This window comes from Anas platyrhynchos, chromosome 8 (assembly GCF_047663525.1).
Source record: "Anas platyrhynchos isolate ZD024472 breed Pekin duck chromosome 8, IASCAAS_PekinDuck_T2T, whole genome shotgun sequence".
NCBI classification, from domain to species: domain Eukaryota; kingdom Metazoa; phylum Chordata; class Aves; order Anseriformes; family Anatidae; genus Anas; species Anas platyrhynchos.
Window position 1 is genome coordinate 35,606,466 of NC_092594.1, and position 221,400 is coordinate 35,827,865.

The window sequence follows — 221,400 nt, forward strand, 5'->3', positions numbered from 1 at the left end:
GCTAATGAAATTGTCTCAATATCAAATTTATTTGTTGCACCTTTTGTCATACTTTTTCACTGGGTTAGTCTGATGGACTGGAGAAGGCCCAAGAAAACATCATCTCATTGAGCCCAACTGAAATACTATCAGCATACAAATGTGAAAATGTTCTATTTTGATATTCTATTCTATTTTAAAAGATGTAGGATTTTATGTTAGCATTTTAAACCGACAAAGATGCAGAGTAGCTGTGTCTGAAAATATGGAAGTGCTCCAATCCGCCTCCAAGACAGGTTTCAAAATTCAGATTTTTACCCACCAACCTGCCCATCAGTCCCCATGACCTGGCAAAGGTCATTCTCTTACTGGATGAGTTTCCTGACCTTCTAAAAGGCAGGTGAATCAAGTTCACTAAGCAGCTTCAACGGGAGCCCTTTCATCTCTGACCTCCAGGCTGGATTACTGCAACTCATTAGCCTGTTCCCGTGGAACATGCTAATAGATCGCGCATTAAGAGCCACTGATGTATCAGCACCTGGGGTGAAAGTTTCTATGGGAAGAGTTCAAGGTGCCACGCATTACTTGCAGCCACAGCTGTACTCCATGGGTTAAGCCACTTCATCTCACCGAGGCTCGAAGCTGTCAAAGCTTTTCTTATTATTTTAAGGGAGACAGAAAGGAGTAGTAGCTAGAGAGGCCAGCTAGATTTATCCCTACACTTTCACAAGCAACCAAGTTTAAAGGACAAAAGCAAGTAAGAGGCAAAGAGGTCAGAAGGAAGAAGCTTTTGCAAAGCCTTAGAGGCAGACAGATCACAGAGCAGCTCTGTCAGGTGTCACAGGGGAGGAACTCTATGACTGCTACAGGAGAGGCTTGCATGCATGCGTTTCCCTCCTGTTGTTCCAGGCAGCAGACCCAAGCAGCCTATAAAAATGACATCAAGCCCACATGCTGTAAGGAGCACTTCACTGATATAGGGGAATTTGTAAATCATTCTCATAAAGTGCTTCTCAAGCATCTAAGGATGCCTTTAGTTGGTGCAAAGCAAAACTGGTGCAAATTATTGTTTCTTTTCCCCTCTAAAATAGTTCTGCTTTTATTAAAGGATCTTGATGTGACCACTCAGACCATCAGCACCATACCCCTCACACCCACACCCAACAGCTGTGCTGGCAAAAGCTGTTAGTGAGCTACAGCCTGATGCCAAAGCAGGGGCAATAAAAGGCAAATTTGCTTAAAGACCCCCCTGAATCTGCTGCACCCCTAGAAACCAATCACAGCATCAGTGCATTTTACTTTCCGAGCACTTCGTTTTGCTAACATTGTGCTCATTTTATTAGCTGACTTTAGTATTCTCATCAAATTTAAGGTTCTCTTTCTTGAAGTCATAGATGGCTTATCATAACCATCAAGATGGCTGTGTCCTGTGATGCCTCTTGACATACATGTCCCACAGGAACTAGGGAGCATTAAACAACGAAACAAAGTTCAACATGAATAGATAGAGATCTCTTCAGGGCCAACCTGATAGACTGGGACCGGCTGACAGAGAAGAATCGAGACATCCACAGGTCTTGATGGCTTCTACAGAAATGCCCTCTTGCAACACTGACCACAAAGATTAGGAGAGATCTGCATATCAAAGGCGAGCTGGCATCAAAAATAGAGTTGTTTGCTGCAATGAGAACAGACCAAACAACCACAGGGAAATGAAGATGGGGCACATTTAAATACCATACCCTGAGAAAGCCATGAGAAGTTCTCCAGTAGCACACAGGGACACGTGAAACACAGATGTGACAACAGCTATGGCCCCAAATTCCTCCGGTCATTAAAACTGTAGCCAAGGCAGGATGGAGCTCAATCAGAGGTGTGGGTGTAGCAGATGCAGGATCAGCAGCATCCACAACCACAGTGCTGCTAAAGATACGCTGGTACTCCTGGCACAGCCTCTGGATATACTCACCTGAGCTCCAGCTGAAATGTAAGTTTGCCTTTTTAATGCCCCAGGGTCACAACGCCCCGTGCTGTCCAGGACCGCATCTGTCGGAGCTATTCACAGCGATGAAGACAGAGAAAGCACCAAAGCCTTCTGCAGACTTACCTGAACCCCGGCCTAAGGATCAGCACGTGATCAAATTGTGCCACCATGCACCAAACCCTGAATGGAAGTGCAGTTTACGAGTCCTGAGGAATACCTGGGATCTCTTATTCTGACACAGCAGCAGCAATGTGTGAGCTTCTTCATATTGCTTAAAAAATAAGACATGGCATTTGGGGACAAACTAGCTTCCTTGTCACCAAATGATCATCATTAATTTAACCACCATCATTACGGCTGAACTTTCCAGCCCAGCCAACTGAAGTCAGTCAATTCCTTCTGCGTACTTTTTTTTTTTTTTTTGGTTGTTTTCCTTCCTCTGTGGCTAATTATTGAGCATTTTTTCTAAGCCCTAATTCATGCCTCCTTCCTGCTTACTGAAGCTAAAATGTCATCTGTGCAGCTCATAATCAGCTGATTCTGACAAGCAGAGGACGAAGTACAAAAGGAAGAATATTGTTTTAAGGAGGGAGAAATCCAAATCTAACTTGCTGGGACTTTTGCCAGGGATTTCAGCACAAACAGAATAGAGGCCTCACTGCTGACAGTGAAAATTGGACCTCGTTGCTTTTCAAGGGTTTTGCTTCCTTCTAGCTTATAGACTGAAAAAATGATGAAATACAAGCCAGGTACCCTCCTCTGTATTAGCAAAGTAATGGAGGGTGGTATAGCAAAGCAGAAAAAAAAATGCCAAATACGGTGTCAGCAAATTATTCCTAAAGCAGTCAGAACCTCAGCTGTTTTGTTAAGTGCTGGAAGAATCCACAGAAACCTCCAACAGGCTCAGAAAATGAAGACAATCTTCTACCTGCCAGTCTCCAAAACCCAGCTGACACACATTCAGCTCCTCCGACTGCAAACATTTCTGCTATCCAGGTAAAAAGGGCTGAAAGCCTTCGACAGAACAACGTAAGATTCACTAGCGAACAAGGACAATGTTTCAAGTTTACTCCAGAGAACAGTCATTGCTGTTAACACTGAAAGGGAAAATCACCTCAGTAATTTACCAAAGCCAGACTAAAAATGAAGGCATTGCAACACAGCGGTTTCGAGATTCACTCAGGCAGCCCAGCTGCCACCTCGTGGCTAACAAATCCTCCTGCTGCAACTTTGCTGCATTATTCCTTCATCATTTACTCCTCCATTATTTATTCCATACACATATAGAATAAATCTCAAGACAACATACCCTAGGCACAATAAATACCTCTGATTCTCTGGAGTCCAAGTATACAATATAGATCAATGTTGTTAGAAGGGAAAAGGAGATAAATTCAATTACCTCAAGCCTTAGATTGCAGAGACCTGTATGTGGGGAAGCATCTGGGTTTGGGTAGAGTCATCTAAATTCTGGTACTATTCAGCATGGGCTGATCTGACAAAGGAAACCAACTTCAACAACTTATTTCATTTGACGATTGAGTCAAATACACAATTCTCTTTGCAATTCTAGAGAATTAAAAAGAAAAAACCACCAGTTTTCGAGGAGATTCTTTCATCTGTTGTGGCCTTTTCAATTAACCTAAACAGCTGTTTGAAAAGATCTAATAGTCTTTGAGGCTATGAAGAATCTGCAAGGAATCTGCAAGGAGATGTGCACAAGAATTTTGGAGCTTCCTATAAATTCAGTATCTTCTCTTACTGATGCACATGTCCCTTTGTACCTTTTTTTCACACTGACTTGATGCTGAAATTTTGGTTTTGCCATCAAATGAATTTTCTGCATTGCAGAGAAGTTCAGCGTGGTAGGAGTCTAAGAGAAACAGGAGGGCCCCAACCATGGTGTCACTCATGAAGAAGAAAACCCCCACCTTTTACCACTTTTATGGAACTTACCTTGAAGAACGGTCCTTGTACCTTCCATTAGAAACAAAAGACAGAACGACCCAAAGGCTGCAGCATGTTCCACTTACCACACACACATACTTACATGAACATCTACAAACCACTAAAAGCTGAAGGAAAAAGTATGCAAGTCTCATCATAAAGCACATGTCATGAGCCAATTTTTTTTTTTTTTACTTCCATTAGTTATATCAGAGGTTCGTAGTATCTGTGCCTCCTCTAACTTTCCACAGGAAAGCAGCAACAAAATGCTGCAGATTCCAAATCATTATTACCTCTTTATCTGTTCCCTACAGTTCCAACTGGAATTGCTATTCCAAACTGTGTGAGTTGTGTGCTCTGGAATAGGTGTCTTCAGCTGAAGATCTGTGAGATGAATTCCACAACATAAACATGTTTAGTGTGGGTTTGGGGTGCTGTCAGCCAGTAGTGTTTTTAGCAAATGAAAATACAGAAGACAACCATAAAAAACAACTTTTTTTTTTTTTTTTCCAAATGTGTATTTTCACATATATTTTGCTGGTCTCCAATGCAAAGAAAGACTGCACTAAGGACATTATAGAGGTGACGAGGTATATTTAAGGTTTCTATCAACTGTTTCACCAAACGTTGATTTGCTAATTAACCCAGTACTTTCAGAATCACATTTTAAATTGAAATATATTAGTAAGCTGTAACAAAACATTTAGAAACATCATTTTCAGAAGGTGATAGGTATCAACAAATAATAGAAGAGTGCTTGAAAAATGTTTATGCTTAAAATATAATGAATATTGCACATATCCTGTTCAACAGTTACGCTCTACTCAATGTATTATAATTGAGCTCTACTGAATTACTTTTCTAGTGAATAAATACTGTACACGCTGTACTGTGAAGAGACATCATGTAATGTATACTAATTAAGCCATTATATCTGTAGAGAAGATCATATCTGAAATATCAAATTAGCAGGAATTAAACATCTCAAAGGATTAATGAAATGTTATGGAGCCATTCACTTCCAGGTCAACAGGTTCAATTTCAGCCTAGTTTAATAGTTATAATGAATTTATGTGCTGGAGATAACAATTCTCTGCATCCATTCATAAATCAGGGTAAGAACCTGCACCAAGAAGAGCAGCCTCTACTCGCACAGCCAGGATGAGGTAGCCAGAACCATTATGCTTGGCCTGCATGTGGCATGGGGCCTTGGGCTCCATGAGATCAAGTAACATAGTTGGTGGGTGCAAAACAAGGAGGCAGCAATGAGGGACACCACACACACTCCATCAGTTCTCTTTTCTTGGCCAAGAATTGCCACCCCCAGCAATAAAGGTGGGGCAGTTTGCGGGCAGAGCATTCAGCTCCTTCTCTTTTATTTGTCCTAAGAGTCCCCTCTGCTTATCCTGGTTCTGATCGCAGCAGCCCATGCTGCTTCTAGCAGAGGCACAGGCAGCACAAGAAAAAGATGGCGGGAAGAAGAATTATAGCCCACTTTCATAGTAGCTAATAATAGACTATTACACTGGAAATACTTCCTCAATCAGAAGTACTGATACCACCACCACGCTGAAAATAAACTGTAGCAGCCTGCATGATATATGATAAAGTGTAAAACTTGCAAGGTTGTTGTCTTTCAACGACTACAAACAGAATTCAAGAACAAAGAGCATCTAACAGATGTTTACTTTTCTTTCCTGGCACTTGTGTATTTCAAATAATTTTATTTTTTCTTAAAAAGGCAAATATGACAACCCAAAAGTTGTAAGGAGCCATTCCAGGACTGCCTTGTCTGCACATTCCCTTGCTTGTCATCTCTCTCAATGCTCCTACAACAGTAAATGCATTAAGATCTTTAGCACAATTTGTACTATATACTTAAACTTTGTAGGGCAAGCTAGTGAAGTACAGCTTGCAGTACTGGCAGTAGAAATGCAAACGCACTTTTACTGATCCATCTTACCTTTTGTCACTTTAGTCACTAATCTCCCTCTTGTATGGTAGGTGTCTTTCAAGTACTCAATTCCTTCCAACACACTTCTAGACCTATTTTTCCTGTAGCACACTAAGTCACCCAACTGCGATGCAAAGCTTCTACAGATCATCCAGTGCTTGCAATCACTGTTATTTTATTAAGGTATATATTTTTAAATTACTTTCATTACAATTTAAAATCATTATATGCTCTCCAATTTTAAAAGTGCGATTTTCACCATGGCTTCTCAAACCAGTGGAAAGCACCATCTGTACTTGTTAATTTTTATCTGTTCAAGCAAGAAAAAAGAAAATACTTAAACAATATATGCAGATGCAATGTATAGTTAAGCAAGAGTTTAAGAAAAATGTACCTACTGAGATGCAGATGAGCACAAGGCATTCTTGTACTGGGCAATCAAGAGAAGAAGAAAGAAACCCCTCCTAAAGCACTTGAGAAAAAAGTTAGGAATAATTCAATATGTAAAGTAAAAAATGAAATTTTCAGCATCCCACTTTGAACAGTAAAAACTCTAGTGCTTTAATGTAGAGGGCTAATTCTGTGCTGTGAGTGTACGTGTGTGTGTTTGCATGTGCACCTGTGTATGTACAGCTAGACAGAAGATACCTTTCATTACATCAGTATTGTTGGAAAAAGCACAACAGCCCTTTGTCGGTATAACATAAGCCAATACTTCTCCCTCAAAACCTTGCCTTTCTCATCACCATCATCATGGCTACAGACTATTTACATACAAATTAAAGAAAAAAAATCTCCCTTGGTAAGCTTTACAATTGCAGCTCCGACATTCCAGTGCAATACTTAATCCACTTAAAACAGGCAGTAGAATTAAGAAACTTGTGTATTGTCACACTTCATCCTGAATGCTATAAAAACTCTTCTCTGTTCTCCTTAGTCCTAACAGACACAAACATCAAGTCGCATGTCATGCAGGAGCCCTGGGTAACGAAACAAGCTTTGACACTGGAGCGAGAAAGAGGCAGCAGCACTGGGGTCGTGGTGTTGCTGGATAAACTATAAGGTCCACAGGGAAATCTAAGTGGTGTATTTTGCTGTTTACCTTCAGGTGACAATGTCCAAGTGCTTTAACACATCACTGAATGTCTGGTACAAAAACTCCTGTCACTAAGAATAAAAATGGATGGATGAATAATGGCCAGGCTGGACCTTCTGCCTCTTGCTAGTAGGACTGGGCAAAGATTTAAAAACAGCTTGTAAGCAATATGCTGCCAATCTAGACCTATATAATCAGGCCTAGAATCATCAGTGTTCAACGTTACAGACACATCGACTTACCTCTGAACAGAAGTAAGTTAGGTAGTTGCTGGCATTTCTCTAAGGACCCCCAATTCATTGGCTGAAGTCAGTAAAGAAATTACTTGTTTCACAACCTTTTTATCCAACTATGTTCACAGACAGCGATGAATAGGTTGTTTTTTCTTTCTTGAAAAACTTGCATTCTGATTAAATTGAATAAATATGATAATCTGTCCTCCACCACGAATAAAAAAGAATGTTTCAAAATACAATACACTGTAAAATGTTTTGAATGTCCCCTCCACGTAAAACCCCACCATATGTGAAACAAAATTTTGTTTCAATACAAAAGGAGAAACAACAGCAGAACAGTAGATACATCTGAACAGAGAAAAGAAAGGGATTTCCCTTTTTTGTTTTCAATCTTTCTGCCTCTTTCTATGTCTTTCTGTAAGATAACATTCAGTAGTTTCATCAGGTGCAAAGCAACGATAACTCAGACAGTTACAAATAAAAATTAACATGCTGGCTATACGAGGTACTCCATCACAGAAGGCAGAGCTTTACCTATCTTGTGCGTATTGGTCTCCACAGTAAGAAAGGTGTGGCTTCGGGAAAGGCTGCAGGGTTTTCTTCTTCTTGTGTAGTTGTTTTTTGGTTGTGAGTTTTGTTTTGTGCTTTTTTTTTTTTTTCTTACACACACAGCATTAGATGGTGGTTTCCTGCAGAGTAGTCGCCCTCTTGGATAAGGTACAACTGTTAAAGCTGTGCAGTCAAGAAATTGTATTTGTCTACTACCTAATATACTTCCACATCAGCAATCACTTCTATCCAGACTGATCTATCCAGATCAAGTATCTTTAAAGTAATACTGGCCTCTGATAAGGCACCCTCATAATTTAAAACACACTTATCCTTGCAAAGCATTCTAGGGCTAAAAATTGTGGTTCTTATAAAATGTTTTTTAGAAGAAAGCCTTCCTTGAAAATAATTTAACTTATTTTTTTTTTAATTGAACTTTGTGCAACCCTTTCAGGTTGCTTTGAAGAAAAATGTTGAATTAATCCATACCCTCAAATGCCTTAGAAAGGAGAAAAATCCCAGCAGTAAATCCACCTAATTAAGTGGGGGTGTATCTAGCCCATGGGCTATTACTGCATCTCAGCTTAATATTTTTAAACATTCTATATGTGGAACAGGCGGTAAGCTCTCATCATTATTTCTCAAATGAAGCTGAACAGATCTAACCCAAATTACAGCAAGATAAACCAGACAAGTTAAGTGATGAAAATTGTACTTTTTCCTCTGCTTTAGGGACGCTCCTGGCTCATCTGTCCTCTGATCAAGGTGAGCCTGATAAAGCTGAAAATTACACTGTGTGACTGGATTGTACGAGATTATCTTTCCCCTGAGAAGTCATTTATTTTAGTAACCCTTGATGAATAAGAAACTTTCTGCTCCAACATGATGATCTTCTTGTGTGGGCACAACTCCTTATTGCTTTGAGTGAGAGATCACATAAAAGAAACACAGAATATAGGTGGCTAGATCTTCTTTATGGTTCAAAGACAAATGTGCCCTAAAAGACAGACCCTCAGAGACCACGAGTTTCATAAAATGGAATAATTATCGTCATTGGTTTGTAGGTTTGACTGCAAAAGTTACTGGCATGTCTTCCACTTTTTGAGTGTGAGGAAAATCCAGTTTTGGTTTTGAGAGGGGTTGCTCTGTAGAATTTTGAGTTTCTTGAACTTTAGACGATTCCAGGAGATGTTGCATGTTAAGTTTGAAAATAAGGCGAGGATCAGGTCCAGAAAGAGATGGACAATTGCAGCGCTCTCTTATTTTAAGAGCCTGTGAATACATAGGAAAACAAATCAAGCTCATTTAAACAAGATAAAAAAAGGTTTCAGACAGTGATTTGGCTTTCCAGTAAGGTCTGCATTTGCATATAAAGCTTAATGAGTATAAAATTGAGTCAGGATTGTTACTGAAAAACTTTTCAACAGAAACCAAGATTTCCTGAGAAGAAACACATCTTTTAATATGGTAAAACAATGGAAAGAAAATGAAGAATGAAAAATGTTATCTTGTAGGCAGTCTCCCAAAGAATGGATAATCTAAAAGGTACCTCTTAAATAAGTATGAAGTTCTCAAACTATTTCATGTGCTATTTGTGCACATCAGTAACTTTTACCTTCTAATTTACATTCATATGTAAATTAAAATGACTGCATACTTCATCAGCTATGTTTCATTATTGAAGTAATTATATATACAGGCATCTGGCTGGGGAAAAAAAGGAGGGAAAAATCTTCAGTAATGTAACAGACATTTAACTGTTTGGCAGAGAAATCCAGATGGTTTATCGGTATAGTTAAGGTCCAGTTACACAAGTGATCTCATCTTCAAGAAACATTTGAATACACAGCTTCCAAGTGTTCTCAGAAAACAGATGTCTTTAGAATGTAAGAATCTATCTGGATTAATAGATTGGCACTAGGAGACAAACTTTAATTAATCCTGCTTACAAAATAACAGAAGTGTCAGAGCTTCCATTTTACATATTAGAAAGCAGAGGCACAAAGGAGTCAAAGGATTTCATAGAGAAGCAAAATCCATTAGTACAGACACATTTCCTCCAGCTTTGTGTTCTGGCCAATGGATCATTCTGCCTTGGAGGTAGTGACACTGGATGAATCTTCTCAAAGGCATTGTGGAGCATTGGTATAAAACAGGATAAAGTCAGCTGTTCTAAAGGATGCTTAACTTGTGTTCATTTTAATGAGGCCAAACGTACTTTTAACTAGTCCATTCAAACAGGCAGTTTATGTTAAAGATGGCAATGGGTAGCACACAAACCAGTTTGACGCAGTACTTTCCAACTGGTTTTACACAGGCCTACCAGTATCCGTGGATTTTCCTAGAACACTCATACAGCCTTACCAAGTAAAGCAAGCTTCTATCTATTACACAGAAAATTTGATGTATAATTTTAGAGGGTTCTACATTCCCGATGAGAGCTATTTTTTCAAGATTTTCAAATAAAATAACAAGTCAAAAATTAGCTTGATATTTAGCACTCATCAATGGCCACAGTGATAGTCACTTTTATGCAAGGTTCACTGTATCTTAGCCTCAATCTAGTGACAGAGTAACATCCAGCTTTATTTTTAATATTTTCATGGGAAAATAAGTTCACGTGTAGAGTTCATTCCATTTTCTTTATAACGATATATTCTAGAAAAGTGATGACCACATCTGTCCTGAGTTGTGGCCAGGTGCCTCCTGCCAGTTCTAGGGACAGCTATGAGAAAGTGTGTCTGTTCATTCATTCTGCATGGATTACAGAGGAGAAAGAAAGTAAGAGGTTTTTATAGCAGTTCCACAGATGCACTGTAAAACAGAGTGGGAAATTTTAGTCTGCTTTATATGCACTTGATTTGGTTGAAATACCAAATCAAATATTCCAGTACACCTGCGTATAAGTATTTACCCATCATTCTGAAACAATTTGGTACTCTTTCATAGGAGACACTGGGAAAAGCTTACTACAGCAGATTGTAAAATAGAAAAGCTGAGCTTCTTAAATAATTTCTTTGTATGAGGAGGTACCAAAATATTTCTCCCGAACTTTAGTAGAGTGAACTAATAAGAGTTTCATGTACATGGCTATAAACAAAGAGAATTTAAAGGCAACAACTGGTTTTGGAAAAAGAAAAAATGCATTCTAGGAATGTAGGAAGAGTTTCCCCAGCTGTTTCTTGTTTAAGTGCAACATTTAAGTTACTGCATATGCAAGTCTGGATTAGGCATGCAAATATTCCTCTTGTCAAACTTTTAAAGAACATGAATAAAGCTCTCAGTATTTGTTTTTCTACAAGGTGATAGTCCATGTAGTCATCAAGTATAACCATACCACTGAACACTCTTCTGCCTCAGTGACCAATTAAATTCCAAAGTGATGTTTTTGACAAACCAAGAGTTTTCTCTTGTTCTCTTACAGAACATAAACTGCTGCAAGACTACATTAGCGTCAGGCAGCATTATTCAAGGCAAACGGAAATATAAAGATTTAGGCTGTATCCTGGAAAGGGCAACATAATCCTCTTTTAAACTAATTTAGCGATTTTAAATCTCACGGGGAGGCTTCCTATATGGCGCCTGGCTTATTTCCATGGTTTCACTTATCTCAAATACTGAAGTCACAACAGCAAAGGTCCAAAACAATACTTCAGAGTTAACACTTTCACCCTGTGGGTGTTTTTGTGTTCTTGCTACACGTAAAGCTGTCAAAGAGAGAAGGAGGCATCTATTCAACACCATCAACCCACATGCCATTAAAGAGACTGCAGTTACGAGAATGCAAAACTGTGTTGACGTATGGTCTCACTGTTAAATACATCTAAGACTAAACATTCTTAATAGAGGTAGGCTTTGCATGCATGTATACATGTATGTTTGTGCCTGCTGTGAAATATTCAACCTTATTCAGGTGTTCTTTCCCTGGCTCTGTTGACTACTGCACTTCTCTTTTGTGCTACCAATGCTGTAGCATCATTAATGTGTCAATAACTGGCTGAAGAGCTTACAGTATATTTTCCCGAGAGATAAAACAGCCAACCATGATCAGCCACACTGTACTTTCAAAATCACCAGCAATTTCAAATCTGATAATTTAATATTGCTCAAGTAAATTGATTTCTGTCAGTTTGGGTAAAAGGACAAGTAAAAGCATTCTTAATGAAGCAAATGCATATCAATTTCAATAAGAAAACGTTTCATCATCTGTATACTGAAGAATGTTCTAAATAAAGACAATGGACAGAACCGAGACAAGGTTAACTAGCTGGAGTGAGTACACAGAGGCACCTGGAAATTAAGAGCACCGTAATGCTATTCTTTTCAGATTAACTTTAAGAAAGAAATATTGCTGTTCAGAATACAGATCACCTCAATGCTTACTGGCTCAGAAGACATCAAATAAAATATCAAAATTACTGCTTGTAAGTAGCAAAGGTGAAGCTGTTTTTCTTATCAATATAATTGCAGTCATCTCCTGCAACTTACTGAGAGGGAAGAAGGCGTAAGAACTAGGGAGGCCTGCCTCACCCTGATGCTTTCAAATAAAACCTAACAGCAAGACAAATGAAGGAGAAAAAAAAAAAAGTATTTTTTCTCTCTCAGTGCTCATCTTTCACCACTGTCACAGGTAAGCAGGCTAACTGCATCTCAACCCCTTATAATCTTTTGGAGCGAATTCTACCTCTCAGGATAAAAGTCACCCTCTTAAGTCCACAAACAAGGCCAAGGGTTAAAATTCTCTTTGTATAAACTGTAATTACCTCGGCAGAGCTGAATTCTGGTCTGGCCTTGCAACTCTGACAAAAACTACGGAATAGCACAAGCATGCAGCAAAATAAATAAATAAATCAGGAAAGCTGAGTTGCAAACTGAATTACAATTAGCAGGCATAGAAGGCAACAACAGGTTCTGCAAATGAAGTAGCAGTACAAAGATGATTAGGAGTGGATGGATTTGTTACTTGATAGAGAAAAAAAAGCAACTGATATATAATGCTAACACTTCACATCTTCCAGTGATTCTGCGGGCACAGAAAAGGAAAATTGTGACAAAATATTTAAATTTATAGAGAAGATAGAAACATAGGTCAGTATTTTTTTGTTATTTTCCTACAAATACTTGCACTGATAGGACTTATACTAATATGCTCTAGTACTAGAACTATCTCAGGTAATCTTCACATCATTAGCAAAGGGCAAATATACCATCCCCTTTTTGAAAAGCAGGAGAAAAAAAAAAGAAAGCAAAATAAATGTATCTTCAATACCCCAATAGACACCTGAGAGAGGAATAAAGTAAATAACTACCCAAGCAATACAAAAAACGATGAACAGCCAACATGTACAAATCTTGCCAAAATACATTGATTTACTTTTTTTAATTTTTTTTTTTTTGACAGTTAATTAGCCTAGCAGGCAAAAGAGATGCAATAGAAATGACATGTCCCAACTTAGTAAGTGACTCTGGAAATGATTTCAGTATGGTATTTCCACAAGGAAGTGTTGGAAACAGGTGTTAGAGTAAATCAAAAATGGGATCTGAGCGAACAACATGATGCCAAAAAAGCAAATGTCATGTCAAGATGAATTTTTGTGTCACAGGCAAAGGCTGAGTAGATAACCTTCTGCTTTATTCAGTCTTGCTGAGGCTTCAGCTGATGTACAGTGTTCAGTTTGGACAACTTACAAGGAAAAAGGTAGACAAGCTGTAGTGAGTCAGAGAACATTAAAAGAAGAGGTTCAGAGATGAACCAGCAGATCCTTCAGCTGCTCTCTGGCTGTATAATTCCATGATTTTCCTCTCCACAACAACAATAAGCTACTGTACTACAAAATCATTTTAAGATTTCTTTTTCTGAAAAAAACAAAATGTGTAGGGCCTTTGAGTATTTCAGCACCTTCCATGTAGGAATTCTAGGAGATTACAGTCTCCCATTTAACAGGGTTATCATTTGGCTGGCATATTCTGTTCTCTTCGTGTACAATCCAAATTGTTCCAGGCAGAGGGGGAAATCCTTTAAAAACATGACAAATCTTTTTCATTTTCTCTATTTCCTTTCCAGGAGAGTGCTACTTTGCAACTGTTTATAGTTCTCTGTTTATTAATTCCTCAGTTTAGCCGTAGCTTGCAACTTGTTCAGAAATGCAGATGCAAGATCTTTAAAACTCATTTGATTGCTCCCTGTCTTTTAATTATGTGAAAAGAGAATCCTTGTGATATTGCTGCTTTAATTTAAATTTCCTGAGACTGTTAAGTTGTCTCAATGAGACAAGCTATTTCATTACCTGAACAAAAATTTTTCATTTTGTATCATCAGAGTTTATTGTGAGCTTGATCAGAAGTCTGTAGAGAAACATCTTCACATCCTGAGAAGACCAAAAACTTCTCACATATTTTTCCTAGCTATGCTAGCTGGACTAATAATAGGTATTATCTTGTCCTAAAAAACATCACAGCTTCAAAAACACCAGTATATGAAACACAACATTTATATCTGTATCTTTACTACAAACTGGTCTATTTAGAGAAAGGGCAATTTCAAAACCAAGTACAAATGCAAAAGCCAGCAGATTTTTTTTCTTTAGGATTCCAGCCTTTGTTCCTTGCTTATGATGGATCTGATGCTGAATCTAAGTAGTAGTTTCTTCATAGAGAGATAAAAAGGCTCTTTTAGCTATCTAGCTTCTCTTGGGCTCTGAACATCTAATGGCCATTAATATATGGTAAACGTACAGTTCTAAAATGCTTTAAGTATGTGAGTGATGACATAAAAAGTTGCTGACATTGAACAGCAAAGCCCTGGGATTCCCTTCAAACGCCTGAAATTCAGTTTCAAGGAGGCAACTCTCAGTCAAAGGAGAGTAAACACTTCAGACAAGAAGCCTCCAACAACACATCTACATAACTTCTTTAATTTTTTTCCATTTTTTCCAGTATCAGCCTCACTTATCTGTCAACCTTTGTTAAAAAGAAGCCTTCAGCCCCTGCTTTCTAAACCTACTCCAAAAAATTTGCAAGGTAGAAGGCAAATGAAAACATCTCAGTCCCTATCATACTTTGGAAGAAAGTTTCCTAGCCTCCACAGCTCTTGTAAGTGAGAGCAGTGATAAAAAGATGAAAGGTTACTCCACCTGCTACACTGCAAGAGATAAGACAAAAATAATACTATGTCTGCTACGACTACACAGTTACTAATTTATTTAACTTATTTGCTCAGTCCTGGAGTAAAAAACAAGAAGGTATTTATTTCTATGTTATAAGCCAGTCAATAATTGTATCAAAAATAAAGCATTCTGAACACTTTGTTCAATCTAACTAAAACAAAGGCTCCAGAAATGTGTATCATTTTCTATTCAGCTGCTCTGAAAATATTACTCATCAGAATATTCTCACAGCTTGTTTTTGCGAAGTACAGAATTTGTGTGTATTAATTTAAAATATTCAGTCTAGCCATTCTCCAACCTCCTACCTCTTATCTCTGTTTTGATTTATGCTCTCACTTAGAATATTTACTGCATTCATTCTAAAAGGATTCGTGAAAATCCTCCTCTTTTCCTCCTTTAAAATCAGTAAACACCTCAACATTTTAGCACTCTCTCTGCCAATAAATCTTCAACTGTCTTTGCAGCTTAGAACTGAGAAAGATGGTAAGTGACTGGGAATGTAAAAGGGAAAAAAAAAAAAAACAGGAAGAAGAAATTGCCAATTTGTTATAAGAAAGGAAATTTGCTTTACCTTGCTTGCAAAACTATGCTGTTGTGAAGTGCTCTAATAAACAGCAACTTAAAAAGAAATCTAATAAACAAGTAGGCAAAAAAATCATGTTATTTTAATGTAGTAAAGAAAAAAATCTGCTTAAAGAAACAGTAAACTAAGACTACTAAACTTGGAACAGTTCTCAAATAAGGGAACTAGCACTTGGCTAACAACAGAAATTTTTGCTTAATCCACCAGTAAATAATACACCCAATTAAGAGAATCCCCAGGTAGCTATCTATAAGGCATTCTTCTGAGGGGCAATCCAAAAGAAATAACAGAACAGACTGCAGATAGATGGGCAATCACATGAATTATCTCAATTTCCTTAGTGGGGTAAAACGTTCTCCCTAATGTGATGGAACAAATAGAGAGATTTGAAGAAAAAAAGCAGGCTGCAAAATCTACAGAGAGCTATCATAACTAGGGCTATTCAGAAATCTACTGGGGATCTGACATTATTCTGAGGCATCGTTATACAAGGTGTGTTCAATTCCACAGCAGTGGGAGAGACGGGATAGTAGGGAGCATTCTCTAGTTGACAGTCTTGGGCTAGTTACTAAAGCAATGAAAGAGAAGACAGTTCAGAGACAGTTTAAGGATGCAACTTAAAATCTGGCTTCCAGAACAGCATAAAAGGGAAAAGAGAGTGATACGGGTCTCATTCATTCACATTTATACTTTAAATGCCTTTAAAAAGCAGAAGTATTACAATCTGATTGGAAAACAGGAAACAAGCCACTGGAATTAACTGCATTTTAGCTGTGCTAGCCTAATGTTTCCTTTTTAATAGAATTATCAGGAAAGTTGAGAGTCTTATGACAGAAAATTTCTGTATAGGTAAAAGGAAAGGTAAGCATGATGCAACAACAGCTGCTCATGGATTAACGCCAAACTAATTCAGGCAACCTTCCCCAGAGAAAAAGCTCTAATTCCTTCAACTGCTCACCTCTGGAATAAGGCGGTCCAAGTGCTCAGCTCTGTTCTCATGTGAAGGGTGCGTGGAGAGCCACTCTGGTAACTTGGGCTGCCCTTGAATGGCTTCTGCTAATTCCATTTGCTGCCAAAATACACTGCTTGCTCTTACATCCACACAAGCCTGAAAGCAGAAAATAGATGTATTCACCACTGCTTTTAAGGTAATATGATACACATTCTAATTCCACTGATCTTTACTAAAAACTGCACCTGAATTAGGTAATTCTGGAGAAGGAATAATAGGATTCACAATTGCTGCCATGTGCTTGTTCTTTTAAAAAAAACACTCAGCTGCTTGTTCCATGTTGTATTTGCTAGACACAATATAGCATAAAGACAAGTTAATCATCTCCACAGATTTAAGTAAATTTAAAGGTAAGAGTCAAAAGTAAGCAGTGATAATAATTCACACTTAAACATATCTGAAAACAAGCTGCAAAGGCTTCTCTGCATGTGATTACACTGCCTTTTAAAAGGGTGATTTTTTTTTTTTGTAATCCACAACAGGTAAAAGTAATTATTGCAGAGAACTATGACTCTCCTATATCTCTCTGTAGAAGTACCAATTTAAGTATAGAAAGTTGTGGAACATTAAGAATGGTACTTGTGTATCACCCACAATCTTCTTTATACTTTAAGTAGAAGGAAAAAAGAACAAGATTTCTTATATTGGTTTTAATTTCTTTAAGAGAAAAAGATGAGTGCTCATATGGGAAGACTCCCCTCCCCAGAACTGTATTAGTGGTACTTTGTCCTTCGAATTTTATTTCTTGAAGGTATTATTACAAAATTATATCTGCACAAGCAGAGAAATGCTGAGAAGGCACTTTGCTTGTTTCTCTCTGATATGCCCCTACAACTTCATTGCTATTACAAAGCAGTGAGTTACCCACACAGCAATTATGTTTTTCCATGGATTGCATTAGTCCTCTAGATGACTTTAAACTATAAATGCAGTTTCAGTCCCAGAACTGAAGTTCATTTTAAAAAGTCTGCATTGAAGAAATATTAATAGGTAATAAGAAAACGGAAATTCTCCTTATGAAATATTAACGCTAGATGGTGCTGCTCTCATACATATCTAACACTTAAGAATTATTTATTTCTATTGTACCTAGCTAGAACTGATTGCTATTTAATTTTGATGAATTTAGAATGAAAACTCACAGGAACAAAAAAAAAGGTGACTCTAAAATGAATTATGGAAAAAGCTTTGAGTAGTTTCTTACCAAATTTTTGTCTTATTTTAGCAAAGATAGCTTACTTTCACAACTATACTTAAAATAAATTTTAAATACCAGAAGTGCTGATATACTTCATGATTACGAGAAATCACATAATACACAATCATAAAATCAGAGTTCTTAATTTTTACTGTATTGTTATGAAAATGAACGCTATATATAAAATTATTTCAAATGCATGAAAACATAGTAAAACATTCCTCAAAAATTCTTGCAATAGTGGAAGCTAAGTGAAAGATAGAAATTCAAAGTACAATTTATATCTCGAGATACAATTTAACACATTGTATATATGAGAGATCACTATTTGGCTTCCTTCTCTTTGTAAAGACATAGCTTTTTATTCTAGTAATAATAAATTATATAGAAAGTATACTGTGTCATTGATAGCACACAATTTTACAAATTCCAATTTGTTACATAGAATTTACCTAGAAGGACTTTGGTTTTCCTCATAAACAGTTTTTTGTTGTTTTTTTTTTTTCCCCACTACTTCATTAATCTGCAGTTCTTAAAAAAGGAAAAAAGCAACCACAATTTACTTCTGCATGAAGCATGAAACTCCCTCTGGTTACAATGGAAAGTGAAAAGTGTCTGTCTGGTTGCTAATAAAACAAACCAGCTGTAGTTACCTTTGCTGCAAACTGAAGTCCCACTTTGTCAGCTTCAGCCTCCAACGTTCTGCTGTACGGTCTATCAAACATAAACTGCAAAAAAAGCACAGAGCTCTACTCCATGCTTTAAATAAAGCATTTTTCTAGCCTCCTCAGAACAAATGGTGTTTATATATCATGTTTACATTGCATGCAATCAGTATTAATTTGTCTTAATATAATCTTTAATTACATTATATATAATTCATGGATCCCGTATTCAGTTGAAATTCATTCAAATTATACATATTTTCATGGCCCCTCTAATCAGCCAGCATCATCACGTTTTGCAGTGGCCAAAGGGTCGACATTAACTTTAAATTAATTGATTTAAAACATTATAAGCAGAAATATATTACTGGTCAGGGTTGTACAGAAGATTCAGAGTCAGAAGAAACAAGCTGGTTATGAACAAAATGGAATTTTCTCACTTTGCTTCTATTAGCATTAAGATTTTAGCTGTAGCAACAGCATGTAAAAAAAAAAAAAAAAAAAAAAAAAAAAGTCCAGTGGCTTATATGATTACCTTCTTTAAACCCAGCACAATCTACTTTGTATGGTAAGTAGCCCACAGTATGGAATGCCACCATAAACATTTTAATGGAAAAAAAATCCCTTATTTGCCATGATTATTATCCCTCACCACAAGGTGCAGATTGCCCTTGAGAAATCAGACTGGAAGACATAAATATGACCAAATACTCTCCCTTTTGTCTATGTTCTGACAATTTATTAACAGGCACTAAGAGGCAGTGGTAGCTTTGTCAAACTGTTATTTATTCGTACAACCCAGGATGTTCTGGCACATATAATTCACATACATTTGGGCAGCCTTGCCCTACTATATCAGGTTAGAGTAAAGGCAAATCAGGACTTGTTAAAACAGCCTGCTCCTGCCGAGATAAGCAACGTGTCAAAGCATCCTGATCTCAGCATAGATTAGGAAATACAAACAGAAGAATGGGAACGTGCAAGGTTAGTGAAGAAGAAAAAGGTTTCATCAGCTCTTTATTTGGTCAAAGAAGCAGATCTTCCTTACATGTTCCAGAAAAAAAGAAGTAAAAAACAGAAATGAAGAGCACCAAAGAAACAGCCCAATACTTTGAGTACATAAAGGTATCGGTAACTTTTTGTTTCTTTCTAAAGTAGTGAATGTGCTTTTTTATTTATTTATTTATTTATTTACTAGGTCAAAAATAAACTTAGAACCAATCAGAGTTTGTCCTCTGCAGTTTTATCCAAGCCAAATACATGGATATAAAATATCAAAAAAGTAAGCACTGAAGACAGTAAGCATTGAAAGAACAACAATTGAAAAGTAAGCAGTGAAGCTCTTCACTTCTGTACAGATCTTGCACATTGCAATTACAAAAGTGTTTTTAAAATCCTCTGAAGATTAAGTCATTGTTTGAAGCGCAATATAACCCTGAAAAGTGCTCCAAATCTACTGGAGGCAAAGACACCCCCAGCTCGTCTGTCACATATTCCTGAGGCACCATTTCTCAGTTAGCTGGATCTAGTTTTTGTTGTTGCTGTTTCAATTATTAAGCACTTCCCAATGAGGAATAGAAACTGGTAATGGGTGAGAGGACAACATAAAGCATTAACTGAAATAGATGTTTACACAAGCAGGTTGTTTTATACTTACTCAATTACAACCACTTTCTGGAAGCTTTACAGCACTTTTAAGTAAGAAGGTAAATTCAAGAGCTAGGAAACTGGTGGTGTGAATGCATGTGTGATTTTAATAGATTTGGGACAGCAAGAAGATGGCCACAAGATAGCTTTGAAACTCCTACCTCTTCCATAGCTTTGTGCTTACAGTTAAGCAGCAGGGTAATACTACCTCTATCCCAATCTATTATTACCTCTATCCCAAAACTGTACCCAAAATGTGGTTGTATTCTGAAAAATAAATACAAGTATTTGTATTGCTAATGCAATCCCTGATTCAGGACCAGCCTATGCTACAGAAGCAAGGATGCATCCAAGGAAAACATCACCCTCTATCTGCTGCTGTTTGATTTACTTTTCCTCTGTGCATCAGCTACTAGCAAGTCAGAGACAAGCAGTAGCCTAAACAGACTCTGATGCGATACCACACAACAATTCTCATTGAATGTGTAGCATTCCCAGGCTTATGTTCCCATATAAAATAATTTCTGCTCTAACAGCAAAGGAAACATGTTTCAGTTCAGAAACACGTCTAAAGAACAACAACGAATGAATCCTATGAGAAAACTCAAGGCAAGTAAGATCACTAGCACTGGAGAAAAAGGCAGGGCTGAAGCTAACACGTGAAAAAGCCTACAAAGAGTCACTAGAAATTACTTACAGTCAACAACAGAAAGCAACCCATGGTCAGTAAAGGAAAAAGTAAAGCACCTGAGGTCATAAAAGAAGAGCAAACACTGAAATAGAAGTGAGTACTGCAATGTGGCCTAAGCAACCACTTCATAGAGTAGAGCCAGACATTGCCATGATAATAATGGCAAACTGGGATTTTAAAAAATTTAAGAGTAAAACATGGCTATGGAAAAAGAAAATGAAGCATCCTGACAAAATGAGTAGAAAGATTTTTTTCCATGTAAGCGCAATAGAAAAATGTGGAATGGAGGAAGCAAACAGACGTTGCACTCACAGGTGAGTGGCAAACAAAAATTCCTATTCAGCATCTTTTGTATATGGAATACATTTTTGATGATATTAATTACTTATTTGTTCAGCATTATATATGGATACATTTAGTTTTATTTAAGGTAAGTCTAACCACTGTTTTAAACCAAGACATTACATACAGCATCTCAGAAACGATAGATCTTCCCTGTAGACCAAGTAGTAGGACCTTAAAGCCAAGGGCTTAAAGCCAAATTCCATTTGGAATCCAAAGCCCAACTCCAGCCTACAATGCCAGAACATCAGCTGCAGTAGCCCAGGAGAAAATATGCTGACAGGGAACTAAATCTTGCTGTCTAAATTATGAGCAGTGTCAGGATTGATTCACACTTTGCTTTTTCCGAATTCAGCTCTTCAAAATGCTGACTAGCATTCAGCAACGTATTGGTTTCTTAGCTGCTGGTAGAAATATCCAAGCTCATTAGAGGTAATTTATGCTCACAATCCATGCATCTACCCATTAGCATAACTACCAAAACAGATTGGTTATATTTAAATTTCTGAAGAACCAGGTGAAATATCAGATAAATCATCAAGGGAAGTCAAAGAAACCAGAGCTATTTCACTGCATTCCAGATTCAAGTTTTATGAATTAAAGAATATTTTATATAAAAAAAAAAAAAGAGAAAAAATGGATAAGTGTCCAGAAGCAGGCAGTAAACTAGACAGCAGGGAAAAAACAGCACCACAATAACTACTGAATTTTACTTTATGGGAAGTACGCTGTGTGTAAAGATTATTTCAGTAAGTTTTATTATAGCAGAGTTTCTACTTTAAAAGAACATTTAGACTCACAACTTCCTTATCTTGAAATCCACAAAAATGTATTTAAAGATACTCTTTCCATATATTTTAGTTTGTTTAGAAACATTTTAGCAACTACTCAAGATAAAAACATGGCATTTTAAAACTTTAAAACGTGAGATACATTTCAAACAGGCAATCATTTAACTTAATTGGCAAGCAAGTACTAAGGGCCCATCCAACTAAATCCAATCATTATTTAAGATCTAAAGTTTTTCAAGATGACAAATGAGAATATATATCAACTAAAGCAGATGTATATTTATAAAAACATATTTCCTTCAAAAACATACTGATATATTTATTTTTGCTTATAATCTCTCCTCTGCTTTTTTCCCCAAACATACTGTTTAGTGGTACTATCTCCCCAAGCCTATAAATGTTTTTCCATGAACTCTAGAAGGAGTATAAGAAATATTTCAACACGTTTGCAATGAATGTCAGAAACAGATGTATTCAAATAAGTTGTGTGAAGTATTCCATAGTCAGCCTTACCTCCTGCAACTTACTCTGAATCCACTGGCCAACAACCGCCAAACTATCACGAGGACAGATGGCCCAAATCATAGTGAGAAAGATGAGTGATAGGAAATCCAAGAAGTGAACCAGACTGGCTTTCTCTGCCTGGTAACAAAAATGGTTCAGTTTTCATTCATTACCGCCTGGTTTTTGCTTTTGAAGAACACAATATACTTTCAAAACACTATAAAATCACTAATTTTTATTCTGTGCAGCCACAGGAACAAGCTTCTTTGCTTGAACCAAAACAAAACAGGAAAAAACAACACAAAAACCCCAAACCAGCTGGATACAAGGTTCTTTCAATATAGAATCCACACCAACTACCTAAATACAGCTGGAACAAACATATTTTGCCTGTCTCCCAATTGGAAAGATTCAAAGCTGATGGCAGTATGCAGATAGAGTTCTTTAGTAAGAAGGCCATGAAACAGTTGGAAGGAAAAACCCATAAAGACCTAGAAGACTGTTGTTTACATTAACTTGAGAGAAGACAGACGTCAGTTAGACAGAAACACTAATGGAACAAGGGGAAAGTAAGCAGCTCTACTTTTTTTTTTTTTTTTTTGTCTATTGTGTTCTTTTAATTTCAGAAACTAAAAAATCCTGAAGAATGAAATTGAAATAATTCTGTTTTTCAGACTTCTCTCTGACGCAGAACAAATTGATCTGAGCACTGAGAAGTCAGATCATGCCACACTTCTCCATGCCAGGTGGGTGACAGGTTCCATACAAACAAGGTAAGCTGTTTTTATTCTGAAAAACATTTCTAATAAATTCAGCAAGTCTAATTTGGCTTAGCTGAACTGCAAGTAACTACAATGTGAACATTGTTGCTCATCCAAAATCCTACAAATTGCAGTAAAACTGTTCTGGATTTTCACTGCCTTCAAAACATATTTACCTGTTTCCAGATTATTTTGTAATTTCATCAGGATGTTTATGCTTAAAAGGTCCTTGTTATGTCTTCTCAGCTGGTGGATAGGTAATGGATGCATTTTATTTTTAAACTACATGTACAGAGAGAAGACATTTTGTATGCAAAGCAGCACTTTCAAGCAAATCACCTCAATCCAGAACAGTATGAACCCTATTTCTATACCATACTCTTTTTCATAGTTGTACCTTCAAAGCACAACAGAATAATTACATCCATTCTTCAGTGCTTAAATGGCAAAGAACTACCAATTTCAACACATGAAGTACATAAAAAAAAAATAAGTTTGTGAAGGCAATCATCTCTAAATGCAGAATCAAGCTCCAGGCATTCTGGAGTTGTGCATTCCAAAACCGTGCCACTAAAATAAAACACCATGCATTTCAGAATAAGGTATTGAAGTATATCTACTTACGTAGATATAACAAATCTAGAAGTAACAAACTGAGTTGCTGAGTGCCTCCAGTTCTTTAAGTCTACACTATAGGAGGAGAGACATCTACAGACCAAGTTCTAAATGACTGTTAATAATGAGCCATAATCCATCCGTGCACTTATAAAAAAATAAAAAAACCACTGGCAGACACTGTGCTAACACTGACTACTAAAGGAGACTGCTGGCAGTTCTTATATGGAGTTCTATTATTCATGTAGTAATAACTTATTTCTTATAATTTAACTTATAACTTAGAAGTTAAGTTGTAAGAATATAAGAATGAACTGTATCAGAATACTCTCATTTCAAAGTCAAATTTTTGTTAATTAGAAAGAGTCACAGTGAAATTTTGGTGGGCAGTGACTGAAAAGATCTTGATTATAATTAATTATAATTATTTAAAGAAAGCTGTCTAAAATTCTTAAATACTTACTGCGTGTTGCAGCACAGCATGAGCTATTTCATGTCCCAGAATGAAAGACAGCTGATGGATATCAGAAACTGCGTTTAGCAACCCAGTGAAAACAAATACTTGACCGTTCTGTGAACAAGATGGGGTGAAAATTAAGTAGAAGGTAAATAAATGAAACACTCTATCAATATTACTAATAATTTTTCTATTTGGGTTCAACTTACCGGAAGCACAAAAGCATTTACTCCTGGTTCATCTACCACGTGGATAATCCAGTCAAGCGCTGAGACCTGTGGGACATCCTTGTTGCTCTCAGATAAATGTCCAACAACGCTCTTCACTACCTGATAGCGCGCATCTGTCTCAGGCAGCATTTTATTTTTGAATTCCTCCATCCACTGAAAAAAGAATTAATTGATTGCCACGCAGAACAAACACACAGTAAATGATTACTTGGTAAACTAATTTAGAGGCTATGAACTACTTCTTTAAAGCTCTTTTTTTTTTTTATACATTTTTTCTTTCATATAGCCCAACCCAATATAGCAGAGTTTGTTCTTTCAGACTCACTATGTAAGGATTTGTCAACTTAAAAGGAAGTAAACTAACCACAGATCAAAAATAAGATAGTATAAACTTGCCTCCTACAGCCTCATATAGCTGGTATTTTCCTGATATACACAGTTAAGCTTGGCATCACAATTTCGCACAGCTTTCTATATCTTTCTGAATTCCCATTTGAATTTATAATTTCTTTATATCTCTGTATTTCTTTTGTACCTTCTAAGTTGGACAAACTTATACCAAAAGTGTAACAGAATATGTCCTTGTACTACTTCTGCTACGTTCTTTCACATTCTCTATAATTCAGGAATACAGTGACATTTGTATATGGCTGAATGTCTCGAGTTCATTTCGAGACATGAGAATAGCAAGTCATAGAACTCAAAGCCACAGAAATCAGAACAATGGGCAAACTAAAAGAAAGCAATTAAAGGAGAAGGAACTGATCAAATGGAAGGAAAAAAAAAAAAAAAAAAAAAAAAAGGAGAATTGAGTGTATTCTCAATGGTGGGGAGGAATACCTTACAACTTGACAGATTACAAAAAAGGACCTTAAACAAGTGCCATGGAATGCTCAAACCAGCAAAGAAAGCGGGACAGATCTAGGTATGTACCTATTATACTTTTATTGCCTCTGTCAGACTTTTATATTTACTGTATTACAATAACATTTTCAGAAATGTTTGCCACGTACATGTGATGTGTTCTTCAACCATCACACATCCCTGAATGATTTGCTGATAGGAAGGTAACTCTTAAAAAGGATAGGGATAAGACGAGGGGGAAACTTAGGGGGATGCTCTGAAGGGTTCTGAGCACGAAGTACAACAAAGTACTGCATAATTTTCATTCCTGTTAAGAGGTAAAAGGGAATCTGCTTGTCAAGAAGTGTGTGAGAGAACAGAGCTGTAGCCTTTACTTAAGCTATACTTTAAGCTATAGCCTTAAGTACTTTTCTTTAAAATCTTACCATATCATACTCCATCTGTGACAGCTGCCTAAAATGCTCTTTTCCAAACACCAACAGTCGGGCACGCCCGGTGATGGGTGTCTCCTCCAAGTGAGTAAAATAAAACATGACAAACAAAACTCCTAAGCTACTGATACCCAGGAGTATCTTCCATTTATTTCTCCTTGCACTTTCCTTAAAAAGTTCCCGTTTATTAGGAGGAAGTGCCTTCCACCAATTTCTTATGCTCCTGTAAAACACAAACAACTGTCAGCTTAGGACACAGTTAAAAAGGGGGTTGTTAGCATCTGCCATTGCTCTACTATTACATTCTCACCTTGTGAGAGTTTAAGAAAAGTTATAATCTACTTGACTACTACTCACCCTCTCCCATTCCCTTTCTTTCCTCCCACAGGAAGAGAAGGGGGAACACCCTTAGTGTCTTGGGGCATTCTACCCTCTCTCTACCTGTATAGGTGAGGCTTTGAAGGTCAAAAGACACATCTAACACCTCTGATAATGGAAAACAATTTCTTATTGAGCAAACTGTCAGCCTAGGACCCAGTTCTGCAAAACTTTCAAAAATATTAAAATGAAGAGACTACAAATACACCTATCATTCTCTACAAAGAGTGATGAACATATGCATGTCTTTGCACAACAGAGTCTTACTCTGAGAGTAAGCAAAATAGAATTTTACCTGCCAAGAATGATAGCAAATAGTTTCTGAGCTGGCTTAACAATAATCCAGAAAAGAGGTACAGGTGCAGCTTGAAGTGATGATGATGTGTGAAAAAAACTGGCGATCTGGATGTTCTGAGCAGAGAAATGACTTGGGCGTAGCCCTGCAGAACTGATTTGGAAGGACGTAACCTTCTCCCCCTGCAACAGAGAAGACTGAAAGCAAAACCTTCCTGAACCATGAGGTGCATTCTTCCATACTTCTGTTTTTGGGACGTTCAAAAGACACCTTTGTCCTTTACCAAGAAAGTTTCTACAATAGTCAGTCAAGCTTCCAGTCAAAAAAGAGTTTCTATTATTTCCACTCGAATCCAGCCTTCGGCATCTATCTCGTATAGAACTGACTTGAATTTGGCAACGTTCTGTGTAAGGCCCGTAGAGCTTATTGTACTTCCCCTGCTTGGTCAAGGAAGCCAAACGAAAGAAAATACAGCTCCTGCCCGGCAACTTCAGACCACAGATGATATTCATAACCTCTTTGGTTGGTTAATCTGAAACAAAGAAAAAAGGTATTAAGGAAGTCACCCCAACAGGAAACCTTGAAATGTTGCTTCATTTCTTCTGAGCAGGTATCTCTTGTTTCTTTGCCCAGGCAGAGTCACAGTTACAATGCACCCTGTTGCAGATCTAACATATGACCCTGCCTTCAACTGTAACAAGCCCAGCACCTTGTATTTTATTACTGAGAGCAAAAAAGTATCCTTGCGTATTCTTGCTATTTAATTACAAGGAGACCAGAACGACTGCAGGTGCTCCTCATGGAAAAAAAAATCCCCTTTCCACCCTGGGCTCCTTGCCACAGGTGCTGTTCGCACACCTTGAGGAAAACCGGGATTTATTGAGCTTATTGAGCATTTCGTTAACATTTTTCTCCTCAGCACAGGGCTCACCCGGCCTACAACCGCAGCGGCCCCTCAGCGGCTCCCGGCCGGGCAGGCCCCAGCTCCCGGCCCCAGCCCCGCTCCCCTCAGTGAGCGGCTCCCCCCCTCCTATCGCGACTATCGCGACATGTGCAGACGTGAGGAGGCGCGGGGGGAAGAGGGAACGTGGCACTCTGAGGCGGTCGGGGAGGAGGGGGAAACGTGCTGAGGATCCGCTGCAGGAAACACCTCCTCAGCCGGGCTCCCTACTCACCACCCCAGCAGGCGGAGGAGGAGAAGGAGGAGACGCCGCCGATGCCGGACCGGGGCGGGAGGAAGACGGGAGGAGAGGAGACGGGACAGGACATGACAGAACGGGACAGGCTCTGCCCACCACCGCCCCGCGCCCGTTTCCGTCCCCGTCCCGTTCCCGTTCCCTCAGGCGGCGGCGCCCCTCGCTCCTCCCCCCACCCCTCAAGATCCCGCGGCCGCCATTTTGTGGCGGTGCCGCCGCGCGGCCGGGGCTCTGTGGGGAGGCGGCCATGGCCCGGGGAGCTCCTCAGGGGCTCCTCAGCCCTTCATCAGCCCTTCTTCCCCTGGTTTTGTCCTCCCCATACTGTTTTGAGGCCTGTGTGTGTGGCCCTGCCTGCACCCACTCTCAGCTGCGTCCCTGGGTCTGAAAGTGTGGCGGTCCCAAGCCTGTCCTTCAGCTTTCTGAGCTCGTGAGGCATGCCTTGGGCTCATCTCCTGCAGTTTTTGGCAATCTGAAGTGTCAAAGTACTTACTGCTACAGGAGGGCTGCTGACAGGCCTGTGGAAGGGAGCAGTGAGCTCTACAACAGTGGGAAGTGGGGTCTGGCTATGACCCACCACAAGGAAATGTCCAGTTGCGAACACTTTGTAACTTCTGGCCTAAGGAGCACATCTTAAATGATGCATCTGGCAAATTATGTGAAAAACAGGTTCTTTGACAAATGAAGGGGTGAAGCTGGAATGTGGTTGCTAAGGATTGGCCACCTAGGCTTTCTACATGTCCTGAGGCTTTGCTGAAGGTCCTCTTACAGGGAAGGAAGGAAGCACAGATCTTTATGTTCAGCAGTCACGTATAGTCACTGAACAAAGCCAGGTATCGTTCAATTTTTGCTGAGATCCCCAGTTTTCCATCCCTTTGTACTACTGAAGCCCTCTAGTGTGACAGTTCTTAACCATTTATTTCAGCTGCCTGAGAAAATATATAGCAGATTTTGGAGTCCAGGCCGAGAAGGAACCTCCTGTGGTGACAGGTAGAAAGTCTGTTTTCAGTAGACACAATGCCCTTAAGAACTGCCCAGCCTCCACTATAGTAAGGTGCATTATAAATAAAATCCATCAGTCAATTAGCACAGCAATAATTTTTGTGATTGTCAGCTCCCGTCACGAAAGCAGATGAGCTGTAGCAGGAGAAGAGCCCTTAGTCTAACCTAAGGCCTGTGTGTGTCCCAGCTGTCAAGAAATAAAGAACTAAGATGGAAGTTTTTATGGATGTCTCTTGATGTTTAATGTCTTTATTTCTTAGACACTGTATTTGCCTGCTTTTCTTATTTTCTTCATCTAGAATTCTCCACTCCTAAGCCAAAAATGAATACTTTTCTACCAATTGCTCTGTGGAGCAAATTTCATTCTTCCACCCCACTGAGTCTCCACTTTATTTCAAATCAGCTGAAAATTGAGTGTGTTTTGTTGTTGTTGTTTTCTTTGAATATTTCTTTTTGGCATTATTTTTTTCTCCAATCACATTATTTAAGTGTGCATAGAGGGTATTGGAGCTATTTCTGCATTCCTGACTTACCTAAATTCCTGTTAAACTCAATGGATGTTTTGAGTGTGTAAGGATGGGGCTAAAAATTGTATTCTGCACTTCTCCACAAGCGGTATCACTTATAATTAAGATTTCAAAGCACTCAAGCAACAAATACAGCACAGGCAATTATAGTATCTTTTTATCAGATACCAACACAAAATGTCTCTCTATATGAAAATCTGGTGAACAGTTGAGCAATTGGATAATGTGGTGTTTTCCCCTAAATAGAGAGCTAGTTTAAAAAATAAAAATAAAAATCCCACTAGTCATTTATACATGGTTGCTCTTGAATTTTAATGAGTACATATGCATATAATTTTTTAAAGGAAATGAGAGAAACTTCTGTGATTTAAAGAGATGGTTAATGCTGATTTTGCAGCTGAGATTTTGGTTACTAGCCCCATCTCTTCATGAAAAGACTGCAGTTTGCATTTCTGATGAAGACCAGAAGGCCTGTGTGGATGTGTCCTTTCATATTAGTGTATCACTACATGTGAGTGGTCATATTGAACTGAATGAAATTTTGTATGTTTATGAAATTATTCACACAAGCAGTTGCAATACCAGTGTCTTTTTTGATGCTTTGAGTCTTTGTCTCATAGAGTTGAAGCTTTTGTTCAACTTTTAGTGAGAGGGTGTGTGTTGCAAAGAACATTGAAACGTTAAAACTTACAAATCACTTCAGACTATGTGTTATTCTATGTAGTTTATTCTATCCTGAGTTCCAGAATCATAGAGTTATTCAGGTTGGAAGGGATGTCTTGGAGATAATTTGGTCCAATCCTCTCTTCAAAACAGGGCTAACCTCAAAGATAGATCCAATAGCCAAATATGAAATCCAATACAAATAATTAAAAGCAGATTACCTGTAAACATAAAAGATTTTTTTTTGCATATTCTGGTGGAAACCTTTTTCTGCTAAAGTCTCCCTAGTATCATTTTTAATCATCACGTTTGAATAGTTGACAGATAAAATGTATAGCATTCCTTTTAAGTGAAAAAAAAAAATCAAATATTTAGCTTTTACATCTAAGCAAAATAAATAAATATTAGCTGAAGTGACAGTTTTGTCATTTAAGTTTCAATGTAGCTCACATCTGCTTATTAAGTGTCAGGCTAAAATCTTGGCAGAAACAATACACTCCATCAGCCTTCTGCAAGTCATAAATTGGATTTAATGCCACTTATGCTTGTTTGACCAGCGGGAATCCCAGGAGTTCACATGAACTTAAAAGACCAGTTAACACCTCATTAGCATCAAGGGTCTTCCAAATGGTGTTCGCTAGTAACTTGTCTAGATCCACTGAGTGTACTAACTCATAGTAACTAACCCTCCCTTGTCCCGCTGACTTACCAGTTTGTGGATGCTATTAGGTATTTAATCATTGTTAATAAATAATAACTACTTCTGCTTATTATCTAAATCGTTGGAAAAAATAAAAAATAAAATAGAATCACAATCCAGAGGAAGTTACTCAACTAAACAGAAAACTACCAGACAACTCTTACCTATAAGTTGTTTTTAAATTGAGTATAGTCCTTTTTTTTCCAAAACTTGTGTTAAAAGGCTGTGTTAAAAAAAAAAAAAAAATCCAGTTAAAATAGTAAACGCTACGTAATTTATCTCCTAGATCTCTAAAATGCAAAAATTATTTAGAGACTTAAGAGAGGGAACAGTAACTTTCTGTACTCGAGATTTCACTGAAGTCCTTCAGCAGAATTGAGACAAAGCTAGCAGATTTCCAACAACTGAAAAGAGCACAAGACAGGAAGAAAAAAGGAGAACTCCACAGACCCATGCTAAGACTGGGGAAACAGTGCTAGACATTTCTGCAATGGCTACAGCAGAGCCACACACGCTGTATGGTTCCTCCACTTAGCTCTTCTGAGTGAAACAACACAAGCAAAAATGCTGAGATTCCTCATTGCAGGCCTTATGAGGACATTTATTTCAAACACAACTAATACTGTTGAGCCATATGTAAAAGCCTCTCCAGAAAATTACAAATACATTCCCATCCAGCCTTTCATTTAGATAATATGAAGTATCACTAATTGTTTCTGTGGCACTTGATTTGTGCTGGAGGAGGACTGTAAGAGTGTTACCCCTTGGGGAACAGGGATCGGCATGAAAATGAGATGTGAGTCCTGTCGGGCTGCCTGGCGTGTATAAAATTTTAACCAGATAAATCCCGGTACAAGGAATTTTGTTGGGAGCTGCTGAACATTTGTGCAACTTCTGAAAGTTGATTTTTCCTGCTCTGATAGTAATTGCAATGACTCAGGATTCATTTTAGCATAAAAAGAAAGGTAATGTCAGTGCTTACAGCCCTGAGGCCAATCAATTGAAATGGTTTGGAAAGGATAATTGTACCTGCACGAGGACTAGCTGTGTAATAGCACTTACCAGCCCAATTAAGGCCAAATGAAGGAAGGGCCAATTTGTTACTTCCTTAACTACTCTGTGAAAAAGCGGTTTCAATACCCTAGCAATAAAAGCTGGTTTATTATTTTTTTTCCTAGGTGATTCCCTGATACTTTTTAGGGACATTTTAGGGACGGTTGGGGGCGATCTTGTATGTAGTCATGAAGTGAAGCATCACAGACATGCTGGCATTTTAGTATCCAGAAGAGAGGGAGTGGGGTGCTTTTACACAGTGCGGCATTTTGTTTCACGTAGTTAAACTAACCTGGCCAGAATCCCAGCCTAAGCAACCATACAGGGATTTTTCTTAATCAGGGAAAGATGAGACAGGAGAGGATTCTCTTTGCCATCCAGAAGACCAGCAGGTTTGGGCCATTTTACCACTGATAAGAGCTAGATCCGGCTTCAGGCTGCCTGGATGAGGTGTAGGACCCGCTGCCACACAGCTTTCCCTAGGGTTTGCCTGCTCCAATGTAAAAAAAATTGCAACGTGCATCTTTAAGTGTACGTGTGGGAACATGCATGGGTGTGTAAACACACCAACCCTTTGCAAACTAATGCAGGGATTGTGTGCCAACGAGTACATACTCGCATAAATAAGCGGGCATGATTTTCACCAGGGGGATGGAAGTAACACAGTGTAAGAGGCTTTTAATCCTTCCATGAATCCTTATCTTTCATTTCCCTGCTCTCATGCTGGCAGTGCAGCTGGCACTGGCCTCAGCTCCCCCATGGTAAAAGAAAGTTGGTTCTTTTGTTTTGTTGTTTTTTAATCAAAAGTTAAAAGTGAAGGCCCAAAACTCATTTTGTGCAGTTAGACCAAGATAGCAGCACTGTACAGAAAGGGCAGCACTAGTCTCTTCAGGGTTGTATCACAGTACCATGTTTTTTTTTTTTCTCTGCCTGTCATTCTTTTGAGCTTTCTAATTAAGGCAGCCCTTCCCTGGTTGGAAATTCAGGTGTAATTTAGGCAACAGATAGCTCTACCTTTAATAAAGTGATGAGACCCTTGGTTTCTTAGTGCTGGTAGCACACAGCCCCTCCTTCAGAATGGTTATGGGTTTATTTCCATCTCAGCTTCTAAGATGAAAAGCAGGAGCCAAAGCAAGATGCTGAGACAGGGACCTGGCAAGAACTTTCTCTAACCATTCAGTCACTTCTGCCTCTCCTAGTCAAAATGAAAAATGATGCCCACGTTTATATTGTTTTTTGCTTAATGTGTGGATTGCTTTGGTACTTTTTTTTTTTCTTATGACAGAAATGAGAAAAATGATGTGACGTTAAAAGACCATTGAAGCCAGAGTAGATCCCCAGAAAAGACTGCACAGCTCATGATCTCTGAGGAAAGGACAGCACCAGCCTCCCAAAGACATTGCTCTTACTGGTTTGGAAGTGGCTAAGCAACATACTTGGGATCATTGTTGTGGGGGTGACAGTCTCCAGCACTGAGAGATGCCCAGTTCCAGATTTCTGGTTTCATCATTTCTATAAGAGAAGGGTTTTTCCTATGACCTGGGAGAATTCAGCCTCACTTCACCTGTTTGATCAGTACTCATGTATATTCCCAACTGAAAGCCAGATTAGCTTTGTTGGCATAAGGTACGCAATAAATAATAAACCAAGAATTTATGAAGGCATTAATATTGCTAATACAACTGCATTAAAACTTCCTTTGGGGGAAACACGATGCATCCGCCCATCCTATGGATCCAAAGCCCAGGTTTTTCCAGTAAGCAAATAACAATGAGATTAAATAGCGATGCATTTACCTGAGATGGGAATTTAGTAGTTTGCCCCAGAAGTGGCGCAGTAGTGACTGTTGCCAAGATGACCAACTAGTGATGCCGAGACTAATTAATAGAACAACGAGCTGACCCTGCTGGGATGCCTGCGTGTAGCAGTCTCAGTTTAACTGTAACCAAATGATGCTGATCGGGACATCAGACATCCAGACACAGCATGGGCAACACAACTGCCAATATTTCTACATCTAACTAGCGTTATTTTCTTTAAAATAGCCTTTGTGGTGAATATGCCCTCCCAAACAAGGACGGCAGTAGATGAATAGGTAGCAAAGAAGTCCACTTCCAGTGTCTTGGCCGAATTCCAACTTCAGTAATTACACTGCTTAAATTCTCCCTACAGCTCTACTAAAATAAAGCCTTTTTCAGCTTCTCCTGCAGCATTGTGCAGTATTTCTGTGTAGCTGTTAAACACTAAAAAACATCTCCTCTGATTAAAATTGCAACGGGAATTTAGGCAGACAGAATGCTATTACCGTAGTCTGAATTTGGGCAGAACACCAAGATTAACTTACACTTGCAATGGGATCAAGAGATCTCTGCTGACCCTTTTAAGTGTCAGAGCCTTTTAAAAAGGCAGAACGGGCAATAGCTCACTGTGCTGCCTGAATGCAAACTCAGGCTTGGGACCTCTGCAGCTGGAAGTGGCTGCAGTACTGTTTCCTGACACATAAAATACTCCTCAACACCAAAGGCTTTTATCAGAATTTATTTATTTAGAGATATTTATGGAATGAATTGTTGACAAAAAGAAGTTTTGGCAACTTTAAAGATTTTTTTTTTCTTGTTTGTAAAAACAGAAAGGGAGCCTAACCTTAATATTTAAGCAAGCCAAACAAGGCCTGCAGTACTAGTAAAAATATTCTAAATTGTGCTAAGTATCTCACATATTTTTTGTAGCCTCTAAACTGGGACCAGATGTTTCTTGGTGCTTCAGTTCAATGTTGATCTGTCCTAACCAGTTATTTGCACCTCAGGTTTCTGCCAACCTTTTCAGCTGTCCTTACCCTGGCAGTGGTTGCACACCAGAAGCATCAGCTTGGTTGCACTGCGTGGCTTTGAAGATATCACTGCCCTCGCAGGCTGGATTGTGAATGCCATCATTATCTAGCAGCCCACGGGGATGTCCATGGAAGTGCTTCTCCTTCAGGGACGTAATTCCTGCCTTTTGAGGTCAGTGTTGAACAATCCACCCCGCAATCTGAACCTACTAGCACGTAGGTGCAGCTGCCAGACATGTCCACTGACTGGTCACACAGGTACAACTTCCACCCTGATGAAGCTACCACCAGAATCAGACCCAGCAAAACTCCAACCAGCCTCCATGGTGCAGGTGGAAAGCGTGGGTCCAGGCTGAAGCGACAGCAAGTGACCTGAACCTTAAATCTGCTCAGAAAGTCTAATTTCTACATGTTGGCATGCTGCTCCCTTGTTCGAAGGTAAAAATCAAACCCAACAAACACGTTTTCCTTCCAAAACAACTGCTCCCTCGTGCCCAAGTGCCAGAGAAGTCAACAAGCTGCACTTCCATCCGCTCCTTCTAAGGGAGCAGTGCTGATTCCCCAGATGCCTGCCAGTCCTCAGTGAGGAAGCAACAAGGAAGACGCAAAAAACAACCCGTAGCACAGCTGTGTTGGGCTTCCTTTATGAATCACAGCACAAGCCTTCACCTAGCCCTTCTCCTCCTTTAGGATTTTTAGGCACTATCCATCTTTATGGAATTCCCTGTTCCTTTTGGAGGAAATCCCACTCCTTGCCTGAGGCAATACTACTTCCATCCTGGTTTTCCCCACCTCTTCCATCACACAACTCCTGGACCATTCCGCTGTCTCGATGTTTATTAGTTATGGACATTCTCCTTTCTCCTTTCACACAGTTACGTGAGATAAAGCCTTCTGGGGGTTTGTTTGCTCTGACAGAACACTGGAGTAGCTGTCAATTCAGATGACAGGTGGAAAGACAGTTCATCAGTTTGCTGATGGCTCTTTTAGTTAGACTACAGGAGTGCAATCTCAGCGTGCACCACTGAAAGCTCCTCTCCCCCCTTTCCTTTGGTACACGCTCATCCCAAGGCAGTACTAGGAATGACGATTTCCATGCTTTCATTACCCTTACAAAGTTGTTAGCAGTTTCTGATGGAATTTTTCAGTCCGAACTTTGAGTAATGCCTTTCACAGCACACTCCAGTAGCTCCCAAGTGTCCTAATGGTCTACAAAGCACAAGCTGCATTTTCCATGCGTTTTGGCAGGAGCTGAAAGATATTTTCCAGTTCTGTGTTAAACAAGTCCCACTCATCTGATTTGTCAAACAGTCAGACGCTTTATAAATCATTATTCTGGGACCAGTAACAACCACAGCACCATTCTCCCAGCCACACAACTTGCACGCTGCCTCGCAGTCAGGTCTTTTGCCTGCACTGTTGTTTTCCTGAGGGCCTGCCCTGCTTTAAATCACTGCTAGCAGGGCTACTTGTAACGACTTGTGTCTACGTGAGCAGTGTGAAGCTACACTTTAAAGTATGAGTATTTATAACAGTATAGATTTAAAATTAAACCTGCAAAAGTAAACAACCCCTACCACTAGAAAAGGGCATAATCTTTGCATTGCAGATACTCCTATTTCTATATAAGCCATGAAAATGCACTTAAGGGACTAAGGACAAAGAAAGTTCTTCAAATTCTTACCGGCTCCTTTTCAGACCTGTTACACATCATGGCACCTCTCCACTTCCCCTTTTTTTCAGATAAAAACAACAGCAGTTACCGGTCTTAGAAAATAATTGTGATCTACAGCTAGAATTATTATAAAATAACTAGGGATTTCAAACTTCCACCTTGTAGAGTCTTTGCTAATAGTTTAATGTCTTTAACTCTTTCACTGTTTTTAATTTCCAAGCCACTCATTTACCTACAATAACCTGTTGTTTTATTAGTTCCATATCCTTCCTTCAAAGTCAAAATCCATTCAACTATCAACTCCACATTCACACCTTATCTTTATTTGATATTATCAACTTCAGAAAGAACAAAACCAAAACTTCATCTAAACTTCTTCTACTGGAAGATGGATCCTAAACTGCTACAAGCTGTTATAGCTCCCAACCAGCTTTGAGGGAGCTATGGCAATTCTGTACAGCAGAGCTGAGCTGCCCTTGTGCTCAGAAAGCACCAAACGAATGAAGATTTGTAGGTGGCACTACTTGGCTTGCATGATGTTTAGACACGGTCTCTGCTTCATACAGTTATTTGACAGTTTCCCCTTTTTCACAGACAAGTACAGCAAAGTAGAGAAAAATTAAGTGGTTTGTCAGAAGTAATATATGGAAGGAAAACCACAGGCAAGTAAAACAGATGGTCTGTTTTCCCTGCTGGTGAAGATTCTCACTGCTGTTACCTTAATTAAAAACTGCATTCATTACTGCTTCCCTCAAAGGTGGCCAGAAGTACAACAGCAGTTTTAGAATGTAACCATCACCAAGCAAATAACGTAGAACAATGGCAAAAGAAAGGGAAAAAAGGAATAATTTTAAGCGTCCCTGACTTTAGAGTGGTACAAGTTGCCCCAAAATGTACTTTTCCATTGACTTTTTTGTACTGATGTATTTTTTTCCCCTCTGTAAATAAGAACAGACTTATTACTTTTTTATTTTCCTGCCTTTAAAATGACATGTATACATTTATAGAAATATATATAAAATCATGTCTCAGATACTAGAAACAAAGCATTTCCTTTAATCCATGCTAAACTGCAATGACACAGGAGTTAATTATTTAGAACAGCAGGCTGTAAAAGGAATCCTGTAGGAAACACAGAGTGCGTTATTTCTTTAGTGATCTCTGCTTCCATGGAAACAATTTCTCTGCACAATTTTAAATCTCATAAAAATAGGGCACTAGGTCTATGTAAAACAGCAAGACATTTCCAATTAAACAACCGGAATGCTTTTATCTAGGCCATTAAATACTTTGTTCAGTATCAAATATGATTACAGTGTTCAGTGGGATGTGAACAACCAGCTACTTGCCATGCGCTGGCTCTCCGGGGCCACACAAAGTCACCCTGCACGTACCCTCGCTTCTCTGGTGGGTGTCACAGCGACAGCACAGCAAGTTGCCTTCCCCCAGCACTCGCCAGGGACACATCAGATGCAGCACGCTGTGTGGTGTGCAGTAATGCCTCCCTGCAGCTTCTTTCCCACTTCCATGGTGTCTCTGCCCATACAACCCAATAGCCCAGTAACTCCTAGCAGAGAGCTGGAACCGACTTATTTGAATCAAACTTGGGTAATGAATATAGTGGTTTAAAAGATATTTTCATGACCACCTTTACAATTAACGTGCGGCAACTGGGGCAATTGCAGTGATCATTCAGACCACTATATTCATTACCCAGATCTGAAGATGTGACTGCAACCCCCAAGCCATATCATATTAGTTCACAATTCTGCCCGAAGGATCACCTTATCTAAAAACAGTTTGCAAGACACTGATAACCATCTCAGCATCCTTGCCTCAAACCATCATGGGATGATTTTCTGAAGGAGATCAAAGCAGAGGGTTTGTAAGAACAAATGAAAGCAGTAAGATACACAGCTACTGCCCAGAATAAATATTAATCATAAGCTAGAAGTTTTTATACATTAGTAAGAATAGTTTTAGCTCTCACTTCAAGACCACAACCATGTTTATTCTATTCTCTACTTTTACTGCTTTCTATCAGCTGTGACCAAGCTCCCTCTAGTGGTATTGAACTTAAACGATCACTTTGTTGGTACTGACTTAGAATGAAGAAATACCAGATCTTATGTTCAAGAGGCAAGAAGCTATCACAAATCTCGAACACATCTTTTGAGGTACTGAACATAGAGCCTTTATTAGTAGACCTTTGTAGACCATCAGTGAGGAATAGCAAAGAAGTGAGCAAAAGAGTAAAAATATTATTGGCAATGTTAATTTTCTCTGCGTTCAACTAAACACTTCTTGGAAAGTTACTTGAACAAGAAATAATGGGCAAGCCTCCTGTCCTCTTCATGAACACAAGGCATAAATACCTGTGAAAAAGCACTGCCAATAATAGCAAAACTTGACTTGGCCAACAAATGCCCATAAGTGATGTTTGCCAGAAGCTAAATCTTAGAATAAATATATATCCCAAGATATACAGACACAGATACACACACGCTATATATATATTTATATATACACACACACCCCTGTTGATTCTTCCAGTTCAAATTTCATCATTCCAGTTATTCAACCATTTCCCCTCTCTTGAGGGCTTGGCTAGGAATAACAAGTGGTCTTATATAAAAGAAAACAAACAAACAAACAAAAAAACCATAAGAGCCCACAATATTTATACTAAAGGAAAGCTAGCATAAAAAGAATAGCTGGTTAAAAGTGATTTTTCCAAGAAAAAGATTTAATGCTTTACATATATCTTGTAGCAGAACCGACAGCATTGGTATTATAGATTTTTCTCTCCTCAGAAGCATGCGACTTCCAAACCCACATTATTAGTCACACAGTCAAAAATCAAAAGCGGATTAGTTATTTTCTTACCAGGTCTCCTGCCCACAAAATTAGTAGGTAGCACAACAGATACGGTATTTTCAATTCACATACGACGTTGTGTGGTAATTTGGGATTACGGTGATACAAGCAGTTTACTTTCTTCCCCTCCACCCCACTTCCACCTTGAGGTGTTGTCAATGAATAACCTTAGATACAAGAATCACTCTTGGGAAATTTGGGGTCTTTCTGCAGTATTGAGCAGTTGATACACAACATCCTCTTGTCAAAGAGGCTAACTGCTTCAGAAGTATGTTTTACTCAACTTTTCTGACTTTTCATGACTTAACTCCAATTAATACAACCGCATTGCTTTAACTCACTTTAATTAGTAAACAGAAAAGCAGCTGGCACATTGGATGTCAGCATTACCAAACAGTGGTAACATCCTGAACTGGTTGGAAATATACCACATACGGACAAAGAACATTACCTACTTCATATTGCTGTTACACGAGGTTTAACTTTCTCTTTCTACAAATTGGAAGTAATTACAGCTTTTAGTACATACAGACCCTGTGATTTTTCTACAGTACCCTATGCAAAGCTGCAACAGAATACCTTAATACTGTAGAACGCTCCAAAACTAAGTAGGGACAAAATGCTTTGTCAACAAGAGTGCAGTCTAAATGAGAAATACAGAAAGCCATGCAGTATTTTTCATTAGGAAGTCTCAAAGATGATGCTTTAGAATATACAGACAGAGCCAACATGCCTTAAATAGGTGGATTGTAAATAATACACAGGAGTGGGACCTGAAACTGTGCACAAGGAGATATGACAGAGAAGAAAAAGTAGAACATTCACCAATATTTTTAAGACCATATCTCTTGAATCTGCATTGAGATCATCATCAATTGCTCATATTTTAATATGATCATGTTCTGCAGTTCCATTTAGAACCAGGAGACTAATGTGAGGCATGATTAAAAAAATAATTTCAACTTCTGCAAAGGAGTTCCCTCATTAGGATGCAACTCTACAATTTTAAAGCTGTTCAAACTCTATTTATCTTTATGCAAATGAAAAGATGAAGTTAAAGATTTAAACATATAAAATCTTAATATTCTACTTATATATATTGAAGCATATATGTATATCTGTATTTTTCAAATAAGAATCAAGTCCATTTTCATCCCCTCTAGGATAAGCTCAAATTTATACCCTCTAGGTATAAACTCAAGTTCTTGCTTGCTTCACGTTTTCAAATATATTTCAGACATACTTGAGAAACTTTGTCCAAGATAAGATAAGTCTCTGTAAATAGTAGTAACTGTATACAGTTCACATTTCATCTTAGAGATTTAGAGAACAAAAAGTAAAGCACATTTTTCTGTGAAGATTCAGTGATATAGCTCATGGAGCTCATGCAAGTTACCATCAAGAAAAATTCTCAAATGAAGATCCATCTGTTTATGACTAATTTATCTGAATTGACACTTATATGAAATCACAACTGAAGAACTGATAGAACCAGTATGTCTTCTTGTTGACCTGCACATTACAGAGAACTAAACTGAAAAGTTGTAGGGATTTGTTTTGTTGTTCTTGGTTTATTTTTTTCCCCTCCTTCAAAAAGACAAATACTTTTCTGCTTGTTGCATTAAGCTTGCCATCAATGAAGAGCTCGTTTCCACAGGAAACAGTGGCAATTAGAAGTGGACAAATCATAGTGATCTAACAGAACAAGATATCTTCCTGTAGAATGGAAGATCGGAAAGACTGTAACCTGTAATAAACAGGAGTTACCATTTCCACTGGAAACAAGCACAATTAGTAATGAGAAGTCAAAAACTTGCCAGCCTTTCCCCAGCAAACATGGATACAAGGTGGCAAAGAATATGCCAAAAAGCTACTTGACAATAGGGATCACTGGGGGGATGACAACAGATTAGATAAAGTAAAGCAAAACTGAAGAAACCTTCAGATACCAGGAAAATTTAAAACGAGTGAGCTAACAATTTTTCATTTCAGTGAAGTGGTCGCCTCTTCTGTGAATTCATTCAAACTTCGAAACTCTAGAGCATTAAGGAACAAATTCACTGAGCATCAAATGTGTACCTGCAGATTAAAATAAAATTAAAAAAAAAAAAGAAAATTCCAAAACTGAGAGAAGACAGGATGCACTCTCCATGAAGACTGAATCACAGCACTCAACTCCTTCTTCCCAAATGGCAGATTGTGGTAATTAACTAACCCTGTGATAACTTGGTTTTTGCAAACTGCTAAACGTTCTTCATGTAGTCAGATCACACTCAGTTTTTCAAGGTATCTTTAAGCCATAACAATAAAATGATGCAGGATTCTTTAACTGATACTATTAAAATGGTAATAATTTTGAAAGTTGACATAATTGGGGTCAGGAGGAAAAGAAAATGGGAAGTAAGAAAAAAAAAGAAAAGTCCAGTTCTGTTTTAAGCTGTCACATTGGCGATTCATTTGAACATTCATTCTTGTTTTCTTCAGCATTACTCTTTTTTTCACTCTTGTATGTGGAGAGGAATAAGTTTTCTATTTGAGTCAAGAACTCTTCAGCAATGAAGCAGTTTGTTACCTTGTCTAAAGTCCTCCTCATGCACTCCAAAAGCTGCGCAAAAGAAAAATGAAATTTAAAAATTGTTATTATTCCTGTTTTTTTGTTTCCTTCTAGCTGATGAATATTTACTAGGTATTGTTTTTTCCCCTTCTCACTACAGAAAGCATTTAACTGAACAACAAAAGTTTTAGAAAAGAACAGCCACACAGGAACAAATTCCAGATTCTTCTAGCCTGGGCATTTTGGCTTCTCTTTTTTTCTCCCCTTACACAATTGGTAAAGATGCATACCCAGTCATAGCAGCAATGAGTTACAACCAATCGTACAAAGAGGAACAACACGTAGAGATCTTACTTTGTGATCAGTGCTCAATAACTGGCTATGACAAAAAAAGATTAAAATAGTCTCTTTTGTGCAAGGCGTGTATTATTTTGTAAATTAAGTTCTTTAAAACCAATTTACAGCTATTAGTCTATATCTCTGATTTTTAAAATTGTGACATCTCATGATACCAAAGAGATTTGTGTTTTAAACAGTATTTAAAATTACAAAACATTACAACTGAAAATTCAAAGAAGCAAAAAACTTACTTTCTGCAAACAAGTCAGGTCAGAATCTCTATGAAAAATTTTATCCATGGGGACACTGCTGTTGAAAGAGAAAAAGGAAGTAGTAGAAGGGTAGAAAGCAGACTTATGTCTCCATTGAAACACCACTAATAAATACACAGAAATTCTAAACTGGCTATAATATAAACAGATGTATACCTGTGACAGAATTTGTATTTTTCAATTATCCATCTTGTTTTTTCAAATATTAATTCCCATTGAGGTTCCTCTGACATCTGCTGTACTTCAAATTTGTAGGGCAGGCCTGTAATCAATTGAACATGAATATTCATTCTTTATGTTCCTATAGATAACGTGTGCTATTTATAAGACCCATGACTTGCTTAAGGAGGCTGAAGTAGAAGCATGACATTTTTCATTGTGAATTTAATTTTGATAGGAGTAGGCAACAAGCCTGCTTTCCTCCTTATCCTCTGCAATTCCTCATGCCACAAAGCACACAGAAATCCACAGTGTAACAGAAAAATGGCAATATTAATCATTTTTTTAATATATAATTTAGTACTACTTTTAGTTTTGGTAGTTTAAGAATTATTGCACAGAGGTTGCCACCACTTCACTTCCCCTACAGCTATGAAGCAAGTCTCCATTGTCTGTTCTGCTTACTTCCACTGGAAAAAAACGGGAGGAATTTCAGGTCACATGGCCTCTTCTACTGTCTTGCCAAAAATACTGAAATCCTTCGTGCTTGGATACAAAAATCAGGACTTAAAACAGGGGAAGGGAGGACAGAGAGGAGGCAGAGAATACAGCCATAAACTGCTATCCTGGGAATTACCCTGGGATTAATGTCAGGGAACGAGTATCTGATCAGCACTTGAAATTCCATACATCTTATGTGTTCTTAACTATTCAAGAAAGACATTCTGTTTTCATGACATGCCAATGATACTTTTAAGCAACAATTTATACCTTGTATCTTAGGTTGGGATTCATGCCAGCACACCATTTCTAGGATCTGCTTGACAATTTGTCTTTCATACCTGCTTTTCCATGGACAGCTGGCAAATTTGACTTTTTAACCTTCTGTACGTTAAATTAGTGGAGTAAAAGTTCTTTGCCACTATAGCAACAGAGTCTTTGCTATAATTCTTCTTTGTCCTCTATCAAAGGATTAGAAACTCTGCTGCTTTACAAGACTTAGCAATACATGTGAAACAGTTTCTCAGCTATTCATATGGATACAATACATAAATAATAGTGACCCTTGCCCCAACCTCTATTTCCTTACCAGAGTGTGGGTAATATTGTGATGTTAGTACACAGGAAATACAATCTATCTATTTATAGCTGTAAATTTTGTCCCAACAGCAAGGGATTGCAAGATTACTCTTTAGGTGAAAGTTTTGGTTTTGTACAGTAGAATTCCTCCCTTAGCACCAAACATACACCCATTTCTCAAGCCCCAGATGAAGGATACGCAACATTTTCCCCTTAGCATCCAAAAGGAAAAGAAAAATTAAAACAATGGGTAAACCAGTACTTACGGTAGGAGCCATCAGAACTGATCTCATCACTAATTACTAGACAAGTCATTTGAGAGTACGGAAGAGGATTATTTCGGTTATAAGGACTTATAATCATTCCAATGAACATGGCACCACCCCTGGAGAAATAACTCTAGAACAAACAAACAAACCACACAGATAAGAAAGTCTTTTTCACAACAGCATTCTGAAATTTAAAGAAAATAGAATAGACAAGTCAGAAAACACTGAAAAATCTGGCAAACTTGTTCACGTGTTCAACACTTGTTCAACTTCATTTAAACCACCTGTATGTTCACATGCTCTGCAGAGCTACAAACCAATTTGTGAACACAGTTTTAATATGCATGAGTGCAGCAATGTGCATTAACATTGCAATACCAGAGGGGCTTTAGGTTTGTTGGCTTTTTTGTTATTTATTTATTATTAATGTACAGACCAGTAAGTACCTGGTATTTAGCTTGAGTGTCAATATCTCGTATAGAAGGGTTGGGGTCAAACGCTGGGTGGGAATGGTACCACCCTATAACACTGTATCCTCTGGCAGCAAGCGTTTCTGAGGCCTGTGTTTGCGATACCGGATCCATCTCGCACTGCAGTCCTGTGCTGAGACTATTGCACGGCTCCGCTGCACAAACCTGTTGAAAAAGTCTCCAGATGGATAAATGCAAGAAATCTGAATCAGTTACATAAAATTCACTTAAAGAATTTTAGGAGTCAGTACCAGATCTTCCTCATGAAAGAGCTGACAAGCCAACGTTTGAACAGAAGCATAAATAACATTTGAAGATTAAAGTAATGAAGGGTAACTTTAATATGCTTGAAGTAGTTGCCCTTAGGCTCTGAGCAACCTGGTCTAGTGGAAGGTGTCCCTGCCCATGGCAGGGGGGTTGGCATTAGATAACCTTTAAGGTCCCTCCCAAACCAAACCACTCTATGATTCTATGTTTCTGTGAAATTAATAAATATATTATCAAAACAGTTTTAATATCATAAAGGAAATGGAAAAAAGATAAACACTTACTTCTACAATTTTATCAGCTTCAGAGTATCTTCCACCTAGTAACCCTATTACTTCTGCCATAGACACATGAGAGTGCTAAAATGATATCAAACAATTATTAAAGTTGTATAATTTCTCCTAGCTTTGATTTGCACATGATAGAATGCATTCATTGGCTTTCACATTTAAAATGAAGTAATTTCTCAATGACATTTAGAAAGAAAACTTAGGACTAATAAAGACTAAAATAGCCAGTGTTTCAATTTGAAATAAGCAGGAAAGGTTACATTTGTTTATTATACACATGGATATTGTGCATCTTTATTACTCTTCCATATATAAAGTGAGCTAGCTTCAAACAAAGCCCGAACAATGCTGCGATGTACTGAACAACTGCACAAAACTTTGGTGCAACGTGTTGATATTAAAAGACACGTTGTTCTGTAAACACCCAGAGTGGCAGAAAACAAACCGAGAAGCTTTCAAAATGTCAAACTGTTTTAGAGAGTAGTTTTTAGTAAGATATGATTAAAGTCCTAACAGTCTTATCATCACACAACCATTTACCTTCTAGAAAAACTGAGCACAATACAGAAAATGCATTAATCTTTTGGGGCTTTAATACTGGACTGTCACGTCTAGGTCTGAATGGAAAGAAGTTAACCTAAATACGGTGCTGCAAAATCTTCTTGTATTGCCCATTAAAAATAAAACAAAACTTAAAACCACACACATATGCATCACAGCTTTCTGAAAGATAAAAACTTTATCCTCACCAAATCCATTATTAAAAGTGCTTCTGAAGACACTTTCACCTGAAAAGGTTCCTGAAATGATAAACACAATAATGAGTATAAGAAAAGTAATTCAACTAAACAAAGCATTCTCAGCTATTCACTTAGATACGTACCTGTTTTTCTTCAGTGAATAAACAGCATGGTATCAGCTGAAAGGGATCAAAGGAACTATAAAATGAAAGAAAATTTCTCTAAAGATGTAGGACAGTCAGGAAACTTTCCTAGTTTCCCACTGTCTCTTTAGTGTAGGAAGAACATCTTCGTCACTGTATTTGTTCATCCCATATTAGGAGGGCTTCCACCAAGTATAGAAACCTCACCACCCACACTTGTGAATTTTAGGACTAAAATTTTGACATGCATACATGTTATTTGTTCCAGCCTGACGCCACGCAAGCCAGTTGTTTTATTTCTGGACCTACTTTTGAACATGATGTACTTTAAATACCTTTTTATTTGTCTTGAACCTTTAGAAGATTTTGCAGGTTTAAGTTTTTCTTCTTCTCTTCTTCTTGCTAATTCTTCAGCAGATAGATGCTAAAAAAAAATAAAATTAATCTGTCGATGTCTTATGTGTTCTTTCAGTAGTGGTTCTAAGACAAGGCCAAAATGAATTCTTGCTATCAGTGTCCTCTTGATATGCTACCAATTGTTGTGTTACAGGACTACTCAAGATAGAAGGCAATAGCCACAGCAGAATCAAACAGCGTGAAAGTAATAATTAGAGACCTGGTCTACAAAACTGAAGAGAGAATTCTTACATTTCTTACATTTTCTCTTTGAGAAAAGTTTATCATGACACCTTTTCAGGGATTAATGTTTTCAGATTTTTCTTTCAACCCAGAGCCATATCTTGCAAAAAGCAAAACTATGAAGAAAGGTAAACTATGACACTGTAGTATGCGATTATTTTTATTTATTTATTTATTAAATAATAGTAGAAAGTCATCTCATTTAGCTTTCAAATATCTAGAAAATAAAAAACAAGAATCAGGTAATTTATTTATTTATTTATTTATTTTTAAGGAAAAGGTGAACCAATATTTTCCTGTCAGATTCATGGTAATTTCAAATCAAATAAAAACTGAACTTTGTAATGAAATAAGACTGATTTATTTTAAGTTACAAGAAAAAGGAATCACCACAGAAATTCATTTCAGGTTTTTCTGATTCTTGATGACTTAGTATTTTAACCTTAGCATTGACTCATGTTATCCCCCACCATGCAAAGGTTTTATTTAACATGAAGCAAAAACAATTTTTCTATAACTGAAAATAAAGGGTCATGAAGTCTCCTACAAAACAAGGCAAAGAGGCCAGAACAGGCATAAAATTGTGTAGGTCCATACACACGCACAACACGAACACCTTTGTAAACAGCCAAGCACAGTTGTATTTATCAGCAGATGTAACAACTGCTACATTATTTTTAGCTTTGCCGTTGCAGAACCAATAATTTAAACACCTATAAGAGGAAAATGGTTGTGTAATATTTGATGCAACACCACCTGCTAGCCATTACCAAGAATTACTTCTGTAAATAGAATTTAAAAAAGGGGTTACCTCAAATGTCTGTCCTTCCAAATCCTTAGCATCACACCAGTTTCCCCAAGGGTCTCGCACTCGCCGTCTTCTTGTACGCTGCAGCAAGCAAATCAACGTGAGTGAAAGATCAAACTTCTGAAAAAATGCATTTGCTTCATTTAATCAATCATAAGAGCATAATCTAAAAGGTTACTGCTGCATGAGTTTTACTAACACTATGACATATTTCCACAAGAGAAAAAACACCCCGGAGTTCTCCAGAATTAAGTAGCTTGCAATCTGCCATGAAGTATCACCAGTGAAGTTTTCAGTTTTTAAGGCTGTAAAGAAAAACACCTGGATGATGCTCCACAGAAAATCAACAACCTTGGCAGCAACAGCACATTATTATCCAACTGCAAATTACAACAGACAACACAAAGCTATAAACCAGTATGTTTACATCTAGTGTATGCTACTGTTCTTCATTTTTTTTTTATTTTTTTATTTTTTTAAGTGGGATTGATTTAGTTTTCGTCTCATCAACTGATTTACTCTGGTATGAAGTACTTAAAAATGCTACATTAAATGCAAATATGAAAATTAAATCTGGCAAGCATTTGTAACTCGTGTAATTATGAATGAGTTATTACTGTGCTTAACTGAGAGCCTTACGCACAGAGGAAGTAATATCATATACACAGTATACTTAATGGTTAAAACACAAGCGACTTAATCACATACTACCAATACACTCCACTGTTTTCTGGCTAATTTAGACTAATAAATCATAGAGAGATGGAGAAAAGTGGCTGGGGCTACATGGAAAAGACTGAAATGTAAGTACCTGAAAAGAAATCAGAGATTATTTTTGTACAACAGGAGAGAAATTAGGACAGGTACCTGTCAGAAAGAAAGACTTCAGACTAACTTAGGACTTACTTAAGACTAACACTTGCATTGAAGGGCATCCTAATGAAACAGCAAACCAAACAAAAGAAGTTCCCTGAGATGCCCTGCCTTGAAAACAAAAAATGAAAAAACTTACACATTAAGTGTTCCCCCCCCCACCTTCTTCTCCCCCACCCCCAAAAACGTACCATGGACTGCAAACGCTGCGCCAGCTGATATGCTTCTACTGTGTCTTTGCCTTCTTTGGACCGTGTTTTATCAGCTGGTTGGGGCCTGTTATAGACAGCCTGTTCTGCAAAACAGATAAACAGATACACGCTGTACTTCAGGAAAGCATGAAGTGATAAGCAAATGCCATAAAGAAGAACCCAACACACTGAAATGACATCTCCTGGTGGTGATATTACTGACTGATTGTAGTCTTCTCTCGCTACCACAGCATTTTTAAGACAGAAAATCTCCTTCCTTAGTGTTAATTAATTTCTAGTAACTTCTATGTTAGACAAAATTTATCTTAGGAAATTCCTCTCTTCCTAGATGTCCTCCAGCTTTGAACCAAAATTAACCCAATACAGAGCCTCTCAAACTGTGCATTAATGACAGAAACTTTTAAGTGTGTACATACTCTTAATGTGTCAATTGACTTCAGTGTTTGATTTTTGTTAAAGAAGTAGTAGTTCAGGGCAAAAACATTGTTTTATTTAGGAAATGCTTCAATATGGGAAAGCAGGGAAAAGAAACAGCAACTCTAATGCTATCTTTGGGGGAAGGAAGGCAGAATTTCAGATACAGTATGTCTCAGGACTTCACACAAAATGAGGTACTAACACTCTGCTACAGAACCTAAATAAAACAACTACTATTTAAGACATTTAAAGCACAGGGAGCAAAGAAGTTAAAAGATTATCCACATGGACACTTGGTTCTGCTTAAGTGCAGTCATCTGTGCTTCACTGAAGTCAACTCGGACTTTTGAAGATGTATTTACCAACCTTCACATTCACCCTTTCCATGAAAACATTCATTTTAATAGAAAAGCTGACAGAAAACGATAAATGCTCTCAAGAAGCACTGATCAGAATTTAAGCTATGAATCAATTCCACTAAAATATTTTTTACCACAGCCGAAGTTAATTGCTCCTATTAATTCCAAGTATGTGTGGATCCGTCCAATACAGTTAACATCACCGCAGTTCTTCAGGCCTGGACGCACTGAGGTCTTATTCAGGTATTTGGGTTTACATCTCTCCCTAAAATAAAGTGGAACACATAATCAAATCACAAAACAAACCACTGAAGAGGATGACTCGTGTGACTTCTCTGAGGTTAAGATAAGACACCAAAATGTTTTTTTCCCTGATGTACACGCCATGCAGAGCAATTGCAGCAAAAATACAAGTTTCACAAAACAAACTTCAATTAGAATAAGCTGTTAATATACTAAGGCCACTCAACAAGAACCCAGTTAGACTTGGTACTTCTTTCTACTAAAAAGCAAGCTAACCATCCAACAAGCACGTAAACCAAAACAGTAACAAGCTATGTTTAGCCTGCTACCACAGATCATTAAGGTTCCTTCAGCTGATTCTTTGCAGATGGAACATAAAATATTCAAATGTATGAGCAATACTCCAAATTGATTCTTAATTTGAAGTTTTTTTGTTCAAGAATATTTTCTGTAGTGCACACTTTCTTCTAGCTGCCCTTCTATGATGGCAGAACTACACACCATTATGGAATGAGTTTAAACAGATATTTTGAAGAAACACTAAAATCATAAATGCTTTCTTATATATTGGATGACAAAAAATCGAAAGGAAAATAAGCATAGCCAAAACAGAAGCATTTTGTTCTGGTATAGGATGCTACTTTTGCTAATTCTTCAAAGTATTTCCATTGCCTAGCTTCCAGAATGCTACAAAAAATGGAAGAGTTAGAAGAAGTGTTAATAATCAGGGCTATTCACTGGTAATCTTTGGAACGCTACCACATAAATACTTGCATTCTTTTCAGAAGTAAGCTATTGGTATTAAGTACTGCTTTAGCCAACAAAGGAGGACACGAGTGATATTGCAACTGGTTGCAGTTAGATGATCTTTAAGGTACCTTTCAGACCAAACTATTGTATGATTCTATGATTTGAATCCCTTATTTCAGAAAGCAAAATTAACGCATCTTACCATTGATCCAAAATATAATTCCTAATTTTCAAGTAACGCTCTGGTGTTTTAGCCTGACGCCCTTCAAAAAATTCAGGAATAGCTTGTTTTTCTTCTTCCAGGATGATGCTTCTATCAATCTCCACTTCTTGATCAGGTGGCTTAAGCTCCTCTGCTTCCTCTTGATGATCTTCATCCGCTTGGCAGGGAGAATGAAAAAGCAATCCGTTATCAGCCAGGTCTCTCTGCTCCTCATTAAGCTCTTGATCAGCAACTTGTTTAGACCCATGAGATGTTTCTGTTCTGCCTTGCTCAGCTTTCTCAATAAAATTATTGCATTGCTGGTAATCTAAATTCACAGATTTATCACCGTTCCTGTGCTGAGAACATGTTGCTGCGACACCTCGAAATAGTAACACATCCGCTGTGTCTTGTTTGGTATGCTGAGAATCTTCTTTAGATAAAGAAATAGCAGAACTGTGTCCAACAGATGGAAAAACGTGTTCCGTTCCTTTCGTTTCTTCAACTGGACTTCTTGAAATCACAGATAATTCAGGTTTTCCAGCATCTTGCTGGAATGTAGGAGAAAATAATTCATCCGTGTCATCGGTTATATCTACTTCTTCATCATCTGACAGCTTTTCAATTTTCACTGCATTCAGATTAGGGTCTGCACGGCCTCTCAAGTTTCCAGATGACCATGCTTCTACCCTTATCCCATCTTCAGAAGGAAGACTGCTACCACACTGATTTTGCTCTTCTCTTTCAGATTCATCATTTTTTGCCTTAGGAAAGTACAAAAAACTTTTAGGAGGAAAAAAACAAACAAAAACAATCCCCTCTGCCTCCCAAAGAGTCAGAACTATTTTACTTGAAAAGCAGACAGATGTTCTGAAAAGAGGTGTTTGATAGGCTGACAAAGGTTTATGACTGAAACAGGTAGCCACAATCAGCACTGCCAGCAGGTAAACAAGCTGACTCAGTATTACGTATAACATCATCTCAGAAAAATCAAGAAAAACATTGAGGTGTTTCTTCCTCATTGAAATTTTACTTTCTAACTTTCTTTAGTTATTTTCTAACTTTCTAGTTACTAGTTTTTAGTTACTTTCTAACTTTTTAAACACATTTTAATCTATTCCAGTCAACTTTTACACAGCATTATAGGTATACTAGCCAAACTCTACCACCATTTAGTTTAGTTCAGAAACAGACAGTAGTAATTCCTTCTAGTAATAGTAGTAGTTTTAAATTCCTTCTAGTAGGAGTAATTCCAAAAAGCCCCTAAAATTTCAAATGCAACTAAAGCTAAAACTACAATGAACACGTGGTTCATTGTAGTTCACATAGTAAAGCTATAGTGTGGAAAATGAGTATTTTCAGACTAAAAATCAACAGCATAAGAACTTACAGTTATACTACACATTGTTTCACATTGTTTAGTTATGCCAGCAATAAAAATATTGGAGTCTTTCTAGGAATTTGAAATTCTAATTTCATGTTTAAAACTGCAAATAGCATTTCTACTTTTCTGAATATGAAAATAAATAGACTAGGTACTTTGACAGCAGTACCCTGAAAACAGATGAAAACCAAACTACTCATACAACAGCATACTTGAGATACTGCTTACCTTGTTCTTAAAGTACTGCCTAGCATAGCTCTTTACTTGTAGAACAGTGCGACTTCCAATCAGCTTGGCAATTTTTGTCCACCGGCGGCCGAACTTGACCTAGTACAGAGCACACTGAAGTTAGCCAGCCTCAAAGTGCAATGTCTGTAATGTTAATGTCCAAGAAGGATTTAAAAACTCAATCATTCATTACAAACACACAAATAGTACAACTAAACCCAAGAATCTCACTAGTCATATTCTACCAAGGAAAAAAAGCGCATCTAGCAGGAAGAATTATTGCTGTTCTTCACTCAGTACAGACATGCTATAAATTATGTTGCTTGTTAACTCAAGGAATCCTGCTGAAATAAATTTGTACTTGCTGAATCAAACCCTACTTCATTCAACACCGTACAAGCATACCATCTCTAAAGATCTAGCAATACTAGCTAACAGATTTCACTTTATTAGCTGACTTGCTTTAACTACAGAATGTAGCAAGTAATTTACTACAGCAATATGATTATGCAATTCATAAAGCTAAATGTTTGAGATACTTTGTGATCTCAAATTGTAATCACACAAACAAAATCTGGTAAACAGAACCATTTTTGGCAACTCATCAGTATAAATCTGATTTATCATTACACCCTTAGTAGGTGGCAATTATTTTTAGCAAATTAGAAGTGAAAAAGCAGAAGCAGATAAATATAACAAGCTTACTTATCATTAATTTACCTTCACTAGCAAAATAGTAATATCTAAACAAGATATTACATACAAACACAAACATACCAGTCCTTGTTCAAACAGTTCTTTTTCTTCTGATGTCCACTTTACTGAGTAGCTAGTGGATTTTGTAGGTGATCGCACCCTAGAATAAAAAGGAAACCGAAGTTAGTGGTTTCTTAAAAGCATTCTCAAATCCCAGTAACTGAAGACAACTTCTGACAAGAGGACTAATGCTCATCTCCTGTAAAGCTCAAGGTATTGTTTCAAGCATGAATGTGGCTGAACGTTGAGAATTATGTCAATTTCTCTAACACAAAGGAAGATTCAAACCAACACATTTGCCAGTAACTAACAATGCAGAAGTACATAGAACAAGTAAACAGAGAAGTTCAGGCAAGAAAGCCCACTTGAATCAACACTTTTTTTAAAATATAAGGACCACTGTGCTACAAAACACATACATATATATGTATATATGTATGCATTTTACTACAGGCCTCTTACTACACACAACATTTCTGTGTGCTCAAAGATCCCTTAAATAATTTTGTGCAGATAATTTAATCTTGTGGAACTACTTTTTAGGTACTATATCTTAAAAAATCAGAAGCCACACTGAAAAATGTGACTCAGTTAAAGTGTTTATAAAATCAATAAAATGTATAAAAATTTTATAAAATTAATAAAAAATAATGCTCTTATTAATGTGTACGTACATGACTTTTCCAGTTTTCTTATGTGGACTGCAAATACAAAACAGAATGAAATTAAAATTAGTAATTGTGATGCTATTGCATATCTCAGCAAGTAACCTTATTGTAGAAGGACTTTTAGTTCCTTATCATCTGAGGATGTTTTTCTAGAACACAGCTTACCTTTTCATAGATCTTTTCTCTGCTTCCTTTTGATTGAGCCATATTTTCTCAGAAAGTGATTTATTAGATAAATAATATCTGAAATTGTTATTAAGAAAGCTTTCAAAGTATAAAAAATAGCAGTACATGTGAGAATTCTAAAAACTATATAAATTACACTGGTTCATAATCATTCTGTTGTAGAAATACCGCACATATGGCTTTCAAAACTGAAATACACAGTATTTCACATACTCCCACTAGTAACAAAGAAGGAAAGGGTATTTGATTTCTGAATCCACATGCTCGCTTTACTTTGAGTAAACTAGGTATCCTGCTTCCACAACAGAATTTTTCTTTTTTGGTGTAGAAACCATACTGAGTACTTCTCTTTGTACTGATACCTTATCTGTTTTCAAATTAATCCTCAATAATTGATTCTGTTGCTTTATTTTCTTGTTTCTTTTATTACTGAGTATTACTCAATCACAAAAAGAACATGAATATAAATTGGTCCACAAGTAGTACTACCTTCACCACCCTTGAATGCTGAGGTCAACTTAGGCCAGAAACACTAGAAATGATAAGAATATTTCAGCCAAAACTTAAATAAATAAATACATAAATAAATAATTTAAAAAAAAAAAAGAAGCTGTTCCTTCTACTCATTTCATCCATTTCATCTTGGTTCCTGTCAAAGTATACACGTAGCCAGACCAAAACAAAACAAAACAGTGAACAGCGCAAGTGCAGAACAAGTCAGAAGAACTTGTGCTACCTACATAAGGCCTACAAATTCTGTAGTTTAAGTCATCCCTGCCACTACCTTAACGTCTTTCCAGCTGTCTCTTCCTCCCTCCCATGTGACTACCCAAGAACATTAAGTTTCTAACCAGTAAACTATGTAACTGTGACTATTTTTAGGTATTGTCAATAGACTGTGAAGAAGCCAAAGACTTTGCAGCATCAGTGCAAGCTAGGGGTAGCTGTATCATTTAATTAAGGGATCCTCTCTGACTCCTGTAATCCGCCTACTGCCTACAAGGTGACTGTTTCAGTCGCATTCACAAGGAAATGTGAATTTGTCCATTTCCTTTGGAAATAAGAAGTTTTCTGTTGTCACACAGAAAAAAAAATAAAAATCATAAAGGCACATCAGGAAAAGGATACTCTTCCTCCAGCAACATTTTCTCAATGACAGCCCTGTTTTCTTCGCTAATGCTGCTATCCAATGTCCACGGCTGCAAATAATACAAGTATTTCTTAATCTTTGAATTCTGTCACACTGTTATTTGAGTACCAAGAATCAATATAGATTCTAAAAGAGCACGTACAAGAACATGTAGCATGTAAGAGAATGGAGAAAACAGAAGCTGTGATAACCTTGCTATAAGTACTGTTCGTTTTAGAATTACTTACAAGATTGTTATCAGCTCTCCAAGATGAATCAAGATAGTGGTCCTGCAGCAAGCTTGAAGCTGTACTTTCATGTTCTCTGAAAAAAATAAAATAAAAATCCAGTGTTCAAAACCAATGCAAATATGTTCAAACAAAACGAATGCTGTCAGAATTAAAATAAACGTACAGTTAAGTAATAAAATCATTAACAGAAGATGGCAAAACGAGATACTAAAACTAAAAGCCATCCATTCCAGACCATTGTGTAACGTTACTCTTTCATAATACTCCACGAGATCCAAGGGATAAGGGGCAGTGCTAGGTTAAAGGTTGCACCAGATGATCTGAGAGGTCTTTTCAGCCTCAATAATTCCATGATTCCATGATCACACACGGCATAAACCCCCCTCACCATCTTTATTAATGCTCTCAGTAGCAACGTCTCACCTCTGAAGTGTCTGAGATACCACTGGAACCCCAAGTAGTAAAAAATCTCATGCAAAAACACTGCAGGCAGGAGGGACCTTGCAAATTACACAGAAATGAATGGTGCCAGGCATCCATGGGCAATTAGGGAACTATGTTTGCAATTAGGGAACTATGTTTGCAATTAGGGAACTATGTTTTTTAATAGTGCCGTTGATTTGTGGTATCTCCACATTTCTCCATTTTTTCCCTCATAAGGTAAGAGCACTCCCTTATAACGAAAAAAATGTTTTCTTCTAGAGGAGTGCTCATAGGTACATAAGATTTAATAGAACCTGAGCATATAGGGTGGCTAGTACTCTTACAGACCTCACCCAGGTGATGATTTTCCTATAAATAAATGGTTTTTACTTTGAGAAGACCACCACTGACGGACAGCCTCCTACCTTAAAACCACCCCGGCAATTTATATAATCACTTGCTATCAAAATCCCCCCAGAGAAGCCCGAACAGCACAGGATCCCTACACCCTCACCCCCGACCCCTCACATCCCCACACCACCACCACGAACACCCCTCAGGGAACCCCAAAACCCCGCGACCCCCTGAGCCCGGCCGACAACGGGGGCGACCGAACGCCCCCCCCCCCCTCCCCGGGCTCTGCCCCCCTCGGAGCCCTTCCCCTGGGGCAGCGCCTCGCTCACCCCGGTTCCCCCTCGCCGGGCGCGGCCGCCGGGTCCCCCTCGACGTCCACCTCAGTCTCCTCCGCCGCCATCACGGCGGCCGCGGGCTCTCGCGAGGCGCGGGGAGGCTGAGGGGGGGCCGCGGGCAGCATGGCGGCGGCGCACGCGCGGCTGCCGGGGTGAGGGCGCTCCCTGAGGAGAAGCCGGGCGGAGGCGGGGAGGTGGCGGCGGGGCTGTGAGAAACACTCCGGAGCCGATAATTGAGGCTCAGGTGAGGCTCTTAGTGAAGTAGTAATTTATTCGCGAGCACACCTACTAGCTCCAAAATACAGTTTATGTACTTCTTGATGACAAGACCCTCCTCTGTTTCCCCACTGACTGGGTTATCCAGATTCACAATCTATCTGATGCTTCACAGATAGCCTTCAGTTGCTGGCCTGTTAAATTTCAAATTTCTTTTGACGTTTTTACTGCTTGAAGTGGTAATATTTCTTCACTTATCTGACTTAACACCGTGATTTTCACCTAATTGTTCCAAGGAGTCTGGCTGTCTGCATTTTACAAGGTTGCCTGCTAAGCTTTCTTATCACTGTAAGCATATCTCAGTACCATATTACTTTCCTCTATACAGTGTAACTCTGCAAAAACATTTCTATTCCCACAGGGTGAGTGGGGCTGGAAGCCTGTGGGGCTGAGGTGATGGCCGGGCAGGTCCCTGCGTGAGGGAAGGCTGCCCAGCCCCAAAAGGCTATGTGCTGGCTGAGGGACCTCGTTGTGGTGCTGAGGTGGCTTTCGCCTCCAGCCGTGTGGTCACGTCTGTTAGTACAATCCTAGAAGCCTAGAGTCATTAGGGTAGGAAAAGGCCTCTAAGATCACCTGGTTCAACCATCCCCCACCACCAATGTCACCACCAAACCATGTCCCCAAGCACCACCACCTCCCTGGGCAACCCGTCCCAATGTCTGACTGCTCTTTGTGAGGAGAAATGTCTCCGAATTTCCAACCTGAACCTCCCTGGTACAACTTGAGGCCATTCCCTCTGGTCCTATCACTAGTTACCTGCGAGAAAAGGCCGACCCCAGCTCCCCACACCTTCCTTTCAGATGGAGAGCACTGAGGTCTCTCATCTGGGAGATGGCAGCAGAATTGCGTTGTTCTCCTTAAAGCACTGTAACATGGCCATAAAAATCTCAGTTTTATCCCCACATGCTTTTAAACCTGTTCCATTTTGCGAGAAGCATTTGGCCCTTCATGTGCTGGTGCTTCTGTTCACGTAGTGAAGGGAAGCGTGAAAGGCCCATTGTCACTGGGAAGGAAATGACCACAGAACCCTTGAGAACATGTTTCTGTTCCAAGAGATGGCAGTACCAATACTTTGCCTTGATCCAGTAAATTCTGTTGCAGCCTTTTTATTCTGAACATCTTTGTGGTGGAATCGAAGTGAAATTGATAAACAGAAAATGTGGTAGGTTGATTTCATTCTCTCTCCTTAAAAAGAGACAAAAACAAACCAAATGCTGTAATGAAAGACAGAAATCAATTTTTTATAATCCTAGGTTATGTTAAAGTCACAAGATAGGGTATAACACACATCCAAAGAGGGTCCAGGCCGATATTGAACATTGGTGCAGAGCCCAGTAGTGCCCTGAAGACAGCAACACTCTCGTAGCAAAGCTTTGAGGCCCCACCACTCTCCTGGTTGGATTATATCAAGCCTTGTGACAGGATTTGTTAGCATGAAGAAGCAGCTGTAGTAAATCTGAACTTGACCAACACTAACATACAGCTTTTGGCTTTTTCCGTGGCCTCCTTTGATTACTGACTTAATTCTGCCTGTCCTAACATAATTTTCAGTCATACTGGGCAACAGCGCAATCCAAATTATTTTAAAGAATAACTCTGCATTTACATTTTCAAACGTGTGCTTTACATATTCATCTTGTTATTAACATTTTCTTTTTCAAAAGTGCGACAATTTGGGCCTGATTTTCTGTTCTGTTAGATTCTGCTACTTGCAGCGGGGTCTTTTTGAGACTGTTAGCAGCCAGTAGGTTTGCTTTTTCTCCTTGTGACCAGTTGATGAGGGAAATTACAGCATTTAAATGACCGGCCTTGCAAGCACAATGCAAAGGAGTGTCCTTACTGTTGTCTAAAGCATTGATGGCTGCCCCGTAACTCAGTAACAAATTTATCAAGTCACCGTGTCCATATTCCGCTGCAATATGCAGTGCGGTCTTTCTCCAAATGTTTCTATCATCAATATTCTTATTTTTCCCTGATGTCAGAAGAAGTTTTACAATCTCTGTGTTTCCTTTGATGGCCGCATAGTGCAAAGGAGTACATCCATGCATGTCCTTAACCCCAAGTCTTCCTTTTGTAGCCAACAGTACTCTGACGACGCCGAGATGTCCTCCCTCAGCTGCAGCGTGCAGGGGGGTCCTTTTCTCTTTGTCTTGTGCGTTGGGGTCAGCGTTAGCATCCAGAACCATCTCCACCATTGTTTCGTCTCCTTTTTCAGAAGCATAATGTAAAGGTGATTTTGACTGCCTGTCCTTAGCATTAACACTGGCTTTGTGCTGCAACAGCTGTTGGGCAACGTCAGTGTTACCTCTCTGACTTGCAACGTGCAGAGGAGTCACCAGCTCCTTAGTGACAGCATTAACTTTGGCCCCGGCGTTGACTAGCAGGCTAACTAACGCTGCTTTATCGTGCAGTGCAGCGACATGGAGCGGGGTTTCATCCGCCTGATTCGTAAGGTTAACTTCCATCCCTTTGCGCAGGAGCAGCTTTGTGATGGGGGCAGCCCCAGCCTGAACTGCCAAGTGCAAAGCTGAGTCTGAAGCAGGAGTCTTTATACCCAAACTTGCTCCCTTTTCGATAAGAACTTCTGCAGACTCAGCCTTGCCTGTTTTGCACGCCAGGAGTAAAGGAGTGTACTGCATTTCGTTGTAGGCGTTCACATCTGTACCTCGGTCAGCTAAAACTGCTACAATGTCGTGCAGATTTTTTTGTACAGCTTTAAAAAGAGCTGACTCCATCAGGTCGGATGGCAGATCTTTAGAATACTCCAGCAGCACTTTGAAGATGGATGGGTTGTTGCTGTTGAAGGCTCTTTCAGCCATGCTGGAGTCAACTCTGGCTCCAGCCTCTAGCAGCACTTTTGCAGTGTTTTCAAACCCCTGAGAAAGAGCATAACTGAGAGCGGTCTGTCCTCTTTCATCTTTTCCATCAACAGAGGCACCGCTCTTTAAAAGCCTTTCCACCAGACTGCTCTCATCTTTAAGAGCTGCTCTGTGCAAAAAGTTGTGCTGGTTCCTGTAGCTTCTTGCCTCTTCCCTCAGGAGCACCGTCAGTACATGACCGTGGCTGTTCTGCGCGGCCACATGAAGCGGCATCTTGCCTTCTGTATCCAAGCTGTACATGGAAGCGCCGCACCGCAGAAGCACTTTCACTGCATCACCGTGGCCCTTCTCGGCAGCCCTGTGCAGTGGTGTTCTTCCTTTCTTGTCCTTCACATCTGGCTTAGCGCCTCTGCTGATCAAATATTCCATTACTGCTAGGTGTCCGTTAGCGGCTGCGACATGCAGAAGGGTTTCTCTTGAGGAGTTCAGTGCGTTAATATCATTATCTTTCAGTGTTTTCTCTATCTCTGAAAGACAGCCCTTAGCAACTGCACCAAAGATGCCTCTATCAGAACGACCTTTTCTAGGTTTTGCTGCTCTTGAAAGGTGGGTTTCTTTTTTTCTGGTCTTAATAGCCCAATCTTGCTTTTTTCTTCTAGGAGTCTCTTTTTTTTCCTTGTGCCTTTCACTCCTATTTTCAAACCAAACCTTGTCTTTTTCAAGTAAGTATCCTACCAATTGTCTTCTTGCATCTCTGATGCTGTCATTAACTTCGCTGACATATTTTCTCATCTCATTATAAAGTTTTGGCTCCACCTGCTTTAAACAAGGATAAAAAAAGAGCCTGCAGGCTCGTTCGCCTTGAGAAATCAGGATGTCTAAAACTCGGGAGTTCTTTTCTGTTCGTGTCCTGTAGAAACTCATGACCATCTTTTTTTCCGGGGAAAAAATGCCGTTGTCTATCAGCCAGTTCAGCAGGTGGTCTGGGTCACTTATGCCTTCTATTAGCTCCTCTCTTTTAATTTGTAGGACTTCAATTGCGTATGGATTTGTGAACAGGCTGGTTGAATGCATGCTCATGTTGATAAGCAAAGAGAACTGAGCTGTTGTTCAACATTTGGAGTTAAGGATGAAGTAGCAAAGTGGGATCACATCTCTGCATGCAGTCTTTTTTATAGAACTATAACCAGCAATTGTTGTAGTTCAGTGATAAATCTTGAAAGAATGAGAAAGAAAGCAAAACGCTCTCACCTTTAGCTTTCCAGTTTTGTTAAAGTCCTTTGATCTTCTCTGTTCTTCCTTAGCAACAAGTGATGTTTAGTAACAAAACAAAAATCGGAGGTTTATAAAGATAATCCACTTGCGAGACTTCTTCCAGACTTTTTAATATAAAATAAGGGAGGAAAAAAACGCTTCTGTGAAGCTGGTATTTTAATAGAAGGCTTGGGTTTATCAAGTTCCTTTGGGCCAAGCTGTTTTTTGTAGGTGCTGAAATGGCCGGTCTTTTAGACATGACAAAAGAAAATCAGCAGCGTAGTTACAGTTGCTATGATTGCATACTTTGTACAGTCTTAAATGAAAGAGTACACGTTGCCAGCTAGGTAGGTGAAAGCCCTATAATGTAATGAAATGAAAACATGAAGATCGAGATAAAAATAAGCTGTCTAAGGCAGCTGGCTATAAAAAGCGTTGCAGCCTTTCTAATACGAGTTACAACTTCAGTCTGTGAGGTGTGTTTGACTGTAAGGTTATTTAGCTTGTCATTCTTAAAGCCTGCCTGGAACATAACTCTTTTACGTGAGGTGGATCAAGGTGTGTGATTCAGGACACAACGTTTAAAGTATAATTAAGTAAGGCTTCAAATCTGTGAATATGTATAGTCTCCAGTATGGGTGTAGGACCTTTGAATCTAGCTGTAATTAATTTAACTTATTGGTGTTTAAATCCCTCACGGAGAGAAGTAAATACAGTAATAATCATCTGCATATTCGGAAAACAATTGAGAGAGAAATTAAGATGACAGGGTTCTGTAAGAGCTGGAAGTAAAATGAGCTGAAAAGCTGACAGCTTGACCTTATTTAAGCAAATGGGAAATTTTGCCAACTGTTTCTTTGCTCAGTGCCCTTTCTGTTGGGTCCTGCTACCTTTGCATGTATTTTCTTTAATAGTATGTACAACGTGACTGATAAGATTTTGTTTTTAAAGTTGATTTTATTTTTATAAGTAAGATTACAAAATATATTCTATTAAAAAAAATAATAAAGAAATAGCCAGGAAAAGCAAGACTTTAATATATATTTAGAAAGCCAGCCAGTTACCAAGTCAGCAAATTTGACAGCCAATTCAAGAGCCCAATAATTCCTCTGAAATGCAAAGGAGGGCACTACACCAAGAACAGCAAAACTTTTGTCATTTAGTTAATCATTGTTAACACTTAACATGGAAAAGTCGAGTTTATTGTAAGGAGTCAGAGGTCTGAATTGTGCTCCCAAATCTGCTAATGACTCAGCCTGTGATCTGCAAATTATTTAATCTTCAGGCCTGACTCAACAAAGTACTGAAGATATATCTGTCCTGAGTAAATTAATAGTCCTTACTTGAAGGTTGCTGCAATGGGATCTTTATTCCTCCACTGTTACTGTTCCAGTGCACAACAGAGGTAGCGATGCTTGATTGCCCTCACAGGAAAGTTTTGAGCTCTATCACTGGAAAATGTTACACGAGTGCTAAGCAGTATTGTTAATAAAGAAGGCAAACGAAAAATTTGGAGCTCCGGAAAAAAATTAAAACCAGAAATTGTGATATTCTTTAAGAGCCTAGTATTATGGCAGTAATTTCCTAACGCGCTGAGCACAGAAATTGTCCCAGTAAACTGTGCTAATTACAGGGTGCAGTACTCTTCACTGGCCTTGAGGAGGAACATTTGAACAATATATGCATGCAAGGTCTCTTTTAGAGCCACTGTGAGACTTTATTTTTGGAAAATAATATGCAGTAAATTACTTGTTACTAGATGCAAATCCTAGGCTTCAAAACGTAATTTTGCATATTTTTTTAAAAAGTTCTTTATATGCATGTGACATGAGGAAATTCTGTGTTAAAACAAGGACCGTGTTTGTCAAGAAAATTTTGGAAGCAGGTTGTAGGGATTAATTTTCAGAAATTACATTTTAAAATCCTTTTTATTTTTTTAATTAGTGTTTTAAGTACTTTCAGAACTAAGTCTTTGTTCCAGCAATGACCTCAAAAAAGAATAAAAACCCAAGCAGCTGAGAAGAAAAGATATTCATGACGGGCTATTTGAAGCACACGTTCCGTTTATATCTTTTGAACTTATTAACCCCATTCATTTGAAATATAAATGTTTTAGAGAAGGAAGCTATATTAAAGTTCCACATCTCCACATCCTTTAATTAAGTGCATGAGACCACACACGTGTAGGATCACCAAGAAGCTCTACATTAAAAGTCAGAATGGCAAAACTTCATATTACTAAGGCAGATCTTGGGTCTTCTTTGTTGTCTTTTATTTGTATTTATTGTCTATGGGTCACAAGGAGATTTTTTTCTTGCTGGGACTAGGGCAGGTTCAGCTTCAGGGGGACCATTGGAGAAACTCCGTGCTGTAGGTGTGCTGCTGGTATTTTAATTAAGTGTTGCCAAGAAGCCTGTAGTGAGCAGATTCTCTTGACAGAAATACTGACATTCTTCACCATAAGCTCTCGTGTCATTGTTAAATGCAAAGCAAGGCTGTGTAAATGTAAGTTTACCTAGAAAAGACCTAATTCAGATAGATGTGTGCTCTGTGGGAGGCCGTCAGTTGAGAGCAACACGACAGAGTTTAGAGCAGGCCCGGAAAAGGGCAGGTGATGCTATTGATGGGGAAGGTCTGCATTTTGGCCTCTGCTGAGCGATTTCAATTAGGGAGCATCTAATCAGCATTTTAACCCAGCTGTCGCTGGTTGGAGGCTTGAGCCAGTTATTTCGTACGTGGAGTCTCAGTTTTGCTACTTGTGTCCTTGGGCAAATCACTTAATCTCAGCACCCTGTTTACACAAGCATTCAAAAAGGAAATTTTTTTCTACCTCACAGACATGTCCTGTGTGTTTATTAATGGTGGTGTAGCGCTTTGAAGTTCCAGAGCGCTTTGAAGTTTTTGTCCTTTGAAGTATTGTTTTCTGCCTTCTCAGAGATGAACATTTATTTCTTAAATTAACACGTGCCCGTGTTTTCGAGCCTATTTTATGTTGCAATGCCATCATCAAACAGACGTTTAATTTTCTTTATTTTAATTTCTCAGAGATGAAAGCAACCAAAACTACACCTTGCATGCTGGTGAGCCACCATTTGCGACGAGGAGGACTGAGGGACCTGCAGAGGTCACCATTTCTCCACCGAGGCTTTCCCCTCTCAGTGAGGAAACTCCAACTGCGGTTACTGCCTTCTGCTGAAACTGCATGTGCTGCAGCCGAGTGAGTGACTGCCAGTAACTTCTTGGGTTCTCTTGGGCATTTTCTTGACAAAACTGATGGAAAGCCAAGCATTAATAACACGGTTTCGCTCACCGTAATATTTTTATGTTTCCCAATGTGTGCTTTAATTTCACTGCAGACAATTGTTTGTAGTAATGCCAGCTGTTTATTGGAAACATATCTCGCTGTAGAATAACCAGTTTGTAAGAGATAGCAAAGCCAACGTCATTATCTAAACATAAGGGATGGGGAAACGTATCTGGGTAATCAAGGCATTGTCATTAACAAACATGGCTCAGGAATAAAGCTTTGTTCTGGATAACCAGAAATCTAAGTGTGGCCTGGCTGGTTGAGGTTGAACTATATTTAGGTATAGTTAGATTGAGAAACAGCAGCGTATGAAGTGTTCGTGGTGATGATTAGAGTGTGCTTGACTTATTATAACACTGGAAGAGAAGCTGACTAGTCAGAATGTCTGCGAGAGAGACAAAGTGTAGTGCTTGGTTTTGCCTGAAGATTAACGACAATAAATTAGGGAAGTCGAAAGGGGAGCTTTGGCACGGAGCGATCCTGTTTGTGTTTAGTCACATTTCTGCCCAGAGCAGACCTGGGGCCTTCCTGGTACTGGGAAGTCTCTGCCCGGCTGGTATTTAAACGCGAGGTATTCCCAGGAGCAGTGCCATCCTCCCAGCGGCACTGGCACACGAGAACATGCCTGCCTTCGGGGGCCCGGCTGGGGCCTCCTGGAGGGGGGAAAGCTGATCTGTCCAGCCTCGTGTTTTGCACCTCACCCCGTGCGTTGGGCTCCCATCTTATCCTCTCCGCAGCTCGCAGGCTGGCAGCGCTGAACCACCCCTGCCGAGTGCCCCGTGCCAGGTCTCGTCCTTAAAAAGCTGCCTCGCAGACAGTGTGGCTCCCCAGCCTCCTCCAAAAGTCATGGGTGCCTTCAAAATACTAAGTAACAATACAACAGCTGATACAATAACTCAGGTATTTTATTCTATTTACAACACAGGTCACAAACAATGTTATCCTAACACTACAATACTATTTCCTCAAGAATAAACAAATGAAGATCCCATTAAGTGCTGCACTTCTGCAATGCCAAATGTTATTTTCCCAAAGATGAGTCTGTACTTTTATGAGATTCCGTCCTGGGGTATTGTAAGTGGGTAATACCCATCGGGGAAGTGCCACAGATGGCTGTGAACGCCGTGAGAGCAGACTGTGTGTCCGGATCAAACTGCAGAAGTGAGGCCCAACGTTACATAAATCATCCAAAGTGAGGACTAGGATTGTTTTTCAGTTCACCGTGGGTATATTAGTGAGGTTTTAGAAGAGCGACCAAACTACTTAGACAGCTTTTTTTTTTTTTTGCCGTTCAGGTTTTTTGAGTAATTAGATTTCGGTATTTTTCCAAATTCTCCATGGAATTACTCACCAGGTAGTTTTCCCAGAAGCAATGTAGCAGATGTAGAAGGAAAAAAAGCGTTCTCATTTAGCTTCACACAGCTAAGGAAAAGCAAGGTGCTTGTTTCAAGACATAATAAATAGGGAACAAGTTACCCTGAAACAAACAGAAAAATTATTAGTGATGATATGATAAAATATGCATTTAGTTACTGAAATTTACATAATGCAAAGGCCAAAAAAGAAAAATAACTATTTTTATGTCTGGTGATTATCAAGAGTTGTCTGTTTCCATACACATCTATTCTGCAGAAATCTTTGCTGTCACAAGCTTAATTTAAGTCTAAGAACTAATTTGTCTGTTAATTCCTAAACCCATATGGACACTAATACTGATTTTACTAATGAGGAGAAACCATTCTCCAATAATTGGCTTGAAGTTGTATCAATGTTGTGATTTTTACCTTACCATTTGAGGTGTTTAAACGTGTCTTTTCACCCCAACCCTAACAGAAAGCAGTTATGGCAAGATGTTAGTCCTCAAGTCATTAGCATGAAATGTAACTGATGTACGAGTATTAAGTTACTAAATGCTGAGGCATCTTCAGGGATCAGCAAAACCAAATGGAGAGCAGGCGAGTTGGTTTGTTTTGTTTTTCTTTTTTTCAGAACAGGCAGATTTTTTTTTTTTCTTTCCATTTTAAACCAAACAAGCCCTTGTGGTTTTGAGTCAGGAACGTACACTTTGTCAGTGAAATCTTACAGAAGGAAATACTTCGTTAAAGTTCTTTAACTGTTGAAGGCCAGGATCCTCCCTCCCCACGGCCCCTGTGCTCACTGGGCTCCCCTTGCAGGCAGCGTTGCTCCCAGAAGGTGACCGTGGTGGTGCCACCACATCTCCTGCAGAAGCCTTTTGGCCTGATTTGCTTTGCAGAGCTACAGTAGCTTGTGGAAAACTGCTCTGAATTCAAACCAGCATGCAAGCAGGATTTGGTTCCTACTGATTATAAAATGCTGCAGAGATTAATAGAGACTAATGGGACTTTGAAAGGAAATAATGTTTTGGCACATCATAAACCAGTTTTAATTGCTGTTATTTATTAAGGTATTACAGTTAGATGTCAAGCATCAGACATAGTACAGACATTTACCTAAACAATGTCTTGCCAATGAAGTCTCCCCCCTCCCAGTGAAATTTTGCCCTCTCTGAGGAATCCATTTATGTATATAAATTTTATTTATTATGTCAAAAGAATTTTCAAAACCATTTATTTTAGTTCCACAGTTGGTTTTTTTTCTGAACATGAAGAAATATAAAACGTTTTAATTCAGTGTGGAAAACCATCTCAATATATATATATATTTTTTATTCTGGTAAGAAAAACTACTTTATAATTTTTCTGTAAAAAACACGGTGTGCCTTCTGAGTTAGTGGTGGTAGATTTTAGGTTCAAGTAACACCAGCAGCAGGAAAAAGCTACTGTAGGCTTGTAAATGGGACAGCAGACAGTAGAGACCAGGGGCTCAGGTAATTTCCCTCCTTAAAGCTATCTGAGGGCAAGTGGGCCTGGCTGAGTCAGATTGGTCTTCCTGATGGGCTTGTACATAGGAGGAGGTTCCCTGCATCATAGCTGTCATGCAGGCCTCCATATGTTTTGATTATTTATTTATTTTTCTTAATATTCTAGCTCTGCTGCTTGTCTTTCTCCCTGTTTACCTTGAAAATGGTCCCCATATTCCCCGCTCCCTGAGCTTGGAGAGGGAGCTATTTCATTGTCAGTCCTTAAGGTTTTCTTACTGCTGTAGTTTAACAGAGACTGGTAAAGCATTGGGTCAAAAATTCAGCGTAAGCTTGCAAATCTTCAGTGAAAATAATTCCTTTATTATTTCTCTATTTCTCAGTTTTTCAGTAGCATCATTCAGCACTGTATAGAAAAGCAAGGCAACTCAGGGCTAAGGGTGAGCCTGGCAATGCATATTTAGCTTGTCTTCATTACTTTTTCTTTTTTTTTTTTTAATTTCTTTTAGTCTGGTATTCTATATTTAGAGAAATAGCAGGTTGTTTTCAGTTATTTCATGTTAAATGGCTAAAATCTAAGTTTGACTTAAATTCTACCTGCCTTCATATATCTATCACCATTAGATCTTCACTACTCTATCTAAATTATAGCACTTTTCTAGACTTTGGACAACTCAAGTTATTCAAGGGGCTTTTTATACATTTTTTTCTTTTTAAATCAGGATTTTCCCCCTTTTTTCCTGTAAAATAATTTATGGAAGCTTTTTTTTTTTTTTTTTTTTTTTTTTCTCCCCATTTACCCTTACTGTGATTCAGTTGAACTCCATCCTGGTCAACTAGTTAATAGTTTTCTTATGCTTGTTTACGCTTGCTGTACGTCAAAACAATGTTTAACCTGCCTGCTATAGCAATGCTATCAAATCATCACCATTTACTTGTATTTTCTTACTAGTGTTCTGATCTGTTCACAATGCTGTAATCTGGTTGGAAGCTTTTTTGTTTCACAGCATTTCTCTTGCTAGAGTGTTTTCTGAGGCAGAGAGCATCAATTCTTTCATGTTATGTTACTTCTGACTGCTTCCCCTGTCCCTCACTTGATCCTCTGGCTTTGGCTGGCTGTGCTGGTTCCCCAGACCGTCTGTGTTTCCTTGTTTGTCAGCATCTGGATTCCCGTGCCTCACCTTGGCTCCTGTTCAGAAAGTGTGTAAGTGTATATTCGACTATACAGAGGTGCTTCAGTGGAGTGCAGGTTTGATTCCCCAAAACTTCAGTAAGACATTAGCAGCTTCAATCTTTTTGAATTCAGAACTGTGCTGAAGCACGGAGGAAGTGATTAGCTGCTGCTCTGGATCAGGGCCTCAGCACTCCTCCTGTCTGACTCCACGTGAGACACCCGTGCTGACTTGGGTCGCTCCCTAAATCACAAAGCCCTGACAACTCCTCCAGATTCATGGCGTTTGCTTTCCTTGGCATATCCCAAAACATCCTTCTCTGTTCAGCTGCACCTGTGATATTCCAGCAGCTCTCTTTGTTCCCAAGCCATTATGTCTTCCTACTCAAATTTCCATTCAAAGAGTGATTCATCCAGCAGGGGAAAGGCATGACCTAGCTGCCCCCTCAGTTTCCATCGCTTTGCAAATCATGTGCAGTCTCATCTGAACCGGAGCTTTCATTTCAGACTTCTCTCTTCCCTTTCCTTAAACTATTTTTTATTCCTTATTCCTGTAGAAAACCCTGAGAGCAGAGAAATGTTGGCTGCATAAACATGCTTTTTTATTTTTTTATTTTTTTTAAACTAGCTTTGGTCACAAGAGCAAGGAAAACACATCAGCATGGATTTTCTTTCCTCTAGGAATGCCTTTTCTCACAGCAGCTGATTACATGTGGTTGTTACCTGTGCCGTAGCTACTCTGAGGACAAAGCACACGCCTGACTCATTGCACCAGCATACCAGCATCCTTTTTTTTTTTTTTTTTAATCATAGCTTTCATGCTCTGAATGCTTGGTTCTAATGTCCAGCTGGAGAGAATTGCACACCTCCACCAAAAGCCTGTGCAAGAGCTGCATACTCTTCCATCATCCTTTATGATGCTTTTGATGTCTTCCATTGTACCCTGTATACTACTTTACTCGCCTTCCTTTGAATACTGTCTTAGACATTTAAAGTCCCCTATTCCCCTTTTTCCTCTGTCATCAAACCTATTAATTTGCAACTGCTGTCTCCTCTGCTGTGCAGCAGAAGCATTCCCTGTTTAAGAATTGTTTTCCTTCCCTGCCTAAATAGCCATTCTGGGTTTACAAGACTCTCAGGGTTAATTTCTGTTCTCCGAGACTTCTGGGACTCCTGCCAGCTGACATGGTGGATGCTGAAGAGGTATCCAGAGCCATTGTAACCTACCTGTAGGTCTGTTTGCTGCTGTTACAGTTCCCAGTGAAGCAGTCTTTGGCTCAATATGTATCCCATAATAGTACACAGAATAGTAGTATGTCTGCTACAGATTTTTAAGACTCAGATTAAGGAAAGAAGAGCTAAGTGTTAATGTAGCATCGTGAGAATGGGATCAGCGTGACACTAAGTGAAAGAAGGGATATTGTAGTGACAGCTCAAGCTATGTTAAATTAATGCTTAATTCAATAAAGTATCACTATTAAATTTATCTAAACTAGTCTGAGCTTGCAACAGAATTCAGAGCAAGCTTACTAGAGACTATACAAGGCCATGATCTACTTTCTAGAAATATTGGCAAATTTAGCTTAATTTTGGCAGATTACATCCCAGAGTTTTGCTTCCTGTACTGTTTTGAATTGGTACCTCTGTTCCTTTTCTTTGAGTCTTTTAAATCAAAAACTATGAAATATCTCCTGTGTTCTACGGGTTCTTGTTGTTGGTCTATTTTACAACAGGATGAATTAATGTTATCTCAATATGACTTTCAGTTTTGCATGGATTGGCACCAAACCCACCAGAATGGTAGTTTGCTCTCCCCCCCCTCCTTTTCTACTCACTGGCATAATTTCCATCCAACAAAGCTTTTCAAAAATAAGGAAGGAAAAGGCCTTCCTGTACAAGCTTCCTGTGGATCCTATCCAGATATAAAAGACTTGTGTAAAAGCTTGGCAGGCGATCCCAGCATATGCCACTTAGTGACTTCCTTTTTTTATGTATCGTTCCATCTACAGCAAACGAATCCGAAAATCAGAGTAATTTTCATTCATTTTCGAATAAGAAATCTTAAATGGTAAATTTCCTATCTGTGCAGAACGCCCACATTTTAAATTAAAAGTTTTGAATGCTGACAGCATTAGTCATAGGAAATCCTGTATGAACATCCAGCACTTAAGTTGGACCTTCCCCTAGATCACACCATAGAAGGAGTTTACAGGAAAACATTCTGTTAGTTTTGAACACTTCGTCAATTTTTAACCCTTCACATGCCATCACATCTGGTAGAACAGCATGTTTCTCTGGAGCCCATTCCCTTGTGATTGAAGAGGTATTAAAAATCTCTATATTTCAATGCTACAATTTTCTGTATTTTAATGGTATCAGCTTACACGGATGGACTGTGGTTCATTCTCCATCCTATTGCTGTCTTGGGTAAAAGCGAGGCACAGAAGCAAGGTAGCACAGGCACCACGTGCCCCTTGCTTGGGTGCTAGGTGACAGCCTGTGAATGGCAGTGCTGAGGGGAAGGCTTACTGCACCCAGACATCAGTGCCAGCTGAAGGATGTCACAGCTTAGAGAACGGGCTGAGAGGACAAATATGTTCAGACAGTGCTATCTGCTTCAAGCAAACTGTATGATGTAACAGTAAAATGGGAAGCTAAAAAAGGCAACAGAGCTTTGTAAATTAAACTGTAACGTGGATGAGGCATGAAATAATACATGCAGCTATGTTGCACACAATCACTTTCACATTACACAGGTGAACCAACTTTGATGGCTTCTTTGTCTTTATTTACAAGGAGCCAGCCCACAATGGACTTTAAATCTTAAAAAAATAATAATAATAATAAAAAAATCTAGTTTTCATTTTCACTGAGTGGGAAAATTCCACTCGTGTCTAGTTACTGTTTAACAGCTGGCTTAAATTGGGGTGTCAGACTTAAGGAAGGAATCCCAGAGCGTGAAGTATCAAATAATACCTATCCTCAAGATGAGGATGAGGTTCATGACGTTGGGCACAGCAGGCATATAGTCAGTGAATGAAGTTAAAAATATCAGTGCTGTGGAGCCTTTCCTAGTGCTCCAGCTTTAGATCAAAGTATAGCAATGTATAAAGTTTAATTAATGAATGAAAATATACAGGCTTTAGATTAGGCGAATACTGATGGTTGACAATGAACAAAATATAAAGGTATTAAAATACTCAGCATTTGAGAGCTTTACTTCTATTCTGACACTTCTCATGGATTTAAACAGCCTTTGATTTATGTGGGGGGGGCTTCATCATTATAAGTGATCAGTTTTGGTTGTATAGGCAAAAGTGAGCATTTTTACTGGCTGCACGGAGAGCTTCTGTTTGTCTTAACTTCTACTCATCAAACTCCTTCTCAACTCTGAGACTCGCTTTTGAGTCTCAAGTAACTTTGAGTCTTCAAGTAATTCAAGTCAGAGTGCAGATCTCCATGAAGACTACAGCACTGTGAAGATCTGAACCAGAGAGAGGATTTAGGCCTAGAAATAGTTCTTTGATTTGGGGCTTTTGAGTGGTTGTTGTTTTTTTTTGTTGTTGGTTTTCCTTTTTAAGCTAAGACCTGGACCACACCGTAGATCTTCCTTGTGTTTCACAGAAAGAGCTGTTGTGAGAAGCCTTGTGTGTGACTGTGGAGTGGTCCCGTGTAAAGCTGTACCTGGGATTTTATCTCAGCTTCACTACTTACAGCGCTGCTGTCTGATGTAGACCAGCTGAACCGTAGAAACAGTGAGGAATCTGGTTTTATTTTTGGATGTTAATTGCTAGATCTCGCTTGTTCCTGTTTCTGTACAGCGGTACAGGACAAGGAGTTCCATTTCTTCTTACTGCCCTTAGAGCACTTCTGCCACCACAGGAGCTAGAGCCTCCTAATGGGGCAGGGGAAGGATGAGGCCAGCAGCACCGCACTTTTCACAGGTTGCCAGGCCTGCACGTCTGTGGCTGGGCTGCACGGTGTATTCCCAAGGGGGATAGCGTTGGCTTTTCCTTCTTAGATCAGGCTGTGGGCATGTCAGGACACTTAGAATTGAAATTCAAGAGAGAATACCATGGGAAAGACATCAGGCAGTACTGTTCCTAAACTGAGATGCTTATGGCCTTAATTTGCAACAGATTTGGGAACCGAGCTGTTTCTAGCAGAAAAGGAGTAACATGGTAAGATCTTCCATGCCCTGAGCTCATTGCCCTGTTCCTTTTGTCACTTTGTCGTTATTACCTTTAGAGTTTGATTGGAAATGTAACTGGCATTGCTAGTAGCAAGTAGCTGCCACAGATACTAACAGTACGAGCATTTCATCGACCCAGATGCCCGTTCAACCCACAGGCACATAACCATGGAAGCAACAACAATTGACATGAAGTTAAAAACCAAGCCTTTCTCGTATTGCCAGTCTGGCATTTCCTGTCCAGTGGAAAACACAGAAGCAATTTCTGCACATAAGAATGATAAACAGTGAACAGAGGGGGGCAAGGAAATAGCTTGTAACTAATTTTGGGTGTGCTGGTATATTTTGTAAGTAAATTTGAAACAGACATGGAAGCCAGCATCAGGAGCATGTGCAAGAAATTCCATTTGTAAGACTTTGAATAATAACCTCGCTGCCCTCTTAAATAATTTTAAATATATATGCACAAAGGTAGTCACCTCACACAAAGCAGTTTCATAAGCAGGTATGCTAAGGACTCCCAGTTCTCATTCAAGTTAATGGGCGCATGAAAATTGTTCGCTGTGAAAGTCAAACCATGTTTTATAGGTTTGTCCATATGGGAAGTTGGGCTTGTTTAACCCAAAGTGTGAATTCAAATTAAGTTATTAAAACTGCTGTAAGAGCTGCCTGGGCATTTTTGTAGTGCAGTTTAAATTGGGAAGAGTGAATTTAAGAATTCTGACTCAATTTCTGGTAATGTGGAGATTGCTAATGAGCATTTCTTTCAGAGTGATGCCACATCCCTGCTGCTGGTTACTTGCACTTAGGTTCTGCTGCTCCATGGCCCCCATCATTTCAGTGTTTATGGGGCTGTCTGCTTAAGCAAATAAGGGAAGCAATGCAGATTGAAAATATAGTTGTTGTTTGTTTTTTTTTTTTTTTTCCTTTTGGCTAGGTTATTTCTATCAGTTTCCTGCAATATTCTAAGAAGTTCCACCAGCATAAATAAGTGGAAAAGAAGATGTGAAGAAGGAAGGAAAAGGTGGCTGCTCAGGCTGGCACTGACGTGAAAAAAATGCTTATGTGCATCAAAGCTGAGCACCCTGAGGCCTGGAGGCTGACCTGTCCCTGCTTGCCTGGCAGCAGCAGCCCTTGCAACAGTGGTGGCCAACCCTCAGTTACTGCAGTCCACAAACCAGCAGGTAAACCTAAGTTATTTATTGATATCTTAAAACACCGCAGCTAAAGCTACCCAAGGTCATACAGCAAAGTCCCAAGTTGTATCTAAATCAGTGCCAATAAGAGTGTGCATATTTTTAATGTTTTAATTGAAACTATCAGTTTTAAAGAGCTAGAGCCATGTGACTTTCTGGTGAAGATAAAAGTTTGGTTTGAGGCTCTGCAAATTCCTGGTAAGAGAAAAAGTCTCTTGGGACAAAATGGTTTGCCCTTGCTTGTTTTCTTTCCTTCTACGCTAGAGCTTCTGACATCCCTGTTACCCAACATGAGAATACACTATGATTTCTAAGCATGTTTCCTTCCCAGTGTGTATCAGTGGCCTGATTTCCAGAACTGCTATTTCTGTCAAGCATCGTTAGGAGTTGTGCTGCTTTTTGGTAATTGTTGCTCAGTAATTTGGAAAAACAGAAATATCGGTCAACGTTATTGTTACTTTTGCAAAATTAGAAGTAAAAGCTGCTAAGTAGCACTGAGGCTCAGCCAGGAGCACTTCCCTAAATACGCTAAGCTTAGATGGTTTGGGCAGTGCAGAAGTGGCAAATAAAAGTCAGAAGTCTCTAACCAAGCTAAAATATTAAAAGCCCAGCTGAATGTGCACAGAGAAGAGTGGCCTGCTTTTTCACAGGTCACAGCCCCGAAACCTGATGTTGCGGGAAGTTAGATAAAGATGTGCTGCTTCCTGCGGTGCTGCACTGGAAAGATACTGGTTAGAAATCTCTGTTTAAAGGAGAAGGAAACTGGACAAAGACCACTACGTTCTGCTTGCTTTCCATCATTTAAAGAAGGAAACTTTGCTGCTGGCTTTTCAAGGGCTCTCTTTGTTCAGTAATCTTGTTGCAGGCTAACTGTAAATTCTTGTAATGTCACTCCTAAAGGCAGCTATGCTTAGAGCATGGCTTTGCGTAGTTTTCGTGTAATTTGACATATAAAAGCAATTTGTTAAATAATTAGAATATTTATCTTTAGAAATTAACTGGTTCAGCCAGGAGGGAGAATGGGCGATCTGTATGATAGCGAAGCCAAACAGGAAAACTAAAGGTGCGTTTTGAGATTTTTGGGTTCCTTTTCTCCCTTTTAGGTATTTGGGTCAGACACTTAGTGATTATTCAGCATGATAAGGATCATATCTTGACTGGGGCCCAGACATACCACCGGAGGGTTCGTAATGAGTCTTGTTTTTAATGACTTGTTGTAAGGAGTTTTGAACAGTTAATGTTTTATACAAACTTTATTGTTTGTATAGGGAAAATAGCGTACATTGTATGTGTGATGCAGTAGAATAAAACTTTGCACATAGAAAGTTATTCATTGCTAGCACATGGTAGATGTTTACAGAACTTTTCCGTTTAGTAAAAGAAGTGTCTCCTGATCCTAATCAGGTAATCATTAGACCCAGGTTTCTCCTATCGGACTGAGGCTTTTAAGTTAAAGAAGGAGACAGCTGACTTAGAGGCACTTCCCATTAGCCATGTAGCTTACCGGAGCCCCTCTCTGAAGAGGCATGTGCTTTTCTGTTGATTATAAAGAGAACCCATGGTGCCTCCTAACCTAGATAACATAACTGAATAAATCCTTACCCGTATCTTTAAAGTGTTATGGCTTTGTTTCAAGAGGAACTTTCTGTGTTTGACTTTTCAAGGTGAAAGTAAAACAACAACCAGAGCTTGCAAGGTGGGTGCAGCAGCCAATGATTTTTATTATTATTAAAAGTTCCAAAACTAATTTTGGATAAAACTGAACAATTCATTCACAAGCTGCCAAGGTGCTGTGATTTGTGGTCACGCAGAGGTCAGCAACTTTGAAATCTCATTGCTTGAAATAGGTAGGCTTCAATTTTTTGTAGTATTAAGCTGCGCTCTTAAACCTGTCAATAATCCATCTAGTGGGGATTCAAAACTTCTGCAGTTACTTCTTTTCAGCACTGGGTGCTACGTGAATCTCTCTGTGAGTTTGAATAGCAACACTCACTGGATCGTACTTGCATCATGCTTGTTTCTGTGACTTGTTATCTGAGATGTAAAAGGCACAATAACAGGAGTCATCCACATTAAGTTAGTGTTCTGGATGAGTTCAGAAAAACAGAGGTGCTGGGTTTTGAACCCTTATGATCCTCTGAAATAAGTGTGGTTATTTTGTGATTACAGTGATGCAGGGTCTCCCTACTCATTGCAGTGATTATTTTAAAAGTTTAGTGGAGCTGTTAATTTTTATTTTTTAAACATCTGCATGACAGCAGATTTCCTACTGAAGACTTCTCTAGCTACTACACCGTGTAAGCAGAAGAACCTCATGTTGCAGGTATCTGTGCAGCTTGTTCCAGGACTGTTTGTTTTTGAGCTCCATCTGCTGGAATTGTGTCCCGTTTCCCACATCTTTGGTGTTATTAAGCTGCCAGGTTTCACAGGAATTGTCTTAGATTTAAAAGAGAATAAAGAACAAAGGTCAGATTGGAGGATTGCTACTGAGTTGCTGGTCCTTTTGTTTATGGAATCAACATAAAAATTGCTTGGAGAATTCAAGGCTCAAAACACAAAATGATTGTGAGACTGAGGAGGATAAATGTTAGTTCTGCTTTTGTTTACAGAGTTAGTTTCTAGGTGTTTTATAGAGATTTGGATTAATCAGGTCATAACCTATTCAGTTCTGTCTTAGTAAAGATTTCAGAAATAGGTTATGTACTTCACTCGTTTTTCTGAATTAGGTTTTTTCCCCCTAATGTCTGTTGTTACTCTGTAACTGAGAAAATTAGCAGCATTTTCAATATTTAATTAACTTTTTAAAAAGCTGTGCTTTCCCATTGTAACTCTGTTTCTAGTATTTCTGAATATTTAAGGACAGAAGGGACCACGATGAACAACATCTAATTTGATTTCTGGAGTTCCATTGTTCCTTAACAAAAACGTACCGCAAAGAATAATGCGCAAAATTGGAAAGGAGGGCCCTGCTGTGCAAAACCACTTTAAAACTGTTTAAGTAGTCAGAGGCTTTCATGGTAAATTATATGATGACTTCCTACAAGCTCTCTTTGTAAGAAGCACCAGTTGTGTTTGATACACACAATAATGTGTATGTGGAGAATTAGGACTGCCGCCAGTCTTTGGGTGCAGGCACCGGTGCTGGCAGCGCATGCAATCCTAAAGAACAAGCACTTCTCTGGAAGAATGATCCCTTCTCACAAAGCAACCCACCTACATTATCCTTTTCTTTAGCTGGAAGGCTAATACCACCTTCCTTCTACCTGTCCCATAGTAAATGTCACTGAGGTAGATTGTGCTTTGTAATGAGTTTGGGTATACAATAACTTCAAGTACTTCCTTGCTGTCTGTCTGCCTGTTAGCAATATTTTGTATGATTGCAACTTTTTTTTTTTTTTAATATAGCAAATTTTGCCTGAACTAGTTTCTTGATGCAGGTGACTCTCCAGTTTTACCTCCGTCTTGGGGGCAGAGGTTGGGAGGAAGAGGTGGAGAACAGAGAAGGCACGAGGGGCGATATTAAAGATAAATGCTCCCTAGGCTTCTGCATGGGACAGAACAGCCAGTCTGTTTTCTACTCTGCGGTTGGTGACAGGTTCCTGTAAAACAGAAAGGTAGCCAAGGCATCTCTTGGCTGTTGGGCTTTGCCATGAGGTGGGCAGGCGCTGCCTTAGGCTGGTACTGAAGTGCCATGGTTTGAGGTCAGACCTGCAGAGAATCGGGCGATTCAGCACCGAAGGGCTCTGCTGCTGTGCTCTGGGGCTAAAACTGGCTGGTACGCAACTCTGTGCCACTAGAATAAGTTGGCTTGTTACTGCCGTTTCTGGAATGGCAAGTAATTTGGATTTAAAAGTATTCTGCAGTAATCATGGTCAAACCCCCAGTGCAGCTCACCTCTGCTCCTGGGACAGAAGTGTGCCGTTGTTAGCACAGACCCAAATTCTAATTAATATCTCCGTAACCCAAACATGTTGTTCTGATTAGCCGCTCTTTGCCTAGGCATTTCTGCGCAGCCTGCCCTGTTTGAAACCCTGCCTTTTTCTGACTTCACTTCCTGAATCCGTTGACAACACTCACAGCCAAACAAAATACATGTTCACAATGCTGTTATTTGCAAAATATTCCCTTGTGAGTACAGCTGGGGCAACAAAAAGAGAGTTTCTCTCTAAATCTCAAAGAGAGCTGACTTTTCCTTATAAAAGCGAGGCGCACAATGCATTAGGCAATTTTAATCTCGAGTTAAGTAGGTGTTAAAACTTTACATTTCACCACATATAAACGCACGCATGTCTTTCATTACAGTCATGTGTATTGATTACCCAGCGATCTGGTAATATGCGAAGAGCGCTGGATTTTAATCTCTGCTGAAGGGAACCAAACCAGGCAGCAGCGGGCTCGCAGCCCATCACGCTGTGTACAAAACAGCCGGAGGCGATGCCAACTTTCTTTGCCTTGTCTCGGGCCTGATCCTGACACAAGGGCTAAGAAAGCATCTGTGCTCTGGTGCCCCTCATCTCCTTGTGGACGTTGGGGACCAAAACCCACCTTGCTTGATGGCAGATTCTCTGCGGGGCTGGATGGAGCCCAGCAGCCCTGCTACTTGCTGATGTCGTGCTGGTGCCACGGAGCGTCGTGCTGGAGAGGGACGGGACGGAACCGCACCGCCAAGTGTCTGTGCGCGCGTTAGGACGGGGTGGAGCCGACTGTCACTCAGCTGTGTTTAATTAACATAGTATTTTATATAATGTATTTATTTTTTTGCGTAATTAGGTGATTAAGCAAAATGCTTGCTAGTAACATCTATTCCATAACCCAGCACTGTTGAGTTAAGCAGGCACCTTTGCAGGTAATTAATCTCCTTGCCCTGCTTATTTTGCTAGTTGGCACTTGCTAAATCCCTGTAAAACCACACCCAGCAGTGCTGTGTATTATCCCTCTGCTGTCTATTCCTACATATGGTCAAAATCAACTTACCTTCCGGGTTGCTGACATCAGCAAAATGTACTCTTGGCAAACTGCAGTATCCTCCTAGTAACCCTTTGTTTGGTTGGTGTTGTTACAAGCCTATTCCTCTGGCAGCAGCAAACAGCATCTGAACGCTCGCCTACCTTGACACTTGGGCTGCGACGTGGAAGGATATTACCACCAGACAGCTGAAACAACCCCTCACACGATAAAGTTCATATAAAATGTCCCCTTCCCCCCCCCCCCCCCCCCCCCCCCCCAATTAAATCTGTCAGGAGAGAGAGCTCTGCGCTTCCTGTAAGGAACTGCTCTCTGGACACACAGTAGCTGCAAGTTTCAGGGTATCATTTTGGTAACAGTAAAGGTAAACATACACAGTTATCTAGTCATTTGGAGAAGTGACTTTAAGCAAGACTCACTTCTGTTGAAATTATGCCTATCTGTATTTTAAGGAGAAAAAAAAAAAAAAAACAACATTAAGACTGCCTACCCTGAAAAGTTAATATTGTTACTTCTATAATAACTTTTACTATTTTCTGCCTATCTTTTGATAGGCATCTTTTTCCTCTTACTTCTTTGGCCATCAAGCAGGAAAACATCTGCTCTCCCCTCAAGTATATATTTGTGAAACAGGTACAGTGTTCTGAAAAATCCGGCACCGAGATCATTTCCCCAAAGAGTTCAGTAGTATGTGTCTAAGGTATATATTTACATCATTGTACTAAAAACCAGACTAAGCTTTTATTTAAACTACATGGGAAGTGCCAGAAAAGTTCCTCTCTTGTCTTTTCATTTCCTGCCAGGCAGTTTTCCCAGCTTTCCTAGTGCTAAAAAGTTTCAGAGTTGCAGTAACACCTGAAGGGAAGGGATTTCAAGGTACAGAGAGTTACAAAGTTATTTACTGCTGACAACAGCATTGTCACAAATATTAACAAAGATTCTCTCTTACCTTGGAAAGAGCATGTAGCCATAAAGGTGACCATTCCTGAAGTTTTGAGGTTTGTTGTTTTTTAAAGAAAACAAACACAGCCTCTTGCCTGATCCTGCTGAGGGCATTAACTTAATGAGAGGCAGGCAGGAGCACAAGCAGCCGCTACGAGTTGTGGAGCAGCTTCCCACAGCGGCCGCCCCTCTGCGCTCTGCTTGGAGTTCAAGTCAGCTGCCTCAGCCGGGCCACCGGGATACAGCAGGCGATCCGCTCAGGTTAAGATTAGTAACTACAACTTCAAGACAAGTCAAAAAGTTGTATTTGTGTAGCGCCCGGGATCTGGTTTCCCCCCCCTCTCCTCCTCACACGTTCTCCAGGACATGCCTGTAGTTACAGAGTAAATTTAACATAATCCCTGCCCTTTAGAGTTCAGCATAAAGGGCATTTTCCCAACTCAGGTACTGGCAAAAAAAGTGTGAGGAGGAAATGCATTTTAAGTATTTTATTTTTTTCTTAAATATAATAGAACCTTCTAGATTTTTTTTTCCAGAAACAGAAACATTAAAAAAATTATACTTTATTACAAATGGTAAACTCAGAGTGCTAAAAAAAAGCCTCTTATTTACAAACAATACTGGGCAGCGCCCAAATAAACAACATAAAAATAACTTACAAAGTCATGAAGTAGTTTATTGACATTAATCAACTTTCATAAAATAAAATAAAAAAAGATATGTACATACACGATTTACTTGAAGGCAGGCAGAACAGTTCTTTTTTGTTTATCAGCCTCCCCACAAAACCTCCCTCCCACTTTTTTTTTTTTCTTAAGGAATACTACATAAAGCAATCTACAGTTTCTATTGCAGTTTAACCTTTAATACTGAATGATCATCGAATGTTAGGTCCATGCAGGTCTTGGTCAATGTTAAACGAAGATCTGACGTCTCTGAGCAGGAACAGCACTTCTCGGAGCGGTGCTGGCTGCTTCGCCAACTCGGGCTGAAGGCTTGCCAGTCTTTCCACACATGCGCTTTGCAGAGCACAGGCAGGACTCAGCCTTTCAGCTCTTACCATCAGCTTCACGCATCTGCCGCTTCGGGTCTGTCGTTGAGTTATACCACAATATCACAGTTCGCGTTTTTTTTAAAGCCAGTCTCTTCAAAACGTTTGCAACTGTTGTGTGAGCATTAGCTGGCACCCGCTGTTGACATGGTTCATGACCTTCTGCTTAAGCTGTGCAACCTGTTCTCTGAGCATGTTGGCAGTGGATGCCAGCTCTGAGTTCTGGGCTTTCAAAGTTTTCACTTTTTCCTCCAACCTGGCAATCCTTTCCAACTTCCTTTTCCGGCACTTGGACGCGGCGATCCTGTTTCTCATGCGCTTTCGCTCGGCTTTGATTCTCTCCTGCGACTCCATGTCGATGGGGGACAGCGGAGGGGTCTCCCCCGGCATCTCGGGGACAGTCTGCGGCTCCTCCTTCAGAGCCTGGAGCCTGGGGTGCTGCACGGGCATCTGGGCGTTCAGGTGGTGCTGCGGCGCGTAGCCCATGCCGTTGGCGTTGTAGCCGGGCGCCGAGCTGAGCGCGTTGGGGTTGAAGTTGCTGAGGTTGGCGTAGACGGGGGGCTCGCTGTGCAGGCCGGCGTTGAAGCTCCCACCCCCACCGGCCATGGAGGACACAGGTGCCATGCCCCCGCTGACGGGCTGCGCGGCCGAGGTGACGCTGGGCAGCGTGTTCTGGTTGTGCAGCTCGGCCAGCGCCCGCACGAAGCCCTCGGCGAAGCCCTCCTGCTCGTCCGTCACGTTCTTGGGGCAGAGGAACTGCGTGGGGGTCGGCGTGGTGGTGATCAGCCCGTTGCTCGACTGGATGATCAGGCGCTCCAGCTCGGGCGAGGCCAGCTTCAGCAGGCCCACGTCGGGCGAGGTGAGCAGCTCGGCGCTCTTGTTCCGCAGGTGCGGCTTCAGGTTGCTGCCGGGGTCGGCCAGGTTGAGCGTCATGCTCTGCTTCAGCACCTTGGCGTTATTGTATCCGTACCCGCCGCTCTCCGGCGGCGCGTAGCCGCCGCTCAGCGCGTCCTCGTAGAACGTCGGCTCCATCTTCGCGCTCATAGAACGCAGCCGGGAGCGCAGCCTCACCCGCAGCCCGCCCGGCCGGGCCGCTGCTCTCCCTCCTCACCGCTCCCTCACGGTCCCCTCACGGCTCCCTCACGGTCCCCGCGCGGTCTCCTCACAGCGCCCGGCCCCGCGCTGCCGCTGCTGCTTCCCCCGCCCGCCCGCGCCGCGCTCTGAGCCCTGCTGGCGGCGTGCAGCCCTTGGCTTATCAGCGGCCGGCCGCCGGCTAAAAATAGCCCATGATGTCACCCCGCCGCCTCCCCATTGGCTGCCGCCGCCTCTCCCCGGGGGGGGCGTGGCCCCGGGCCCCGTCGCCATGGCGACCCCGCCCCCTAGAAGCTTCGGAGCGCGCGCGGCCGCGGGGCAGTGTGGGCTGAGGTAATGCGGTGGTGCGGCGCGGGGCACTGTGGGCTGACGTAGTGCGTTTGAATATCTGGTTACCGCCGCCCGCCCGCGCGCCGCGCGGGTTGGACGCCGCCGGGCGCCTCCTCAGCCGGAGCGTACCAACCGCAACGCCTCCACGGGGGGGGAAAAGGGGCACACCGCCTCACTTCTCCCCTCTTTTCCCTTCTTCTCCCTTCTCCTCTCGTCGCCCCGCTGGTTGCAAGGGGCGCGCTGCGAGGTGAAACCGCTCGCACCGCACGGCCTGGGAATTCTTCATAAAAACACCACCCCACCTCCCCCCCCGCCCGCGCCTCCAAGTGGTACAGCCCCCAGGCGGCGCTGAGGGGAGGGGGGCGCTCACGTGACTTCCCCGCCGCGCCGCGGCCGCTTCCGGGCAGGGGCCGGGGCGGGCAGCGGGAGGCTCCGCCCACAGCGCGGGGGGGGTGGAGGAGGATGGGGGGGGGGAGGAGGAGGAGGAAGGGGCGCGCGTAATGAAAGCTGTGGGAGCCCTCAGCGGTGCTTAGCGCCTGCTGACGCCTTCCTGGGGTCTGGTGTGAGGCAATTGGGGGGGTCGCAGGGCTCCCTCAGGGGGCTGTGACGGGGATTTGTGCCTGAGGCGGCTCCCCAGCGCCCCGGGTGAGGGGGGAGCCCAGCGGCCCCTCAGCCCCTCGCTGAGGAGGAAACCCGGGAGGAGCGCAGGGCCCGGATCTTCGCTGCAATGAGGCTTCTGAATAAAGATTTTTAAATAAAAAGTTGTTTTTTCCTGGTTGGTGTCGCTTAGCAAGCCGTGGCAAATCGCCCCCTTTGAGTCCCGTGTCCCCTCAGACCAGTAACCCCAACGAGAGCTGTTCAGCCAGCTGTTGGCATCCCAAACTTGCCCGAATTTTGTCTGTTTCCTCTGTGCCTCAGCTCTGTCCTAGAAAGCCGGGCTCAGGAGCACGCTCAGGGCGCCTTTAACCCCTCTGACCCCATAACCACCCGTCCTGCCCAGCCCCACCGGGGTCACCCCAAATCCTTCCTCCCTTCACTGGGCTGGGGACGCTGCTTGAACTCACTTAGCTGGGGAGGGTTTTACCTCTTTTTTTTTTTTTCCTTTAACCCCCCACCCCTTTTAGTTTTTCACTTCCTTTTACAGAAGTGCAGTTTCAGGACCAGACATTCCAGTTTGCCGGAGACGTGTTGCTGCCGAGGCCCCATCGCTGTGGGGGACACCCGTCAGGCCACTCATTACCTTAATTGCTACTCGCTTAGAGGTTACCTGGCCGAGGCTGGCAACAGGCAGCCAGGTCACAGAGGCTGAGCGGAGCAGGAGAGCTCTGAAAGCAAAGATCAGGTTTTGGGTTCCCTGTCCCAGGGTCACCAAGTGCCACAGGGAGTTCATCAGGACTTGGCCCTGTGCTCAGGGGGACAGCGAGCCTTCATGGCCGTTAGCCAGGGAGCTGGGAGTTTTTGGTGACTATGCCCTGATTTATTAATCAGCTATTACTTTAGGGCTCTTACCCCCCCCTTCCTGATGTCCTTAAGTAAATTCTCCTTCAGTGGTACGAAGGAACACTTACCGACCCATCTATAAACCATCGCCATTTACATGTCTCAATAAACTAACTTGTGGGTAGGGACTGGAAATCAGCCCCGTCTCTCCGCTGCTGTGCGAGGCAGATGCTCTGGGCAGCAGTAATGCAGATTTTGATTTATAAAGTTCTCCAATCAATCAATACAAGACCGACTGAGGCAATCAGATAATCTGAATAATTAAATGGCTTTTCAGGGACAAATTAAAATTACTTACGCATGCTACGTCCAGCTAAATTATTTTTGGAGTCCAGGAATAAATAGGTTGGTTGTTTTGTTTCAGGCCTGTATCAAGTGCTCTTGGCTTATTTCTAGACCATTTGGGAAAAAAAAAAAAAAGTATAAATGGTAGTTTTACTATTTTTGTATTGGAAACAGTGCTCGCTGAAGGAAAACACTTCCATGCAGATTTTCTTTTTTTAAACTTAAATGCATTACAGCATCAGAGGAGTTTCCGCAATATTTTTATTACACAAATGATTCTCTTCATTTATTTATTTTTTTATTCATTTCATGCTTTCAAATGCGATATCCTGCCTCGCCTCTGCATGAAGTGAGTAAGAGTGGGAATCCGTGAACCTTCTCACACTGCTTTCCACTTGCTTGAGGAATTGCTACGGAGCAGGTCTCCCTGCCGAGGGAGGGGAGGGTTTGAGGAGTCAGAAGGAGCAAGTGTTTCTCTTTTATTTACTCAATCAGAGCACAGTAGAAGTTGTGAGTGCGAGGGCACGAGGAGCAGGGTTTCCTTAGGGTTAAGGTGAAGGAAAAATAACTCTCAGGTGCTCCCGGTTCCTCCAGGTGTGTTTTCGGAGCCGGTTCAAATCTGCCGTCTGCAGCGCCAGAGGTGTGGCAGAGGTGCCCCGCCGGCCGCCCCCAGCTTCCGCCTTCCTCGGCCGCTCCTGCTGCTCTTTGCCCTCCCCGTGGCCAGGTGGAGATCCAGGAACGGGGTCTGGCTGCCAGCTGAGCCCAACTCAAAACATTTATTTGAGGCTTTGAGGCAGAGGTGGGAAGATACGGGCTATGAGAAAAGGAGGCTCTGAGCTTGAAGTGAAGGATACCAAACCCAACTCCGTAAAACAGAAGGCTCATCCCGAGCTGGTCTTTTCTGTGCACATGAAAAAGGCTCCTCAGAACCATAAGCACTTGTAAATGAATATCGTGTCCATCTCCTCCACCCTCCATTAGTCATCGCATAACCAAGCTATATGCGTTCAGTCCTTTTCATCTTTCTTCTTGTCAAGCCCTTTAGCCTGTCCCCCTCACCTACTCATCCCACCAATCATTTTAATTAATCTCTGAATTTCTTTGAAACTACTAGTTTGTGGAATGGAGGAAAATGAGTAGGTTAGGGAGACAAGATTGTGAATGATGGAGGTGGGGCAAAGCTCGGAGACTTTGCAAGACCTGTTGGGTTACCTCTGGGGCAGGACAGCAACGCTGCCTGTAAACATAGAGAGTGCAGGAGTAAGGGAGGAACTACTAAAAACATGTATTTTTTTTCGTTTCCTTAAGAACGCTGTCTGAGCAATTTGAACAAACTTTGGATGTTTCATGTGCAGCAAAATACGAGTGAAAGATTTAATGAGATTGTCTCCAAAGTGGAAAGGGTGACCTCCTGTTTACCCAATAGCTATCTATACTAGACTGCTTGGTATTATTTCTTTTTACGTTCCCAGATAGCTTTATAGAGGACTGGAGACGTCACTGCAAGTTCTCAGAAGTATATTTACAAATAATTAATGAACTATGTTTTTGTTATTCAAACAGCTGTGTGCATTTGCATAATTTGTGATGAAAAAAATGTCCAAATGGAGGTTAACTACATTGTTTAGAGATGAGTCTGAAAGGGACCCTAAGGTATTTTCCCCCTTGCATTTTAGGGTGTTAAAAACCTAAATGTCACACCATTAATGCCTTCGTGTTCATTCCTTCTGTACTGTAGTGTGCCCAGTGCTCTGAGAAATGGAGAGCTGTGCAAAGTTCCCCTCCCGTGGAGCTTACAGCCAGAAAAATCCTCTGTGCACAACCCAGGCTGGCAGAATGGCAGCTCATCCGCAGTGGGAGCCCAAAGAGTGCAGTGGGTTTGAAGGTAAGCAGGAGAGGAGGGAGGACGTGTGGCATATGGGAAGCAGACGGCTGCGCTCGGCGCTGTGGGCTGGCAGTACGAAAAAAAATATAACATACAAATAGAAGCCTACTAATGCTGAGTGCTGGGGAGGCAGATGAACACCTTCAAAAAGATATTTGCTGTGTTTGAGGACAAAGATCCCACTGGAAGTATGTGTTTTTTCAGGTTCAAATTGAGGCAGTTTCACTGTGAAGAACTGAAGATGGCTTTCTGGCATTTTGATATTTTTGTAAACATGTATTAAAGTCAGCAGTGACAACAAAATGCGTTGATTTACGGTTGCCAGTTGCGACTGAATGCCTCAGAATAACCAGATTTAACCACTGAGAGCCCTGGGTAGGATAGGTCCGTTTTGCTTTGAGTCTCAGAACGATACAGAATGCTTGGCCTTTTAATTAATAAACAATCTGGCATCCCGTCAAAGTTGACACCTCACTCTGTCTTAGCAGCTGCTGGAACAGTGGGCTCCTGGCAACCTGGGATAAAGCAGTGCTTGCAACAGGAGAAGGAAAGGAAGCAAGTCAGCGTGAGACCAGAAATGCCTAGCATAAAGCACCCCAGAGCACAGGAATTTCCAATGAGAAATCAGCCTTTCCTTCCCTGTGCTGTGGGGTCAGGTCTGGATGTGGCCAGCAAGTTGCTGAGTATCACCAGTGGTTGGTGGCTGGCAGACGTCAGGACTCCTGTCTGAATCTGAGGGATGGTTTTCGCTCTGACAGTGGTAGCAATAAACAGGGAAAGCACTGAACAGTGAAAGTAGGTCCTGCAGGTTGCTCCTTCCTAGGGATTATAGTGGCAGAGCCTGTGGGGAAGTTTACAGAGTGCCTGCTCATGTCATTCAAATGGAAACATTCCCTCTGGATGACAGTCATTTGAGTTGGAGTCATGGTGTGGGAGCAGCCAGGGTTGCCAAAGAGCTAAGGAAGGCACTGCGGGGAGGAAAGGGCACGTAGGAGAAAAGGTAGGATGATACCTGAAAACACAAACAGAATTAAAGACTTTGGTTTAGGAGAAGGTGCTGCTGGACTGCTCCTCCTCCTCAGTCCCATCTGATTAGGAATAAACACCCTGATCTCTGGTCGCAGCTGACATACCACAGGGTGGCTGCCTCGCTGCTACCAGCCAGGCCAGGCCGCCCCGGCCCCTCAGGGTGGAAACGCCCTCAGGGTCCTCCCCACAGCAGCCAGGAGAAGAATCAGGCAACTTAAAACCCTCAAAACTGCACTTTTTGCCTCTTTCATTCAGTAAAAATTACAGGCAGCTGCCGACCCTGCAGTGCCTGTGCCTTGCCTTGTGTCAGAGCGGAGGTGGAGATGGGAAATGCTGTCCAGGCCTGGTACTGATCCCTGCCCGAGCTCTTGCTTTTTATAGCGTGTTCAGGAGCACTGCTCACATCCATGCTAGAGGAAACGCTGCGTGAACAGCAGGCAGTGCACTTGGCAGACGCGCTGGTCAGCTCACAGGACTGTTTACACAGTCTGTTGAGAACATATGAAACACATAAAGAGCCATAACATTTGAATATATTAGAAACAAGCTCATGAGATCAAGGAAATTTTTGAGGATAAAAGGGCAATAATAAAGCAAACGCCTAAGGGCTGTGATGGCTGCTAATTGAAATTCAGCTGTTTTTTTGTTTGTTTGTTTGTTTGTTTTAGGGAGCACAACTAGAAAGACATTCCAAAACTGGCTGCGTGGTATTTAGAGATCTGGGTACCAGCTGTAACGTGCACATATTTGCAGAGACTTCTGTTCAGCCAAGAATGGGCTGTGGGCTCAGGTAAGTCATGTGAGAGAGGTTAAGCACACGTGTTGTAAGAGCTAATGGTACAGCACAGCCTCGTTCTCTATAAGCATGTTTTGTGCCGATGTTCCCCAGCTATTGCGTTCCTTGCAGTCAGTGTAGGAAAAGGCGTGTGGCTGGCAAAGCTGCAAGCCCGGACAAAGAAGTTCTGGGTGTGGATGCTTACAGCCTATTGCCAGGTGCTTCAAATAGGCATTTATGTCAAAGATCTGAGGTCAATTCAACGATAGCCAATTCCAGCCCTAGATGGTTATATAAATATTAATACGAAGAGTAATACATTTCACGTTTATGTTCTTGGGCTGCAACGCATTTACCTAACCCTGTAGCAGCAGTGGTGGGGAATATATATCCCATCAAGACAACCAAAAGAATTTACAAGGTGAAGCAAAAATATGTTCACCTCTTTAATGCTGCCTGACAAGTAGAATGAGAAGTAATTTTATTTTCTGTGTGCCAGTAGAGAAAAACAGGAGAACCCAGTAAACTCAAATGGGATAGAACCGCAGCTTTCCCTGGTTTGGCCTTCATGCTGAATGACCTCAAGTCACTTTTGGATCTCTGTGGCTTGGTTTGCCTGCCTGTAAAATGGGTATGACGAGACCAAGGCTGTAGTAAAGCATGAAGCTCTATGTGGAAAAAAAATGCCATGCGAGTGGTATGAACTACTTTTATTTCTAAAAATGCATTAAGAAAATAGGTACAGAAAAGGAATGGAATTTCATCTGGAAGAATATCTAGCATTAACTTACTGGTATAAAATATTCGTTACTGGCCCTGCCTGCTTTTAGGATATCAATCATTGACATTTTTATTGGTTCGTCAGCCTTGTAATGCATTTTGAATCTGACCCAGAACTCTGTAGAGCATACACTGACTGGCACAGTTTTATGCCATTTTCACTCTCTGGTCACTCTTGACATTTTGACCAAATAGTTTCTGTCTATCCTGCTGCTATGGACCTGATTTTTATTTTTTAATTATTTTTTAATTGTTGTTTTTATTTTTATTGTTTTCTTTCCCCTCCCCACTTCATTTAGAGTTCTTGCTATGAGAGCTTCTGACAATGGTTTGGAGTTGTTAATGTCAGAAATGCTGTGTAGGAGGAAGTATTACATGTCAGTTTCCCAGAAGGGGGTAGCTGAGGTACAACGACCAACACCTCTCCAAAATTGCACAGTGTGTTTGAATAAAAGGTCTTGATACTTAGTCTAAAACTTTGACGAGAAGATACCATGTGAAACAGGGGAACTCCTCTGAATTTTACACCCTTTGGGGAAGGGGGTGAGTGCAACAGCCACTCCCTGCTCTCGTGATGGGGCATCACCGTGGAGGTGATGCTTACAGCCCCTTTTACACCTCCATCAACACATCTGCACCTAAATGTTCTTGCGTGCTTTTACGTCTGTGCTATGTTTTAAAATGCATAGCAATGGTATTTAAGGAAATCCAAGGAACAGATGTAAATCAGCACAGTTTACTACGTCATTAGTTCCCCAAGTGCTTTGGGCCGGCTCTGCTGACAAAAGAGGCAGTCCTGCCCTCTTCCTGCTCCCACGCTGTCCCCTCCCTTGCGCTGACACAACCAGGAGGTGAAACGCGTTGGGAAATGCATCCAGTTCAAATCTTACCCCAGCAAAAAGCCTGAATGGCTGGGGAAGGAGAGATTTGCTTCTGTGCAGGGTGTCGCCAGCATACGCCAGATTAAAGTCCTCGTGGAAGCACCACGTTAGTGCAATTCACTGCTCTCCCTGAGAGCCAGGAGCTTTGCTAGCTTGTCCCAGCAGCTCCTGGCTCAAGGAGAATTGTGCTGCAGCTGGAAACTCAATCAGGCGGCTTTCAAAGCGTTTCATTCATACGTGGTCCTCAGTTGGGTCTTAGTGCACCTTTACTACAGGCAGTGGTGCTCCAGAAGCCTGTCAACGCTGCTGTCAAACAAAGGCTCGTCTCAAGACTGTGTGTTGTGTAAATAAACCTTGTGCCTAGCAGGGTGTCACCGAGTTAATGTAAAGCCTGCAAAGGGGAGGGCGTGGGAGCAGCATGCCAGTGTGAACGGTCGGTTTTCTGCGCAGGATTGCAACAGGATTGCAACAGCCCAGCCTATCTGAGCCGCTGCACGTACTGTAAACACGTCTCGGCGCTTGAATTTGATATGGGTGGTGATAGAACAACATACCTGGCTGGGAAGTGGTAGTGGGCAGCGAGCTGTCGTTTGAAGGAAATTCTGCACAAATTGCAAGAGCAGTTTTCTGCTTAGAGTGTTGGTGCTTTCCGGGTGGCCCACAGGGCAGGCAAACAGGCAGTATAGATGGCAGCAGCCACTAAGGGGTTAAAGTTTCAGGGTAAGAAAGGGGGACATAAAAAATCCCATGAACATCAATAGCTGTGCTTTTATCTTTGTGGTAGCTCTGACTACTTTTTGCTTCTCACAGATCAGTGATCAGGGGACAATTGACAGCAGTAACCACACTGGTATAAATACACAACTTTTCTGAACCAAACAGCATTTCGTATGCAAAGCTGTCTGCTAAAGCACATGCCCAGAGTGCTTCCTGGGAAGTTTTAGCAAAGAGCAAGCTACCTTTTAGAAAGTTTTATCAAGCAAGTGCTTTGCTGTTGGCTTCAAAATCCACTGTTGTTTTTTCTATAATCTTTTTTTTTTTTTTTTTCCCCAAAAAAAAGGTGATACAAACTGTAAAAAAATCTTCAGCAGAGCTCACTGCTCTCCCCACTCCCTTTTATTTCCCTCCTTCCTCCCCCCCTAATACTGGGAGCTCTCAAAAATGTTTTAGTACCCCGGAGATTAAAACCAGTATCTTTAATTTGTATTTGTCTCGTAATAGCTCTGACTTTCACCGCCTTGTCCTCCCCTTTATTGGGAGTACATGCGTGAGCACTCCCTCTAATGTTATTTACGCCCTCACTGTCAGGTTCAATAAGCAGTTTCTCAGCAGGGCACCTTCCCACGTGAAGGAGATGTTTCCAGTTCTGGTCTGAGCTCCTGCTTCCTCTGTGTGCGGTATCTTGACAGAGCACAGCGGAGAGCAACAGAAATGAGCAGCAGTGGTGTCACTGAATCCCAGCTGATAAATGGAAATTAACTCTCGAACCTCATGAATCCGCTGGCAGCTGCTTACAGGGCATTTTATAGGTCTTCCAGTTGTGCAGGCTTTGCACAGATCCCATTTAAAGTTCAGGTATTTTATTAATAGTGGATCTGGAAACATTTAAAACTAGTATGCCAACAAACCTCCTAGGTAATATTGAAAAGGATGTGATTATGTATTTAAAAATACTCTGTGTAAGTAGAGATATTGCTAAAGAGAATTAAGATAATTGCCCCAAAGACAAATTGGCAAGTAGCTGGGTAGAAATTAGAAATGTAACTGGTTTTATACCGTGGTTCCTAAATCTTACTGGTCGACTCTCAGGTCTAGTCAGGGCATGGCAAACCCCTGTTAACTCACAGAGCCAAGGGTTTCCCCTTCGTGAATGCATATAGATAAGTAAAATTTCCCAGAGCAGAGAGCCATGCTATCGAGGTGGCCAGATTTTCAGTTTTGAACTAGAAGAGATACTTTCATTTTCAGTATCTCCATTAGAGCTGCTTTTTGTAAGGCTGGGAGTGTTAACTCCTGTGTCTGAGCCAAAATTCCAACCTAAGCAGAATGTACTCATCTAAATTTCCCTTTTGGTTTCATTTGGACAAGGTATTCTTCGGTGTAGAGTTGCTGTGTACTGTTACAGCAGTTGCTGTGTTGGGAGTTTGGGAATGCGCCCGCATGGAAGAGGTTACATAAAAACTAGACCATTATAATCTGAGAGCAACCCCTCAGTGTGATGATTAAAAAGAGAAAACGATTAGGGAAAACACATCAAAGAGTCTCCGTGAGAGTCCTAAAAGGAAAAATACTGATTATATTTGTTTTGATTTTGTCTTACATGAAGTAAAAGATGTGTGGTGTGTCCTGGGTCACCACCCTAAGGGGTGTGTGCTTAAAGACAACAGAATCAGACTCCAAGACTGCAGTGTGGTTTATTTTGGTTGCAGGGCTGGGAAGATAAGATATAATTGTACCATATACTTAGTGGTGCTATCAATCTGATAGATTGTACTTCCATACACCTCTGACCGTCTTACCTGCCCTCTGCCTGCTAACTCCTAGCTTTCTGACCTTTCAAGAAACTTTCAACTGTGATTTATTTAAAGAGTCACAAAAATGTTTTCCTTCTCCCAATGTGCAATTCTCTCTGCAAGCAGACAGAAGCATGAGATGGGTAACATTGATTAGTAAAGCTGAAGTGTGCTACTTCAGGTTCAATAAATTGTGAATCTCAGAGGCTAAAAATTGTTTAGAATTCCTTTCAAGGTCTGGGAATAAGAGCAGACATTTATTGATTGATAGCCCCATTGCTCGCCCTCCACCAGATCCTAATACTGCTGTTTTAGAGCAATGCTAGATTCATTTTTTAAAAGTTTGTTAGACTTGGTCTGCCCTGGGAACCATGTTAGAAAAGGTTTGAGCTAATAAAATATGCAAAATGTGGTTTTCGGGGTATCCTTTAATGTGGAAAGGGGAAGAAAGATTTTAGTCGGTTATAGCAAATCCAGTAAGGGAACTGTTTACTTACTGCTCTTACAGTTATTTTTTAATGTGCTTTTTCAGAGCCTTTCAGCTGGATTTAGTTCATGTGGACCAGCACATTAAATAATGTTTTCTTCTGATACATGTTTTTCAGTTGGCACTCTGACATAAGTACTTACAGTCATTTTCTTTCTGGGAGACTGGCACAGCAGATCCCAGAGATCTAAAGGAAAATGAACAGGACACTGGAAAAAGTGGAATATAAAATATAATCCCAATTTAGGTAGGAATACCGCATCTGATTATTTTTTTCCCATGAAAAGATATAGCATATATAAAATGATGTGGCAGTAAGATGATACAGCTTGCATACCTTTTCACTTGAGTGATGCAACCATCCTAAGAAAATGGAAGCCAGCAAAGCCTTTATACTATTCTACTGCAAATACTGTCTCTCTTCCCAAGTACTTGCATGTAATATAAAACCACATCCAGTGCGTGTCTGAAGATGACAGAAAAGGTGCCCCCTCAAAATAATCATTTGAGGGTTATTTTGTTTCCACCTTGGGAAAAACACTGACAACGGTGCATATTATTTTCCTAAATAAACAAAAACGGGTCATAAAAAGTGCTAGGTACAGGGACATATTCCCTTTTTGCCAGTTAGGTGATATATTGATTTTGCTTCTTGTGCATCTTTGGCTTTGGCCTTTTCAGAGCCCTCCCAAGTTCAGGTCCAAGCTGCTGAAGTTGTCTTGTGCTTTTTGCTTTTATGAGTGTAAACAAGAGGCGGCTTGGAGCACAGTGTTCTAGGTGAAAGATCTGTGCATTTTCTTATATTTCCTTATATTCTTCTGCCATCTTAAATCGATGATATGTTGTAAAATCTACCTGTTTTCCTGTCTAATTTGGGACTCTGGAGAGTAATAGTTGAGTGGGTCAAACACGAGAAACAGAATAGAGAAATGGGTGTAGAGAGCAACATTTCATTAAGACCTTAAAGACCGAGAGACTTTTTTCTATGCCTGGGATGTCCTGCTCTTGTGCATTAGTCAGATTCTTTTTTGTTCAGATCAAAAGTCTAATCTTTTTTCCTTCCTTAAAAGAAAGATTAAAAAAAAGTCAGTCTGTTTATATTAACATGGAACTCAATTCTGATTCTGTTTTGATCTGATCTTCACAAAACATCAGATATGTTTGGAAAGGTAATAGAAGAGCAATGGCAAAAGCAGCGGTGGCAAAAGCTGTTGATTTTTTTGTTGTTGTTTTTCTTAATATCAAAGCTAAAAATGTGGTGTTGAATTATATGCAGCATTACTGATTCCTGTACTCTTATAGCTACATAATCTAGAGTCTAGCATGCTTTATAAACACTCGGAACATAAGTAACTTATTAGGGTTAATTTTTTTTTCCCCTGCTTACTCTGTTCTGCCTTTGTTATTCAGGGCACTAATGCTGCACTGATGTAAGCAGCTATCTGCTGCATTTCTCATCATTTTATTCTTCCAAGTCACAGCAACATGCTGGAGGGAAAGCCATTGTCTATAGCAAATGTTCTTAGGTCTCTTAAGGGCATCCAAAAGACTTATTTTGTTACAGAAAGAGAGACTTTTTGGTTGTAGAAAGGCTGATGCTGTAAGTATTCATCCCACTAATGGGCTCATTGATTTGTGTTTACACTCTTTGCAGGTTGCATAGAGTCTCAGTTTGAGTGAGAGTTGCAGAATATATGCTGAATTCAAAAATTACGTGCATATTTTAAGCTAAAACAAAGTTTCTGTGTCTGTGTTTAGGATGCTTCATCGAAGTGGTGGCTCAGAAGTAGACTGGCTGTTCAGTCTCCAGTGAAGCAGATGAGAAGTGCAATCGGTAAGCACTGTTAAAAACCAGGTGCATAAGTTTGAAAATGTTGATCCAAATCACATTATTATAAGTAGTGGGGAAATGTCATGACTTACTGAGATTAAACAAAGACCTGCTTAGAATCTTGTGACTTCAGCTCATAAATGGATTTCATCACTCATTACAGCTGCATAAACAAATGCATGTGGTATATATGCATGTTTTGTTTTTGGAAGTTGTTGTTTTTAAAATCCCCTCAGAGTTTTTTTAATTGCTCCTAATGAGCCAATGTTCCCCAGTTCTGGAGCAATGCCTCATGTACCTGCGCAGCACAGCACACTCATTGCTTTTAAGGGAATAGTTTGCCTGCTTTTCTCCCTTTCTGGCAGCTGAACTGCTTTGGCAAGCAAGTTATTTTAAAGGAGAAATTTACAATATGAAACCCGGTGTCAAAGCTTTTATTCCTTTTATGAAAATAGTCCTACCATAGTGCTCCTTTGGAGCTGTAGAAATGAAATCCCAGCCCCATCAGCAACTGGGGTAAGTCCTACACAATGGCTCAGCTCATACTGAATAAGTTTGTTTTTAATGCAACTGTTCCTGTTTTCTGTGTACTTGTTTCTCCTGATGTAAAGAATCATGTAAAGAATCCTAGAAACCGATGCCCTGTGATTATCCATGTGTAATTAGTACTTCACCCATGTTTTCTTCCCAATATGTTGCAAGTGGGATGTGGCAAGATTAATCAAAGTTTTGGTCTCCCTGCTGAGGTTATTACCTGAAGGCACTAATGATGGCAATAGTTCGTGATGTAGAGCAGGTGCTTGTCATCTGTGGATTTAAAATGTGGTACAGACCAGAAGTATCAAATCATTCGGATGTCTCTGGGTTAAAATTTGCTAAATTTGATTAAAAATTACACTGCTAAGCATTTTAAGCCAGGCAGTTGTAAAAGATTAACTATGAGAAACTAAGATGGCAAAATGTAGGGGTAATCCCTAGAACTCCACTTTGCTATTTCCTGTTCAAAACTAGGATGCTGTGTTTATTCCTGTATGGTATGGGCTGATTTTAATATTACTCTGTAAGTGCCTTTTTAATCATATCTAAAGGAAGAGAACTTTTTTTTTTTTTTTTTTTTTTTTCCCCAAAGAAAAATGTTCAAGACCATCTTTTTGCTGCCATTTTCTAGGAAATGTTTAAAAACAAATTCAAAAATAAACATTGGTGGGAAGAAATTGTTTGTTTGTTTTCCTATTTTGCTCACAGCCTCCTCTTCCTCCTTGAGAAAGCTAGAGCCAGGAAAAGTAGAAAGGACATCAATATGGGACAATTCATGGTCAGGGTGCTTACCCATATGTCCTGTATAGATGGATTTGGTGTGAAGTAGATTGCTTTTAATTACATGTTTTATCTGTCTGGAGAGCAAAACAAAGTAATATAATTTGAGATCGCTAAGGCTAAAATCTCTTTGCTTTCTGTCCAGTGCTCTTAATTTTAGTCAAATGGGGAGGAGTCATAATCATGTGTGTTCCTAAAATTTACTTAAATAAATTGGGATTTTTGGAGGCTCTGAGTATCCCACCCCTTCTGTTGAAGTCTTAAGAAAATCCAGTTGCTCCCCACCTCTGAAAATCTGCCCTGTTCCTCAGGCAGTTAATAAGATGCCTGCCATTAGGGGCTCGCGCTCCAAAACGTCGCCTCGAACGCCTTTGAAATGTCACATTAAAATCAAGCACGGTTCACCCACAAACCATCTGGCTTTTACAGATAGGAAAACGATTAATGAGGCTCCTTGACTTCCTAATAAGGCCTATTGGAAGTGCTCGCAGGCCTGCGGCGTGGGGCTGTCGCCCTGCAGCCAGCAGGAGGGTGGCCGCGGCCGAGGGTCCCTCAGGCCTGTGGCAGGCCTCGCCTCGCCTCACCTTGCTGCGGGGCTGGCCCGGCTCCTGATAGCCTCGAAATACCTGGGTTTCTCCTTAAAAGGCTCGGGAGCTGCTGCGGGAGCCCTGCTGCCTGCCGGCTCCGCTCAGCCAGAGTCCTAAAAAGGCAGTTCCTCGCTCCCGCTTCCCACAGCCGAGCTCCCCGGGGAGGGCAGCCCTCCCGGGGCAGGCGTTTCGCTTACACGGAGAGCCCTGCTTGGGGGGTTTGCTGCTGCTTCTCGAGGAAGGACAGCGTTTACAAGCCCTGCTGGGGTTATCCTCCTGTTTATGAAGAGTGGAAAGCGTAACAGAGCCTGGTGGCTGAGCCTGCCGCCCCGTACAGGCACGGTGCTGTGCCTCTATGGAGCCCCGTAGGGTGCTGCCCAGGGAAGGAGGTGCGCCATGCCAGGCACTTCAGAGCCCTAGTCTTGAAAGCGTATTAGGTTATGGTTTTATAATAGAAAGTAGTCAGCAGCAATATGAGCCCAGAGCAATTCATGTCCTTTTTCCTCCCTCCCCTGGCTGCCATTCCTGCGCTGCCTCTTCGCCTGTGCTTGCGCAGTTCTTTGCGGGGGCCATGCTGTGTTCTTGGTTTGATTTGTTCCCACAGCCAGAAAAGAGTTTTCTGCTCAGCTCCACAGCGCGGCTTCACAAAAAGTTGTGTTAGTAGAACTAAGCCAGCGGTGGATAGGAAAGAGGGGCAAAAAGCTTGGTTATAAATGCCCCATACTCCTCCTAACATGAAACCATAGCTGTTGTACTCTCCTCCCGAAGAAAAGCTCTTTGAATGCTAAACATTTTATTAGAAATTTCTACAGGTTTAATTGAACATTTCTGAATTTTATTGGTTTATTTATTTTTGGATTTTGTTTTTTTTTAAATCCAAAATTTAATTTTGGATTATTGGTTTATTTATTTCACGTGTCAAGTTACAAGCTTAGTTACAGTCTGATAGATTTTTAAGGACAAGTTCCTTCCCAGAGCCAGATTTTGGAAAGGCTTGAATATGCTAATTCAGAAGGGGATTTACATAGGATTTTTTTTTTCTTTTTGTTAAATTAACAAATCACCCTCGGTTAATTTGAAAAAATGATGGAGAATGTCTTTCAAATTTAAGATCTGTGAAATTCTGGCATGTGCAGTGCACTCGGTGGTCAGATACTCATTTCAGAATGGGGCTTAAATACATCTTTTCCAATGGGGTTGGTTGGGAAAGGCCAGCAAGAGAGGTCCCTGATTACCGTGCTCTTTTGAGCGTGCGGGACGTTGGGTGCAGCCCGCAGAGGCTGGACATAATGTACTTGGGCACAGCAGTGTGTCTCCTCAGAGCCACATGCTTCCTTAGTTTATCAGACTGCTCCTGGCAATTCTGTGCAACCTTTGGACTTTATGGCCCCTCTCAGGATGTCGCGCTGGTTCCCTAATATCTCTTCTCTCGTCTTTTGCCAAGTTTCCAGCAGGCAGCGAGGCCGGGACAAGCAGGGTCACAGGTGTTAAAGGAAGTCAGCCGCGCAAACAATTATTATTATAAAACCGGATTCTGCAGTTACAAGGGTGAAATGCTGCTTTTCTTTGATTCTGTTGTTCCGTCCCTGTCTTCTCTTTTTCTGAGATCACGAGGTGTTTCCTACCTCATTTTCCTTTTGTACCAGAGCTAGGTGTGTTCCTGTGGATTAAGTAGGTGAGGTTAACAGTACTGATGGGCTGGATAAAGGTAGTGACAATGCCTTGCATGCATTTAATACACATTGTTACAAGTGATTATTCTGTTTTCTAATGTTGTTTTTATGTCTGCTGGTACTTTTAATATGTCTGTCATGTAAGACATGGTAAAACTTGTGTTATTTGCATATTTGACTGGTGGTCAATGAGATATGTAGGAAGAAAGACCAGACGATAAGGAAGGAGGTGATCAGACAGAATCATTGATCAGGCAATAAGGAAGAGGGTGATTGTCTGCAGCTCTGGTACTACGAGGTAAGAGGTGGCATGTCTGACTAATGGCTCTGGAATTTGATAATTTGGAAGAAAAAAAAAAAAAAAAAACACATTTCCAACTGCAGGTTTGGATCTGTCTGGTGGTAGTGGTCCCTATGTACACCCCGTGTCAGGTTTTATGACCCAGAGTTTGGAGAGTGTGTACTGTTGGGAAAATGCACGCATGAAATGCTGGTGAGAGGACTGCCAGCAGCACAGCAGTGAGTCTGACTTCAGAAAGTGCACGCGTGTACTTTTTAAAGTGAAAAGCAATTTTTGGTGCAGAGTGGCTTGTCTCCCATACAGCATTGTTAAGGCAGACCAAACTGTCGTGGTCTTGGATGTTTTAGAAAATTGTAGTTTTTTTTTTTTGAATTTTGGAAAAGTTCTTTATGTCCATAAAGAACTTAAACGCAACTGACCCACAGTCAACCTGAATTAACAACCCCCATCTCACACTCAGTGGTACCATTCTCAACCTGTGATTGTGTTGCTTTTCTTAGCCCACAATGTAGGAGCTCTGCATGGGGCTCTCACTAGTCCTTGTTTATGTACAAATTTGTAGCAAAGCGCCTCTGTCAGTTTTAGTGATGTTAATATTTTTTATAGACTATTCCAACTGTGTTCTTTGTGTGTCCACAGTCACATCAAGGACATATTCTCCTTCCAGTATGTGAATTAAACAGAATTGTAGAATCACATTTCAGACAATATAAATCTAACCACCTTAGGAGATTATACTGTTTTAACCTTACTGACAAAGCAGCTAAAACATTTGAATGTTTTGAAGGGGATACTTAGAAAAGCAGGAGTCCTTTCAGTCACACAGGTGCTCTGAATTTCCACTGCCTGATTGTATCCCTTGTTTTGGCCCTGTATGCAGCCTCAGCCTTTTGTTCATTCTTTAATAATCTTCAGTTGATTCCATAAGACTTGTGGAAAAAAAGTGACTAAAGGTATCTGGATTTACCCTTTACCCACATGAGGAGTTCAAGGACAACTCCAGTAATACAGGATAAAGTACAAGTTAATGTTGTTATAGCCATGCATATTAAATGTAATCTGCACTTGTAAATGGGACTTTATCAGGAAACGTCACTAAATAGGTAAGGAAACTTTAATGGATAGTTTATTACTTCCAGGGATGGGCTTTACGTAGTTCATGTAAAGCTAACATTTTAGTGTTAGTGTAGTTGGTCGGTAAGCAAATACATTTTCATTGTAAGTGTATTTTGATATAAACAATACAAGCTCATATATTCAATCTGTCAATGTCATAGCCACTTACGAAAACCAAACTTACAGAATTTAGAATCAGCCATCACAGCTTGGTTTACTTGTTAGTGTTGTCACACAGTATCCTTTAAACACGGTCACTTAAATAAGTGTGGCACTTCGCTCACGAGGCAGCAGTGGCCAGAGGGTGTTCAGCGATGTGTTGCAGGAGCTGGACCATGCGTGTATTTTCCACTTTTTTTTTTAAAAGGCTTCATTAGGAATATTTGATTTAGCCTATTGAAAACTCAGCAGTATGTGATTTGGCCATTTTTAAACATCATGGCTTCAGGATTCACTTGGGTGAGGAGGGAAAACATGATATGTCATCTCCCGGCATGAGATGTCCTCTCTGTATTCTCCAGGTTGTACGATTTTTATACCATTTGCATTGCAAGAGGCAAAGTAATAAAATAGTGTCAGGGCGCTTAATACACTTCATGAAAGGAGAAAGATACTCTGTAATCACAGCCAGTTCCTGTAAAGCACTCTTGGTGAGATTATAGTTACTCTAATAACGACAAAAGACACTGGGGATTTGATTATTATTATTATTTTTTCCACAGGCCCTAAAAGCAAACTATGTTGATAGTAACAGAGTTCACCAAAAGGCAGATGGCATTTCCTAGGGCTCTGGTTAGAAGAAGTGCGTGCAGCTTTCTCTTGTTGTCTTCCCTGCAGTTGACAGCACAGCTTTTAAAGGCAGTAGCCAGAAAGAACTTGCAGTGCTTCACTGCAAGCTACAGCAGACCAGCAGCTGTTGTGCAAGCTCTTTGCTTCTTGTGGTGAGGATGGGAACCTTAAAAATTGGGTAGGGTAGCGAGCAGGAAATGGGAGCCATTACAGCTGTTCCAAGGAAGTGGTTCCACACGTGAGTCACAGCCCTGGTTTCTCCGTGCTGTGTGGGAGCAACGTCCTGTCCCGGGAGGATGTTGCCGGCTTCTGGGGCCGGGCAGGTCCAGCTGCTGCTGGGATCTGGGAAGAGGAGGAGGCTCCGAGTCCCAGCAGCATCGCTTCTCCACGCTCTGCTTGCTACCTGTTGTTTGGGCAGCTGGAGCAAGGGAGAATCAGGACTCGAAGCCCTCTTACGGCTGTATGTGGTGTGAGTTAAGTGATACGTTCTGCTGCTGTTAAGGAGACCGGAGAGTGACAAGGAAAGCTGTCCTTTACTGCAGGGTCTGACCACATGCCACAAAGGCCTCGGTTATCCTGTGGAGAACAAAATCTACTACTGTGTGAGACAGCCCAGGTTGCCAACTCTTGCCTCTTTTTTTTTTTTTTTTTTTTTAACCTCCTGCTGTGAGTCACCCAGCTCTGGCACAGGCTGGAGCCCGTCTCACATCAGCACAGGAACCTCCTGCCCTCACTCTTACTCCAGCCCATCCTAGAGGAAACCTGCTACGTTGGCTGCTGCTCCCTCTCCGGCTGCGTCGAGGAGCTGCCACACCTCAGTTTCTTCAGGCCTTCTTGTCAGGGCACTGCTGCCTTACTCATAACGGATACAGACACCGAAACCAAGCCGTCCCTCCTCTGCTCTACAGGCTCTGTGCAGGCTTTTTCAGCGCTGGAAGGTCTCTGTGCTTTCACCTTGCCCCATCTAGCTTAAAGCCTCCCACAGGAGCTGTTTCTGTCTCTTCTCAGGAAGAGAAGGCAGAGAAGATGAGGCAGATGCTGGAGGTTGAGCGTTGCTATTATTGATCTTTCCTAAACCCACTCGTGAGATAAATCCCCAAACCACTGCTCATTAAAGGCTTGCATGTTTCCTATAACAGTGCTAGCAGTGGTCCTGTGCTGGTAGCAAGTCTGAAAGACTGAGTGTGCACAACAGGAGATGTGGAGGAAGGGCAGAGCTTCGTCCCCCACTTCATTATCTTTCCACTGTTTAAGTGCATCTTCTTCCATCCCCAGTACAAAGGTGCACAGAGCTGTACCGCATCTCATTCACAGGTGATCCGATGGTTTAGAGGTTTCTGTTGTGTGTAAATCGTGGCAGAGGGAAAACTAATACCTGAGTCCCCAAGGCTTCTGGTAACGTTGTGGCTCACCAGAGCTCCTCCATCCCAGCCCTTATTTCTTGCTGAGAACCTGTCCTGTCGTCTTACTCATGGAGCTAGAGGTGTGGCAGCAGCAATAATTTTGGGAACTTAGGTCTTAGATATAAATTTGAATTAATTTTATGATATTAGGAAGCTGATGCAATGGAATTTTTGTATCATGAAATGTGTTTGCAGCAACAAAGGCTATCATTACATCTTAATGGCAATCCACCAAAGTGCTTGCAGTTTTGGGCAAAAGGTGGCACTTACCCAGGGAGTGGAAGTCTCCAGAACTGACAGGAGTGACTAGGACATGTGGATGCACTTCATTTTTGTGTGCTCATATGTCGAGATAGCCAGGTGAGAGCTCTTTCTATCAGCAGAGTTGATTGTTCATGGTAAAGCAGTTTGTGGCCTGGACCAGATTATTTGGCAAAGTACACGTGCAAGTTTGGGGCCATTTGTTGTTTGTTCATTCCATCTGACTTGCATCCAGTGAGTTCAGTTTAGGTTGTTAAGAGACAGTTCAGGTATACCATGAAGGGACTGTACAAGGATTTGTGGGAGAAACAGAGGGGAAACCTCACATAGGAAGTCTCAGGCTGTCAGGAAAAAGAAATGAGTGTGCCTTTTCCAGAGAGGTTCGTAGCATGGATGAAGAGCCAGTGACTCAGCAGGATTAAACAGTGAGCTGGGTGCTTCTCCAGATGGGCTTCCAGGGAAGGATGCGAGCAAGTTACAGGGAACTCTTGGGGCTGAAACAGTTGGCCTCTGACTCTGAGAAAGGGGCACACTCGGTACTCTAGGTGTGTACTTAGAAAAGCCAGACTAGGGTGAGGCTTGGACTTTGCTCGCTCCACAGAGGCTCACCACACACTGCAGTATGGAGGTTCAGAAGTCAGTTACACACATGATCAGAAGCAGGATCAGATGTGTCGTCTAGAGGCTGTGGTCATCTTTGCTTTCACTGGCATCTCAAGAGCAGCGCTTTCAGGTGATTGTGAGGTCAGGGAAGAGAAATCAGGCACACGTTCTTCACAGAAAGCACAATCGTATCCAATTTTTATTGTAAAAAGTGTGAAGAGTTTCTTCTCCCTTCAGGTAGTGACTGAAAACCCTGGCTGTCCCTCAGTAACTGCCATTTTCTTAGGTACCTGTGTTGTCTTGGAAATTTGCCCTTCATGATAAAAGGGGGACACCTTTTCATTGCTATAAAATTAAAGTCTTCCAAGAGCCATGCCAGGGTTGCACAGCACGTTGGATGAAATTATATACCTGAAGACAAAACCCACCAATCTTATAAGTTATTTTGTATTTGCTATTTTATATTTTTGATAAAAAACAGAATAGTCTGTAAAGTCAAGAGGAAAAGTGTTACTCAGCTCTAGTTGTTGTTTTTAACGTAACAGTACCCTGTTCCTGGGTGAGGAATATCCAGGAGGTGACAGCTGGATGCAGATGGAGAATTGGGAAATTTGGAGGTTAGATCAGGCCACTGACAGCAGGAACTGAACAAGGGCTAAAGCTGGGGTTCCTTCTGAACCTTCAGTTCGATGTTCAGGCTAATGAAGGAGAGGCTTAACCTTAAAGACATCCTCTTCCTACTGGCTTCTTGTACTCCTGGGTGCCAAGGCTTGTGGTGTTGTGAGCACAGGTTTGCAACAACCTTAATTAAAGTAGTGCATACAGCTCAGCCGTCTACCCCATACCACTGAAGCTGTATGGTGCACCTGGGCTGAATTAGCATTTCTGATTAACCCCTGCTTTTTGCACAAATGTTTCAAGGTGTTAATCCTTATGCTAGTGTAATGAGCTGGAAAAGCTTTGGCTTGAAATCCAGGCAGCATCTCAAAAAAACAACTGATGTTTTTGTCATTGTCTTGACTGGCAGACAGAGCCCAACTTGGTTTGATTATTTTGTGCTTAGACTGACAGCTTGTATGTTGTGTTTTATCTTTAGAAAGAACTTTTGCCGTCTCCAGTTATAAGCTTCAAAAATAGTATAGGTTTGTAACTGCAAGGCTGGCAGATGTTTGGCTGTTGTGGATAAAAGCAAGGTTTAGGTACAGTTATTAATTTCACATGCTGATATCATGGAAAGCGGTGAATAAGTGCTGAAGACCGACGCATTATAGTTGGCTTTTAAGAATACTAGCACCCTAACAAATTGTTTATATCTCTGCTGCTTATTCTTTGTAACTCTTTGTAATGCTTCCAGTGACTACAATGACATACTTAGATAGAAGAGCTGATCTACTGAAGCCTTACCCTAGAAATGAACTCCACTAATCAACTGCTCATGACTACAACAGATGTTTCTGTTTTTCAGACAATTGGAACCTCATGTTCTACTATATTTTTTTATTTTTTTTTCCCCTTTCATACTAGCAGCAAATGCCCAATTACACATGTGAGCTTCAAAAACTCGTCACATGATACCAGGAACAAATTGCAAAGTCAGTCAGCAAAGCTAAAGCTTGAAGCGGTGGTCCACGGAAGGCAAGCGGGTCTAAGAAACCGGAGGAGTGGTTTGTGGAGCTACCATGCTGTGGTTTTGTTGTAAATGCCAGTACTCTCTTTCAGCCTCTTGTACGAAATTTGGAAATGTCAGATGAACTCAGATCAAAACTATTTTTTCAAAGGCTGAATCATTTTAGGTGTGGAGATAAAGTTAAGTGATACTTCTGAGGATACGAGTACTATAGTCTTGAAACCACAAAAACGGGATGAGAATTGTTTACATGGTGTTATGTAAGGACTTAATCACCTGAAGCACATTAAAATTGGTGAATTTTCAGATGTTCTGGAAATATAGGTGTGAAGAATTTTCTTTTTATTTTGTTTAGTCTGTTGCATTTAAATTACCACCAGGTTTTTCTGTCCATAAGTGACTGGATCCTTGATCAATCAACGTCTTTGTGTGATTTGGGCAGAAGGAAAAATAATGTGGGTGGAAAGAATGATATATTGTCACCCCACAAAGATGCAGCATGGTCTGCTGTCAACAAAATCAGAACTACATAGAGGAAATGAGCCACCTGTTAAAGACTACAATGGAACCGTGAAAAATTGCAGGCAATAGAGACGCTTCTTTGAGCTTATAGCAACTCATTTGCAAACCATTTTTCTGTTAGCAGTGAGCACTTCACCATGAACTTTCCCCTACCCACAGCTACCCACACGGGATGGATCCAGGAGCCATGGCACAGCAGGGCTGAACAGGCAAGACCAGGAAGTTTATCAGTATTGACACTCTGTTAGCCAAGCAGGATCCTGACCAAATGTGGGGTGCCATAACCAAGACTTGTTCTTTCACCCCTTCCCAAAGTAAATACATGAACTTGCTGCTGTTGCTGGACCTGATTGTCGTGCTAAACACGAGTACAAAGAGCAGTGTGTGTTGCAGGCTGTTTCATTAAGCGAGTGGCATACAGGTGAGAATGAGAGTAAGGGGGACATTGGCTGCCTCTGGTGCCACTATCAGGTTACTGGGTAATTTCTCTCAGTGCCAAGCTTTTTGTAGTAGAAAGGTGTCCCATTGGTAAACGATTCCTGTAGGGGCCAATTAGACTGCTGTCAGAAGCACAGGTGTCAGCGTTTCAATTACAAAATTGTAGAGGTGAGATTTAATCAGTTAAGAATAGGGCTGATAATTTGCACTGGGCACGTCTCTAGTTGGTTCCCAGCAGCTGATATGCTGTCTTCTTTGAACATCAGACTCCTTTTTGTTACTTGAAAGCCACATCTAACCTCCTGGTGCTGTTTGCACCTGTGTTTGTAGTGGATAGATCTTGAAGTTGGGTTGAAGTAACGCTATTCTCTCTACTCATCTTTACCTAGATTTCATTTTGGATGCGGGGATAGGTCTGGAGTGCAGAGGGATTTCTGACTGCTTAAAGATGCTGTATTTATTTTTATGTTTATTTTTATCTTTATTTTTATTTTTTGTGGCTGTAGATGAGATTTATTTCCTGCTTTGTCTCTGGGTAGAAGAGAAGGGAACTGAGAGGCCCATAAAAGGTGAAAACCAGAAAGGCAATAGATGTTCTCCATTAGAGCACGTGCACAGAGTGATCAGAGTGGGGTGAGAGGAATCGTTAAAGGAAGGAATCCTCTAAGCCAAGGGATGACAGGATTTCCAGAAGAGCTTGATTGGAAGTGCTGAAGTTGGCTGGCAAGCCGCAGGGAGTGAAGATTGAGCATTGGTTTGGAACTTTGGCAAGTGCCTTTTGAAACTGTGAGGAGACGAGTATGGAAACAGAAAGAAAAGGACTGAAAAACGAATACAGCATGGAGAAAATCAAGCCTGTTGATGGGAGAGGAGGAAGATAAAAGTAGGAAGAAAGACAAACTGGACAAGATGGCTCTAACACTAATGGGAAAGAGCAGATGCAAGATCCATTTCAAGCAAGAAAGAAGAGTACTGCTTGATGCATGCCACTGTCCCCTTGCTGAGCCTTCAACAAGGACCTGGCTGAAGCATGGCTTTCTTGCTCTCTGGAGTCTGGGTGCCAGCTTGACTGTACCTTCATTGTTGTGTTGTCTTTTCTGTTAGGTTTAGTCTTGTTTCTGCTCTCCAAACAGGCAGTCCTGTAGCACACAGAAGAGGCTTCCTTTGGAAGCAGTTGCTTCTCAGAGTAGCCAGCCAGTGGGTGATGGAGATGTTATATACCCCTCAAGTAAGTGCAGAGACTCCAGCTGGTGTCAGGCGTACTGGATCTGTCTACACCTGATTAAAAACCACTTTTCCTTTGGCTGTTTTCAGTCTGCCTTTTTCTGATGTGTTTAGGAGAGCTGCAGTATAAAAAGTGCAAACCAAAATGTATCTGAAGGAACACGTCAAGAGATAATTAGCAGCGAACAGAGTTGAAATACAAGTCTTTTGGACTTAACATTTCCACGATGGTGGTCTTATATCTTGAGAGTGGGATCAGTATTTTCCCTCTCAATATATTTAGCGATGATAGCCTGTTATCATGTTAATCTTACCTTTTAAAACAGGTGGCCTGGGGTGCATAGAGAGAACAGAAGGCTGAATGGGCAGCAAGAATAATTTCAGCAGGTTCCCCAGACTCCAGATAGCTTGGTTTGAATAGTTCTCAGACGTACAGAGATGGGAGTGAAGATACACTGCCAGACTAACAGAAGTATTTCCCCCTCCCTGTTATGGGGCAAGAGGAGTCAGTAAACCAAAGCCAGCTTTGTCTGTAACCCTAATTAGGGAGCTCCCGGGATCTTTGGAGGGGCATAAGAAAGCTCTGTTACCCTCTGCCCTGCTCCCAGGCTTGCAGCAAGGGAGATGCAGAGATTTCCCCTTCCAGGGAGGATTTCCGAAATACTTGAGCGTGCTGTGTGATTCACCTGGCGTAGCCTCGTGTGTGTGGTGTGTGTGTGTGTGTGTGTGTACGCACATCGCGGTCCCCTGGGGAGGGCAGTGGCAGCAGGTCTGCCCTGCCAGTAGCCGGTCAGAGCTGTGGCTGTGTGGGTTACCCAGCAGAGCTCAGTCCCTGGGGATTTTCAGCCTGCCACCCCTCGCCACCGCGTCCATGCGCTCGCTCACATACACACGGTGCCATCAGTGAGGAGTCATCTGCCGGCTGCACGCCCACAGAGCACATCAGGAAGGAAACGGCTGGTCTCTTAAAGTCAGGAGTATTAAAAAAAAAAAAAAAAAAAAAAAAAAAAAGAAGCACAACAAAACTGCAAGCAGCAGGCAGCCTGTGTACCAATTCCTCCCGGACTGCAGGAATCCTTTGCCCTGTGATTCATGCTGAGCTGTCCGCTTCATCCGGCAGCAGCCGTGTCAGGCAGCCACCCACTTTTAACCGGGTGCCGGTGCTGCCGCTGCTGGCACCAGAGCCTGCAGCGTTTCAGGATTCTTGTGTTAGTCAGGGCACTGGCACTTCCTTTGGCATTTGTCAGTCTGCAGGAAGGCTGGTGTGCGAGCGAGGGCTTTTTTTTTTTTTTTTTTTTTTTTGGTGTGTGTGTGTGTGTGTGTGTTATTATTTTGTTCATTTACACATTTGGAACCTGAAGGTTTGATTCAGACGTCTTCATTGCTTGCTGCTTCCTGTAGGTTGAAGTCTGTTTTCTGATGATTAGCCAATACCGGCTGTTCTGGCAACGAAGATGTCTCAAATCAATCCTATCCTGTCTGGTTCTCAAATCAATCCTATCCTGTCTGGCTTTCCAGGAAGAGCTGCCCCTCCCCTCTCCCTCCACAACCCCTGTCATCCAAGATTGAAATTTATCAGAGCTGCTGTGAGCAGGAAATTAGCTTCTTTACAACTTGTTCTCCAGTGCTTCTCATTCATTTTATTGTTTTAACATTTTCCAGAAAATAAGGCAGAAAACAAACCTGCTTCCTCTTTAGAAAAAGTTGTGCTGTTAACCTGTGAAATGCTCACTTCCCTGGCAGGCTGCTTCTTATCTTTATGGCAGAATCACGAGATTGAAATCAGTTAAAGTTGAGCTGAGATAAAGAATAAAACACTGGAAAACATGCAGTCATCCCTTAGCATCCTGAAGATAAGGATTTCTGCACATAGGCATCAAAGCAGTAATGAACACCGCGGGAGGGATTGGCTCAGGAAAAATGGAGTGAAGGGTGCTACCTACTGACTCAGGAATGTGCCTCTGAGAACCTACCTGCAGTTCTCGGGCTTCAACACCTACATTAAATTGACAGGATTTTTCTGAAGAGCCGAGCACCTGCTACTTCCATCCATGGGAAACTCTCCTTAGAATTGCATTCAGGTAAATGGGAAGTGGTTTTAGCTTATTTTATATCTGACTTTAAACGTGTGTATGTTCATGTTGTCTATGTGTATTTCCGACAGCAGCATTGGAAGATTTTTTGAGGTACGCAGAAGGAAGACACTCTCCTAATTAACATCAGACATTTTTGGTGCTATTCAGCATTAAAAATAACCCTCGGCCTTTGCCAGTAGTAAATTTGGCAATTGTGTGCTCCCTGCTGCAGGAAAACAATGTCTCTCTTTAGAGCTCAGAACCAAGCGTTGGCAACGAAATGAGGCCCAATGTCCATTGATCTCAATGGAAAACCTATTATTAGAAAGATCGCTGTGACCACATCCTGCCGTCATTTTGTACTGAGAACCACCACTGAGGTCAGCAGGATTTTTGTGCAAATATTTATGGCAGGATACGGCCCGCTTCAGGGCATTCTGAGGGTTGACAAGCCTTCAGCTGAATTGTTCCTGCTCCTTGTTGATCCTATCAGTCCGGTAAAATCAGATCCACGAACAACTCAAAATCCCACCATCTAAGTTGATGTTGACTGAAACTGAGCAACTGAGTTCGTGCAATTTAAAGGCAGACATGAGGCAAGACTCCTGGCATTGCACAATGTCCTGACTGGGCATGCGGTGCTTTGGACACTCAGTGGGTTGCATCCTTCTCAAGAAAGCATCAAGGCGTAAATTGCCGCTGTGTTAGATAGGCCTGGGGCTTCGGTGAGCGAGAAGAGTTGTTAATTGAGTAACTCAAGATTTTAGTTTTCAGCAAATGCCCTGCATATGCGACTAGTGCAGCTAATTTCCTGCTTGCCAAAGTCAGTTCTATCAATGCTTATTGGAACCACAGACTCAGATAGGAGAGGGAACACACTCTCATTTATCCTTTTGATATGGGGAATAAGTGAATTCTTTTCAGCTTACTGTACATCCGTGTTTTCACTGGACAGCAGAAAACTGTGTCACTGACTCATTGTTTGATCTTGGGTAAATCATCCAGTCCAGTCTATCCCGGTACCCTCATGTACATAAACAATGTAATGACTCTCATCTGGCTTTACAAGCTGTTAGAATAACTTCGTTTTATACAGCATTAGCTTTCCCTTAGTCTCTTCCAGAATGCTTTACTGGTGAACGAAGGAGGCTTGTTCCTGAGTCAAGCCAAAAGGTTTCTTGTCCCTGTCTGGGTGCTGAAACCATCAGTGAGCACAAGTTTTTATAGTTTGCATAAACAATACTATTTTAGCTAGAGTAAACGTTTCTGGAAGCTTTAGGGCCAGGCAGTAAGGCTATACAAATCTGGCACTACAGAAATTGCTCTGATAAAAAGACAACCCAGCACTGCCAGCAGTAGCTAATGGAGTCCAACTGGGTGTTTTGGAAGGGGAGAACGTACCTGTGCTGTGAACTGAAGTTGCTTCTTCTGAACTCTGAGCAAAGATTGCCTGTGTAGGGTGAAGTAGACACAGCAATGGATTGATGCTCACCTGAAAGAGTTATGCTGTTGCCTGGTTCATATGAACAATGTATTTTAGACTGCAGCCTAAAAATTATAAAACAAATTAAAGTTTAAATAAAGTGATCTGTAGAGATAAATGAGACATTCCAAAGACATTGTCAGGTATAGACTATGCAAAATGATTGGCTGCACTTTGAGGCCCAGGACTTGCATTTGGTTTATGACCTCCTCTTCCAGTAGTTATATACCTAAAGAAGATCTTACTCTAAAGCTGGGAAATAAATGTCTTGCTAATAAAAGAACTTTTGGTGGAAATGTATTCATTGCAAAAAAAACTTGTCTCTTGTAAACTTTCTTCACTCTGAGATAAAACTTCTAGAGGGAAAACACTGCAAGATCGTACGATTTGAGTGAACAGGAGATGCGTGGCATTCCCAGTAAGAGCGCTTTAAGGGATTTGAGAGGGAAATGTTTGCATCTCTTCTTAAATGTTTACTGACTTCTCTCTTTGGCTTTTGCAAAGAAGATTTCCATTTTTCAATGTCAGTATTATCCCAACACAAGAATAAAACGAAATGCTAAAACCTCAAAAAATATTGCAAAACAGAATTCTTGTTTTCCGGCCAGTTCTGGACCAGAACAACTGCGTGCTTGTGGATGGTGCTGGAGAGAAAAGTTGCTCTTAAGCATTTAATGAAAAACATAATCCTACTACTGCACCTCGGCTAGAGATACCTGGCTGCCTGCTGGAGCTCTCCGTGAAGCCATGTGCGCCCCAACACCGCCCAGCACCCATTGCATAGGCACTGAGCACTGCTTTGTGGTCTGTGTGCTGAACTGGGACTCGGACTGGGTTCAGTTCTAGCTTGCTCAGAGATTTCTTTCTTAATCTCGGGCAATTCATTTAATCTTTCTGTGCTTTGGGTTCCTGTCCTTGAGAGTTTGCCTGCGAAATAGATTATTTTCAATTTAGAGTTCAAGTTTTGCTCAGTTGTATCTACAAATTGGATCAAATCAAAATAATGAAGATGAGAGGTCCATGTGCTGTGTTTGCAGCCAAAAAGATTTTTTTCTTTAAGGCTCTTCTGGAAGAACAGACACTACCTTTTGTCAAGCTCTTTAGACAAACAATCAAATAACTTCTAGGCAATCCTGGAGGTGTTGGGTCTATGAACAACCTTGTTTGCTGGGGTCCTTATCCTATGGGCTGCCCACCTCCAAAGACCCTATATTCATATGTTTTGGTGAGAGAATGAGATCCTCGCATCTCAGGAGAGGCACAGAGCTTGTAACTGAAGTTTCTTACAAAGCTGTAATAGAAAATGAAAGAAAGACATTGAGAGAAGTCTTGACGTGGGTCTCCGTCATTGCAGAGGCTGGTAGTAGGAGTCTTCAAAATTCAGGAATTGATGCCCTTTGAATGAAAATGTGCAAGTTCAGTCTGTACAAAGAAGTCACATCATTGAAACAAAAGGGGATCTTTTAACCGCTTCCTTCTATTGTCGTGTCTTACTATCTGCTTTGCCACCGATGTTCTTTTTTTGTCGGAATGAACACCATGGGTTTTGTTCCCGGGAATAATAATAGCGATAATAGAAAATTACTGCTTTGCAAATCATTTTGGAAAGTGCATATGGAAATCTTCAGGGGTGAAAATAGCTGCAGTGGGTGATAGTAGGTACTAGGAACAAAAATGTTTGGCTTAAGGTATTAAAAAGAAGTCAGAGATACCGAAATTTCACCTGGATTGATATGAGCATAGACTGAGAGTGTGAGCTTCTCAGACGCTGGAAGGACGGGGGGCAGATTGTGAATACCCCAAAGTCCTGACCTGCCTTTGTGAAGTCCCCCTTACCACAGGCACTAAGTGTTCCCTAATGCAAGTCAAACACTCTGAAGGAGGGAAGAGAGAGAAATTAGTCTGAACAGGAAGCTTCCAATATTCCAACGCTAATTGAGTTTAGATAATTAAGGGGGTTTAGAGCAGTAATTCAGAGGAGAATGGGAGGGGAGGACAGTTTAATTGAGATTGCCTGTCCATCTGTGAATTCTCCGCGCAGCCGTCTGTGGCACGTCCCCGTTGCCACCCGTTGTGACCCGCGGGAGCCGATGTAGTTTGCACCGACCTCATGAGTTAGCCACACAAGCAGCCAAGCTGCCCTGCAGCCTTTAGGGTGGCAGAGGGACACCCTGTGAGGTTCGGACACCAGGGGCAGGAATCTGGCGAGTGAGACTGCCCCGCAGTGCACACAGTGGGATTGTCGTGGAGGACGGTGCTGAAGGGCTCGCAGCTCAGGCAGGCATTGGCATGGCTGCTGTCTGACAGCTCGGCCAAGCCCAGAGAGCTGCAAGAGTGGTGTTGACAACTGAATTTTGATTTAGTATTAAATAAATGAGAAATATGATGCTGGAGCGGTGTCCTGCTCGACCGGCCCTCTCTCTGGCTGTCCACCCTGCAGACTTGTGATTGTACGCCCATAGACACCCCAGTGATTTACGTGGAGCACAATGCCAATGTCACGGAGATCAAAACATGATAAAACTGCAGCAATCACGCTTCTTAATTTAGAAAGTATCTAGCAGGTATTGAGAGGAAGGACCTTGAAGCCTGTCGGAGCGCTGACAAATTGTGATGAACTTGTTGTGCTTTGTTTGTAAATACAAGCAACCCCACTTACTGCTCTCTCACCCTAAGGACCTCTGAGAAAACAATGAAGGCAGCTGCAGGTGGCTCGTCTGGGGTTTTCTTCTGGTCTCCTTCTGCTCTTCTATGAGTGTTTCAGCAGAGGAGCTGTGGTGAGGCGCAAGGGGCTGGTTTCTGACAGACCGAGCCACTCGTGCCAGAAAGCTGCCCGTCAAAAGCCAGGAAACAAACTCGAGGATGTTTTCACGCGGAGAGCTGGGCAAAGGCTGCGTACTAACCTGCTATCATCAGGTGCTTTCCCAGTGATTGTCATCGTTACTGTTCCTCTGGGGCTATTCGGATATGGGCAAGTGGAATAAATAATCAAAGAGGATGTTTCTGGCTGCTAATTTTCAGTCAGATTTGATATTGGTCCAAGATTTAACACTTCCTTTCTCTGCCAGCCACATACTAAAAATAACATATTTTCAGGATATTGGAGACCACTGGTAATCTGTGGTATTTGGCACTTGAATATTGCCTTTCATCTGGAGGTCTCAAGGCAGAAAGTTGGAGCCTCACAGTGTCTGCTTGGAGTTGGGAGAATCTGAGAGAGTTTTAGGGCTGTTTGATGTGGAAGTGAACAGGAGGCAAAAAGCTCAGAATGGCTGGGAAGGTCTGCATTTCCTTGCTGAGTGGCATCTATTAAAAAAAGAAAAAGCAGTTTTACCTCGGCAGCACAGTGAATCCTTCACGGGGCTGCGGAGATGCAGGTGAGACGTGCAGCAGGGATGCTCTAGCAGGGAGGACGGTTCCACCCAGCAGAAAGGTACAGCCCCGTGAAGGTTGGGAAGAAACTAATTCATATTTTCTTAGTTTCATTTTCTAGTTAAGCAAGGCTTTAAACTGGCTTCCAGTGATCAGATTTTTAACTAACACTGTCTGGCAAAAGGAATACTTTCTGACAGAAGTTTTCTGTTTGTTTGTTTTTCTCTTTTCCTTCTTCGTACTTTATTTTTCTCTTTTTTTAGAGATGGTGAAAGAAACTTTAAAAAAAAAAAAAAAGGCATTGTTTGGCTGGGAGAAAAGCCCAAGATTGGTTCTGTTTGTGTAGATTTATTGTAATGTCACCAGGAGTGAGGAGTGTTCCCTGCTCTGCCCCGAGCACCGCAGCGCAATGCATCAGACGGGTCTTCTAAGGCCTTGGGAAAGCAGCTGCTTTGCCTCTGTTGGGAAAACAACACATAGGTGGTGGGATTCAGCCAAAGGCTGCGAGTCCAGTGAGGGAGCACTAATAGAGACTGAGCTAAAAGACAGGCTGAGAATGAGACGGGAGTTCCCCAAGGAAACTGGATTTATTTGGATTTCCTCAGAGCGCTCGAGAGCTTCTCTCCCAGGACTCGGAGTAGCAGCAGAGCCTCTTCCCTCCTGAGTTGAAGGAGGCCTAATGATTCTTTGTGTTTAATAGTTTTGATTGCTCTGCTCATTTTGATAATTTGCTTAAGTCTCTCGAAGCAACAGTAATTTAATCAAACTGGCAGCACTAGCCGCTTGCCTGGAAAGCAGCGAGGCCGTGTGTCCTGCAGCAGCGGTGCAGGCAGCTGGCCCTCCAGCCCCGAGCAGTTGTGAGAGCAGAGCGGGCTCTGGGGGGAATTACTGCCAGAACTGTCCCCAGCACTTCACCCGTCCGTGGATTTTCATTTTGTGCCACCTCTCACAAAACCTGGGGACACAGGCCGATAGCCACAGAGACTCTGAGAACAAATTGTTTTTGATTCCTAAAAGGCTTTCTCCCCTTTGGATACTCCGAGGCTGTTTGCCTTGTGGCTCAGCTCTGGCGGCCGTCCCTGCCAGCACTGCACGTGCTGCTCTGGGTGCTCTGAATCATCGGCATTTTGCTGGATCTTAGAGCCTTGACCCCGTATGAAGCCATTAAAATAGTGGGAGGTGGATCAGGCCTTGGATTCCCACAGGGACTGGGCGCTTTCCATTGCAGGGAAGGGAGGATCCTTACTTTTTGGTGCTCCTCATGTGGTGGCACGGAGATGACTACGAGAGCCTCCCTCCTGTGCGTGAGCACTGCGTTGTTTGTTTGGCATAAAGAGTGAAGTCACCTGCCTGATGAGAGATTTAAATGTTAGGGAAATGGCAAAACTGCCCACAGCTATTTGGTCTGCCAAATCTCAGGGAAGTAATCATTTCCACCCCGACTGGAGGAGCTCCTTTTGTGTTTCAGCTACTACACTATGTTGGCTATCTGACTGGGCACTGAAACCATTTCTCAGCTTCTGCTTGCCTCCTCTGGCCCCATCCAGACAGATGTGGAGGAACGCAGGTGGATAATAGGATCCCCCCCCCCCACTGACAGTAAGGTACAAGTACTGGGTCTCATCAGATATATTTCATGCCTGACTGTTGCATCATGCTGAGTGACCTTCAAACTCTTGATTGTGTAGAGACTGTGGGGACCTTCTGATTTACAGCGCTTCTATTTAAGTGGCTGTACACCTTGGCAAGGGCCAAATTACTATTTCAGTTCAAGTCTGTGGGTGATGAGTGAAGAGACACATTTTGCACTCCTGTCACACTGCTGAGAGATTTATTTATTTTTGAATGTTACAGATTTCATTTGAAGTTTAAAAAAAAAAGAGAGAGAGAGAATTCATTGCCTAACGAAGAAAATGCCTTGATGAAACATTTCTTTGTCTCTTGCTTTACTTCTCATTCCTCAGGAGCTGCTTCTTGAAGGAGTCTCCGTTCCAGCTCTTCCTCCAAGTTTGATTGTTTTGGGCCTTTGTCTCCACGTTAGTCATTTCTGGCTCTTGCTGGGTTTCTCCCAGTACCCTTCTCTTCATCTCCACTTAAAAAAAAATCTTCCTTTGCATCTTCACTCTCTCTTCTCCCTTGGCAGGAGACAAAAGGGAGACACTGCTTGTGGAAAAGTAACCACTTTTAAACCTGTGAACACAGAGGGAGGCTGAAAGAATCAAATGCACTCTAGATCTGGAGATGCCGGTGTAGAGATGGAGAGATAGTAGATGTTTTGGGGACTCCTGCATTGCTCCTGGGCTAGAGAAAGAGAAGTGAAAGACAAGACAGCTGTTGGGGAGCAGAATTCATTCCCAGCCTCGCTGTCTGCACTCTCTGGCCTTCTCGGACGACGAGCAAGCAGGTGCCTGTCGGTTGAATTGCAGTGAGGATTGCACAAGAACTGTAGGCTGGTGGAAAGACTCCAGGGAGCCAGCTTCAGCCTACGGACAGTAGGTTTGACTCCCTTAGTCTAGACACTCTCACAGGGATTACGTCAGCAATAATTTGTCAGTCTCTATTTATTTTCCAGTGGCATGGTTAGTATTTACTAGGGCTGAGATTCTCCATATACTCTTCCGTACCCTGTCACACACCGTTTGCTTCTAGCAGAGTGGCTAGAAGCAAAAAAAAAATTACTTGGGCCACAATTTCCCTGCTTTTTTATAATATTAGTGATACCAATCCTTAGAGGAAGCAAAGGCGTGAAACATACCTAAATATCCAAAACCCTTTGAGAAGCAAGGAGAACATCTGTCCCATGTTTTGAGAATCTCCACTTCCAGCTGATGACCCTAGAGCCTCAGATACTCTAATAAGAATTGTACGTGGTCAGATACATGCATCAGGTTTGGAAATAAAGGCGTGAGCATACCTTGTTGTCACATTAGGAATAAATCGTTCTGTCTCAAAACCACTGATGATTTGAGTGTCATAATTCCATTTTTTTTTTACACAATAAACCTCTCCCTTTCAGATACAGTAACTTGAGCAAAAATACCCGCGGTTGCTGGGGACTGTAAATACAACCCAACTTGAAACCTTACTTTAGGTGCCTAACAAAAGAGGGCACTGTCTCTGGTTCCCTGTGTAGTAAATGAAGAGATGACTCTGAGCTACCTTTTGCAGAAACTTTTCAAGTAAATTTCTATTTTGAATCAGTCTCTGGAAGTTTTCCTCTTCCTACGGACTGGAGAGGAGGTCTGAATTAGGTAGAGTAAAATTTTAAAGTAAAGCCTTGTGAATAATCCCCTTTTTACTTCCTTCTTTCATTTTTTGCAACCAGGATTAAAAGGTCAAGTGCTGACTTTTTGCACCCCAGTTTCCAGACTCCATTGCGAGGGTGATTGAACAATTGCATTTGTTAAGGATCTGATATGGGGTAAGTCTACAATACAGACTTCTTGGAGTGTGTTTGATACAGCACTTGGCTTTATAGCATGTAGCAGGATCATACAAGTTTTGCAAGACTCATCTTTAATGATTTGGATCCACTCCCAGGTACCGAAAGGGCATTAAACTCTGCAACCGGCTGGTTTTGGGGAGAGGGGGAGAAGGGAAACCCATGGAAAAATAAGTCTTCAACTCAGAATGAAAATCAAGGGACTCTCTCAAGCTCCGAGGATCGATGTTGCTTTATTATTAAACCACTGGGCTGTTGTTCCCATGGAAACAAAGAAACAAATATTTGGAGCTGTGTAACACCTTCCACCAAAATTCCAGTTAAGAATGTTTTGGAAAGTGTTTCTGTCCATGTGAGCCCTCCTGTTCTCTGAATGAAAGCTTTGTGCAGCCTTCCTGGACTCCCGCACGGGCGACAAGGTGAAACTCTGCGCTCAATTTCAGCATTGCTTGTCATTGCAATTCTTTAAAAGGAATTAATTGCATTGGGAGGTCTTTGCCCAGTACAAATGATAAGTGTGCGGCTCTAGGAATAACCCAAATGAAATGTGTGACAGCAGTGGCATTTGGTTGTTTGCTGTTGGTTTGGGTTCTTTTTTTTCCCCTTAATCCATCATTTTCTACAGATCTACCCTAGCAAACATGCCGAATGATTTCACCTTGAACCCAGCATGATCCGTTCAGAGACGGAAGAAAAAAAAAAAAGGATGAAATACAACTGAAATTTTGGCCAAAAATCATATTTACTTTACTAAGATAATGTGATCCATCTATTCATTAGCAGTGGGAAGAAATCTTTCCATGCTGCCAGATATCTTTTACCTGAGGCACCCCATCTGTTTATATCTGCAGTTTGGGGTGAGGGGAGGAAATCTGATCAAATTTAGCAGGTGCTCCTTTTTTTTTTTTTTTAATTAAAATGGTGCTGTTGTTTTCTCTTTGTCTGCATATTTGCTTTTTACCTGCAGGTCAACCATCACATTTTAACAATTTAACCATCGGAAAGTTGCCTTGTTACCTTGTTATCTAAACACGGAGTTTTGTCCAAACAAGATGTAATAAAACACATAGACTCTGGTTTTCTGTGTTGGATTTTTTAGCGAATATAAGGTCAAAACTGTAATTAAATATCTCACCACTGGGAAAAGCATCATACTTCTCATTTCCAGTGTGGAAAAAAGTCGGCGATGTCTCATTAAGTACAAGCCCATTTTGCAACCTTTCCCTTGCTGGGAGCAGTAATCATCCTTTTCTTGTCTACCCACCTACCTATTTTCACACACTTGATAGACATTTAATATCGTAGAAATCTCTTCTGCTTTGTTAAATATCTTTGAAATCTGCTAGTTGGTTCAAAAGTTATTAAGGATGGGTGGGGAAATGTATGCATTTACATAATGCTTTTGCACATTAGGCGAAAATATAAGTTTCTGATGTGTGAGGAGACATCGCGATGAATTTGGTGCTGTATGAAATTGTGCTCCTTTTATGAACTCGGTTCACTATGCTGCATTTACTCTATGCAATACCGCTTGTATAAGGATGCTGAAGCCCTCCAAATATGCAGTAAAGCAAATGTAATTGTCTAAACCTTTCTGAATTTTAATGGATTTTTTTCTCGTATTCCCCACCCTAATGAATGTTGACATTATTTGTCCAGAAACTGCTCAAAGTTGGAAGGTTTAAATTGTAACCAGCTCTAAAAATCACCCTTTTCAAATTACAAGCAGGCAAAAGTATACCAGCATGGGGAGCCTTCCTTCGCTGTAGGGTGAATGAACTGTTGGGATGCCTTTGATGGACCACACACTATAATACCTTTCAGCATTATCAAATAATAACTCAGAAACCCTTAAGCCATGTGCTATTTGAACTGAAGTCAGAGGGCATATTCGGCATGTGGTTTGTGGTCCCTGGAACATATCGTGACGGGTGGAATAGACTTAAATGAGAGGCTAGGAGGTAGTGCTTTTTATTTGTAAAATCCTGCTTAAGATAATTAAAGTAGTGTAGAGCAGAAGGAAGTCTTTTGCCTAGGCTAGTGGTTATCTGCGTATCATGGCCTAGCATGTCTCCTGTCTCGTAGGAGGATGTAATTCAAGAAGTGTCCCTATGAAAGGGAGAAGTAGCTTTTGTTCTCAAAACCCAGCGTTGTCGTGATTGAGGCCACATGTGCCTTTATGGTCCCTAATCAGTTTGAGGCTGATTCCCATTTAGTTCCTTTCAACCACTATTATTCCAGCTTTATGCTATTGTAAATTTGCTTGTTCTCATCGAGTTATACTGGGGTGACTCTGTGGTGTGTCAGGCTCTAGGTCTATAGATACCGATAGTCTTTCTAAGCTACTTTTGCTGGCTCAAACTTATATTTTTCTACAGAATGATTCACGGTAACTGCGCCCCAGGCACTGGGCTGAACGGGAAGATTATGCAGCAAAGCTACGTTACTTTAAAATATCAATTCTCGTTTTAAAGAGATGTGTGAAAAGGGAGGGGTTCTTGTGCTGAAGTTGGTCTACGCGTTTTGAATGCTTTGCAGTATGGTGAAGGATAACCCGTCGTCTTTGCAAGACATTGGGAAAGCTCGCGTCTTCTCCTCAGTGGAGATCCTGCTGCAACTGCAAAGTTACTGGTTATGAGTGTTAGAGGAGGCTCGCTCAATTGATGAAGATGTCTGTGCATTTATACTTTACAATTATAGCTTATCTTTCACAATTGTAATTTTGCTAGGAAATGCAGTTGTTATATCTCCCAGTTAGTTTCAGCTTTAATTTGTCTGATAATTGATAGTAGTTTCTCTGTTCTGAATGCATTGCCGTTTTTATCAAACATTAATAAAATAATGGATTTATAGTATTAAAAAACAGCAAATCTGATAATAAGAGTACTTACCCAGGCTGTAGGAAAGCGGAGTTCTAGTCCCTTTTTTCCAGAGGGAGTTGAACCCCCCTATCTCCAGCTTCCAGGAATGGTCTTAATCATTACATTTTAGGATCAGGTTTTCATTTTGAAGAGAGAACATTATGTTTTCTGGATCACTCGCTGGAACTGGTCTCTTGCCCTCGAGGTGTGTGTCAAGTCCACAGGGCTGCTGATTTATAGGTCATTCTCGCTGGCTGGCTTGATGCTTGTTGAGGTTCTTCAAACAAGGGAGGGGACCTACAACCAGAAGGGGTTTATTGGGGCTCTAGCCCAGAATATTCTGTACTGCCCGGTTGGGAAACTGGTCCAGATGTACTTTCTGGGTATATTTTGATTCAGGGGCAAGGAGCCAACGTGTCAGTTGTTTGCTCCACAGAGTTTAGAGGATGGATTTGTCTGCCAAGCAGTTTTTCCCCAAGTTTTCATAGTACTAACATGAACGAAAATAATGCACTCTACAATTGCTGTTATTAAACCCAGCATGACTGTATTTCAGCCAATGCATTTGTGTTTAAACCAATGAACTAATGATGAAATCCACAACTTCTAATTGCAAGCAGTACATGGTGTTATAAACACGATGCAGATGGCCTTGCTACCCTGCTAACTTCCAATTCAAGAAAACAACAACAAAAAGTTCGTTGGTCACTTAACCCTGTGTGTGTAAGTCTCAGCCTGACATCATTAGCGTGTATTTGCTGACTGGAAGGCGCTAGAATTTCCCCTTTTTCACTCTTACTCTTCTCTCTATTAATGTGTTCATTTGGAATTTGATGTTGGCTACAGAATTCACAGAACTTAAACATGTAATTTTAAGGAAAAAAACAGAGTTGCTATGGAGTAGTAAAAATGATTATTCCTTCTCTTGCCTAAGTTACTCACTTAGCAACAGTCCTAAACTATCTGCTGGGCCTGAATTGACGCTTTTATCTTGTTGTTTCCCTGTTAAAGAATATGCAAATATCTTTATTCTTTCAAGGATGCTAGTAGGATCTTCGTTGTTTGGTTTTGCTGAAGACAGAATTTGTCCCATTTGTCCCTGGTCTGATCCAGCTGATCAGTAAGTATATGCCTAACTATAGGAATTTGAGTGGTATCACCAACCGTGGTATGATTCTTCCTGTACTTAAAGTTAAAAGATTCTGAATATTTGGGTGGGTTGGGACTGTTTTGAGATGGTTCGTGCTTTAATGTGATTTTTTGGTTGGACAAGTCCTCGCCTATCGTGCATCTTATTCCAAATATAGTTCAGTGGTACTGCTTTTTTTTCCTTTTTCTTTTTTCTTTTCCCAAAGCAGAGATGTGGGAAAAGAGAAAGTAAGCAGTGGCATGTAGGAGGAGAAATGATGTTCCAAGGGAGCACGGCAGATCTGAGAGGCTGGCCACCTACACAGGGGTCAAAACCACTGTAGGAGTGCAAGCAAGAAGATACAACATTAGCTATAATTATGGTAGTGAAATATCTCCTCATAAAATGTAAGTGCTTTCAGACCTTGAAAGTCTGTTGCAGTTCTTTATTTATGCAGCATCTGAAACGGCAGAGCCCTGATCTCTGAGTGGGACTTCTGTGTGCTGCTGTGATATAAAAAGTGCAAAATACTGAGAAAAAAAAAAAAAAAAAAAAGCTACTGGGACAAAACATGAGATTCTCTGTATTAATGACATTGCAAGACACAGGAGTCTAAGAACATGTTTGACAATCTGTCATTGTAACCACTGAAACCTTACAGGTCCAATTCAGACCTCATAAAGAGTAATTCAGTGATGTTTGCATATGTAAAATAAAATGCTTCATGGCTCAGCTTTATGAGCGTGTATGGACTCTAAGAATTCTGAAAACTTTCGTGTATTTTTATGAATGTCATGAACTCAAAATTATTTAGCAAATTTTGCCACGTTTTTTTTTTTTTTTTTTTCTCCACAAGCTTTCACCATTGCTTACAACCCAAACCACAAATAAAGCATTAAAATTATTGATGTGAGCTAAGCAGGAGAGCTATTGCCAAAAATAGCAGTATTCACTCAGGCTCATTCTATGTAGCTCTGGAAAAATTATTCCCAAGCTACAGCAAAGATCACATTTTTTCCTTTCTTCACTAATAGCAAAAATATTACCTTTCAAGTGGTCTGTTATTCCTGCAGCTGGGGGATAAGCAGGTTGGATGAAGTTTAAGGTAGCTAAATGAGCAAGGCTTGCCGATCCAGCCTCCTGCTAATACGGTGAATGATTTATGAAGCTTTTCTCTCCTGGTGCCTTCCCAACCCCTATTTTTGCCTTCAGGATGACGGCGAAATGAGGCAAACGGGAAATTGAAACCCCGTATTTGATCTAACTGAGCTCCAGGAGCATTGCTCTTTGTTCTTTCCAATTTAATGAAGCGCATGGGAGCAGTTTGAGTACACGGCTGCGCTCTCAGGGAGCACGTTCAGAACTGATGCTCACACTTCTACCTTGCCATGACCAAAAAAACCCCGTTGAACATCAGAAAAAAACACGGAAACTGAAGGTTGGAAACAGTACAGATGTGTGCATGTGTAAGACTCGTCGTGTGCAGTGTGTCAGTGTCCTCTCAGCCGGGTTCGGCCTGCTTTGTGGGGCAGAAGGCCGCAGTAGCACCAGGAGGCCCCAGCTTCCATGGGGTCCCCCATACACGTTACATACAACATATGTTGGCGCTGGGGTCTCAGTGGTGGAGCTGTGGGGGAGAAGGACATGAACACCCAGCCTTTGTGAGTGAAGCATCTCCCACATGGGCCCGGACCTGCTTCTCCTTCTAGAGAGCTCAGCACCTTGCTGACAGGTCCCTTACTAGTTTGTGACAGGCCCTCATCAGGTATCTGCACGGAGGAGGTGACCCTGCACTTGGCATGCCGTCTTTCAAGCCTCCAGAAGTGAAGGAGCTGTTTTATGGGGCTCAAACTGCGACCCTGGGAATTGTAGTGAGTTGTGCAGGGTCCCGGAGTGCCACTGCCAGAGGTAGAAAAGGCCCACCAGTGCTGCCGTGGGGGGGCAGGAGACTTGGAAAGGCAAGAATTTATAGAGAAATATGTAAATATTAATAGTAAAGTGCTGACAAAGAAGGTGAGGCGTTTAAAGGAATGTTTTCTAAAAAGAAATTGATGATCCTGAGGTATCTTACGTTGTTGGAGGAAATGAGAGCCAAAGAATTGAAATTGTCCATCGTGATAAATTCCCTTTGATAGAAACAACCTTGATTTCTAAGAAAATGCACTTTGGTACTTCCTCTGATCGGTGGGACTTAGCTTTTGTGCTAAGCACTGCTGCTTTCTGCCCTGAGAGTAACCATGGCACAAAGAGTCAGGTCATTTGTTAGCTGATGCTCCATGTGATTTAGAAAATAGTTTTGGGAACAGATTTTGGAGCTGGGTTCTCTTACCACCAATGCCAAGGTTTGTCTTTTGGCAAATCTGTAGCTACCTCACAGTCTGTAGTAAGATAAGCACCATTATTTATAATTTCCCCTGGATGATTTGAAAGGCTAAGTTTATTTGAATAAGGATACAGGGTTTTTTGATCTTAGAATTGGCTGTATCGGTACATAGAATGACCACTGGCAGTTTTAAAATCCATCTTGAGTCTATGCTTCAGGTATAAAATGATCATGAGCAAAAAAAAAAAAAAAGAAAGAAACCTGATATCCCTACTATGGGAGGTGGGATAGCAGGGAAAAGGGACAAGCATTGCACAATGTTGTGGTGGTGACCCCAGAGCCCATTCTGCATGGTGAACAAAAGGAAAGGATGCAGCTTTGGGGCTAGGGGACAAAAAGCCGAGAGACCAGTGGCAATAAGGACAGGACCTACAGAAAAAGTAGGACCCTGGGAGAGATGTGTGCCTCCAAACCCCGCTGGTAAATAATATGGAAAGAAACACATGCACATCATTGTTGTAGGAGTGTTTCTCATTAGATCAAAAGGACAACATCACAGCAATCTGTTGCTTCTGTAGAAAACACAGCATCCAAGAGGAGGAGGAGACACATGTGGGCAGCAAGAAAGCTCTTGAAAAACAACTGAGGAGACAGCATGGAAGAAACAGCTTAAGGGGTGGGGTCGGAGCAGTCCCAGCGCAGCCAGAGAGGAATGAGAAGGCAGATGAGTGGGTGAGGACAGACACCCTAGTGAATGTTGATTGTGGCACAGCCTCCATCTGTCCTTCCTTGGTGCACCCACTCCTAGTGCTAGGAATAAGCTGTGATACCATGGAATCAGATTGCTGTTTGTGATGGCAAAACTGCTGCTGAGAAACACAATCTTTGTTTCCTAGTGAATGGTAAAGAAACAATAATGCATGGGGCTTGCAGGACTGAGTTTATCCTCCTTTGTAGCAGTGCTTTGTTCATCTGCAGACTCTTTTGCCTGTGCCATCACAGACTGGAGACCCCATATGCTGCATGCATGGCTGACTTACCTTCCTTAAGGGACTCAGACACCAAACATTCTCCATATTAAATAATAACCACAGGAGCTGATGCTAATACAGAGTTATGTCCAAGGATTTAACAACTTTCACCCTTGACAATCTGGTGGAGTTTCAGCAATTATCAGCTTCCTGTTGTGAAGATGCTCCTCAAGGACTATGGAGTAAAATAAATCCAGAGCTTGTTAAATTATGTATTACAGATTAGGCATTGATCTTAAAATGTAAATGACTTTCAGAAGGTAGATTAATTTCAATCTTGTTTAGTTCCTGATACATCCATAGAAAGACTGGTCTGTGCAACCACACAGGAAAGTGTACCTTCCCATGTAGAAACTGCACAGGAATATCAGATGAAAAAAACTGTTTTTTTTTTTTTCCTTTTTTATTTTTCTTTCGGACAGTTCGTAGGGAGAGGACAGAGTTGTTCAGAATCAGCTGTACTGTGCTGCCTTAGCTACAGAGCAAGTCTCAAATGTCTGCAATACCAGCACATTATGAAAAGCAGGCAGAAAAGTGGCCAACTTCCAGACCCCAGGTTTGCTGTTAGATTAATTCTCTCTTGCCTTGTATACTTGACACTTTCCTTGTGACTGCTCTAGTACTGAGGATGGCCCTACAACTCCAGATGTCTGAATTTTGTGCTGCTCGTGGAATCCTGTTTCCGAGAACAAACCTGCTTAAAAACCTCATGAGCAGCTGCACAGAAGCACAGTGAAATGTCAGAAGAGAGCACAGAAATTTATTTTTATTTTGGCGCTGAATTTCCTTTGCCATCACCCCCAGTACGAATGGGACTGACTGCTCTGCATGGGGTGCTGCCATGCTCTGAACCTCGCTTTACTCGGGTCCACATCAGAGCCAGGAGAGGTCACCAGCAAAGGTGGGCTGTGTGCCCTCCCTGGGGCAGCAGTGTGTGAACCTGTGGGGTTGGTTTAGGCATATTTAAGGTGAGAAAAAAGAAACCCAGAGGGAAAAAAAAAAAGTAACTAAATCTTTATGTGTGTTTTCTTTTAGGAGCAAACACCTGTCTGGGGTAACACTTCACTGCAGGCATTCATGAGAAGCAGGAAAGCTGCTCTATTTACCTCGACTTCATTAGTGGCAGACCAGCTTCTCAAATGAGCACAAAGTTTCTTTTTTTTTGCCAGCTCCAAACAGATAAAATTACTACTTGGTAAATTCCACATAACCTTTAAGGCTTTCAATCACAGCAGTAAATGCTACTGTGCCCCAGCTCCTGCCTTTACTAAATTGTATTATAAGCACCTTAATTACAGTGCAGGCTGCCTGATGGGCCACGGAAAAGGTCGTCCTCCAAACATGATAACAAGGGTGGAGCGATACTGGTCGGTTTTTCGTCTGTTGGGAAAGAAAGAGCTTTGCAGAGAAGATTAATAGTAAACAATGTTAATCTAAATATATCTCAGACACAAAATATCGCATTCCTTCAGGCTTGCCTTCTCGGGGGGTGCTGGCATTAATCGTTTTGCTGGGGGAAGAGCTAGAAGGAGACACACTCCTCCTGTTCGGGGCAGAGCTGGAGGTGAGGCACAGGTTTGTTGTCATTTTGCTGTTGAGGCTGTGCAGTGAGGTCTCTCACTTGCTCTGCTTTTAGCTGTTGGGTTCAGGGCTTCCAGGCTGAGCTCTAGTTCAAGGGCAGAGAAGTGAACAGAAACCTTCGCAGCGGCTTCACGGTGGTTTGGGGCTAATTCTTCACGCTGCTGCAGAAGAGAAGAATCAGACCTGGAGCTTACAGCTGGGTTAGTCCCCCATTACAGCCCGTGTCTGTCTCCTCGCTTATTTAATTATTCTTACAGGTCAGATCAAATAGAAATTGGAGGCAGCTCGTTTTTAAAGTCTCTGCTGCAGTTGGTGTAGCAAAGCATCTGGCAGGACGATTTCGTTTCTGACTCCCACTGCTAATGGCACGGCTTTGGGCCTTTGGGTAGGCAGGCTATCCTTATCACCTTGGCAGGCTTCCAGCTCCAAATAATAATCCATTAACGTCTGCCCCGCTGGCATTCTTGCCAAATACAAGGGATATCTTTTAAATAAACATTTGGCAGTTCTCAGTCAGAGGGAAGAGAAAGGGAGTAGAGGAAAAACAATCCTTGACATTTCAGTGACTTTGCAGGGCTAGCTGACACCTGGTACCACCCTTATCTGCGGGTGTTTATGCGGAGCTGCAAAACACAGCTTCTCCTGTTGGCTCCTTTGCTGTCTTTAAATAGAACTGGAAAGGCTTATAATGATAGGAGTAACTTTCTTGGACAGGCACTCTTTTCTTTACCTTTTTATTTTTATTTTTTTCTAGGCTGGAGAGACCCCTGTGTTAATATTAACATCTGTGCTCCTGTTTTCCTCTGAAGTTAGCAAGCATAGTGGAGCAGGCTTGCGTGCTTCGTTCTTCCCCAACAATACTTTTTTCCCATAGTTTTCTTCCCTAATGGGTTAGATACAATGCAGCTTTACTTTCACAGGGGCATTTTCCCTCATGATTTCCTATCTGTGCAACCACCAAACCAAACAGCCACATCAATCTGCCAGCAATCAGAGCGACTGGGGCTCACCCCATCCTTGGCGTTTCTTGAGAGGCGTTTTTGCTGTTTGTTTCAACCCTTTCCCTTTCTCTGCAGCTGAACTCTCAATGACAGCTTGAGGTTTATTTTTCCAGCTGTTATATTTTGCTTAATAGCAATAAAATTACTTGTTTGGATATTGCACAGTATCAATAAATGAGCTGTCTAGATTTTATTTTTGCAGTCCAGTTAAGATCTGGAGTAGGACCCGTTCTTCCAGAATGTGACTTGGAGACAGTAAAATATTTATTGTTCAAAGAATAACATCGGGTCAAACCTAGACCCAAAATTTGCTACCCAAGTCTGGAACTGGATTTCATTTCTACTTGGTTTGCCTTGAATCACTGATTGTGCTGATGCTACTTTAGTGTATATCGGCCGTAGGTGTGGGTGCACACACACAAAAAAAATCTTTTACTCATTCTTTATATCAAGTTAATTGATTAGGCAGTAGTTTGAAGAATTTGAAGTCTTGACTATAAGAATAATTTGGTATTTAGTTCTTTCCTGCTAATGACTTGGGACTTGTTTGCAACTACTCCCATGCCAAACTCTCTTCAAATATATATATATATATATTTTAATTGTATTTGCAGCATTATATTTTGTTTGCCACTTTATATCTGAGTGTTTGAGGCTATTCTTTTCTTTTCCTCAATTTAAAAAAAAATAAAAAATCCCTGCCTGTGATTAAACTTCCTATCAGGTTAGCATTATTGCTGAACTTTCTGAGGCTCAGCTAAAAATGTCACCTAACCCCCTTACTTGTGCATGGGATGGGACAGGGGGAGACACACTGGCTGCAGAAGGGATTGGAGGCAAACTGACAAAGTGCAGAATGTGCTTTTGCATGGGTCCTCATCTGGGGGCATTATGCTTTGATGTCTCAATACTTCCCTTTCTGAAGCATGGTGACATTTGAATACGTGAATGTGTTTTCAATGAAGATAACTTAATCACCAGCACTGGGAGCTTGAGCGTTTCCTAATTAGAATGGAACCAATCTGAATCTCCCAAACCCAATCTTCGCTGTATTTTTAGTTCAGTGCATCGCTCCGCCCCTGCCCAGCCTGTATATGGTAAAGCTTCTGCTATTTCCTGCTCAGTTATTTAATGCTGGAGCCAGGCTAGTTTCAGTTCCTGAAGCAGAACCAAGCAAAGCAAATGTGGTTAGAATGGAGTTAACTGGAAACATTCCCAAAAGATAGCAGATCTACTCCCAAGCACGTACTGATCCACCTACAGTGGAAATGAAACATCACTACCTCTTCACTCGCTGTAGATTGTGGCCTGACACTTACAGACCTTCCCTAATAGTCTGTACTTAAAAAGAGTTATGAAGAATTATTCAGTTCTTATGCTGTAGGCTCTTTCAGAATCAGACTATAATTGAAAATACTGTTAAGCATCTTTGCAGTGAAAATTACCCCCTTTAGTTGTTGAAATACTGCTGATGAAGTGTAAAAGGGACAAGAAAAGAAGTGTGTAATACTAAGAGACTGCTTAAAACGGGCAAATGCATGTTAAATAAGTATAGGTCCCTGCAGTGGATTAAGGTGACACATCTATTGCTTTTCTTTCTTCGTTTTATTAGACGCTCCAAACCCTCACTGCTGGAACATGTAATGTCTCTAATTTTGCTGGCAAGGAAGATCCTTAAACGCAAGTGTGCTCAGGTAGGGAGAAAAGAGACAGCTGCAGTTGCTGTGTGGGCTAATAAAACACTTTGGCAGGCGTATTTACTAGGGAGGAGCACTCCGTGGTAGCATCCATCCGAGTCCAAATCTGGAGCTGTTGATTGACTTCAGGGTAGTCCATCAGAGTCCTCTCCTCCGAGGGAAGCAATATTGTTAGCCCCACCATAAAGCATGAGGGGCAGAGAGAATTATGCAGCATGGTTTGCTAAAGAAACATCTGAACTTCTCTTCCAGTAACTTGCCAACCTGTTCTTCAGTTTCAGTCAAATTAGGAGGGCAGAGGTGTTGAAAGTAAAGTCCTCTGTGTTGTGTGAAAATAAGAAGTCAAATACAGTGCGGTGGCCCAATTTGTGTTTCCCACTTGTGCCTTCCTCTCTCCACGGGGGATGATGGCAGTAGATGTGAAACACTTCTTAGACACCGGGGAATCCATGCAGGAATTAAGTCTCGAGGAACAAGATCAATGACCAGTCTGGCTTCTGTAGCTCTCCTACTCACAGAGTTAATTGTTTAAATAAAGAATGCAGCAACAGAGGCACTTCTCTTCAGGCCTCTCTCGTTTAGAGGCTTAAGTATTTTCTAACCCAGATTTCAAGAACAGCAGTGTGTAACTGTGCTGGAACAAATGCTATTTTTAAGTTTCCTGTGGTTTGAGAAATTGTCAGATTTCTCTGTCTGGAGGATCGAGGGATCCAGAAAACCAGTTCTGAGTTTCTGGTGTAAACACAGGGTGAATACAGAAACGAACAGGCACTGATTTTCTGGATTGTGGCAGATGAAAGATTACAGACCTCACCTCTGCTAGTGTCAATCCAGAGCAGCTCCAGCAACTTCAGGCTCTTGTTAAACATTATTCAACTCAGGAAAAACCCTCTACGACTACAAAACAAGTTTTTCCACTCTTACGGGTCGTGACCGTATATACAGAAGCAGCCCACGCCGATAACCTGTTGCACAACTGATACCAAGGGAGGCTTCAAAGAGCGCGGCCCTGCACCTGCTGACCCCCGGCCTGCCTGGCAGGCCTGGCCAGGCGCTGAGCGACACGAGCTGCCACCTCCTCTGCCACTTTGTGCACCAGAGATGCCTTTCCTGGTGAATTCAGAGACAGTCCACGTGCAGAGATCTGTGTAGACTTGTCAAGGTCCCCTTGTACGTGGGAAGACGCCGTCCATCTGCCAGCAGGTCCGTGATGCCCTGGCCTAGCTGCCATTTTGTGGTGCTCCGCTCCCGGGTTTGGTGTGCTCCCGATGACACAGCCCTTCTTGTTTCACAGCTGGCACTGCCTATGAGCATGTCTCATGTATTCACAAGCTCCATAAATATCAATAGTTATGATTTAATATAATAGCAACTCAGTGCCAGTATTTCTGTATTGGCACAAGGGGGAAAGAGAGTGCAGAAGAGGTAAGAGTTTTGTTCTTATGCTGACTGAAACACGGCACTAGCAGAAACGATGGCACTTACAGTAAAGTCACGGTCTCCTGAAGAATATAATTCCATCATTGCCTGGAAGTTCAGCACTTATGCAGGGATGTATTTCACTCGAGTAATATTACAGCCTCTCAGTGAGCGAGTAGGACTTTATACATCCAGGAGATCGTGAAGGCTTACACACATTTGTCGACCAGAAGACTTCTTTCCATCAATGCTACTTGTTTAGGAGATCCCAAGCTAACAAACCCCTTGGGACTAGACTTACTTTCTTCACCACATACGACCCTGTGCCCTCTGCCTCTGTGGGTGGAGGTGCTGTGAATGGGCTGCGATGGGAGGTATTGCTCATCCTTCAGCAGACAATGAAAAGCACTGCAATTGTTCCTTACAGTCCAGTGCCTGTTACTAGAGGCATATACAAGACTACAAGGGATTTTTTTTGTCTTTGGTTGATGTTGTGCTGCACATGCCTGAGTCAGGCTTACTTAGATTCTCCAGTTTTGGAAGGGTATTTTGGATAGAAGGATCAGGGAGGTGAGGTCAGTGCTTTCCCTTCCCTCTGTGGGAACTGGACATGGTCCCTCTGACAGCATCAGAGTGAAGACCAGGAGCAGTCTCTTCTGGTTTTTCTGAATTTGTAGAAATCCAGAAGACTTTCCTGGGTGACAAAATAAACTGGGAGCATGGCTCTGCCTATCTGGGCAAAAGGCAGCATACGTACAATGCTCTTGTATTGAAAAACATCACATTTTGTGCCATACAATGTACTGATCCTAGAGGCAGACTTTAAAAATATGATATGGGAATGGCACACAAATAAGCAGTTGCATGGCTTATAAAATTCTGGTGTGGCTTTACACTGAAAAATGACGCATCTGGCATCTAGCACAGGGAGGCTTTTCATTTTATTTTCCTACCCCAAAGTGCTTTCTCCAGGGAAAAAAAGTAAAAGTCAAATTGCCCTAAATAATACGCTTTTAGTATTAGCAGTATATGGCCATCTATGAAAGTGGAGAGAATATCACATATACAATCAGCAAGTGCTGTTGCTGGCCAAAACAAAACTGGAAAGTTTTAAGAACAACCACCGTATAATGTCAGATTACCACGGTGTCTGTTTTTGGGAGCCTCACTCTCTTCTTGGAGAGTTATTATGCCAACGTAGAGAAAACTAAATGGAAACCAAGAAAGGTATCATTTTCCTTCTTTTTCCCCCCCTTTCTTTTCCTGTTGGGAGTGTTTCTGTTTGTCTGGATAAAACTTACCCAGTCCAGCCCCTAACTACTATTTAGGATTACATGCCAGCTTGAGGAGCTGTTCTGCAGGTTGCCCTTAAATAGCTCAAGTTGGAGTGCAGAGCACCTGCTGCTTGATGGAGAGACAATAAAATTCAGGGCAAAGGCTTCCCAAACACAAAGGGTTGCTTGTGGAAAAGAGACCTTGTTGATCTTGGATGAAGTTATAACCACTATTTGATGACTTTAGTGAGGCATTGTGTGGTGTGCTAAGCCTGTGCATGTGTTCCTGCGTGTGAAAAAACAGCACCTGAGCTACACAGAAGAGAGCAGAACGAAGCCGAACCTCCTCCTAACGGTCTTTCTTCAGGTGCATTTTATGGAGCGTTTTTGAAAGGGCTTCTTGTATGAACCTGTTGGAAACTCTTTCCAAAAGCTGTCGGAGCCTGTGGGCCACCTTCCCCCTCAGAGTTTGCATCTGGTAGCTCACGGCTTCCAGTTCAGCCGCTGCTCCCTCCATCAGGTGCGCCAGACCCTGCAAGAGTCATTTACCTCGTCAGGAGATGCAGGAGCTTGAAAAAAAGGAGTTTTCACAGAAAAGTGTTCTCTGCTCACCCCAGCCCTTCTTCATTCACCTGTTGCCACGCACTGCTGCGCCTTTAACTTTGCTCCGTGCCGCCCGTCTGCTGGCCTCTGGAGGCATTTATCCCTTCCCTCGGAGTCAGCTTTGTGTTCTGACTCATTCAGTATTGTGTTTGTGGTTTATTTTATGAGGCAAAGCAAATGGGCTAACCTTGTGAAGATCAAAACAGGGTATTTTAGATGACACGCAGTTGCAGTATTAATTTTCAAATACATTTAGCAATAATATTGGCATTCGCTCATCCTTTATAGGAGTGTGCTTGTTTTGAAAGGAGGGCAGCAAAAACTTTTCACGATAACATGGCTGATCTATGAAATAACCTGTTCATTTTCAGAAATTTAGTTTAAAGGGGGCAGCTCTAAACTGCCAGTATTTATTAAGCCGTTCCCTGGAAGGCATTAGTTTAATCCAGACCCCACCGAGTCTGCGAGCATCTTCTTGTTCTTCTGACTCGGTTTCCAGTGAAGGACTGAGTCCTTCATGGTGACATCTCTTGGTCGTGCTGATTCATATCTAGAGGATCTCCTTGCTCCTCAGGACCTCTCTTTTTGTTGTTCAGCTGTAGTCTGCCAGAATAATTTTACTGGCTTAGCAGGAGTTGTTACTGCAAAGCTTGTCAAAATTTTCACACACTTTCAGAGCTAGACAATTTAGTGAACTGGGGCAAAATTTTTGAACAACATCACCCAAAATGTTTATGGTTAACAAAGACCTACTGTTCTGTTTTTGGCAAACAGCTGTGTTCTGAATACTTGTAGGATCTTTTCAAGAACCACGCATCATTTCCCAGTAGCTCTCCCCGAGGCTGTTGCAGGCTGGTGCCTCTGCTCGGTGCAGAGGTGAGATTTGCCTCCGGACAGGTCTGCCTGCTCCATCCATGCGTGTGGGAGCTGGATAGAAGCTAGCAGTCATTTCTTACCATCCAAGTTACTTACTTTTTTTAGCATTTCAACCATAAATGAATTATTTCTTACCATTGTGCAAGGCAGCACCTCTGAACTCTTGCCGAGCTTGGGATTTACCACCCCACCACACACACACACTGCCTTTTACCCCACTCCAAGTGCCAGAACAAACACAGCCCACGTGTTTGGACATCAGGCATCCAGGCTGAGGATGAGGGGAAGCCATGCAGCACACCAATCACCTGCAGCAAGCCGATCTTTTGCTGCACATTTGGTTTAAAACCAGACGATTTGTGCCAGCTGGATTCGGAGGCATTCGGTTTGGAGCAGGACAAGCAGAGCTGACAAACTGCATGATTGCCCAGCGTGCTACAACAAAGCAGAGAAAGAAGGAGCCACTCAAGAGCTGGACTGTTTTTTTTCAGTAGGTATTTTTCCAGTTCACAGCAGGCCATTGACACTAGAAAGTGCAGCAGCAGCAGCCTGGGTGGTGAAACTGCCGATGTTACAATCGGAGGGAGATAAAGTGAAGTGTTTGTTGGAGGGGCAGGACCAGGAAACGGCTGAGACATCACATGACGGAGGATGTGCACGCCGTAGCAGGGGGACGTATTTACTTACAGGCGAGACTTCTGCCAGACTCGACCAAAGGCACTTTTGGCTAGTTATTTGGACTGCCTGACCCACTTGCAGTAGGAAGTCATTAGATAGATGGTAAATACCTACCCCACCCTTGGTAGGCAGACGGACTCTATGCCAAAAAGGTCTAGCCTGGCTTCACATAAAATAAAATATTGTGCCTTTCTCGTTAAAACTGTCCTCTCAAAGACATCAGAAGCTGCTGCCGTTCCAGTAAGCTGCTCCACTTCTTGGCATTCGATCGTTGTGGAGAGAGCCTCGAGGATTTACCTCGTACCACCACCTGGGACACAAATCATACGTAAAAATAAGCCTGAAACTTTTCTGAGGTACAAATCACTCACTTCTCCCGCTGACGAGAAAAGCTCCCGGGCCCTCTGGCAGGCAGGGAAGTTGCCTGTGATGGGGGATCCTGATAGGAGCCTTACACAACCATTCATTTCAAGTGCTAAATAGAGACTCCGCGGGAGTTTTTGCTAGGCTTTTTTATCTTTTGTAATGATAACTGCAGCCAACTTAGCCCACATAACATGCTTAGTGATTAATTATTGCTAATTAATTAATGGCTTTGAAATTTGAAGCAAGGTTCCTGAGACATTATGTACAAGTTATCATTTTTAACAATCTATTGCTATTATAGTAGTTCTCAACTCTGAATTCTCTTCCACACAAAGAGATGAGATTGTACCAGAATCTGTGGCCTGTACCAACACTGAGCAGTAGCATAACGCAGTGAATTCTCACCAAAATAAGATTTTGGTCTTGCTTACGTCAGAATATCATTGGAAAAAGTCCATGAAAAACCAGCAGATTTATAATAATGTAGCAAGGAACAGAATCTGGTCCAAAATGGGTTTTAAAGTAAGAGGACTTCTTTCAAAATGAAATGATGACGGCCTTTTCTTGGACTGTAGGAATAGGTGATGAAAGAAAAGAAAGCAGAGGAAAGCTGTGTGTAGGGCAGTCATGTCTGCACAGACAGTTCAATTCTGGTTGTGTTTTTGGCGTACGTGAGCCTACAGGTACTGATACTTCAGACACAGGGGTGGGCTGGAGCCGTGCGTTTATCAGAAATGGAAGTGAAATTTTTATTTCCTTCAGAGGTCACTTCTCAGACGGCAGGGAGCCATTTCTCATTTTATGGAACTGGGGGACAATCTTGTTGTCCTCTTCTGCCAAAGCACAAACAGCTTGCTGAAGCAGACCCAATCTTTTTGTGTCCATGGGGCTCTTGTCTAGCTGCTGACTTCCCTGCACACCGCATGCTTGCTGGGTTGGACAGGCTTAGGAGAGAACATAGCTAAGTTAAAAAGGATTTATACTCCTATTCTCCTGGATCATTAGCTACGTATCTGCAGTGTTAGGGACAATATGTTGCGCTGGGCTCAGCAGAGGACTGTAATGCACTAAGGGAAAGATCCATAAAGGACACAGGCCCCCAGCTCTGAGGCTGGGATTCAGAAGCTTTAATTAGGATGCTACTTTGCCTGCACAGTGAGTTGGGGGAGTTCAGTGTCTGGTAATGGGATTCATAGGAACCAGTACTCTGAGCAGGGGGATTGAGTTAGCGAGCTGGAAAAATGCTGAAGAAAAGGGTAAATTGCTGCGCTTCAGTAGGTACCTAAGCCCTTTTCTTGGATCTGACCCTGAAGCTGAAGTTTTAGTAATATGTACCAGTCAGCCTGTGTTTACAATTCCACTGAGTTTCCTTAGGGAAATAAATCAAATTAAACTTTTTTTTTTCATCTGACCCTGTTATTAAAGTGGAAAGCTGAGCACCAGGCTGTACTGGAGGCCCAATCTTATACTGGAGCCACACTTCCCTTGTTTCTATCCCATTTAGGAATGCCCTTCATCAGCTAATCACTGTTTGGCACAGTATTAAATTTAATCACTGAGCTCCAAAACGTTGTAATGTGTCTACCTACTCCATGGTTCCATTTGGATGGAAATTTTCTATCTCGTTTAAAGACTATTAAAGCCCTGCCTTTCTTACGCAGAACAAAAGGGTGTTGTTTACTTTGTTTTTCATTATTTTCGTATTCAACAAAAGATGATTATTCTGTCTCCTCAGTGCAGAGATCCTTGTGAGCATGTAGACCTCCTCTACTTGCTTTTCTTTCCCCGGGTGACTACAAAATAGAGAGATTTCCTTCATGCTGAAGCTTATGATTGAAATGCAAAAAAAAGCAAATCTTATTTATCTAAACCTGCAAGGTTTTGCCAATGAAGGTATTAATTAAAAAGGTGCTGTGAGGCATAATTGAATCAGGAAACAATGTTATGATGCACGGCAGCAGTTACGATGAGAATAATGCACATTTATGATTAAGAATGAATCGTCCATGATATGAAAGCATTTGTTTCAGCCCAAACCTTTTGACCTTTTAAGAGAGATGCAGCAAAGCCACAAGCATGGCATTGTTTGCTTGGCTCCCATTGTTGTTGTCACATCGTAAGATGGGGAACAGCATCTCTGCTCCCTCCGACAGGCAGCCTGTAGGCAGGAGAGCCGGACCCGTGCTGCCTGGGTGCTGTCAGCCCATTCATAGTGAGCTGATTTCCTAAAGGCCCACTTACTGAATGACGCAAGGTGCAAATTGTGACTCACTCTGCATAGGTTAAGTTTGTAAAAATCAACCTATATTCATCTTCTGAGCACCTACACAGCTGCATAATGTATTTATTCTCTCTGGGGTCCATTTAACCCTTTCTGAGGCCTAAAAGCGATCTGTAGCACAGCCCAGACAACCTGATGGTACCAAGTGAATTTAATTTCTTCTCTTATATCAGCAGTGGACTGGTGAACAGGGCAGATTTGCTTCTCTCTGGCCTGGATTAGGTCACGGAATGGCCCGGCAGTCTGGTTTTGAGCATTTCCTCCTGTTCTAACAGGCCTCATAAAAAATATGTTGTTTGCTGTTGGTGTTTGCTGATCTGTGACACTGTTTTCCAGGTCTCCGCCAGAAGAACCAGGTACCCTTCGATCTCTGAGTCCTCTAATGATCTTGCAATGACACTGTAAGTAATCATTGTTTATTGCAAACAGCTTTTTAAGCAGAAGTTTGGTGCCAGTCCAGCACATTTTATTAGCTGAAACATTTCCTTGTATTTCCCACTTGTATTGCAACCTACTTTTTATGGTAGATTTAAGAGTATGGGAGCCGTTTTGCTGGGCCTGAAAGGCCTTTAAAGGACAGAACCACCTCTTCAACTTCCCCACCCATCTCCTTCCCCAGCATCCCTCCTTTCAAAGGGAGAACATCAGGAAGTTTGGAGAATCAGATGCGGTTCATAAACCTGTGTCAATAAGGAAGGTCTCCTACCCTGCTGGACATGGTGTGCAGCCGCTTGTTCCTGCATTTCAGCTCTCCTTCCTCTCAGGAAACCCAGACTTCAGGGGAAGGAAATCCCCAAATGACCCTTGTACATATCATTGCAAAAATGGTGGATGCTTAAAAAAAGGGTGTTTACCTTACATGCATGGCTTCATCTCTCCACCTATATTCCCCTACTGCGCATGTCACAAATAATGATGGCTATTACAGGAGAGCTATGTGGGATGCACACTGGGAAGGGAAGCTTCTCTTTCTTTAACCCTTTGTCTGTAGTCCTAACTCAGAGGAATTTCCCTACCCTAGTAACGTGGCTGGACTAGAGGAGAGACTGTGCCTTCTCTTATTTCTGTGGGTAAACAAATACTGCAAAAAGCTTTTCTCCAATGTTGAATCAAACACTGAAATTAATTTACTTCCTCTCCGCTCATAAATACCCCATGTCAGCTTTCTGCAAGCCACGCTATGCTAACCTACTCGCAGAGGTTAGGTAGGAAGGCTTCCTTTCCTACAGAAAGGAAGTAGCAAAATTGCATGTGAAATTATTTACAACAAATTAATGTGAAAAATGAACATTGGCCAGATCCTTGTCTGTGTCTTTACTCAGGGAACACGTATTATCCTGTGACATTCATGGCCAATCACTTCTAAACATAAAATGTGTGTTGCAGAACACAAGTAGGGAGCAGATTGGAACTGAGTATAAAGATATATGTGCTGTTTCTCAGCCCATAATAAAACTTATTGAATCCTGATGAATAATAGATGTATTTAAAGGAAATTATGATCTGCTCCTGTTTAATCCTTGAAAGAAAAAAGCAAATTTGCTCATGAATTCTCTGTAATGGTTTGTTCTTTAAGACAAAACAATGGGCACTTGATATGAAATACACTGGAATCAATCAAAAGACCCCCATTTTATGCCCCAAATTTGTAGGCTGTCCAGAAGTCTGTTATGGCAGCTGCCACCTTTACTAACCCACCAGGGTTAAGGCCAGGTTCCTCTCGGGCTATAGCAGCAACGGCTCTGAAGTCTGGCTGAAACAGCCTGATACTCCCTGGGGATCGGGCACAGAGGTGGACCTGTAACACGCACTCACCTGTGCGTTACATCAGTGAGTCTAGTGTGTGCTGTTCCAGTTGCAGCTCTTGTAAATTAAACAGAGAAATAAGCTGCTCTTTCGCTTCGTGCCACTGCTGAAATATGATCCAAGGCTCAGGTAGATTCCAGCTGTGATCTCGCTCCTTGGTTATGAACATGCATTTATGTTCTCAGGACATTATAGCTCCTTCTACACAGGCAGAAATTGTAAAAACAAAATGAACAACGTTCTCTGTGTACAGTAGAGTTATTTTAAGTGCCTGAGGGTTTGAACATAAGCAGACACTGTTCACATACAATATAAGCAAGACTTCTGGGTTTTGGCATTTAAAATGACAATTAAAAATACAGCAGGCATGTTTCAGCAACTTTATGGGATGCCATAAACATCCAGAAAAGGATTCCAGACAAAAGTAAAGATTCACAGAACAGATTCTTTTCTTCTTTTTGTTTCCTACCTTGGGTTTTAGTGTGACGTGCTGTGATACACCACAAAACGAATGAAACAAAAGGAAAAAGCAGAAGGTGTTTTGCTCATTGGAGTTTATTGTAAGAGGGAAAATGCATCTTTGGGAGAGCCAAAGTTTATGATCTGTAGGGCTCTGTTCAGGTAAAGGTTTAGCTTCCTGCTCTTCTAAAAAGCTTGGGGAAAAAAAAAAAAAAAGCCCCATACAAGTCTGGAAGGTGGAACACACTTTCCATCTTCAACACAGAGATGGACACAATAGACTCAGGATCTCTCCCTGGCACAACTTTGCATGCCATGACACTGCCTGAATTTTCTTACATATATTTATTGCAGGAACAATGCCACTGCACACTCAGTCAGCTGCTCCCTCTGTAGCCTCCTGACTGTGCCACAGGACTACAGACCTTTGGAGTATATCGTGTACCTTTAAGCAACATCGTGTTTGCACACATATAAGGTACCTCCTGTTGTGAATGCTTTATAGGCATTAAGCTAAGGTGAGAAGAAGAACCTGAATCTCAGGTTAAGGATTTAATTACAAGGCTCTTCCTCAATAATTTTTTTCCTGCCTCTCGTAAACCTTTGACAGAAATAGTAGGGAGCTGAAGGTGGGTTCCTTGGCTTTGGTTTGGTTTTCCTTGATTTTGGTTCTTTGTACTTGAACACTCTTTTGGAAAAATGCTTTGAAACGTTGTTATGACTCTGAGTGAACTTTCCTCTAGGATGGTCAGCAATTTCCTAGCCTTAGGAAGGGAGACAGGTTGCAGGTCAGCAATGCCTTTTGTCCTGTGCATGCACTGACACCACGTAGCCATCAACTGAACCACCTCATGATGCTCAGACAAAAGAAATTCCTCCCCAGCTTCCCTGGGTTTTGCTCAGTCCCACCTTGACACAGGAATCAACCGTATGGCTCCTCTGAAAAAAAAAAAAAAAAAAAAAAGATTGTTTTTTCTGAAAATACTATGTCTGATAGATTTTTTTGGGTGTTCACAAGGAATTTACCTTCTTCATACATGCAGGGGCCAAGGAAGAGTTTGTCTCTTCTTTCTTGTCACTGGGCACCCAGCACTAGGATTGTTTTTCAGAAGTTGGGGCTACGTGTGAGTTGCGTTCCTGACAGCCCAGAGGTAAGCAACACCCACATTAGTGAGCCAGAATCCTGGCCAGGGCAGGAAGAAGTAAGGAAACTGCCCGCTCTCTGCACACAAATCAATCTGCTGTGGCTGGGAAAGAGGCATCTGCCAGAAAAGAGGGAGATACAGGGTATCTTAGGGTTACATTTGTATCCTGTGGCTGTGCATTTGCTTTGTTTTAGTTTTCCTTTCTCCTCCCCCTTAACCTCAATTCAGGACTGCATACCTAGGAGCTGTTTTCTCCCCTTTGCCTGTATTTATTTCCTTGAGCTAGGCGACAGTTTCACAATCTGAAGAATTCAGAGGCAATCCCATTTTCCATCTCCACCTTGCTAGTTGTAACCTCCAGTTCCTGACCCTGCCCCAGTTGCAATGCCATGCTGTGAACCAAAGTTCAAAGGGCCTTGTTTTTTTCCAGCCAGTTTATTTTCATTTTGCATTCCTTCCCTTCCCCTTGGTTTCCTTCTCCTTTGGCCCCACCAGCAGTTTTGCCCCAGCTGGGGCATCAGGCGCATCCCCCAGGGCTTCTCCTGAAGTTTTTGCCTCCTGGAGACATGACCTTGGGCTGGTTCTCACCCCTCACACAGATGCTCAGCACAGAGTTCAGTTCATATCCATTTAAGAGCTATTTTAGGGCCCACGAAATAGGGTGTAATTTTAACACATGCTCTGTGTAGGATAAATTTGATGTTGATTGTAGTGAAACTGCTTTGGTGGATAGTCTTTCTAGCTATGAGTGATCGTATGTGCTTACTCGTTTTCAATAGCAGCTATGTGACTTTTTCATTTCTACAATCAACCTGAAACTTTCTTGATAAAGTAAGGTTCGTAATTGCTGCTGACACACAAATCATGATGGGAAAAGGAGTTGCAGCGTGTCTCCAGAATGCTGTCTTGAACCCCTAAACCTTGTTTAACATTGCAGATACCTGCTACTGTGATGGAGAAGTGGAACTGACCTGAACGTGGGGCAGATTTGAATAAACCCTTTCACCTGTCCAGCAGTGCAGAATTGTTCTTTGCCTTTTGTTTGCTCTGGCTGTGCTCAGGCTAATCACAACCAACAAAACTTCAGCTGTTTGGGCAAGCGTATCACAAGCCAGTGCACCTCAGCCTTAGGAAATTTATCTTGCTGTTCAAGACAATTCCTCAAACTCCTTGACATTTACTCCTATGGGTATTTGTAGACTGTTATGTCTGCCCTTACTTGTTGTTTAACCTAGCAATAAGCATTTAGCTCTGTCCTCATAAATCATTTCCCTTCAGCTCTCTGGCTAGAATGACTGCGTGTGCTCCTAACTATGAAAAACCCAGGCTAAGCCCACCCTTTAAATGTCTGCTCCCCGCTGGGCTTGATTGGTGGCACAAAATCAATGTTCAAGCCATGATTTCATTCCTGGCTCACTGCACGATCCTTTGGTGATTACACTGACCTAAAGATCCATATCCACAATTCACCAGATTTCTTTCCTGTGTCCTCCTGCATCCTCTTAAGACTTGTTCCACCTCTTCTTCCAACTTTAAAACTACCAGTTTTGGGTCTCTCTACTTTTTTTTTTTTTTTTTTTTTTTTGGTAGTGGTCACAACCACAGACATGAGAAGGCCCAGAGAGATCTCTCACCTCGCATACAACATCATCCCTTCAGTACAGGGTATCCAACCATCCTGTGTGAAGTAGAGCGTTCTCTTTCTGGCTGCTAAAAGTTTGGAAATTGCAAAATTATCTTGCAGGCAAGAGATGGGATGTGACAGAAGATATTTCCCTTCCTAAAAGCTCAGAAAATTTAGATAAGCCTCAAGCCCCTTCTCTCTTTCTATCCTACTTGCACATTCATTTTAACTTCCCCATTCTCACCACATTTGTTGCTGTGTTAAATGTGGCTGATTACTGCAGGGCGTTTTCCTTCAGGACCCTTCTGTCTCCAAGGTGGAAGAATTGTCCATTTGACTCCTAGCAGAAGAAGAGTTTGGTTCTAAGTTTGGGATGACTGGTCCAAAAGCTACTTCTGTTTCACCCCTGAGCTACAGACCTGCTCTTTAAAACTCTGAACACTTATTTTGATTTTTCTGAAGGCAGAATTGTCTTCAGACATGAGCAAGAGAGTCCTATGTAAGCATTAATTAAGTTAAATTGTGTCTGGGGAGTTTAGTCTTGTTTAATGGCTTTGTTCGGTTATTCTACCTGTTCATTATCTTTACATAAACATTAAAATCCTACAATCATTACATTTACTCCTCTAAAATAAAGAAGATTCTTATAACAAACTTAACTCTGCATGCTTTATTTGTTTCCATGTGAGTACACACATGCACATTTTATTTTATTGAATAACTGCTTTAGCCATATTTTTCCCCTCTCTTTGCATCTCTTCAGACACGGGGCAAGCACAGAAGAAGAACTCCACGTGTAACCGAAAAAAAAAAGAAAAAAGAAAAATTGTGTTCATCCCTCAGATCTTCATAATCATGGAAGCATTGTATGCCTGTTGAAGCTGTTGCGGAAAAAGCTACTGATGTTCTGCAAATTGTATTAGAGTTTTCAAAACCATGGCATCATTTTCTGAAATGTGACTTTCTAGGAGCCACAACGAGAAAGAAGAAGAAATGCAATAATCCACTTGGGAGTGAGAGTCTTTCATTTTGGCCTTAGTAGTTTAATAACACTTTTAGCTATGTAAACACTTGTTCACCAGGAGAGGTTAGTCATTGTCATGCTTTCTGATACTCTGACACCTGCTTTCATATTGTTTTTTCTGGGCATTTTTTGCCAAGTCCATGAAGTCTGACCTCTTACTCACTTCTCATATTCGTTTATTACATATCAGTTATGCTGTAATGATGACCTTTACAGAAACTCTTCAAGGTACATGCATTAAGTACTGGGGCAGCCCTGGCTCGTGCTGCACATTCGTCAGACTAAATCTGAACCAGAGCTGAAATCCTTTCCAAAAGCGAGGTTGAACATTTAAAATGAACCAGAGGGGTCTCATTGGAAATGTCCTTGTTATCACCATCCTTTGTTATTTAAAAATCATGCAGACTGAAATAGACAGTCTGATAGGAACAGGTTCTGCACCAGCATCACCTGAATGAATATGGAATCCGTGCAGTGTAACAAAAGACCAGGATTTGCAAAAATGCACTGTAATCCCTCTGACCTCCTCAATGAGGTGTGAGCATATTATAGGAAGAGATGTTGTGGGACCAAGCTAATAACCTTTTATTACCTTTGTATTGGCTTTGTGAACATGTTCCAGCTTTCTCTGCCATGAAAGCAAGGGAATCCCTGGTTTAATGTTGATCCCATGAATTGCTAAATGGCCTCATGCCCACTGACTCAGGGAAGCATATATAAACGGGGTAAGCAACAGCTAATTACCTCCCATAAAACATCTCTCCTCTTGAATCTGCTTCTGGATGAGCCATTTTGTTCCAGAACTGAATGAATGTCTCTTGAATTACATTTAATCCAGCCTCTGCTGAAGGTAGTGAGAGTTAATGTTCTGATTTTCCTGGGAAAGGATTTGGACCCTGACTTCAGCAAGTTAATTTCTCAGAGCAGACTGGCGTGTGGTGTGTTGCCTAATGGCACAGCCAGAGCAGGAATTCTGCAGGAGCCACGGGCTGGTGGCAATTTTCTCGATCCCACTCGGGAGAAGACATTTGGCAGACTGAGCAGAGTGGGCTGATCCATCCCTTCTAACAAGCAGAAGCACAACGTTTCTGTGGTTCGCCCTGCAAACACCTTCCCCTTCAGAGGCTGTGCGTTCAGAGCACCAATGGTTGAGGGAAGTGTAGGAAGGTTTCTGTCTACTTCCCAAACCATTTCTAAGAAGAAAAAAAATAGAATTCAGCTGACTGGAACATAAAATAGAATTCATTTAAAATGCTGTGACATTTTTAAAAGTGAGGATTCATTTAGAAAACTTCAAGTTTTTAACCATGTTTACTCTGGGAGCTGTGGACACAAAATGATCACTACTTCTTACCCAGCTGCAAAAGGAGCCATGTACCTCTGAATGTCAAACATGGCTTTAATCTGCTTCGCAGCTTATTTGTTTTGGTTTTCTCTGTTTCATTTCCCTTTGCTGTGTTAAGCTCTGACCCTGAAAGGTGAGGAAGTGAAGGAAATGGAAGAGTGAAATTTGGGGAGTCTGACACTAAGAAACCAGGAGAACCACAAGGCAGTCTGTCTGGTTGTGAGATTGAAATGTAAGTGGACTCCTCAAATTAATTACTTTGGAACCCACTTACTTGGGTATATGGACTCCCTTAAGCATAAGTCTTACATTATGTCACTGAGATGGCATTTGGGCTTGATTTACGTTGGCACAAAACTAGCTATAAACTGCACATGTGTGCCCATAGTAGCCCCTTTTCAAACAGAATCTGTTTATAGAAACAGGAAGCATGGCTGCAGCAGGACTACGCCGAGCCTCTGCTGTGTCAACAGCGTCACAACTGCAGGTATCCAGGATCTGCATTCATTTTCCACGTTTTTATGCTCAGCCAGTAACTTGGGACACCATTACCAGAGATTAACGGTGGGTTGATGGAGCCAAAATGACTTATTAGGTGAAATGTACTCTGCTGAAGATGTGTATCTGAACAAGAGCTCCCTTAATCTTTCTCTTTCATACTCTATCTAGTCTGTGGCTAGTATTTCATGGTGATAATCTCTCTCGGTTTTTTCTCCCTTGGAGAACGAGGCCACACTGTATTAATTATATCTGATTCTGTAGTCACGCAATTTATCTTTTAAGGTACGCTCCTTCCTGTCTGAATAAATATGAAGCCTTCAGGACATGTTCAGGGAAGTCTGAACTCCTCACTGTTCCTAACAGTACACTAAAAACAGTTCAATACATACAGGCAACGTTCAAGATTTCTTTTAAGAGGTAGATAGACAGACGTAAATGAAGATCAAAAACTATAGGGCATTTTTGGTGACCAAGAAAACTGTATTTTTTGGTTCCTTGGAGGCACTGATTTGCATATTGAGTCTTCAAATTGTGTGAGTTGTGAGGTGCTGTAAACAGGCACAAATAACTTTCTCTGTGATACTTCATCCACTTGCATCTCTCTGCCTGAAGTGAAACAAGGTTTTTATGCTTTAGGAATGCAGCACCCCTGAGCATCCCATTGACATTGACCAAACCCTTCCTGGAGAGGGAAACATGAAGGTGAAGCCATGAGGGCCCTGTCTCTTCTGGCTTCACCTAAAAGCAGACGACATGGACGTCACACTGCAGGAGTTCCCTTTCATAACATCCCTTTCTTCTGTCTGTAAGGAAGTCTGTAATGGAGACGGTGTTGTTGTGTGCACCAAACAGTCCTCTCTAAGTTTCTAAGAAGACCTCATGATGCAGAAAGATATATAGATATATATATATATTTTTCATACTGTATATATTTCCCTCTTTTTTTTCCTTCAGTTGGGAGAATCCTTATGTTGGTATTTAAACAGTCCAGGAGATATTTTTAAGGGAACGTCTCATCCTGGCAGTTGGAAGAAAAAAGATTTTCATGTTGTCTCGGAGAAGCTGAGAGGAAATGCACATGAATCCTAAAGCCCACCTTCTAATAAGAAACTCTGTCAATGAAGATTACCTTGACATAGGAACCGGTACCGAAGTCTTTTAATGAGAAATGTTCTACCTAATGCATTGTAAACCAGTAGTAACTGTGTTGCAGGTCTTGCTCAGTGGCTATAGGTAGTCTCAGAGACAGCTTGAGTAGGCTATAGTAGGACGATTATATTACTCACTGAAGAATTCCACTCCCTTCTGAGATGGTGTGGGAACGTATTTCTGTATTTCCCTCAGGGAGATGTATTTCCTACGGCACATTACTTAGGACTCCTTGCTTATTGACTGGTGGCAAGTCTGATAAATTTGTGAAAACATCTGTAGCCTACAGCATGAAAATCAGAGCCAAAGCACCTGCACGGAGTGTTTCTTTGCATGGATTTGTTCACGTCTGACCGCTGAACGTTGCCCTTGATGTCCTGGTGTGGTCACTGTTAGGATCACTGGCGATGAAGACAGTAGCCGTGATGCTGTGTTGGGTTGGGATATCTTTTTTTTATCCCTTTTGTTGGACAACTGCTCGCAGGTAAATGCTTAGTGTGAGTTATATAGAGCAATGTCCACACAGACACATGGCCTTCAGATGGAAAAAGATCTATTTTTCAGAAAATAAAACATCTATTTCCAACAGGTAAGAAGCACGGTTTGCAGAGTTCTGCAACATGTGCCAACCTCTGCCATTAGGACAATGTTTGAGAGAAATTTTTCCCTTCAGAGTCTCTTGAGGCCAGAGCTTGTGTCTGTTGCTGCTCACTGTGGCCTTTCTCACTGAGACCCACTGACTCCAAAGGACTTACACTGGAGAAGTTTACTGGGATGAATAAGGGTTGCTGGCTCTAGTGTTCGATTTGTGGTGTCTGTAGGGAACGTGAAAGCTGGGAGGTCCCCAGAGGAGCATCTCAAAAGGCTGCTGGAAACCAAATGACTTATTTTTATACCTTAAACTTTCATCTGAAGTACAACTCATGATGCATATCATCCATATGTATTTGTGCGGTGAGAGCATGGTTTTAACCCTGAGCTTTATTAAAACCCCTAAGAAATTCTCATATTTTACAATCTTTATGCATACCAACTTTATTTTTTTTTCCCTGCGTCCTTGACATGAATTTACATGACAAATGTAGAGCGGTCAGAACAGGATATGAAAAAGGAACCTCTGGAGCGAGCACGGGTAGGACACAGCTGTAACAGCCCTCGGAAGCACACGCTGTGCGCTGACGTTTCTCGGGAAGGGGACGGCATTTTGCTCCTTTTGCCCAATCCTGGCCAGGGATCACGGCCCAAGCAGATGTGTTGCAATATGCAGAGGAAGCCATCAGTCGTGGTGTCTCTTGATGGCTTCTCCTGAAGATTTGGGGTTACGCCAGCTGCTGCTCCAACCTCCAGCCTTTGTCTGTGGTTCCAGCCCGGATCTGGAACTCCCCGTTTCCTCCCAGCCGTGCCGTGTCCACGTTTTGGTGTTTGTGAAGCAGAGACTGGATGTGAACCGGGTTGTGTACAACTGCACCTTGCCTCTGTCTGTACAAGGATTACCCAGAGGAATAAAAGCATTTCTACTCCTTTTGCATGTAAAGGGTCGAAGCTAAGGAGATTAGAAAGCTAAAGAATGAGATTTGTCAGCTGTGCCGGCCAGAGGGATGTGCAGGTCACTCTGGAAGGCTGCCCCAGAGCCTCTCAGGCTACACTTAGCTCCAGCCTCAGGTCCTGTGTAACCTCCTCCTTTTCCCCCTGCCCTCCCTTAGACCCTTCAATCTCCCTTATCTCGGATACCCCTCATCTGACCCCTTCGTCCCAGGTTTCGGAGCGTCTCCTCCAGAAGCTGGACAAATCAACAGATCTGTCAGGAGAGGCAGGAAGGCAACCGGGGGTTATCTGCGTGTGCGGGTTATCTCGGGGCTCGCTCTCAAGAAACAGTATCTGTGAGGGTACAAGTTATCCCGGGCTGGAGGCAAGTAGAGGCTGGGCCGCTCAGATCATCGGGGCCAGCTGTCTTGTGGATACGGGTGAAAGATGAGAAGGCTGAAAATAGTGCTAGGGTCGTCCCGGAGCCAGAGAGGGGTGCCTGTGATTGAGAAACCTGGAAGGAAAGTTATTTTCTTCTCGTGTATTTGGGGACTTCGAAATAGCTTCCTGGGCAAGGAAGGGCTTCCTGGAATTCTTCTCAGTGGTTTTATACCCAGAAGGGAATTATTTGACACTGGTTTCAATATAAATGTGGGATTGGGCTTTGCAGCGAGACAGCCCTGTGACAACCCCCTCCAAAATATAATCAGTAAAGTTTTCCCTTGATGCAAACTCTGTCTGCTTCCAAGTTGGACTCCTGCTTGCTCACTCCTTGTCTGGCTTCAACAAAACTTCACAACATTTAGTCTAGCTTTTCCTTGCAGTGCTGAGTCACTCTCTGATTTGAGTGAGAACTAAAATGTTTGTTACTCTGAGTTTTGCGAGCCTCCGTCTGAAATCCAAGCGAAAAAACCTGCAGTGTCAGTTTGCTCAAACAGAAGTTTTTAGAAGAGTCGTTATGCCAAATACTTCTGTGTATAACACCGGGATAAATTTTGTTTTCTCTGTCACTTCTGGGCTCTTTAACTATACCATGGGAATCTGAACTGTGGCAAGATCAGTCACTTAAGAAGCATGACCAAAGTAAAACTGAGGTTTTATTGGTTTTAAATAGATTTTTCAATGTAAGAGATGACTTCAGAACAGACAACAAACACATCATTCAGTCTGCTCAGTTTTCTCCCTGTCCCATAACAGACTGTAGGGTTTTTATGTCTGGGCTCTTTTTGGGTGTTGTATAATGCACTGTTTGGGGTGTGTAGCAAATGCTGGTCTTTATAGCTCCTTAGAGGCTTGACATTTATCTCTTCTGAGTTAGAGTAGTTCCTTATTTCTGTCGCAGTTCATCCTGGTCAGTGAGGAAGCACATAAAAGTGGTTGTAGCAGATCTGTGCCCACTGCAAGCACATTGCAGTGCAGATGGGGAGCGCAGCTTTCTCTGAGCACACGATGCTCATTTCAAGCAGGCACAGCTTCCATCCACTAAAACCCCAAAGGCACACACAGCCACGAGAGAGCTGACTCTGGGAGATGTCCTGGGGAGCTCTGAACGTCAGACAGCAATCAGAGACTGGAAAAAAGCTGGGCAACGTCAGTGCTAGCAGGGCTGTAGCTCTATGGGCAGAGCAGAAAGCAGGGCTTTGGTGCATACGCAGTGACTGGTGGGGTATGCGTGCACCACAGAGATTTTGCAGGGTATTGGGGATTGCGCAGATATAACCAAGGCCATAATTTTCAGGACCATACTCATGCACACAGAGGAAAATGTAGTTTGCAGAATTCTTTACCGGTGATGAAATGTGAGCCAGAAAGAACTGTTGGGTTTTCTGATGTCAGCGTGAGCTGGCAGAGTTGGCAATCAGAGAAATTATCCTTCAATTATAGGCTAAACGAGTTTAAAAGAAGTCACCGAGACATGGTTGGTGTGGAGCCCCATATTGCTATTTCTCTCAGAAAAAAAAAGAAAGACGTGCTTAAGAGTCCATAAGCTGCTCCTTCTCCTTCTCCCTCCTCAGCTGAAGAATTAGCCTCTTTGTCATACGTGACAGCTGTACAAGTAACAGGAACAAAACATGTAGGTGTTGGGAATAAAGTCATTAAACAACGTGCTATTTGTTAAGCACATCAAGTTCTGGACAGATTCGTACTATAGCTTCTCTGTTTCATGTGCTCAGGTGATAAAGAATATTGAAGAATTTCCAGCAGTAAAAATTGAATTTCTTGCCTTGAATCAAACTGTGATTCAGAATGTGAATGTCACTGAGATACGGGCTGCAGTGAGAATATACGACCGCTGTTTCCATTTACCCTGTAATTAGAGGGGCTTTTTGTTGTTGATGCATGAGCTCAGATAACCTCTGCAGGACTAAGAGGAATAACAAGAATTAAAGTCCACTTCCATCAGAGAAGGCAGTAGTTGATAAGCAATTAGTTGGAAAATGTTACATTCAGTGGTTCCTCATTGGAAGGGCTGTATTATTGACACGGAGGTGTTGCAAGGTAAGAATCTGCTCCCCCAAACAACAAAATGGAACGGAAACAGCTTTTTTTTTCTTTAATTTTAGCTTTTTTTTTCACTCTATGTAACCTTAATTATAATATTTTTTTTTCTTTCTGAATTTTCTGCGATCTATGATATGATAATGACTTCATATCATTATATGATATGATCAGTAAAAGTAAGATGCTATACATTATTAGATGTATTAATGCACATTTATACATTATTAGATGCTATACATTCATATATATAACACAGCTTCGGTTTGCCTATGGCAGTTGCCATCAATACCTATGTGCAGAAGGAGGCATCTAGCCCTTAGGCACTGTTCACACACCAGGGAAGTTTGGGAACTTCTGCTTTTGGGGTTGAAGGCACCCACTAACGTTTTTTTCTATGCACTCCCCCAGGTTTGAGTCTACCTACCTTCTCTGTAGAGTTTTTAAAATGCCATTACTCTGAGTGATTCATCGCCCACACAGGGAGGGAGGAATTCAAATCAGATGGGAAGCAAAGCGCTCCCCACTGGGAAAAGGAGGAGATAGGGCTTCTGGCAATGGGACGAGTGGGGGAGGAAATGAAACCACTGCTGGGGAGAATGGGGTTCTGTGCAGGGGCACACACTGATTTGGTTAAATTGTAAAAATGTGAGAGCAACAGAGTGGCAGTGGGGAAAAGGAAAATGTATGCACATCAAACCCCATCCATAGGAAAAAACAGCCTTGGGGACAACACAGTGATGGGAGAAGGAAGCCAGACGTTTTCCCTGAGGATACCCAGCTTGCCTGAGGTAACACTTGCCTTTCTGGTTCATTCCAAACCTGATCCCTGTGTGATAGAGATGATAGCACCTCTGGCCATGGCCATGCGGGCTCCAGCAGTGACACGAGCAGTGGGAATCCACCCCTGGTGGTACCTGGCCCACAGCTCCCCACGTGTGATCTTTGGCTGCCCTACCTCTGCAGCTGAGACATTGGAAACAGGAGGTGGGAGAGATCTGCAACAGGAAAGGACTGAGGGAAAGGAGATCCACTTGTGTAGTTAGCTGGAGGGTTTTTTTTTTTGTTATAGATCAACATATTTTTACCTGATACTTTGACATATTCCTTTTGTGGTGAACTTAGTTGTTGCCTCCCAGTGCTTGCCTTTACTACACCTTGGTTACAAGACAGAATTTCTGCCTCGTTGTGCCATAGATTTGCTCCTGACCTGGTAATTGTCCTAAGTGAGGCTTATTGGAGAGGATGCCCCTGGAACTGGTCACCAGTGCAGGTGTGACCATGACACAGTCCAAGGCTCTAGGAGTAAAGTGGTCTAGCTTTTATTTTCCCATACAAACATCACCACACTCATCTCTATCAAGTATCCACAAATCTGAGGTAGGCTTTTGTAAGATGTTTCTAAGATGGTTTTAAATAAATTCATTTGGAGTGTTCCCCGTTTGCCTTCTTGTTTACAAGTTGAGCATGCAGATGGGTTGCACTTTCAAGCTTCTTCATGCAATCGGGGTTTGAGAAAAAAAAAAATTTAGGCATAATTATATACCTCCAGGAGCTGGATCTCATTCAACTTGCAGTATAAATCACAACAGTTAGTAGGATTTCACACTTCGCCAAATGCCTCAGTTGCACTGGTTTCCATCTATTTATGTATTTACATGCTTATTTACTGCAAAGGTGCCGCAGAAGTACCAGCTATTTTGTTTAGATAAAATCAAAACATGCCCGTTCCTAAAAGTGAGAGAGGGAAATGGGATAGATTCTGATTGCTAAATTTAGTTTTGCCACCTTTATATACTTGATGGAGAAGCTTCAAGTGGAAAATACCTGCTCTTCGTTATGCAGAAACTGGAAGCCAGCCAAAATGTTAGAGAGTCTGGGCAGTCCTCTGGGCTGAAAGTGTCTCCTTCTGTCTGAGTGGGAGCCCTGACTGAGCTGTCCATGCTGCTTGGGCACCAAGGAGCTATCCTCAGCTCATTTCTTCATCTCTCTCCTTTCAGAGAAGGTTCAGAATGCTTCTTGGGTCTGTTTTCTGTGTTTTGAGATAACACGTGGAAAGGAAACTTCTTGATTTTTTTTATCAGTTCTTGAGGAAGTCTTTTCTTTTTTCCCTTCTCAAATTCACATGACTGTCAGGAGTCGAGGAGCAAATAGGTAAGTAAGCACCAAAAACAAACGCAGCAGAGCAAGCCATCTGCTGTGCGGAGGAGGGCCGACTCCTACAGCTCTGATCTCAGCACGAACGTACGGCATCTGTGCGGGGCTGGGGCTGGCGGTGATGGGGATGTGCCACACAATTAGCCAGATGAAGATCTGGCACTCACACACCTTGGGGGATGAGGTACCCGGTGCCCAGGCAGCTTTCCACAGCAGCCCAAGGAGCAGAGGCAGAGGGGGAGAGGTCTGGGGGCACACGGGGCTCTTGCAGGTTCCTTACTGGAAAGAGGTGGCCATGGGCAAGCGGGACTCTGTGCCACTGCTGTTTTAAGTTTTGCTGTGTCCGTTCCTTGGGATATAAGGAAGTGTTGTTAACAAAAATTCAGAAGTGGTTGCTCAGCCCAACTGAGCTTCAGCTTCCTTCCTCAACGAACCTAATTGGGAACGGCGTTCCCTAATGGCCCAAGGGGAGGCCAGAAGTTCCTCGTTGTGGCTCTTGTGGGAGCTTCTTCAGGCTGTGTCCATGCCAGGGTGAATGGGTTCTTGGCGTTAGCTTCACTGAAATTACAAGTCCTGGAGTCAGAACAGCCCCCGCACAGTGCCAGTCCGCGCTCCTCTCTGCAGCAGCACGGCCAGCCCCGAGGCGGACTTGCTCACTCCTCACACGTCCATCGGGCAAAACCAGCCGGGCTTCTGGCAAATACTGCTTCTGCTCTCTGTTCTGGGGTTGTATTCAGCTACTGCTGAGAGAAACTTTTCTTTATGGGAGCGAAACTGCTGATTTATGGGGCCGGGAGCTGGCAGCTGTGGTGGAGCCAGCAGCGGGACTGGGAGTGGACATCAGGCTGCTATGCTAGGCAGTGACCCCCTGTTCCGTGCAAAGCCTCGGACCTGCTGCTATACCGCCACTTCTGAGTGGAAATAATGATGGTATTGCCTAAAGATGCTCCCGAAGACTTGAGTAGTTTGTATTCCAGCAGGCTTCAAAGACATAAATGGCTGTGCAGTTGCAAAGTGTTATTTTCTGCCACTTCTGAAAGATGCTCCAGGTTTCTGTGAGATTTATAAAGCAAAGTAGAAAATTAGGCTATTTACTCTAGAATTCACTGGAAAATTAAGTTTCTATAGAAACTGCCACTTCAGAGGTATTTACATTTCTCCACCGTGAAGCATCTTAAGAAAGCATTCCCATAAATAGAAGTTATTACATTTGTTATAATAAGATAATATTTACAAAAAAGTGTTTGTGTTCTAAGTATTATTGTTAGATTGCTACATAAATCCCAGATCCATTGAATATGTTGTCATATTTATAATAACAACTGAAAACTAGCAGAGAAGAGACTCAAGGCTCCCCATAGGAAAAAAGGCTGTGACGTTGTAACAGGAATGTGTGAAAACTCCTTCGTGCCCTCCCTGGCGATGAATCGGCACCAAAACAGGAGATTGAATCAAATACCTCCGTCAGAACAGATTCTTTAGTAACTCATTTCTGAGTAAGGTAACTTGGAAAACGCTAACAAATGGAGCTTCAGATGGGGTGCTGGCTGCGTAAGCAGTTAGAACACACGGATTTGTTACTCGTGTTAGCTTTGCAGCCTCCTTCAGCTCCCCAGTTGCACTGCCCCATGTAGCTTATGCTCCCCACCAGATAGCTACAGCATCTATTAGGGATAGCAGTAGAAATAGAACAAAGCAAATATCAACAGCTGTATTTGTAGTGGGGGACTGGGGAAAGTAGGGTTGGAAAGGGACTGGGGAAAGTAGGGCTGAGCAGTGCCCTGTGCACCTGTATCCCTGCTTCCATCCTGGCCCATCCCTTTCAAGGAACAGATGAAGCACTGCAAGAGCTTCAGAGCTTCCTTTCCAGTAAGTAGGCCCAGCGCGAGAAATGAGATTACAGCCCACAGAAAACACCACCTGCCAGTGTCTGCAGGCTCAGGCTGAACTTTGTAGAGAATCTGGGTTGCCGCTGTTGTGTACAGTGGAAACATTATCGTGAAACTCCCTAGGGGAGAAGGTCTGGGTCCGGTGTCACGTCCTTACAGCTCACTCTCTTGCTGCTGCAGATTGCAGTGGTTAGAGTATGAAAGAGGGAAATGGTGCTGGATTAGGAGAAGGGACCACCCTACCCATGTCCTGAGGGGATCAGTCCTCATAGATACTAAGGAAAAGAAGGTGAAAAGCTGCCTGGCAGTCAGTTGTTTCCAGATTTCTTGGTCTGGAGGTTGCATCCAACCTGTTGTGTTTATTAGACATTGGATCTTACCCTCAAGTTGAGTCAAAGGAGTTACAGCTGTGTTGGGAATAGGACGGTGCCTTGTCCTGAGCACAGCCCAGCTTCCTCAGGAAAGCTTCTTTAAAAGCACACCTAGGAGATTTATGTACCCAAACGTCATCGATGTCCTTTTTGTCAGTTGAATGCTTTGAAAACTGTTTAACCAAAGCATTTAATCAGTCTGGTAGCAGTGAAAGCCTATGCTCCAAAAGTAAATTACTCACTCCATTGATAAATAATGGCTGAAGTGGTTTTTGGTACCAAAACATCTTACGATGCTTGCTGCAGGTGCATGAGTAAAAAACCCCTAGGTACTAGTGTAATCACTTCAAGGTAATAGTCTATGTCAATTAACTGACCAGTGCAACCCCCAAATAACAGCCAGTAAAAAAGGAGGGGCTGAGCTGCTGTTTCCTAAATCAGATTTGCTCTCTGAGAAATGGCTGAATTACAGCTCTTAATAACAACAAATGCAGCATGTTGGTGCTGTCTTGACCCATTTAGAAGATGTCGTGGTGTCTCTTCCATGCCTTTGTTTTGTTGCTTTTCTTGCCCAAGACTTCTCAGAAGCCTTGAATACAAGACATAACACAGATCCTGCCCTGGTAGCAAATTGTGCAGTCTTTTGTTTCAAGCACACAGCATGCACCCAGACTTGCTCATAAAATATCCATAGCAAAATCATGCGATGCCTGTCTCTCTTATACATTTTTAAGAGCTGTGGCCTAAATCCATTAAAAAACCGAGAGGCATGAATAGAAGAATAATCCGTCCTACCACATGTGTGAGAAAGGGGTTGGGATCAAGTAACTGTACGTACAGAAAGCACCATGTGAATTTGGGCACTCCCAGATTCTGCTGGGAGAAGGGAGTACCTCTTGCAGTCTCCTTCTTTTGTCCGAATTGTTGTAAAGCGTTTTGCAATGCGGCATGGAGGAGTTTGCTACAAAGGAAATGGGGATGGCATAAAGAGAGGTCAGAGGAATAAAACTGCAAGAGTCAGAAGATGGTGAGGATAAGGTGCACCAATAAAACGTGCTTTCTGATTTAGGGACAATAAAGTGGAAGGATTGGCGTGTTAGGCTAAAGCAATTACTTTTGCATTATGAGGTGGCTGCCCTTACTTCAGCAGTGAGCTGTGGAAATCCAGTTTTATACCTCGGAAAAAATGGCCTTCGTTGTTTTACCCCAGGAGAGATGCAGAGAACCTAGTGACGTCCCAAGTAACACAGGCAGATGTTCAAAGGAGAAGGGCAGTAGCCACTCAGATTGAAAGAGAATTGGGTGTCTACCTCCCTAAGGCGCTTTATAAAATTACACACACCGGCTCTTGCCAGGAGTCCTCTCATCTGATCATTTCTGTAGAACTGGAGTGTCTTTAATTTGGAAAATTGACACTCCGCCTACGCGAAGGCGCCAGGCACTTCCTTTTCCTATTCAACGCCCTGCGTCTTCACTTGCTGGTGCCCTCAGAGATACATTTCACCCTTTAGCCACGTCCAGGATCATCCTCAGGATGGCAGCCGTACAGACGGGGCTCACAAGCAGCTGGCTTTGCTCCCCTGAAGCCTGGTGGTGGCTGAAAGGGGACGAAGGTGATGCTCTTACTTGGAGCAAGGTGCTGCATCGCTGCTGCTCTGCCCCTGCCGGGCCATGCAGGGTGCCTTGCACTCACCAGGGCCCATCCTCTGTGTACCTCTGTCTTCAGGCAAGTTGCAGAAATGAGTTGCGCTGGTGTTTTTGTGAGAGTTTATAGCTGTATAGCTCTGTGCAGATGCCTTTAGTTGAGCATGCGTGTGCTCTGAATGCAACCCCACTCAGCCACTACCACAGGTGAATTCCTCAGCAAGTTGGGAGCTGCCAAGAAAGCAGCACAGCCTTATCTGTGCAGAGGGGCTGAGAAAAATTGTGGCTTCTGCGTTTAGGAACTGATTTCCATAGAATTTACTCCTGTAAATGAGTACTCGAGACATAGATCACGTATCGACCCTTTGCAGTTGGGGTCACGCCTCTGAGTTTGTTGGAATTCCTTGCCTGAGCAGAATCGGTGGTTTTTATTCAGAAAAAGGCCAAAGGACAAAGCAGCCTCCATATGCTCTAGGATTTCACTCTGAAGAAAATCCCTTTGACAGAATCTTCAGTAACTAACTTATCACACAGCTCTAAAAGCAAAATTTACTGTAAATATTAATTTGGGATTTTTCTATCTTGGTCATCTGCTTTTTAAAATGACTTTTTACTAGAATTGCCTTTGCAGCTTGTGTTTCTCTTTTCTACTTTCGGTTTCCCTTCTGTACTGCATCAGTTGTAAGTAAAGTAGGCTGTGGTTTTCTCAAAATGTAGCTGTGATGTTTGCTGTGTTTTCTTCTATGACACTTGTATTAAAAAAAAAAAAAAAAAAAAAAAAAAAAGAGGACCAGCTATAAAAAGTTGCCAAAATCTAATTCTTTTCCTCAGGCATTTAAGTTTCTACTATTAAGGCAAGTTCAACACGTACAGTAGAAATGCTTCACGAAGATAATGGGTTTGTATGTTTATACCACACCTTACTTGCGCTTATTTTGAGATTTTTGGTAAAAATTTTATTGTTATGGGGTCCCACAGTTTTACAAGTGGGAACTTGGGATCCTGCATTTATGTTCCTGTTTGACTACTGGTGAAGGATTACAGTTAGCAAAACACCTTGACTTTCTACACTGCTCTCAGAAGAGAGCCACTGCTATTTCAATGCTTTATTTTCCGTATTTCCATTTTGATACCCTCTCCTATTCTGATCATTTTCATATGGTAAGGTTGATTCTTTGTTCTCTCCATTTTAAAAGTCTTCAGGTTATTTCAGACACAAATTTTCTTAGTCAGTAAGTGACCTCAGCTGCTGTTATCATCAGCCTCTACTAACATCAGCAGTACCTGTTTTGCAGGCCTTTCTTGTAGGGTTTTTAAATGCTCTCAAAGAAGCTAGATCCAGTTTTATGCTAGATTTGTACATGCCTTGATGGAATCAGGTGCAGAAATGATTAGAGCTGCTTGCCTGATCTAGACCCAACGTCTTCTTTTGGTGATGAACAGAGGATATCTGGGAATTTCAGCGAGGGCATCGACCAAAGGGCAGATCCTGCCACTCTCCGTCAAATCGGGCGCTCCCGGGTTCCCTGGGCAGTGCCACCCCACAGCTTCCCTTTTTCTGTGTGTAAGCAGAGGTGGAGCAGCTGTGTCCTCCGCACAGTGCCCTGACACTTGTGTTGCAAGCGCTCTTGTCCTTTCTGCGCAAAGCTGCACCAGCTTTTTGGGGCCTGGCAGCTGCCCGAAATGAACCATTTCCTTCAGATCTCGCTCGCCTGTAACAATCTTGAACTTGTTGACCTATGTGCCTATTAATTATTGATATAGCCTTGCATTATTTAGGCTTGTTTCAGCAGACGGATACATTATTACCAGACAGACATTTGCCAGACAGGCTGATAGATAACATCCTAAAAAAAGGCTCAAGTTGCATTTGTCCAATCAAGCACTGTAACTTCATTAGTTTCTCTCCCGACCCCTGCCTCTCGCTGGCAAATTAGTGCTCCGCTACCTTGCAACCTTAATAGAAATCTGAATATAATGACCATCTCTGCAGGCAGCAGGCTTCATCTTGACCTCGGTGGATCTGTGGTTCTGGTGCTGGTCCGTCCTCAAAAATACAGAGGAAGTCTCTTAACCAATCCTCTGAAGCTGTTTTTCTTAAGATACAAGAAATTGTTTTGTTTGTCAAGCCTTTACCGTGGAAAGGAGAACTGATTTCTGCCTGGTTGCTACGAGCTGTATTGCAACACGCCAGAGACTCGGGCAGGGCTCGATGTGTATCTCCCAGGGAAACCTGCCTTTGATTTTTTAAAACCCCGCTGCAGTCACGTTGTCTATGGATCCCAGAAAAAAGGCATATCGAAACGAATTAGCTGTAATTTAAACCATGCACGCTGAGGGTTTCAGAGCCTTTATAGCTGCAGTATAGCCTCCCCCGAAGCAAGAGCGAAGCAACGCAATCGTGGCAGTCATATCCAAAGTGCGAGTGCCGTACGCAGGCAGCAGTGACGAGCGGTGCCGAATACATGACAGGCGTCTGCGTGCTGCCCTCTTCCCCCTTTCTGTGCTCGTCATGCTTCGCTCTGTCGCAACCAATTTCTCCTGTGATGTCAAAATCCCACTCACTGCTCAGTACCCTATCCACATGAAAGCAGAAGAGGCAGAAAAGAGGAAGGAAAGCAGACAAGGGAGGATGCAGACAAGAAATGCAGTCTCGAGTGTTATGAGCCGGACAAGTTGATGTTTTCCATGGTTTTCCTCGGGAGGCACAGTCAGCTTTGGGGGAACAGTTTCAGAAAGATGTGGGCGCCCTTTGCAAAAGTGATGCAGCTCCCAGTTCTTAATGTCACCTGGGTACTCCTGCAGTTAAACGCACTTGGGGGTTTCAGTCTGTGTCGCCTCCTAACTCCTTGGATGCCAGTGGTGAATTTTTCACCCTTTGTGAATCATTTCTGCCTCATTTCTGATTCACTGCTGCAGCAGGGCCGTGTCCAAGCGCCTGGGCAGGCTCCCTAAGTTCAGCCTCGACCCGAGCGATGCTTGGCCCCACCGCTCAGGCTCGTTTTTCTTGTATGCTGCCCTTACTCTGTGGGCTAGCATTTTGCCTGGCTTTCAGGAACACCAGCCACGTGTGCTACCCTTTCCAAAAACAAGTTCCTGACCCTCGAGGCTGTTGTTAATCCCCTCGTTTCTCCCCATTCAAGCACACTCTTTCACGAAGGTCCAGCCTTGGTCAGTTCTCATTGCCTGGCACAGCTGAATAGGTGAAGCAAAGAGAAACACATAATTTGAGAGGGAAGCATCAAAAAAACCTTCAGGTTTGTCAGATAATGTTAGCAAAAGACAAAACAACAAATGGGGAAACTTAGGTTCTTTTCCCCATGGCTCTGCAGTGTGTCTTGGGTCTTGGTTAGCACCTTTAATCTGACCAGGTTTTCCCCTGTTTTGTTTTTTTTTTTTTCCTGTAGTTCTTCATTTGAATAGATGAGCATCAGAGTGTAACAGCCCTCCCTTCCAGTCCTGGATAAGATGGAAGAATTTATCCTGTGACACATTGTGGGTTTTATTTCCATATAGAGACAAGGAAGCAACTAACTCCAACACTCCAATTAAATTTCAAGGCTGACATCAATAGATGTGTAAAAGTCCCTGACACTGAATGCACAAAAACTCTGTAGACTTTCTAAATTATTTCAGGCCAGTTTACTGAAATTAAATTACATAATAGTCACACGAACCAGCACATTATTATGTAAAACTGTACAAAACAAGTGCTGTGATTTTAACTGGGCTGAAAAAATAAAACATTAAGTGTAATTTTTGTCCAGGGACATGTGGTAGCTTTTGAAAACAAAAAGGAAATAAACGATCCAAGTCACACTGAACATATGCCTGCCAAATAATGATAAAACATATACCATATCTGGACATTTTAAGTGTGGTTAGCAATTCTTGCTGCTGTTGTGGCTGGAGGCTTTTGCAGTGCAAAAAAGGCACATGTTACAGTGCAGAAGGATTGTTATTCCTACTGCATCGGGAGTAAAATAATCTTCTTGCAATAATGTGGTGGGTTCTGAGCCCTGCAGCTGAGGGAGTGCTGGGAAGTTGCAGGAAAACATTGTTCGGTCCTGCTGACTGTATGGATCACTCATTATCCCACTCAGGATATGCAGGAGACAAACTTGGCCTTTGGTGTACAAAACCCTAAACTTGGAGGCTGCAAAGCCCAAAGGAACGGTCAGCGTGTGATCGGCTGAATGTAAGCAGTCTGGTACCAGGATCTCTGGCACTCTGCCCTGGCGTTGCTTTGTTAAAAAAGCCGTATGAGAAGTGGTGTGTTTCTGTTCTCCCTATCGTGTGCAGGCTGCATTTTGGGAAGAGAGGCTGTGGTGGAGGCTGCTGCCGTGCCAAGAACACTCTCCTGCTATGTAGAGGATAGGAAGGCACTCACTTGCATTGTCATGTCACAGTTCATGCCAGGATTAACCCAAAAGGCACACTCAGAGCTATTACCAAGGTCCCTCCAGTAGCTAAGGATCTGTTTATTCCCCAGATTCATCATCACCTCCATGTCCATCATCATACCAGCTGCCTGAACTTGCCTTCTACACCTTCTGTCACTGCAGCCTGAACCCTGGCTCCTGGAGGCTGCTCCTGGAGCACAAATGCCCGGGTCTTGCAGCTCTGCCGCTGCATCCTTGCTGTGCTGAGGGCAGTGCAGCCGTGGTGCATTTCTGCCTTTGGGTGCGAAGTATTCAGGGCATGGGCCAAGAGTGTAAAGTCTTAATTAGTTTTTTCTTGTAGAGCATGATCTCATATTGTAGGTACATGTGTTCAGCTGTCAGCTTGATTCTTGCAACAAAAAGAAAAGCAAACCAGTAATAAATAGAGAAGTTGCATAAGCCAATCTTCAAATAATGGCATTGGGTGGAACATGTGAAATAGGAGCTGTGGCTTCAAAGCACATTGCTGCTTCCTATTCCTCCTTTGAGCGTGGTATAAATTACAACTGTTTAAAATAATGCAGCAACCAAGGAAAATATTGAAAGCCTAAAGATGCCTCCGTATCCCTCCTACTAATCCTGTTTCAGGCTTGTAGACTGAGAAAAGGAGAACCGAGCCCCAAGCCTTGGTCTCTTCGTGCGGAGACCCAGCGGTTTAGTTCTGGTGTACTGAGCAAAAAGCTTCGTGAGTTCACGTTCGTATTTCCTGGTGGGACAGTCACTGATGTTGCACAGGGCACTGAGGTCCCAAGTCACAAAGAACTGAGTAATCGAGCTCTGACTGTATAATATTCTTTTGAATGAGAGTGGGAAGGTATTCCTCAATACTTGAAGAAATCTGGCCTTAAAAACTAAGGCATGGCATTCCAGAAATATGGCAACACAGATTTTAAAAACCTCCCATCGTTTCAGTTTTTTAAAGGTCTTAGTTTAGATTTAGATGGTAATGATTCATTTTTGTAGCATTTCATTGTATCACATGATATTTTTTTTGATGAAAGCAGGTTAATGTGACCAGTAGATGCGTATTTATCTATCAGTACATTAGTATTTAAATCGATGAGTAGTTTCAATGATTAATACCGTTCCAGATTTCTTTAAACATCATCATTTAACTTTAAGCCACAAATATCTTCTTAAAAAAAAAAAAAAAAAAAAAAAAAAAAGAAAAAGAAAACCAAAACATTTCTTCAGATGTTTGGTTTTAATACTGTGGTGGTATGTTATAGCTGAAATGGGAATGCATTTAGAGTGGCAGAATGCCCTCATCCTCCATGGTAATATAAGTGCTCCCAAACACCTATTGTAAAATCTAGATTTTAAAGCACTGAATTCCACAGGATTTTGCAGTTCTGTTCACATTACATCCAGAAACAAATGGAAATACTGAGTTTCAGTCTTTCTGAGAGAAGCCATTGACATAACTTCTGACTTCTTTATGTCCATGGCAGTATCACAAAGTTCTGGAAAGAACATGAGAATGGGTTCTTTGGGAGAGAGGTATCTGACATATTGATTGCCAGAGCAATTCTCCTAGCCCACAGCTCACTCTTTGCCATACTCATTCCTGGGGACCTCTCTGACATGGAAACTGAATTATCTCAATGGATTATTTTGATGCCCAACAGTTTACTCCAGACCCTCCTCTTCATGCCACAGAGCAGGAAGGGACAAAACCACAGAACACTGTGTCTCTGTGAGAGAAAAACAGTTTCAAACCTGAAAGATTTTGGTATCCCCATTTTAGGGTATTTCAGCTTACTAGTCAAGCTTAAAACTCTCATCCCTAATGCATTTTTTATAGAAGTATCCTACAATTAATGATACTGCCATACAAATCCTTAGCACTTTCTTCTTTCACAGATTAAAGTTTTAACCTTATTGCATTATCAGGTAGGGCAGATGATGCTCTTGGTGGAAATATTACCAACAAATTTGTTTACTTGAATCTAGACATAAACATGACCTTTGAGCTTTCTGAGAAAGAAGCGCCTTTTTAACACATATTTTTCACCAGAAAACCAAAAGCTTGGGAATGATTTTATCCACAATTATTTGCTCAATCATCTTCATCTTTTTTTAATGAAATGGTAATATTTTATAGGGGAGGGATAAATTATTTTCTGGGCAGTCCTGTTCTGCCCAGAAAACCATCTAACATGGATATAATCAAGGTTTTACAACTACTTAAATGGATCAGTACAAGAGGGAGTCATTTACACTCCCCTGGAAGCGGGGAGTGGTGCGTATGCACTATCATCCGAGATTCTTGATTGAACCTCAAGAAGAATGCTGTTATGCTTTTTGCATTAATTATGCTTAAAAACATCCCTCCAGTGATACCGAGGCCAATTTTTAATTGATACACTTAAATCAATTCCTTCATGGACAGACATTTGTTCATTAGGAGCTCGTTTTTACGCATGGCCAATCTCAAAGAAAGCAAGCTAATATTGTTCCGTCAGCAGCCAGGTACATTAGGGAAGCGATTGCTCTACATCTCCTTCTGATGTGTTTTGATGGTGTTCATTTCTTCTGGCATGCTTTTAGCTCCCGGTGATTCAGATGTGTCAGCTACTATAGCTGTAAGGAAACACTGATGATGGATTTATAACATCCAACTTAGTGACCTGAAAAATGGCAAAGTATTTGCTTTTGAAGCAAAATGGGTTTTAGCCATATTAAAAAAAAAAAAAAAAAAAAAAAAGGGGAAAAAAAAAAAAAGAACGTGCTTCCTATTTCCCCCATCCGTATTTTAATGAAATATTTTATCTTGCTTATAATTCATGACTCTTGCCAGATGAAGATTTCTCAATGAGATGGAGTTGGGGTAGCTACTGAATTTAGGGGAGGGAATCAGCTTAATCTCTTTAAAAGTGTCAATTAATCTGTATTGTGTAATGGTTCTGAAATGTCTCCCTGTGTATATTAAGGAGGAATTTCTCCAAGCAGAGAGATGCTAGAGCTCTGTCAGGGCAATGGTTGTCCTAGGAGGGATGCTCTTCAGGTTGCCTTCTGGGAACAAATAAAGCTTACTGGTGGTGGTGGTGGCATGCTGGTTTTAGAGCAGCTCCCATCTGAACTCAGGTCTTGCCATGCTAGGTATTGAAGAGGTATGAAGGAGATCACAGCCTCAGTGACAGATGTTAACACTCCAGACAGAGGTAGGTTAGAAGAATGAAATGATTAGCAAAAAAACACAATATATGCAGACAGAGCTCTCTTCCAGCAGCAAGATCAGATATCAGGGCTTCAGTCCCGGTGTCTTCCTTCAAGTCTGTTGCATTTCTGAGCAGGCTGTTCCAGCTTAAAAAAAAAAAAAAAAAAAAGGTTATTAAATAATGAATTGGATGTATCTAGTATTTATTTTCCATGTAAGTTCTTCCAGTGGAGGAAGAGCTCCTTGGGACAGTGTCAGCTCTGGGCCACTCATGCTAGACTTGTTGAAAGCTTTGCTGAGTCTCGTGAGAGAAACAAAAAAAATTCTGCCCAGCAACAGTCCCACTGGATGAAGCCAAGAGATCTCGGTTCACTTTTTGGCCTGACTACAGATTCTCCCATGTCTTTGGATAAGCAGTTTAACCCCTTTCTTTCCCAGTTTACCATCTGCAGAATGGCAGCGCCAGGGTTTCCCTCACTGATGAGTCACAGCCTTGTACTCAGGACTCAGGTATTATCCTAAACTGTAAGACAGACCCGTGATGTACAGATCCGTGATGTATTCTGGACTGTTTTGTCTCAAGTAAATAGGGTCTTCCCAGTGCAGGTTAAATGTGATGTCTCTAATGCAGTCCTGTTTTGACGGCTCGCTGGATTAGGAAGGAAAAGTAAAAGGGACTGTTTTGTAAATGATGTCTGTGCTGCAAGTCAGATGAAGCATTTTGAAGTTGAATAAGGTCTTCCTCTGTTGATGTTGGACAGAAGGAGTCAGATTATTTGGCTTTGAAGTACATCAGAAAGTGGCTTCTTCTCCTCCCTTCCTTGTCAACTACTGTAATTCTCCCACAGGGAGAATTTAGCTAGCACAGGCTACCCCTGGAGCACCTCGAAGTGCATCTCTAATAGGGCCATGGGGATTTTCTAGTCTATAATTCATAACCAGAAACACTTCCCTTATGGACAGGTTCCTTGACACACCCAAGGCTGAGGGCAGACAGCTGTGGTTTTCCTCCAGCTTCAGGAGACTGCGTTAACCTTCTTCTGCAAGTCACTAATGGAAGTATTTAGTTCTTGTCATCACTGCTGCTGCAGTGGTGAGTGGAGAAGAGAAGTTACTGACCACCTAGCAGGTAGAGATCATGTAGAAGGACAGCAAGATGCCCATATGCACTGCTCTCCTTGAATCTTGACTTGAATATTTAGTCTTCAAATGCATTCTGGCTTTGGCCTCCAGGTTGAAGGTGCTAGTTTTGTGCGTGGTTTTATGGTTCAGACCTCTCTGGAAACACTGCAGAAGCAAAGGCCATCCTGGCCATGGTCAGACAGCTTTTGGTCACTGCTGCACCATTCTGGTTACTGACCAGTCGCTTGTGCAGCAGGAGGATGAATAAAGGAGCTATTTCCTTCCAGCAAGGGGATGTTAAAATGGACTGAGAAGGGATTTGGATGCTCCTGTAAGGAAAGCTGCATCTTCATCAAGGTGCTCAGCTTTATAAGTCAGTGCCTTTCCTTGCCCATGGAAGGGGACAGGAGCTGGGAAAGAGAAAGATGGGAAGCACAGAGCCCAGCACCTTGGCCTAAGGACACAGCAGAGCCCAGGAAAGACTGCTGCAGCACTCTGGGAGCAGAAGGTACCCAAACCCACTTGTGTCTCCTTCTCCCACACCCTCCCCACGGGCCAAGCTCTTCCAGCCTCCCTGGAGGGGGCACAGACATTGCTCCGGTGTGCGAGGACCTGTGCTGGGAGCTTTACCTGTTCTTGTTTACAGCTCCCCAGCTCAGACCTGATGTCTGCTCTCTCCTTTCAGCTAATCGGCAGACAGAGGCCTCAGGGTTTTGGTTGAGTGCCATCAGACTCCTGCTCACTCTGGCTGTGGTGTTCTTCCCCAGACAATGACTTCAGTAGCCTCCAGGCATCCCAGAACCTCCTAACAAACATCTCTCTTAACTGCCTTATTAACTGATTACTGTAGTAAGATAATAATTAACACGCTTACTTGAGTCTTAGCTCAGCCAAAAATATTCTCAAGTGGACTAAAAATGCATAAAACGAATAAATGATTTATGTTTACTATTTTTAATGGAGCTACTTATTAGCAACGCTCTAATACAGAGCGCCATAAAACACTCCGGATTTCGTTACGGATTTAGAATGTGGTAATGAAATGCTGCAAGGAATGAAACGGGGAAATACTCCCTGAGCCAAATTCTGCTCTCAGTTGTATTTAAAGATCTTGATGAGATGAATCGTGGAGAGGATTTTGGCCAGAAAAGCATCGAAATGCAAAGAAATCTCTGTCATCTGCTCATTCCAGCTCATCCATTCAGAAACCGTACCAGCCAAGACAAGGGCACCTACCCTGTAAGTATACAAAAAAAAAAAAAAAAAAAAAAAAAAGGAGAAGAAAAGTGCAGGATGTGTATATCTGCAGCAGATCAGAAGGGCTGTGTTTACACACGCACTGTGCATTGCTGACTGTACGAGGCATGAGGCAGCAAGGAATTCGGCCTCAGCAGAGGATGTGAGAGGGAAGATGTGCCGAGCTTCCCCGCTGAAGTTTTCCTGGGCACTCCTTTACAAACAGAGCAATGACACAAAACCAGGGCCTGGTGTTCTTTGGGGGATTTATTTCTTCCATCATTTAAAGTGCAAAGCACTTCTCTGTGAAATTCACTTTTCCAATTAACATATCAGGAACAGTCTTGGAAAGGAAACTCTACCTTTCCTCTGCCTTGGGTGATGTAGTGGCTCAGAGCTCCAAACTCCAAAGCTTTGACCAAAGTCTAGCTATAATGGGAATGCCATTGTCTGTGCTAAATTCCCAAGACCATATTTTGGGTACTGTTCATCTGTTAGCAGAGGAATGGCCACAGTGGTCTCAGCGGACTTCTTCCATGTTGGACTAACTTCCTGATTCTTTGTATGGGTTTCTCCCCACATTAAAACAAATCAGTGCTGACCACGTACTTTTGGATGTGAAGGGAAGGCACGCTGGGGCGGTGTGCTGGAGGCAACAAGTGAAAAAGGCCACTGGGATGATGAAAAAGTTCTTACACTGGCACTTGAAATAAATTCTGTTTCACTTTTCCCATGGCAGATGAAGTAGTTGTGCTGGCTTCGGGAGGCAGCCACACAGTGCCAGCAACTCTGACCTCAATGGGAGGTGGAAAGAGTGGTGGTTTGTGCAGCAAATCTTTACTAATTTCTGTTGTTTCTTACAGTGATTTGAACACTAATTAGAAAGGCAATGTGGCCTTAAAGAGAGCCCTGATGGACTCAGGACTCAGGGGACATGAATGCTGTTGTCTTGCACCTTTGCTGGGTGACAAGAAATGCCACCCTTCCTCTGTGTCCTCTGTACAAAAGTGAAGGCACTGACCTTTGTCTTTAAGCTCCAGGTGCATTTAGGATCCATGACATATAGGAACAGAGCATGTGAACTCTTCACAGTGAGTGGGTTGACTTGACTTTAGTTCCTCAGACAGAAATATTTTGTGCTTTCCTGCTCTTGAAGCCAAGAGATGGGTGTCCATCACAAGCTGCTGTGGCCTGGGACTGTTGTGTGACACACAACACACACAATTCCCAAATGTTTGACACAGTCTAAATTACACTGGTTTCTTCCAACTCTGAGAGAAGTCCTAGGCCCTGCCTCCCGCTTACCAAGATCTTCCACTGATCTCTCTTCAAGGAAGATATCCGCGCAGGCACATATCTAGCCTGTGATTTTATCCTGAGATGCATAGTATTTAGGGTATTTCTTTTGGCATGCAGTTTATCTAGTGAATGCTAATAGAGATATTTTCCAAATACCATTAAATACACACAAATATTTTCTTGCCATATTAGCTTATGTCTGTTGTGAGAATTAATAGTTCTTCAACTGAAATTCCCCAAGAGAATTTGAAATGCCTTGCTAGCAGCACTGTTGAAGGCGTCTGATTTTTCTTCTAGATGGACAGGTTTTCAACACCGTCTGAGAAATCAGGTCACTAAGTTGTTAGAGGTGTCAGATCATTAGTCTCTAGAGATGCTGGAGAATTTTTCAAACTACCATTTTTTCACTAATATGTAAATGAAAGATCCTGTGGATAATATCAGCATTTCTTAGACGGTCCTATCAGTCAGTCACATCCAGACTAAAGGCTACAAAACTGCACTTGTCATGAAGAAATACAGTATTTTAAAGATAACTACCGTTCCGACCTCTCTGATGTGTCTTAAAATGAAGTATAGCTCTATTTTTTTAATTTCCAGAAATAAAAAAGAGTTTGCTTCAGGGCAGAGACAGTCTAAAAGCTTGTGCTAATAAATCTATGCAAGTTTAGTAGTGCTTAATACATATTCTGCTTCAAGTGCTTTTTAAATGCATTACCACCTTTAAGTAAATACAGTGGAAGGCTGCCAAATGCCTGGATGCTGTTCTCTGTAAATTTATGCATTTATATCATTAATGCAATGAAATGTTTAAACTTTCATTGAATTTTGCTAACTGATTTGCAGTTTGAATGGTAGTAATTTTATGCATTTATCAATTACCATTTAAGTAGCTGCTATAATATTTCTGTTTAGGCAGGCAAAGCACACTTCCCAAAATGCTCTTCATCTAATTAGATTTGGTATGAAGTATTCTAATAATCCCAAAACAGAAAACACATCCAAGGTATGAGGAGTTCAGAGCTGCTTATTCCTGATACGAAACAATATTGAGCCTAGCAAAGATATGTTTGAGGGGGAGGCTCAGATTCTTAGCCTACTGGGCACATCCTTTTCTGCTGCACACTTTGTGATGCCAGAGGGTCTCAATCCTGCCTTTTCAATTAGTTTTATTAATATATCATGAGTTACAGTTAGGCTGAAAAAAAATGGCTTTTTTGCATGGCGTGCTGTAACAAATGAAGAAGATAACCTTTGCCCCTAGGAGCTGATATCCTAAGGATTTGTGGCCACGTTATGCAGCTGTATATGGCTGTACAGGGTTCAGGGTAGTGGCGAATTAAGGCTACTGTGTTTTGTGTCATGATGCCACGCGATGGCTCCTGGGGGGCCATGCTATGGCCACTGGCTGCCTCTCCACATGGCTCGCCTTTGGCTTTTCATAGCAAAGGGAGCAGACAAAGCTGCAGTGGTGTTGAAATGAGAATCCTTCGGTGATGGTTTTCACCAACTTTTTCATTTTTGTAGTAAGTTATGCAAATTTTGTTTTGCACTGTTTTCCCCCCGGTTAGGTAGATCTGTAGGTTTCATGAGGGCTATGTAGATTTGCCTGAGAGATTCAGCTATAAAATTGCAGCAGGGTTGAGGATCGGTAGGCTGAGCACCTCCAAGAGATGTCAATAAACAGCAGCAGGCTGCGTTGACAACTTGTTTAAAAGCCAGCCCTACCTGTTTAGGAGCCAACCTCAAGGTAGACATTACAGCAAAGTAATTTAAAAAGAGCTGTGCATTGTCTTTTAAACTTTATGCTAATTTTATAAAAGGCTTATGGTCAAAGATTAAAATACGTGTTGAGAACAGTCTCTAATTTATACATGAGCTGATCCACCTTACTGTATAATTCTCGAATTTTGACTCTAAGAAGAGAAGAAGTAATGATCCTGTATGTTTTTCTGCCCGTTTTGCTCAAGTTTTAAATTCACAAACAACTGAAGAATGGATCAAGTGCCTTATTTGAAGATACAGAAAAACATTTTTCAGCTCCCACTTGGGTTTAGTTTTCAAGTGACTAATAAGAAGGTGATGATCGCTTCATTAGTATGCTCTGAACTGAGTGCACAATATAATTATATATTTCAGTTGTAATTAGGACATTTAATTGGTTTGTTTTAACTAAATTAACAGACATCAGGGGAAAAAAAAGATTTATGGCAGATTTTGAAATGTTTTCCACACAGCCAGCTGGGTTCAGCTGAACAGAAATATCTGTCTTATTTCTGGATAATGTTATGAAGATCAAAAACCTTGTTACTGAGTAACTGTTATGAAATAATCTTGCATTTTTCAGCTCTGTCCTTTATATGACAAAAATTTGCCATCTGAATTTCAAATATTTCTTATGACATGGGTATGGATGCCCTTGGGGAGAAAGAAAGTGATGGCCAGAAATGACTTGGAGATGTTTCTATGTGTTGCCATAAGAAACAGAGTTAAAACGCAGACTTCCTTTTATCAGATGGGTTAATTGGTAACTCTGCTATCCATTTAGGCAAATATAAACATTATTTAGAAACCATCTTCTTCCTCATTTTTGGTCACTGACTTCCCTCAGATTTTTCCCCAGTTTTGTAACCTGGCTCCGTACTTCTTCCTGATTTGGAGTTGTTCTAACAAGATGGCTTTTCACTTCTAGTTTTTAGCATGGAAGCAGAAATGCTGATATAGCATGAGAGAAGCTCTACATGCAGTGTTGCTGCTGGAGACTCAGTGCAAGCATTGCAAGACACCCTCCATCATTTTTTCATCCAGCCTTTTGTCTTGGAGGAGAGGGAGAACATCGAAAGGAGAGCTTATAAAGTCTGTAAGTTGAATTCCATCTACACTATTTACATCCAGTCAGGTGCTTTAGCTACCTGGGCTGCATGATCTGTAAGACCCACAAGGGCTGCCAAACCCTCCACTGACCCAAGGGCTGACAAGGCTGGCTGCAGTGTCCCAGAAATGTATTTAGATCATTGAGTTTCTTTGTGAAACACAGTTTGGCTTGTCAGTTCTGTTTGCATTGACCATACACTATTTTGCATTTTACCTCACTGATTTCAGTACAACCATGTTGCAAAAATAAAAAAGAGACTCAGAATCTGCCCCATGCAACTGGTCCAGAGAAAAATGCTGCAAATAAGTGTGCAGACAAGACATGCCTTGGAGGCAGTGGTGGTTTGCTGCTCATGCATATCTGTAGTAGCTGACTGTAAGGAGTAGTTTAGAAACCTCTGGTGTGAGAATGAAGTGGAGCTGCTGAAAGTGCTGTGGTTCCTAAATTTATTCTGCTCTTACATTTACAAGAATACGTGGAAGTGAGTATATAGCTAAGTGCACGAAGAACACAGAGAAAGAAAACCTAAAGGAAAAGCAGTAGCTGGGCAGCCTTCTGGTAAAACCTGTTCTAGTTTTTAGGAACAGCTCATAATCCACTGTTTACAAACAGCAGTAACATAAACGTAAAGCAGAAATGACTCATATTGAGACACAACCAGAAAAATGAAAGCAAAATCCCCAAATTGCCACCGAGTTCTGACACAGGGCACTAAAAATAGGCAAATTCAGAATGAAAGTTACAGCACAGCAAACAGCTCCCCTCCGCTAATGAGTTGAGCAGCGACTCTGGGGCAGAGCTGCACTAAGTGTGTGGGGGGCAGATTTTTCTCTGAAATGTTTTCCTCTGAAAATATGGTTTCATTTGAACTAAAAATTTCCTCAGGAACTTGTCAGAAGCAATTTAATTTCATTCAGATATCTTTAGGCAAAGAGATCTTCTGATAATGTCAATCATTTCATGTCAATATTTTCAGAACGTACGCTGCATATTTTTGTCTGAAATGGTCGTTCATATTTACATATTTCTTGGTTCCTTCAAGAAGTGTTAAGAATTAAGTTTGGAAATCAGGATGAGATGGATTTACTTGATCCAATAGAAATAATTCAGTTGACACATAATGCCTTTCTATTTTTAATGTCTTTATGTAGGAAATAACAAAATGTCTTGCAACCCTGATAGTACAAACTCAAATCCTATGGAAAAATATTGGCTTTACGAGCAGTGTATGTTACTGGGAAATCTTGAAATGCATGGTTTGTTCTAGAGAACATTTTGCGTTATGCGTGTTTGCACTGAGAGGGTCGGCTGGATCATTAGGGTTCTGTATAGGAATGGAAACAAGTTTTAAGTAACAGCTTCTTATAAAACAGAAATCTGATTTTTTTTCCTAGCTGTAGGAGAGAGCAGACACAGCATGTTCTGAACCCCACAGTCAAACCGTATGAAAGTCGTGGGGGACAAGCAGAGAAAACTTGTCCATGCGCTGTTCATTTGCACATGGGCTGGGAGGCTTTTGGTTTCCTTTGCTGTGAACTAACAGCTCGACATTTAAAACTTGGCAAACTTCAGGAGGGAGCAAGGGTGTGCCCCTGCCTGGGCAGGGCCAGCAGCTGCACTGGGGCCGGGATGCAGCAGTGAGATGCTGTGTGGATGCGGTTACGCCTACAGTGAGACCCAGAGAGCTATTCACCCACAAAACATGGATCCTGGCTCTGCTACCAGCTTCCTATGTTCAAATCTTGTTTTCTGGATATTCTGAATACTCCTAATAGTAACGTGATGATAAGATGTACATGACTTGAGCATCTTTCACTATATAGCCTTTAATACTTAGTGCCATATTTCTGTTTACAACATTAAAATGAAGAGACTGAAACTGTTGTTCCTTCTTGCCCTCTCCCATCCCATCAGGTTAGACCATTGGCTGTCTCTTGCTAGCTGTTACGAGTCCAATCCCCATTTAGGTCTGTAAGGGCAGTTATTGGTATTCTTATTATTAATATATCTTATGCTTCTGCAGAAAAAAAATAAAGCGAAATAGGGAAGGAATTACATATTCCGATCAGCTTGTGATCATCAGGCTTGTTCTTAGCAAGGAAGGAGTTGGTCCATTTTACTATTCTTTCTACCACTTAGTAGCCAAAATTCATAGTTTATAAAAATACTTAAAGTATTTAATATCTGTACTGTAGCACCATTGTAAAAATTTTATTTATTTATATATTTATTTATTTTTCCTGAAAGGAAGTATGTGTAGTTAGCCCCTTGTTTCTTTGCACTCTAGGAAATCCAAACTTTGCATTTTGGTGCCACGTTGCAACAGGAAGTAAAAAAAGTCTAGAAATGGAAAGTGAGAGCACATCAGCCCATTTTGCCTTCCGTTTGGGGCAGGGGAGTAGAAATGCAAACTTCCAAAGCACAAATACTAGTCAGATCTTCACTTGGCACTTTTAATGAGTACAGATTCCACAGCCAAAGAGTAAAATTAAAGAACGGTCCCGTGTGCCCTTTTAAATGTTTGAAGTTATAGTCTTTGCTGGTTTTATTGTAGGAAACCAAGAATCTGTTTATTATCTGTTTATTGTAAAGCAAAAACACTTTGAAATGACATGTCTTTAAATTGGAAGAGACTAAGTCTCGTATTAAATAGGAGACCCTGAACGCACTGTTGAAACTCTTCCTGCATGCTGTTAGCAGAATACAGGAGTTTCTGGAATCTGGAGAGAAGCTGATGTAAGAGTAACAGTAGTAGTAGTAAATTACTGTAGGCTTTGAGCAGTAAATGTGTGTGTGAAGAGTGTCAGCAAAACCTGTGAAGCTGACTGAAGTGAGTTTGCTATACTCAAGAAGGTGCAAGTATTGTAACGTCAGTGGTAGCCCACCACTTTGCATCTTAGTGATGGACACATCTCTATCCTTCCACGGGATTCAGAAATTTGTCCAAAATATGGAAGGAACAATGCAGACGGCAGAGTCAAATACATGGATAGCGTACCAGGGAGCCAGTTTTCACCCCAGTGTCTCAGAACCCACCTAGCACACAACTGACAGGACGCTTTCTGCGGCTTTTCCCATCTTGTGACTGTTGAGGTGGGGTAGAAAGTGCTTTGCATTTTGTTTGCAACTTCTGCCTGGTCACAGCTCTTTGTAGGCTGAGAAGTGTGTGCTGAGTTGTGGGCTCGTTGTAGCACATTGCTTGTCTTCAGAGTAGTCTAAGAGAGAGCTGTAAAGAGAACGTCATCCTACAGCTACTCTTTAGGAGAGTACAACCTGGGTATGGCTTAACAGCTGTGAAGATAAGGGTTTTTTTTTCTTTTCTTTTTTTTTTTTTTTTTCTTTTTTTAAATCCTAACGATGAGATCATTTTACCTCTATCAGCTGGCGCAAGAGCAGCGTGTGCCTTAGAATACGCTATGATGGACGCAAACGTTGGACTCCACTGCTGTGGAAAGCAAGCTGTGAGTTGAGTTCTGCAGGCTGTTAATGGCCAATACGACCATGCAGAGAGACACTGAGGCTGAGTGTATTGCCAAGAAGCACTGGGGATTAGAAATGAGTCCAACAGGTAGCATACTAATTACTGCTTCTCACAATGTTACCCTTTGCTTCTGTCCGTCCTGCAGGAACATTTTATTTGCTTCCAGCCCTTAGGTCTGGTGTTTCAGAATGGAAAGGTGCTTATCCACAAGTAAAAGTAGCTGAGGAAACTCAGCTTTTGAGGTCTTTGGATAAAGGCGTTTTTCATTTTTTAAAGGAACTCATTAGTGATATTTTCAGAAAGCTTCCAATAGCACCTGGCACAAGGGTTACTGGAAAACACTTAACATCTTGTTAGCTCTGCTCATTTCCAGGGAAATGTTGAGTCTCCCTGTTATTGTAATAAAATTTGGTAAAATAAAAATATCTGCTTTCAAGCCCTTCCTGAAAGCATTAAGTGCTGTTTGGTAAGTTAATCATATCAAATAATCATATCAAATCCTTCAAACTGAGGAAAAAACTACCTATCTGGAGAATAGTGAGATACCACAGAAAGGCACAAATATTTGCACTGGAAAGAGTATTTTTAATAACCCATATTCTTCCAAGAAATGTCACTTTTTGGTGCCTGCTGGTTTTTGTTGTTTAAATCAATGTAGTAGTCAGTGTGGATTAGGTTTCCTATCTGAAGTGTTAAGTGTAATTAAGCAAAGAAATGCATAGTCAAAGACCCTGATTTACGTTGAGAGATAAATGGGATCTGTATCAGAGGAAAAATGCACTTTATGTAAAGCTGGCTCATGAAGTATTTTGCATTAACACTCTCCTGGTTACTCTGCTATGTAGATTCCCAATCTCATTTAACTCGATTTACTTTCCTCTTGTGGGCAGCTATAGCACCTTTTGCACCAGCTTTAAGGGCTATAAATCCTGTATTCATATAGTCAGCTACTACTTTCCCTGGGGGCTTGAGGGAAAACTTAGATCTTAAAGCACGCGAAAAGGGGTGCTTTGACCTGCGCTGAAGAGTTAATCTGATGAAAACTTAAGCACGGCCTCGGCTGAGCTCAGTGCTCAGTTGTGGTATTGAGCCAGGGAAGGACCAAGCCAAGGAGCATATTCTGGCATCAGCTCCTGGAGGTTACAAGAACCTTATGTATCATTTTATGTATTTTCTTTTCATGTGTATATAATCAATTCCAGTGGCGAGGCTTGTGTTTTGGTTCATACAGCCAAGCCAGGCAATTGACTTGGCTCCATTTTCAAACCTCTTGGCTTGCTAAATGTCAGAGCCGAAGTAGGGCTTCTCTTTGTACTCCAATCTCATACAATTGGCCTCAGCTATGTGTGTTCCCTGAGAGCACATGCACAGCCGCGAATACAAATCAAACTCCTTAGGAGCCAAACACGGAGGTCAGAGAAGCAAATATTTTTGTCTCCCCAAACTACCTCTTTTGCATCCTGGCACAGCTTTGTGAGGCCCAAGCTTGACAAGTCTTCAAAGTCCCACATGCCAAGAACTGAAAGTGAAGTAAAGTAACAGTGCTAATAGTGTAAATGCATTGACAGTCTCTGGTAAAGTTCCCCAGTGACTTGCTGGAATCTTGCAGCTCTGCACCTAAGGGAAACTGCAAATCCTCTGGAAGACGGAGGCATTGGGGAGATTCTTGTGATGGCTTCTTCAGAGCATTGATTGTCTTAGATCTCCTTAAACAAGTGGGGGAAAATACAGGCTGCTGCAGCACAAGTGATCAGTTTGCCGTGAGATATTTAAATTTCCACTAAAACCTAGGGAACAGAAGAATGTTTAGGGAACAAAAGAATGTTTAGGGAACAAATATTCACTGCATTATCCTTAAATGAGTCCCACAGGCTTTGATTGAAGAGACTGACAGATGTAATTTTGCAACAGTTTTATTGGAGCATGGTCAGAGATGCTATTCCAGTTGCAGCTGAATTGAGTCAAGAAACTATCACTCTCAACATGAGCTAGCTAAAAAAAAAAAAAAAATCAACAAGAAAAAAAAAACGCCCAAACAATAAACCTACTTAAAATCGTTCAAGCTAAGCTGGATCATTCTGACAGAGCCAGATTTGGGAGTGTCTGCACATGCAGTTATTTGGCTCATTGAAAAGGGTGGTAACCCCTAATGGGGGGCAGTGGATAAACAGCTGTGGGCAGGCTGGAGGTGGTAACCTCTTAACCTGGCTCAGCTGCGGCTGGAACAGCATGTGGGGCTTTGCCCATGGTTACACAATACTGGGATTTCTTAATAGACCAGTTCTTAGATCGAAGAGCAAGCTGCTGTCCAAGTTTTCAATGAGATGTGCTGCATCCCAAAATGTATGCATAAATATACATTCCCCAAACGTGTGTGCTAAGTGAACATTGAGTACTTAACAGCACCAGCACATAATACTGGCTCCAATTCCTCCCATAGCCATCGTGGTTGGAGCACAGTATGTTCCAAACAGCACATTTTGCTGCATGAGTCTCAGCTGTAGATCTCGAGCAGAGAGAGGCTTCTATTAAATGCATCTGTACTTGTGTGTCTTTGGTCTGTATCAGATTCTCCTTAGGTTACTTAAACTGCTTCCAGACCAAGCTCTCTTATGTCCCCACTGCTCTGTGATATTCTTAACCCTCTCCTCACCCGTGAGCCATCAATCAGGACGAGCTGCCTGCCTGAGCTGGTACAGCACTGAGCACTGCTTTGCCTCTCAGGAAGAGATGTTAATTGGTTAAGCATGAAGCACACAAGCTGAAAAGAAGGCACTGCTCCACGAGCCTCTCCAAACACGAGGAGGGACGGAGGGCTGGGCCTTGCTGAAAGGTCACGGTGAGCTCACGCCAGCAGGAGGATAGCATTTTGGGCAGGGCTCTTGCTGGGTGGAGGGAGCTGCCTGAAGCATTCCAGGGCTGAACTGGCGAGAGGCTGTGCAGAGGGAAGAGCCCAACCACACCAAAAAAAAAAAAAAAAAAAAAAAAAAAAAAAAGGGGGGGGGGGTGGGAGGAGGGAACTGGATATGCAGGCTCCAAGCTTTGGGTTGGTTCAGATTTGATGAAAGGACATGGAAAGACGTGGCTTACCACTGTTAATACCTTTTTTTCATTTTTCCCTGGAACATCTAGTAAGCTATGAAAGGGGAACGATAAGACCCACCGCATGCTTTATCATGAGGATTTTCCTCAGACTTTTTGTCCCATGTGATCTCAATTTCCACTCCACAAGACCACAATGCCTGTGATTACGTGAACCATGGAGACCCTGTAGCAATTAGTCCTAGGCCAGCTCCTCAGAGTCCCCGTACCAGTGGAGGCCTTGCTGCCCAGCCCTGGTCTCACCATGTGCCCCCTGCTCTGCTGGCTTCTGCTGTGCCTGGCAGCAGGTAGGAGAAGGTTGGACAAAGAGGTGGTGGGGTGGAGAACATCCCTAGCTGTCCTTCAGACCTCTCCCTTCATCTGCTGAGCTTCTTCCAATGTCCTGTGAGGAAAGAGGCCCCATGGCACTGGGACGTGACCTTGAGGTACAGTCACTGGTAGCGTGTCCTGAGCTTAGTGGGTCTCTGAAATCTGCAAGAGCTCCTCCATGGTGGAGTCCTTCTCTGTTACCTTCATCTTGTACTCCTGTTTAGGAAAGGACAGTCTGTCCATGAAACAAATATTTGGGTCTGTCCAAATTTCTTTAACAATATGAACCTTCATGGCACCAATTCCCCTTTCAGTGTGCATGTCCAGCGCTGCTGGGAGAGATCTCAGGACATGGGTGAAAAGCTGACTTTGAATTGTATATTTAGCTAAGGTTTACGGGGATAATTTCATGGATTTAGGTTAACAGGGTTCAGTCAGGTGTTGCTGAAGTATGAAGAGTAAAAAAGAGTTGTTACTCTGCTGACCTGTGAGTCCTGTGTGGCTTTACCCCAGCTCCCAGTGGGCACCCCACAGCAGCCTGCAGCTCTTCCATCCCCAAGTGAGGGTGCCAGACTTGGCTCTAACTGCCTGGTATTTTTTCTAAACGACAGTTTCAGTGATGCTTAGAGAGCCTTGCATCCTTCAAACCTGCTGTGCTACCAGGCTTCCCGGGCACGGGTGCTCCCGGGGAGGGCCACACGTGCCAGAGCCTGCCGGGCTGGGAGTGCTTATGGCCTGGGCCTTGTACAGGAGCTGCGAAACCTGTTGGTCCTATTGAGAAAGGAGGATTCCCTGACGTATTTGTACATGCACAGTGGGGGAAGAAGACTGTGAAGCACCTCTTGAGAAAGCAAGAGAGGAAGTTAACCAAGTGGGAGAGGGAACGGATGGGTTTGAAGGCCCAGAGAGGGACTGTGGCTTTCCGTGTGTTGTTTCGGAAGGCTGGCTGTGAATTTCAACCTGTACAGAGACAGGAAACAACATTGTACAAAGCTTGTGTGATTTTCCAGCTTGAAAGGCAGAGATCCAGCCTTAATACAGAATTACTTGATTAAAACAGGCTTTTTCCCTTCCAAAAATGAAGAAAAATACCATCCTTCGTTTAGAGAGAAAATTTATAGGATCAGCTAGTCACCAGAGTGGCTTAAGAAGGGCACGGGGACAAATCCTTGGGGTGGTGGGGAAAGCAAACTATCGAGATAAAGCAGAAACAGTTTCTTTTCTCCGCAGGGTGTCAGATGTATGTAGTTCTTGGCACAAGTTTTCTGAGTGACCTTAGCTTAGTGATATAAATTTTAATTGCGACTTTAACTGATGCTGGGACCAGATGGGTGAAGACTAAAGAAACACAGTTAGCTCTGCCCACCGCCTCGGCCAGAGCTTTGCTTGCAGAGTGTCAAGAAGAGCTTTTGGGGAGGACTTAGAGGAGGATCACTTGGCTTAGGGATATCAGCAGAGCAGGGATATGTGTTATATATTCCCTCATCAGTCTGTTTGTATGTGGATTGGTTCTGTGCAAATGCTTTGTGGGCAGCGTGGATGGTGGTGGTGGGTTGTGAGGCATGGATGTGGCCTACCTGGAGCTGGAGGCACGGGTACCTCAGCCTGGCTGCGCTGCAGGGCCTGAGGGCTGAGTTTGCAGCCATCCCGGGGCACAAACAGGGTTATTCTGACATCCAGCGACACCATTTCACAGAGACACAGGAGAACCCCTCCTCGTGCTAGTTAGCTGCTTTGCTGTGAGTAGTTGCTTCCAATGAAAACGAAAAGCCAGAGGTTTTGGGAGAGGTTGTAAAGCATCTGCTGGGGCGATGGTCAATTAATCCACCGCCCGGCTCACTCCCTGCTAGCGTTTGCGAGGCGTGGGGGTTTCCTATCCCGTGTAATGGCTTCAAGAAATGGGCAATTTTATTTCATGCCTAAAATTTAATGGTGGTTGCAGCTAATTTCACACAGCAAATTAGACAAAATACTTGAGCTGCTTCCACCTCCTGAACTCGACATCAAATGCAAAGAGCTTTTTGGAGGGTAACGTGAGCGTTACTTGAGAGGGTTAAACGCGTCTCACCGGTGCACTCAGTTTGACAGGCTGATGCACTTTGTCTAGATGATAGATATGAAAAGCTAATATCTCAGTTTTCAGAGGGGGTTCTGAAACCTAAAATCGAAACCAGATGTGCAACAAAAAAGAGCAGTGTATATTACAAAGTGTTGTGAAATAGCCCAAGGGAGGCAAGTAAGCAAAAACAGCCCTGCTTCTTAGCAACACCGCAACAAAACAAGTAACAGCCTGGCTGGCATCTGACGGGGCAGGTTTTGGTCTTCGCAGTGGAAAAGAAGGCTAGAAAAAAACTTGGAGTAACTTTGGGATTTTTTGGTGACCCGGAAACACCTTTTGATTTGACAGAATGGTTACCTGGCTTCTCCCCTCCCCTGCACCTCCTCCCTGCAAGCGTGTAGCCGCTGAGAAATACCTGCTGCAGCCCAATGGGCTGAGTAACATGCACCTTCTTGTTCCTTTGCTTTCCCCCTCACTGAAGTCAATTGTACCCATGACAAGGGGGTGCCAAGGGAACGTAAAAGCTACCAAATCAAAGTAACTTTGAAGATTTCGCACAGTTTGAAATGGCTAGGTGAAGGTTCCTCAGGTAGGAGAGAGTATCTCAATGGGACTAGCGTGTAGAAATGGAAAGAAGCAAGTAAAAAGTTAGGCGTAAAGACATAATTAATTAGTTCCAAAAGAGTATTTAAATCAGTTTCTGGAAATAGCACTCCTTTTTCATTTGATTTCATTTAGGTTCTTAATTAAACTCGTGCCTTTTGTCAACCCCACAAATGGAAAAATCACAGTTCGGGTCCCAAGATGTTATCAGACACATTTAAGATTCAGTCCTGAAAGCAGGAGAAGCACTTGCTTAAACAGGAGCCGCGGTGCACCCTGGAAAGCCCTGCTGCCCCAGCTTCATCCATCAAGAGCAGGCGAAGGTCGTGCCTTTTGGCCGCACAGCTCCGCGGGCAGAAGCCGTGCTGGGAACGGGCTTCTACCAGCAAAGCAGTGAGTTTGGTGAAAGAGCTCATTCAGCCCGGGGAACTCTGTTTGCTGGAACAAGCCGCATGTCCGTCGTAGCTGTTTGCCAAGACAGATCTACTGATATTTCTGTCTGAACAAATTCTTTCTGAGAAAATCCTTTCTAGAGTAGGCAAGCCATGGGGTATTCCTGTAACCAGCCTGACTCCAGGACCAACAGCTTGAAGCAAAACCGCAGCATGTCCTGAGATTTGTAATCAAATTGCGAGAGGCAGCAATTGCGAGGGGGAAGGAGGGTGGGTGGATTTGACTTGGCTTTGTTGTTTGTAGAGAGGTCGAGGCTGCCAGGCAGCTAGCTTTTCCTCTTTCAATTTCTCTCTCTCGCTGTCTCTCTGAGTACATTTCTTTTGGAAAATGCTGTTTTGGCAGAATTAGAATTTTGGGGGAAGTTCATTTTGATGAAGTTTTCAACGGAAATGTTGATATTACTTGAGAATGAAATAGCGACTTTCATTTTGACTCCTTGTTTTAGAGTTAAGCTCTTTCTAGCCTCTAAAAATTACTATGATATTAGAGATTAATTATAGATATGAATGGTTTGACATTATAAGATAGAAATTCTTAATGAACTAATTTTAATGCTTTCAGCTAAAAATAACTCAGAATTTCCATTCTGTGAAACATTTGATATTTTGCTTTTCTGTCTGATTAGCAGAAAAGCAAATATCAGTGTCAGAATCTTCCATGGGATATATATACACGTTGTTTTTTTTATTATTATTTTGGCTACCTTTAGTAAGGCCTTTAAGTCACTGCCAAGCAGACTGGATTTGAACTGGTTACTTCAAAAGAGGCACGGCTTTGTTTTTCTTGGGTGCAGAACTGGAAGGGAACAAGGTTGTGTTACTGACTTCCTTCTCACGCACTGAACTCGTGGTTTCTCCTGAGGCTTCTAGCAGTTCTGCAGGACACGAGGTCTCCTCAGCATCTAAACCTTGTTTAAAGGATGCAAACAAAAATGCTGGAAGTGAGAGAAAGTGATCTGAATATATGATATCTGAAATACGGGTCACTGATTTCCAGTTTTGAGCGTAAATAAGAATAGCAAAAATACTGAAGTATACCAGTACAATTTGCAAGTGCAGTCCAGGTCAAATACGGCCAGTCAGGCAGGTGCAGCTGGTGCTGCTGTGTACACTCCTTTTTTAATTGCGGGCATGTTTACCATTATCAGTGCCTGAGATCCACAATGTTTAATAAATTAAAATGGTTCTTTTCAAACAGCAAAGGCTTTTGCGTTAGACTTGTGCTGGCCAATGCAGTCCATTAGTGCCTGAATAAGTGGTAATTAGTGGTAAGTGTCACAGTCGTTAGTGTATCTTTGCTCCCTCTTTGTAAATCACGATTGGCAACTGTGGGATTCTTCAGCAGCCCTTGACTGGCACCTGTGGCAGGAAGGAGAGGGCTCTAGCACAGAATGAGGAAACTTCAAGTCAGGGAATAATTTGGGGGGAGACTGCAAGTCCATCAGTCCTAGCATGTTCATGTCTCTCCTGATTTTTGGGAAGGGAGTGGGGAGAAGAAGTTATATTCATGGTGATCATGATATTCCTCTGGTGTCTGAGATGCACTGGATTCATTGCAACCCTACTTTGTAAAACTTGTTCCCGCATGTTGTCTTCTGCATTCCCCCTCTCAAGCTTGCAAATGTCACTGGGTCTCCTCTCTACTCTAATTGCGGAAGGTGGTACTTTGGAAACCCCAAGTGTAAGCACAATGTGTGGACCCCTATATGATTTCTAAAAACTCATCTCACCTGGTAAGGAAGATGTGGACGCATTTACCTAAGTGCTGTTTTATCTTGAGGCATCTTTGTCTAGAAGGAGCATTAACATGCACGTTATGTGTGGTGGGAGTCTGCACTATTTCAGCAGATAACGTCTTCGTAAATCAGGCAAGGAGATGCTGAAATTGTTGTGCATCGGTTGTGATCTTGCCGCTTGTGTGTCAAGGATTTCTCAGAATAAAAGGCTTAGATTAACCACATAGTGAGTAGTTTTCTAGTCTGCATTTGAAAGCAGAGTATTTCTGACCTAAAAGTCCGTTTTCAAGGGGTGGCAATCGTGGTCACTCTGCGATGCCAGTAATTGCATGCACTTTATGTCGGTGAACTTTTGTATCTTTCTTGAGATGGTGCTATTGTTCATACTTCCAGGAATGATGAACAGAGAGATAGCCAGACCTCGTGACTCAATCTAAAATTACTTATCGCATTTAACACCCATAAGTCGGGTTTGGAGCTTCTCGTGATTACCTGTCCCCTCCGTGTGGATGTGCTCAGACGGACAGATGAGGAATTTCTAGTTGCTGCAGCTGTGTTTTGTTGCAGGATGAAAGTGTGCAAGATACAGATCAGATACAGCTGCTGAAAAACAAATTGAAACAAAGAGTCTCACAAAGAGAATGGCTGCAGCCAGAGTTCATAAAAGGGCTCTATATGCTTTCTAATGCAATAAGCCTTTATTCTGCCTGGCTAGCTCTTTGAGTAATCTTAAGAGAAAAACTGACGTCTCTTTTCAGTAGGAAAGAAGAACATTTATTTTATTCCTAACAGTTTTAACAAACCTCTCCATGATGAATTATGTATTTATTGTAACTGCACGCTCCACAGCCACAAATTCTTGCAGTTTCTTTCCAGCTGAAGGCTCCAATAAAAGACTTCCCTAGATAAAGGCCAGAGGATTTGGGCCATGCTTTTTGTACTTAGATTAATTCAGTTACTCTGATTTGTCTGGTTTGGAGATTTCACAGACCTGATGAGTCAAACATAGAGTAACTGAACTAACAAAATATTCACAAGTATTGTTGTGCAGTCGTGTGCTCCAGCTTCAACTTCAGCTTTCTTCACTGATTCTTGGTTTCCCACTTTTCCCCATCAGTTACAGCTTTTCTTCTCTTTCCTTCATATTTCACTCAATCCAGAGGTGTTGATAACTGTAGTTCATTCCGAATAGCTGTAAAAAGCAGCCAAGTTATTTGGGGGGAAGAAAAGGTAAAGGAGGAGCCGTAACCCCTAAAGAAACAGCCTTCTGCCAGCTAGGCTGCAGTTCAGCTGTGTGGGCAGTGGGGATTGTTGGGGGAGGCGGTGTGCCTCTGGGAGCAGAAGCATTTAGAAGTAGCCAGAGAGGAAGCAGACGGACAATAAAAACTGGAAATAAGATGTCAGCAGCCATGAAAGATATTGAGGATAAAGGTATATTCCCATGGAGGATGGGGGGGAAGAGGGGGAGAGGCTTTCAACTGTGAGGAAGGAGCCCAACTCCAGTTGGTCTAGTCCTGTTTTGGAAGCAGAACCTCATAAATAAGATTACACTGGAGAAATACCTGACACTGCTCTGCAGTTCATGGAAGCATCTTAAAAGACTCTGAATATAGGCCAAGTATGTGGGTCAGTAGAGAAACTGCTATTTATATTTGGACCTGCATCTGAATGCAGTGTAATATCCAGCTGTTGAAAATACGAAGAGAAATTGCAGAAAAGTTCTTTTAGGCGTATAGTGCCAAAGGCTTTGTCAGGTGATGTTGCTGCTCGAGCTGCAACTTTGCGTTCATCTCCCACAAATTAGTGGGCAACATCATTAAAATTCAGGAAGGTCATCTTTAATCTGCTGAGAAAAGGAGATTTGCTCCCTTAATTAAAAAAAAAAATGCTGAAAAAACGCATAAAGTTGAAATTTGAAATACTGTACCCGGAAAGTGAATTTTGCTGTGGTTATTTAAGTATTTCTACTGGCTCTTGGATTCTAAGAATTCTCTCTTTACTTACTGGATTGTGAAATCAATTTTTATCATGGGAAAGTTCCCACTCACAGGTTAGAGGATCTCAGGAATTCTCACCCAGTTTGACCGTGTGTGCTGCAGGCAAGCTGTGTATGCATGCAAAACCAGGGGTTTCAAAAGGGTGAGTTCCCTGTGCAGGGTTTACAAAACCCTGTAAATTATTCTTGCCTTGTAAAGAACATCTGTTACTGAGTTTAGGATGTGATGCATCCCTTATAAAAGGGGGGTGGGGGCTGCAGGGGAGGTTGCTGGAGTCAGTAATGCTGTGAAAAAGGGTGGTTGTTATAACTTCCCTACAAATATAGGCAATGAGCATTTGGGGAGGTCTAGGGCTGAATTCAGTTGTGGAACAAGCCTGAAACATCAGTGGGAGCTTTCTGTTGGCAGGGTGAAGGACCTTAATTTCCATCAGAGCTGTGGGTCTTGGTCATTATTGCAGAAATGGATCGTTCTCCACTCTCTACTCCATCCACTGATACAAGACAAAGGCAGTGACTTAAAGCCAAGTTGGGGCTTTCTTTTTTTTTTTTTTTCCTCCAAGTTCTTCTGTGATCCAAATCTATAAGAATACAGCCAACATGTAATTCTGCACTCAAAGAAAATGACTTTTTTTTTTTTTGTTCCCCATAAATGCAATTTAGACAGTAATTGGAGTTTGCAAAGCTTTGAAGGTGCAGCTGGAGGGAAGAGTAATGTGCCATGTAGAAGGGTGCAGTTGAGTAAAAGAAAGCTTTTCCAGAGGACCCAGGGGCCAGAATGGGGAGAAATTGGACATGAAACCTTCCAAATCAGGCCAGAGTGCAAGTTTCTTGCAGTCTTCAACAGCTTGTGTTGCACTGGTGGTTGGAGCTTGTGCTGTTTGATGATCTGATGGGCCAAACTTTGCTCCCCAATATCTGCTGCTGAGCCTAGCACGCGGTGTCACTCATCGTGCCACCCTATTTAATCCTGGTGCTGCATAGGAAAAGGGTGACTGAAGGCGGAATTTCATTTCTTGTGTTCAGATATTGGCTCCATCTGAAAGTCTTGAAGATTTTCAAATAAAAGCTTGCTGGGAAGTTAGAATGAATGGAGGAAAATTATGTGCAGGAGAGGTCAAGTCACCAGAGCAAGATGACAGGGTGAGAGCAAGGTCCCAGCCAGGAACCTCTGCTTGCTCTGACCGCGGTGCACGCCGTCTTTCATCCTGCCCGAAGGAAGTGGAAAAAATGATTTCATAATCCTTTGTCATGGGGTTGGGCATGCTGCAGGTCATGTGGACAGAGCCATTTGTTCGCGTAGCGTGAACCAAGGACTCCTCAAAAGCTGTTGAAATCTCACGGCCTCTCCTTAGCAGAGCAGGAGTGCTGCATCCAAGCTAAACAGGGACGGCTCCTTCTGCGCCTCTTCTTGAGCGCCGACCAAGACCTGCTTCCTTGATCTCAGCAGTGTCTGCTGCATCTGTGAGATTTTGCTGCTCTTCCTGCAGTATTTTTGTAAACGCTGTAGGCCAAGTCGAGCTGAAAAGGTACCCTCCGCTCTGTTTGAAAAATTTTCAATTATTGCAAATTGTCAAATTATTTAAGAGCAGCGCCGCTAAGAACACTCGGTGTTTTGGCGGTTTGGCTGAGTCCCTCACTGCTGGTGTTGTTGTTGGTGTGTCACTGTCAGTATTTTGTACTGAACTATCTAACAGCTGTCTTGGCTTCCTTCCCCACTAAAACAACTGCTGCTTCACAAAGAACACAGATAATTTTGTCTTCCTTGATATTAACAGATCAAGAGAGGCCCTTGCCAATACAAACTCATCTTTTATTTTTACAGTCTGAGCGAGACCCTTGGTAGAATTTGTTGTTCTCTTTAATTCTGTACTCGGAGACTAGCTGACATCTAATCTTTTCATTTGAAGTGATGCTGAGTGGGTGGGACATTTAGAAGGGGGATAAAACCTCCCACAAAAGAATCAAAGTCAAAAGGAAGCCAAAGGCAAAACAAAAAGCCCTGCACAAGGCACCAAAATGAAAGGGCTTGTTTAAAGGCAGTAGAACAGTAACAGCACAGTCTTCCCCTGGTTTTAAAAGGCAATAAGATGAGAGATGCTGCCCTGAAATTAACGTTCATCTCCCGGCGTGTCCACAAACCCCATGCTTATGCATGGCAAGGAAAGTGGTTTCATGCACCAAAGGGGAAATGCTGCTGCTCCTGCTTTGAAAGCAAGACCTGGACAAAGGCCTGTGGTATCCACAGAAGGTCAACTTTCTTCTCTACAAAGCCTGTCTGTGCGGTGGCAGAGATGTTCGCCACGGAGGTGTTCATGGCACAGAGTCTTCAGAGCAGGATGCTGAGAGGAGGAGAGAGGTCTGATTTCAAACCACATATTCCTGAGATCATAGCCCAGGTTTTAGTACCTCCTGTAAGTAAGACCTCTTCAAATTGAAAAGAGGGGGAAGTTTAGAGAAAAATTTTGATCTCAGGTGAAAATTCAGCATGTGAGATAGGGACAATATGTGTTTATAATGGCATTAAAAGCAAAAGTCCTGTCAAATCCATAGTATTGACAGGCTCATCCTCCAGAATGCTCTCGGGAGTTTTAGATGATGAATCTCCCAGTGATTTGGAGATGACTTAGGTTTTCTGAAAAATCTGCTAAACATCTTGAAGACTTAGCTTTGTGAGAGCTGCATGCTATTCATTTCCAGCAGCTTGGTCTTTAAAATACCTCAAGCCCTGCATTGCTAGACTATCAGGCAGAGCTAAGTCCTTTCCAGAGCATTCTCACATCTGCATGCTGTATCATATCACAACCATCTCAGCAGGCCCAGGGCAAGCTGCCATCGATTTGTTTTCCCCATTTCTTCTAGTCATTTAGCCAAAATAAGTGGTGCTCTTTCTAGATTTGTCTCCTTAAGGTTGCATGCGTGCAATGAAAAGATCAGATCTCTGAGTCTTTGTTGTTTGGGCTGGTTGAAGATAAACGTATTTTAGTGCCTTTTTGGCTTTACAACAGATATTTTAATGGATTTTATTGAAAACTGGACTCTTCAGGGGTGTGGGAGTAGCAGCCCAAGAAGTTTTTCAGCACCCAGGGTGAAATCCTGAGTTTGAAGCCAGCAAGGTGAGAATTTCACACAATTGGATTCCTACACTCAAATCCATATTCAGAGTTTGGCCCTGCATACATATACATGCATTTTTATACATACATACAGTTACTAGTCTATTTAACTCCGAAAGCAAGTTACTACCGAGTAAAATTGGTCACAGAATATTATTTGCAAGTTATCTTGTTGGAGTCATGATGGGAGAAAAGCAGTACAGCAGTGTGGGGGAAAATCTGCTAGTTTCAGAGTGGTTATGTGGGTAAACAGTAATACATTCTCACTCCCTCACTCCCACATGGATAATGAGCTGAACACGTACTATGAGTAATTTGTTTTTTAAGAATTGAAATTGACCCCGGAGCAGAGCATCTGTACCATACTAATTGTGCTGTTGAGGAAAATGAAGGATCATCACTTGAATTTGGGGGGCTGGCTGCATTGCTATAAAATGTAATAAGATGAAATTATATGGGGAAAGGGCCTTATGTGAAAGATGTTACAGATTATTTTTAAGGGCATCTGGACAATGTGCAGGAATATAAAAACCTACAGAGACTGCAATAGAAAGCGTTCCACCCCTCCAACCTCAGCATCTGTCAAGCAATCCATATTTATTTATAAGGCAACCTCAACAAGTTCAGGTATCACAAATTATACACGTCTACCTGCAAACAAAAAGAGACACCTATAAGTTGATGGACTGTTTAGTGAGATGTTTGCTTTTATGCTCAAGAAGTACCTTTACTTATTTTAACAATAGCAGACTGCTGTGCCCAACAATCACTGTGCATTTCTGTGTTACCGACTTGTGTGTGCAGCTACAGGGGGGAGATGGCTGAGACTCTGCCAGTGAGTTCTATTTCCCTGATATTGTTCTTCTCCTCTGCTTTTTTTTTACTGCTTTGCTTTATTCTAGCTTTTACTTTCTCTAGCATCTTTATTTAAATCAGTCCCCACTTCCCCAAATCCTACATTGCCTCTGAAGAAGCCTGCAAGCTACGTACCAGAGAGCCCCTCTGGCCTCTGTGTCAAACATGTAAGTTTTCTTTGCACCTGGTGCTGTTTCTGTAGGCCTGCTTAAGATGCCCACCTATCAAATTAATATTTATTTAATGACTAGTGCTAGGTTGCAAATAAGCAGCATGTAGATTGTGTGATGTAATCTGTGTATAAAGTAATATAGGTTATATTAGCGTGGTGGTCACCACCAGAGAGTCACCTTCTGACTGCAAATACCACACAAAGCTATGGCAAAGCTGTTTGTTTTTTTTTCCTCCCACGTAGAAGAGAAAGCTCTTGTGATAGCTTGTGTACCAGAGCAGTGCTGTTGGCACACTGACTTTTTAAAAGCTTTACTATAAATAAAAGCAAAATATCTTCATGATATAACTCCTTCTGGAAGCGCATTGGTGGTGGTTTGTTAAACAGATGATTTGCAGCGAGGTCAGGGTTCTCTCCAGCACTGCGCGATACCGAGTGCCCGAGGCTTCTCCAAAGACTGTGCCAAATGGCAGAATTCATGAGGCTGCTCTTCTGCCTCCTCTCCGTGGGCTGTGTCTAGTCATAACCCAGCCAGCCAGTTGGCCTCCGGGCAGAGAAACTCGATAATAGCGGAGACCTGGCTCCCACAGCAGCTCTGCCCTGAAGTACAGGGGCAGAGAGGTCCGGTCACTTGGCCGTGTGAAGCTCTGAAAGGTTATTGAGGCATGGGCAAGATAGTTCTGTTTCAGCACTTTACCCCTCAGGAGCAAAAGAGGTGCCTAGAGGGAACTGCTGTCCCTTTCTCCAGCACCACGGGGCTAAGGCTTGTCAGGGTGAGCAAAAGGGAGCTGTGGGCAGGTCTGGGAAGGAAAGGTAGGAGAACAAATATCCGTGATCTTCTCATCCTTTTCTTTACCCCTGTAAATCCTGACAACAGCGTGTTCACTCCCATTTCAGGCTAACCCTCCCGAGGGCTGGTTATGTGAGCACAGGACACCAGGAGCTGCTGTACGGGACCTTCCCAACATTTCACATTTCTCCCAGGCTTCCTCATGCAAAAACAAAAAAAATCCAGCCTGAATCACTTATTTCTACTCGTCGTGAGTGCTAAAACTTGGCAAGCTTCTTCTGACACAGCCCTGCACTGAAATGGATATGCCCATGTCTAAGCTTCTGCTTGGCTTTCTGGTTCATTTACAAACCTTATGTCAAGTTTACAGTGGAAGCACTGACATGATCTCTGCCATGGTGGTCTGACTGAGGCACAGAAAGCATAACTTTGAATAAGTATCACTTGACTAGTCTGTCTGGGCACATTTTAGTGCCTGGTCTTGCAAGGGTGTCTAATAACTTGGGTTTCTTTCTTATATCAAATGCTTAGGCTTGACCTTTAGAAATTGCTTACACAAAAGACAAATACTGAGGCTTTTTAGAGTTTAGAAAATTATTTCCAAGTTAGAGGGAAACAAAAAATGATAACTCATTTCAGCTAGAAATAGGAATAAGCAGCATAATTGTTTCTCTTACCTAGGTAAAAGGTGAAACAGTAAGTTTAGCTTACCTGTTGGCAAGCAATCTGTTTTTTGTTGTTGTTGCTTTGTTTGTTTGTTTAAAACAACACAAACAATTCCCTGTCTTTTTTTTTTTGTTTGTTTTAATTGCCTTTCAGGAGTAGAAGTTCAGCCACAAACCAGCAAGCTCCTAAACCTCGTAGGTGCATTCAAACATTCTCTTGCAAGTCTTGGTCTAGAAACATTGACTCATCAGAGACCTTAAAGGTTACGTGGTTTGAAACAAGATCAAGAACTCTTAAGACAAGTTAATTAAATACACTGAAACCTCTTTCTTCCAAAATTTGCTAATCCAAAAGATTTGGCCAGCTGAATGGTAATGTGTTATCCCCTGTACCACTCCTGCTGCCATGGCTACATTTTGTCTTAAGTCAGAGCTTTGGCTTTAAGAAAAAAATAGGGGAAAAAAAAGAAAGAAAAAAAAAATAGCATTCTGGTATGTCTGACTACTTACTAATATTAGCAAGCATAACCTTGAAATAGCATTGACATTCACTAATCCGAACACTATTCTGGTCCAAAAATGCTCTGATTACTGACGTTCACTGCAATTTTCTTCCCCACGCCACTATCAATAGCAGTCTTAATACCAACCTTTGAGTATACTAATTGCTTCAAACTGCCTTCAGGCAAATAAATAATTCTGTGATGCAAGATGAGGGAAAGGAGCTGAGTTTCTGAGTAGGTTAACTTGGATATTTTCCAGTCAGCAGACACATATATGCCCTCAGTTGGCTGTTTACAGATATTCAGCTACAGGAGTTTGGTAATGCGTTTTATGGCTGGAGGTGGAAACTCGAGGCAAACTTGGGCATTCTGGGCTGTTCTTTAGCTCATCATCATGGCTCAGCAGTAATCGAGAGCTCTTCCAGTTGACACCAGCTTTGAGAAATCTGCCTGCTGTCTTTGACCTCACAACTCAGCTTCATCTGTAACGTAGGCTTCATGTTTCCATATATACAGTCAAGAGGAATTCTTCCTCGTGAAGTTAAAGGATTTAAAGGAGTGCTTCTCAGTTGTTGAGGAAGTGAGAACGTGTCCCTGCGAGATGTCTTTGTATATAACATAGATTTTAAGTAAATGCTAATTGCTAAAATGTGTTTCTTTGTCTTCACTGAGCCTAAGAGAACAATCCATAATACCTGCAAAAACAAAATTGGTAACTTCTTAGATACAACCACGTTTGTCCTAAGTGGTATCTGCAAATAATTCTAGACACCCACGTACAAAAAGTTAATTTAGGATTTTAAGGATTATTATTTTTTCCTAGTGCACTCTCAGCACCAGCTACATAAATAGACCAGAACATGGTAAATTTAGCAGGGGCAGGCGGAGGGGACTCTTTTGTTGTGTCTGGGTCAGCTGTGGTTAATGCCTTGGCTTCTCCACCATGGTGAATTCCTTGGGATGGTGGCAGAGCCCCGTGCCCACGTGCTTCATTGTCGTATCAGAAACAGGACATGTTTGCTGTTCCAACCACCTGCCCTGAGAATCTTCAGGCCTGGTCAGAAGGGACATAAATCATCACTCGTTGCACAACTTCAGCTCTGTAGAGGGTTATAAATAGGCTGAACAAGACAAAGAATTTAGGTAGTTGTGTTCTGTGCTTGTGGTATTCCTTGTTTTTATATTCAAAGCACTCTGAAACAATTTTGTGTTGCCATTTTTTTGTAGAAGTCCGGAAACTGGAAGACTTGATGCTTTTATTAAGCTAGAATGGCTTAGGTAGTGCCATTGACTGGTATACTGCCTTAAAAAACTACACTTGGTAAAAATACACTTAGTAAAGTGCACTTTAAATATAAATTGCCAGTTTCCCTCTGCAAGAGAACATAGCAACTGGAACTTGTCCTCACCTATTGTTTCACCCCCACAGTTTACAAAACTGATGAGGTGCATTGTTTCGGCAATTGCCTCCTTCTGATCGCTGTAGCTTGCTGCTTGTTTTCCTGCATTGGCTTTGGAGTCTTGCATCCCTAAACAGAGCATCGTGGATGGTCATGAGTCACCGTACAGGAACTAAATGTCAAAGTTGAAATAAAGTTTACTGCCACAGTTGGTGTGAACAGTGTGACCGGCGGTGTGTCATCCTCATAGCAGGGATGTCTGGGCAGGGAAGAGCTAGGTTGCTCCCCTCTTAGAGCAGAGCGGAATTCGGCACAGGGGTTGCTGAAAGCAGGGCAGATTCTGCCTTGATGATCTTTAAAAACATATATTTGAGGTCGAGAGACCTTGAAAACAAATGCGGTGACCTAGAGGGCTGTGCAGGGCACGGTGCCCTTCAAGTGAAGAGAGCCGCTTGCTGTGCCGCGGCGTGACTCCGCAGACATGCTCTCGCCCCAGCACCATGGTGTTTTCCTGGAGCAGCTGCGTATGGGTAACTGAGGAGATCTTACGGTGTCCCGTGTAGATGGCAGGGCTCCGCTAGGGCTCCTGCAGCCTTCTGCTGGAACAGTATGTGAAAATTGTCTGTCCCCGATCCTCGTCTGACCTCCTCTTTAACAGAAACCGCTAGAGCAGTTAAGGGCAGAGCTGAAGGATCACCAAAGCAAGCTCTGCCCTGGCCCTGTAAAGAAGTAACGCTCTCTCAAGACACTTGTTTTGACTCATTTCCTGCCCTAATATCACCCCTGCCATCAGGCCCTGCTTCTTGCACCTCAGAGTGCTGGAAATAGGAGAGGAACAAAGAGTCGACATGGCCTTGCTGATGACAGCAAAGACCTGGCTCTCCTTTCTGGTTCTGCTGCTGACTGGCCCGGTGAGCATGAGTAAATTGCTTCAGAGTGCTGAGGCTGTGCTTTGGCTTCTGAAAATTGTGTGGGTTTTTTTCTGAACTATTTCGAGGTTGATGGCTGAAGCTCGTTGCTTCGCTTTTAAGTGCTGCGAAGCACAAAAAACAAGAAGCAGAAACAAAAAAGGTGCAAGAATTCCTTGCTACTTGAAGTGAGACTTCTTGGGAGCAAGGACCGCCCTTTCTGAACGCTACTGCAAGTGTCTATTGACAAGTGTAAATAATCAACAAAGGCACAGGACTGTGGTTTTTAGTCTAGGTTGTGCCCCTGTGACGGGAACTCAGCATCTTTGATTTCCAGGGGCGTTAGAGGTGCACAGCATCTTGCAGTTTGAATGTTAGTTTTGTCTCTTTTCTTATCTGGCTCTAAACCTTCCCTCCCATTTGTTTAGAACTCCATAAATAAATAAAACAACTTAAAGAACCCCCTGACAAAGTGGCCTTTTGGTATTTTTAGATCTTTTATGTCACCTCGTTTGTAGAACATTATTTATAGATATATTTTTTTTTATATGCTCCCAGCTAACCTGCATTGCTGGCTCTTTGCAGAAGCCTCTGCTCTACTATAGTACATAGCAGCACCCTGTAAGTGTCAGCATTCCTCTGCGAAGCTGGCACTTCAGCAAGGACGTGCTAGGTACATGACCCAGCTCAGGAGGTACGTATTGTCCTACATAAAGTGCCAGTGCTGAGCCTGTTCCAGTTTTATTAATTCCCATTGCCTACATACGGTTTGAACATTATTATAGACGAGGATTCACCCTCCCCCTGATTTGTGCCTCCTGGTAGGAGTCTGTAATGCTTCCTGAGGGCAGGAACAGTGCACAGAAGAAGTCTGAGTCTACAGAATAAAATAAAGAGCAAGGAGAGTTGTGAATTGCTGGAGCTCCCCATATTAATGTGAATCAGCCAGATCCCTTTTAAATTGGCAAGTTATTTCTGCAAAATTTAGAGACCACCAGATAGATTTGAAAAGGTGTAGGGGGGAGAATTACATACATGGAATGAGGCAGGGTAGGACTTAGGGTTGGGAAGCACGTTGGTAGCAGAGACTTGGGAGGATGCAAACGATAGAGATTTGTGATTCTGAAACGTGTCCCAGACCTGGTCCCTATGAAGATCAGTCGTGGTTATGCTTTCAGTACTGGTTGCTTCTACCCACTGGGACTGGGCTTGGGCCAAATGCCCCCACTCTCAGAGAGCACGTAAGGTGCCAGGTCAGAGTCTAAGCATTGCTGACTTGCAGCAGCTGCAGCGTGGCTTGGATACTGTCAGGATATTCTGCTTTGCTGTCCGACTCAATGTCACATTGACTCTTTGGGCACTTCTGGCCTGAAAGAGCAAGAGAGCACTTCTGGGACCGAGCCTTTCCATGGCCTCAGCAGGCATCAGCTGGCACAACACCTAAAAAAGGCTGGAAGAGCCATGGCTGATGGTAAGTGGGGTGAGGTTCAGCAGGAGGAGGCAGGAAGAAGCAACCTTTCCTAAAACTTGAGAAAGGCTTAGAGCACGTGGAGGAGGCACTCTGGGACAGTCCTACTGATCGTAACTCTACACATCCATCTGTATGAAGCCATTCCCTGCTTTTAGCTCCTTTCCTGGAGAAAGTGAAACCATGTCAGCCTTGAGAAAACACCTGGACATCACGCTTAACTTCTTATATACCACTTACACTTTCACCTCTGTCTCATCAGACCCTAAAAATAAATAACTTTTGTCTCCAAAGTCTTGATATGTCTCCAAGCTGTGCTCTTATTGCTTTTGGACCTCCAGCTCTTGTGAGTCATACCTGCAAATTGCATGAGTCGGGTTTCAGTGGTGACCATCTCAAACTGGCTGGCCATTTAAGGTGGAAAAATTCACCATTAGTTCATGCACTTTTATTTGGTCTGTGGTCTTTGTGTTGTGACTCTGTTCAGGAGAAATGGCATATAGGGGATTGTTTTTTAAAGTATAGCAAAACTTGGTTGCAAGTTTGCATGCAGAACCATTGTAAGAAAAACTTTGCTCTGCTGGCCTTTGAGGAATTATGAAGTTAAGATGTCCTTAGAACAGAAAAATGAGTTTCGGGTTCTCTGATTTACCTGGAGGCGGTGGAGTTTGTAGGTAACAAACAACCCCAGGAGCCTGAGGAGGCCTTGGCAAGCTGCACGGCATGGGGCCAGCGCGGCGGTGCTGAGCGGTGGCGATGAGTGTGGGCAGGCACAGGCTGCGGGGAGCACCAAGGTGCCTCCAGCTGCTGCCAGGGGTCTGCATGGACACCCAGACAAGATGCACTTGCCATGCAGAAGGTAACACAACAAGCATTACGCTTCCCAGAGTAGTGCTGGCATCGAGCGTCCTCCATGAGCTCAAATTTAAGGGAAGGAAAGCACTCTGCCAGCTGCAGCTCCTGACAGAGTGGGGATCGTGAGTTCCTGCATTCAAACCCAAAATTTCCTTAAATTGGCAAGCTGCTGCCGGCGCTAATGTGAGGGCTTCTTCCAAACTCCAAGCGAGGGAATTTACACCGTGCTGAAAACAGCGCTGAACTCACGCTGCTTCCTTCCTCGCTGCAGCCAGCCTCTGCGCCGTGCCGGGCTGTGCGGCTGGGCTGCTCCGGAGCAGAGCGGGGACTGCTCCCGCTGCTCGCCTGGGAGATGGGAGAGTAACATAAGACAGCGATTCAAAGGCTACTGCTGTCTCGCCAGTGATTTATGGCACGCGGGAAAGATTCTGATGTGTCATGCTGCAGGGGGAAAGGAGAGCGGCACCGGGGTCATGAACAAAAAGGAATTTGCTTATCCAATTTCCGTCTCCTTCTGAATTTGATTGGAACTCGCAGTTGTCAGGCTGTGTTTAAGTCTAGTCTTTACCAACGCCTCCTTAACTGCGGAAGGTCAAAACCAATTATTGTTTTGCCTCCAGGGACTTTCCTTCTTCAGAGAGGCCTTACAGTGGATGTTCTTTAAACCCTTTTCCTTCCAATTAAGGCAGCAGACTCCTTTTTAGAAGGTTTTTCAGGGGACGAGGGGACAGTAATCGGGAGACTGATAGATTTATCAATAGCCTCGAAAAACAAAGCCTGTATGTCTCGGGAAGCTGGAAATCTAATTCCTTTCAATGACTTTTCTCACTCTGAACTTTAAATCTGTTGTTTCATTACACCGGGAATGGAAAGCCCCTAATTTTCCCAGGCTACAGTTTTCCTCTGGTTTTTAACCCTCAAGTACCATGTGGATTTATGCCTCAGCACCTGATGTTCAAGTTTTTCACGTAGATAAAAATGCTTAAGTTCTGTTTTTGGTAGGAATTTACAGCTGTACCGTCTGGAGGGAGTTGTGAGAGGCTGTACCTGCATCCACAGCTGTAGTCTGACAAGTAATTAACATCTTCCACATCTTTGGGGTGGGAAGGGAGAAGAACATCTTGAGAGTCTTTCATTTTTTTCCCCTTTTCCCCTTTCATTTCTGTTATGGACATCATTGTTTTCAGTTTTATAGATTGTTTTTTCCCCTCTACTCCAACCCATTGATACCTACCAAGGCCTGTTTCAGCAGATGGCTTCTTTTTATTCAGACATGTATCAGGGACTGCTGTGATTATACTTTTACCCATTGAAGGGGTTAAACGCATTGTTTCCCCTTGAATGTACCATTTGTTGTGGGAGAAGTGAGCAGCAGAGCAGATAAAAAAATAATCTCATTTGAAAGAGAAAATCCAAGTCCAAGGCCAGGTGGGGGGAGGCTGCTGAGGAAACAGCCTCCCCCCACCCAAGTAAATGCAGGAAACAATACTTTGGTATTGCAGGTGCCAAAATACTTAGCAAAAATACTGTGTAATTGCTATTTATGTCAGCATGGACCATGAAAACATGGTACTCTGTGTAAGAAGTAACCCCCACACATAACCAGGTACGTTTGTGTATTGCAGTGTTTAGGTGGCTGACCTAGATTGTATTGACTACAGTAGTTGCTCCTACAGGAATACTGGGCTGTGCATAATATTAAGGGAAGTCTGTTTTTTTCTGGAGCTGGCAGATTTAAGACCCTTGATTAATTATATTCACAGCTTCACTGAAGCAGGACTGTAATTATGTGATTATAGGGCAGCTGTAGTCTTGTGGACTGAGAACAAGGACACGAATTAGGAAACGTGCGTCTTGGTGCTGATCTGCCACAGTCTGTTTTGTAAGATCCCAGGCAAGTCACTTGAAATGCTCCGGCTACCATTGGATAGACCAATTTTAGATGTTGAATTTTGGGGGTTTCAACTCAATTCCTTGATTCTGTTATCCTCAGGGAGAGCATGGAGTGACTGGCTCAGTTGCTGAGGTTTCCTCCATGCCTGCATTTAATCAGATAATTCCCGTCTTCTGTGCCTAATGGGGATGATGAGTGCCTTGCAGGTCAAGATATTATTTGCAATTGCTTTATAAAGGGTTAATCTACTACAAATGTCCTTGTGACCATACACAAATTTGAATAAGTCCAGGGGGTGCTGATAAATTCATTACAATTTACTGTTCCCATCTGCAACGTGCTTATGCTAAGGGTTAGCCGGGCATTAATCCTTTCAAAAACATTTATAAATAAAGCCAGAATGCCACGTGTGACTGAAATAGCTAGGTATGACTCTGCAGGCAGAAGTGCAGAGCTCTGCTTTCCTTTGACACGGTGCTAGCCCTTAGCCCTGAAAATACATCTGGGCAGACATCGCAGCAGCGACGCTAAGAACTATTTTCTTGGTTGAAAATAATGGTTCCCTTCTTACTCAGGAAAATCATCCAGACCTAATGACTTGCTATTCCTGTCCCGCCGGACTGCTCCAGATAGCGCAACGGAAATTTCCTTTGCTACTGCAGGGAGAGCCTGTCCCCAAGGAGGGCTTTTCTTTTGATAAGGTGTCTCTCCTATCCCGCGCTGCTGAACCAGCCTGAATCAGCACGCCAGCATGTGAGTGCAGGAAGATCCCGGTCTCAGCCGCTGAGTCACATGAATAACTGGAATAGTTCTGCAAAGCAGAATTAATTCCCAGAACCTCTTCAGGCATATACCAGCAGGCACATGCTTTTGCTCCAGCATTACTTTACAGCTCTGTGATGCAGTGGCAAGGACAGTGCTGATCCTTGTAATTGAGATAATGCAGTTTACCTGGTGTTAGAGTGTTAAACCTTACAAGTTTATTGTTGACACTCTCCTGCTTCCAAGAAGATTTAAGAATAAGCCACAGCATAACAGAGCTATTAGGGTTAAGCTTAAATCAACTGTGCAGTGACTCAGAGCTTGTAGCCCTTTCAGACCAAGTGTTGGGGGGGATAATCCTGTTGTTATTAACTATTGAGTTGCTTGTGCTTTGTGCAGACTGTTTAGTCAGCAAAGATACGTACAGAGATTCACAGAGACTCTCTTTTTTCTTTCCATTCCCCCTTTTTTTTTTTTTTTTTTTAAATCTATTACACTTTGGCAAAAACCTCTGAGTTACAGGAATAGTAACTCAACAGCCCTGAGATTCTGGTTTAGCAAAGTCCTTAGACTACATGCCTGGAATTTGGGCTAAGATATCCAATTCTCTACAGAACCTTTCAGTCCTGAAATGTGTCAAGCCTGCAAGGATTTTAAATAAATGAACTTTCAGGAAGTGAGGGAAGAAGGCTACATAGCAAATGCAGAGTCCAGGTATTCCTGGTGGACAAGGACGTGGGGGCTTTAATAGGGCAACAGTGTGACAGAGAACATAGTGTTTAATGAACGTTTTGAGACTTTTTCCTCTTAAGCACTAATTTCTGTTGTCTAGATAATAATGGTAGGCTGACCAAGCACATAGGAGAGCAAAGAAGAAAGACTGCTTGCGCTTCTACCTGCTGCTCTTGAATATGTCACAAATGAATTCAGGATGATCTGCTTTACAGTCCAGCATCACTGATAAGGGGAGCTGATTTATTTCTGTCTTCTCTTCTTTGTTCTAGAATATTAGTCAAAATTTGTGCAATTTCTCCAACAACTGCTGTAATTTTTAATATCTTAGTCCTTTGGTAAGCCTTACGTTGTGTTTCACCTGACATGTTATTATCAACAACCATCACAAAAGAACATGAACTTTAGAAATCTAAAATAATTTGAAATCACATTGAAATTATTGTTATTGAAGAAGAGATCTAGAGCCAACATTTAGATGTCTGGATGTCTATGCTTTGTGGTTTGTCCACAGATGAAAACGTGTTACTTGTTTGGGCTCAAAACCAGTACCTTTCCCTGGGATGTATCTGGAACAAACGCTCACTAAAAGCAAACATTATTTCTGACATCTATTGCTTGTCTGGATGGCAAACTGGCAAGTGTTGAAATCTGTGATAACGGTCAGAAGAAAGTATATAGTCCTGTGGCCATGGAAACCTCATATAGTTTTTTCCTGTTTCTTTTTCTGCATTTTCTAGTGAATGAATTGTTCTGAATCCAGCTGGATGGCAGCCCAAGCGACTGCAGGCCTCAGCTTAGCCACAGCAGAGGGCAAACCTAGAGAAAAGCTTTCTCTTTGCATGTTCTCACCAAAATGCTATTTTCAGTAAGTAACTTTTTTTTCAGGAAGAGTAGTTCAGTGCCTCAGGAAGAGTGACCATTCATTCCCCGGTCTCTCTGGCTAAAAAATAAAACAACCCGAACACAAAGTAGCAGATCATGACTCATATCCATATGATTCAACTCTTTTCCCCCATTCCTGCCTCTGAAGCAGGTGGCCTCCTCCAGACAGCCTCCAGGGAACGGTCCCCCACGTGTGTCTGGGTATCGGCTGGCAGAGCACTCACCAAGTGCCGTGCCAGCCTTGTGTCCTGATGGTTAAACACTTGGTCATGGATCTAACCCGTGCCCCACACCTCTTCAGTTTCTGTATAGATGAAAGCTGTAAGCAGGGAAGGCAGCTAGTGCCAGCGGTGGGCTTGGTTGTGTGACAGGGACAGGAGAAGAACGCGGACGACGCTGGCAGCTCACCGTGACAGTCCTTTTCACCAGTGCTTCAACAAGCATCTGCTCCACGTTCACAGAGGAACACCTCCCAAACCAGGGGGCCCTGAGGTAGCACAAGGCTGGTCAGGATTTTCAGGGACTGCTGAGGTCATCTGGAGGTTTTTGCAGGGTACCTGGACTGAAACGATCTTAATCCATTATCGCTCCACCAAGATGCCGCTGCCACTCCAACTTTTGGTACACCGTTGTACAGCTAGGGTGGGTTAAGCATATCTTGTGCTGTCTAGATGTTGGACAAGTGTTTGTGGTGTTCCCCAGGTATTACAGTATGATGTCTTATATCCTTTATCAGCACAATATGTAGGGCAGACATACTTTCTTTTCCGGTTGTTTTCAGTGGGTTCAGTTTTAGGCCCCCAACATGTTCGTTGTGCCTGCAGCAGTGATGCTGCTGAATGTGCTCAGCTCTTCCTACAATCACTGCTTTCAAAAACTGTTTGTTATTCTGTAGGGCTGGCCCAGTATTATTTTCTGAGAACACAGTCAGCACCTTCACCCAAATGAAACCAGTGTGTGGTTTCATTGTTGTCCTCAGAAAGAACCAGATGAGTCCTACAACTCTACAGCTACTCTGTGATATTAATGCCTGTATTCTGTAGCTCCATCAACGAACATAAAACGTGTAGTGTGGCTCTGTTCAGCTTTGCCTCTTACCTATTTTCTCACCAAACAAGCAGGAGTTTGATGGCAAAATCTTGAATTTAGGGCTACATGATTCAGACAACAGATCTGACTGAGCAGCAAAGCTCAGTTTGTGTTCCAAAATGTAGCAGCAGCACAGGTATTTATTACAGGAAAGCCCCCAGAGCACAACAGTTAGAGGAATGATCTTTCTGTAAAATTTTACAACACGTTTATAGGATTCTACAGAGAAGATCTTTAAGAGGTAAACTTTATTACATTTCAATCCAAATCTCTAAATATTTGTGATTTCCAAATATCTGTTAAAAGGCAGCCTCTAAATGGGCTTATCCATGGTCACGTGCTAGGTGCGTCACGCCGGAATTGATACCATCATTGGATTATCCTACTTGTTAGCACTTTGAATCTTCGTAATGTACTTTGAAGTCTTCAGAGGAAGAGCTTCATGGGAATATTTGGAGAGCCTGATTCAGTTCTTAATTGGGCTGACTCATGCTGAGTCACCAGGAGTTCCATTAGCTGCATCCTTAAATGCAACACTCAGGTTTTCGGAGGGCTGTGTGGCAATCAGACACCCCCAGCAGCTGCTGGAGTCCCATAGGGTCAGGAGATCCGCTTCCATTATGCCCTCTGGAAAGTGCTGATTTCAAGTCTACCAACCAACATGGCTCTGGCTGCAAAGCCAGCCGGTTCTGAGCTCTTCTGACACCTGGTTGACCAACTGCTTGCCAGGCAGCTTTTGAAAATTATCTCCTACTCTGGCTTCAGCATCATTGGCATCTCTTACGCACAGAGAGTTCACCACACCCACACTTTTCCATCCTGCAGGAAGTACTTGGCCAACAGAAGCACAGTTAAAAACACAAGAAGCATTTTCCCTTAATTTTGTAGGAAAGGATTTTTACTCCATAAGTCAGCTCCTTAATAAAACAGCAAAAGGCGGTGAGTAAGGCACCTGATGACTAAAATAATTTAGGTTGTGGGAAGCAGCAGGGTTTGATATTGAATACAAATCTGAGTGGGATTCGTTTCACCTAACTTAAGCCATCTGAAGCTAAGCCTTCGGACGAAGGAAGCCACCCAACTCTTGATCTGTTGTCAATGGGGACTGGGATGGTGACTCATCGTGTCGGTGTTAGTTGTGCTGGGGTGAGTGGATCACCCTTTGATGTTGCTTCCTCGTACCACTTCCTAATGCTCTACAAAATACAATGATTGCTGATTGATGTTAGACAGCTAAAGTTAGGTAAGATAAAGACTAGCAGTAACACATTGCCATGTGCAGAGACCATATTTAATAAAAGAGAACACAGTTTGCAACGCCCATGAATGTATGAAAATAATGATGGAAATGGCCAAAACCGCACATAATCAACCAGGTTGTGGGGATGCTTGTGGAAATGGTCATACTGGCATGGACAGATACACAGATGTGGAACAGAGCAACTGTCCTGTGGATGCTAGCAGTTTTTCATTTAGCCTTGTTCCAGACATGCCCATGCACTCACAGTGTCTTAGTAACTTTCTTTTCCTTTATAGGTGTTGCTTGTAGCAGCTTTTAGCTCCCTGCCACTCTTTTGGGGTGGGAAAAAAGGAGGCATCTAACCTCACAAAAAAAAACCATGAAACAACAGAATTGATCTGTGACAACTCTCCGAACAGTAGAAGGTTTGAGTTGAGAGTAACTGGGCAATTAAATATTGAATGTAATAAGAAGAATATTTCCTTTGTGTTTCTTGTGACATTTCTTTGGTTAATTATATCATGCATCTATCCAACTTATAAAATGTGATGCTAAAAATGTTCTGCTTTTAAAGTTAATAAAAACATGCCAGAAAACTAGATGTGTTATGAATAATACTAGAAACGTTACAAATAGTGACGACTGTGGAGCCAATGGGTCTACTCCCACAAGTAAAAATTAGCAGGCATGAATAAGAATTGCAGGATGACAACTGTAGTACTTTAAATCTTTGAAACACTTCGCACACTTTCACCCTGGAGACACCTTGCAACGAAAGCAGCGGAGATGCAGGACCTGATCCTGTACTGTTACGTCAAAAGGACCTTTGCCAATGACTTCAGTAGGTCTAGGATCAAGCTGTATAATTTGCCCAGGGTTGAGCTGGATGTCAGTGGCAGGATGAGCTCAGGCTTCTGGACTCCAACCCCATGTATTGTCCATGAGAGCATACGAACACTTATGTGCTGTGCCTTTTAGCATGGTTGTGACTGTGTAAAACACTCCTGCTTTCAGTTTCATATCATTCCAATGGTAATACGGATAGAAGCAGATTTTATATATATATGCATATTTAAGAGTTGTATTTGGAACGACCTCCTTTTCATAAACTGCTTGTGGACCGTAAAGACAAAGGCTGTTTTAAGGTTCTTTTCTGATGGCCACACTCATCCCTTGTCTGATCCTAGGAGAAAGAGTAATGAAGACGAAACACAGTCAGGGTAATAAGGGTTGAGGCAGACCAAAATGGAAGGGCTTAGGGGACAGTGTAGGTGTTCCTTTTTTATTTTTTTTTATTTTTTTTTATATATATATTTTTTTTCTCCAGAAGACTGATGAATGCATAATTCTGGAGTAAAGCCCAGATCTGAAAAGAGAAGGGATTGTCACAGGTAGACAGAAAGGGTAAAGGCTGGATCTGCCCCGAGGCCTCAGCCTGCATTTTGGCCTCTTCCTCCTACAGTATCGTTCAGTGATGTTTTGTGTCCTGGTACTTGCAAATTGTTATTTGGGAAGAAAATCAATTGGGACAACTGACAGCTTGCTGGATATTTCACCTAGGGACAGCATTTGCTATGTAAGCTGGTGACTTGATGTCGACAGTGTGCTTGCTTTTTGCCCACGCCTGTACATGCGTAAGTCTCATTGATGTTGCTGACGCTTGTTTGTGAAAAGGTTAAGTAAAGCCCCAAGTTGCACTATCAACATTTCGGTCTGAACTAATAGTTGTATTTACGAGGGTTGATCAAATCTGATTGAAGTCTTTCCACAGACATTACAGGGCTTTGGGATGGGCCCTAACAAAGTCCAGATTTTTTAATTTATTGCCATATTGCAAAAATGTTCTACATTATTTGCTTATTGTTGCATAATACTTGATTTTGGAAACTTATTTTTCTTATATTAGAATGAGAAATCTGGAAAACTGTTGTTTTATGAACAGGACTGGTAAAAAAACATGCATGATATATTGTAACTTATTGAATGAGAAATTAATCCACCAACAAAACAAAATATTAGACAATCACAGAAAAAAGATTTGTCAGAAAAACACACAAACAAACAAACAAACAAAAAAAACACAATCAAGCTTTTGATGGGTTGTATCATTTTTTTTTAGGGAGAAGTACTTTGATGCTGTTTTGTTCTTTGCCAAATTTTCTTTTTGTTTTGCTTTAGTTAGTATGCACAGTTTTCTCTAAAAACAATGCTTAACATGCAACAACAGCAGAAGGGTTGGATATTTCAACATCTTATCTTTGTTTATGAAGACTGTCCTCAAAAAAGATAAGTGCTGCTAGGATCATTTTAGCCAGGTTTTCCAAAGAAACAAGACTCATGACCAGTATGTGCATGGCAGTCTATTATTCCCTTTCTAGTAACATCTAAAGTTTTTGGCTGAATTAACCAAATTTGACTGGGAAGTTGAGGTCAAAACATAACATAATAAAACTTGTTATAGATTTTGTGAAAATATAATATAATATATGCATGTATATGTATATATATATATTATATATTATATATATAAATTCTGGCCAATTAAAGGTAGAGGGGTCCTTTTAATGTCCCTTATGAGAGAAACACAAACACAACCCTTGTGTCAGAGAGTTCACGTAGAAAAGGCAGAGTGGGAAGTGGATTTATTTTGTCCCTGTGCTCAGGGAACTACTTAGAGAGCAATGAGTTCGTCCCTCTCTAAATAGAAATGCAGCAGGTTGGCTAATTGGATGACTTCTGCTTCATGAAGGAAAGGAGTTTTTCAGAGAATAAGGTGCCACCCCATGTGCATAAAGACTTTGCACACAGATTAAAAATAGAGATTTAAGACTGAAAGAGAAAGATCCAAACAAAAAGGTACAAAGATACACTGGGGGTGGCAGAGGAGGGGATGGGTGAAGGATGTTGTGACATGGGGACTGGACGTGATGGCTGGGCAGGACTTCCCTGTGTCTGGCTGAGCGTTGGGATGCAGAGCTTCAGGTTTGCTTCAAAACATGTGGACAAGCAAAAGGATTAAGTGAAAGAGGGAGTGAGGAAGCTGATCTTACCAGCTGCATTTTTCTGTGAATGCTGCAGCCTTTTAGAGTCACTGCACAACAGCGATGTGGTGTCAGGTCTCTCAGTTTGCTGGCAGAAGCAGAAGCTCGTACAGAGGAGGTTGTGGGGTACTTGCAGTTCAGAACAGCTATATCTGTCTGGCTGGACAGGAACCCTGGATATTTTTTCCTTGAAATAACACAGACCCTTCCCCTCCTTCTCACACATTATCTACTCTCCCTACTGAAAGCAACGGGAGTTTCCATTATATATCTTCAGCTTTTGCCAGTCTTTCACATCTTGCTCTATTTCAGATCCCAGAGAAGTTCTTTTTAGGGCTTAATTCTTAGCAAATGTGGAGGTTTATCAGAACCGCTTTTTAGTGCCAAATTGATGTGCTTGCTCTGTCCTTCTCAGAGCTAGTGAGAAGAATACAGTAGGATGTGAAGACACAACATTTCAGCAGGTCCGTGATAATTGCCTGGATGCTCGCTTTTACCCTTGGATAAAGGAAGTCAGTTTACTTCTCTTTTCCTGAAGGCAGCTTATTTTGCATGTACTGAAAACAAAAGCAAAGCAATAAGGCCCCATTACAACGTTATTTCTTCTCTTAGAAGCACAGTTCTGCCCTCACGCTGCAGGTTACCACCTCCTCTTGGGGCCTGTGCGACTGCTTGTGGAGCCGTGCTGTAAATTAGATTAGAGAAGTAATCTGACCTCACGAAAACAGATACCCCCTCTCTGATTTTCATGTGGGGTTTTCAGAGCTGTGCTGTTTCAGTGATGCAGTTCCCCACGTAGTCCCACAAGCAGTTGGCAGAGGCAGAGGCCGGGCCAAGCCTCGCGGCTGCAGCAGGAATCGCTCAGCTCTGGAAGCGCCTGACAGCTACAGAGCACCCGAAATGCTTCGGGTTCACAGTGTCTTACCTTTCTTTAACTTGTTTCTGTGTTCACGGCTAAGGCCCACTAGTAGCTATTACCTGTATCTTCCTCAGCAAACCACCGTAAGTGCATTTCATGGCATAACTTCAAACCTCTCTAAAGCTTTTTTGACTTACTGACATTAAGAACTGATCCACTGACATAGATGACAGAGCTCTGCTGATAGTGAGATTGGCCACAAAATTGAAAAGTCATTGTAAATGCTTTAATACCAATGGATTTAGGGATTTCCTCAAGCACTTTATAGTTATGTTCCCAGCTTTTTCTCTGCTCCACTGTCGATTGTCTGCTGTTCTCCCTAATCCTCCATGGGCTTTCTGGAGAGCTATCTTCGCTTCCTGCTGACAGATAAAAATTTATTGTTGCTAGCTTTAATGTGCTTCATGTATTGAAATCTCATTCCTTTCATGTTAACATAGGAATGTTTTGGTGTTTTCTTTTAGCCTTGCATTGTTTAAAGATAATCCATTATTCTGTTCCCATTAGCAACCTAGAATCTGAGGTTTTACTTTCACCTTGCTGTTTCATTAGTTAAGGCTTGCTCACCACTTTGAATACTTAAAGTATTAAATATTTTCAAAAAATGATTATTTTATATTTCCTAAATGATTAGCATTAGGATATTTTTAACCACCTCTTTCCATCTAATGATCCCGTGTCACTTCCCTCTAGAAGCCAAAAATGGTAGACCAAAACCATCTATGGAGTAATTTCTTTAACATCATCAGTCTTCTGACAGGGAGAGATTTAGCTCTGTACCACTTACCATAGTCTTGCTTCAGCCTTCCCCACCTTTACCATCCTCCTTTTGCTGTGGGTCCTTTTCAAGGGGTGGTTTATGGATCCCAGTAAGACCTGCACTGCTCTGGTGATGCATTTGTCTGTAGCAGAGCACACCATCCAAGCCAGGAGTATTCCTGATGCACTCACTCTGATTTATGCATTAGAAGATTAAAATTTAGTGTACCTCGGTTGATCATAATTACAGAATTCTCTCTCTTATCCATTAACAGTAAATGTGGAAACAGCTGTCCTGTGCAAGACTGTCAGGGGAAGGAGGGCTGGCAGTGCTCTGGATACCACTGAGGCTTTGTGAATATTCACACTGAAAAATTAAATACCCCCCCGCCCAGTTTAATCTGCTTTTTAAAGGCAATTTACCTGCAAAAGAGATGTAGGTTTACTATTCAGAAGTAGTCAGCAAGTGATTCTGACAGCTTACTTAGTCTTGTGAATTACTTGTAGATTATTCTCCAAGACTATAAACGCTAGTTCTTATCATTACCGCTTGTTACTCGCCACTTAAGACACCAAGTATTGTTTCCTTATCAGTAACTGGATAACTCCCAAACCCACAAGGACTCATCGCATTTGTAAGACATTTTTTCTGAGGTCAATTTATGCAAAAAGTGTTGTATGAATACTTACAATGCTCTCTTTGAACGTACTCCTTTCTATAACTCCTGGCTGTGAACAAATGAAAGAGAAGAATATGTTTGAAGCAAATATAGTTTTTACGCATGAGTACCTCTTGGTAATACTTGATTGAGTCGTACCACTGTTGCAAGAGGTCTCTGTGAGAGAAGTGTTTGAGTTTCCAGTCTATGCTAATTTTGAGATGTGGACAATTTATTTTAGTAATAGAAATGGGGAGTTCTTCAGATTCAATTTTCAATAAGACCATTTCTGATATAATTTCCAATCTTTTCCTACTCAGCTTTGATAATAAATATCCCTTGAGGACAGCAAACATGAATCTATTGAGAATCTTGGACACGGGGTTTAAATGATTTCATTTAAAGTGCTGTTCATTCAGTTCTTGCAATCTGTCTGTCTCTTTCTTCAATTCCTTGTGTTTTTACTCCAAGAAATCTCCCTTCCAATTAAGTGAATGAAGCTTAGAATTGAGTAAAGCTGTCAGAGGAAGCAAAATGAATATGACTGATTTTTATAATATAAATTGAAAGCAATTACCAGTTTTCTACCTTCTTGCTTGCTTGGAAAATTTACGCTTAACCCAGCAATACACCTTAATTAAAGGCCTATCTATCTATCTATATAACCTTTTCTTTCTAGAAAAAGTCCTCCTCTGAGCTCTGTTAAATTTACTATGGCTTCATCTCCTTATTAATAACCTTTATTAATGACCTTTTTGTATATTTTCAATTAAGTTTCTGGTCACATTATAACACTGAGGTAAGAGCTCTCTCTGACCTTTAATAGGATGTGGATAATAGAACATCTCTGGCTCATGTTCTCCTTTGGTAGCATAACCTCCCACTTTTACTGAAATCATCCGTGGAATTTGCAGACTGCTAAATGCGTGTGTTGCATTAAAAAAGACTACAGCAGACTGCAGCAAAACTAGATGGACATCCATTCCCAGCCTCTGAGTTAGACAGCGCTTAAACAACCTCGCTTTTTCTTGGTTTTATGGCAAACACTAGTGGGAGACTGTGAATGACTCTTAACATAAGATAAAAATATTTTATTCTGACTGATATTTTCCATATGGCAGGTCATGCTTCTCCCTACATGAACCGTACACAGTATACCATGGGGCAGAGAGTGTGGTTACTTTCAGATGATTAGGACCACGTCATATTGGAATTCAGATACTAATGTTCCGGCATTTGGACACCCAGTAGAATTGGTAATTAACGATATAGAATGATAAGGGATGTTTATGCTCCCTTCAAGTCCAAATTATTTCTGGGTGGGAAGGGTGTATTTGATGGCCAGCCAGAGTTTTGTCAATATGAATATCAGAACCAGCTGCTTTTCTTGCTGTTCTGCCATGACTGAATTAATCTGTACTTCTTTATGTCTTTGTCTTTTCTCTTGTAACCCGTACCTCATGATGCTCTTAAGAATTTTACTGCCAGAGGCATCTATCATGTATTTTCCTCTTGATAGGTGATTATTATATTACTTCACTGAGTATGAAAACCTCAGTTCCTCTTCAGCTCCATATTACTTTTGTTCTTGAATCATACTTAATTTGGTACGACAAATCATACAACCAGCTTCAGGTGAAAGTTGCCAAAGCACAAAGGGGACGTATTAAGTTAAATTTGCCAAGGTGACATATCTCCGCACTGACTCCTGTCGATATTTCTGTCTCCACGGATGTCTGAGTGTTTAGGAAACCTCATCTGGCATGTCCACAGAAGAGGGGGGGGGGTCTAAAGATCAAAGCAGTAAATTTGTCCCAGATGAGGAGGGGTTTAATATTTCAGATGGAGAACTTGATCTAGGGCAGACCCTCGCTGGATGCCAAGGGAGCGGCTCCGGGACGGGCTTGGTTTTGGGCAGGTGGTGCCACTCCTGCGCCGGGTGACTCACGGGTATTCCTGCGTGGCTTTGTCCTATTGACTTGGACGCATGGCTCAGTGAATTTCTGGTTGAACCTGCTGGCAAATGTGCCATGTCAAAGAGTCGTGGGGCAACGTCTTCTTGAGGCGGGTGCCTGGCTCCCAGCACGGCTTTGGCAGCTGAGATCCGCAGATAATGCTCGCAGCGGTTGCGTTATTTCCGAGGCGGTGCTGCCTGGGTTGAGGTGCCGGCCGCCGCGTCTTGCCCTGGAGCAGCAGAATCTAACAGTTGCCGTCTGTGTTGTTTCACTCTTAGTCAGCAGGACTCATGCTTCATCACCGTTCAAACCGAAAATGCGTTCTTCATCATCATCCTTTGTACACCTGTCATGGTACCTGCCCTCAGCCCGACCGGTATTTCCAGCCCTGTCCACCCGCGGATCTGCTTCTCCCACAATTTCCATGCTTCCTTTTGCGTCACAGCCCATGTTCCTGGTATGAACTCCCTGACTTTTTCCAGCAGGCTTTGAGTCTTTGCATACTAAGCCTTTCTTAAATAAGCATTTCAGCTTCCGTTTCTCTACGGAACTGAATTTATGACTACATGCTTTAGGTTTTGTTCCTGTTCTCCTCCCCACTTTCTACCTCCCTATCTGTCCTGAGATTGTAGGTTATGTAGCCTCCTGTTTAACATACCAAAAGCATGCAAACACATGCTAAATAATTAGGCAAATATTTTTCAATTGCTTTCATTGTGATTTTTATTATCATTGTTTTGGTCTGGAGATGTGGAAGCAGAGTGAGCCAAAGTACCTGTCTGCGTCCGGAGCTGCAACTAAACCCTGAATTTCCTGACGGCCCTTCAGGCTGGACCGTATGACTGCTCTCTGTATGTTCTCCCTTGGAAAATGTTCATTTACAGAAACGGGTCTGGAATTTGCATAATTTTGTGGCAGCAGTTTCTGCTCTGCTCAAAGGACTGGTTTTTATATGCAGCCCATTCCAGCTACACTTCTGCTAAACCGTAGTAAAGGAGATTACTGTGAACATTGAATGCTCCTCTAATGCTGTTTTTCCTACCGTGAGCTTGCTGTGGTTGCTACCGGGCTGTTCTGTTACTGGGAAAAGGACAGAATGGCTTCAGAGAAAGCACTTCTTTTAAAATGTGATGCACGCTGGAAAGAGTCTCCAGGGCCGTGTGTCTGGGAATTGCATTCAGGCTTGTATTTGGGGGCTATTAATGATGTGCAGTCCTAATTGCAGAGGAGAGAAGGGACTGTGAAGCAGCAAATCTCTTTCTGTTGATAAGGCGAAATCGGGAGGGCAAAGCCGAGGAGGGAACTGCTGTAAGAGGCAGTGGTGCTGTGGGACTCTGGTCCCATGCGCTAGCTGGTGTCTGACAGCGTGCTTTATTTGCCATCACTTTTGTTCCCTCTTCAGGTGAGTCCACCTCCCCTCCTGTGGCTACTTCTGCACCAGGGCCGAACATGCAATGCCAAAAGGAGAGGACAGAATGCTCTGGCAGACAGGCACGCAGGATTTTCCTCCCTGCTGCCCTTCATTAGGCTCTGCCAACTCCCAAAGGCATCCCCTAGCAATCAATGTGTTTTCCTGGGCATAATTTTAGATAGAACTGGGAGGACGGAAACCTTTCCTGACACTTGTTATTTCTGGAATGAGCTAATTTCTGGATCTCGTTTCTAGAGCAACTGTTCTTCTCGGTGAGAGGTGACCATGAGATTTAAGAGAAGAAACTGAGCTCTGAGCCTCTGCCCAGTATTGTCAGACACTGCAATGGCTTGTGCTGTCCATCTCCCTCACTCTGCACAGGAGACACTGGAAGGGGCTGAAGATGTGGTGGGAAGAGCCCCAGCAGATCGTGTGAAGCAGCACATCCTCCAGCTGCTCAAAGGGACACCAAGGAACACCACGGTGCTGGAATGCCACGGACCTAAGGAAAGGCTTTCTGCAAAGAAGTTGAGTGGGAGCAGATATATCAGACAGTCTGGAAGATGGGACATGAAGAAATTTTGCAAGAAAAGGGCTTGAGCTGATTGGGAGGCTTAGAAGGAGGATGAATTTGCTGGAAATTCATTTTCAGGAGGAGACTTAGGAACAGCATTTAGTTCTTTTCTGATTTAATCCAAAATCATTCAGTGTCTTCCATTTTTCAGAAAGTCCTAGTTCTTGTGTCATCTGATTATGTGAGGCTTTCAGCCTTCAATTAAAAATACTTCTCCTGGTTCTTCAGGTCATAGAGAAAAGCTTTGCCACAGATAATCCAGTTTGAAAGCTGAACGCCTGGAGTGTAAACTGCATCCCTTCGGGGTAATGTGTGGGTTTCCTACTGGCATTCACCACATTACGTTTTTAGAAGTCACCAAGACCCAGTCAGAGCTGCAACCCATATTTGGGTTTTTAGGCCATGTAATTTACCTAAAGTGTGGTAGATCTGTGGGAGGAAGATGGAACAGCCCAGAAATGGCATCATTTTGACACATGGAAGACAGTGATTCAGATATTTCACAGGTACATGGACTGCTGCAAAGATGCAGCTCATAGAAAAAACTTGACAACGTTTAAAGGAGAAGTTTGGTAGTGTCAGTCCCCTCTCCAGCATGCCAACTGGTCATTTTGGTTTGCTGTATAAGCAGAGGGCTCGAGAAACAGATGAACACTTTGTTTTCATGAGAAAATACATCTGTCTTCTACGGAAGAAGAGTTGTGCATGAAGCTTCACTTGACACTCCTTGATCTGGACTTATTCTGTGTATCAGGAGAGGATCTCAGTCCCTGAGGATGCTAACCCGGCACTTCCTGCTGAGCTTAAACTGACCTGCCTAATTTAAACCAATCTGATCTACAAGTGACATAATTTGTGCTGTGATAGAGCAAAATGTGCCAAAACTTCTAATAATATTTTTTTTTTCTGTCTGTTTAATCTAGTATCTGATGTGAATAGAGAGAACAACTTTTTTTTTCTGTCTGTTTAATCTAGTGTCTGATGTGAATAGAGAGAAAGATGATGTGCAACACATTCCCTGCAACAAAGTCTTCGAAAAGAAAATGTAAATGCATGAGTATGACACAAACTCCCCTTCTGTTAACACACACTCACAGAAACTTGCTCAAGTTGCCAAAAGCATAGTTAGCCAACCTACAGTGTGTATATGTGCAATGTACTGAAGGGAGGGGACAGGTCTAATTTATGCACTTGGCCCTTGGACCATGGTTTACCTCAATACTTCTCAATGTGCAAATTCCCTAAATCTTACTGGGAGAAGGAATGTCAGCTCATGCCAGGCTCTGGACATGCTGAAAATGTCACTCACACAGATGATGACTTGTGTTTAATTTGCTGTTGAGGATGGGCCTGAACTAAACTCTCTTGTTCCAAACATCTCTAAATTTGGGAGGTTTTGGCACCCCCGTCCAGTTATGAGTCAATAGTTCTCCATGTTCCAAAGAATAAGTATTAGGCTGCAAAGGTGGGAGTTGTTATGTAAATGTGATAATATAAAGGAATACTTGTATTAATACTTTTGTTAAGCCTCCGAGCTAGAAGTTTGCCAAGGCTTAAGTGGACTTGGGATGAGCTGGACACATCCAATTAATCTAAGTAATGTGACTTTTTTTTTGAACAAATGTGACTCCTGGGTGCGCATTACAGCTGTTGAACGCTCCACCTCTGCTGCGCCTGGTCCTCAGAGGTTACAAATCTGTATTCCAGCATTGAAACCAGGCCTTACTTCTGATTTTGTTTGGTATTAAATACATGGTTTCTGATTTTCAGTGCTTCTGTCAGAGAAGTGAATAATATGGTGTGTTGTTGATGGATATACAAGCCCTAGGAAGAAAACCATAAGATGAAGTTAAAGAATTGTGTGTCCATATTCAAATTAAGTGCATTGGACCTCCCGTCTCTCTCCTGATGTCATTGCTCTGTTCGTAGTTTCTATATCATGTTAAAGTATTTTAAGATTTCTCTCAGTGTATGTAGCAGCTGAATTTCTCCTATTGATGACATAATCAACATCTAACGTTCTGCTTCTTCTATTCTTTGGAGGGAAATTGTGCAGTTTTGGGCCTCGGGAGCTGGCTCAGATAGGTGTCAGATGGATCCCTTGAGCTGTGCAGGTTGTACCCCGTGCTCTGATGTTGTTCTCTGGCTTTCGGTGCTAAGGAAAGGAAGTGGGATTTCACTTCACAGTCTCCCACAGAACCCTTCATTTTATTGAAATGTTTTGTGATTCACCTATCATCATGCAGCAGCCTCATTCCAACCCAACTGGAGTGGGTTTCACTGCACAGGGCTCTAGCTGGAATCGTTCTTTCCAATCCAGTTTTTCCTTGCTGCTGTGAACCATAACAGTCCTGTTGTGGCAGAAGAAGCTGGTTTTGCCCCTTTTTTATTTCCGTGCTGTCTGAAATGCTGTGCATTTCCAGTTACCCACACATGGAAGCAGTAGGCAGTGTAACGCAAGGATGGAGCAAGCAGAATGTACTACATGAGGATCAGCTTAGCATTTTGGATCAGTGACACTGTGCAGCATAATACAAACCACTTATTCTTTTTCACAGCTGTTCTCCCAGGCATTTAAAACACACATTCTCCCTTAGCATGCAGGAGATTTACGTATTTCACTTCCATTGACATGGTAAAAGAGACCCTCCTCACTTGCAGATTTGTGCTTTTAATAGGCATCCAGCACAAAGGGGAATTGAGTACATGTGTGTGTCCAACAGAGACTAGACCAGAACCAGCTGCAGGCACAAATAACTGCTTAGGAGGCCCATTTTTTTGTGCTGATTTGGTAACTCCCAGGACAGCCAAATCTTCCTTTTTAGGAATGGGAAGAGGAAAGACAGAGGACATCATCTTCAGATTGTATCACCCGTGGAAGAGGAGAGTCAGCAGGGAGAGAACTCCCTACATGAGGTTCTCCTCTCCCTGCTGGAGCAGCTGGAGCAAATAAGGTTCAGCAAATCGTGGGCAAATGTGAGCTCATCTTGCCTCCTCTCTGAGCTGGCAGAGGAGTCAGGGTGTTTCGGGCCCTGAGTCAACGCTGTGATAAGTGGCTCGCGTGACTTACTAATTGAAGTTAGAGATTCTTCAAGATACTGAATATCTATGGCAGAGACTTGCTTCTCTCCGCCTTGGTTATCTTGCACTCCAAACTCTTTCAAGCCATAAATGTAAGTCAAATGCATTGCAAATGGTCGAAAGACGATGTGGATTTTGGGGGGTAAGGCTCTGTGTGTGTTCTCACTACCAGGAGAGGCAGAGGTGAGTCACCTGTGCTGTGTGACGACAGTGCAAGCACAAGGAACACAGTCCTCAGCAAAGTCCTCGGAGAATTAGCCACCCAAAAGTTCAATCTCAAAGACAAAAGAAAACAGCCTTAGGAAAAAAGAAGTTGCAATGACCGAGGCCCTTAATTTGATGCCAATGATACCTCAGAGTAAGCAATTTCCCAGAGGATCGTCAGAGATGTGAAATGAATAGTAAGAGCTGCTTTACAGGCATTTGTGGGCGCACACACCTGCTTACAGCAAGGGAAAAGACAGTGCGTAAATGTCTGGAATATTACATAAAAGCTGTCTGGTAGACTAGGCAGAGCAATTAAAATCCATCTCGCTTAAACGAACCCTGAGTGCAGGTCAAACAAATCTCATTTTTATTGTTCCTAGAGGAGATGTCTGCACAGGAGACAAAAGGGGGATGCAGCCGTCAGGTTAAAAAATCAAGATGCCTTTAAAAAATTAAATGTTCACAATAGTGCTACAGCAAGCTAGATAAATGATATATTACAGCGATGGTTTAAAACTAATTGATGACTAATGTTGTAATGCATTCGTAGCTACACTGATCTATTATATATCTTGGCCAAGCTGAAGGGACACTTCAAGGAGAAAAATTGCTAACTGTTTTAACCTGATGGAACTTGGGGAAAAAATAGTTACTTTAAGAGATAAATGGAAAGGTTGTGACCTCCTAATGTACATCTGGGTCTTGCAATGCAAAATCAAATTATCATTAAACAGAATGTGATCTGTGATGGAATTAAAGCAGCTACAAACCAGCACAGAAATTTCTGTAGGGAAATACAACAGAGCAGCTTCAGCTGGGACCATTAGCTGCAAAGCTGTAGGAAGTGCCTGGCTAAAGAACTGGTGAAACAAGTTGGTATGGAATTGTTTTGCTCCAGAATGAAAGTTCATTTAATTGGAGACTGCGAGAAAAATGTAAGCGTATTTACAGCAATTTACATATGTAAGACATTCTATAAACATCGGTTAATTAGTGTATAAATAATTAACAATTTATTCCAAGTTCTGAGTAACATGTGTGTCTCTGGTTCTTGGAGGGGAGACAGGAAGCCTCATTTTCCCCTCCTCATTTTTGTCATGCCTGAGGCTGATGCCCGCTGGGTTTTACCCTTGCAGTTGGAATTCGGAGAAGATGTCAGTCAGGCTCTGCTTATTTTCACATCTAATTCATGCAAAAACCAGGTTTCCTCCTGAGGCAATAAACTGGCCCAGATTTGCTTCAGAGTTTGGCCTAGGTTCAGTGAATGACTCACTTTAAGTAAGGTACATCCATCTTCCTGGCTGAAACACAATACGGGAAGTGTTGTCAAAGAGCAGATACCCCCGTACAACTGCAGCTTACAAATTCGGGGCCTTAGAAACAAAATCTGATGGCTTGTTTCATCCCCTAGCTTCCTCTTACCCAATATTAAGGACGGGGATGGAAGAAGAGCATGGTTACTCAACCCCAAGAGCCAGTGTGGGTTTTTGCATGCTAAACAAGCTGCAAGTGGCCGGGAGGCATTGCTGGAAGCTGTGCTAGGAGGAGGTGCAGTCGGTGAGCCTCTGGTCACTGGCTCTGGGGTGCTGCTGCAAGGTCATATGGAATAAATATGGCAACAGGTTACAAATGGAGATACAACGCTCTGGGCCACTGCTAAGATATGGATTACCTTGAAAAAGCTGTAATTAAAATGCCAACACTATCACTGAGATCCTTAGCCTTGCTCGGAGCCTGAGCTGGTTCCCTGAATATATAGGGGCTTGATATAAGAGGGAGCAATTTCAAAGACAGCCCTCACCACGGGTTACGCTTTAATTTTCTCCTGGTTGAGAACAAGTTAATGTAGCAAGAACACCACCAGCTTGCAATACCGTCTGAGTGCAACATATTGCTCTATGATAAATTAATCTTCCAGTGGGAAAGGAAATGCTTGCAATACCGAATTGCAAATATTTTGTGCTGTGAAGGGTTTGATGTTCCAAAAACCTCAAAGCCTCTATATATTTAAGCCTGTTGTACGTTGTGCTTCCTCCTTTGCATTCATTCAGTTTTGGTTGGAAGCCTGATACAGGCAGCAGCTTGGAAGAGTAGTTCTCTAGCTCATACTAAAGCAAAGCAACAGTAACAGACACTTTTCCTTCCCTATCAAGCTGACCTCCTAAAGCTTGGTGCTGAGGGAGTAACCCCTGGATGGCTATTTTCTTAAGGCAAAAAATGCACACAAATTAGCTTTAGATTGAGTTTTTGGCTACTATTTAAAATATTCAGCTGCAATTTAAAAATAAAGTGTGGAAAAAATACTGAGTAAACTTGAAGCATGGCACTAGCCAATGAGATTGTAATAGAAGATTAAAATGATGAGCTCCTGCTCTGAAAAACTTGATTAATTCAGTAAAAGCTTAATTTCCTTCCCCAATTCTTCAGTTTACTTCAATTTTTTATTTTATTTTATTTTTTTTAATGAGTTATAACAGTAGAATACACAAATGAATGAGTGGACAGAGTTAAAGTATCATTCCCTTTGAAGAAAACATAAAAGATCTACTGATTGTGTCAGTAGATTAAAAAAGGTATGGACAGCTTAGTGTTGAATTATCCTCCTTCCAGATTGATAGGAACATGGGATATTTATGCCTCTTTCTGCCAGCAATCATTTTCCAGATTTGAATGTGTATCAGGATGGATTAATATGCTTTATAGAGGTGCTCTGACCCCTGGCCACCCTCCCAAAACGCTGTCACCACCTTGGGGGGGATCTGTACAGGCCCCTGTGCTCTCAGCAGCGTGCCCATCACGCTGGCGTTGTGCCCCGCACGTGGGCTTGCTTCCCAGCTTCTCACCCTGTGGCCAAGGGAAATGCATCCCATGAGATAATTATCTGCCATCCTAATTCCTCAGTCCTGTGTCTCCCAAGATGTTCGTTTCAGCACACCAGGTGACGACGGGAAGGAGACACGGATTAAAAGATCCCGTGGATTAAAAGATCCCGTGGTATTTCCACGATTGCGACATGCGGTAGGTGAGGAGGCTGGTGCGGTGTCGATCACGCTCATAAACAACGATCCTGGCGATTCTTCGGGAGGGTGGAGTTACACAAGCAGCCTCGTCCTCCTGCTTTTGAAAACAATCAGACATCAAATAGCCTAAAATAAGACTAGAGCTACAATTTATTTCCTTCCTCAGATGTTTATCTCGCTTCATCGCAACACTTCATTGCTGTGGCTGGCAGAAATGGCAAGAATGTACAGTACTTCTGATTTTTGTTTTGCCTTGCTTTTTATTTCACTTTCAGTTTTTCAGACAGGTCAATGATTTGAAAAGTTGATTAAAGCTCTGACGGTTTTATCATTGCTTCAGAAAGAAAACCTGTAAAATCCAAAGGTTATCCACGGTGATGTCGTACTGTGATTTTTAAAGAATGCTTAAAGCAGTTTCCTTCTGTTGCTTGTGCTTTGCCCTGGAAGGAGCTCTGAATAGCAGCTGTCTTGTGTGCCAAAAACTTTTTTAACTTCTGTACAAAGATTTTAGAATTAGAATAGTTCAGTTGGAAGGGACCTGCAAAGATCATCAAGTCCAACGGCCTGACCACTTCAGGGCTGACCATACGTTAAAGCACTTTAATAACAGCATCACACAAATGCCTCCTGAACACCACTTGTCAGGTTATGTTAAGAATGAGAATGAGAAATTTAAAGTGTACCTTTGATGGCTCTGTTATGTTTACCATCTTTTTCTTACTCCAGCTTGAGTAATTTTTCTGAAGTTTTGGTTCTGATATGGTTTCAAAACTGTTGATTTTCCCAGGAAGCCTTAAGCAAGAATCTGGGCATCTGCCTCACTGTTTTGGCAGCTCAGACAATTGCAGAGAGAATGCAGTCGTCTCCCCCAGTCCCCTGACAGCATCCCATTTCCAGCGTTTGCAGCCCCCCTGTCACGGTGCCCGGTACACGCAGGACTGACAGGAACTGCTGGGGAAACTCCTGTTTTCTGGGCCGTGACCTATGAAGCTGCATGATTTCAGGGAAGAGCAGGTTAGCCCCCGGAGGAGGGAAGTGTTCCAGCTCTTTTTCACTGATTCTGCACAGAAGTCAGAAGTTTTCAACATCAGTGAGAGCGTCAGTGTGTGCATTCTGATTTCTGTGTCAGGCAAAGCACAAATCCGAAGCACTATGACAAGCGTGAGATCAATCACACCCCAAATATTTGAAGTCACATGAAATGTTGGAGAATTAACATTCTATATCTTTTTCTGGAGTTCTGAGTGGTGCAGACACTCTGTTACCATATATTAGAAGCTCAGGCAATGCATTAAGTTTAGAAAATAGATTTATGTAGCAAAAATGAAGCAGAATTAACAAGATCCCCAAATGTCTTTCTACTCACAGCTGCCTCTAACAGTTTCATAACTTTTTTTTTTTTTTTGGTATTTATTTCAATGTGACTACTACTGACAAGGAATCTGTAAGAAAAGAAGAAAAAGCAAGAAATTCTGACACCCAAGAAGTGCAATATAAATCCCATGATGTTTTCTACTATGTGAATGTCCCTAGATCCCAGACTAAAACATCCCCCCAGCTGAATCTCTCACAGACTTTCCTTATTCCAGAAACTTGGCCTGATTTAGGAGGAAACCCATCACTGTCCCTTAGAAGTTGAATTGCATCAGTGTGGGCAAGATGTGGGGCAAAATTCTTTAATGGTGTAATTCCATGAAAATCAGAAATACTGCACCAGGGCTGAATCTGCCCTTTGGTATAAAATTATTTCCCTAGGGGCAACACTTTTGGAATCGGTATCATGTTTTAATTATAAACAGACAATTTGTTTTGGGTTGTGTACAGAGCATGAAAATGTAACTGCATAGGAACTAGCTACATATATGGGGATTTTATTCCTGTTTCTAGTGCTCTTTAGTTTATTTGTGTATGATTTGCAGGTGGCTAAATGACCCTGCAAACTTCTTTTTATGTACTTGAATGAGCCCCTGTTGAATTTCAGATTTTAAAAGATGACAGCACTGGCTTTAGATTGTCATTTGTACATTTTGCAATGAGTTTAGGAGAAAGGCAGCATATTGTTTATAATCTGGGAAGTACAGGTTCCAGTTAACAGCCTTATCCTTGGAGAGCGGACAATGATGTTTTTTACAAATGAGCAGATGCTGATGGTACTTCAACTTCCATGGCTGTGTTCATGAGCGTCTGAATTCAAAGGGCAGAACAGGATCTGCCTTTTGTAGAAAGTCCCAGCCACGGAAGCAGACAAGACGTGCTGCTCAGAGGGTTAGAGCCTTTTTCTGCTCCTCTCCATGCTGCCTGGATTTTGGCATCGCTGTATGATAGATCACCTCTGTAAGGAACTACTTTACATAAACTAATTCAAAAGTCTTGAGAGGACGTTGCAGAAAAATATTTAACCTCTGCTAGTTGCTTTTCATGAGATGTATGGTGTTGTGAAATGTAAGGAGCTCAACTGATTCTCGCAGCTCGGCTTGTGAAATTCATTTCCAGCTCAACACATTGTGGTTTTGCGATTTTGCACATCTGGATCTTGCCATAGCGTTAGGAGGGAAGGCGGCTCCAACGAAGCAGCCTCCCAGCCAGAGCAGGGCTATACGTCAGCTCCTGGGCAGCGAGGGGTCGGTCGGGTGCTGGTCCCAAATTTCAACCTGCCTGCCCTCACCTGCTGGCTGGCTTCTGTCCCACGAGGCACAGGCTGCACAGTTGTAGCTGACCCTGCCATCAGTGGCCTCAGGAAATACTTGGCTATAAATGCTAATGATAAAGTCATCTTTCTGATATTTAAGGAGTGTAAAGGGATGTGCAGAAGTTCTATGTGTGCACGGACCGGGGAGCAAAGAGGACATTTTGACGTGCTGGCACCATGAGTGGTTACAGCAACAAATGTGTGCAAAGACTGTTGAGCATCCCCTCTGCCACACTGCAGCAGTGGGCTTCCTTTCTGGCCGAGCATTTGGAAGGGGAGCTTCGCTTTGCCTAATATGCGGCGATCTGGCAGTCTTCCCAAAGGGGAGCCAGTTGATGAAAACATGACTTAAAGCCAGAATTATCAGCATTCACACCGCAGAAGGAGAGTTTACAAAAGTGGCATGTGCATTTTCCCTTTGTGCATCCCTACACAAGCAAGAAAGTCATCCCATCTTCCCATCAGGACCACATGGTATCACAGAACCCCACTTATTCTTATGGCATTGGCAGTACGGTTCCAAAAGAAAAATCCCCGAGCTCCCTGGAATGCCTGACTGTTGGGTACCAGAGTCCGAAAACATCCTGCCTGCAGTCAGCGTTAGGAAAACAGAGCAGCACCGACTCAAGTGCCAAGCAGTTTTTTGGAAGGCTGGCTCCCTCGAGAATAAAGGATGTTGGTAGCCAGCCAGGAGGGCATGCAGGAACCGGCCCTAGACAAGACACTGGAATTTTGGTGGAGCGTGAAATCTTGTATGCTTGTTTATATCAGCTTCTGACTTTTGTATTAAAAGGTGAGCTACCCAAAACTTAAGCAAATGAGTCACAGATTGATGAAATCTGAATTATTTTCCTAGTTATATTTAGAGCTGTGTAAAGCAGGGATTTTCCTTTTTGGCTGCTCTAGTGTCTAAGGGTAACTTAACATCTCTGTTAAAACCAGAAAAAGTCCCCCATAGGAAATTTCCTTTTTTTCCTATTATACACTCTTCAGAGTTTAGATTTCCACTCAAAAATCCCTTATCATTACATATTATTGAGCTGCTTTTTACTTCCCTGTTTCCCTGTGTGAATGAACAGTCCCGATATGATAGTTCAGTAAGCATTTCATCCCAAGGATTTCCCAGCTTCGGTTTCCTACACCAGTATTATCCTGCTTTAAATGAGATTGAAAACTACTTTAGGTGCTTGTTAAAACCGCCGAAGCAAGCACATGCTACATGATCCTTTATAAATCTTTCCTTCCCTTCAATTGTTATGTTAATCAATACCTAAGTAAGCAGAATTTTTGAATGCTCAAAGATCCAGTTCTTTTACGGCTCTGCTGCTATGAGTAAAACAATTTGCTTATCTGCTTGTTTTGTTTTGCTAAATGCATTGGTTGTAGATGAGGATTTCTGCAGAGAAATTCCTGAAAACACTATATGGAAGTGCGAAAATCGAAAAAGAGAAAGTAATTGTATATATAGCTGGATTTTATATTATTTCCTTTTTGACATAAATTTAGAAAGATTTACAAGATAACAGATAGATCTGCTTGGGGCTTTATTTCCAGTGTAGCAAAGCAACTCTGTAGCCAGCATGGTACTCCCTTTTAGGTTCCTCCTCCTCTGAAAAAACCTGGGTAATGTGAACTTGTCTTAGCAGTGCTGTCTATGCCATCCTTGACCTCACTGACGGATATGGGATGAGGATACATCCCACCAATCTCCCTTTCATCTGTGCTGAAATTTGGCACTGAACCGGCCGAAGAACTTTTATTTTCTTGTGGCGGTAGTTTCAGTTATCAACACGTACCCACGCTTTCTGATTTGGGGCCCAAAAGAAACTCCCAAAGCAGTTCCTGTTCATCCTCTGGGGTGCACTCAGTTGGACTGAAAGATCGTGGCTGGAACATTTGAGAATTCTGAATCATTCAGAAATGCCAACGTTTTTTCCACTTTTTTTTTTTTTTTTTTTTTCAAAAGATCCTGTTGACTTCAAAACTAGGCTAGCATTGGCATTTCCAGCATGGCTATGGTGGGCAATTCAGTAGGACTTTCTGCATATAGTTTTCTCCTGGGACATCTCACTTGTGCACGTGTGCTCCTGACATGACAGGTTGCACTAACACTCTCCAGCAGGCTGGGATCCTGGGCCAAATCCTGCATTCGGGGAGGCAGAGAGATGTTTTTGTGTTGATCCCAATGGAGTGGGACTGGATCTTTATTTCCTTGACAAGGCTGGAAAACATTTGTTCTGTATCTTTCCCCTTCACACACATATTTTCTTTTCTTTGTAGAGTAAGTCATTTGTCTTTATCTCACCATTCACCTCCCTCTTTGATTGCAGTTAATGGAATTGTCACCTTTATGTACTCATGTGCCATTTCTCAACCTGTCTGGACTTTGGCCTCCAAAGGTTACCACTGCTAGTGAAGTAATATGATTAAGTGAGTCTTTTCAGACAGATTTATGCAAGATTTCTTCTCCAGCAAGTGTCACATCTAGTCTAGTTCTGTAAAAGAGAATATTTCAAAGATGCCAACTGTCATCTATAAACACTAAATTGTTCTTCAATGCTGGTTGAGAGGACTGCAGGCCATATCAGAGCAAGGCTGATTTACGCTACCTGAAGCTGTAGCTTGAAATACGGGCTTTGGGTAATCACGAAAAAAAGCACATTCCTGTCTCACAGAAAGCACATTTAAAAGGGAATTTTCATTAGTTACTCACAAATGAAAAGGTAAAAGGATACATTTTAAATGACTCCGTCCAAAATCTGGGAAAGGGAGGAAGACTGTATAAAGCAGTACTAACTGAAGCAAAACTACAATGGTCTTGTGCTTCACTTAAGGTACATAAACCCACAACACATTTTCAGGTTTACACATAGATTTTGAAGTTGTAGGAGATACTCTGCACACATATCTACTCTTCCTGCATTTGATATGAAACAAAAATTAATCATCATTATTCTGCACTAATATAACACCTCTTAACCCTTAGCTTTTGGAATATTTCAAAGGAGTAATGGATTAAGTCTCATATGGACATGGGAGTGTTTTGATTCTTTCATTTAAAAAATAGCATTTCCAGGACTGATTTTGGTGAGTGGAGGTCCTGTAACTGTTCTTGAAAATATTTTCATTTGTCACCCCACTTGGAATGAAATCATGCAAGGGCAAGAGAAGTGTAATGAAATGTAGAAATGTATTAAGGGAATGTTATGTATTTCAAAAATATATATTTTTTTATTTTTTTTCCCCGTATATATTTTTTCCCTATAAATTGGAGATGAAAAACACCTGGATAAACTGAGATACTAGTGTGATATAGATGTAAAAAAGGCAGTGTTGATCCCTGTCTGTAGCTAAAAGCAAGCATAGGAAATTATTATTGCCACTGTGCAAGTCACCAGCAAGACATCACTTTGAACATTATACGTGATGTTGGGCTGTGATCACTCATGTTTAGAAAATACAAATTCTGACTGAAACAAGTGCAGAGAAAGATTATTAGGTAGTCCAAACCTTGCTGCTATGAAAGAAAATGTAAATGGTTAATACATAACTTAGCAAAACAAGGGCTAAGAAGGGATTTAAGCAGTGTGTATAAATACACTGTGGGAGGAGAACAAGTGTTATTTGTATTAAAAGAAAGTGTCAGCCAGCTATGAATACACAGAAATCATAAAAATTATTTTTAATGAACAGAGGAATGGGATTCTGGAACAAAACAGTAAAGAAAGAAGATAGTTGGGGGGTGAAGAGCCAGAACTATAAACTGGAGCTCAGTGTGTTTATGGAAGAGTTTACAGGATTTGACTGTCAGGGATGGTAGAGGAACCCTTGTGTCCTTTTCCCTGGTTTCATTTTACTGCTTCTCGGTTGCACAAAACATTTTGGTAAATCCACAGTCACAGCACTTCGTTTTGGATCACTGAACTAACGTGAAACAGCTTGTGTCCATGCACTTTATACTTTCTTTGCGTGGCCCACTCCCCCAGTCAGACCAGTCCTTGCTGCTGCTAATTTTTCCCAAGGGCCAGGTCCCGCATGCCGGGACTGGTCTGACTCAGACCGTGATGTGCACAGCTCAGGACAGAGACATTTGCATCCCGCTACAGGAGGTGCAGACCTCCCGGGGCGCGAAGCAGAGCATGAGAGCACAAACTCCCACGGCGCAGTGAGCTGACTCGGAGTTAAAGCCAGGAGGGTGGTATTTGTTTTTAAACAATCTATTCAAAGCAAAACATTTGGACTAACACAAGGAAGCGATGAATATTTCAGTTCGGGTCTAATGTCCTTTCCCTCC

The 221,400-nt window shown here is 42.0% G+C and overlaps 4 protein-coding genes and 2 long non-coding RNA genes across 18 annotated transcripts; 2 read left to right on the forward strand and 4 right to left on the reverse strand.

Moving 5' to 3' along the window:
- Positions 1–8,700: 8,700 nt before the first annotated feature.
- On the reverse strand, positions 8,701–27,721 carry OMA1 (OMA1 zinc metallopeptidase). 4 transcript variants are annotated; one of them, XM_027462687.3, is made up of 9 exons: positions 27,551–27,721; positions 26,376–26,907; positions 25,697–25,925; positions 24,387–24,560; positions 24,184–24,291; positions 22,354–22,482; positions 18,358–18,432; positions 16,453–16,602; positions 8,701–9,017 (listed from the first exon to the last, which is right to left on the reverse strand). In XM_027462687.3, exons 2-9 carry the CDS (start codon positions 26,885–26,887, stop codon positions 8,796–8,798), a joined length of 1,599 nt encoding a protein of 532 aa, XP_027318488.2. In that variant the 5' UTR covers positions 26,888–26,907; positions 27,551–27,721; the 3' UTR covers positions 8,701–8,795. The 4 variants fall into 4 exon arrangements, with proteins under 4 accessions (XP_027318488.2, XP_005022969.3, XP_071897818.1 ...); XM_005022912.6 differs by lacking the exon at positions 27,551–27,721 and adding an exon at positions 27,307–27,447; XM_072041717.1 differs by lacking the exon at positions 8,701–9,017 and adding an exon at positions 13,176–13,761.
- A 109-nt stretch (positions 27,722–27,830) lies between these two features.
- On the forward strand, positions 27,831–33,007 carry LOC140003024 (uncharacterized). The gene is made up of 3 exons (XR_011810946.1): positions 27,831–28,401; positions 28,494–28,558; positions 32,799–33,007. It is a non-coding gene; the product is annotated as an uncharacterized lncRNA (long non-coding RNA).
- Positions 33,008–38,188: 5,181 nt separating this feature from the next.
- Positions 38,189–55,834, reverse strand: MYSM1 (Myb like, SWIRM and MPN domains 1). 7 transcript variants are annotated; one of them, XM_072041712.1, is made up of 21 exons: positions 55,690–55,807; positions 54,581–54,656; positions 54,332–54,402; positions 53,183–53,260; positions 53,024–53,050; positions 52,371–52,449; positions 51,594–51,692; positions 49,982–50,745; positions 48,921–49,051; positions 47,990–48,093; positions 46,929–47,006; positions 45,814–45,902; positions 45,479–45,533; positions 45,345–45,395; positions 44,590–44,664; positions 44,015–44,203; positions 43,566–43,698; positions 42,217–42,322; positions 42,040–42,094; positions 41,468–41,500; positions 38,189–40,974 (listed from the first exon to the last, which is right to left on the reverse strand). In XM_072041712.1, exons 1-21 carry the CDS (start codon positions 55,758–55,760, stop codon positions 40,963–40,965), a joined length of 2,376 nt encoding a protein of 791 aa, XP_071897813.1. In that variant the 5' UTR covers positions 55,761–55,807; the 3' UTR covers positions 38,189–40,962. The 7 variants fall into 7 exon arrangements, with proteins under 7 accessions (XP_071897813.1, XP_038038809.2, XP_027318473.2 ...); XM_038182881.2 differs by having other exon boundaries at positions 42,040–42,097; positions 55,690–55,802; XM_027462672.3 differs by having other exon boundaries at positions 38,189–41,500; positions 55,690–55,805.
- LOC113844285 (uncharacterized) lies at positions 55,803–150,168 on the forward strand. 4 transcript variants are annotated; one of them, XR_003498743.3, is made up of 9 exons: positions 55,803–55,939; positions 63,090–63,261; positions 72,491–72,737; positions 84,653–84,799; positions 86,497–86,618; positions 93,023–93,098; positions 134,785–134,849; positions 137,757–137,864; positions 138,796–140,201. It is a non-coding gene; the product is annotated as an uncharacterized lncRNA (long non-coding RNA). The 4 variants fall into 4 exon arrangements; XR_003498745.3 differs by lacking the exons at positions 137,757–137,864; positions 138,796–140,201 and adding an exon at positions 140,246–150,168; XR_003498744.3 differs by lacking the exon at positions 137,757–137,864.
- On the reverse strand, positions 56,595–60,584 carry LOC101796820 (CARD- and ANK-domain containing inflammasome adapter protein-like). Its single transcript, XM_021274750.4, has one exon. It carries the CDS (start codon positions 59,868–59,870, stop codon positions 57,603–57,605), a length of 2,268 nt encoding a protein of 755 aa, XP_021130425.4. The 5' UTR covers positions 59,871–60,584; the 3' UTR covers positions 56,595–57,602.
- Positions 79,130–80,944, reverse strand: JUN (Jun proto-oncogene, AP-1 transcription factor subunit). Its single transcript, XM_027462691.3, has one exon. The coding sequence runs from the start codon at positions 80,749–80,751 to the stop codon at positions 79,804–79,806; it is 948 nt and encodes a 315-aa protein (XP_027318492.1). The 5' UTR covers positions 80,752–80,944; the 3' UTR covers positions 79,130–79,803.
- Positions 150,169–221,400: the final 71,232 nt, after the last annotated feature.

Coding starts and splice junctions, on each gene's coding strand:
- LOC101796820 (XM_021274750.4), bottom strand. CDS start 59,870: ATGAGCATGCATTCAACCAGCCTGTTCACAAATCCATACGCAATTGAA.
- OMA1 (XM_027462687.3), bottom strand. CDS start 26,887: ATGAATATCATCTGTGGTCTGAAGTTGCCGGGCAGGAGCTGTATTTTC. Junction 24,561..25,696: donor CACAGATGGAGTATGATATG/GTAAGATTTTAA, acceptor TTCTTTTTTCAG/TGGATGGAGGAATTCAAAAA. Junction 9,018..16,452: donor TGGACCGCCTTATTCCAGAG/GTGAGCAGTTGA, acceptor ATGTATTCACAG/GCTCTTAAAATAAGAGAGCG.
- JUN (XM_027462691.3), bottom strand. CDS start 80,751: ATGAGCGCGAAGATGGAGCCGACGTTCTACGAGGACGCGCTGAGCGGC.
- MYSM1 (XM_027462671.3), bottom strand. CDS start 55,760: ATGGCGGCGGAGGAGACTGAGGTGGACGTCGAGGGGGACCCGGCGGCC. Junction 48,094..48,920: donor AGCAATTAACTTCGGCTGTG/GTAAAAAATATT, acceptor TCTGTTTTGCAG/AACAGGCTGTCTATAACAGG. Junction 45,534..45,813: donor GGTTCAAGACAAATAAAAAG/GTATTTAAAGTA, acceptor TTCATTTTATAG/TTCCTTTGATCCCTTTCAGC.